The following is a 209,786-nucleotide window of genomic DNA, read 5'->3' on the forward strand; positions in this document are numbered from 1 at the left end:
GATTTATGTTACATCATAAATACATTTTTATTTTGACTTACATCAACACTTTTGTTTTGAAATTTATTTTGAATATTTCTGTAAAAATATTGTTATTGCAATATCAGATTATGTTGATGTAATCTTCATATCGCCCACCCAAACTGAACAGTTGCCCTTTATTCCCGTGACCCTTGGCCCCCTCCTGACATGTGGGCTACTGTATTTATACAAATGAAAAAAAAAATATTTTACCAAACAGGCAGCAGTGAATATAAACAAGACAATTTAACTGGTGACATTTTAAAACATCAAATATTATTGTGTTGAACATTTCCCCCCCGCCCTGTCTAAGAGCCCCAACATACACAGTCCAGATCCGGACTGTAGCGCTGATCCGCTGCGTGTTTTGGTGCAGACCACGTGTGGCCCAGCTGAGGTGACTGGCAGGACTTGTTTACTGGTGGAGAGAGACTCACGGAGAGAGAGAGAGAGAGAGAGAACCTGAGGGAAAGCCGTCGCCAAACGGAACGGGAATCCAAGTTTTTACACTTGACCCGTCTTTTTTAAAATACCCTTTTACCTTTGTTTACCTCATTCTTTTGCGACTACCGGAGACGGGATACTCGGTTTGTGTGTGTGCGCGCGCGGGTTTATTATCCTTTTTAACTCCGAGAGCTCGTTTGTTTTGGACTGGCTAGCTAACGTTAGCTGTTTTCCCCCCACATCGGCTAACGTTAATCTGAGAAAAAGACACGGGCGGCGTGGTGCTGCTGCTGGGGAGTGTTCTTTGCTCAGGTCGCAGCAGCGCGCAGGTTATACGGAGCCGTCATGTTCGTCCCTTCCCCTCTCAGCGGACGACGAAAGAAATAACGATTTATTGCCTAAGTTTTCCGGCTGTTGTTTTATGGACGTTCGTTCGTTCGCGGCGTGGTGGTCAGCGGGGGTGACGGAGTTCAGAGGAGGGTCGCAGTAGGGGAAAACGGAATCGCTGCACGTTTTTCCTGCACGTAGCTGCTCGGAGGAGTTTCCTGGGATGTTCTCCCATCGGTCTTAAAAAGGCTGAGCCTCTGGGAAGATTGATACAAGCGAGCCGAAGTATCAGGAAAGACCTGTGGGCTTCGAAACCTTCCAGCTCCCGACCTTCGTGCTGACAACTTTGAGTGTGCTACAGGAGCAGAGGCGCAGGCTGTTGTTGTTTTACAGAGAAACACAGCAGCAGCAGCAGCAGTGTGTTTCTGAAGTGGGTCTTCCCTCACTGGAGCAGTGCATTCACAGAGAAACATGAATCCGGTGGACGTCATTCAGGGACCTCCACATTAAACCTCCCTGCCTGTGGGATTTTATTAATAACAACACTAGTATCTCTCGTTTTACTGGGTGCAGCACCAACGCTAAGCAGATGAACGTGGACTGGCGCCTCCGCTTATGGAAAATGAAGATTTTCACTCACACGTGTGTCACCAGAAGCCAAGATCACGTTATTTAGTGCTGTTTTTTTTTTATTTGTCACAGACCAAGAAGATACTCATAAATTTACCACCAACCCCTTCCTCCCCCCCGGCTGGCGGGGGGCAACCTTGAATCAGCTGTCCTCACTGGACCTTTAGGTTTTTATTTTTATTATTTCATTTTGTTTTTTTTTGCTATACCAGTGACTTTTTTTAAAATCACATGTTTGCTCGAGACTGGAGTTTTGAAGGAGCTTGAAGAGGACAGCACAACTTCTTATTCTCAAGTCAAAATGAGGCGGTGGACGCTAAATCTGAGAGCCCAAATTGTGTTTTTTATCATCTGCACCTGCGTGATATGCCAATGTGGTCTAATACAAGCACAAAGTAAGTGTTTATTTTCTTATTATTACTGTTATTATTGTTGTTATTACTGTCAGCGTTGGTGTGTTTCTATACCAGCTGCACCACCATTTACTGAGCAGTTATAGAGATGTGTAACTTTAAAATAAATATCTTCAGTTTAAAATGAAGTGTGATTAGGACACCACTTAACACACAGATCAGGTCACTAAATTAAACAGGAAAACTAGAAGAACTTCATGTAGCGTTTATGACAATGTGATTGTTTTTTTTATAATTATTATTATTATTTTGATGTTGCTAGAGTTTCATTTCTGCGCATGCGTACACTCTCTCTCACATCGTCTAATTAAGGGGCCAGTGTATTCAGTTATTGCGTTGTATTGTGCCCGCGCGCTCATTATTCATATTCCTCAGTAGAATCCCTCCCTCGCCCCTCCTCCCTCCTCCCCGTGCTGTGTCTTAAAGTTGCATATTTTAGCGGCCTGTGTTGGATGCGTCAGCCCCAGGGCCAGATTAGTCGCTGTAACTGGACGAGGGTGGTCTACTGCAGCGAGGCTAAACTGGGAGTTGCAGGATTGGCCCTGTGAGCGCAGCTAGGCCTGCGACACTCACACACACACACACACACACACACACACACACTCACACACATACACAGTCTGCAACAACAACACATGCGCTTGTCTCTCCTGCAGCCCGAACGTAAACAAATGAGCTTCACCCGTGTACTAGTATACTGTGGTGTATTGGTCTGCAGTGATCTTTAGCTCCAGCTCGGACTCGACAGTGGATGTCTTTTCCTCTGCACTGTGTGTGTTCTAAGTGGTGTATTTATCAATGGATCAGCGGTTTGAATTGTAGACTATAGCAGCGTGTAATCCAAACAGTACCGTGGTGCTCTGCAAGACACAGGGGAGACGCACACAGACAGACACAGAGATAATGACATCCATATCAGATTCTGTTAAACGAGGACTTTCCCTTTTTAAATTGTTGTGACTGTAAAGTGATGTTGCATAAATATTGTGGTGCAAACCCCACCTATGACCACAGTCTGCATGTTTCATGTTTCACATTTGCAGAATTACATTGATGCAAACAAATAGTGGAAACATTAGCCCTGTTTATTGAAGCCTATTGTCTTATTGGCTGTTTTGAAATCTATGGCAAAGATTCATGTCACTGTTAATTCCTCTTCCATTTTGAATGATTCAGAAATTGAATCAGCAAGTCATAACGGTTGCAAGATATTATATCCACAACTAAAAAGAGAGGGAATACCGTATACATTTTATTTACGGTATATAGATAATGGCTGAAAACACCCTACTATCAAAATATTAACTTTTATAATGTAATGCAAGAATAAGAACGTTAGAATGCTTTGAATTTTTTTTTTTTTAAATGGCATAATAAATAATACTATAAATATTAAAACATGGAATGATAAAATTGCAGTCTATGCAATTTGTTAATTGTGTTTCTAGTTGCAATTTTAACTGAAAAACAATTCATCATTCAGCTCTTATAAAGAAAATAACACTTTGAGAAATATACACTTATGCACATAGCACAGAAAACGTCAAATAGAAATCAAAACTATAAATTAAACTAAATCTAAAACAGAATTTTACATTTTTAACATTGATCAGTGGCAAAAGACAGACCTTCTTAAATAGACAGGACCACGTGGCAACTTACCAATTTAGTATCTTAGTTTGAATTAAATTATTTTCAATAAGAAACATTTGTTTTGGAATTGAATTATGTACATTTACTTGTTTATCAGTTCAAACCTTTGGCCTAGAGTTGCCCTTTTGAGTCTTGTGTTCAGTGCTGTAGATGATGTGTTGCACAAGTCTACAAAGTTTTTTTCAGAACATGAACATAGTACAGGGTAAATGTAAGCAGAAAGACCTGTTTCAAATGGAAGAATGAGTACCTCTAATCACATGACTGTGTGCTGCTCCATTTAGTTAACATGGTGGATGTTTAAACTTTGAGTTACATTTGTCAAAAGTGGCTCCCAGTGGTCAGGTTCAAAGAAAATGTTCTGGCTACTTTACACAGTTCATGCAGACAGAACAGAGGCCCCTGAAAGGGGCTCTTAAGAGAAAATGTTGTAGGTGAAGTACCCTTTTTTTCCCCTTCTTTCTTTCTTGTTTTTCCCTTTTCTTCTTTAACTTTCTCATGGAGTGAGGTACATCTCATTGGTTGTTTCTGGTTTCTGATTAACTCACTTCTCTGGGAAGTGACCATATTTGGCACTCTGGAGATGTTTACGCCTGGAGGAAGGGAGGGGGGGGGGACAACAACCAAAATACCGAGAATACTTCATTCTGAATCCACACACTGCCTGACATCTGACATTTCCACCTCAGTCATGGGAAAGAGGAAGCAGTATTGATATATATAAACCGTGCTGTGGCTCTGATCTGCTGACTGCTCATTAAACAATGCTACAAGGCTCAATGTGAGACTGGTCTTAGTTGATTTTGATTGGGCTGTTTGTCGGAGTTATCAGCAAACAGTTTTCTGAAGTAACCGCTGAGCTGTCTCCTAGTATAATTCACTAAAAAACAAGTTGTGCAACTGGGAGCCATGCCCCCTTCTTGTTCCTCTCAGGCATGTAAGCACAGCTCTGCTGGAAAGGGGTAATATGTATGTGTGTATGTATGTGCTGTTATTTTCCACAGTATATGCTCCTTTCACCAGTTCTGTCACTTAGTCTGTGTCCAAGCCAGATAACTGAAATGCACACATACAATTAGTTTTCTTCCCAGTTACATGAATCCGATTTTTAAAAATGAATGCAAGCTGAGATGCCTTCTTTTTGTGTGTATTTGTTTGTTCCTTTGATTACCCCTGCTCTCTTCGGTGCATAGTGGAATGTGTTTGAAGTGGCCCACCATACAGGTGCCCGTGTGTTTGTGTGTGCGTACATGTCCGTATGTTCCAAACACAACATGTGCTGCATGCAGGATCTCACGTCTCGGCTCTTAATGTGCCCACTTCCGGGTAATGTATGTTTCCATGTATCTGTGTGTGTCTCGTGGCCACACATGAGAACAGTGTGTACTAGAGTGGCAGGCTCAATAATGGGCTGCCTTGTTAGCACCAGCTCTGTGCCTTGTGAGGCCCCCTGAACTACCACGCTTTCATTTCATCTAATGGATAAATTGTATGATGTGTTTCGTAATGAAATTAGCAAAAACTTCATTAATGATGTCGTGAAATCAATGAACAAGCTGGAGGTGAAGAATGTTAGAAAGTAGGCTGTTGGTTCCTCAACAGAATCCTTTATTTTAGGCTGCCTTGAAAAGCAGTTTTTATAAAGTATGTTCTGGAAACAATTACATGAACCTCCAGTTCCAGCTATGTACAGACATACCTTCTTCATAGTGAAGGAACAGGCTGGACTTAACGAAACTTCACTAACATGATACAAAAGAAAAAAACACAAGTACACACACCAACATGACGTCTGTCATTACTGCATTGGAATAACTAATGTAATCACTTCCCATGTTGTTAATTGGGTGGAATGAAGTGAGGTCCAGTGCCAAAGTGTGGCTGCCAAATCTGTAACAGATCATATATAATAAACAACAGGACCTAACCCTAACCCTAACCCTTGATTTACAAGAAAAGGCACAATGTTCAGTGTCTAATGCTCACAACTTAATAATACAGCTACTATTCTTAGGTTTTAGAATAGTCAAGATAGTAATACACCTGTAGCTCATATTAATTCGATCTATTTTCATGATAATAACAATTCTAATACTCACATTTAAAATCGGTTAACGTGATTTCTGCTTGCTTTGTTTTCCTCAATAACGGATTTTTCTGCTTTTGTGATGCCTTTGTTTAAAACCCTGCACTGTATGTTCAATGGAGTACACGCACACATACATAGTGGCTTTTACAACGCGGAAGATTTTCTGTGAATTGTATGTTCAGGCAGTTCTGTGTTTACAAAGCCAGCGGACAAATGTGTTATGAACTGAGGCTCCACCAGCTGTGTGTTGGCCAGGAAAGTAATATGTACTGCTAAAGGAAATTAACTGTTTGGATGTCTTTCCTAAGTGCTTCCTCCTCTGGTCTTAACTGCCAGAGCGTTCCTTTCAACTGCTCCTTCCTCACCAAAACATTTTCCCTCTTGTTTGCACTTGTGTGCATATGCTATGCAAAGCAGGGGATGGTAAAACAAAACATGACCTTATGACTTTCTCATTTTACAATTTGATCAGCTGACAGGCAAATACATTCCTGCAGCATGTTTGCTCGTGTGTTCAGTTTTGTCTGCTTACGACACACTATTTAGAACAAAGTTCACCCAGTTTTTTTTAAAGGTAATTTGAAAAATGCTGACCTCTGTAAAAGCTCTGGCAACATCACCTCTAAAGAATGAGCAGCCATTATACTGGCATTTAACAATGAGAATAACCAAACTGTTAGTTTATGGTGGGCCACTAAACTAAATACTTTTAAATCAAATTCACAGTTGGTTCACACAAAACAATTGGTGCAATTTCATTCTTCTATTTGTGATTGTTCTATCTCTTGTTTACTTTAAATAATGTAACAAATGTTGGAAACAATTCTTTTCTTTACGTTCTCATCCTTCCAGTATGAAACAGTGTAGTTTATTGAAATTGCATTGTATACCAGAGAGAAAAAACTAAAGTTGTTAAGCCGTAGTGTACTGATTATAAAACGAAAGGACCACAACAATTCTTATGCTCTCTTTTGTCTGAAATAACATAACTGAACATCGCTTAATGTTGAGTATATTATATATAGTTATTCTTAATTTGATCTAGTTGGTCTTTATGATTTAGTAGAGCTGCACCTTTTAATATAGCGCTGAGCAGATGACCTTTCTGATTCCCATTCATAGATGAAGAAGTGTAATAGTTTGTGTAAACCTCACTGCACAGAAATGTGGTCAAGTTGGGAGGGGATGAATGGTCTTTCTCTCTCTCTCTCTCTCTCTCTCTCTCTCTCTCTCTCTCTCTCTCTCTCTCTCTCTCTCTCTCTCTCTCTCTCTCTCTCTCTCTCTCTCTCTCTCTCTCTCTCTCTCTCTCTCTCTCTCTCTCTCTCTCTCTCTCAGTTTGGTTCTGCCCTATTTTAACCGTTGGAGACTTCACAGTCAAATCCAACCTGATCTAGCTCTGTAATGCAGGCATCAGCGAAGGGCTCTTTTGAGACACTTTGTGAGGCCATATCCATATCCTAATGTGGATAAATGGGAAAATATATTATTTTCACCGAAGCATCTGCGTTTTAACCATTAGTATTTAGGTTTTGTTTGCTCTGTTATTCAGCAGTTATTCAAAAGCAGAGGGAATCAGTTTGGTACAGGTGCTATAAGGAGCTGGCGTCTGCCCTGTGTTTTTGTATTATTTTGGCTTTTTACCAGACAGCAGTTTTTCATCGAAACAATGGTGTGAATGGAAACCTTTTCACATTTTAAAGTTTATCCAGATTTATCCATGTTGTTAGATTTTTAGAGAATATGCCTGATTCTTTAGAATTGGTGTATTGCTCATGGTGCTCATGTATTGCACGTTGAGCACCATTTATTCTGCCTTTCAAACAAACAAATTGGGTTCATTTTATTTACTCTGACTTTCTTACATTAAGAATGGCAAAAGGCATTTGCGTCATTATGTGTTTATTCCATCCTATTGTTGTGAACACAATTTATGAGGAGTCAGTTTAATTATGCCTGGCACAAATGCCATTTTCCACTTCAAAACACAGAAAAATATACTTAAATTATAAGGGCACTGAGACGCATGGCTATGGCTGTTGGCATGTGTGTATGGTTGTTGGACAGGAGCAGAACTCGAGGGGTTAAATGTATTTTGAGGGCCGTCATATGACTGAGATTTAGCCATTTGACACACAGCTTAGTGAGTCTCCCAGCAGTTAATTACAACCATAAACACAGGCACAGGCTCATAATATTGATAACCGTTACTAAGCAGAAGTAGATGCATTCAAAATAATGGACTTTTAGCTAGAGATGATGGAACAGTTAATTGATAATTTTGTCATTACATCATTTACAGAACGAGGTGACTGTTGAAATTTAACGAAAAAAGCTTTAAACCGCACCTTTCTTCTTCAGGGCATATAGAACACTACAGCAACTTTTGACTGGAAACATTCAGGCTGGCCAGCAAAATGCTAATTTAAAAAGCAAATAAATAATACAAATACAAGTAAAACCGGTCAACATTTTACAGTTTTTTTTGTCTTATTTCTTTTTCAAGCATTAATTAATCTAGGACATACTGTTCAATTATTGAATCTCACCACACTGTGTAGTGTCTGCTAGCCAGTGTTAATTTTGTCATAACACCAGAGGTATCTGCTTTAGCCATTTGTGTTTCTCTAGTCTTCAAGTATCAGGGTTAAACAGAAAAGAGTTGCACTTTATGATGACATTACTGTCGCTGTTTTGAAAGAGCAGTGGCCATTAGCAAAGGTTCCTCATTAAGTCTGACCTTTAATGTAAATTTGACAGTGACAAATTTACATTATGGATTTAGCACTGATGAGTCGGTGAGTAAAATAATGAATTTTCTTTCATACGAGGTCCATGTGAGCACTAGGCATGTTTAGTTAGTTAAATTGAGGAAAATCAAACTAACTATAGCAGATTGGAACACAGCACATTTTCCTTTTCTGTATATCGCTTGCTCTCCTGCTTTATGCTGGAAGTCCCTCTCCTCCCATATCTATCTCTCATTCTCCCTCCCTCTTCCCATCCCTCAATCCCTCCCTCCATCCACCGGGGTAAGAGGGTTCACTCTCATGCACTGATTTGTATTTCTTTCACACTGTAGATGTGCACAACCTGCGGACATTACACATACACACACTGCTAATACTGTAGCATGGTTAGGGCTAAGTAATATTTACATCATACTACATTTTCAACATTTTCAGGGACACACAAAACTTACTTGAGCGTGTAACATTTGCACATTTTGTTTGTGTCTGTGTCTTTTCTGGGCACTCATGCTTGTATGTGTAATTTGTTCAGTGGTGGTGCGTCTGTCAAGGTGTGGGGGGTCTGTTTTTGTACTGATGAACGGGCTGAGATGGGTTACTATGGTGACAGCACTAACTGTGCTGGCGGTAGGCTCCAGCCTTCCCCCACGTCCCATGTCTAAATACACTCAAAGCCTCGCTGCTTTTAAATCATATTAACCTGCGTTTGTAATGTGTGATGACAGAGAGTAGGATCATCATTTTGTGTTGCTTTAATGTAGCCCATAATAACACATTAATGAGTTGCCATTGCAAGTGTTGTACACTCATAGTTGTTTTGCCTCTCCTGGCCCCCTGAGTGCTGTTCTCTTTATGCAAACATAATCTTTCCTGATTGTTGTCTTGCTGCCGTGTGCGTCTCTCCCTTATAAGATGATTCAATACATTCTGATTCTAGATACATAGGCCATGTCATAATTCAGGGAGTCTGGCTCAGACAGGAATCTAGCTCACCTCAATCAACACCGAACCTCCATGACTTTTGCATCATGTAATGCATGCACACTCTTCCCTGCACCCTCACCGACATCACAACAGATGGAGAGGGTGACGGGGGCCACCTGCTTCACAGAGAGCTTTCCCAAAGTTCCTTTCACTGTACACCTCTGCACCATTTCACCCACACGTCATATAACCAGACGGGTCTGACTTTGGCCGTGCCTCACATATCCCTGTCTAGGCAGTACATTTCACTTCTTAATTGCAGAATATACATGTTGTATGGTTTTATTTATTAACTGGCTTGTTTCTGTGTTGGTAGTAAAGTTTTTTACCAGTTATTTCATCCTTGGCAGTGAGTTATTTTATAAAAACCATCTAATAATAGTGACACTTGTTTCTTAATGCACCTTGTGATTTTCAACTTAAAGTGGGGTTGCTAAGTCATTAAGTTGTTCAGCAGCAAGTCAAACATCAAATTCTTAAGAATTCAGTCCAGATCTTGTGTTTTTAATACCATTGGATAGTTGTTGATGTGTGTGCAGTGCCATAATTTGCCCTATGCTGCTATAACAATGTTCAACGGCTAATTAGGAGGACAAAAGTGGAGTGAAAAGATTGCCCCAAAGTGGTAGCGCTCTCAGAGAAGATATGAGGGACTGAATCCAGGATGAAGTGAAAAGCGACAGAGATGAAGAGCTTGCACCTAGTTTATGAGCCAGCATCAAGCATTTCTAATTCACTTACAGTTAAAGGGGTCTCGTATCAAATCAGACCTTGCTGTTAAATGACAGCATAATTAATGGAAGTCATTTTACAATACCCGCAAGTGGCCACAGACCCTTTACTCCAGGGACCAGGCTGTCATTGGCAACAGCAGACTGATTTGTTGGTCATTTCGAAAGCCGGCGTGACTCAGTTATTTACTCTGTGCCTTACCTAGCCTGCTCTGCATATCCCATATGGAAAAACCAACAGAGGAACGCGGCTATTGAAAAGACTTTCTGTGGAAAAACAAACTGCAGGGAAGAGGATAGCTGCGCATGTTTGTTTATTGATAACATGTTCATGATAGCACATTCTATAAAGAAGTGCCGTTAAAAAAAAAAAAGTACATAAATCATAACCTTAGGCACCAAAGATGCGAGGACAGGCCTGAGCAATGGAAAGGGTAGAGGGAGGGAGAGTTGTGGAAAGAAGGAAGCAGCGGCAGGATGTGTGTCTGCATGTTTGTGTAGTTTAGTTAAGTTTTCCTGCAGCAACCGGTGTGAACTGGTGGTCTAACAGTGCAGACAAACAAGCCATTAAACTAACCTGGGCCCTTTGCTCTCCATCCCTCCAGCCTAGCCTTTGCTTCTCCCTGTTCTCCGGCTTGGTTTGTCGCTTCTCTTGATCTGAAATCTTTCTTTCTCGTTGCTCCTGTATCACTTTGCTCTCTCCATCTCTTCTTGCATGCTTGCTTGTTTCCCCTGCTTGTTAACTTGTCTCTGTAAACAGTCTCTGGCTGATACACACATCCACACTCAAACAATTAGTCTCCTTTAAGGCAGTTGAAATTATATTTCCTCCTCTCTGGGTGTTGTTACTCTTCATTTTGAATTTTTGATTCAGCTGTAGCTTGGACTTGGCAGCCTTGCAGCAATCTAGACAAATCAATAAGATTTGCTATGCTCGGGATGCGCTGGCTCGTCCATTCACTACGCAGGGAAACACCTCGACTGAACCCCAGAGTTAAAACTACTGAGTGTAAAAGAAAGGGTTGCTATGTTGATATACAGCGGGGGGCTGGTGTACCATCTTACATGGCCATTCAATCATATTGATGTTATTGCTGTGTGGCTGTAGCTTTATTAGAACTCTTCCTATCTAGAGGACATTAGCAGATACATAGGCAGATTTGGAGGAAGAAAGCAAGCCATATGGGATGGAGGACGTAGGCTTGGCAGTGTCACCAGGCAGGCGTAGCTCATCCAGCCTCTTGTGTAGCCCTGGTTTGTGGGTCGGAGAGTTGGTGGGGCCGGGCCCTGCAGCTGCTGCTGTGTGGCTGCAAGTCAAGCAAGGATACTCAGCCCTGGCTGCTTCTCTCATAGGCTGAGGCTCACCACACCAAGACACTCACTGCACTGCGCTCCACTTGCTAACGTGGGAAGATCAAAAGGAGCATCAGATGTTTTTTCTATTACTCAGTGTGTGTGTGTGTGTGTTGTCTGTCTTGCACTTTGTCTCCAGCACAGTCCAGCCTGCAGTTGATTACCTGCTCCTGTTTCATAGTCTTGTGTTCCAAAATGTTATGTCAGGAATGCTGCTCCCCTAACATGCTTTTTATTTGTTTGGAGTACCACCTGGTTAAGATGTTTTGTAAGGTGTGGCCAGAATTGTTCAGTTTTTTTTTTCCTTTTGGTTTGCGTGTTACCAGCTGTTCCATTGGTTTCAGCACAGGAAACACGCTGACTTAATTAAATTAACAGAATATAAAGAATGTGGGCTGTGCGTTTGTTTGAAACGAAACGTTTTGATGTTTGAGGAACTGTAAATTGTACTGAATTCAGAGTCAAAGTGCCAGGTTTTGGAGGTAATTGAACCTGACACATTGAATAGAAAAGATAGTTGTCACTGGTGTTTTTTTTTGTTTTTTTTTCCAGTGGGGATCGTAATTTTGAGTTATCAAAAGTGCTGCTAAAAAAGAACTGTCATTTTATCTACCATCGTTTTTTACATGACCGACATTTCCAATGTTTCTTTTTAAATTTCTTTCTCACTGTTCTCAGATGCATGTTAACCGACGAGATAAAAAAATGCATGATTCACAACAGTTGAGCATCTGACGCATTAAAATATATCGATGCCAACGCATGAGCTAATAGCAACTATAAAAAAAAAACATGAGGATTTAAACACAATCACACATCTGTAGCACTGCTGTGTGGACAAAGTTCAAAATAAGGATATAAAAGTGATATACATTTCAACTATATTAATTTTTATTGTCTGGATGAGACATGTTTTACTGCCAGTCTTCACATAGCTACTTGGTTGTTATTTTTTCCTTTTTGGGCTAGAGGAATTATGGGCACATGTTACAGGTGTCAAACAGTGCTGTCCACACACACATTCTGCTCCTGTTTATTCTGCTGTATTTCCCCCAACTATGCTTTTACACCTTTATTTTCCTTCCTCCTCCTCCTAGCAGCTACTGCACGAGTCCCAAGGTCAAATCAAACTCATTAGAACTAGAAAGTAGTGAGTCATTGTTTTTAAAAACGAGTGACAGTGACCACCTCCACCCACTCACTCACTCACACACACCTGTTTTCTCTTCCTCGTTCTTTCTCTCTGTTTACATTCTGTCTCTTTGTCTCCCTCTGTCTCAAACCATCTGTCTGCTCTTCTTGTTCTGCCCCCCTCGCTCCCGACCAGTGCTGGAAGGTAGAGCGAAGAAGGCGAGCCAAAGTCACTAGTGTGATCTGATTTAGGCCTCTCTTCTCTTGGCCAGCCATCTGACAGCACATGTTGCTCTTTTCTACCTGCTCCAATCTGCCACAGCCTGGCCCTCTGCCACAGCTGTAACGAGACCCAGCGTTGTATATAAATAGGTTAGACCAGTTCTCCTTGCCATGCTCCTCAATGGGAGGCTGAGGCAATGGAGGAACAGGTGCTTCAACCCACACACTCCCTCTATCTCTGCTCTGTCTCCCTTTACAAGCCCCCCCCAACCTTTATCAGATGTCCTTAAATGTGGTGGTACACATTAGTCAAAATGTGCATGTCGGCTGCACTGGTTTGTCATATTTGGTCGTCGTTTCTTCTTACTATTAACACATTTCAAATAAATGATGTATGTTTTCAGTCATGCTGCCACCTCTCCATCTTTTCCTGGCTCACAGAGTGTTATTTTGGTCCTTAGCTGTCTTTGTTTTGGAGCTTCAAGTTGATACACGTTAATCAAAATGCCTCGTGCAATTTCTCAGCATATTTTTTTTTTACCGTAGAAACCACAGCTTGGCAGTGGGCGCACAGGGAGCTGGCTTTACTTCTCAGGACTTTCCACAGCTATATTAACAAACAAATGCATTTTTCCACTGGCAGTCTACTTGGCACCACGGTCGCATATTCTCTCTCCTGGGGTTTGTTCAGCAACTGAGCTGTTGTCAAATCTATAATCAGCAGATCACCTCATCAGGAGCTATGTGTGTTTAAGCTGAGCGCGAGAGAGAGCGAGAGGGGAAACTTCTCACAGTCCAGAGTTAGCTGCCACCTGGTTTCAAGACAGTTCTAGTTTCACGCTAAGCTAACATGTGGCTGCCCTCTGCTACAGTGAAAGGCAGAGGCAGGACGGTCCATGGGCCACAGAGGGCTCTGCTCTCACCCGCTAAAACTGCCACTGTGATCCACTGTCTCACTGCCAGCCAGCACTGAGCTAGCCAGCCAGCTACTGTTAGCTGATGCATATTAAATTCTCTACAGGGAGCACAACTCTAAAAATAAGAGAAGATTTTTTTTTTTCTGAAACTGTAGCTACACTATAACGGAGGCTGCAGCTGTGGGTGCTCACTGAATAGTGGAGATGGCAGTTTCTTTCAGAGATAGACATTACATTGGCATGACCTCAGCCGCACTGGTCATCCTCATTCCTGAACTGACATGAAGATGAGTTGATCCAGTGAGCTAATTCTGCTTCATATTTGATGCAGAGAGGCAGTAAAATAGGTTAAGTGACAGTTGATGTCGGGGAGCTGAGGATAGATTTGGAAGTCTTCCCACCACTTAACATGTCAAATCAGCCAAATATAAAAAAAGAAAGTTTCTTGATTAAAAATCTTGTATAGCCAATTCGATGGTCTGCAGACCATTGCATGATTGCTTAGAGTCACATTAAATGCTTCCACATTAAAACACAAGGACAGTATGAATTATGTTTACAAATTATACTTGGCATGTACATTAACCCATTATGGCCTGAAGCGCCTAAAAATGTCTCTAAAACCTGAGCTTCAATGGCTACAAAATGACTGATTTCTCAGCCTCTGTGGCAGATATAGGAACACATTTCAAAAAGTATTTGAGAGCTTACACCTGTGGCTTTCCTGTGAAATTTAGTTTATTTAGATACAAAAATGTAAAATTAAAGTGAATAACTATTTTCAGTAAGAAAACAGTAAGAAAATAAAGTAATATCAACTTGTTTCAGTGCCTTGATTTAGTCCTGATGGAGTGTGAAGAACAAGAACATCATGTAATAACATTCTGCTTCACATGTGCCGGTGATGATGCTTACAGCGCTGCGGCATCTGCAGATAAATCCACTGTCACCCCTGGTGCGCGGTTGTAAACACTCCGTCGATTACGGTGGGATTTATCGTCATTATCGCCGACCTCGTCTCCAAACATAATTATGTCTTAACCATAAATCCCGGGTCGATTTGTTCAGCGCGTGAAGTTATCAGCGATGACGTCATCGAAGACGAAACTCCTCAAAATCAGAAATCTTTCCGCTGTTAAAGTCCTCCATGTTTGCTCGAAGTAATTTCAAAACAATGTCGCGAGGAACCCTTATACGAAAATTGACGTATCTGCTTTACCGGCGTCTATGAGAGAATAAAACGCGCAGCCGCTCTACCGGTGTCAATGGTAGAAGTGCGGCAATGCTTTCCCGGCGTCAATGGGTTAAATGCTCAGTTTTCAACAGAGGTTTCTTATACACAGCCTCTTATTAATACACTTTATATTATTTTAAGTTAAGGACATTCAGTATGTCTACATGCACAGTTTAGACCGTAGTTTACAAGCGGAGGATAAAATCGGTTTATTGGCCGCGTACGTCTGACTCTGCCTCCATAGGTGGCGCTGTATCTCTCTATAAGCTAGTGCATATTGGATAAGTTTCCTGTTGACCTTTACGTCACAGAAAAACAACCAGCGAGATGGATCATGCTGTGGTTCAGTATGTGTCTTATCTGAAATGAAATATGTTTTTCTTTTGGATTGGTGTGGAGGATGGACTATCACATTATGTTCAGATAATATTAAAACATATCTTGGTTCTAACGACATTAAAATATTGCTTGTATGAACAACAGGAGCTTTTGCCTTTGCTGGACCAGTTTTGGCAATTTATTTAGTTCATGTTACAGTCTGATATGTGAAAAGAAAGAAAACAATTGCTTTTTTTTAATGCATTAATTTTATTTTCAAGAGACATTCTTGAGGACGCATCTTTTTTTAACCAAACAAAACTTTGTCGGTTAATTGTTAAATTGTTGTTCTCCCCTTTAAGTTGTGTGTTCCTCTTCGTTTTATCTCTCTGTGCATTCTTTCTGTCTGACACCTCTTGTACCTCCCTCCCTTCTGCTCCTCTCCCCATTCCTGCTGCCAAATTAAGTGTCAAACAGACAGGGAAGGTGGGTGGGCTGGCCCACATTTCTCCTTTAGAGGTCCACAGAATAGTACAGTACATTCTCTGCTGTGCTCAGAAAACCCCCCATCACCACTACCAAATCCACCTCCCCCACCCCAACCTGGCTCATTAGAGGCTGATTGGGTTGTTGTTGTAATTAAGGGCTCCTGTACAGCCAGTGAGAGCACCAGGCTGTCTGCTTACGGGTGGTCTTCAGTGGGAGGTTGAACTATAGTGGGGTCACTGTCATTGTCCACCAACATCCCCCACCCATACGCTGTCGGCCAGCTTTTTGTCTGTATCACACATGGAGCGTCAACCCGGATTTATTTTGTTTATGTAATGTATGTGATTCAAAACCCCAAGAGCATTTTTTTTGACAGGTTCCTTTCTTTAGATGACACTGAAATGAAAAACTGTGCAGCAGGTGTCTCTTCTTCTGTCTCCATGTCTGCGGTATCTATCTGTCTGCCATTTTGTCTGATAGTTTCATTCATCACAAATCCAGTCATGGGCTTGATTTATTGAGTTTGTGTTAACTTTGGGAAACATTATTGTTGCCATTGCTGTGTTGTTTGCCCATAAATCTATGTATATAGTCTTTAGTTTAGAAGTAGTTTTAAGGACTTGTCTCTCTTGCGGGGACTAAAAGCTGATGGAAATGTAATGGAAACCATTACATTTTAAGATTAGGGTATGGGTAAGTTGTAGTTATTGTTGAGATAAGATTTAGTTTCCTGGAAATAAATGTAATGTAATGTCCACTGTGTTTGTGCACGTTGGCACACTTGTCCATAGCTGCCCTTCATTCATGCGTGTGATCACCAACCGTCTTGTAGGTCTCTTACGTCACTCTCTATTCCTCCCAAGGCTCAGGTTACACTTTCACCTCCCTCCCTCACCCACCACCACCTCCCTGCCCCCTCACCTCTTTATGTTTTCCTCTATGTTTGCCCATGACCTCGGACTCTGCTTCCCCATTCGCTCCTCTTGCATGTCCCCCTGCTCTTATACCTGCGAAGCAAGAGGAGATTGCTCATTATTTTTAAGACATAGTGGCTGTTGAAGCCAGCTGCTGACTACATAGCCACCCTTCCTCTAATCCTTCACTCCCCCTCTCCCTCTCCCCTTCTCCATCTGCCCCCTGATGACCCACACCCCCTCTCCTCCCCCTCTGTCTCATTCCTGTCAGTCGAAAAACACGACTCCATTTTGCTGAGGGAACTCCCAGCAGTCTACTGCTTCCCCTCATGGCCCACTAACAGTTCCTTGTGTCAATTTTGCTTCTCCAACAGGAGGCGTGACATATAAGCTAGGCCATCGGTCTGCTGTACAAGAAAAAAGCCTTAATTACATATATCACACTTATAACATTAACATGTTTCTTAGCTGCAGTTGTATAAGTACATTAATGTGAAAAGGTCACACTTGTGTCCTCCTTATGTGTCATAAAGAAGATTGCGGGCAGAGGTGAGTTGCACTCTGGCCCCCGTGGTGTTGCGTGACGTTGTTTGTTATGTTGTCACATTTCACAGTAGGTATCCGGTTAGAGTCTAAAGCGAGTGGGTGGCCTGCGATGATGTGTCCAGGAGATGAGGAAACAAGAGGTAGAGAGGTGTAAGGTTGCTATTATTGCTGGGAATAACACTCCATGCCACATAGTGAAAGCAGAAGAGTTTTTTGTGTGTGTGTGAGTGTTTTGGTTTGTGCTATATCAAGTTTCCAGAAAAAGATGGTGTGGCCAAAGCAAGCTGTCTAAACTGAAAGAGTTGCTCTTGTTGTTTCACCCTCAGTCTAATATGTTAAGATGACTAATAGCTACAATGGATTTATCATAGTTGTTTTGGGCTGCAGGAAAGATGGGCCGCCAGCAGACATGGAATAATTGGAATACACCATTTAAAAGTTTCCTCCACATTCTAGTGTTCTTCAAATTTTATTTTTACTCTTTATTATTTTTATCACATAACTTCCAGCTACTCAGAGAGATATTTGTGGATTTCTATTGCAGTATAAATTTAATTTAAATGATGGCCCCATCAGCTCCACAGGCTGTCTGTTCAAGGCGCTGTCCCGGATCTGAAAGCAAAATCAACTCATGCATCACTTCTCTCGTATTCTTTCATCATCATTGCACACATACTGATTAGTGTCAAGCAATTTGGGGAGAATATTGAATTGTGATTTCATGACAAATTTTGCAATTGTTATTTGGTTAAATAATAATTACTGTGTAACGGTTTTGAAATTAGATTAAACATTATCGCACAACTTGTGCTGGGTACCGGTATCTGGAATTTGGTACACACTAAGAAATCAAAGTACGAGACTGTACCTAAAAAGGTACAAATGCTTTGTCACTCAAGTTGTACCCTAGTACCCTAGAAGTCTACACTTCAGTTTCAGTTTTTTTATTCAGAAGATTTAAGAACTCTATATAAATAAACACAAATAAATGTTAGTGATAAATAAATATATCCAGATCCAGGCATTTTCTTTTAAATTAAAGTAATTGTTTTTCATGTAGTTATTGCAAACTTCATTGAGTATTCATCATTAGAACTGACTGAAACTGTTTTGCTGCTGGTCATAGTTTGTACCTGGACACTTGACATGTTTGGTCTTGCTAACCATTAACAGAATGGGAAGTTAACAGGTAGCTTACACATGGGAATTGACCCTGGCCAATAACAATCCAATGAAACGGTGCAGTCCACTGCAATGGATGTTGACTTTTTTTCCATTTTACAATACGTGTTTTAGTGTGATTGATTATTTTTTAGTGAGTGCAAAGTGCTGGTGGGAAATTGAGTGTAATAAATAAGGAAAATAAGAAAAGGTGGCAAGCAGATGGGGGTTCACACCATTAAGATGCATGAAAGACACTTAGAGACAGATTGTGATTAGCAGATGTGTGTCTGAATCATCGATTGAAAACAGCAGACTGGATGGAGACCATTAGATGCTTCAGTGATAAGCAGTTCGTTACACACTGCATGAACAGGCCCAGGCCCCTTTCCAGTGTTTCCTTTTCTTAAAGATAGACTGGTTACACCAAGAGGATGTCTTGAACTTTTTGCTTTTGACTTTCTCACAAGCCTTATGAGCTATTCATCGATCATTCTTAATTTTCAGTAAAAAGTTGAATTTCAGAATAGTTCTCATCATAAATTATCTTATTTAGACCGTGTTGGCAGACTGTATTGTCGATGTGATATACAAGTGGTCAGGTCATGTGAACGAATGAGTATTTCATTTCTCCCCACTAACAGGGAGTTTAATGATCATGCTTGTCGAATGTAAATGGTTTTAGATTAACCACACATTGTGAAAATGATTCTCTCATCTGTGACACATCAGCTGTCACGTCACTGAGTCAGGCAGTTCATCAATTCTCTTTTAACAGCAAGTCTGTTCACATACTGACTATGATGGACATGTGATGGACATTTTTATCTGGTTAAGACACGTTCCCACTTCGTGAACATTTTTTAATAGAGAATGGTTGCGGCAATGAATCCAGGTTGTGTGTGTCAGGGTTGTCTATTTGTCTCTTTGTTGACTGATTAGTATTACAGACCTTGTGAAAAAATCCCACCTCAGTCTATGTGTTTGCATGCAATGCTAAAAGTCTGATTTAAAGGGACACTGTGTAGTATTTATGGGTTTATATGACACAAAATCCACTTTTGTATACATATTATGTGCTCCTGCATTGTCTAGTCGCTGTATAATAATTTTTGTTTCATTTCCGTAGTGTTTCAAAAAGTCATGTAAAATAACATGGTCGCGGGCCGCGGTTGCATTGCCACTGTTAGCAGCGAGACGCCATGTTTCTATCCGAGCCTGTAAGGACAAACGCAAGGGAACAAATCAAGCGTCGCTTTACTTGTAGCGGAAGTCCCGCCTCCACTCTCTCGGCTTCGTCGGATACGGCCACGGTAGCTCGCCCTCCCCCTCGCCTCACAAACCTCATCTGATGACACGGCGAAAGACGACGAGGATAACATTTGACCGGCTGTGGATACCGTAGCACTCAGGGAAGGGAGGGGGTGAGCAGAGGAGCAGTTCAATGTTGTAAATTTCAGCCTGTCCTCCAGATCACTATAAACTACTTACTTCACCTTTAAGTCAGATTAAGGCAATATTTCAGTTTTCTTAATGTCATGTAAACGCATTAGTCTGATTAAATCGAGCTAGTCTTGGTCAGACTAACATACCTGGATAATGCGATTCATAGTCTATTACTCCAGCGTGATGCGCTTAGTCTGACCTGGTGTTCTGTGCGTGCACCAAAATGTCCTCCCTGGTCTTTGACCTGGAAGTAGAAGGAGACGACACATGCACTGCAGCACTGTTATTCCTTTTGGACTGATGGAGCGACAGCACGAGCCATCTGACCGCTCACCTTGCCGTCAGATGCATGTATACTCGAACTCGGCAACTTGTCCGATTGCCTGAATCTGTTGAACTACAGCCTTGGCTCGATTAAACTGCGCACGTAAACGTATTGAGTGTTATTTGAATACACATACATTCTGACAGCTGCTGTTTTTGAGTGTGTGTGCGTGTGTGTGTGCGTGCAGCAGTTAAAGAGTATGAATGAGCATGGATAAGCATTTGGTTCAAAGCTTTATTTCTATTTAACCCCTTTGTGTCTGCTTCATTCAGATGAGACGGTAACATGCAGCAATTTTCTCTATGGAGTAATAGTGAGAGACTGAATGTATTTGTGTGTGTGTAGAGAGAGACAGTGAGAGCGAGAGGGAGGGAGGGGCGGAGGGAAAAGGAAAGGGGGAGAGAGAGAGTGTGCACTTGTGGCCAGTCAGACTGTAAAGGGGACTAATGTAAGTCTGTTTCATGAATGGCACTGCTCTACTTTATTTAAATCACCATGGTTTCATGGCTTGAATGGGGGGGAAATCTGTTGATATCAGTCTGAAAACATTAGTCAGTTATTTGAGAAAATGTTGGTGGTTTCACAAAAAAAATATATTTTTATAATTGTTCCATACGATAAAGAAATAATTAGAACAGTAATTTTAGATTTTGGACAAATCATCATTTCAAGCTTTGTGAAAAATCAATGTTAATCTAATTAAAAAAGAATCGACATATTAATTGATTATGAAAATAATGGTTGGTAGCCTCCCTATATTTATTTCATGCAAGGCAGCCTGGAAAATGTCCAGCTTCTCAACTAATGTGTCTTGTGTGATTAAAAAGCTGAATCTATTTGGGCTTTGTACCGTAAGACAGCATCACCCTTGGCTTTATGGTGGTATGATTGGAAATGATGATATTTTCATTTTTTCTTCTATAATTTTATAGACAAACGACAGGACTGGTTCAGTGATGATGATGATGACTATATCCTGTATTTGCTGTTAGGAACATCTCTGTAACACAATGAAATACAAGTCTCATAATTTCGTTTCAGCAACACTCGCCTCAGCGTATATTTCAAAGACACACCTGTTGTGGAGTTAGGTACTTAACACTGAAGTGTTTCATGGGTCATATGTTGATTTATTTCAATGTATTTATCGTCAATTAAAAGAAGGTGAAAATTTGAAAAATGTGTCTAAATAAAACCCAAGTATACATCTGTGAAATTGAATTAATTCAAAGTTATGACAAATATATGAAATATACCTGCTTCTCACATCTTTGGTTTTCTCATCTCTTTTCTTCCAGTCTGCCCGAGCAAGGACATCAGGAACAATGTGGCCAACCTTCAGTCTTTAGATAACTGTACCATCATCGAGGGCCACCTGAAGATTCTGCTTATGTTTAAAACCAAGCCCGAGGACTTCCGAGGCCTCAGCTACCCAAAACTGAGAGTGGTGACAGACTATGTGCTGCTGTTTAGGGTCTATGGCCTTGAGACCCTCACTGATCTGTTTCCCAACCTGACAGTGATCCGCGGCAACAACCTCTTCTTCAACTACGCCCTTGTGATGTATGAGATGCTTCAATTGAGGGAGGTGGGCCTTCATAGTCTGATGAATATCACCCGCGGTGCTGTTAGGATTGAGAAGAATTCAGACCTCTGCTACCTGGCCACTCTGGACTGGTCCAAGATCCTGGATTCAGTGGAGGACAATTTCATTGTGGCCAATAAGAATGAGAGGGAGTGTGGAGATGTGTGTCCTGGCACGGCCCAAGGTCAAACCATCTGCCAACAGAACACCATCAATGGACACTTCAGGGGACGATGCTGGTCGCAGAAGTACTGTCAGAGAAGTAAGTGTTCATTTATGTTCACGTGTCTTATACAAACTGAGAGTGTATTCAGTCTGATCCTCATACAAACAGTATTGCACACAGTCGATCTTGTCTGGCTTTTAACCTGGCCTGACAGAAGACATGGATACAAGGAGCAGTGGAAATATTGACAGGCTGCACACGTCATAGTTTAGCAACTTTTGCTGAGTCCATCATACTCCGCATGGTAACGTTGTCCTTTCTCAACACATGATGACAAAGTGCACTTGAGATTTCTTCCATCCAGAAATCAATTAAGGCAGCTGACGTTGTCATTTCAAATGGTTTATGTCATGATTTGTGTGGTGCAGACGGCTGCTGCTAATATCAGCAGCAAAGGGTGGTGGACACACCATGCCCTCTGATTAACATTCATTGACTGGATCATTGTGGGTAAGTGATGTGTAATTATAGGCCTAGAATCCACTTGATGTGTGAAATGACTTCACTGCATTGTTGAGTTAGGGGACTGTATATTCAGAGACTATGAGAAGAAATTGCACTGATAGAATGAGGCAAGAGTGGTAGAGTTGAGGGACAGGCATAAACAGCATAGTAATGTTGTACAGTATGTTAGATATTGTACCGACTTTATCTCCTTAGAGTAAAAAGAAGTTGTGGGTTTGTTGGGTGCTGCAGCAGCTGCCAGTTTGTTGGCCAGTCAGTCAGTCTTTTTTCTGCTACCATAAAAGCAGAGCGTCTTTCAATAGATGCACATAGGACGATGCTTATTTCTTTTTGGGCGATTATAGCGTGTGTTGTTTTTTTCTTTTCTGTAGTCTGACAGGAAGGCTAACTTTCAAAGCATAATGACCTCGGCCATGTTTATACTTGAACAGTGACTGTTGCAGCCCGCCTTTATAATGTTGGCTCCTCGATTTTCTGCCAGGTCTGACTGTTTGGAAAATAATACAGGAAATGGCTCTCTGTGCGACTCTGCGAGTCTCCATCTCCATGCACATATACACACACTTCAACAAGCTGGATAGTATTTAGCTTGTTTCGATAAAGCAATGGCACTTGTCATTTAGGACTATAGTTGTTGAAAAAGTTGGGAAAAAGCTGTTATCGTGACATGTGAGTAAGATCAATCTGTGCTTATTAGGCAATAAGTGAAATCTGAGAAAAACCTCTTTGATTTTACTCATTGCAAACCTATGAATTAAAGCTATATAACAAACTAAACATTCTAGTTTCTAAACATACTAAAAAGTATTTAGAGATACCTCTTTAATGAAAGTTGGTCATAATTCATTTTATGGTAGCTGCTTATGTATGAAAAACTTAACTGAGTCATTGTTTTCATATGATTTTATTTGACAATTTGATGGGATGTTGGATATGCTGTTAGCACTTTTACAGTTGTTGGAGTTTTACTGAATCCTCTTAAAAATGTTTCTTCCAAGTGGAACCCTTATGTAAATCTTTTGAAGTTTGATAATCACGGGCTCTGAACTTGGTTTCAGAGACAAACAGCCCTGACATTAAGAAAAGGAATGTCGGCTGATAAACAGGAGGAGTGTGTACAGTGCGTCAAAGACCATGTTTGCATGTGCGTTCATGTCTCCTTGGTTTCTGATAGGCCAGGAGAGCAGGTATGACGCTGAGCCACGCATCATGTGACAGGCACCAGTTTAGTCGAGAGTCGTGTGTCAAAGTCGGAGCCATTTCTAGAACATGATGCAACGGTTGTCTGTCCCTGCAGCAGGCGGAGTGCGAGTGTGTGTGGGCTACACATAGGGATGATATGTGCACACTTACTGTAAATGTTTGCCAGTATTTGTGTGTGTGTGTGTTTGAGAGGAGTGTATGATATGTGTACTTAAGTACTTGGCCCCAGTGGAGGTGAGAGCAGCAGTCTCACAATGACACAGACTTGGTTGTAACCTACAGCAGCCAAACAGGGACTTGAAGAGAGTCAACTATTGCAGCACTGAATAAATGAATTATTGGTTTAATTTTGCTTGGTAATAATAGAGGTAGTAGTAATTTTCAGCCTTACATTTGAGATGAAATAAAAGTTTGTGAGACAACATGTGCTGGGTGGTGGCGTGAGGATGTTTAATTAGGTTTCTGTTAAAAAACACACAGTTTACAAACTTATATGCACACATACACACACATGTAATTGTGTGCCCTCACAGACATAGGCACAGAGTGAAGGAAGGAACATTAGATGGGGCATTTAAGTTTATGTGTGAGTGGAAACTGTGGGGTTGTATTTGTTGTGTTTTTACAGGGTTCCAGTTGCCTTAGGTGAAAGTCAGGGGAGAGCCTGCATTCCTCTGATCTCATACATGCTCCTCGCAAGCAGGAAAACCACTGTGCGCGTGTGTGTGTAAAAATGTCATGTTAAAATGTACATGGTCCTGTAGGAACTTCTCAGAATATAGTAATTACACTAAACTAAGATGAAACAATTGAGCATACATCAGGAAGAAACTGTTTTAGGCTTTAGTTGGTATCACAGTCACCGGCCAGCACTGTGCTTGCACAACAACTTCTGTGTATAACACAAAAACATACACACATGCAGGAGGAGAGAAGGCTTTTCAGGTCAAAGTTCACTCCATGTGCACCTACGCGGTGTATTGATTGATTCATGCACACACACAAACGAGAGTTGCAGCTCCACTCTTCTGTGATAAAGGCCACAAAGGGAAAATGCCCTCCTTTCATAATCAGACTGTCAAACTGTTACAGTCACATAGTTTAAACCTCTGATGGTGGTCGATATACATGGGTCAATGTCCTTCATCTAACATAATGACTTTGTGACCCTCCTAACTAGAGTTGAATGCAGGTTGATCATCACCCAGCTGTGGTCAGCAGTAGTGATGTGAGACGTGGACTATTATAGGACATGTAGTGAACAGTATTATTTTATTATTTATTAGTTATTGCTTTAGATGTATAGTTATATGTAGGAATCATAAAAGATAAACCTTAGACTGCATATGCAAAGAAATGCGTTTTACCCTTGGTGTTGTACGCAATTTAAAGTAAAGTAAAGCAACATTAAAAAAAAAGGGAATTTGTGAAATATGGAGTCGCTGGCAGATTAATCTTTTTTCTGTTCATCACAATATGCTTAATGATATGCTAGGCTAATGGTTTCCTGATCATAACTTCATATTTAATGGGCAGTCCTGAAAGTATTGTCAATACTCTCATCTAACATGGCGAGATCAAACAAGCATATATCTCAAAGCATTTGAACCAATGCGTGTATATGTTACATTTCAAATCTGTCATTATTATGCTGCTTTTTTCCCAAGGTAATCACATTATTGTGGTTTCCATCAGGGCTTTATTTTTCATACTATCAAATGAAAGTGGACAGGCGGTGTGGAGAAGATGAAGTGGCCAGGAGGGGAAGAGAAGGGGTTGGGCAAAGCAAAATAAACAGAGCAAAACAAACATGGCGGGGTGTTTTTAAGTGTGGCTCCCAGGTACACACACAGACACACACATACACACACACTCCAAAACCACACACATACACACTTTTTGTCAGGGTGGCAAGTTGCCAAGGTAAAAGGAGGCTAAAGAGAAGAAGAAAACGACAGTAGTGAGGATGGAGGTGCTCAATGAAGCATGCTGTTGGCCTGCACCCACAACCAAAGAAAAACGCTTCACTAGCCCAGCCTCTTAATTGGGGTGTAAAAGTGGCTTTGTTCAGACTGCTCCCCCACACACACTCTTCTCTCAATCTTTTCTTCTTTTACTTCACTTTCTGTGTTTGTTTCTAATGAGAGTTAAATGAAAGTTTTCCTGAAGCTACTTTATATAAATTAGCCATTTAGTGCTAGGTGACACAGGGAACATAAGAACATAAACACAGGATGCTCCCACCCAGTCCAGTAGTGTTCAGTTGGCCAGGTTCAGGACTAGCATTGCAATGGCTCATTTTATAACACAAATGATTAAATTCAAGCTCAAATTTTCAAGTTTTCACAAATTAGTTACACGTATGATGCTCTTTGTGTGAGTTTTAATTTGGATTTTATGTGATACACAGGTCAAGTTTGATCTCAATCCCACAGTTATAACTTTTTCAAGACCACATTTTGAGAAACAGCGTCTTTCATTCAACAGCATAGGCTAATTTGCCGACGTGATAATGATTAAACACTTTCAATAAATGTATTTATAACTTCTTGCCAGTATTATTTGCTGACCTGTATCATATTTTCAGGGTTACGGTATCTTGTGCACTGTAAATGTTTTCATTTAAACTTGGTGAGCGCTGCCTGCACAGTTAGACCTGATATTGTGCACATTTAAATGCTTCATTAACTTTGGTATGCTGCCGATCAGCAAAGCGACAACCTTTGCACATATACTGTGCCGAGCCACTGCTCCAAACATTAGCCGCTGTCTGGAGGAGGCTTGATGTGTTTTCAGGATGCTTTTCACACACCAGTCAATGTTCCTTTTCCTACTAGCGATAAACAGTTTTGAAAGGTACAGTAAATCCATGAAGAGCATATTGGCACACGTTTGTCTTGCTGTATTTAACATGAATCACAAAAGGCAGCCATGTAATAGCAATCAGGAGACCTGCAGTCACTTTGACCGCAATGCTTTTATAGTGAGAGGCGACTTGAGCTGGAAATGTTATACTCTGCTGTCCACCCTCTAGCTGGATTTAACTTGACTGCCTGGAAATGGGAACTTGTTTTACAGGACAAACAACTTTTTAGGGCTGCAATGATTAATCAATTATTGTTTCATAAATAAATGAATTGTTTATTTTGGTAATCCGTTAATTTGTCTAAGAGATTTTAAATAATTAAAACAGGTTTATCTGATCAATCATTATTTAGAGGTTTGGGAAACAAGGATTAACATTTTCTGTCATGGACCGAACAACTAATTAATTATCGAGAAAGTAATAACAAGCGATTTCAACCCAATAACCAAACAAGAGACCATAACAAGTGATGTGTGTAGGGCAATGTATTGTGTGTTTGCGTAACAGGTATACATATGCTTGTTTTACTGTTTTGGTCAAAATAAGCTCAGACCAACATTGGGATTAGGCCTGAGAGTTAACACCCAAGATAAATTATTGTCATTATAGCCACTGTTGCTACACTCTTTTCACATTCACATTCACAAGTTACCGAGCAAATGCTTCACTGATAATATTTAAATTGTGTACAGTTGTGTACAATCTGTCTCAATTAATGCAATCCTAATAGTAGTACATTTATTCTCGTTTTCAACCAAGGTCTTCTTTACGCTTTTGTGACAGTGAAAGCGTTTCTGTGGAGGGCTTGCCTTAAATGAACATGCACACGTACATAACTGATGCCAGCTTATCAAAGTTAATTTGGATGTGTTAACAAAGATGCAAGCTGCCAGGGAGGAAAACACAAGAGCATGATTACCACCTTTCCCTCTCCATCTGTCTGTATCTATACTTCCTTCCTTCTACTCTTCCTCTCTCTTTCAGTTTTTGTCTCTTCTCCTCCCTTATAAGATATTCATGGTAATCCAAACACCTGTGTGTGTGTGTGTGCGCACACGTTTCCCTCTACTTGCTCCATTTGTACAGCGAGTGCAGTAGCATGCAGGCAGTGCTAGCCGAACGCCCCAGGGGATCTGGAAAAGTCTCCTCTCTCCTCCAGCTCATCAATGGACTGGCAGTCCCACATCCTTTTACACACATACACACACATGCACACATACAACACAAGTGTATGTGAAAGTGTAATAGTAGACATTCAGATGGACACATGCACAACAAAATACACACTTTCACACACAGCCAAGTGGAGCGCAGACATAGAAACGAGGCTGTTAATAGAAATGTAAGTAGTCTATGGAGTAGAGCGGATGAGGGCTTCTGAGGACACTGATGTGCGAGAACAAGATGCGTTGTTACGGTTGCTATGGGTTTTTTCTTTGTGTGAGCATTTCTTATCATACACATTTTAGCATTTCAACACTTCAGGACATGTGGACCTAATGAGGGTAAAGGTTTATTTTTGTGGCTCGGTGTGAGTTTCTCCCTGTGAGAACTTAGGTGCAGGATGTGGAGGAAAATATGTTGGCAAGCGAGTGGTTGTTACAGCTTAAACTGTGTGAAAGGACTTCCTCATTACTTCCTGCCTTTGTCCGAAGCACTTCCTACTGCCAAACTGTACAACTGGATCCTGGGGGAAGGCGGGGTGGTGGGAGATGGTGATGGTTATTTACATGGCAGAATAACTTTAAGGAAAGAAAAAAAAAAAATTAGTAGTTTACAAGTCTAGATTTGCAACCCTGCAACACAAATGCCCAAGCTCTGACAATACTGCAAATGTTTATTTGTTTTGCAGTCCTCCCACAAATGCAAATCCCTGTGTTGTGCACCAGTATTTTCAGAAATTAGACTGCAGGCAGCAGAGACGAGAGGTGAGCTGTAAAGATTGCGTAAAGTGTTTGTGTTAGAGGGAGGAAAATAACACGACCCTCCCTCTGGTTGAGAGAAGGGATTGTCTTCAGGTCTTTGGCCAGATCAGATGACTGTCTGCCTCCAGTTCTGACATCAGGACAACCCACACACACACAGTGAAGACATAGTCTGATTAACAGGAGCACGATGCCCTAGTATTGTCTCAACATTGTCTGAGTTTTGGTGCAATTCAAAGAAGATCTAGCAAATTAGTCATGATGCTCAGGAAGGACGCACATAGACAGAAAAGGGGGTTTAGAGAAAAATAATGATTTTTAACTTCACAGCGCATAAAACTAATCTAGTATATAGTTAAAAATGTAAATGTAAATGTAACACATTACACATTTCATCATTTCAGTAATAATGTTGTCTGCCTAAATATCCAAGAAAATATCACTAAAGTGTCTTAAAAGTGAATGAAACCAACTTGGTACATAGGCCTCTTAAATGTTGCCTTGCATGTTGGGAGAGTTAAGTATCAAACGTATGTGAATGTCTAATTACGCATGAATGGCTTTCCTAATCCATATCAAACAGCTTATACTAATCTTCAAAACTGCTACTGTTTTATACAGTTTTGCATGTTAGCAACGGTAAGAGTCATAAAGTCAATATTGTAACAGTGTCTGATACTGTTTTCTACTTGTACACAATTCACCTACATGTGTATGGTACAATGCTTCTTGTGTGGAGTCTTTGTTTATATACATGTAAGTCAATGTGGTCTCAGCACATTATAGAGGCTTAACATCATCTGTAACTGCAGCTACTTTATGTTCTGTATTTGGAATATGCAACGCGTAATCTTCATCAAATACTTGGAATGTCATGGGTGGCTTTGAGGTGGCACAGTGACTCTGCAAAAAAGGAATGTTTTGACACTTGATTTTCAAGTATTTCATTGTTATATCTCCTTCTTGGGAAAAGCAGAGTTTCTCACAGGCTGAGCAGGTACCCCATGTAAACTTTATGGAGTTCAGCCTTAGCCGACACGTCAGACTTATCAAATAAGCATTATTTTTTGTCACTCTTAATTTCCTGCTGTCTTGATCTCTCACTCGCTAATTTGTTTAAGAAAAGACAAAAGAGTCGTTACTGTCGACACATGCACCAAAGAAAGCCTTTAAGAGTCAGTACTGGGAACAAGCTTTGTGTCTGAACCTGCTTTTCCTCAGCTGAACTTGTATATCCTCATATGACCTCCTTATCCTTGAAGTTGTGTCCAAACCCAACTCTTTCCACGTATTTCTGTCCAGATCTCATTCACTTCACTGAATATTGTGTCCTTGGCTTTCAAGAAATCGTCTTTTCCTTGAACCATTTAACAGGTTTTTTTTTCAGCGCAACAACAAAAAAAGTGCCCTTCGGCGAGTCCAGCCCTGCTCAGAATGTGTTAAGTGTCAGGGAATGGAGCATAATTCTCTGTAAATGGGAAATGATCCCAGTCCAGATGACCTTTTTTTCCCCATGTAACGTGATAAGTGCAGTAGCTCAGTGGTCTTTCAACTCGGAGGTTGTGGGTTTGATTCTTGGCTCCGTTAGTCTACATGTCAATGTGTCCTTGGGCAAGACACTTAACACTACGTTGCTCCTGACAGCTGTGCCGGCAGCATGTGAATGGGTATGAAAGATAGATGAAAGTGTAAGTGAATGGGTGGCTTTGAGTGGTCATCAAGACTAGAAGAGCGCTATATAAATACAAAACCATTTACCTTTGGCTTGATGACGAGGGACGTTGGGGTTGACAGATACAGTACATGGGCATTATTGGGAGAATGTGACCCTGGGTTGACCCCACACTTGTCGGGGTGCGGAAGTAGAGGAGGCGTCAGAAACCAGTGGGCCTTTTGCTACTGAGTAGCACTTGAACTCACATGTACATTTAGTTCACCTTTTTTATGAGGATGCTCATTGACACAATGTTGACTTTTTTCCTTAAAATCTACCCATGATGATCAAATAATTTTTGAGCATCTGCATATAAAAACATAGAAAAGATCACAGACTCACATTTTTGGAGTGCTCACAAAGACGGGATGTGCCAGTGTGTAACACGGACATGTGTGTGTAGAGCTGCAGCTGACGTTTTTTTTTATTAAATCGAGTACTTGTTTGGTCCAGAAAATGACAGAAAATGTTGAAAAATGTTGGTCGGTATCTTTAAAACCCGGAAATGTTGTTAGTTTTGTCCACAAACCAGTGGATCAGTTTTAATAATTTTTTTCAGATTTAAGAAGTTGAAAAATCAGAAAGCATGTGCCAATAATGAAAAAAAAAACCCCAACCAATACATCGATTATAAAAATAGTTGACAATTAATTCAGTAATTGATATATTGTTTTACCCCTATGTGTTAGTATTCATACATACAAACAAGTTTGAGCATCATATGTCCATTTACATCCTCTTCTTTCTTACTCCATTTCATGAACTGTTTGTCAATTTAATTTATTAATTTCCTCTTTAAACTCAAGATCTGCCCTCTAGATACTCAGCAATCTGTCTTGTAAAGTATTTACGAGTGTCAATTTGTGTTCCATATCAAGTTTAATAGTTACTTTTTTACAATCATCAAAATCTTTCTGTGCCTGCTTCTGTAAAACAACACAATAAATATAACAGACAAATAAAAGGTTGTATCCGTGTCAGCTGTCAGATAAGTTGTTATTTTAAATATTAGTACCAGCATATAATTCCACAATTGGTGGATGGTTGAAAGAAACCAGTTCCTTCATCATGTCACTGTTTTGCTGTAAGGCTCTGGCACAACTATGCTGTTGGCAGGAGAACACAGATTGGCATAGCTCCAATTTGCAAAACAGGTACTTTCCTCTGACCTACACCTTGTACTATTTGTTGTTGGATTTGTGTTGAGATTTGCAGCGTTACTCAGAAACTAAGAGAAGAAATCTGTAGAATCTCGTGGAATATATCTGATAAGAAGGGTTTCCACAGGAGCAAAAGAAAGAATTGCATGGGCTACCGCTTATGTACGAGGGAATGTAGCTTAAAATATAGCGAGATAAATCTAGATGTGTCAACCATCTCAGATCTGTGTGTGTGTGTGTGTGTTTAAGATGACATAGGTGAAGATCTCTCTCTCACAGTATCTCAAAATGCTTCCATTAAATCAGACGTTTACTGAATCTACTTTCACTGTATATTATTCAGTATATTCTTGTTTTTATTAGCGATTCACTCATGCTTTGTCTGCCTCTCCTCTCGTCTGTCCAGAGGTATCCTGTAGTATCATAGTGATGCCTATAAACTCCCTTGACTGCTTCTGCTGTCTCAGCTTTCCCCAGCGATAGCTTCAATGGTGATATAGATTTGCAAGGCAGATGTACAAATGTTGTGATAATCTCTGTCTGATTTTGCTTAAACACAACCCCAGATGACACGTGAGCAGTGACAGGGTTATAAGACTGCAGTGCAAAATGACTGCGGCTGTTCCACACTCATCTGTGTCTCTCCTGCAGTACAGCAACTGTACTGAATGGAACAAGAGGTGCAGTCATGCTGTCAGTATGTATTCCCCACACTTTATCTCATGACAATGAGATGGCACCGCTTCCTTCAAGTTGACCTCATGTTGTCAGTACATTTACCAACATATATGGGATGTGTAGTCCTTCATCAATGTGTGGATAAACCTCTGTGTGTATGCTCCCATGGTGCGCGATGGACATACTGCAGTTTTACCTTCACAAGCAGCTCCACAAGACCGCAGAAATACTCTCATAGTAATCCAGGTTATTTTAATCCTCTGGAGGAGCATTAAATAAATTCCTATATCATTATATCTTCATTTGAAACAGTGACTGCACATTTTTACTGGTAAAATTGTTTACTCAGTGGTACCTGACAGTAGAAATATAGTTCTTAGCCTTTCATCTGTTCTAATGTAACCATCTTTAGCAGCTGGTATTCCGTTAGTATGTTAAACTTGTTGACTTCCTGCTTACCCACAGACTATTTTCTTTGTACACCACCTAGCATTTGTAGCATATTGTCCAGTGTTACTCCGTAACGGAGTGAGAATAAACAAGGTTTTAGGGTTACTTGTGAGATACAGCCTGCTGTTTATTTGAGTCTTGGAGTTCACTTGTGTTTTTCTGTGGATGAGTGTTGAGCTTTTTCTGTAAGAGAACTCGGGACATTATTGTAGGCGGCTGAGAGTTTGGTGTCTTAATCCACGTCCTCTGGCCAGAATATGTGCATTCTCATCCTCGGAGGACTGCCCTTTGTCCTTTTAGATATTAAGTAGACAGCTGAGTCCTGGCCAGAGAAGCTGTTTTTCCCCCTGTTTTCAAGAAACTCAGTTACCTATATCTACACTCCTGAGGATTCCTGTTCCATTCTTTTTGTCTCTCCATTGCACTTCCCTTCTTCTGTTACCCCGCCTTATGTGAAAGATCCTCTCTCTGCAATCCCTCCCTTCTCCTTTTTTTCCCCCTTCCCTGTCCCTCCGTTCCCTTGCTTTGTGTGCTCGCTCTCCCCCTTTTCCTTCCCTTTCCATGCTTTGGTATGCAGACATGCAGGAATTTCTGGGCCTCAAAATGATAGACCAAACTTGTCAGCCCTGGCTCCAGTTACTAAAGATGGCTGCCCCGGCAGTGTGTGTGTCTGTGATTGGTGCATGTCTGAGTTTCTCTCCATGCGATTGGTCATAACATGTTTGTCCACAGCTCACATGTTGTTGGCTGTGTGACTTTTAGTTTTTGTTTGTACAAGAAGAGTCACTCTCCACCTGTAGATTGTGACTGCTTAGTAACCATAACTCTCTCTCTCTCTCTCTCTCTCCTGCAGATGTTTGTGTGAGATATTTGCACACTGCTGCATTTGTCTGTCTGTGTGAATGAGGCATGTGTTGCTCAGAGCTCAGCTCCCCACCCAATTAAGAGGAACTGTTAAAGAAAGAAATGCACCAGATGGTTATTCAAAAGCTAGCAGTTGTTTGCCTGATTGATTAATTGTTCACTTGGTCTTAAATTTCACAAACCTGTAAAAAGCTGAAACGTTGAGCATTCATACCCCCACAATATTAAATTTATTGTCATCGTAAAACGTATTAGTAAAATTAAAAAAGATTAGTAGATACCATGTATTTTATTTAATATCTTTTTAAATGAATGAATAAATTAAAAAGATGACTCGGTGGGAATCAATCGGTGTCATGATGAATATGTATTAGAGTTTGAGAGTGAATAGGTAGATGAAGAAGTGCACTTGTTTGTGTCATTTAATTATCCATATTGAGGTATAGTGTATAATTATAATGACAAGAAATGAAGTTAACATTTAAAACTTGTTTCTCCCATGCTGACACATTAGCCTATAACATTAAAGTCAAATTAATATTATTTAAATGTAGACAAAGCCTTCAAAATATTGTCCCATCATATAGTAATATGCAAAGTATGATAACTTCCATTAATACATTTAAATAGTTTGGGAATGTCTCTCTCTCGTCTTTTCCAAATAGAAGAAGCTGCATGAAATCAAAATGTGCCCCTCTGTTATTTCCACCTCCTAATATATACTGGAGAGGACCGTAGCTTGTTCTTAATATAGACCATGAGCTTAGGAGATAGCCTCTTACACCTCATGTGTTTGTGTGTGTATCACCAGGCAGAATGATGTCCAGCCCTCCTAATATTTAGAATGCTTTGGCTGTTGCCTCCTCTCCAGTGTCGGGTGCTCGGGGGGCCTTGTGATGGCTTTGTTGCAACTAAAAAAGGTTGTGCTCTGGTGCTCTGCTCGCAGCCTGTCAACCAGACATACTGCACTCTGCTGTCCGTTTTACACCCACGTGACATGGATGACTCGCCCTAACTATGTTTTGCTGGTATTTTGGACGAACTGCGGTGCACCTGCGTTTCTGTGTGAGGACATGTGCATACATCATATGTCATTTTACAACCCCCTTGTGTGATTCATGACCGCGATGCTAATTCCAATTTTTTTTTCCTCACAAGGCTTTCATACGCTGTTTCGTTTGTTTTGCCTGCATGTTCTGTACCAACATCTGATCTACAAAATCCAGAATTTAGGTTAATCAGATTAACTGGAACACAATTTTCTGGTGTTTTTACAGCACGCATGTGACCCACTGTAATTTATATCCATCACAAGGGAGGGCCAGTGGACATGAGTAGTCGCATAACAACAACACCACTTCATCTGCGGGCCTCCAGCCAACTATCCCAGTGCACAGACCACCATTTCGCAACTGCCATGTCCACTTAGAGTGACCGGCTTTGAAATAAGAAACCAAGGAAAAAGTGAATTCTTCTTTCTATTTGGCTTTTTCTTTACAGGATTGGAATTGAAAGATGAACTTCGTAACGCTTCTTCTTATCACACATGGCATTCCTTGTCATCCTCGTACAACACAAGCCCTCAGGAGCAATTATGTTGTATGTCTGGCCTTGGGCAGCAAACTCGGTACTAACTAAAACAGTCACAGAACACATTGTGTTCCTTATGAGTCAAGTGCTCTTGAGGGTACAATGTGTAACATTTAGAGGGTTTATTGGCAGAAATTATGTATGTGTATATATATGTGTTTTTCGCTGTGCTCAACTATAGCGGTAATTTAGTCTCTTCTGTAGTGACATTAACATCATTTTTTACATAGCCACGTTGCATCAGATGTAGATGTAAAATTATCTTATGAATATGAAAAGAAAAAATAGTTGCCTGAGTAACAGCACTATTTCCTGGCTAAGGTGCAGCTCAAAAGCGGCTACTACTTTTACTTATTTTCTTCTTTCCTACTCTGCTTTAATTGATACGGCATTGAAACTGGTTATAAGCTGTAACATCACTGTGTGTGAGGTCCAGCAAAATGACACACTAATGAAAGAAAACAGACATTGTTGCCAAATTGATTAATAAATTATCAATTAAATAACTATTAACAGCAATGAATCGACAAATTGTTAATCATTAACATCCCAAACATTTACCATTGTAACTCCCTCTCTCCTGTGTGGTGTGGGTGGGGAATTTGCTTCAACTGAGAAGTTAAGACTTATTTTTAACAACGATTATCATCTTATTTGTTTTAAATAGAAAGAAAAGTAACCAAATATATGGCTAATTTAATTTTGGTATTGATTCAAATGTGAATGGTAGCCAACCCTATGTCCCCCCTTTGGCACACCATCTCTTTGAAAGAGAGGTGCACCCACTCTGTTCAATTCCACTTTGCACAGCCTTCTGGGTAGAAGGGAGTCTCAGAGCAGAGGTGAATATCTGTGTGCGACTGTGACTGTGCCTGTGTAGACATGTGTACATGGGGAGGCTTAGAGTTTGGTCATATTTAGTGTGTTTGTGTGTTTATTCCTCAGTTCCACCCAGAGAAGGAATGGTAACACCAAAGGGAGGAACTGGGCGGGGTCACTATTAGTGGGAGTGCGATGCGCACTGGAGGGGTTAACGCTAGAACAGAGGGGGAAAGAGAGGTCAGCGTGTGGTAGCGAGGGCAGAAATAGGGCCACAAAAATGTTGCTGATATTTGTTTTTGGTCTCAAGACTGTTTTGCACACCAAGCTAATTCTAATGCAGCCGTGTCATTTCCTTTATGCAGCTTGTATTTCACTTTTGTTGAAACTATGTCCACGGTAATTTTAGAGGCTAAATTATGTTTTATTACTTAATCATTGGACTCGTGTTTTAATGAATGGACTGGTAATTTAGTATGGGAGTGGATATATGAGTCATGAATATCCAGCTATGTTTTTTTTTAATAAACAACTCAGTCTGCCTTTAATGGGTCTGCGTACATGCAGACACGTGCTTGTGTGGTTGCCTCTGTGTGCAACCCACTCTGAAGACTTGATCAAATTGATGGAGAGATGGATGCAGAGAACAGCTTGGATGACGAACCCTGCATCCCAGTGGTATTTGACGAGACGTATGTCTGTAGGAGGGACTGTCTGGCGCTTCGCGAGTTCATACTGTGCATGTGTAGATTGAGACAGATGCTCTCGTCTCATGGTCTCATGTGTGCCACTGACAGAGATAAATATAACAGTAGCACTTCCCCAGACTGCAGAAATGTAGCTGTGGTTAATGCATGGCACTCTTGTGCGAGTTGATTGGATGACTGCTGTGGTGTGATCAAAGCTGTGGTCTTACCGAATTTTATTTAACAAGCAGTTATGCAAGAAGATGTATCCATATATCTTGCTGAACAATTGCGGTTGACACTCCAGGAAGTATAACTTCCTCTTTTCTCATTTTACGCACATACAAAAAATATGTTTAATTGTCGTGAACGTGACAAGACGGTGATTTTGCTTGTTTTAACTGTCCAGTGTCAGGTTTATGACGATGCATTTCCTATCCTTTGTTATAAGCTAATATGCCTTGCATGTCAGTTAAAACGGCACAAACCGTATAATTCCTATAGAAAAATTGTGAGAAAGAAAAGTGATGTTTTATTCAGAACCATACATTACATCTAACTTTATACATTTAATCTAGTAGGAATCCTCGTACCTACCTGTTTAAGTTAGTACTCATTTATAAGAATATAATAACCACAGCTGAAGCTGGTACATTATTTAAGAATACCACAATTGCAAATCCTCAATGTGTTTTTAAAGTAATTGGACTTCTGCTGATGATTGATCATTGCGAATCAGATCATGCAAGTGCTTTAAAATAACATTCCATTAAATGTGATTAATTAACTATTCCCACTTTTATTCATGTTCAGGTTTATACAGAGTAATAAAACTGATGAGTTGCCTAATTGAAACAAAGTAGTCTGGTTTCCTACTTTGTGAATGATAACATTAACTCTGCACACGTGACCGTCAACAGGTCCCTCTGCTGGTTTCCAGGAGCCGACCTTGGGTACTGATAGCATCAATCACCAATACCAGTTTACTGTCTCCTGTTAACCGCACTTTCCACAATCATCCACTCTCCATTCTGCACTGATTTAATTAAGTCTTCATTCTACTTTTTAAAATCGCATTACAAAGAGACACACACATATGGCTGTTGACCTCCGCCTGTCCAAAGCCTCTGTGGCTGAGAATCACATCTGTTATACAGTGGTTGTGTGATGTGAAAGCAAGCAACATATTTAGAAGCTGACCACTGAAAGTTGGCCTTGCTGCATAGTTTAAAAAAAACCCTACATGTTGAATCATCAAATTTAACAACAGCAATAACAAACCGCTCAAGTGAAAACAGTAAAAGGGTCAACATGTCTCACATACCTGCTCCACCACGTTTTTCTCATTTATCTCACCGTTGAAATCATGTGAGATGCTGTATATAGGAATCCACCTGTTGTGGTGTTTCCATGCATGTGTGTTATTGCTGCTCTCTACTCATCACACATGAATGTTGGCTTTTTGTTTCTTCTCCCACACAGAACAGCAGCAGTTCTTGGAATCACAGTCATACAGTAGCCAATAGAGCTCCTGGCATGTTTTTTTTTTTTTTTTTTTTTTTTAATTCTGACCTGCTTTCATTGTGTATCGTTTGGCAACATCCAGAGATAGAATTATTGCTCTTTCTGTCATTGTTTGCTTGATGTGTGTAAATCAGCCCTGGGTGTTTGTGTATGATGTTACACATGAACGTACCCTTACAGATTAACATGAACTTGTCATGAATGATGTTGGTACATTGTGTACTTTAAAACAGCATTGTGATGGTTCGGGGTAAAATGACCATGGGGCTGGGCTCATACTTTCTATGTTCCATGTCTGCAGAAGGCTATGTTGAAATAGAGTGGTGTAAACAGGCCGAGCAAAGTCGGCTACATTCTTTTCACAGGAGGCAGATTTATTCCTGATAAGATTATTTGCTCTCTCATCGTCCACCTCTTCCTCATATATACTTCAGACACTGGTGTGGTGGAATTAGATTAAGATGGAGCAAGAGATACGGTGACTCTACTTATTATTTAAAATCTGTTTCTTTATTTTTTTAATTTTCTATGCACGCCAGTGAAAATCCCTCAGCTCCACACTGATCACATATTCTGGTGTATACACAGTAGAACAGTATTTCTGATTTTCCTCCAAGTACCACCAGAGGAAACTTGCGTACCACAGGTTGTACACGTACCCCAGTTTGAGAACCATGGGGGGGGTTACACATATTAGGAATTTATTCTGGTCACGAGTAAAGTGCAATTATTTACAAAACAGAATTGTGAATATAAATATATATATATGTATATATATATATATATATATATATATATATATATGTATATAGACATATACTGTTTATATTTTGAATGTGTGCATTATGGGAATTGTGCAATATATATATATATATATATATATATGTATACACATATACTGTTTATATTTTGAATCTGTGCATTGTGTGAATTGTGCAATATATATATATATATATAAACACACATAATGCACAGAGTCAATATATATATATGCACATCTATATAAGAGCAGAAGGTAAGACTGTGCACTTTGTGCAATCTAAAACTGGAAGTGCAAAGCGGCAGTTTATAATGTCAGTGAGGTAACAGTCAGAGGAGGAGCCTGGCCTGATTGAGGAGGCCGGTAGCTGAGGGGAAGGAACTGTTTTTGTGGTGAGAGGTTTTGGTCTTGATGGACCTCAGTCTCCTGCCAGAGGGGACGGTGTCAAACAGTCCGTGTCCAGGGTGGGAGGGGTCGGCCACAGCCTTAACTGCCCTCTTCAGTCCTGGAAGTGTTCAGTTCCTGAAGGGAAGGCAGATTGCTGACGATCACTTTTCTCTGCTGAGCGAAGATCAATTGGTTTTTAGAAAGTTCAGTCTAATACCAAACATAGGTAATTCTGAGCTTCTTTTGTCTTTCATAGTAAACTCGGAATTATTTCTTAGTTAAACAATTTTCTGAATCAAAAAAGACAGTTGTTATTGCCATAATCAGTAATCTGTCCTATCTTTATCAACCCATTCAGACCAACAGTATATAGGTTTCTCTTGGGCTGTATTTGTAGATTTGACGAACTCTCATTCAACAGCATGCCACGTGATGTTTGTGTAAGACAGGAAGTCAAGGCAAGGAATTTAATTTACAGTCTTAAGTCATTTGTCCCTGATTCTGGAGCATCAGCATTGGTAGTGCTTTCCTTGAGGCACATGTAGCATCTGTCATTTTGTCTTGCACCATGTTTACCTCTGTTTGCTGTGTCTGAGTGTGTTTTCTTTGTGTGCCACCCACCCACTCACACACGCCGCTCGCCTACGAGAGACGGGCCTCGGTTAAAAACACCCGCGCCCCCAAGGATAAGCAGGGCCTCTTTAGTCCCTTGACACCCCTTTCTCTCTTCAAAATGCACATGCTGTGTTCTTTTTTTTTTTGTTCTTTACACTGGAGTACATTTATTATGTATGTGCATACGGGCATACACATGCATACTCGCATATGGTCACATGATACATACAGGTTGTCCTTTGTGATAGGACCCTTCTTCTGCAAGAGTCACCCTGCGGTGAAAATCCCTCTGCAGGGGTTTGTTTTTCACTCCACTTTTATTATATTTTCCTCTATCCTCAAAATTTCTATTAAGTCACGTATGATGTGCTGCTTGTTTGGATCCATCACTGACATGCACACAGTATAACTCTGCTTGGGCTTGAGCGTGACGCGAAATCCTCGATTAAATGCAATAAAATGTTTTGCACGTGAAGAGGCTTTCTTCCTTTACTCCCCTGGGGCACACAGTGAACAAAAACAGCTCCTCCTCCTTACTCATAGTCTCACAATTGGCACATTTGCAGACAGCTACATGCGGTGAAATACAGAGAAGTGAGAAACTGAAATTGGCACAAAACCTGCTTGATTGCTGTCGTATTCGTTTTAACATTCTTCTCACTTCATCTAATATTACAAAACCTAAAAGAAAGAATTACAATTTTCATATCACGGTGTTAAATTGTAACTTTAATGACCCTAGTGATGTGTCCACCATAATCTTGTTTTTGAGGAGACTCGCCAAGAATTCATGTACCAGGAGAGAAAAACAAGTCTGGGGGAGGGCATCTGTCAAAGCTAACTGATCTGTGTGTGTGTGTGTGTGTGTGTGAGGACCGAAACGAGAGAGAGAGAGAGAGAGAGAGAGAGAGAGAGAGAGAGAGAGAGAGAGAGAGAGAGAGAGAGAGAGAGAGAGAGAGAGAGAGAGAGAGAGAGAGAGAGAGAGAGAGAGAGAGAGAGAGAGAGAGAGAGAGAGAGAGAGAGAGAGAGAGAGAGAGAGAGAGAGAGGAGAGAGAGAGAGAGAGAGAGAGAGAGAGAGAGAAAGAGAGCGCTCTTCACCCTGGACTATTTGAGACATGCTGTGTGTTATTTTGTTAATTGTTTCCCGGGTCGGGCCATGTGCCTGCTCCCTCTGCTGTTTTTACTGTCCTTTATGTACCGTCCTCAGTATTTTCCCTCACACCAGCTCCTTCAGCCCCCTCCCTCCCTCCCTATGAGCTTCACTCCTCTGTCTGCCTCCGCCTCCCTCCATCTACTGCTCACTTCTCCTGGGCATCTGTATCACTGGATATTGCACTACGTTTTTACATTGCTGCATCAGCGTTAACTGCTCCTCCCTCCCTGTCCTTACTCTCGGCATGTCATGGTACAGTTTGTGAGCAGTGAATGCACGTTCATGCACACACGGCGACACACACATATAATCTCCCTTCATTCACTGCTCAGCAGTTAATAGTGTCTGCTTATGCCAAATCTCTTTTACTCTGGCAGTTATTGGAACTAAGATTTTAATTAGGGGATGGTTTAGAGCAGCCCGCACTGCATTAGCATAACAACAGGGGGACGTTTGATGGGTGGACTGGCAGGCAGTCAGTGAGCTATCATTAGATGTATCAGTCTTGTCAAATAAAGAGCAGAGATGTCAATGTAAACTCTATGGTATGCGTACTATTTTAGACAAGGAAGGGATGTTCCATAGAGGATTTGCAGACTTTGCAAGGATTTGGAAGAGGACATCACATACTCTGTTGCCAATGATTGATTGAATTGTGGGTTTGAATCAGAATTTGAGCTGAGATTTTTGTCAATCTCTCAGTTGGTTTGGTCTGCATCCCCTCAGCTGTCCATAACATAGTTGAAATAAGTTACATAGTCTTGTATATTCTCATTTAGCTTGAGCGAGCCAGGTATATTCAAAGGTCTGGGGTCTAGTGTGTAAACAGGCTGGTATTTCAGACATATTTTTACCTCAGGTCACAGTTTCTGTGACTTAGAAATACAATTAATGGGTTCAGTAAATTAATGTAAACATTTTTCCGGCGAGAAACACTCACACTTCTCTCTGATATCTACAATTGTAGACATGTTCTCCTCTCAACTAGCTGATCCCAGTGTTGGTTCCAGTCCTTGGTTCCCCCACACACATTTCCAGCTCAGGACAAAATTAACCTGTTCTTTGTGTGATCAGATGGCACAAAAAAGTAGAGCAAATAGAAGAAAAAGATCTTCAATTTTCCCCAAAATCCCTTTGATGCATTGGAGGCAGAATCTGAGTTTACACTGTTTTACTTATGACTAACACTTTCCATAATCATTCTTTGTGCATAGGCTCGAGAGACCCCTGGCCGGTCTTCACAGCTGTTTTCCTTGGCCACTCTGAGGGATGATGGTGAATCGAGAGCCACTGTTCTGTTGATCTATGTTAGTGGACAGAGATATTATGATTTTATTGACGAAGCAAGTCTCATGACTTGGGGGCCTTGAAACTCGCGGCAAGGTGAAATTCCTCATTTATGTCAATGCCTGTAAGGGATTTCAGTTTCTGCAAGGCCGTTGTTTACTTGACATTTGTCTTTGTAACATGCAAAGTGTTAGGGGAAACATGCAAAGCAGAATGGTGACGTGTGAGAAACTTTACAGTATCTGATTTAGGGCTTGTGACTGTGATATTGTGGTTGTTGTGCTGTCTTGAGGTCAGAGGTAAAGGGGCAGGAAGGGAGGGATGCTTGTCTAAGAACAAAAGAACGATGATGGAACCTCACGTGTCTGCAACATGTGACCTGTGTACTGTATTTGTGTTGGGTTTTGGACAAAGGGTGAGGGAACGTTTGTATGTGACCCTGTGTGACAAGCTTTTTTCTTGCAGTAATGATGGAGAGTTTCCCTCCTTCCTCTGAGTATAAACGGCCTTCCTGAACATGAATAGTGGGATGGGACAGAGGGAATGCGACTTCTTGTATTTGTCTTAATACACAGCACAATGAACAATGAGGGTACATTCATGACAGATTACATGAACATAACCATGGAATTAGCTGAATTACAAAATGTTTTTGCAGACATTAGGGTATATTATGTTTCCATGACTACTTCAACATTTGGTTCGCTTTATCATCTGTTCTGAAACTTCAAAACGCATCTATTTATAGCCACACTGTACTGTTTGGTCGACTATTGTTTTTTCCTTCTGTCATCAGTTGCGCTGCTCTGTATGCTTGAATGCATGCGCCTCTGTGCATTTGTGTCTGGCTGTCTGTGTACAGTAGCTTCGCTTTGTGCTTTGCTGTGAATATGAAATAGGGCAGCGAGCAGCTGCACTGCAGCCATGTTGCTCTGGCCTCCACACTGTGCCTACTGCTCAGTGCAGCTGGACACACCAGACAGAATCACAGGAGCATGGATCTGAGAGACCGTTCACACCTAGCGTTAGAATACGTTTTCTGTGATCAGATAACGATTAGGGAAGTACCGATGCATTGAGAATTAATTAAAAATCGATGCAAATGTGTGACATTTGCGCCAAATTTACATACAAAATTAACGGAGCCACTAGGCGGAAGGAGTAGGCACGTTATCTCTGTCACAGCAACGAGCACAGGCCAAACCACCCTGACAAGTGGCTTTAAATCTTCTCTCACTCCTGACCAGTGCGATTGGTTGTTTTGCTGCAAAAGATTTGAGGCCTTTTTCAATATCACAATGTATCTCCGACAATCCCTCCTCTATGCATCTTCGGTGTATTTACACCTGTACTTACAGGTGGTCAGACACTATCAGAAAATGCATTTAAATGCCAGGTGTATAGGGGGGTTAGTGTTTATCGGTATGATATTGTTTTCCTCTTCTTCTGTTCATCATTATTGGCTTGTACCTGTTGGCTTGAGATTCCAAAAACTTGGAGCAGTGAGGGGGACGTGAACTGAGCCACAGCTGTTTAAGGAGGTGCTGCTCACTGCATGCTTCATGTGATGGAGAGAGAACGGTGATAGAGCAGCATTTTTTTTTAAAAAGGGACAACAAGCTTCACGCTTATTAGACAAGAGAGTGACAAGATTGAACCAGTGACACAAGCATAGACTAAAATAGCTGATAGCTTGAATGCAGTAGCTGGTGTTTGACAAGAGGAGGACAAGGTGATTATAATTTCAATACAATAAACTGTGAAGATTTGCACCTGGATCAACGAATAACATCACTAGATCCCCACATACACTGGTTTTCACCAGAAAAAAAGTGGTTAAACGTTTATTTTCAGCTAGACAAAGGCATTTTAAGTGGGGCTGCATGCATGGTTATTTAATTAACCCATCTTCTGATGAATCATTTTATGAGTGTTCGATTACACATTTAGCCTACAACCATCATCAAATTGTAAAAAAAAAAGAAAAAAGAAAATATATAACAGCTTACCACACCAGACGTCCTACATGGGTTGTTAAATCTGTGGCATCTTCAGCACAGCTGAACTCAAAGCACCTGAAACACAAGAAAGGCATGAAAGAGAGAGAGAAAGTGGTAGGAGGGGAGGAAAAAAAAGAGAGAGAGATGGAGTGAGGAAAGAGGAGTTGAGAAAGAGATGGAATTTGTGACAATCAGCCCTTTGATAAACATTTTGTCTGTGGTCAACCAAGGACACAGAGCATATGATCGAGAGGGTAATCAGCATTCTCTCATCGCCTTTGCTGTTCTATCCCTCTCTCTTTCTGTGGCTATAATATGAGGAGATAATGGGCCATTGAGGCAGAAAGTGAAGGCTTAAAGACACCTTAGTCATGACTGAGAAGCCACTGAGGTTCTGTTCAGCCCTGGTTTTAACATGCCTCTTGGGTGATCTGATCATGAGTGGACAGCTCTGAGCACAGGTGTGAACACACCTGAGGCGAGCTGAGGACACATTTAAGATCCGCTTACTCGGACATGGCCAAATTAAAGGACCACCTGCTACTGATGTATGGATCCAATTCCAATCTGATATTTTTACTGTTAACTGTCTTCAAATATCTATCCCTGGTCCACTACTTTTATTTGCTGACATTACAGATCTGCCAAGTACATTCATTCATTCATCTTCATCTAATCCCAATCTTTTAAAAAGTTAACTGTCGGCAAAATAAATACATTTTCTAGCTGAAACATGGAGAAAGCTGTATGATGCCATGCATCTCTTTGTCTTGGAAATATTTCACAATAAGAGCCTTGTTGAAAAAACAATTGATTTGGAGAATGAAACACTGGAATGACTTTACTTTGAAATGCTGTTGTGCTACATTTTCACAGTGTATTTTACAACTGTATTTTACAATTTGTGGACAACTGTGTGTATTGTGCACAACATGTAGTTGAACTGTGTCAAAATTACATTTTATATATTCTGTACAAACGCTGTGCAGCAAAGAACGTGGTGAGGTGAGGTCAAAACGGCTTTGGTATGTTTCTGGGTCTTAAAAAATGCCCAGTTAGAGATGTCAAACGACTGTCTCTGCAGTGAGTAGAGAACCCTGGTCCACATTGTTTGATGCATGTGTTTTGGCAAATACATCAATAAATCACTGACCTGATATCCACCCAGGCGTAGTGCTGACTAGTTATGAAGAGACTCCTGCCTTTTATGCTCTGCTGTGGTGGTGTGCGTGAGTGATTCTCAGTGGTTGTGATGTGAAGGAAAATCATGCGGCCAGTGATGCAGGTGTCTCGCTCTTTAGATGGATGTTCTCTCACTGCCTCTCTCCATCACCTTCCCACTGTCACTGAAATGTCGACTCAGCAAAACTGCTTGCCCTCTCCGTGTGTGCGTTTGCTCGCTTGCTGATGAGTTAAGTTTGTTGATTTCACTCCGCTTTTTTTCTCCTCTCTCTTTCTGTCTGCTTCAGTGTCTGTACAAGCATGTGTGGTCGGTCCGAGCATGTCTTTGTTTGTATGCACCAGAATGTTCATGTGTGCATTTAGATTAAGTGCAGCAGCAGCAAAGTGCTGCAGCTGGTGGCACTGTCACCAAATTAAAGATGTAGTATGGAGGAGGGGGAGCGACTACACGGGGAGGATAATGCAGAGTGGGCATGGCTGCATACGAGCATCACTCAAAAATGTTCACTTCTGATTGAAACACATTGAGTAGAATTAGATTTTTCTGCTGTTGCTTATTTTCATACAAAGCAGTTATGTGAGACAGGTAATGATGTCACGGGTCGCCATCATTTCTTTTTTTACTGCGTTCTAAGTTAAAATCTCAGTCACAATGATAGTAATCTCAGATGATGTTGAATCAGACCCCGTAACATTAACATAACTTGAATAAGGAGAGGAAAAATACAGTATTATTAGATTTTGGCATAATCACACTGTAAGCTTATTGGTTAACTGATGGTAATGTGATTTTCGGTATCAATTGACATGTTGACATTTTTGTCTTTTGTATTTTTGTCTTTAAGAGATTTCAGCATGTTCTACATTTGGTTCCCAGCCATTTGGGAGAGTGTGGAGTCTTGTAACTATGCATGTGCTGGAGGGGAGAAGAAGGGAGTGGCAAGGAGGACCATCAGAAAGTCGTATTGATCATAGCCCCATACTGACCATCTGTAATGAGATCTAGTGGCTTTCTGCTGGAACAGATTTGTCACTTGGGGCTCGAGGCAGCGTGAGATGAAGGGGTCAAGAGTAGAGGAGGAGGAGACAACAAAGTGGAATTAGTCAGGTAGAGATAAAAAAGACAAGACACAAATGATGACGAGAGGGGAATCTAAAAAAGCTTACAGCTAATTACTGCAGACGGTCTATGTCTGGACTCATCTCCATGGTAACAAGATGGGCCAGCAAGGATGGCCAGCACACAGGAAGACTCAGACAAGGAAATCAATGAACAGCCAGACAAAGCAGGGAGAAAGACCATGCTCTTTAAGCTAAATTCACCCTTTCATTTTGTTAGTTTGTTATGTCAGTGTGTGTGTTCATGCTACCATAGCATGCTCACGCTAACCATACATTGAGTCTCATTTAGTATTCATTGCTCGAGCAGTTATTGATTAAAACCTAACCTTACATATAAAAGAGGATTTATTGGACAGTGTGATAGCATGCCTGAGATCAGGGAAGGTTTGGCCTCCTATGGTGATTAACAATGGTTTCTGCTCAGCAACTACTGTTGAATTGTCCTTAAATAGAGAGAACTCCAATTGCTGCGATCAATATTTTCACTGACCCAGAGCTGCTGCAGAATAGTATTTACTTTCAAGTTGCTAAATGAAAATATTAGTGTAGCGAGACAATATTGATACAGTGTATGCTTTTTTATCCAGGACACACTAAGACATTTGCATATAACAGCCTGGTGTCATAATTATCGCTGAATGTATGCTCTGTCAGCTTAAAGAACGGAATATGTGTAAGTTGATTGTTGATAGAAAGACGGGGATTAGTGCTCAGCATGCTAATGCAAATGCTGCGGTCCCGCTATATGTCGTTCTTCTTCTCTCCTTCTTCTCATTCTTATTTCCGATGTGAATCATGCAATACAACTGTATTATCCGTTTTCACTGAAATTATTTTTCGCTTCATAGGACACTGTTACAAAATATTACAGCAAACTTCAAAACATTCAGCCCAATGTTGATTGTATATTGCAATTGATAATTATTTCCAAGAAAGTTTTCCTATTAAAATGATTTCATTCTTTCTGAAATATTTAACTTTTTTAAAATACAATTTCTCATTCAAATTAATTGAAACAAACTTGTGTGACTTTTATGTCTCAGTTCAGCTCTTTCATGACCTTCACAGATTTTTCACAGTTACAGCTAAAATATCATCAAAATTTCAGCTTATTCCAGAATTTTACATTTGCGTATACTGCATGTATATTACTCACGCTGAAGACTTGCAGCAATACAAAGCATCTTCTTCACTTTGCCATGAATAGTTCCAAAGATGCATCAGTGATGCTCTCTGTGTATTTTAATGGGCCTGCTCTGTACCTCACAAGGTGCCATCGCTATGGCAACCAATGACTGCAGGTGCCACACTGCTGACATTTTTGCGATTACCGCGACATCCCTAATGGATGTATTCAGATTTTGTATATATTTGCTAGTTTCAGTCCCTCTTTTTGCACTGATTTCCAACTAAACATTCAGTTAAAAACTCATTCTCCTTCTCATTCACACCAATGCAGTGCTGCATGCCAGATTGGGTTCAGCCTGGGAAGAAGGCAGCAGTCCTACTGAAACTTCTTCTGAAAATGTCTTCTTTTATTAATGTTACTTTGCATTATGTTAGACTTGGAAGAGACGACAAGGAGTGAACACATAAAAGAGGGCAAAACATTGACGTCAAGTGTAAATCATTTGGTGAGGATCAAATCTTTCTTTACCATTATAGTTTGACAGTGCACTTAAGGGCAACATTTACTGTTTTATTTAACTAATTTACCAGTGTAGCAAGCATCGATCCACCATGACCTGAGACTGGCCAAAACAAAACATTTATCAGTCTGACATTTATGTTGGTCTGTGTCCGTCGCTTTCCACCTACAATACACAGTGTGGTCGATGGGGCCATTGTGACCCAGTGGCATGAAGCAGAACAGCGAGTGCCTTGTCGCATGTTAAACCTCCCAATCTCATTACTGAGTGATGAGTGTGTGTAGGTGTATATGTGTGTGTGTGTGTGTGTGTGTGCGTTGTTGGTGGATCCTTGCATAGAGCTGGTCTGTATTAGACCTTGTAGACATGCAATAATGCCTTGTCCAAACATTTACCATTAAGGAATGAGGCTACACGGTATGAGTCATGCACACTGGAAAGTGACACTACAGTCATTGCATTTTCATGCACAGTTAAGTCAAGATATGGTTGGAACAAGGGTATTAATGACTTCTAATTTTTTCTGATCGACTTCTGTCAATAAAGTAGAAGTCGAGTCGATGACGTCATCACATTGACACAGCGGAGCATCGCACGTGTATAACAATGAGCTAGAGTCAACATGCCTTCTCAAAGACATTTAAACAAAACAGAAAGTGATTATCCGCTCCCAGGGCTGATGGACTCACCTCCAATTTAGTCCTCTTTCAGTTGGACTAACACGTTAATGCATTTTAAAACTCGGGGTTCAGTTCACAATAATTAGTTTTTTCTAATGTCATGTGCCATGGTCGTCATTGTCTTGGTGATAGCAGGACAAGATTATTTAAGTAGTACTGATAGAAATGGAAGAAATGTTGTGATTCTTCTGTTTTTTTCTTCTTCTCTATTCACACCACCGATTGATAGCGATGGCCTCACACAGCTCTGAAACAGCAGGGAATTGTTGATTTCCAAGCACACGAGTAATCTCAAAGACATCTCTTAGGTTCCTGTCTGTGGGAAGTTGCTTTTCTTTATCTGTGTGTCAATGATCCCGAGAGGGAGTTGCTGTAGAAAAGGAAAGGTATGATTTTCATAACCTGGCTCAGGGGCTGTGGCAAAAACTGGGAAACGGACAATGGAATAGGATTACTCTGTGGTATCAGTGGTGTATGTGTGCATCTGTGGTAATACGGGGTTGTGTAAGTGTAGTGGAGAACAAAAACAAACAATCAAAAAATGAATGGTGCTGGCTCTGGAGAGGGCAATGGCAGGAATGAGAGAGATCGAGGCGTTAGGCTTAAATGGTCAGCAGCAGCACTGGCTCAGGTGCTCCACACCAGGCTGCCTTCACAATCAGCCAATCAACTCAGCATACCCCAGAGACAGATAAAAAAAACAAAGAGGTCATCCCCCACAACAAACATACACACACTGGCAAGAGCAGGGCTTAGACATAAGCATCTATTGGGTCGTCACACTGTCTACTTTACTTTTCATCCTGTATTCAGGTCTAAACCCATGAACTTATTCAGAATTAGACTGTTTTAACCTCACAGGCACGTGTAGTGCATTAAAAGTGCAGCGTGAGTGGTCATACTTTTCAAACTGCTGCAGGCCATATTCTGAATAAAATGCTAAAACACTATTTAAATAAGTATCTGGATCACCACTAAAATGTAATGATGTCTTGTTGGGCCATAACCTACATCTCTAGAAAATTTCATTAAAATATGTTTTTGAGTTTTGCTGCTCCCACAAAAAACATAACCTGCAAATCAGTACATGGGGATACATTGCTGATAATAAAAAAGTGATATTCTTATTTGACTCTTACTGGATTTTAAATAAAAAATGTTGTTTTTTTTCTGATGAATATAAAATTTTATAATGGTCATGTTGGGAAACGATTCATTTAGGCGTCACACATGGTCTGCTGGTCTCATGCTGGCTACTACTTGCTTGGAGTTGTTATGGTGTTAGGACAGGTGTTTTTTTGCAGCCTACAAGTTGTTTGAACTCAAATCAATTACTACCTGTATCACAATATAATCGCTCTCCTGTTGTCCTCCCAGCTTTCTCCCTTACTTTCTCTTTAGCTCACTTTATACGTATCACGTCCGTCTCATCTGTTACTCTCCGTATGGCCATTGAACACAGGTAGACCTTTGCCTTAAGGTGTGTTTCCACAGAGTGGAACAGTTCCGCAAGGTACAGTCCGGTATGTAATTGCGTTCCCATTAGGAATAGTACCAAAATATCCTGCCACAACCATGCCATTCTTTTGTACCCTTCCCTTGGTAGCTCCACCCACGACAGTCAGCTGAAAAATCATTGTGTTGTTGTGTGTTGTGTCGCGTTCCATGTCGTCATTCATTATTGTATCACCGGTATGACATCACGCTACACAGCCATCGGGCAGAGCCCACACCCCGTCTAACAAAGTGAAGGTACAGCCATTCCAAATCATACCGTACTGTACCAAACCCAGACGCAGCTTTAGTGCTTGTCTGTGTTTGTATTTGTTTCCTGTGTTCTCTTGCGTGCATGATGACAGTATCATTCTGTCCCTCCGTGTGATCATTTGTTTACATTTTTCCCTTCCCCCCCATTTCTTCCCTGTACTCTCTCACAGTGAATGTCTTACATCACATTACTAGAAGCATTTATAGCAAAGCTTTTGAAGCTTAGGACTCCCACCATGGCCAAATATAGTAAACGTGAATCCAGCAGTCTGTGTATGTGTGTGTGTGTGTATGTGTGTGTGTGTGTATGTGTGTGTGTGTGTGTGTGTATGGCTAAATGCTTGTGTGCGATGTGTTCTCCTGAGTAAATGCTCCGGGGCAAAAACGTGTTTGTTATTGTTCCGAGCACTTCGACTGCAGACAACACTGCCAATTAAAGGGGAGGCTTTATGTGTTAAGAACAGGAAGTGTTAACATGTGTGGCTGCACGCTATTGGTTGCACGGCTTCTCCCATGTTCCTTCCCTGGGAACTGAGCAGCCAGGGCTCTTTACTACCATGGCCAAATGAAAGGTAAACACAGCACACCTTTGATCAGGCTTTGCATTTAAGACCCTGACTGGAACCACGTGCATGTGTGGGTGACTGTGTGTGTGCGCGTGCATGGCTTAATGAGAGGTAAGCTCTCCAGGATGCTACTGCCTCCTCCTCTTGTTGTTGAAGTATGAGTGAAATCATCCCCTCATCCTCGCCTTCTTCTCTCCATCCCCCCACCCAGCCAGAATGAAAACAAAACAAGGCGTTGTATGAATGAAAGTGGGAGGGGCCTAGCGGCCTAGAAAGGCAGGCAGATAGAGAGATAGATAGTGGTGCAGGGTAGGGTGAGGCTGTGGCAGAGAGGAGGGATAGAGAAGAGGACAGTGGAGTAAGAGGAGGAGGGGATGAATGAATGAGTGAGCTGACAGGAGCATGTTTGCCACAACAGCTAGTTTGAGTAGCCCAGAGCTAGCGTGAGCAGAATGGGGAATATTGCTGCTGCAGTACACTCCCTGCTGTATACTTGCTTAGACTACTGTGCAGGGATCAGATGAAAACAGCAGAGGAAAGGGGTAAACATAGAGTGGAAGAGTGTATCGAACAAAAAATAAATAAAGATAAAATGGCAGAGAGCTATCATTTATTGAATATTTCATTTATTATAAAAATAGGATGCAAACATATTTGTTATGACATATATTGAATGGAGTCAATGTTCGGCTTGTTTACTCGATCCACCTATCTCTGGTTTGGCTGTGGTCCAGCCTTAAGTGCATTGTAATTCACCCAACGGAGCAGCAGCAGTAGATTCATTTTCCCTGGCACACTGGCTCCTTAGCTGCGTCTGCCCTCTGTCTGCCCCAGCAAGGCCAGGGTTAATCCTGGGCGTCTCTCCTCCCATCATGGAAGAGGCCTTTGAATGGCTGCCTCCCCCAGCCAGCAAACACATTGGCTGAAGCTGAGGGTGGATCTGGGGTTGAAGAGGCACTCCGGCATGGATCCTTAGCTGGAACTGGATTGGGCAATTTTCTTAGCTTTCCCTGCTCTGCCCTGTAATGCCGCGGCCACAGCATGTACACACACTGCAGACAGAGGAGAGGGGAAGGGCTAGAAAAGAGCTGTGGGTCAGAGACAACTGAAATGGTGGGTTTACTAGCACATGGTAAAGAAAATGCAATGGTGCGACCCCTGCATGAACCACCCCAGAGGGTCAGAGATTATGTTTTTTCTGCATTAGTCATTCTCCCTCTCTACGGTTTTAAACTCCTGTCCTTTTTGTCATTGTTCTTTCCTTTAACCTCATTATCCCACTCCTCGTCTCCCCCTGCAACCTCATTTGTCCTATCTTCTTTAACTCCAGCAGCACAATGGGCAGCCCTCACATGCAGGGGGGGGGGGGGGCTCCTAGCTGTATATTTGGAAGTGAGAGCTCATGTGTAGTGCGCAGAGTCGAGGCATCCTACTGTGCCCCCATTGCACCTTTCATCTACGTAGGAGTGACGAACACCGCCCAAAATATTGGTTATTTAAATTTTGTACTCTGCAGCAAAGATTACTGTGCATTTTGCTGGATTTGCCTTCGTTTTCTAGTAATGGTAACTCAAATATCATGAAAAGGTATTTAAACAAGTGCTTTTTTTCCTCGCGTAATGCTCTATGATGATCTATAAAGGACCCAGAGCAGGATCGTGAGATTGTAAATTATGCTTTTTGCCAAAGCTGATAGTATAGTGAGTGAACATGGTGAGAGACAGGTATTTAAATTCACGATACTCAGTGGACACATGTAGCTGTGTTCTGTAGTGTAAATAAATGAGAGGATTTGAAGGTTGAGAAACTGATAACTGTGTTATAATGTTTGTGAATCAATACTTATCTCGTGTTGTCATTCAGCAGGGTGAGTCGAGAGTCAGTTGATGAAAAAAGTTTTATTATTGTACATGACAGCATTTCACTTAAAGTGTCTTGTTGATGTTTTATATTACCTAGAGTGGGCACATAGCACTTACAACCCATCTGTTGTGAGTCCATTTTGTGTCTGCAACCAGTCAGTGTGTACAGTTGGTAACATGCTTGGTATGAGGTGAGATCTAATAAGTCTACTGGCTCACAGACAAGGCAGTAACAGCTCATTTCTAAGATCATTGCAGAGCACAGGTCACATCCCAACTAACACTCAAGAAATAATATTTCCTAATAGGTCAATGAAACCTGACATAAATGTTCAGCCCATTAGCAGTTAAAGTTATTTCCACAGAGCTGAAGACTGGCATTATTGCCCAACTGGAGTAAATTGTGGTTTGAACCACTTTGTAATGAATACAGAGTGGTTTCCCAACTAGATTTTTGTATGTAAACTATTGCTGGAGCTTGTTCGATTATGTTTTTGATGGTGAATCGGTGTTGTGTGAAATCCTGAGTTTTTGTGAAAGATTTTGTAGTTCAGAAAACTTCTGGTTATTCTATTAGACACAAGTATGTGACGTAAAGAGTCATCCTTTCATCACCCAACAAAGACATCACAATCTTCTATTTCTCTGTGCTTTGTTATTAATGACAATATTATTTTTGTCAAGGTCAGACATTTTTCTTCTAGATGGCAGTAACACCGTTCCCATTTTCTCTTTGAATAGCTGTAGGCCTTGACACAATATAAAGGCAATACAAAACCTTAGCTGAGAAAACATTTTATTATAGTGTATTGAACCATGTTCATGTGTGTGTACAAGCTTTGGTGTTTTGTGAGATGGAGTGTCATTTGTATCATATATATAAGTATTTGTAGGTGTTTTTGTCATCTTATTTATTCCAAGACCTGATATTAACCACCTCTTTCATTTGTTTTTCCTTCCTCAGTGTGCTTGGACAACTGTAAGCATGGTGCATGTAGCCTCCAAGGCCAGTGCTGCCATGACCAATGCCTGGGCGGCTGTTCCGAGTCGGGTAATGCAAGTAGCTGTGTGGCCTGCAGACACCTCCAGCATGAGAACACCTGTGTGGAGAAATGTCCCCCTGGATACTATGTCTTCAGGGGCTGGCGCTGCGTCAGCTTCTCCTTCTGTCAGGTTGGTCAAAAAATATTTAGCTGAAATCATCAACACTTAAGCACTGATGTCACGTAAAACATGAATGTTTTATGTGTGTTATTTTGTTCTTGTTTTTAAATTTAGGACCTTCACAACCAGTGTAAACAAAGTAAGAAGTTGAACCAAGATCGGGAGTCGGGCTGTGATGAATATGTCATCCATAATGGGGCCTGTATTCCAGATTGTCCTTCTGGATACACCTCTATAAACTCCACTAAGTACGTCTCTCACACACACACACACACACACACGCACACGCACACCTACACACACACACACACACACACACACACACACACACACACACACACACACACACACACACACACACACACACACACACACACACACACTCACATCATGCCACCATCAACACTGCCATGTTAATAATGGTGATCCGTCGCTATAAGGACAGGATATGTAACTCTAACCCACAACAAAACATCCTACTTTGATTTCAGCAGAACAAGTGCAGTGTGGTCATTGAACACACTCCGTAACATTTGCAAACAAATGATGTTGGTGTTTGGAAGGTGATCAGACAGAAAAGCAGGATTAGGAGTTCCCCTATGGAAAGTGTCCCCTCCTTTGTGGAGAAACAGCTGGGTTTGTTTAGAACAGAGAGATGCGTAATAGACGTAGTAATGAGCGAAGAAAAGGGCAAAACATCACCTGCTCTCTGTTTGCCTTCGTCATCCCTAAGCAGTGACATTAAGCAGGTGAAAACATCAACGGTCATGATGAGTTTGTGACCTTGGAGAGGTTTGTTATGCTGATTTCAAGTGTGTTGATGTTTTTGAAGTCCTTCATTTTTTGTCAGTGTGAAAACTTAAGCTCTCTTTTTGTTAGATTTGTAGATTTATACATTTGGCATAAATGAATTCTTAATCTCAATTAAGTATGTAGAAATGACTCCATAATTTTAACAAATATTGACTCATCTTCTCATTTCAGTTGCAAATAGTGAAAATGACTCACAAATTAAACAGCTTGAATAAACAGAGGTTTATAAATCCATTTCTAACTGTGTTCCACAGCACTTTATTTCTTTAAAATTTGCAAAATATACGCATTTATTGTGTTTTGTATACTGGATTTTTGCCGGTGTAAATTATTAATTATTTTCTCAGCACAGAGCAACATTTCTAAACATACCCGAGTGTTGATTATTTTGGAAACGGCTTACATGGGTGCAGCGGAGTGAAATAATGTGGCTGAGTCTTTATGCACCCAAACAGCTAATTATTTTCTTATTGAAAGGATTATTCAAGAATAACCTGAGCTCAACTCTACAGTCTGTCTGGGACATGTTTATATAGTCTAGTAGAGTGGTTCACATGAGATTATTTCAGGGAAAATAATAGTGAATTGGAAATGGGATTTCATAATGATTGGTGAATGTATTATAAACTCGAGCTTCCTGTTCACTGCTAGGGATAATATTTTTATTGTTCACGTTTTGGTGACAAATGAGAGGCAAACGTTTGTCCTTAAGCAGCCTGTGCCACATACGTTACATCTCAATTGTGAAACAAACCTCAAAACAACTCTCCTGACCTCACTTGCCCTTGTTTACCGTACTGCTTTGTCTGCATGAGCAACAAGCCAGGGCACAACCTTATGCAACATTCTCACTCGTAGTAATCGGCAGCAGCGGAACATCCCCGACTTCCTCATTAAGTAGCATCAGTGGCTGTTGCCAAATAAGGAGGACAAGTATTTGTTTTGATGCCACTTGATTTTGAAACCACTGTTTGCATGCTTTCAAAACATGTTCATCAGGTTCCCCGTTACAAAACATTTTCCGGTGGAAATGTGATGGATGAAATCCGCCTGTTGTCTGTCATAGGCTGCTTTAAACCTGACTAAAAGTCTTTGACAGGAGCTGAAAAAAACACATAATAGCAAAAACACAATCACATAGAAAAGGTGTTGTGTTATAGAGCCACGACGGAATTCTTTACTAGTATATTTGTTTCGGATGAAGATGCTAAAGAATTTGTAGGTAAGGCAGAAAAGATGAGGCAGAGAGGGACGTTGTTCTCCCGAGTTTGTTCTAAAAAGAGCAGGTTGTGTGCTAGAGATGATGATGATGCTTAAATCCACAGGTGTCTGCGTGATTGATGGTGTATGTTTTGGGTATACTGTACCTGTATGTGTGCCTGTGTGTATTTCTGTGTGTATATATGTAGTGTTTCACTTTATTAGCTTAATTCCAGCTAGAGGTTTTTTTTTGTTTTGTTTTTTTTGGTTGGGAGGAGGAAGGTGTATGGCAAATCAAATAACCTCCAAATTATTTTTGTGAGTCAGATTTTAGGTTAAGGTTAGGTTAAGTCTCCAGGAAATTAATATATAAGTCTATGTAAAGTTCATATATACTGTATATGTATGTGTGTCTAAGAGAGAGAGTTATATTGATAGTTTCCCATGCATGATGCCAGCCTTGCAGGGATTATCTGGTGCTCAGACAGAAAAGAACATTGCTTTAAGTCTCAGTGGTGCACCCTCAGGTATAAGGCAGAAATGGCATCCTTTGTACTCTGTGAACGTGTGTATGTGTGCACCTCACCAACATGTGATAAACCAGACGACTTTTCTTTTCCTTTGGGAATCTGTTGTCATTGCTCCAGGCTTTGTGTGTCTATGTGTGTGTGTGTGTGTGTGTGTTACTGCTTTGCATCGGTTATACAAAGAACACAAGCGTCATCACAGTGGCTGAGCCAGGAAGACAGGAGCTCGACCCAGACACACAAAATCCAGATAGTCAGGCAGAGGACACACATCATATGAACACACACAACCTCTTGTGAGAACCAAAAGGTCGATGGGATAAAAGAAATGGAGTAAGATTAACATAAACAGTGTGTGAAAGTAACATGTATCATCTTTCTGTAGTGTTTTGCAACTTTGTGGATGTGGATTATTTTAGTCATATTTAATGTTACTAATAAAAAAAATGAAATATGTATACAGTATTTGTCATAATGGAAATGTCAGGCAAACTATTTCAGAGGTTTTTGATAATAACATTCACATCGTCATCTTTTGCCATTTCAGACAGGTAGCTGCTATTTTGACATTCAATATTTGTGCGTATAGTGTGTGTACGTGCATGCATGTGTGTGCACCATCCCTCAGCTGCAGCCTCTGGAGTCCCGAGTCATAGAGTTCAGCTGGACAGATAAACACTGTCGCTTTAAGAGCTGCCGTTGGACCCAGCCTGTCTGCCTGTGTGTCTGTGTTTTTCAGTACAACGGCCCAAAACATTCTCTCTTTCTACACTGCAACTAGAGCGTTACTTTTGAGAAGCTGAATATACAATTTTCCATGTGGAAGGAGAGGGAGACACTCAGAAAAAAAAAATCCTGTCCTAGACTTTTTCTTCTCAGTTTTTTTTTTTTTTTGAAGAGATCATTACTGTCTATTTCCACTCATTCAGAAGTCACAGTGGGGAATAATGATTTGGCCAGTGATTGATGTAAATTATTGAGAGCATAAGATGGAAACAACCAGAAACCATTTTTATCAGTCGTTTGAATCTGTCTGGGTGGACGAAAGAGCAAGACAAGGACCACAACAACACTCCTGAAAAATCAGTGTTACGTATCACTGTTGTGAATGTGGTATAACACGGTCTGGCTGTTGGGGAGTAAAACAGGGCCATGATTTGGATAAGAGTGTGTGTGCATGTTTGAGCTTCCTGGAGAGGGGGATTATAATAAGAGTTGCACAAACAGAATTAAAATATTTCTGACCCTTCTTATAGTTTGTGCGTTGAGCTTTGCATGGAACTCACAGTGAACAACAGTGCTCTTTGTTAGCTGTTCTCTGGCTACAGGTGCTGCTGTCTGAAGGCAACTGTTAAGGCTGCTCTCTGTCACTGTAACCTCAACCTTAAAACTTGTGAATCAAAATAAGTGGGAGAACGATTTATTTGTCACTTACTGCGCATTTGTTTTATTTATATGCATATGTGTGTAAATAAATAAATATATATATACTGTATGTAAAGAAGTAAATATTGTTTGTATGCTATTAAAATCCAGAGATTTTGTATAAAGGGGAGTTGCTGGGAGTTGTAGTGTTGGCGGAGGTACGTGGTTTCGGAGCACGTTCTAGTTGTTTGTGTGCTAGACAGCTCTTTGTGGTTGGAAGTGGAATTAAAGAGAGGGATAATGTTCTTTCAAGAGGGCTTCAAAAAAAGTGCTCATTTGTGAATGAAGCATCGGGTCTCTTTTCTCTGTGTGGCATGTGGCAAATAAGGTCGGCTGTTCGCTAGACAAGGCCTGCCTTTTGAGAATGAATTTTCCTGAAAGGTTCTGTGTGTGTGTGCGTGTCTGTCAGTGTGAAAGAGAGTGTGATTACGTGCAATAGCACATGTTTGCTGGGAGAGGATGCAACTCATGTAGTGAGAGAAACAGAGGAAGCCTTTTGGGAACTGCAGCTGATGTTTATAGTCACGTTGGCTTTGTCGTCTGTGATTGTTCATTCATGTGTGTGTGTGTGTGCATGTTGCATGTGTTACATGAGTAATTTAAAGCAAAGGATGAGAAAGCTGTCCTGTGTCGCTCAGCCCTAATACAAATTATTAAATCTCAAATCTGGATGAGCGATTGTGTAATCTTATTCTGACCCTAAAGGCCTATAGATGTATGAAGAGTCATGTCACAATGATTGAGATAAGTATATAGATTCACCTCTGATTACATCTCACTTCATTTATTGATTTACTGTGTTTCCTTTTGATTGTCAGACATTTGAGACGATCACTTTTGGAAACCTAACACTCAGTTGTTCACTGACAGTTATGGTCATTTGCACAGTTTCCATTCATTTTATTAAGTTTCTTGTTATAAAGTACATAGGGGTATTTACTAAATTGGCTTGATGGATACAAGACAACAACACACCAAAGATTCCAGTGCGTAGATGTCATGTATATCAGTTAAATTCTTGTGGACAGATCAGCCTTGTTTGAAGATGTCATTCCTGGTCCCACACCCACACCACACTAGTACGTCACTGTGCATTCCTGCCTCATACCATTCAGTCCTGCTTCATTCCTTTTCTGATATCCACTCGCAGAAGCATTCGTGGTATTTTGTGTTCTCTTCTGTCACAAATGAGGTTGTTTTCTTGTACTGTAAGCATTACTTTGAAAAAATTGCCCATAAAGCGTCTCAATTCCTGGCACTTAACCTGTTGTGTCAGAAAGGAATGTGAAATGGGTTGTTAACTTACACAAACATTGTTGTTACACAGCTTTGATTCTATCAAACACCATGGTCCCATTTTCATTAATTCAGCTGTATAAATATTTAAATGTCATATTTCTGTTTTTCTGTATTGATTCAACATCACCACGTTTTGCCGTAGATAATGCTTTTTATAATAATGCTTACGATGTTCTTTTACATTTCAAAATCACCTCATGTCTGAGGATGGTGATTTTATGTTGATGCTATTGTCTCTTCTCTGTGTGTAGGTTGACCTGTACGCCTTGTGCAGGCCTGTGTCCTAAAACGTGTTCAGGAAACAAGACGATTGATTCAGTAACTTCAGCACAGGCTCTGAGAGGCTGCACTGTTCTGCACGGAAACATGATCATCAAGATTCGAGGCGGAAGTAAGTGTTGCTACACCTCACTGTCTGATAGGCCTCCTGTAGAGGGCTCCAGTTGTCTTAATGTCTCCACTTTGCTCTACTGGTAGTGTTTTTCAGTCTTTATCCAGACATAAACAGTCATTTAGTTTGTCTGCTTTGCTATCACCTGTCAACCACAGCTGTCAATCTGACCAACTCTCTTATCTCCTAACAGATAACATAGCTGCTGAGTTGGAGGCTAGTTTGGGCCAGATTGAGGAGATCACAGGATACCTGACTGTACGTCGAGCATACGCCCTCGTCTCCCTTTCCTTTCTACGCAAACTACGTGTCATCAGAGGGCAGCACCTTGAGGCAGAGTAAGTCCTCTGATTTCCTCTCCTTTCCTCTCCTTTCCTCTCCTCTCCTCTCCTCTCCTCTCCTCTCCTCTCCTCTCCTCTCCTCTCCTCTCCTCTCCTCTCCTCTCATCCCTATGTTATATTCAATTTCTTTTCTTCCTGTCTCTTTTAGTGTTTATGCCTTGTATGCGCTGGACAACCAGAACCTGAGGGAATTGTGGGACTGGTCCAAGCACAACCTGACCATCTTACGTGGTCGCACATTCTTCCACTACAACTCCAAACTTTGCATGTCTGAAATCAGAAAGATGGAGGAGGTTACGGGAACCAAGGAACGCAACCAAAAGAATGATATTGCTGTACGCAACAACGGGGACCAAGCCTCCTGTAAGATAACCAAAAATATGAAACTTGTGTTTACAGGCTTGATCATGACTTATGTGCCACATGCATGTTTTATTATTAAGTAGAAATATTTAAAAAACGTTAATGTATAAGTTCTAAAAAATGTGTTAGTAATATAAATATTATCTTAGTGTTGATATACAAAAGCTGTCCTGCTCATTTGTTTGGTATAATCCGTATTGGTGTGATTTCATGTACCTTAGAAGCAGTAGTGTTTTTGAATTTCTGCTGTCTGATTGGCTCTTTTACTGGAAGCATATGCTGAGAATCGTCTGTTGTATTCATTAGGTGAGACCAAGCTACTGAAATTCACCGTGATCAAGACCTCATCAAATATGATCATCTTGAAGTGGGACGCCTTTTGGCCCACAGATTTTAGAGACCTGCTTGGATTTATGGTTCTTTACAAAGAGGCGTAAGTATCAAATAAAATGAAGGGATTTTGTTTTAACATGTTATCAAACATAGCAAAGCTGATTTTCGGTCTTAATATTCAGTCTCATTGAGCAACTGCTATGCTCGATGGTATCAATTGCTGGGGATTGAGACATTTCTTAAAGGGGACATATTATGCAAAATCAACTTTTTAATCATTTAAATCCTTATATTTGGGACTTTGGAGGTCCTATCAGTTGGCAAAGTGTGAAAAAAGATGACTCACTTGTTTTTGTGGTCCTCCTCAGTCTAAGTAGAGGAGATAAATATGCAATGTTGACTTCCGCACTCACTGGAATGTCACAATGCGCTAAATTCCTGGAATTGTTGTCTCACGGAGCTCCCCTTTGTCCATAAAACATATGAGAGTGCAAATGATCATGGGTTAGTTAACTGCTGTTAGATCCCAGTAGCCTCTGTGGCTGATGTCATTTCATGTCCCTTCAAATTCCGTTTTACTTTTTTTAAGGTGGACCTAAAGAGATACTACTAAAGCGAGCGTTCTGAACAGGGCTGTTTTGGCAGAGTGATTGAACTGTTGTGGTGCTTCATCCTTATGGTATTTTGACCAAAGCATGTCACAGACATGTTCATTAGGACACCAGGGAACTAGGTCAACTTGGAGAAATAGGGTATAATACGTCCCCTTTAAAGCTGATTAAAGACACAAACAGATAAAGAAAATACCTTGAATGGTACTGTATCTTATGCTTGTAGGCAGTTGATTTCTTCTGACCCAATATTTTTTATATTTGCTCCAGACCGTATAGGAATGTGACTGAGTTTGACGGCCAGGATGCATGTGGCTCTAACAGCTGGGCAATTGCTGATATTGAACCTCCACCTCGTTCAACGGACCCCAAGAGGGCAGATGAACCGGGGCACCTAATCCGACCTTTGAAGCCCTGGACCCAATATGCCATCATGGTTAAAACTCAACTGTCGGCGTCTGATGAGCATCAGGTTCACGGAGCCAAGAGTGAGATCATATATGTTCGCACCAACGCCTCCAGTGAGTTATAGCACAGAAAAAACACCCACTTTTCAGTTCTTAAAGACTTTCAATTCTATTGTTTTTGACATTGTATTCACTTGAGACTGTTAGGTCGACTGTTGAGAATGAAAGTCTTTACAAATGTTTCTCATGGAAATAATATACTGTCTCGCGTTTATTTCTGACTTTCATGGCTTAAGGGCATCCTTGGAATTTATTCTGTAAACAAAGTTCTGTTTACATTCAGTGTTAGTCACCAAGAACACATTGTGTTTTGTCTTTGAGGCATAGCAAACATCCTGAATGCATTTCCTTCTTCCTTCTCCATAAATCATTTGCTACCTGTTATTAACATTTTCAACCCGCATAGTTTGCATCAACATTTGCTTAGTAGCCGTTGTTTTCCCTCCACACCATCACTATGTTCTTGGCTTGTAACAGCCACAGGAAAAGTGGTTACTGGAAACTATCTTTGGTTAGAATGTGTGTGTCACCTCTTTACTTTTGCACATTAATGTGCCAATGAAACAAGGACCAAATTAAATCATTGCTCCATAGAGTAGTGCTGCCTGCAGTCTCAAACGATAACCGTAACACTGCAAGTAACCTTCAAGCAATAATAAGCAGTGTCCAACTGAACAAATCATTAATTTATTCAGTTTTGTCTTTGGACTTTTGCAGGTGTTGTACTGGGATGCAGGATTTTAAATGTTTTAAAAAATATCACGATGAATATCATTTTATCCTTTTTGAAAATATGATTTAAAAACTATCTTGGTATAACGTTTTCCATCAGAAATGCACACATTTGTTAATGCAGCACATTGCCAGATAATTTCTCACTGTTTCCCCCTCTCCTTCCCAGAGCCCTCAGTACCTCTAGACCCAATCTCCTCCTCCAACTCCTCCTCCCAGATTATCCTAAAGTGGAAGCCCCCAACAAGTCCCAATGGCAACATCACCCACTATCGGGTCATCTGCCGCAAGCAGGCTGAAGACAGCGACCTCTACAAGTTTGACTACTGCCTACAAGGTCAATATCCACAGGCTGCCACACTTGATTCTGCCCTGGTGGTTGTTTTAGCGAACAAATGAGCTGCAGATTTTACATTTGTTTCTCCTAATTTATCTTACACCTGTTTCTCCTACCCAGGAATGAAGCTACCATCTCGCACCCCAACCCACCTAGACAGCGAGGAAGAACAGAAGTGGAACCACACAGACGAGCCCACATCAGGAGGCAGGTGCTGCGCCTGCCCTAAAACAGACAACCAGCTGAAGAAGGAGCAGGAGGAGATAGAGTACCGCAAGACCTTTGAGAACTTTCTTCACAATGAAGTCTTTGAGAGCAGGTATACATATATCTGTAATCTCCACACCATCCCCAAGGGGAAAAACTATGTCTAATGTTTTAGAATTACAGCAGGAGCGTTTGCCACAGAATATGTTTAATCTATGACACAAGTACATGCACATATTCAAATTTATTTACATATTTTAGGGACAGTGTCACAAAGAAGAGCCTATTTTGTTTTTCCGTTTGTGGCCATACTGCAAAAACACTGGAAGTCCCCTGTCCAGAGTACAACACTCTTCTTCTGTCGCAGCCAACATGATGCATGTCACAAAGTGATTCAGTGCCAACTGTCTCTCATCTATCTGTGTTTGTGTGTGCATGGTCTAGACGTTTCTCATGTTGTAGGGACCTAAATCTGGTTGGGCAGACACATTGGTTGGAGTTTTCTTCCTTACAGGGACAAAGAGCAAGCAACTAATGTAAATCTTTACATTTAAGTAGACATGTTTCAAGGTTAGGGTACGATTAGGGTTCGAAAAGGTGGTAGTTATGGTTGTGTTGAGAGTAAATCACAGGGAAACTAATGTAAGTTAATATAATGCTCTCTACAGTCATGGAGACACTATATGTGTGGTTTTTGTACTGGGTGGGAGATGCTAATTGTCTGGAGCCCGGTACCCCGACCCTCTCCCCTGACACCCACAAACCCACACACACACACACACACACACACACACACACACACACACAGTGTCTTTCTCTCTACCCTAGGGGAGTGATTACTGTGCCCATTATCATTCATGTCAGTCAGGGGTGTAGTCATGCAGACACATTTGGACACACACAAACACCCAAACTCACACAAACACCCAAACTCACACACACTGTGGTTGCATTTTGAACCCAGGCCACTGAAATCATCCAAGGTCAGCTTCATACAAGGAGGACAAACTCCTCTTCCTCTCTCTTTCTCTATTATGCAAAGTGTATCAGGAGGTTTTGTCTTTACTACTATTGTCTTCCTAAGTAAGCAGTGGTTCATCATTAACTCAGTCTTCTACTTCCCTGTTTAAGTGAAAGAGACACAGTGGTGCATGTCTCAAGGACACTCAATTGCGGAAATGTTTTTTAAACATTAATTAACAATGATTCTACTTGATGTTACATAAAAGCACACTGCAATAGTTCTTTGTGTTAAACTGGGTTTGATGACTTTGTTGTCATCTTACACCGGCAGCCACTGAGAGGAAAACAAACTTTGCTCATTGGCACCACTGAGTGGTGATGGTGGGTAGCTCTTCCAGCTTGTCATTAGCTGTTACTGCATGTGTGCATCTATGCCGTGCAGTCAAATTAAGCCACACACTGTAAAGGTCAGTGTATGCAGGTCCTCACTGGTCTCTGCCATCTGACACCTGCTGAGTCTAATTCACATGAAACCTTTTGTGGATTATTTATCATAACTCGTCTGATATCCATGAAGAATCGTACAAAAAAAAAATGTTGTTTGAATGGATTTCTTTGGTAAAGCTTTGCAGACTGACTGACCTTTTGCTCTGTTTCCTCAGGCCATCTCGTCGGCGACGCTCAGTGGGAATTGCCAACGCTACTCAAATCCCACACTTTCTGACCACAACCCCCAGTTTACTATTTGGCTCGAAGTCTCCAGGCACTGAAGATGACGAGGAGGATGAGGAGGGGTCCAAGGTTTTAAAAACGACATTTAATGAGCTATTTTCTGTAGTTTCAAGGGTTCCTAGAACCTCACATAAAACTAAAAAGTAAACGGTTCCCCTTTAAAAGTCATTATAACTAAACAGTTAACGGTTAAATAAACTTTCCTCTCATAAAGAAATAATTCATAATTCTCTAAATTCTTAAAATCCTCTGTAAGGCGTATTATCAGTGTTTGTATAAAATGTCAAGCAAGGGAGAGTATGAATCATTGATCTCATTGGAGTAATACAATTTCTCATCATTTCTGCTTAGGTGGAGCTGAAGGTTTTCACGAAAGAGTCAACAGTCATTTCCAACCTGCACCACTTTACCAGCTATAAGATAGAGATCATTGCCTGCAACGATCCATGGGACCTCAAACGCTGCAGCATGGCTGCTTATGTCAGTGCCCGAACCATGCCAGAGGGTAAGAACAAATGCAAACCTCACTGTCAAATTATGCTCAGTTGTCCTTTATTCGGGTTGTCCACAGTAGATGCTACAGTAAAACTACAGAATACCACAGTCGTTGTCGTATGTCTGAGTTTGCTCGTTTGAGAACACATCAGGAGAAACAGAGGGAGTGAATTCGCAAGTGTTGTGCTTCCTGCATGCTAACCAGGAAACAGGCAAGATCCTTCTGCTACTGTGAACACATCTAATCCAGACTGTGCCTTACAGCATTTCTCACGTGTGAACGGCAACATACGGAGCATGTCTGGACCCAAATCTCTGGACATAACCTGCAGTTCATGTCTCAATAGCTGCCATAGAAAAACATCTTGATATTTAAAACCAATAAGTAATCACAACAATCAGTGTTTTTTTTTATACACGTTTGTTTGTTTTGTATGTCTCTTACCTACAGAGAAAGCAGATGACATACCAGGCCCTGTGACCCATGAAATCGTGTCAGCTGAACCTCCCTATGTGTGGATCAAGTGGAATGCACCTGGAACACCTAATGGCCTCATCATCCTGTATGAGGTCTTCTACAGGAAGGTTGGAGACACGGAGGTCAGTATCGACCCTCGCACAACTTTTCCAGTGTGAGGAAAGTGGGAAAAATCAGGGGAAGGAAGGATTATTTTGGGTAGGAAGTCAGAGATGAGGGAGGAGAGAGGAAGCAGAAATGATCTTACTCCGTAGTGAAAATCAACAAAAATTTGACTATGCTAAAAGACATGGATGATGGTATGAAATGCTAGTTACCCAGGTGAACACATGGTGATTCTGCCTGTTCTTTATATAGAAAAGGGAACATGATAAATATTTGACAAACTCCCCGTTCTACCGCTGTGTGTGTGTGTTCATTTTTACTGCTGCATATATTTGCATATTGTTTGTCTGAGTGTATGCAAAAATGTTGGTCTATGACGTACTGTGACTGCGTACATGTGTGTGTGTGTGTGTGTGTGTGTGTGTGTCTGTGCGCGCACCTATGTTGTTGTTTACTTTGCTGTAAATGTGTGAATTCATGTCTCATTGCTATTCATTGCTGCACTGCCTGACCCTAGAAGCCAGTAGCAGGTCTGTTACCATAGTGACAGAGGCAATAAGGAAGACTAGAATGCAGTGGCAGGGATGGACTGATCTCAGTCGACATCTCCAGCACTGCGCTGAAAACACACCACAGACTAACAAACCCTTTGAGCGGAAACTGAGAACATGTCAGCTTGTGATTAAATGAAAGTGTTCAGTGTGCCGGTGTATTGTTAGGATAAACTCAGTAACACATTTTCTTGTCGTCATGGGAATCATATACAACCAAATTTTAAATTGATATTTTTTCATTATTATTATATATACAGACAGATTTTTAAGTGACAAACAAAGGGATCATATAGAATCAACCCAATTGACACACTTCTTAGGACACTGCATTGATTTCCATTCATTTGCTCACACTAAACAAAGTGTTTCCCCCAAAATCAATCCTCAATTCAAATCTTACCCTAAAACTTAACCTGTGTCTCAGAAATTAAGGTTTGGGTCCCTATGAGGACTACTGGTCCTGTCAGGGCCAGTGTTTTATGTCAGTAATGGTCCTAAAGAGGTTACATATTTACCTATAGTTGGAATTAGAATAGAATAGAAAAAGTTAAAATTGAGCAGTGAATACTCAAAAATGTGGGGACAATTCAATTCGATTGAATATAAAATTGTCTAGAAAAAAAAAGAAAATATATATATAAATATATAAATGTAAAGACTATATTTTATTGCAATACCCTCCAGCATACACTGGGGGCAACAGACTCCAGAATGTAAAGCTATTTTTGTCTGTTTATGCATTGGTATACTGATGTTATTGACTACTATAGACTGCATTGTTGTACACTTTTAACACAACCCGCTCACTCCGTGTTGCACACAAAGTTAGATATTGTCTAACTTAAGTGTCGTGGAGTGAGTCTGAACATTGAATCTGTCGTTCTGTGTAGCCAGGGGTTACACAGAAGAGTAATGTGAATTGTCAATTAAATTACTTAAAATCAGTTAGATGGTTGTAATAACTTCAGTGGTTCAATGATTCAGCTTGAAAATATTTGCTTTGCGATTATCTAATTATCAATTTAAGTTCAATCAGAGTATTTCTTTTTTCACTGTGTCAATTCCAGTTGTAAATCCTAAAGTCCTTGTTCATTTAAAAACATGTTTCTGGTTTCTGCACAGTTTACTTTGTGTGTAAAGCAAATGCAGAGATTCTCCTCTTCACATGTTGTACAGTATATCTGGTGGTGGCTGAGCATTTTTTTTTCTTTTTTTAATATTCCCACTATTGTGTAAAGACTGAAAACAGTTTCCCTCCACTTCTGGTCAGAATGTTTTTTTTTAGAAATGCCTAAAAACATGGCAAGATGACGCCCTCAGCAAGCTTCATCAGTGGTTTACCTGTTAAGCTGCACCTGCTCCTACACTACTTCTTTGCGTTGTCTTCTTCCCTTGTTGAAAAAACACACAGAAAAGCTCTAATGAATAACAGAAGAAGAACAGAAACAGACTGCAGGTGCCACTAATAGAGAAAGAGGGAGACAGGGCAGGACTGTAGCTAAACCATCTGTATTTGCGTCATCAAACTGAGACCAAAATGGTGGAAATATCACTTCTCTACGTGATTATTGAACAAGTGGTTTGATACTATTCTGGACTGCTTTGTTCCTCACCAAAGCCTGTGTGTGTTTGTGTTTGATACTGGAACATTCCATACTAAAGCGTGTGCTAAGTCAGTGTCAGTCCTCTCGTGGACAAACCCCCAGTGTTTCAGAGCAGAGAATATTGCTGAATTATACCTTGTTTGAAACCTAATTTAAAAATAAATAAATAAAGAAGCATGTAGTGAATGGTTTAGTAATTCAAAGCTAGCAAGGTGGTTAATAATGCTTCTTCCTATGTGGTGAATAAGTTTGTTTGTATACACACTTTAAAGGATCACAGTATTGGAGTGGAGATCTTACTCGGGAAGCATAGTGGGAATAGTGGGAAATTAGAACATTTCCTACCTTGTATTTGCTCCTTTTTTTTGATTCGTTCAGATTTAATCTCTTTCTGTAAATCTCTCTCCAGATTCATACAGCTTGTGTGTCACGGCCAGCCTACCTCAAGTCTGGTGGCACGAAGCTTGCACTTCTGCAGCCTGGTAACTACAGTGTGAGAGTCCGTGCCACCTCCTTGGCAGGAAATGGCTCTTTTACTGACACTACGTATTTCTTCATGCCCAACCGTAAGTCAACAATCTCTGTCTCTTGCCTCTTAAAACTGTATCTGTATAACAGTCGTGCATTACTCTGTAAACACAACATGAACATGAATTTCTGGAAATCAGACATAGGTCAATGTTTGATTTCAACTCTGTTCTCATTGATTCACACATTATTATTCTTTACTGCAGTGTTTTCTTTCACACGCTGCAGTCCCCTGAGATATCTGACCTTTGACTTTTGTGTTTACTGCAGCGGATCCTGGTTTAGTTTGGATTGTGATTGGCCCAGTCTTCTGCTTCATCCTGCTGCTGTTTGTAGGAGGTGGAGTCTTTTGGATCTTCAAGATGAAGTAAGATCTTTAACACACGTTTGATCAAAGATCCTCCGCCGTTGACGCACACTGTGCAGAGATTGTGTTCTGTGACATCAAAGAAGAAATTGAGATTATTGTCAGTGTTTTAGATGCATTGTGTGGTTGTGTTGCAGGCAAACAGAAGGCCCAACAGGACCTCTTATCGCATCCTCAAACCCTGAGTATATCAGTGCTAATGATGGTAAGAAGAGCATCTGTACACAATGACTAAGATTGAGATGTATCATTTGTGAATGGCTCACTCATCACTGTGATAATGTGTACGTTTTGTGTAGTGTACGTTCCCGATGAGTGGGAGGTTCCCCGGGAGAAGATCACGGTTCTCAGAGAGCTGGGTCAGGGTTCTTTTGGCATGGTGTACGAAGGAATCGCCAAGGACATTATTAAAGGAGACCCGGATACGCAAGTAGCTGTCAAGACGGTCAATGAATCGGCCAGCCTTCGGGAGAGGATCGAGTTCCTCAACGAAGCCTCGGTCATGAAGGCCTTCAGTTGTCACCACGTGGTACGACGCAGTTTTATTCTTTCTTTTTCTTTCCGTTTCCTTTGACAGCTGTATGAGTGACCGACTGTACAGCATGAGCATGTATGTTTCACAGTGTCATGATTCACCTGATGATACCACATTGACACACACTCCCAAAACAAATTTGATTAGTACTCTTTTATTTGGCAGCTTAGTTAACACTAATGAACATTGTCATATGTCATATGTTGTGTTGCTGATAAAATCATTTTGACCTATAGGGAGAAAATTAGATTGTTTTTCCCTAAACACGTCATTTAGATGTTTTTATATTTATTTGTTAACGCATTGTCTGCTACCTATTGATCAGGATGAATCTTTTTTTAAAGATACTTTTGTATGTAAGTGTATAAAATAGCTTTTCATTTATGGAGGCCCATATAAACCAGATGCATAAACCAATGACGAAGAAGAAAAAGTGAGAGTAAAAAGTTTTCTGGTATGCAAATAACTTGGGAAACTGAGGGGTGAACAGTGCTGTTTCTCCGTTTGTTGCACCCCACAGTCACTGATTCTTACGTACTGAACCTGTTTAAAGGTGAAATAGTTGTTTAGGATTGTGAAATATTAATACTGAGAGATTTGAAATATAACGGTGATCATTAGGTTAAACTATAAACTATCATCCAAAATGTGACTGTGTGAATTATATTTGTTTTACTAATATTTAGTGCCTCAGATGTAATTGACCAAAACATCAAATCATTGAGTTAGTTGTGTATGAACAAGTGTGTTTTGCTTTCTTTTATTTTCTATGTAGGTTCGTCTTCTGGGTGTCGTCTCCAAAGGTCAGCCCACTCTAGTCGTGATGGAGCTGATGACTCATGGTGACCTGAAGAGCTACCTGCGGAGTCTCAGGCCAGACTCAGACGTAAGTCTCACAGAAATCCCTTTCAAAACATCCTTGCCATGTGAGGGTAATCCTCACCGCTAAAGGCAACATAGTTGTGCACACTCATGAACGCTCATCACTGTCAGACTGCATAAATTAAATATTTCTTGTGTGTTTGTTTTGTAGAACAACCCGTCAGGCCGTTCACCACCCACACTGAAGGAGATGATCCAGATGGCTGCAGAAATTGCAGATGGCATGGCTTACCTCAATGCCAAGAAGTTTGTCCACAGAGACCTGGCTGCCAGGAACTGCATGGTGGCAGAGGACTACACTGTTAAGATTGGAGGTACTGTAGCTCGTCTTTGTTTGTCCTGGTTTCGTTCCGTGTTATGGTAGATATAATGCAGTTGTCAGTTTAATGTAATTGTCAAAGGGAAAATACTTCCCTGTGTGCTTATTGCTAAGGTGTTCTGAGCCCCCTCTTTGTCTCCCTCTCTTCATCATAGATTTTGGTATGACACGAGATATATATGAGACAGACTACTATCGTAAAGGAGGAAAGGGTCTGCTTCCTGTCAGGTGGATGGCTCCAGAATCACTAAAGGATGGAGTCTTCACTGCCCACTCTGACTGCTGGTAAGGCTGAAGAAGGACTGAAGCTGCAACTCACGATTATTTTTGAAAACGTTGATCAGTGTTTGTCAAAACTGCAAATGATGATCTTGTCGAATGTCTTGTGTTGTCCACAAACCAGAATGATTCAATTTCAATGATTTCTTTGTTATGTGGAGAAAAGAAACAAAGAAAATATTCACATTTAAGAAGCTAAAACAATCAGAAATCTTGTTTTAATAATCAAAAAGGCTACAAATTGATTATCGAAATAGTTGAGGGTTAATTGTTACAGCTCTAGTGTGGACCTCTCAATACTGATAATATTCCTGGTGAATTTGATCACATTTGCCTGTGTGTGTGTGTGTGTGTGTGTGTGTGTGTGTGTGCGTGCGCGCAGGTCGTTTGGCGTTGTGCTGTGGGAGATCACCACACTAGCAGAGCAGCCTTACCAAGGTTTATCTAATGAGCAGGTTCTAAAGTTTGTCATGGATGGAGGTTACCTGGACCAGCCCGACAACTGCCCAGAAAGAATGTGAGTTACAACTAACCTTCAACTTAATAATCTAATGTGTTTGTCTTTAGACGTTTGCACCGGGTTTCCAAAGTATATATTTCACTGATAAATAATACTATGACTGCATGATGTGCCAATGTTGCTTGAATGGCTGTGATCACTGGGTGGAGCAGGTATTCCTGCCTGGAATGTCAAGGTTTGATCCCTGGCTTTTCCAGTCTCTTATGCTGGTGTGTCCTTGTGCTTGTAGCGAGTGAATATGTGCTACATATAGATCCATGTGTGAATGGGCCGCGTGAAGAGCTTCATCTAAGTTTCATGAGTTTCTACAAGGTCTCATTCATGTTTAAGTGTTTGTTTAAATATATGATAATCTTTCCCAGGCACAACCTCATGCAGATGTGCTGGCAGTACAACCCAAAGATGCGGCCGCTGTTTCACGAGATCATCGAGATGATGCGCGAGGACCTGCACCCGTCTTTCCACGAGGTTTCCTTCTTCTACAGTGAAGAAAACAAAGTCCACGAGACAGAGGAGTTTGACCTGGACCTGGACAATATGGAGAGCATCCCTCTGGACCCATCTTCATACTCACAGAGAGAGGAGAGCTTAGGCAGGGACAGTGGGCCGTCTGTGGCCCTTAGGGGGAACTATGAGGAGCATGTCCCCTACACACACATGAACGGTGGAAAGAAAAATGGACGAATCTTATCGTTGCCCAGATCCAGCCCCTCCTAACGTTTCCCGTTTCCTAAAATAACTTGTTAAACCTTCCCTGCTCCTTTCCCATCCCTCTTTTCTGTTCAAGTCCATTTTTCTGCAACCATCATGTTCTTCTCATCATTTTCTTATGATTCTTATTCTTGGAGAAGCCCTTCGAAAAGAAAAAAAACACACACCGAAATCTCAGGACTTTTTATTTTTTTCCTCATGGCTGCCAATCACAGGCAAGCAAGGGATGCAAACCGTGCACCACTAACGGTGCACACTTTTTTTTCTTTTTTTTTTAACTTCCTCTCTAACACACCGGGCTGTCTATTGCCAGATTATCTATTATTTTTTCATTATTTTCACATTTCCAGGACTCATCATGATGGAAACAAAGAGGAAAATAAAACAAACTGTGAACTCGACAAACCTTAGACAACCAAGATGGCTGCTTATGCTCATCCTCCTCAAGACTTGTCTCGTCTCCCCCCCCCCCCACACCACCACCACCACCACCACCAAATCGGCATTTCCACTTTTCCGTGCTTTGTTATTTTGATCCTAGTGAAATCTTTTTACTCAGATAGTGGCCTTTTTATACGTGGCCTATAAACGAAGAGAAGTGTCTATCAGCGCTCATGCTAATTTCCTCCTGAACAATGAATCTGTTTGGAACAGTGGGATGACTTGCAAAGACTTGATCCTAGAACAAAACATCTATTCCTAGAATGTCTTCTTTTTTGTTTGTTTTTTTTGGTTCTGCAGAATTCCAAACGACACACAGATTCATTGGGTGTTTGGTGAATAGTTTTTAATTTATTTACTTTTATTGTTTTTCTCTTTTCTCTCTTTCTCTCTTCCTTTCTCTCTTTTTTACCTCTGTGTCCTCACTATATGGCTGAAGGATATTTAAACAGTTAAGAATTGGACAAAAGAGTTCCTCAGACTGACCAATAGCTGCTGCTTTGATATATTTTAGTGGGTATATGAATATATATAATATATATGTACTATATATGGAATATTGGTATTTCTGTGCCAATATTTTATATATAATATATGACATATTGATGTTTTGTAAATAGTTCATATTTGTAAGATTATCACTTTGCTATTATTTTTTTGTTTTGCCGGTTTTTGTTTTCTTTCTTACTTTATAGCCCCAGAAATTACACTAATTTACCAATAGTGCTCTCTGCGTCTTCGGCCTCCAGACTCCAACCCTCAAGTACTTTATTTTCCGTTTCGATGGAGGAAAAAAACCCCGGAAAAACCGCAAAATATCGTCGACTTAACTGCATCTTTTATTTTTATAAACCTCAGTCCCTCTGAGAGCTGTCAAGATTTGGAGGCAACTTTTATTACAACTACGAGAGAGAAAAACAGTAGAATAACCAAAAAAGCTTTATGTAAAAGGGGAATGAGGTCTTTGTAGGCTGAAGTGCACCTGATGTGTGTTTGTGTCCATGTCTGCTTTTGCTCTGGTCAGGTCACGCTGGAGTGTGTGTCTTATCACAGTTTTCTTTATTTACACACATATATATATATATATATATGTATATATATGTGTGTGTGGTTGTGCTTGTTGTCAGTGTAACTGTGAGTGGGGTCGGAGATTGAGTCGAGAGCTTGTCCCCGGCTTTTTGATTGTACTTTCTTGTGTTAGCGTGACAGTAGCGGTCTTTCCAGTTTCCTGCTTTGGTCAGAGAATGGTGGGAATTACCACCAGGTCTTTGCTAAATGCAGGCGAAATTGATAAATAGGTCTTTAATTGAGTTGTTCGTCAGGTCTGTGACCAGCTCCCAAGTCCATCAAATTCAAATCAGAGAGCAGCGCTGTTTCCTGGACCTCTGTTTAAGATGAATCTTTGTATTATTATTATTGGTCTTTTATTATCAAACTCACAACCTGCAGTCATTGTCAGATTTACTCTGCGCCACAAACCTCCCGCTACCCCCCCCCCCCCCCCCCCTCGAGGCTTCCTTCCCATTGGCTGCTAAAATCACTGCTCAAAATCAGGCTGCTGGAAATTTCCATGTTTTGTGGCGTAGGGCTGGAGACAAATATGGAAAGTTCCGAGTGTATTCAGAGTCCACAGCAGGTAGCGGCGAGAGGGAGAGGAGGAGGAGGGCAGCGTCCCTGGCTCTCTGTCTTTCAGTGTGTCGTAGAGGGAGGGGGAGTGTGAGCAAATTGTTAATCTTATTACTCTCTTTGCTATCACATGCGGTTAGGCAGTCAGGACACAGTGTGCAGCAGCTACTTCACTCAGGTCTGACATTCCAGGATTTAGTCAGAACTGCCTGTCCCCATATCCCACCACCACCCCTCTGGTTTGCCTGCCTGCTGACAAAGCTGATACCATCACCACACCCCACATCAGTGCTCACGTGAATAATAATCGAGATACATCAGTAGTGGGTTTTTACTAAATCTTCAATATTCTGAGGTTTGTCGTCGCTCCTTAAACTGTACCAGAATCCTTGAAAAGTTAATGGTCTTTTTTTATTTTTTCCCTCTCTCTTTCTCTCTCTTCTGGACACACAGACCAGTGTGGTTGCCAGTCTAGCCGAAACAGCATTCAGCACTTACTATAGTATAGCCAAAGTGTTGGCAGCTTTCTGTCAGCAGCGAGAAACCCACAGAAATCGGGAGTCGGGAGGAAAGCGGAGAAGCTGTCTCCATGTTTTACCAGTGCCTTCTCAAACCCACAGCCACGTCCAGCCTAGTTCTGTTGGCTAGTTATAACACACACACACACACACACACACACGCCTCTGTGATCTCTGTCTGTTATTCCTCATGAGTCAGGAGAGGCACAGAAAAAAAAATCACATCTGTATTTGCATTTGAAGGCTTATGTAAAAAAAAGGAATTATAGAAATCTGATGTGTGCTGGTTGCGTGCATGTCAGAAAAAATGGCAGAGCTTAGCCGTGCTCTCAACAGTACAGTGATTCTGCAGTTCACACCTCTGACTGCACTAGACACACACTACATACTCCACATAGATATTAGTTAGGTCTTTATTTGCTTATCCTGTGGTGGTGTTCACCCCCACAAACACACACACACACACATATGCAATTATTAATTAAAAATGGTGCCCATATTGTTGAAATACCAGATATTTATTTTATTATGATCATTGTCATTGTATAAGAAGAACACAGTTAGCTTCTTTTTCTTTTTTTTGTAGAGCTGCATTTTTAAGGTGTTTCGAGAGAGTGAAGCGATGTAGGAGCGTGGTTTGTCTTGTACAGGGAGGAGGAGGAGCAGCGAGAGGAGTACTCGTTAGTTTTAGTGAGTTAGGTAGTTAGTTATTGTCATTGTCTTTGTGTTTGGCCAGAGTCTACCTCAGTGCATATGGATGAATCAGTCTAAAGAGCCTAAAGCATCCCTGTCAGTCACTCAGTATCCCATCATTTCAATGTCACGTCTATTGTACATTAACCGACACTGCTGATGAGTTAGTTTCCAGTGTGTGTGTGTGTGTGTGTGTGTGTGTGTGTGTGTGTGTGTGTGTGTGTGTGTGTGTGTGTGTGTGTGTGTGTGTGAGAGAGAGAGACGCCGTAGACTCCTGCAGTATGTGGTTAACGTTGGGAGCTCTGCTCATCACATTCTGTCCCTGAGTTTGAATTCAGGTTTTATTCGGGTTAGTTTGGACAAGCTTTTTGAGATATTCAAGTATTAGTCCTTTTCTTTTTAAGTATTTACAGAAATGTGGAAGACCAGACAGTAAATTGGTTTCATGGACAGTACATTTGATTATCACTACAGACCAGAAAAGTACTCCTCAAAGAGGATTCTTAGCCCCAGGCACTGGGAGAAGCAAACGTAGCTTTACAACCAGTCCTTTTTGACTGTATGTAGCAGCAGCTCTGTTCGTTTCTGGGGATGTGATCATGCGATGAGTCTCGGTTCATACTGTATCTGTGATCGCCTACATGAGAGGCTTTAACCAAGCTCAGCTGTGGACCCTCATGCTTCTCTTCTGTCTCTATGCGGTCAAAAACAGATTTCCAAAATCCTACTATCTCCTCCATTTTGTCTGTTTAACTGTTCAGATTTTTTTTTTTGTATGTATATTTTTTCTACTGTGAATATCAAGAGATGACCTTTATTTTCTTGTCAATGCCATGGATTGGGTCTGTTGTGGCTGATCGGGACACTGACATCTGGGCTTGTTCAAAGTTTTAAAGAGGAGGGGACGACGCCCCTTTTCCCTCTGCAAAGGAAAAAAAGGAGATGGACTGGGACAATCCTGTGTGCCATAATAACTATTAACAGAACATGAAATCTAGATTGTAACTTTTCGTCTCAGGGAGGCGGCCTGATGCTTTGTGGTTGGAGGATAAAGAGGATGAGGAGGAAGAAGTGCTACCGACCGACCTTTCATCTGCTCTGACTGAAGCGCGAGTTCTCAGCATCCTTGCAAAACAAAACAAAAGAAACAGAGATGATAATAAGCCCAAGGACGACAACAACAACAACAACAACAACAACAACAACACCCTTTTTATTAATCTGAAAAGTCCCCCCCCCCCCCACACTGTTGAAGATGATCAGGAATCCTCCTTGCTCTCTATAACCTGATGTGGTTTGGAGGACTGCCCTCTAGCGTTTGGATGGGGGTGTTGCAGGGCAAACAGGGCCCAGACCCCATAGTGCCTTGCTCAGACTAATAGCCCGACTGACCCCTCCCACCACTGACTGGTGTGTGAGTCTCATCAATCACTAAAGAGGATTTTTCCACCTTCACATAAATTATGTTTTTATGCATTTTTGTTTGTTCTTTAGTTGTAACTATAGAGAGAGAAAAAACATTCTAACTGCTTGGTGATTTTTTTTTATTTTTTTTTAAACTGTAATTTGGGATTTTATGACTGATGATTTTTACCAAAAAAAAAAAAAAATTAATAATGATAATAATAATGTTGAACTTGTGTCTCTACTCTGCTTAGCTCTGGCTTGCTTTGTGCATGGAAAAAAAAGAGAAAAGAATTATCTATACCAGCGGATAGCTTGATAATTTGATGTTTACTGATTTTGCTTCTCATCAGTCTGTTCTGACAGCGATGCTCCCAAAGCACATGCAAAAACCCTGGGATTAGCGACAGGTGACTGCTCATTTGAAATGCAACTCGGTTGTTTTAGGACTTTCAAGACAACGAAAAAGTGATTGATAAGCTCTTAACTGTAAATAGCAGCAGATCATCTTGGCTCCTGCAAAGAAAACCAAACAAAAGCACTTGATTTTAGGGAAGTTAAGGTTTGTTTTGTTGAGCTCTGATGCTCTAAAAAAAAAAAAAAAGGCGGTTGGACAGATGGAGCACGCTACTAACGCAGTGCAGGGTCAGAACAAAGCATTGTATGTATTATTGTTTTAAGGAAAAATAAAAAAGTATTATGTTTTAGAGATGTTGATTTCTATTTTTTTTTTTTTTTTTTTTAGCCAAAGTAGGGAGGGCAGATACAATGACTATTTCTGACTGTAAACTTTTACTACTCTTGTACATTATGAATTTAACATTGTTATCAATGTGTATATAACTTTTTTTTTCTAAATTTAAAGAGAGATTTTGTTTCCTTTCCTCTGTTTTTTGGGGGGTTGTTTTTTGTTGTTGTTGTTCATGACCCACTACACAGAAAAGAGCAGAGTCAAGTGTGTTGTTGTATTGAACAGAAGCAGCACACAACTCCAGTCTGAGGGCTTAACCCTGTGCAAGCAGACACACAAACACAGTATGTGGCCTGAAATGTTTCCACAGTTGAACCCTGCTCGTGTTCCCAATGTTGGCCCACATTTGAACCTCGCCCGCCCACGCGTGCAGCCACGGCAACGTGTCATAAAGGCCTTTCTTTATTTTTTATTTTTTTGTCATAAATGTATCACCCATTCACTGGTGTTGTGTTGTATGGAACTGTTTCCTGACGAGAGGCGAGAGTGTGCGTGTGTTTAGTTTTGCAGATGTGTTTTATTTTTTTATGATGTGAAAAACTGGAAAAGACCACTGCACATCCTTTTTTGAAGAAGAAGAGGAAACACGAGCGATAAAAATCCCTAAAATAAGCTAACAAGAAGACTTTTTACGGATGGTTCAACAACCATGAATGATTCATGTTGAGACTGTAGAGCTGGAGGAGTTCATCCAATAGTTTGACATTTAATGAAAGCAACAGCCAGGAGTTGTTGAGCTTAGTTTAGTTTAGGAAAAAGGACGAGAAAGAGTGGAAACAGGCAATATTATTTGACAAAAATGTCAATTTGCTTTTGCTATTTTACATCGAGTTACCCACCCTTAAAGACATTCTCAGCCAGCTTATCTAGTTCCTACGTTTCCACCCTTTGCTGACAATATTTTACATTAATTCAGTGTCAAAGTCATTTTAGTTCATGGGCTGGAGCAGTAAAATAATAGCATAATAACCTATAAACAACCAGGACTCCATAATTTTCCTTTTCATTTACATTTAATGCAGTATTTTTTTTTACAAAACATATTATAAAAAACCTAAAAATTCAATATTTAACAATATTATGGCTAAGTTTGCCAATTACACCTTACAGATCTTTTGCCAAGGGTTCCTACAAAGCATGGAAAAGTATGGAATTTAATTTGAGTAATTTCCAGGTCTGGATAAGTATGGAAAAGGGAAAAAAAATATGGAAAAATGTTTGTGTTGTTTCCAGACTATTATCTCACTTTCTAAAATGAAATGTATTAATATATTCAAATCAAAACAAGTTATTAACCCAACATAGCCTACCTGTAGAGGATATGACACTGGCTGTAGAATGGTGTCGAGTTACCATGGTTACTGTTCACTGCGATTCTCATTTATTTATTTTTCGAGCCAGCCACCTATTGTCGTTGGTGGGTCGATGCAAGTTTTCCAAGGGCTGGCTTCATGAAAAATTAGTGAAGGCTTTTAAAACCATTTATTAACATAATAAACATCTAACAATTGGTAATCAGATGTTTGATACTGACTGAAAAATCCTCTGAAGAGTCTGGAAAATATAACATTTTGAAATGGAAAATGTGTAGGAACTGGCATCTGGAACCAAAAACTATTGTATTTGACATAGATTTTAATGAATAACCCTTACATTAAAGTGAGGAACGTCCCTGTCCGACAGCACACAGGCTTCTTTCACCTAAATGTCAAACTTATTTCCTTTTATGAAGGCTGAGTGTAAAGGAGAAACCTGCAGCATTTAATTAATTAATTAAGTATTTGTCTCATCTCCTGTAAGTTTCTGTTATTAATGATGAGGTAGAGAAACAGACAAAAACAGGGAGAAAAAGCAGCCTCTTCTCGACCGTTCTCCACCATCTGTCAGTCCCAGTGGTCTGCTCCAGTTTACACTTTATATTGGTCTCCTGTCCCCTGTGCTGTGTGTCGTTGAAATGGGTGGAGTTGTGTCTTGTGTTGTCCTGACTTTAAAGTCCTTTCCGCCGCGGCTTTCTTTGTCTTGCAGCTCCTCCTCCTCCTCCTCCTCCTCCTCCTCCTCCTCCTCCTCCTCCTCCTCTTCCTCCTCTTCTGCGTCACCTTCAATCCTCTCCTCGGTGCACATAGGTGGTCCCCAGAATGATGTGTGCAGTCTTGCAGGATACCTCTTTATTATTATTATTATTATTATTATTATTATTATTGTCGTTTTTTTTTTTATTGCCGATGAATATGCTGATGTGTTAATTTTTTTTTTTTGGAATATGTTGTGTTTATGTTGAGACATCAGTGCAGCGAATGCAGACTGGTGCACGTGTGTGTGTGTATGTACAGTCCAAAATACCCTCAACCTGCAACCCACGGAGAACGCTTCATCCCTCACACTGGATCCAAATGTGCCATTATCTTTATGTATCACACACACATATATATATATCGACATATTGAACTCACACACACACACACACAGAGAGACACACACACACAAATACATACATATTGTACAGGATCAAAAATGTGCCATGACTAAATGAACGCTTGACAATTTATTTTTTCTATGTTTTCAAAGGAGAGTCAAGTAGTGACATGTACAGAAAATGTTGCAATGATATGAAAATAAAAATCTTGCTGTGTGTAAATTATTCAACAATTAACTGTTTATATTAAAATTATGAATAAAATTATTGGAGAAAAAAAAACGTGTCAGGGTCTCACTTTTTAAACCACAGTGAAGTCCTATAGATGTAGAAGATGATTTCTCACATATTGCATATGTTATAAAAGCATATATAGCATATATAAAAGGACAGTCATTTTGCAAAAATCTGCTCATATTTTCATTGCAATGTTTATTTTTATTTTTTTAACCTTTAGTTAAAACCCAAAAGCATCAAACCTGGTCAACCTGGGACATTTTTTACAACCGAGGTAAGAAAATGTGGAATTTGCCTTTTCACGTACTGTATTTAAGTCCAATAACTGCACTTCTTTAAAAAGCCACTATCCCACACACATAAATACTGAAGTTACAGCACAAAATATAAGGGTTTAAAAAAGTCATATTGCTCTTTCCTGGTGTGTCACAGCAGACGGATAAGAATCTAATGCAGGAGACAAACTGAATAACATCTGTCTTTTTGTTTTTTTCCACAGCTGCAGACTGGGAATGCTGACTGCTCAAAGTATGTGATGTGTTTCTCTCTATTTATTTCTTTAGAAACTAGGTCAAGTTTACATATTTCTTTATTCCATATTTATATACAGTACTGTACGTTCACTCACCAACCGCTTCTTTAGGTTCAACCGTTCGACTGCTTGTCTTACCAGAAAATGATTTTGGTGGAGATTGAAGTCACTTTTTATAATATTACTTAAGTAAAAGTCTTAAAGTAAATGACATTTAATGTACTTAATTATCAAAAGTTATTTTCTGATATACAATGTACTTAAGTTTTAGAAGTAAAAGTATTAAAACAGTGAGGAGTTAGGATTGAGCCACGGTCGCTCAGTGGTAGGGCGAGTTGTCTTTCAACTGGAAGGTTGTGGGTTTAATTCCTGGCTCATGTGTGCTTGAGCAAGACATTTAACCCCATGTTGCAATGTGTGAATGTCAAAACTGTACACTACCAGTCAAAGGTTTGGGGTCACCTTTACAATTTGTGTTGTGTTTTCCATTAAAACTCACACTTTTATTCATCAAAAGAGTTGCAAAATGAATAGAAAATATAGTCCAGACATTGACGAGATTAGAAATAATGATTTTTTATTCAAAAGAACCAGCAAAACATCATTGCACAACGGTTTTCAAGGGTTTTCTAATCATCATAGCCTTCTAACGTGATTAGCAAACACAATGTACCATTAGAACACTGGAAATGGGCCTCTTTACACCTATGTTCCATTAAAAACCAGACATTTGCAGCTAGAATAGTCGTTAACCACATTAACATTGTAGAGAGCGTATTCAGTGATTCATTTAATGTTATATTCATTGGAAAATAGTGCTTTTCCTTCAAAAACAAGGACGTTTCTAAGTGACTCCAAACTTTTGACCGGTAGTGTAGTGTGATGCAAGTCATCAAGACTAGAAAACGCTCTATATACTGTAAATACAGACCATTAGCAATTTTTCTTCTGATTTTATCTGCTACAAAGACAGTTAGAGGAAATGTAGTGGAGTAAAAGTAAAAGTTGCAAGAAATATAAATAACAAAGTAAAGTACAGATAATGTGAATGTCGTACTTAAGTACAGTTGTGAAGTATTTATACTTACATTCACAACACTGGTGGTGAGTCTTTCAGAAACTGCTGATCTCCTGGAAATTCTTTACCCACAAACGTCTCTAGGTTTTTTTTTACAGAGAATGTCTGAGGGGGAAAAAGAAAATATATCTGTGAGTAAAATGCTTTGTTGCTGTCAGAAGAAGAGACCAGTGACTATGTTTTCATTACATTAGTGTTGTAGTTCAGAAAATGCTGCCACCGCTGCACAAATCTGCTCTTTTCACTCTCACTGTCTGTGAGTGATGTTTGCAGTGTTGCACTCCTTCATTGATGTGAGTCTCAGCGCTCTGTCGCACACTCAGATCTCAGAGTAGGAGGCGACAAACAGACACAGAGTGTGCTCTACAATGCACTGCACTGCACTTGCAGCTCTGCAGAAACTAAGCTCTGACACAAAACCACTGTAAACACAGTTTCCCCCCAAACCTGCTCAGAGGAGAGTGAACCTGCGAAAAACAAGGCAGCAGATGCAGATGGTACAGTCCTGGTGCTTTAGTTTATTTCAGCGTATATAATGAAGTGCATCAGAGCTGCACGTGCAGCCCTGTGTTGTTAAGAGACTCTGAGGTGAGAACAAAGGTTTACTGTCATTAAACTCTGTGACATAATGTCACCACCACCACCTCGAAAGTGCTTTGCTGCCACAGCAGGTTTCGCAGCAGCAGCAGCAGCAGCAGTGACGGCACAAACTTGGGCCCAAACGGCGTCATTTCGTCCTCTGCCATGCTGAGGTCTGAGAAAAAGAGGAAGCAGAGGTTGAGATCCTGTGGCTCGCTGCTGGCTCACTGCACTGAGGACCAAGTTCTCACACCGGAAGGATTATTTCGACGCATCTTCGTCTCATTTCTGTGCACAGGAAGGATTTAATCCCACCAGGCTGTCACTCACCATCACATGTGAGTAAAGAGTTCTTGTCTCAGCACAGCACACTTCAGTCCTTGTTTTTGTTGATGTGAAATATGAGGTAGTGTTGTAATAGTGTGTTTTTATTCTGTCTTTCTGTCTCTGTGCTGGTGTTTTTTTGTTTCCTGTCTCTGTCTCTGGGAAAGTAACAAGACTTTTTTTTTCTTCCCCCTCTCGTCGTGCACTGAACTGAACTTGACAGTCATCACTGGCTGCACTTGTGCAAATTAAGAAGCAAAGTGGTTGCGACGGTTTCTCGGCTTCTTCTTGTGGAGCGGTGACAAACAGATCCTCTCCTTTTTCTGTTCGAGCTCTTCGCCGTTTTATAGGACTTAAAGCTTTATGTGGTGCTTTTATCTCCATGTGACACAGAATGAGGACATACACACCCTGGATCATTGCCCCATACTCACTCTGTCTTCTCTATTCTTGCTTTTTCTTTTGCTTTTTCTACTCTTCGTTGTCTTAGACCGAAAGTATTCATATTAATTCATATCATACTAACCTTTCACTCCTGTGTCATTCACAAACATCGGTTTTTGGCCTTCAATTGTTTTCATCTTCATTTTAATAATTTCTTCATGCATTTTTATATCCTCTGTGTGTGTTTTTGTGTTGTTTTAAGAGACAATAACCACTTTCTCTTCCCTGTTCCCTCTGTCTCTCTTTGAGGAGATCATTCACAGCCAACAGCTCGGTGGTTCTCAGCCGGCTCTTTCACTCTCTCCCTCTCTCCCTGTGTCTGTCTGTCCGTCTGTCCCGACTCTCCTCCCTCCTTCATTCCCTGCCTCTCTCTCTCGCTTACTTGGTGCCTGAGCTCCAGTGTGAGTCAGCCCCAGTTCCAGGCGGCCTCCCCACTGTGCTGCTCCTATGGCGGACTCTCCTCTTAACAACTCCTGGCCCTCCTTCTCCAAACTCTGGATGAAGAGATGGTCTTTCAAGAGAGGTACGAGGGGGAAATCTGGATTTATTTATATTTTCTGAAAGGAAAAAACTGGACAGAGAGGACAACCGCAGCACTGGATGTGACCTTAAGATGTTGCGGCTGTGTGTGTGTGTGTGATGTGTGCCTCTTGGCATCATTTTTCTCACCTTTGGTAACTCCTCATCACTTCCTTTTTCGTTAAATCATTGTTTAACCTATTTGACCTGGTTGGGATTTGTGGTGACACACAGTTGCAGATGTGTTTCAGATTGCAGTTTTCTGCAAAGGTTGACTGAGTCATTTCTAAAACGTGCTGCGTCGTACAATGTGTGAGAATTCACGATTGAAATCTGATAATTTATTGAAAAAAAAAAAAAGTATCATTATGTGTCCGCGGTGCTGCTAGTGAAACCTGCAACAGTCGGTTTGCGTATGTGAGGTTTGGGTGGAGCATTGGTTTGGTTTTTACATTAAAATTCATGCAGAAAAGATGTTTTCTGCATGAATGTACGCTTGTAGTCTGATCCAGTTGTAGCATGTGTGCAGCTCGATGCTTTGAAACAGTTGTCCGACATATTTGTGATAAAAGAGAGATGAGATGTGAGATGATATTTGTTTTGATCTCTGCTTTGTCCTTAGATCTGACAGCAAGCTCTGCGCACACACACACACACACACACACACACACTAGCAACAGAATCTATTTGAATAAGTTCATATTTTTTCAGAAAAGCTCCAAATTGTTTTTCGTTTTTTTTCCCAAACGTTTTTTTTGTGAAGATAAGCAAACAATTTAAGATCAGATTTGTTCAATCATCTGCCAGGACTGATACTGATGCTGACATCATGTATTCCCTTTAGCCCCTTACCTTAACGGGCTGTTGCACCCAATGTTGTTGTTTTTTCCACTTGGTCAAATGAATACACACTTAAAATCATTATCCTGCTGCTGGGTTTGTTTAATTCACAATTATATTGCAGAGTTGGATCTAATTTGACCATTTTCTTTAAATTGATTTTATATTTTTTTCGTATCTTTTACCATAAAGTGTAGGGCTTTTATTTTCTATGAAGGAAGTGACTTTGACATAGACTTTTTGTCCATTTTATTTATTTTTTTCAATCCCTACGTAGGAAGGACATCTATTGTTGTTGTGGGAATGAGACTTGTGTCTCAGATCCACTGTTTGATGATCAAATAACACCTTTATCTCTGGAAATTAGTAAATATAAATATATATTATATATATATATAGAGAGAGAATTATATATAGGCCTAAAAAAGGCCCTTTAAAGTTGTGGGGACCAGACAAAATGTCCCCACAAAGATAGGTTTGAACATTTTTTGGACCTCACAAAGATATAAATAATTGTATGAGTATATACACACACACACGAAATTCCATTCATGTGGACAGCCTCAACAAAGCATGATCCCTAACTTTAACCCTAACCAGTTAAAGCCTAACCCTAACCCCTTCACCTAACCACGAGTCAAACAATTCAAATCTTAGGCCTAAACTTAAGGAGTTGCTCCTCAGAAAAGCACACAAACACAGTGCTGTCTTTGGCTTCTGCAGGAAGCGTTTGGCTTCTTTATGTGAATGACCTCGATGTGTTTATTGTTCTCTGCGAGTCTCTGCCGAGAGCACATCCGCACACAGAGCGTCGGCGTGCGAGTTGCAATAATTCATGGTGCACATTGTAAATAATCAACTGACTGTGTCATATGATGTCCGAGTTCCTCTTGTGATTGTCACACAGCGACCGTACAGTACAGCGAGCTCTGTGGCAAACACCGTCGTTTCCTTCATGTCACATTTTCTCACATGAACACAGAGGATGTATCACATGTACCTCATGCACTATTTGTACTATGTGCATATATATACTGTATATGCACAGTGCTGTGCAAAAGTGAGGTCTGTTGTTTTTTCTGTCTGTCAAATTCTGTGATCATTGGACTTTGGAATGAAGTGACGCGACTTAAAGCTGCTCTTATATATTAGCGAGCTGTCAATGAGTTTAACTCATGCAACATGTGTTTGTAATGCTCAAACATGTCTTGAATAAACCTGGCATAATAGACTTTTTTTTTTTTTACAGCAGATGTTTCTTTAAATGAAATACACTCTTAGAAATATAAGGTTCTTCGGCTTGTCCTCATAGGAGAACCCTTTTTGGCTCCAGGTAGAACCTTTTTATAAAGGTTCCACCTGGAACCCTTTTGGAGGGTTCTACCAAGAACCATTTTAAAAGCCTTTGTTCAGGAAAGGGGTTTTAAAGGGTTCTCTGGATCAAAATGGTTCTTACTGGAACCATTAGTGTTACCAAGAACCCTTGAAAAACCCTTTCTTTGGGAAAGGGTTTTTCAGAAGCAAATGGTTCCAGGTAGAACCTCAGCCCTTGTAGAAGAACCCTTTTGGAACCCTTATTTCTAAGAGTGTAGGACAAACACAGGATTTACCAGTAACATGACTTAAGGTTCCACTCTTAATCTCTTTCAACAATTTTTTTTGTTGTTGTTTTTTTTTATAAAAAGAGCAACAAAAAACTGAATACATATTTTCTGGATGTATTCCAGTAAAATGAAATAGAAATAATTATCCTTTATTGTCGTTATATCATTGCTAAAACAACACATCTAATGGTGGCTTAAGATTTCTGCAAAGTAGTGTATGTTCAGAGGTGGAAAGAGTACTAAAATATAAAATAGAAGTACCACCATTTTAATAACATTTTACTTAAGTACGAGTAAAAGTACTGGTCTAAAAATGTACTCAAGTTAAAGTAAAAATGTAGCTTGTTTAAAATATACTCATAGTAAAAGTTACTTAGTTAGTAGTTTTTTTTTTATTAAATTCAGGCAAACATTCTTTTCTTTTTTTTTTACTTAGTAATGGATGTGAAACATGTTAAAAAAATTACTAATTTAAAAAAATACTTTTGAAAAGTACAAGTACACAAAAAACCTACTCAATGACAGTAATGCTGGTAACCTCTGTATACATGTGTGTGTGTGTGTGTGCAGGTCACTGTGTTCATTAATAATTAGTATAGAGTTTTTGTTCATTTGATTATTATTTTAGGTGCTTCTACAGCAGACCACCCTTTGTTAAGTTAAGTAAAATTGTGGTAAAACAGCTGATGATGTCAGTGCACCCCCCCCCCCCCCCCCCCCCCCCCCACACACACACACACACGCACACACAATGATGTATTAGCAGATATGAGCAGGCCGACCATAAAAGGCTACAGCAGCTCTTACAGGACAACATCCAGCAGCTGCTCCAGTGTCTGTTAGGTTTACACTGAACACAAGAGGGATTTGGATGCAAACACATTCTCCCTCCCCGCGGGGACACTGCCATCCCCGCAGCCGCAGCCAGTGATTTAGTGTGATATAGAGAATAGATCCACATCGCGTCTGTGTGCCTGTTTACTGGAGAGACATCTCTGGCTGTCGTGCTGGGAAAGGGCGGGGAGCTGATGATGTTGTTTGGTTTACAGCGGGACATGGTGCAGGACTCGTGGAGTGTGGAGCCTGTCTGCATTTTGTCTCTCTTTACCTGTGATCTTTTACTGGAAGGTCATTGTTGTGTCGCAGGTGACGTCAATGACAGGAAAACTAAAAGCTTGAGTGTGAGTCTGAAAATAGAGACACGTCACGTTACAAACTCACAAAACAAAAATCAATAAAATAGTAGAAAACGTGTCTCTATAAAGAGTCGTCATGTGTTTGGTGTGAGATCATTGTTTTATTAACGTCACAGATTTACTGTAAACTCTCTGAACTCAACTATGTGGCGTGTTGAATATCTTGGCAAGACGATCTAAATGAAAACACAGTTTTTATGTGAGCTTTTCCTCAAAGGTAGAGTTGCAGATCCTGGTAAAATCTGATGGATCTGGCTGCATTATGCTACTCCCTGCACCAACGTTCATTGAGATAATCAGCGATTTCCCATCAGTGCACACAGGAGTCTTTGACCCACTGCTGCCTCCATCACTTAGTTCAGGGGTGTCAAACTCATTTCCACTGAGGGCCACATCAGCATAATGGTTGCCCTCAAAGGGCCAGATGTAAGACAGAATAAATGTAACTAAATGTAAACGCACCCTCAGAAAAAGACAATACATTCTGCTGCGATCGCAGTTTGCCTTTTAAATCTTTAACAATTCGTTGTTTTCCTTGAAGGCTAACTTCGGCATAATTGGCTCCTTGTTTGGTGTCAAAATGCAGACGTAGATTGTACTTCTTTGATGACCGACGCCGCCTCATAACACAAAAGACATACTGGTTTTTTCCCTTTTTCGCCTTCCCATCTTTCTTGAAACCGCTGTCCATCTGCATCAATCTTTCTCTTCCTGGACATTTTTGGATCATTTGTGGATGATTTCATCATTTGCATGATGCGTAAACAATGACATACTGCAAACGAGTGGCGGCATGCCATCACTTTCACGGGTAACACAATTGCCATGCATTGTGGGAAATGTAGGTTATGGTCAACACATGCATTAACCCATTAAGGCCTGAAGCGCCTGGAACCTGAGCTTCAATGGCTACTAAATAACTGATTTTTCAGCCTCTGTGGCAGATATAGGAACACAATTCAAAAAGTATTTTAGAGCTCACATCTGTGGCTTTCCTGTGAAATTTAGTTTATTTAGATACAAAAATGTAAAATTAAAGTGAATAACTATTTACAATTAAAAAACCGTAAGAAAATAAAGTAATATCAACTTGTGTCAGTGCCTTGATTTAGTCCTGATGGAGTGTGAAGAACAAGAACATCATGTAATAACAGTCTGCTTCACATGTGCCGGTGATGATGCTTACAGCGCTGCGGCATCTGCAGATAAATCCACTGTCACCCCTGGTGCACGGTTGTAAACACTCGTTGGTACGGTGGTATTTATCGTCATTATCGCTGACCTCGTCGTCTTCAAACATAAATGTTTAAATGTCTAAACCATAAATCCCGGTCGATTTGTTCAGCGAGTTCGAAGTTATCATTGATGACGTCATCGAAGACGAAACGCCTCAAAATCACTGCCTTCAGAAATCTCTCCGCTGTCAAAGTCCGCGCGAAGTAATTTCAAAACAATGTCACGAGGAACCCTTATACCCCCGAAAATTGATGTATCCGATTAACTGGCGTCTATGAGAAAATAAAACGCGCAGCCGCTCTCCCGGCGTCAATGGCAACGGCAATGTTTTCCCGGTGTCAATGGGTCAAAGCAGCATAGACCTCGCGGGCCACATATAATGATGTGGCGGGCCACATCTGGCCCCCGGGCCTTGAGTTTGACACACGTGCCTTAGTTCAAATGTGTCATTTTGCGACTTAATGTGTTTGAAATCCTTCAGTCAGATCTACCTCAGTGATACAAACGTATCCAATGAGACAGCCGTAGAGCAGCAGTTGCTGCAAAAAAACTGACCTTCTCTATGGACTTTGGTGCAGGAGAATGAGCCTTTTTACAAACTTCAGTTTATCATCCAGAAATGGACATGAAACAGTAAGAAAAATATTCTGAAGGTGTCATAGACACGAGCAAGCAGGTTTTATGAGGTGAACTGATGTGTGATGGCAGCCGTGTTTCTAGTGATCATGAGCATCTGCAGTGCTCTTGGCTTAGTCAGAGCTGTGTGTGTGTGTCAAAGCCTTATACAACCACACTTTCTGAACTATTACTTTTACTGGACGCTCTAAAATGCCGATATGGACGTGAGCCCGGTTTATTGTTTGTGCTTTTGTGTTTGTCCTGTAATCGATGGATGGATGGATAACTGTTAACAGATGTGTTGTGACCAAAGAAAACATAATTCCGTGAACTTTTGAAGGAGAAACATTCATTGGCGTGTGGATGTTTGTGCTTCAAGTCGATGTTTTTTATTGTTTTCTTTTTCTTAGATAGATAGATAGATAGATAGATAGATAGATAGATAGATAGATAGATAGATAGATAGATAGATGGATGGATGGATGGATGGATGGATGGATGGATGGATGGATGGATGGATGGATGGATGGATGGATGGATGGATGGATGGATGGATAGATAGATAGATAGATAGATAGATAGATAGATAGATAGATAGATAGATAGATAGATAGATAGATAGATAGATAGATAGATAGATAGATAGATAGATAGATAGATAGATAGACAGACAGACAGACAGACAGACAGACAGACAGACAGACACTGGTCATCAGCAAGTAACACAGGTTATAAGTTACTTCCTACATATTGCTCCTTATTTGTTGCTTTGTATCAAAAGTAATCATTTGCATTTCTTGTTCATAATGCTGTCAAAAGTGATGTAGAGCATGTTTCTTTTGGAGCTTTATCAAAATAAGCAGTCAAAGTGCAGAACTGCAAAACATGGCAGCCAACCAGAGCAAAACATCTCTCCAAAGTTGTACTGTTTTCTTCATGTTCCTGCTGATGTCATCATAAGATCACCAATCATGATCTAGTAATTGAGTAATGCAGTAACCTTTACTTGCAGCTGAGCAAGTGAGGAAAATGTAAGGAAAGTGAACTGGAAAAGAAGAAGAAACAGGGCTCAAGGAGAACTGAGTCAGGCCGTGTGGAGCCAGACTCATTAGGCGAAGACTTGAGTTCACAGGAGACTTTCCTTGTAAAATGAGAATTATGTAACCTGACATCTGTGGTTCCCTCCTCCTCCTCCTCCTCCTCCTCCTCCTCCTCCTCCTCCTCCTCCTCAGTTGTGCATGGTGCGGCTGCAACCCTAACAGTGAATAAGACACAGACATGGACTTAACAGGCTCTTCAGACGCCACGAGACCCTGACAGCTTTATGTTTTAATGTGAGAGCGTTGCATTTAACACACGTCTGAACCTCAGTTATCACCAAGCCCAAGTTTGCATCTTCCTCACATGTCATTATATCATCATATATTGAACTGCATGCACGCTCAGTGAGGGAATGATCCCAGGCTCTCCACCAGCGACATGGAGACTAACGCTGAGCAGTTCCCGGTGGTGACTGTGGTCTGTGACATCATGTGAACGAGGAATTGTGTCTATGCAGTGGAAATGTAAAGGAGCTTTGAGTGAGAGGCTGGAGCAGGGACTGAGCTTTTCCTTCCATCTTGCACAAATCTGCTTAGAGTGAATACGCAGGTGTTGTTCAGCTCTGTCTGCCCCTCTTCTCCCTTTAGTACCGTTGAATCCATTGTACGTTTAAGACATGTTTATAACCCAGAAATATCACATCGATTATCTTTCAGGATCAGAGTGTAAACCATGTAGTCAGCCCTGTGGGTCTCCTGGTGCCCAGCTCTCTGTCCAGTCTCCTGCTTTCAGTGGGAGAGGATCTTCCTCCTCTCTGTCACCCGCCTCTGTCGCTGAAGATGTCTTCTTTGATAACACCTGTGACCAGGTAAAACCTTCTCCTTTTCACGTAAAATCATGTTTCTTTTAAAAGTTTAAAACCTGCCATTTCAGTCATGTGTGATCTCAAAGCTGCAGAAGGCAGGATTGATGGAAAAACTGTCCCGTTTTGGTCAGAGGTTATTAAAATGGGGTTGGGATTGCAGCTGAACTCTCCTCAGATGAACGCAGACAGTTCAGTTTGTGTCATAATATGTGACCTATATCTACAGGTAGGTCATGTGATTTACATGATGCTTGAGAGGGTATTATAGGATAAAAGGTGGGTATTTAAGGTTCCTATGTGGATATCTTCTTTCTTTATTATTTTTATTTAGAAATATCCAAAACATCTCCCCAAGTGCTAGAAAATAAACTTCATATGTTATAGTTTTTACTATATTTTTATTTTGCTATTAGAAATTAGCATTGACTTTTCTTCTCCCTAACTTTTTTTTGTTTAAAGTAAGTCAATTTCATTTATACAGCACCTTTCACAGATATGGAATCACAAAGTAAAAGACATAAAATACTAATAGTTTGAACAAAAAACAGGAAAACACAATATAAAGAATTAAACAATAAGAACCATAGTCTAACTAATAGCCTGATTAAAAAGAAAAGTTTTTAACTGCTTTTTAAATGTGACAAAGGGAAAAGGGGAGAGCGTTCCACAGACTCTAGGTGCTACTGCTTCAAAGGAGTGATCACTTCACTTTGTCTTTAAATGGATCTTTGGGACAACATCTGACAGAGATGTACAGTATGGAGGAGTTTGACCATGCAACGCTCTAAAAGTTAGGGTCAAGATTCTAAAACAGATTTTAAAATTCAATAGTAAATCAGTGAAGGGAGCCTAAAACTTTTCGATAAACACATAGTGTTTTCTTTGCCAAAACTCTCATCATGTATACCAAAAATGCCAAAATACCAAAAAATATTGAATTGTTGCTGAAGTCCAGATTAGCTTCCTCTAATCTCTCTGGTCTTCATCTCTGTCCCCACCTCCTTTGCTGACTTGCAGGATGCATGTTCAGTAGTCAGTGACTACGACTGCCTTGGAGTGGAAGTGGGCAGCAGCGTGGAGGACCTGATGGCCATGAGCTCCTCGTTCAAAGACTCTGATTACTTCAAAGACTTGGAGGGAGGGATATCAGCGTCACCGTCTACTACATCGACGACAGCCACATCTCCAGAAAACAGAGCCCTGAATGACTTAAAGATTACATCCGTCAACAAACGTGTACAGACTTCTCTGCCCACATTCTTCTCTCGGGTCAATGCACCATCACTGCCCTGCTACGTGCAGCCTGAAGAGGAACCGCACTGCAATTTTGTGGTCACTCAGCTCAGCCCTAAGTTACATCCAGGTTGCATTATCAACAGCAGTGACTCGTCAGGTCCTGCAGTCGGGCTTAGTCTGACCATCAATCTGAATGGACTGCTGGGATCAGTGGAAACAGCCAAGGGAAAAACAGGATCTGACTGTGTAACGACACAAACCACAATGGATTCTGAGGGAGAGCCAGATGAGGACAGCTTTCCTATCCTGGTCAGATCCATGTCGACATCTCGAAGGCACAGCTGGGGTGTTCCTGTGTCCCCCATTAACCTGGGGAGGAGGTAAGATGGATGATAGATGGAGAGAGTAATAGTTGTTAAAGAGGAAAGAAATATCACAACTAACACTTGGACGGGTCACCCTATGTCTGCTGGGATTGACACCTGAGATCCTCATGTGTAGGATAAAGCGGTAGAAGATGAATTAATGAATGAATGAATGAATGAATGAATATCTTGTGTCTAACCTTCTGTTTGAGATTGACATTTACTTGATTTGTTTAGTATCTTCTGGAGTCACTGTGACTCTTATGTCGCTGTCTTTACTGTAATAATAAGGGATAACGGATGGGACGATACCACTTTTTTGTGCATACGATACCGATATTACAAATTCAACTATCTAACGATATCAGCGCGATACAGTAATTGAACTATCAAGCTGTTAACAACACATAATTCTCCAACAAATGTTGTTCTCCCAAAAAGAAGAAATAAACAGCCCAAACTTGACATGATTTTTTTATTTACAGTTTTACAGCCAGTCATAGTGAGGCATACGATATATAGGATTTTTTGTATTGTATCGGATTAGGGAACACATATTCACCATTAACAAGGTGCTTACCAACATGAATATAAGTAGCATACTAGCCCTATATTAGTAAATATTAAGCACGTTATGAAGAATAAGGTGTTAATATGTGCTTAATGATTACTAATAAAGGGCTAGTATGCTACTTATATATGTTAGTAAGCACCTAGTTAATGGTGAATATGTGTTCCATAATATAAAGTGTTACCAATTTTGCATTTTTATCCGTGCGATATCCGATCCAGGGATTTTGACCAGTATCAGACCGAAACTAATCCCCAGGCCTAGTAATAATTAATGGTTTGTGACAGTTTAGCTGGTTCTTCTACGGTCCTTTAAATAATGCTGTCAAGGCAAAGTTCGTCATGAGAAACATATATACAGTAAGTAGCATACTAGCCCTTTATTAAAAGAACATAAAGAAATAAACACAGGTCATTAAGAGTCTCACTCAAACATTTTGTTTGGTATATAGATACTGTATATATATATATATATATACATATTTCAGAGCCGGTTAACCCCACTTCATGTGTGTTTATTGCTGTATACTGTGCTGTCAGACTGAGTCTGGATACCATGGCCATGGACAGCGACGGGGAGAGAGAGGATGACGAGGAGAGACAGAATAGTCTCTTCCAGTCCACGCAGCAGCAGACCTACAACTGCACAGCCTGTCCAGTGGAGGAGACACGCCGTCCCCGGGTGAGGGTCCCCCGTCCCAGAGCCAGCGTCACTCGAATGGTAAAATGGAATAGCGACATAAAAAGAGTTTGTTTTCACTGGATTAATGTTTGTCAAAGTGAAACTGCAGAGTCTTCTTCTTTTGGTCTATAATGTCAGAAAAACCACACATACAGTACTATATGTGGTAACACTTTAGATTAAGGAACACATTCACCATTCACTAGGCGCTTACTAGCATATATAAGTAGCATACTAGCCATTTATTAGTAATCATTAAGCACTCAACATCGTATTCTACATAACCTTATTCTACCTCTATTACGATATGAATTAAGATTTTTCCTAAATAGGTGTTAGTACGTGCTTAATATTTACTAATAAAGGGCTAGTATGCTACTTATAATATGTGTTCCCTAATCTAAAGTCTTACTCTATATGTTAATAGTGTTCTGCAGTCTACCTTCACTTCTTAAAGTTGCATTCTAATTAGCTATTAACCAAAAAAATGCTAATTACTAACTACTGCATGCCGTTCTGTCGTGCACATTAGACAGAGGTATTGAAATGTACATGTGTGTATATGCTTTAATGTTTTCAGACCAGCGGTTCACCTGGCAGACATCTGTATTCCCGCTCAGAAATCCTCGCCTCGGACGAATATTCCCAAGCAGCACACATTTCCCGTGTTGTCCAGACGTCCAAACAGGCCGCAAGGGCAGCGGCAGGTAGAGCTGAGTGTTTTTATGTTAGTTTTTTTGTATGTATTTCTTCATTTTTCTCATTTTTATTTTTTCCACCCTAATGCAGCAGAGGAGTTTGACTCAGAAGAAAATCTTCATTCTACCGATGGACAGAGCCACATGTAAGTCTACACCATCATTAATAACTCACCGACTTGGAATAATGTGGTGGAATGGAATATTTCCTCAGTGGAATATTTCCTGGCAAGTTCAGGTTTAATAATACTTAAAAGTAGAAAGAAAACACTCCTCATGAGACTTAACTCTTGCTGTGAATTGTACCTGCAGCTTTTGAACGGTGCAGTAACGTGGGGGCACATACTGTTCTTTAGTTGTAAATGATTGTGGTATGGTGCAGATATCCATGACTCCCACGTAACAGCAGGGCTTTCCTTATTTCCTCCTGACATTTCTGCTCCATGTCACATGTCTGCAACCTTCTCCTCCCACAGTCCTCTCTCCCAGCTCCTTGGATGGCCCCTTAGAATGTATGTGTGTGTACTTATCTACGTATACGTATATGCTGTACTGTATGTATATCTTTCCAGGGTCCAAATCTATATTTGTGAGGACATTTTGACCTTGTGGGGACATTTTGCCTGGGATACACAACATTAAAAAGCTTTTTCAGGGTTAAGTAAGACTTGGTTTAAGGGTTAGGGTTAGAATTGGGTTTAGGTTAAGGTTAGTGCATAAACACTAACCTTGTCAGGACCACTCGTCCTCATAGGGGCCAAAACCTGGTTTTAATGAGCCAAAAACCTAATTTATGAAGAACTGGTTAAAGTTAAGTGCTAAGCATTGAATTGTGGTTCAGTTAAAGTTAGAGTTAGACGTGTAATGGTTATGGTTAAGGTCAGGGATAACACTGTTAGTTGATGCTGTTCAAATGAATGGAAGTCAAGGCAGTGTCCTAAGAGGAATAGCTGCACAAAAATGTGTGTGTGTGTACGTGTGTGTGAGAGAGAGATAATATAGTATATGTGTGTTAATGTGACTGTGAGAGTGTCTGGTGATTATGTGGATGCAGCAGACATGGGAGGATTCTTCTGTAAATCACAGTTTGACACCCAGCTCCCAGCAGCTGCACCCTCTCCTCTCCTCTCCTCTCCTCTCCTCTCCTCTCCTCTCCTCTCCCCTCCTCTCCTCTCCTCTCCTCTCCTCTCCTCTCCTCTCCTCTCCTCTCCTCTCCCCTCTCCTCTCCTCTCATCTCCTCTCCTCTCCTCTCCTCTCCTCTCCTCTCCTCTCCTCTCCTCCCTCCACTCAGACACAGTGTCTTGTTTGTCTTAGGCTGATGGTACAGAAAGTTCTGCAGGAGCTAAGGCAGTACCACGGGTAAGTAAACAGGAGAGGGAGGTCTGGTTGCTTCTGCCACCGTTCAAACATCATTAGTCATGAGAGCAGCAGTGAGGGCATCTCACACTATGACCAGGAGCAGCACTGCACTCTTTCAGCGCGTTTGTGTACACCGAGCGTTGATGGCACATGCATGTTTTTTGCGCGTGTATCTGCATGTGTTGACACAGTTTGACACAGTATATGTCATTAACACGTCTGGGGAGGAGTAGGTATCTGTTCAAGGGACACAAAGCTGTGTTAATTCAACTTTATTTCACTTTCAGATTGTCTCTTTCCCCCCCCCCCCAACTCTACTTATTCCACACACACTACTTATTTGTGTGTGTCACGGCATGCTGTTAAATAAACTATTCTTCTCTGCATGTAAGTCATTTCATTGTCTGTCACAGAGTCAAGCAGAGGAACAACAGATCAGGGGTCAAAGATTCAGAAAGTGTCACTTGGTACGAGTTCCTTTCTAATAAGTAAGTAACGTCCGTACTTATTGCTGTCTCATCAATAAAGCTTAAGGGTCCAGTGTGTAACATACTGAATATATTACCCATAAGTATGTTTGTATAAGTGTAGACTTGCTGAACTGGAATGAAGCTTACTTCTATGCAAACATAGAAAAAAAAAGTCCTGCCCACACAAAGCTAATGCATAAACAAACAAAAGCAGGAGAGAGAATGGGAGAGTTGAGAGACACGTGGAATTGTGTTGACATCCTTTTCTGGTATTCAAAGGCCATCGTAGATCATTAACGCACTTGGGAAAGTGAGCACTCGCGCAGTTTCTCCATTACATGTCACTAATTCTTACACACTGGACCTTTAATTTATTTTCTACTCAGTTGGCATGCAGGTGTCAACAGTGTGTTTAGCAAAAATGTGGTTGCCTTATATCAAAGAAAAATGTCCACAACCATAATCTAGTTCATGTATGCTGTTTTAAAGAGTGGCAAAAACATGCCACTCTTTCTATAAATGTTGGTGTTTGCTTCATTTTACCAACCACTGACTTCTCTGCCACTTCTTCCAGGAATGAGGAAGAGGAGGATCGTACAGAGAAGGTGGAGAAAGGCACCAAGGTGAAGAGGACTCTGAGTTCTTTGAAGAACAGAATGACTGGTTCCTTCAATAAAGATAAGGTCGGTATACGTGCAGTGCAGACATTTCATGTTCAATGTATATATATATATATATATATGCTACAGTGAAATGTTAATAAACACAGGGTAAACGGACCAGGATGTGGAAAGAAGAGGTTTTGGTTACCAAACTAAAAAAACAGTGCTACTTCCTGTTTACACTGTATACACTATTTTTGTCAGTTAACCTGTGAACATAAGAATTAGAATATTAGAAAAGAGTAATGCTTTTCTGCATTTTGAAGATAAATAAATAATATCAGTGGCTGCGCTCAGTTGTTATTACACATGCCAATTGCTGAGGTGTGATTAGTTTGTGCGTGTTGCGGCACACACAGCGCACTAATCTACTTACACAACCCCCGTTACACTGTTACATATCCTGCCACAAGACATGGCTGTGTTATGTCATAGCCAGCCAGGCAGTATATATGTGCTGCACTGACTGACAGACAACACGCGTGTTTGCATACAAAGACTCTCTCTTGTTTCTCTGCAGGGTAAGAACCGAGAAAAAGATCAGCAGAAGGAGAAGGAGGCCAAAGAGAAATTGTGTGACAGCAGCAGCAACAGCAACATTGGACATTATTTGGTGCCAGGCGCTTTTTCCAGCTGTGCCACCTGCTCACTGTGTAGCAAGAGCCTGCAGAAAAAGCATGGCCTGCAGTGCTTGAGTGAGTAACGCCACAGCCACAGGTGTACGCACACACGCACCCATGCTTGTTGTCAGCATGACACACATGTGCACAGGTGTTGAGCTCACACACACAAACCCGTGTCTATTTATATCCACGCTGCTGCTGCATGCTCACTCGCACTCACCCACCCAGTAACTGGATCACTCAAGCAAACAAACACAGCTACACACACACACAAGTGTGCACAGCTACTCCTCTAAGGACACAGCCTTAACAAAGCACTATCCCCAACCTTCGCCATAAACCTAGACCAGGTTTTGGTCTCCATGAGGACTACTGGTCCCGACAAGGTCGGTGTTTATGTTAGAGAATGTCCTAAAGAGGTAACAAATACAAGACAAAACACACACACACACAGAGATTCTGGTTTCCTTGACTTTAAAGGACATTATATTGACTTGCATTCATTTCCTGGACACTTACTCTAACCTTATGTCTTAATAACTGATGTTATTGGGACTTTCCTCATAATGTGACTGTGAAAACAGATTTAAGTGCAAACAACATTAGTAATATTTGGAACACACACATGCACATTAAGGCGTAGTTCAAAACACCTAAATCATTAGAATACACAACTATTTCTGACTTTATGTTTTGTATTTTACTGTGTTGTGTTGCAAATTATAGCACTATAATCCATATACAGTGTTCCCCTTTCAGTTCCTCCTCAAACCGACTCTGAACTTGACGAATTACAAAACAAAAACACAGACGCAACTTCCTCCATCCTCTGTCATGTCACATCATTACTGTGTGTGTGTGTGTGTCCTGTGTTGCACAACTCTGCTCACATGTTATCTGATGTGTTATCACCATCCTCACACAGATGTTAGTGTGACTCAGAGTCATACGGTGACATTGTTCCTCCAGCTTGTGATGCTCTTCACATTTCCTGTTTCATTTGTGTGTATTTGAGCTAGAGTTTAGACCTGCACCTGCTCCTTCAGTATACGACCTGCAGGTGATATACAATGACGAAATGTGTAAAACTGTGGACACAATTATTATTATTAATATTATTATTATTATTATGAGTAGTAGTAGTAGTAGTACCACAGTTTTTGGTAGTAGATATGTGGCTTCACTTAATTATAAATGAATTATTCAAGTAATAATTAAGATAAACATATTATATTATAAAAAAAACCTGCAAACTTCAATAGTCCATTTAAATTACATATCATTCTACAATATTTTAATTAGGCATTTGCAATGCACAGACGTAATATGGGTGGCAATAAATTACATTTTTTTCAATATTTAGCTGCCAAACAGATAATTGACACAGAAGTAGAGACTATCAACATTATAACCTAAAGTTAAAATGTTAAAATAGCATGATCAAATTCAGTGATGGTAGACAAATAATGCATAAAATGCACATTTTGTGTTATATTTATCATTAATTTCATCAAAGACAGTATAGTGGATCAATATTGAAGTAAAATTGTTAAGTGTAAGCAATATTTTAGTTATTGTCACAAAGCCACATTTATTTTGCTTGGGTAAATATATAACAATACTTGTAAATTAAAAAAAAAACTTCAGCTTATATATATAGACAGCCAGTATACTGTAAAATTATGAAATGGAACAAATGATGCAAATGTACTGGACCATATCTTTTTTATATATAAAAATCAAAGTTAAGTGTTATTCTTGCATCCATTAAAACTGCAGACTGACCTACTGCACATTAAAGTGCGCCAGCGTCATATTAAAAGTGATACTTTTTGACTCCCACTGAGGGTTTTTCCTCCAAGAACAACAACGCGGACACATTTGTAGGCATTACTGTAAGAGAGTGGCTGTCTTTTCTCATAAGCCATGTGGTCTGATGGTGCAGAATTTCACATCATCAAATAAATGTTCCAACAGGGAACCAGAACTGCTCTCAGTATTACGGCCATTTCATTTTCACTGAAGTCGACTGTTTGAAGGAGATGAGCAGCTACTCCTTGCTTTCACTTCATTATTTTTCAGTGACTTGTAACTTTGTGAGATTCTCTGCTTCTTGTTCTCTGTGTGGGTACAAAGGTCATCGTGCAGCGGTGGTTCAGTGGTAGAGAGGACTGTCTTTCAACCAGGAGGTTGTGATGACAGTTAACCTACAAGATCTATAAGATATAAGATCTACAATTCATAAGCATCTTAATCTTAGAGTCTGACAGGAAGGGGAATAATGTATGATTGTTTTTAGGAGTGAGCCTTATTAAACAAAGCTGTTCTGGTATATTGTAGGAGACGAAGGGCAAGGCTCTGTGTTTCACCAGTGCCATTCAGGACAGTACTGCTTCTTACAGACATGAACCAGAAACTAGTAGCGCACATTTATCTCACTCTTTGTGTCACATATTTCTTTCTTTCTATTTTTTTCATCAGCCATAACATCATTAATCCAGATGGTAGGGCTGTTGATATTTTGTGTTGTTGGTGAAGACAGACACACACATGCCCACACAGCCCAAACAAAGCATTATCACTGTGCATAACCATTTATGCCTAACCCTAACATTAACCTAACCAACACTCACATTAAAGCCCAACACTTAACCGTTTGGTCTCCGTGGTCCTCACAAGGTCAGTATTTGTGCCAGGAAATGTCCCAAAGAAGTAACACACACACACAGAGAGAGAGAGGCGTGAGAAAACAAGTGAGTGTCCCTTTAATTTGAACCAAGCCCCTGTGGGGATTCAGCCGAGCATCAGCCTGTGGAATGCGTCGTTTGTGTGCCAGAGATTGTTCCTAGTGAGGAGCAGGACACAAAACTGGACTAAACCCAGAGTGTCATACTTGTTGCTTGCTTCTGGCTTTCAATGGCTGAACTAGTTTGTGTAGTTCTCCGGCAGACGGAACTCCCCATTGGATGCAGCGGACTCAGCTAATCCCGGGTCCCGGTGGAACGGTAAGGGGGCAGCGACTGTAGCCTGGGATCAGGTGGATATGGCTCTCGTTGTTCCGCTCAGTGGGACTTTTCAGCCATCCGTGCTGCTAGCTCGACCAGCTAAAGGCTAGTTATAGCTAACCAACCGCTTCTTTCAGTTGTGTTAATTAGTTGTTTTGTTGAGCTTGAGTGGGGTCAGTGAGTAAGTAAAGAGTTTGCAAACTAAACTTTGTCATATGCTCAGTTTGTCGCCAACGGGTCCGACTCGAGACTGTGTGTAGCAGAGTAGCTATTAGCTAGTTGTTAGCGTTGTTAGCCCTTCTCCAACCGCCTCTATTTGAAAAACAAGGTGAGTTGTCTTTATTTAGCTTTAACCATTACATATTATCAAACAACCACACCAGCGCTATTTGGCTTTATTATTGACGTTTGCTCATTCCTTGAATTTCACCCATTTACAATTTTAGTCGTTTGTCTTCGCTGCTTTTTGTGGACGTTCTGTAAAGCTCAACAGGTGATTGCTAACTTAGCTACCGTTAGCTTCATGGGATAACTTGTTATTTACTCGAAGTTGACTATTACGTTGTTACTGTTCTGCCTGGACATTGCCTTTAATATGGTAAGAATGTCATATGTTGGGTGAAGCAATATTCATGTTTACAGTTCGGCGAGGTGCATGTGTGTTGGTGTTTAACTATGTCTTGTGTTTGTACTCGTCCTCCCACCCAGTTGGCTCAGACTTCAGCCGCTAACTGGCTCGCTATTACGAAACTACGTGAGCCTCCATGTGTTTAATCATATTATTGATTGTGAAATTCTCATAAGTCCACGGGGAAGCAGGTGATACCCATCTACCAGCGCGTTATGTTAACATCGATCAATGGGAACAGTCGAGACTGAGTGTTGAGCTTGCTCCCCTCTCCTCGACCTCTCTGCTCTGATTCAGTTTTCTCTGACTGGGTCACATGGTGCTAATTGTGCTTGACAGGTCTGCTAGTGCCTATCAGCCCACACCACTGACTCTAGGTCTCACCAGCCTCACCCTGTTAGCACTCTACTATACTTCTTCATGCATCGTTGCTCTGTCTTGCAGCATGGTTGACTCTGCCTTTGGCTGGATTTAAGAGCGTTTGAGAGCATGTCAGTAGATTTTCACTTCTTTACTCGTTTTGCCATCTACTCCGCTGCACTTACCAGACAAATCGGCAGAGTAGCAATGATTGAAAGAGTAAAACTAGAGAATGCCCTCAGAGTTTGCATGCCTTCACCAAGCCCTCTCAGTTTCCCACACAGTGTAAGAATGGGGACCGTCTTGAATTTGTGTCTGAATTACCCTCAAAATCGTAGGATTTCCTACTTGGGCCATAACCTCTAAACCTATAAATTATGTGATATACCTCTACCCCTTAATTTTATTTGTGCTACTGGTCTTTAATGTTAACCATGACCCCATTTGTGAGTGAAAATGTGACTGTTAGAGATAAATCTGAGTAAAAAGCTCCCTGAGCCCTGGTTACTTCTCCTTTTCTAGATCATGTCATAGTTTGGCTCGCTGCTTCAGAATTTGCCCCGAAGTATTAATGTTTTTGTCTTTCTTGTATAATGGAGTTGAGTAACCTTTTCTACATACAATGCATTCATGACCAAAGCACACATGAATCAGGTTTGGTGGTTGCTGCGTAAAAGATGCTGGTTTAGAGTTTTTTTACAACTACTTGTGATGGTTGTGTTTTTTTTTTGTTGAGAAAACACAGAAGTGTGTGTGTTTGGGATATATTTTTTTAATTAAATCATAGCAGGTTTGTCCAAAATATGCAGTTGTAGTTGCTAAGATAATACATGCACAACTCTCCATACATAGTGTTGCACACACTTTTATAACTGTCTTATGACATAACGTTTCCCTGGAAGTATCCACCCAGTGCTATCTAGTGCTCTGTTGATTGGGGCCTCGTGCCATGAGATAGCACGTAGCAACATATTTTTCTGCTTAAGTGGGACAAGTACCACGTGATTTCAAACTTGTCCACATCATTTATTTTCAGCTGTTGGTTTGCTTACATTTCTAGTTCATTAAGTGAATACCTAAAGAGTGCGTGGCTGTTTACTATAAGTGTGCTTTGGGTGTGATAGGCCAATAACCAGCCAGCAGAAGTTGTGTTTGGTCTTTGTGATGAGGTTGAGTGTCCTGTGAATCAGCTGCAAACCACAGTGCTGCTGACACGAGTGAGTTACTTTATCATGCTCTTTAAGAGCCGAGCCGAGCATCACTCACCCACAGAGTTTGTTCGACAGTGACAGTTTATTCAAGCCTGATTACAAAATTGTGATTACTTTAATCTTTCTTTGTGACTCTTTTTGGCAACTTTGGTTTGTTTTCTCTGCCTGTATCGTACATTAAATTAGTGTGAAGCTGCAAAAAGGTTTCTTCTATGATATCAGATGACAGAATGTTCTTTCTACTCTTTGGATTCTTTTCTATGTCCATTAAGCAAAACGTTTAAATGCATTTTGAATACATTCTTGAACTGAAGCAGCTAACACTTGGTTTCTTCAAAGGTGACTTAAGCTGATGTTGCATTGACACAGCATTTTGTTCCATCCAGATCTGCTGATCTGTCATGTCCTCTTATCTTTTCCTGTTCTAAACAATACTTTTCCCCCCAGTGTTTCCAGTCAGTGTGTTGAGGCTTTGCTTGAAACAGTTTGAAGATGGATTACTTACCCAGCATACTTACACAGTGGTGGTATGTTGTTCATTTTGTCTTTTACCTTGAGGGCCACAATGATGGAGAAATTGGAGTCTGCATGCTGATTGAGGTGAAGTAAAAACAACTATATCTGGGTTTGGCTGTGAGTTTTTTGACTTACTGATGTCAGTCCCCAAAACTGAGTACAATATAAGGAATCCTAGCTTATGTGAAGCAATGAGGTCTACAAAGGTATGCCCTTATTAGATATTTTTGCAATAGTGCAAATTTTGCACGATACTGTGATCAGTGCTCCTTGAGGGACATGACACTCCTGGTGAGGATCATTAAGAAGCAAGTTTTTGAAGCAAGACATTGTTTTATTCATTTATTACGGAGAAGGAGACAGAATAAAAAAAGTTTGAGAATTGAAAGTCGGTTGTAGATTCATAAGCATAATAAATTATAATGTCCCATTATGTATTGTATCTGCATAAAAAGAGAAATAAGCAACAGAAACCTTTACAGTAAATTGTGCAGCATGTAGTGGAAGTTGCCAGTATGTGTTGTGTTTACACTCTGCCATTAACAAAAGCAGAGCCAGTGTCAACACGATTCAATCACAATAATGCCTCCTGGCCCATGTGATATGGTGTATGTAGAGGGGCCAGTGTTTGGGGAAAGTGCCATGTTCACTGTAAACTGTATTCCTACATTCTTTAACTTTGATCACTCTTCATTCACAAGAAGAAACGTGCAAACTGCAGGGAATAAGGAGAAATGACTAGTAACTATTTAACTTCTTCTAGTCTTTAAGAAAATACAAAAAGCAAATGCGTAACATTTCAGGTTCCTTTTTACCCGAGTCGCTATGCCCACCTGCTTCATGGTTCAATTTGTCAAACTCATCATTCACCAACCTTTCCTCGTAAAGGTTAGTAATGCCTTGGTAAATTTTTGGATCAGTGTGACATGGCACCTAGCAGTTATCTACCATATTTCCACTGAATAGCCCTCACCCCTCTAATTTTTTTCAAGCATGTAGGAGCTCTCATTTTATGTATGTATTTTTGCATGTGTGTATGCCTCTATATATTGTTTGCTTTCGTGGTCAGGCCATGTGTTTATTGTCCACATCAGCTTGGTTTAACCAGGCTGTCTGGGTTGGGATCAGACTTTGCATAATGTTGACTTGATTTGTTTGGCCAGGCTGGTCCTTCAAGTAAGTCATCTGGTGTTTACCTTCCACAGAATGTAGCCACACTGATAGATTGAACTGGAAAGTTTAGCAGTATTTACTCTCTTCATTAATTGACTAGGGCATGGAGGAGAGGACTTACCCCATAATATTTTTGTAAAACATCTTTGATTTGCAGTTGTGCTAATCAGCAGTGATCCAACTAGTTTCTCAATCTATACTTGGCATCAAACAGGAAGAAAAGTGGGAAAAAAGAGAAGTGTGGTAACTGAGAAAAAGGGAGTTCCTCTTGAGAGCTGCCTACAATGAAGTGAATCTTCTTCTTCTAAACAAACAGTAGCCAGAGTTACTGCTGCACAAGGCTCATGGCGCCAGATATGATTGTCCGTGTAGTGATAAAAATATTCAAGTGTTGACATTTTTTTTAACATCAGCTGGAAATACTCAGTGCTTTTGTTTTAATGTCTTTGAATCACAACCTTATACTTTGAGCACTGAATTCTAATAAGCATGGGATTGGAATTTGGTTCCGATATCTCAAGCTTGCTTTAATATTCATCCTATCCTGGTTCAGTCCAAAAGCTGCCACTGTTGCCTCTGTATAACCTACGCTGTACAAATTGTATCTCAAGATCAATACAACGCTGCGTTTCTGCTCTGCTGTTTCTCAGATTGTGCTGTGAACGTTCACAAGAGCTGCAAGTCTCTGCTGGGTGAGTGCACCAGCAGCAAAAATAAGGTAAACACTACTGTGGAGCACATGAGAACACGATCTAAGGACACAAACCTAAACTATTATTTTGCATAACTTGATTATCTATTTGCATATCTGTTATGTACATGGTCAATCATTGGATCAGTTGCACAAAATTAGATTCAGAGGAAAATCTGAAACAAATATTATTATTTGCTTCTGTCTACATCTTAATACAGATCTTCCTTAGATAAAAATAAGCCATTTGAACAGTCTCTTCATGTGATGAAATGAAAGTGTGCAGTTGGGGAATTTAAAAAAAATGTCTCTGGAGAAAAGCTGAAGAATATTATCTTTTTAAAATGTTGCTTTTGTTTTTGTTTTTACATACAGAGAGATTCCCTTCAGAAGATTGGCTCTTCAGGATCTCCTTACCCTGGTAAGGAGAACATGTATGATGGCAGACATGCACACTGCATGTTCAGAGGATATACTGACTTCAAACAGGTTGTAGGTAAAAGTACCATTAAGGTATTGTTAAGAACAGACAAGTGATTTACTCCTGGCTATATAATAGTATACAAGCAATAAGACTTTTTATCAATAAACAAAAAAAAAAAGGAAGTTTAACAAAGATACATTTTTGCATATGGTAAGTCTAAGATTATGTCTTACTACAGCCTCCTGGTTTAGCCATTCGTTATATCAGGGGATCTGATGGTATCCATTAATACATTTTATATCCAATGTTGGCCGATACTAATATTGTGTCAGTAATATTGTGCATTCCATATGAAAATATATCCTTCTAGAAATTGCTGTAAGAGGTCAGATTATCCTGATCTGAACTGTTTATGCAGTGGAGCATTTACCCAGGTCACTAGCTTTGCCCTGATTGAACTGTCCAAACAAGCATACTTAGCTCATCCTCTTCTCATCAGTTATTTTCTCGACTCTCCCTCGTGACCCTTATCTGTTCCTTCTCAATCCCTTTGTTCACATTCTCTCTCTCTGTTCTCTCTTCAGCACTGAAAGACTGGGACAGAGAGCAGACCCTGACAGGTCCAGTCTCATCACAGACCTTGGATGGCCTCCCAGGTTTGCTGTGCACCCCAGGCATGACCATTAGTCAATGGGGACCTAACAATCAGCTGACTGTCACCTCAACCAGCAGCTCTACTGCAGCATCTACCTCCAACTTTGACCAAACTCTCCATCACAATAACAGTTCAGGGTGAGTGTCTCTGCTCTGCAGATCATGTTTTAAATTTCTTCATATGTAATTAACACTTAAAATGCTCCAGAGTCCCCCAGATGTAGAAATGAGAATTTAAAATGAACACAGAAAAGCTGACAAATCTTTAATCCTGTAGTTGTTTGCAGGTTCTACTATATGTTAATATAGAATATTAGTGTTTTTAGATTATTATGTTTTCAACTCAAATATCACTATTGATACTGTGCATTTGTCGTTAGCGGTGTGCAGCTGTCCTTTCTGATAATGAGGCCTCTTGAAACTAAACTAAAGCTAGAGTGTTCTAAAGTAGAAGATGAGAGGTATAAGAATCAATGTAGACGTAAATGCACATTTGGTATTAAAGCTACCAGTAGCTGGGGGGGTTGAGTTATATCATTTTAAGTATGGTTGTCATCCTTTAGATCCCTCCTTGGGGAGATGGATGAGACTGATTCTCTCCGCTCGAAACGCTGCAACGAAGATGCCATTTCCCTTGCTCCCTCCACTACCGAGTCCATTATCGTAGAAGGTGAGTTGATTAATTAAGGTGGAGACAGAAGTTGGTTAAAATGTTTGGGTAAGTGCTTTTTATAGCATTCGTTCAGATAATAACTAACCTTTCTTTGCTTGTCAACTAAGATGTGTTTGCCCCCGTGTGCAGCCGGAGTTTGATTAAATCTAGGGAGGAAAGCGTGTAAAGTGTGTTTTGTAGAGTCAGGAGTGACCTCACTGTCTCATTAAGCTGGAGTGTGTGGGAGATCCACATAGGCTAAATGTGGTCTAGCAGTCGATCTTTTTTCCCTGCTGCCAGGGCAAAAACATGATCAAAGATTGGCTGGCAATATTTTGTATTTAAGTTTTAAGATAGTTTGATTTGACCATTTGGTGTATTGAGTTAAGACTGACCAAAACATGAAGAGACATGCCATAAGTCTATTAATTCATTTTTGCTTTTGTTAAACCATGTCCTTCCTGTGAAAACACTGATCTACATGTGAACAGTTATTCATGCCTCTGCTCCTCTTTACAGATGCTCACTATGCAGCAGTGCGGGCAGATCTGGAGTCTGACGCCCAGGACCTGGATGCAGAGTCCTGGAGTGTGGTTGTTGATCAACAGTTTGTGAAAAAGCACTCCAAACAAACTGTCAAAAGACAGGATGTGATTTATGGTAAGAGAGATTTCTTAGTATGCATTCCTAAGAATTATATCCGTTTACTGCTTGAGTTACCTTTCCCATGGCTTGACGAGTAGATTCATCAGTACTACAAACAATAGCAGAGGGAAATTGAAACCAGTGACTGTTGGAATTTTTACTCCGTAAAAGTATCCACTGCTGATTGAGAATTCAGAACCTGAGATATTAACCATGTTTACATGAACAACAATATTGCAATATTATTCTAATTAAGACACGAAATGGGAATCGTCTGATTACCTCAAGAGGTAAAACTGTAAATCAGCAATATTTGTATAAAAATGTGGATCATTGTGTTGATGTAAGGCTCTTCTGAAAAAAAAAGAAATAAATGAATAAAAAAACTCCTGTAGAATTCATAGACGGAATAATGTTTTCACAATAAGGTCAATAGTCGGATCCTTGCTGGTGGTTATTGGTGTGGATGTAAGCATAATGTCATTGTCTTTTTTTTATTTTATTCCGTCTATCATTTGTTTCAGTTGTTTTATTATACTGATTTAGCCAATGGCAACAATTGCATTTATTTCTAACTGTGCAAACCTACGTAACCTTATGAGCTTTACATGAAATGACATAAATATGAAACTTAATGTCTTTGTACAGAGCTGATGCAGACGGAAATGCACCATGTGCGAACGTTGAAGATTATGCTGCGTGTTTACTTGCGAGAGTTGAAGGACAACCTCCAGATGGACTCCAGCAGGCTGGACTGTCTGTTTCCTCGCTTGGAAAATCTCCTGGAACTTCACACACATTTCCTGTCTTGTCTAAAAGAGCGACGGCGAGAAAACCTCGTATTGCCAAGCAACAGGAACTACACTATCAACAGAGTGGCAGACATTCTGATCAAACAGGTAGGAAGTACATGTGAATCGTCTTTTAACAATAGCACACGCATTTATCAAAGCCAGACATTGTGTTCTCTGTGTTACGCGTGCACAGTATGAAACACAAGTAACCTGTAAAGAGCATAATACACAATGCAGTTTGCACTGACTGCAATAACAGAAGGGTGACCTGACAATGTGACAAATATAACCGTTTATTTTGTTCTCCAGTTTTCAGGTGAAATTGGAGAGAGGATGAAGGACAGCTATGGAGATTTTTGCAGTCGCCACAGTGAGTCTGTCGGCTTCTACAAAGAACAAATGCAAAACAACAAAAAGTTCCACAACATCATACGGGTGAGACTTTTTATTTCCTGAGACATATCACATTTTCAACTGAATTTGCTTCAGATGTCCCTGGTACACAGAACTGACCTCTAACGTTGTTTATTTTGGTCCGTATACTTGGACTGGCAAGACTCCATTTTGTCCAATATAGATTTACTGTGACTTATATCCATGTGTGATCTTTTTTGAGGAATAATCTTTACACAGTCACTATTCTTGGACTTGCCTTTTTTTCATACCTCTGATTGGCCAACTTGTTTGGTGTGTACTTTTAATGTGGTTTATGTTTTTATGTGAGCAGCAATTGTTTTTAAATCTGTTTTGGTGGGAAGATATATTAGGATCAAAGAAGGAAAATTACTGTTTTGATGTTTATGTGTGGACTAGATCGGGTGTTGAAAGAAATCCTGCTCTTTTTTTTATTTCAGAAAATCAGAAACCTGTCCATTGTGCGGAGGTTAGGAGTGACTGAGTGCATTCTTCTGGTGACCCAGCGCATAACCAAGTACCCACTGCTAGTGGAGCGCATTCTGCATAATACTGAAGGTCCATTATTTTACCTGTATTTTGTCTGCTAATTAAATTAAAATCACACTAGTCAAATAAGTGAGCACCTCACTTGTTTTTCAGTAGTTTTAATTTTATTTTAATATATAATATAATATAATATAATATGTTTTTCTGCCTCTAGCTGGAACAGAAGAGCATGAGGATTTGACTCAAGCTCTGGGTCTAATCAAAGACACCATCACTCAGGTGGACACGCTGGTTAATCTCTATGAGAAGACGACTCGACTCCGAGACATACATAACAAGATGGAACCAAAAGCAATGGGAAAAATCAAAGATGGCCGAGTGTTTCGCAGGGAGGACCTGGCACTGGCCAGGAGACGGCTTCTTTATGAGGGCATCGTCACCTGGAAAGCAGCTTCTGGCAGACTCAAAGGTGTGATAGACAAACAAAACACTGATTTACTAACTAGTAGCATGAATATACAGTATATGGTGCTGTTGCACAATGTGCTTTTGTGGTTAACATTTAAAAAAGATACTTATGGAATTGAAATATAATTTGTCTTTCAACCTCCACCATATTTTTAGCTGGCAAGATTGAGTCTGAAATTGTAATTTCTGATTGTTGTATTTTCAGATATTCTTGCAGTGCTTCTGACAGATGTGCTGCTATTGTTACAAGAGAAGGACCAGAAATATGTATTTGCTTCAGTAGTAAGTGATTTATCTTTAATCTTTCTGTTAGGGTAAAAAACAGCATTAGTAGTAAAGTAACGGAATGGAGTATGCAGAATAAGATGAATTTGAATCTATTTTTGTTGTTGCATGACTGACGTGTCATCTACTGTACCGGTATTCAGTGTCTACTGTGTTCCTCTCTTTGTTGCTGTATTCCACCCAGGATAACAAGCCGTCAGTGATCTCTCTTCAGAAACTGATAGTCAGGGAAGTGGCCCATGAGGAGAAAGGCATCTTTCTTATATGTGCCTCCTCCAATGAGCCGGAGATGTACAAGATCCACGCAACTTCCAAGGAGGAGCGAAACACTTGGATGACACGTATACGACAAGCTGTTGAGAGGTAGCTATTGTTGTTTGTGGACTACATTCTGTCTTATACCGACACCTGTTTTTTATTGTTTTGGGCTCATCCGAAATCACTAAACTGACGGAAAATTGTGGTGATACTTAACCTATTGTGGAAAGAGTGTGTATATCTTTGTAAAATGACCCAGATATAACAGAAATGCATGGAACCTTACTCGGATTATTTATTTTGTCTGTACATCTATCTCCATCTGGCTTCTGTCTCTTAGCTGTCCTCATACAGAAGAGAGGCTATTCAGTGAGGAGGAAGAGGCCAGAGCATCCAGGTTCAAGGATTTTCAAGGTAATTTATCACAAGAATTGACACATCTTCTGTAATGCTGTAGTAAAAAGCTTTACCACACCACTGGGGGGTGCTCATGTATCATTTAAAACAAACGTCAACTTTGTGGAGTTGCTATGAATTTGGGTCTTGCACAATTCTTAACTGTTAAAGGATCCAAATAATTGTTTAAGCCAGTGCTGCTGTTTGAAACGCACACAAAATCTGTATTTTTAAAGAACAACAAGAACAACAAATAATCTATAGATGATACATAATCAGGTGGTTGACGAACTTTTAACATTGTGATTTCTTTATAGTTTTTGCCTTGTCTTATTTGATTTATATTTCTCATTGTAGATCGGCTAAGCCAGAAAGATGCTGTAATTGTGCAGGCTCTCACTGAGAAGCTGCAGCTATTTGCAGACATGGCAGAGTCCGTGGCAGGTCTGGAGGACGCATCCTCACGGTGTAGGCTTCTGCTTCGAGGAGATGCTTCAGACCTCCAGCAGGGGGAGGCACTTCTCAAAGGAGCTCTCACCGAGGGTAGGGTGATGCTATATGTCCTGTTTTTTCTTCTCCCTGTTCCCGTAAACCTGTCACTGTGTTCACCTGTTATTCTGAAACTTCCTACCTCTTTCATTTCAGTGGAGAACCTCCAGAACCTGCTGCAGTCTAGCATGAGGGAAGAGGCTCCAGTCGTTCAACTAGAGGAAGGAGCTGGCTCTGGGGTTCTGCCCAGGCGTGCAGACACCTTTGGGGGCTATGACAGCAGCCCCACCATCCTGAGTAAGAGTGAGTGTCCACTCCATGCTCTTGGGATGTCCACCCACTAATAGATTTTGCGCTTGTATTTCAGTTGCATTTGTGCATTATTAAAGTTGCTGCAGTTGATTTCTTGATTTAGTTTTATTGGGTGAATTCAAAGCCAGCTGGTGTAACTACTGTAACAAATGTAGAACGAGTTTGTTCTGCATGTATATGCATGTGGTTTCTGTCCTGTGTTTGTGATTGTGAATATTTCAGTGTATCACTTTGGTTTAATTATTTGTGCATGTGTTTGTCATTGTGTCTGTTTATTGGTGTTGCTGTGTCCATGCCAGACGGCAGTGTGAAGAAGAACTTTTGTGGCGAGTACAGAAACAGAGACAGAAGCCAGAGAGCCAGCTCTGACCCTCAGCTCAAAGACCTTTGTGGCAACCACACCCAGGAGCAGACGGTAGGGGCTCAACATACACTCACTGGGATGAGTTATAGTGTTATTTCCTGTAAATAGTAAACTGACTAAGTCATCTGGAAAGTTTCCATATTCTGATGTTTACTGTAACCCTATCCTCTCTTAGGTCATTTTGTTGGTTCATAAATTGATGCCTTACAGTAAATCCTGGTGGTGACATCATGTAACAATATGCTCATAACAAACAAAGCTAGGTTTACTCTTAATAATGTCCTTACAATGCAACAATTAGCATTTGCCAAAGAAAATTTTGAGTTTTCCTTTTACATCCCTATAGCTTAGAACGATAGCTGTTTAATAAGTTTGATAATATATGCGTACTGGATAATTGTCTCATCATTGTTATTACAAGTGCCAAAGTATAACAATTTGCGGTACTTTATTTATTACTACAACACATTTTAAATATGTTGATGTTTAGGGTCTGTTATCTGTAGCACTAGTATGGTACTTACACATTGTCGATGATGTTACTTCACGTATGCCTCATTATGTGCCTGACTGATTTCTTAGGTTGATGAGAGCACATGGTCTCTGGCTAAATGGAACCGCATCTGGTCCAACTCCTTCCCTGAGGCTGAGGTAAACTCTTCACCTCTGATCTGTCACCTTGTGCTACACTAAATTGTGGGATTTGATATTCACTGCTGAAGTGGAAATATGACCCATACATATTTGATGATCCAATGAAATGTTGTATTGTATGACTCATATGGACTTATATGGTTATTTTGATAATAACCTGATCTTTGTCTCTGGTTCAGTTCTTTGACAGAGTGCTGATACTTTCCCAAAGCCTCTATAGTCTGCAGGTAATACTGTTTCCTGGGTTGTATTATGTTCAATATGATAATGTCAACAAACACAGCAGTAAAATACACATTTCATTAATAGGTGTTTTGTTTGGCTCAGTTTAACTTTAATTATGTTCTATGCAACGCCGTAAGGTGCCTCTGTATTGGCAAATAAACATTTTTCCTTATGTGTTCTCCCGATCATCAGGCTGTCGTATCACAGCAGGACAGTCAGATTGAGCTACAGCGGGCGTCCTTGACTGAGCAGGCCTCCCTGCCCGGTCGCCACAGAGGGAATGTCCTCCTGGAGCAGGAGAAGCAGCGGACTCTGGCCCTGCAGAGAGAAGAACTGGCCAGCTTTCACAAACTACAGTCTCAGCACCAGCATGAGCAGCAGCGCTGGGAGAAGGAGCGGGAGAGACACCGGCAGCAAGTGGAGGCTACAGAAGCCAAGCTCCAACAAAGAGAGGAGGAGTGCCGACAGTTGGAGGTGAAGCACAGTCATTACATAAATTTCTGTCTTATTTGTTTTAGGTCTGATTTAATCATTAGATGGTTACTTATATTCATACACTTGGCAACGTTGCTTATTTTTGTTCTGGCGCAGGAACATCTGACAAAAGAGAGGGAGGAGCTCGATCGACAGAGGGAGACATACCAGCAGGACCTAGAGCGACTGAGGGAGTCCACCAGGGCTGTGGAGAAAGAAAAGGAACGTATCGAAAATCAGAGGAAGATCAAGAGGAAGACCATTGAGGTACAAAACCTAAAGTGGGGATGATAATGGCATACACAGGGAAAATAAAAGTAAAGTAAAATGCAGATTTCGCATAGTACAGTACTAACAAGGTAGATGATTCTTTTGCAAATAATGTCATTCAATCAACACCCATTTACCTAAAGCAAATAAAGGAGCATATATAATAATAACTTTATTTATGACGCACCTTTTTAAAAATGGTGATTTGACAGACCAGGATGAGGAAATTATTAAGCCAAACAACCCGACAATCCAGTTTCACACGGAGCAGTGTTTTCTCTTCACCTACCTGTTTTTCCTTCCTTGTATCTTTTTTTTCTCTCCCTGAAGTACAATACGGGCCATTGTTTGTGAATTTCATGGGAAAACAACTTTGAGAAAGATCCACTGACTGTAATTTCATGCCCGGTGCCAACAGATCTGCCAGTGACTTTCAGAAAGGTGACTTTAGATTAGTCTTTAGTTTCAGTGGCCTGTATCACTGTCACAGTTTAGCTGATTGGCATTCTCAATGAGGAGCTGTATAGAGGTACATGGAACTGTAGCATTGGCAAGTTATACATTGAGACAGAGACTGATGCAACAGTTTGTCATTTTATAACACAATATCTACTAGTATATACTGTATTGCTGTCATTATCCTTATTGCTGTCTCATCCCTTCTTCACCCACTTGGAGTATAGCCGAGGAAACGGGTTGATGACTTGTTATGCTAGGTCAATAAATAAGTGTTGTAAATCCAACCAACAACACAAAAGAACGATCCCCAATTCCTGGAAGCTAATCCTGGCTAAAGGTGTAGCATCTCTCCTTCAAGCTGCACCTTCCATCAAGCATAAGGCGTTAGGATTGGACCCATTTTAGCTGTCGGAGAACTATTAATGCTAGCTTGTAACTAGCATTAATATATATATATATATATATAAAGATATATATATATATATACTTTTTTTTCAAAACCTAAAATTTGGACTTCATAATGGACCTAGAGGATCACGAATTGTAATTATGACTATAATGGCTGATTCATGCTAGATCCTGTCATCAAGAGGAGGCCACATGAAACAAATTACCATGGGATTGTTCATGCTGACTAATTCTCTCATGTACAACAAAGGAAACATTTGCAGCTTCATGAGTCATTGTCTTTTAGTTTCTGTTGTTACAAAAGGGGGTCTGCCACTATGTGTGCATGAGAATAGTTGTTTTCCAAAAGAAATGTACTCATATCCTCATGAGCTTTATACCAGTGCAGCTTGTTCAGATGTATGATGCTGTCTAGTTGATGTCAGGCAGTTATCTTTTACTTTTGTCCTGATGAAACAATGCTGTTATTCAATTCAGAACATGTCCCAAAAAATATTTGCTACTGTTCTTCCTTTTCCCTTTTTCTGTTTGTTTTTTACTGTATAAATCTGGCTGCCCAGGTACCATTTATTTATCTGTCATTCCAAAAATTACATGATTACAAGAACTTTCAAAGACATTCCTCACTTAACTGGCCTCGAAACTTGGGACACACACAAACATAACCACCTGATGTGAGTTAGTGCACTTTATCATCTCATTATTGACTACAGAAGACGAGCCTTTGACCGTGCGTTATACCTCGAACACTACATAGTAAATCCTGGAAACTGTAGCCTCTGGTCATGTGAGGTGAAGATCTCATCTGCTGCGATGAGTAATGCAGCGAGCCTGTTGATTACAGAGACCAAAACTCATTTAGCAATGGCAACATTGCCGTGTGATTTGTTTGTTTCAGAGATTACAAGATAGGACCTGAAGCAGGTCAGACGTAGACCCCATCTCCACCCAGCACCTCATTAAATAATGCCTATAATCTATGTGTACATAGACCAGTTAAGTGGTGTGTTTATCCATGAAGCTGGGTCGGTTGCAGTTCTGTACTACTGGTGCAACAGAGGGACTTTCTTGGCTGCCGTTTTAGGAGATTTGGAAGTGGTTTGTTCGTCCATGCGTCAAAGACATCAAACAATCTTATCAGAAGGATTTGTTCCAGGCACTAAGCCAGCCAGAAATCAACAGACATTTATTCACCACCACCCAACATTAAGACTCATCAGTAAGCCAATAGAGCTATGATTAGACCTCGTAAAAAAAGGCATTCCTTCATATGTGTTTGCTCTTCTCAACATGTGAGAGTTTGAGCAAGTACAGTTCTAGTTGCGGCATGTCCCGAGTTCAGAGGAACTTCTCTTTCATGTGTTATCACAGTTGCTCATACTTGGCCTCTTGATAAGGAAAGCCTTGGGTTCAGGCGTTTCTGTTGGCTTTGACCCAGGACAAAGCCTCGGGTCTGGTTGCGCAAGAGTCCTGTGAAAATGTGACACTTTGAAACTTAAATACCCTGTAAACCAAATGCTCCTCTTCAGGAAATCGTGGCTGAGAACATAACAAAAACAAAAAAATATGTATGTGGAGTAAAGGCTGAAAACTGTTTCTTCCCAGTCTTCTGTTCAGATTTTTTAAAGAATAAAAATATGGCTCAGTGACACACAGGAGCCATCCATTGCATAACTCCTCCTCTGTAACACTGTAACGATATATAAACCATCACTTATGAACAATTTCCTCCATTCCTGCTCCTCCAATAGTAATAATTTGATTTGCTATCTAGCTGATATGTCTTTCTTCTGAAAATGTATTTCTTCAATGCAGAAATATAGAAAAGCTCTGCCACTTTACTCCTGTTGTGAGGCTGCAGGTACCACTGATAAAGAGGAAGGGGGAGAGGGGGAGGACTGTATCTAAATCAGTTCTGTGTTCGTGTATAGTATGATGGTAAACTGCGATTCAAATTGTAAAAATGTGGCTTCTCTACATGTTTGGTAAACAAGTGGTTTGATACCGGAGCCTTTACCCTGGTCCCCAGTTAATTGAGTCGACCAGACTGTGGGTGTGGCAGGAGGGCAGAGCTCCTCCAGCAGACACTGATTCATTTACATGCTTTCAGCACAGCCAAAGCAGGTTAATCTCTGCATGTTTGTTGAATAGAAGGTTTAATACCAGTGCGTTTACTTCTATTTTCTGTACAAACACTGACAAACGGAGACTTCTTGGATGTCTGTTCCCCCAAACGCGAGTAGCTCCAGTATGTGTGTAAGTGTGTGCAGTTGCTCCAGCAGACATGCCCCCAGTGTCTCAGAGCTGAGAATGTTGCTGAGATTTACATGATTTGAAACCTAATTTTCACTTAGTGACAAATTTGGTAAAGTGGTTAGTAAACAAATTCCCACTGGATATTTCTTTCACTTTACACAGGGACTTTAATTCTATAAGTCTGTGCAGCGGTGTGGCCCAGGCTCCTGTGGAGGTTTGACCTGTGCTCTTTCATATTTAAATAATGGTTGACGGTCACTAAGAAAAAAAAACCACTGCAACGTGTACAGAAGCACATGAAAATTAACTTAACGTCATTTGTTCTTTCCATATTCAATTGAGAATCTAAAATGGAAAAATTATAAAAAATGGTTCTTTATTTCATTATTATAAATTATATATTTTTTTTTACTTCTGAATTTATGCTCAGATGAAATGTAGCAAATAAAAAAAAATGGATTTGGCCAAACCTGATGTGGATATTTAATTCATTGGCTGCCAGCCATTTTCAGCACAGAACTGCCAAGCGTTTTACAGCATTTTGACTGATTATCCAAGACCCACAAAACAATGTGTTCTATGACTATGTAAACACTCAAACTACCATAAGAAAGAGTAGACTCTCTTCTTTCATCATACGTCATTGGCAGTGAAAGGTTCTATTTGAATATATGTCTGTAGGCAGCCAATTAGTTAATTTCTCCCGCGTGTGAACCAGAGTTTGTTTATGGAACTCCATAGTAACCCCCAATATGTCATGGTAACGGCATATTATTTCCCCTAAACAAACATTTGCTCATTTCATTTGAGCATAAAATCAAAAATACAATAAAAAACGTTTTTTTTTTTGATTTATTTTTTTTATGAGATTGTCGAAAAAATTAATGAAATTAATTTTTTTTTCGATTGTCCGTTGAATATGGAAGAACGAATGAGAAATAACAGATAGAAACTGATCTCTAGAGCTGCAACTAACGATTATTTTTGTAATCGATTAATCTGTCGATTATTTTCTCGATTAATCGATGAATCGGTTGGTCCATAAAATGTCAGAAAATGTTAAAAAAACATTGATCGGTGTTTGTCAAACCTGGAAATGACGATGATCTTGAATGTCTTGTTTTGTCCACAAACCAAAATGATTGTTTTAATTATTTCTTTGTTATGTGGAGCAAAGACTAAGAAAATATACACATTTAAGAAGCTGAAACAATCAGAAATCTTGTTTTAATCATGAAAAAAGCTTCAAACCGATTAATCGATTATCAAAATAGTTGACGATTAATTTAGTAATCGATTAATAATCGATTCATCGATTAATCGTTTCAGCTCTACTGATCTCATAATACAAGTATTGATATAAATCAGGAAATAGCATTAAAATGTCTTTTTTTACCTTGTAGAACTACAAGAACATTGCTCAAACATGGGAAGGTTGATGAAAGTCATTAGAAGTTAAAGGTTAGTCAGAAAACGGGAGAGCTGCTTCAGTGAGTTATCTCTTCCCCTCTTTGACCTTAGTCTCAAGATTTACGACGTTGTTGCTCTCTTTTCGGGAAAGAAAAAACCTTCACTCAACATCTTTACCGCATACACGCAAATTATTTTTACTTTCTTCTTCTATGATGAGTCAGAAGTTGCTTTTTAGAGATGGAACACCACATTCGATGGCAGATATATTCACTCCATCTGTCACTGTCATAGTTGTCCTCCTAATAGCAGTGCACTGTTTAGTGTTGCCATTTTCAACTTAAAGATACAGTATGTAACATTTAGCAACATTTAGTGGTGAAGTTGCATGTTGAATATTCCTCACTTTACCCTTCCTGTCCAAGCATGTAGGAGAAACATTGGTAGCCCTCAGTTATCATTAAAACACAAAAGGTGTTAGTTTATCAGTTTACAAACATGGTGGTCCAGCATGCGGCCTTATTCAGTATAATTATTATTTCTCCCAAATGGTAATACATTTACCTAAATCTTAAATATCATCACATCACTCTGTCTCTTTGAGTACCACAGTTATAGATACATTCAGTTTTTATGGATCAAATTCATTAGACAGGGAAGGTTTTAGACATTAAGTGTTTAAAATTTTTTTTTAAATTTATTTTGTTCACGCTGGATCAGGGCTCCACTGGGTCCATGTAAACTAATTCTTAAGTTGATATTTTATTTTGCTCATAGTACTCCTCCACCAGTCATTTAGCACAGATAATTTTTGGCTGCCAATATCTCCTTCTCAGTGGTGTCCAGTGTGTAGAAGGCAAACAGATTGTGCAGAGTAAGTGGATATGAGTATCACTGGGAGTATCCAGGCAGTTTTCAGGATGAGTGGAACTTGGCTGTGTAATTAGCTAGCCCAAGCCTGTCGTTAGCAGAAGCCTCTGGAAAGCAGCCAGTGCTAATTGTTTATATGCTGTCAGTCAAGTCTCTTTGTGCGTTGAAGCTTCCCCACAGTTTACTGCTCTGGAAACCTGCTGTTTTTGCAGCTTAAAGACGTTCACCTTGTTCTGGGAACAATGGAACATCTGTGTGCCAAGATGAATGAGTGCTGAAAGAGGAAGAATGATGGAGGGGAAGAAGAAGAAAGAGGGATTTACCGTGGGGAGGGACATGGGGAGACTTTCCCCTCTGCAGGGCCCCCTCTTTGCCTCGGGTCATCTCGTCATGCACTGCTGTTACAGCTGGGGGAGGCTACAGTCTCCACAAAATGCTAACACACATACACACACCGTCACAGCCAGCTGGACCTGCCCTTCATGCTTTGTAAACACAGTCATCGTGCATCCCTTATCACCACAGGAAGTTTACTACATCATCATCAATCTCATTGCATGTGGTCGACATAACAAACACAGCAGTTACATATCAAGTTCATGTATATGCACTGAGCAAACACAGTTTTTAGATAGAACACATACTTGCTATGCATGTTTTGCTTTGATTTCTATTAAAATGTGTTGTTTCCTTTCGATTTTGAAGTTTAAGACCACAATTAACTGCTTTCCTTAACATTTTTTCAGAAGAAAATACTACTATCCTTCATGGTGACTAATTTGAAACGGTTTAATTGTGGTAATATAGTTTGGGTATTTTTAGCAATGGAAAAATCAGTTCATGTCTTCATGTTTAAATTTTTGTTGCATGTTTCTGATAAATTATTACGTACAGCAATTCTACAAGATACAAAGAAATGCATGAAATGAATGTCCTGGTTGTGATCAACCCGAGTGTCAAAGATTGTTGTGCTGCTGTACAAAAATTACTACTTCCTGATGTTTTTTTGCAGTGCATTTCTGTCACATTGTTGTGAAACAATGGTGTAGTAAATCTCAAATTAAATGAAAAGTTGCATTTTACAGTTAATTTAGTGGAGCATGTGGGATTACTAAAACATACAAAGACCACACTCTCCATTGTTAAAGTGCTGGTTTGTTGACAACATTGACTTGATTTCTAGATTATCTTCCCTTCAGTTTAGCATTTTCCGTGGACAATGCAGTCAGTGTCTTTCATCCAATGATGTCATGAGAGCTATTTTTTGTTCTCCTGCTAGTGGAACAGCCCTGTCTGTTTTGGTAGACATGCCTTTATGTGCTCAGGGACTATTAAGGGTTTTATATTTCTCATTTTGTGTGTTGGGAGTCCGTGCGTGTGTGTGTGCGCGTATTGTCCTTGAGCCTCTTGGAACACATCAAATGCTTTTTTATTTATTTTTTTTTTTTACTAAACTCACCAAAGTGTAGGCTCAGCAGAAAGTCGCATGTGTTTCTGATTCCCTCCTCAGCTCATAAATACCACACTCCTCAAAAGATTGTTTTTCTGTGATGATACAGCATCACACAGAAGATTTATAGTGTGTGTCAGTCGCCTGTACTCTTAAAAAGCTCTTAAGTTTTCCCTCTGAAAAGAAATATATTCATACACAACCTACACGGCACATCCTACTTGCACACACAAAGAAACTTAAACTAACAAATTAAACTTAATTCAATCACACACTCTGCCAACTGCAGTGTAGAGTTGGGGGTCTGTCATGTGCAGAAGATTTCAGTTATGCCTCTGCAAATACACCTAAAACAATGAAGGGAACAAAAAACATCACATATTTGTCAAAGAATTATACAAATTATATCAGTACGATCAGACATTCCCTTTATTTCCCACAATTCTCTTCTTCCTCCTTCAGGTGGCTCCTCTGTCTGGTAGTCTGAATGGGGAGCTCCTCATGTCCTCTGGCCTCACCAGCTCCAGCAGCATCTCCGACCTGCCCCCGAAGCCTTTGGTGCGTGCCAGCCTGTCCGTGGCACCAGCGGACTACCCAGAGCGCCCTGAAGTGTTGCTGCGGCGAGAAACGAGCGCTTCCACTCTGCCCCTGAAGACGGAAGTGCCGCTTCATCTCTTCAGCACCACCAACCAACAGCACAAACTGGTCGGGGTGCAGCAGCAGATCCCCACCAAGCTCGCCGCCTTCAGCGGCGGCAAAGGGAAAGTAGCCAAAAGCGGCAAAGCCTCACATCGCACTGACAGCACAGGTATGAGATTCACATGAGCAAGAAGAAACAGCATGTGATGGCTTGGATCCCTGCCTACACCGCTCTATTCTTGCTGATAGTTATGTAAAAGTATAGCATACATTGATGCTGTCACTAATTCTGTTTAATGACCTAAGCACTGCCAACACCTCACATGTTGAATGCTGAAGTGATCTTGTAGCACCCCCCACTCCTTCCCTACCCAGTTACTGGAGGCGTTTATCCATCAAACTGCTGAACGTCCAGGGTTGTTTTGCACAGTGCAACAGTCTTAGGGCACTACCAGCTTTGTTGTTTTTACGTCTGTCGAATTTTGTTATCTTTGGTATTTGGATTGGAATGAAGTGACTAAAAGTTATATTACAGGGTGTCTGCGGGGTCTTAAAAAGTAGATAAATCAAATTTAAATCAAATGTAAATTAAGGCCCTTAAAAAGTATTTAAAAGTCTTAATCACAATTTCATGAAGTACTATATTTTGTCCATAGAGTTTGACTGCAAAATTATGCATGAATGTATTTATTTTCCTCCCTGCGTTTGTTAAAAACAACGGTGTGCAGGCGTGCTCACCCTGCAAGATCGGCTTGGGGCCGTGTGCGCTTACATGTGACGTTACGCATCTTGTGACGGCGAACACGCTCCTCCTGGCGCAAAATAATATCCAAAATCGCACTAAACGCCAAAATTGTCAGACATGGGAAAATGTAAGTTTATTGCAAACTAAAACCTTTTTGTAAGTCAAATATGTGTTGCTGATTTCAGCTTGAAGTGCAATAAGGTCTTAAAATATTTTGAGAAGGTCTTGAAAAAGTCTTACAAAGGTATTGAAATTAACTTGGATTCCTGCACATACCCTGTATCAGTGAGTTAAACTCGTACAACATGTATGTAAATCTCAAGCATTTCTTGAAATAGACCCTTTTCCCAGCAGATATTTGTCAGTTTAACCTGTAGAGGCTGTTATTTTCCTGTATTTTCTGGATGTGTTCCAAGTAAGTGAGCTTGACCTGATCAGCATGATTTAAGTGGCTTATTAGGGTCTCATTAGCTGTCTAAACTGAGGCAGGCCAGGCTGCTCCAGTTTACCAATGTAATCTTATTTTACAATTTAATCACCTTTTATCTTTCTCCTGATGTCTTATGTTTTCCTCCCTTTTCCTCTCCGCAGCCTCGGTGGATATGAAGCAGATGCTGCCATTGAAGCTGTCTGCCCGAGATGAAAATGCCCTCAAGGCCAGGCGCTCCATCAGCCCCCACCAGCAGCTCTCGCTGTCATCCCTGCATCTACACGCAGGTACTTATTTATACACACTCTGTGTTCAGGAACAATACACACACACACGCACAAAGCACATGCCCTCCTTCACTGCATTAGGACAAACCCAAACACTGTCCTGTCTGTCTTTTTCTGCTGCATTGTCAAACTTCTGTTCTCACAGACACAAAAATGAGAAGCACGTTCTCCACCTGGGCAAACCCAACCCCACCCCATCACGTTCGTCTGTAAAGCTGCTTCATGGCCAGCCTCACCCTGTGTAAACACCTATCAATTTCACAGGCTTCACTGTGATTAATGGCGGCCTTGCTTTGCTGACACAGGCATTTTAACACTTTAATCCTGAGCCCTCACAATTGCCACAGACAAAAACACAGACAATATTTCATGTGATAGATTGCAATGAGGACATGTAAGCTCAGCTGTATTAAATGTGTGTGACAGTCTTATCGCTGGTATTTTTTAATAATAATTTCGGTGCTATCTCTTGCTCTGTTAAACCCCCCGTTTTCAAAGCATTTATTCGAATGTATCTTATTACAGGGCCTTAAGAGGCCAACCATTTTTGTGTTGTGTTATCATTCTGCCTCTGATTTTTTGTGAACAGAAATAATATCATTTGTATGATGTATCATTCATCTGAAAACATGCGATACACGCACACCTGATTTGGGGAGCGTTTGTGTGTATACAGCAGCAGCACATCTTCGCGTTACCAGTCGTACTCCAACCTTTTTGCAGCCGTCTTGCTTTACTTGTGTAATGTTGCTGTTGCCTTTGTCCGTCTTGACAGAAAATGAATCACTTCCTGTCTGCTGCTTGCTAATGCTGCAGAGCGACATCAGATCTAAACATTACACTAATGCTATACTGAGAAACACAGTAGTGTGGAGCTGATGGACCTTGGTTTGTTTACAGTTATAGTTTCACCACTTCATTTTTAAAGGGCTTTGTCAGGATGTTCCTGCTTCAAGCAATAGTGCCTGAAGTTTTTTTTCTCTCCCTCATTTGCTGACCCTTTAAGATCACCTGCATCCATCTTGAGTCTGTTAAAGCAAATACAGTCCTTGAGCACACCACTTACCCTTTCTTCCTCAAATATTTTGCCTTTACTTTATTTCTCTGACAGATCAACTCAGTCCTCCAGAAACCACTGGACCAGACAGCCAAACCACCGTCAGCACCTCTCACCCTTCAATTCCTCCGAAGCCCGTCATGCCTCCTGCACAGTCCCATCCTCAGTCCCATCCTCAGTCCCATCCTCAGCCCCCCAGCATTCCTCCCCACTCCCAGAGCTCTGGACTTCTCCATTTCCAGTCCCACGTGCAGCCACAGGGAGTCAGTCCAAACTCGCAGGCTCATGTCCAGGTAAATCACGGGCTCAGCCACAGCCAGAGTTCGACACCACCATTTAAGATCTCCTCAGAAGACCTCACTAAAGAGGACGTCATCTTTTTCTAAGCTCCAGTCTGCTACCCTCACAACAAGCACTGATTAAAAAATATATATGTATGGGATGGATATTGATCCCCAAACAACCTCAAGGTCCATTTCATGGAGATACATGGAGATGCACTCGTATCTGACTGACTTTCAGAGCCTTTTTGTCTCACACAGAAAGAAAATCACGTTTCATTAATGAAGAGGACTGGCTCTTAAACTGTTTTTTAATTTAATTTTTATTCTTCTTCTAAACAAATATGAAACAGGAACCTTTGGCAAACCAAAGGCTTCTTGTAACGTGCATGAAAAGGTCTCAATGAAGTTATTACAATCCAAAGACATTCACTGTAAGAGCTTGAGGTAAATCCAACTGAAAGGAGTAATGTTCAGAAGACTCCGGTCCAGCTGAAGTATAAACAGAACAGTATAAACTCCAAGATGCTGCGATAGGAACTCATTCAGCCGGAGTGTGCAAGGACTCGCCGCTGTCCCTTTGACACTTCATTTGCACAGTGTAACTACTGCATTCCAGACTCGTGAATGATCTTTTAATGAAGTATTGTTGGTCGTCGTGAAGGTTCATTTGGTTTACTTTTCTTGTCTTATTCGTGATTATTGCAGGAGTTAGTGGATTACATCTTAAGTGTTGCTAGTTGTTGTGAAACCCGACATGGATTTGGTCCACAGACAGTTTCAGGCCGTTGTGAAATAATACGTCGTTTAAATTAAGGGATAGTTTGTGATAGTTTTGTGCTGGATTATTTTTTTTCTTTCCAGCCCAACCTGAGTGAGACCAACTCAGCGATGCCTTTCATGTCGGACAGTTTAAGTTACTGTAGATCTCAATGTTTCATTCACCTTTTACAAACAACCTGTGACTTTGTCTGAAGGTCGGCTATTTTATAATACAGATTTTGTATTTTTTAATACAGAAATTTGCAATGTGGGTTCCTGTAAATTTGAGTAGTTATTTATAGTTTTATGGTACATTTTCTGGACTTAACACCTGGGCAAAGAAGTAATTATCGCTGTTTTTCGCATCATTATCACTCCGTATTGGCGCCAGAAAGGTCTCAATGAGTTTGTCACACCTTGGGTTATATTTCCCAAAAACTGTCCCTTTTTAAAGAAAAAAAAAAAAGAACCCTCAGGACAGACATGTGATTGCATTTCAGTGAGACTGCCGTACACTGAATTTCTTCATATTCATGGTTCAGGGTAAAACGAGGAACTAACAGAGAAGAAGAACAAAGAAAATCTGGGGTTTTTAAAACAGGATAACAATAATCTTATAGTGTTAAAACACTCTGAAGTCCATAATTATACTATAAAATCGTTTTTTTTTTGCACTAGTGTTACCCCAGTATAATAGAAGTATTTTTTATTATTATGAAGAGAAGTCACACAATGACAATGAGGTCTAAATGTGCAGAGTCACCCTGCAGTGTGTTCACATCAGCTCATATCTCACACTCTCAGGAGTCATGTGTCTGTGGGACTCATTTTGCCGAGCGTGCAGTCTGTGAAATTGTCACGGTGGGTAAATTTTAAGCTTGTATGTCTTTGACATATATATGAAGATGTCAGTTTTAAGTGAGGGCCTTCATTCCTAATTGACGAGTGTGTTTTATTGATCGCCGATGACATTTCTGTGTCTTAAATTTCTGTGCCTGACAGAAAGGCAATAACTGTGACGGTACAGCAGTCCTGCCGCGAGAAAAGGACCATCAGCTGTTGTTCATGATTTCACTCATCGTCTTTTCTTCCCAGATTAAATATGTGGATGACCACGCTTGGACGTTTTCTGTATATGTATGTGGGATTACTGTAAATCCTGGAGTAGCTCTGTGAGGGGGGAGCTTTTCCTCTTTGTCCAAATAAGGTGTGATGATCACTACCTGCAATTTGAGTGGGTTTCCTGAGTGTTGATGTATATTATGTATATTGATGTACATATCTCTTCTGCACTGGCTGTTTCTCCAGATACTTAGAATTTAATATTTGACATGATTTGAGATGCGTACGGCCAATATTCTGTGTAAACATGTATAGACGTTTATAGAGACATTAATGTACAACACTGTATGTCTTACTCGGAAAAGCATGCAGCAGTTCATGAAACCCCAATCAGTCGTTTTACGATGTATAAATCAACTCAAATGTGTGTGTACTGAATCTCCTGATGTTTGTGTCGATGTCGTAGCGTCGAAGTCCGTCTGTGTTTGTTCCGCCAATCACGAGTAACATTTCACCCCAGATTATGTAGCATCGTCGTCATCAAAAAACAAAAAAACGCCCGAAAACATCTGTCGTTTCAGATTGTTAAACCAAAGAGACGCTCTCAGCTGACTGGCTTTGTTTCTGTGCTCGCGTATGTGAAGGAGAGATGACGCTGTGCTGGTTGTGTGGTCGTCCACAAAGTGTTATTACTTGTGAAAACATCCTCTTGGGAGTGTCCATAACAAGTGTGTTTACAGCACATGGCAGTCCACTTCATATCCTGCTTCTAATGGTCTAATCTGTGAGTTTCCTGTTTGTTCTGCAGCCTCAAATCAGGATCACAAAGGTCTTTTGATACACAGGTAAACACACATACTGTCATCTTACAGTCATTTTACTACACAAACCAATCACACAGGTGCATTAGGGTACTATCTCATTATGGCACATCCTTATAATGTCTGCTTTTCAACTGTATATGAGCTCAACTCACTGTTAATGGTCTGTTAATGTCAACATAATTGGATAGTTTTAAATGGGTGGAACCCCATTAACAATTCACACAATCCACCACAATTGAATAATGCGATTATAAATAAGTTACAAGCTTCTTTTTTTTCTTACTACCATCTCACACAGTCCAGTTGGTGTGAAAACACGTCTAGAAATTCTGAAAGCTTATAGCTCACATGTTTTGACCACTGAGAAAACTCCATCCACAGGTAAAGACCATGAGGTTTGAAGCTTTAAAAACAGGCAGTAAATTGACCTTTATTTTGTCAAATAATTGTCTTGTACTTTCCAGTCTCTCTAACACCGAAAAAGATGTGAGACGACAGTAAAACTGGTTTTGTTCTCCTGTTCCGAGAATTTTTGAAAACAGCTGATTATGAAGGAACGTGCCGTTGCCACTCTTTGGATCAAGTCTTCAATGTTTTTTTTGTCTGTGTGAAATCTTTGAAGCCAGTCAGTCTCATCACTGTGTGTTAGTGTGTGTAAAAACGGCAACAAACATTTCTAACACACACACACACACTGTAATATGCACATATTGGACCGGTCATGTGTAAATAATCCTGAACCTATTTTATTTCCTTGGCCAATTTTACACTAGTCACTTTGGATAGTAGCATACTTGAAGGGGGAAAATGAATGTTTATAATGCTTTTTTGTTGTCGTCGTCGTTTTGTGAACTTTTATTTACCGAGAGCTGCCTAATGACATTTGTAGCACGTGGCATTGATTTTTGTACTGTTTTTAATTTGATTCACTGCAAGACATTAGAACAATCTGTGGACACAAACTGCTGCCTTAGAGAGAGTTTAGTAATAAAAAAAGAAGAAAAAAAGTCCCTAAATAAGCCTTCTCTTTGTTTTCATTGTCTTTGGAGTTTGTTTGTTTTTAAACACAGTCGACAAAAGCTAATTGTTTGTTTATCTGCACCTTTAATTTAGATCAGTGCTGTATTTGTATTTCAAGGGTTGACTCTGTTTTTCTCTCTCTCTCTCGTAACCGCTGTGACGTAGAATTCTGCCTCGTTATTTAGATTTCTACTCGCTGCTCGTCAAAATAATCCTGACCGCCCAATTAGCTCACACTGCAGCCAGTCCTCGGTGTCTAGGTGGAGCAGTAACAGGACTATTGGCCCTGTGTTTAGACGACCTAATAACAGTCTATTCCCAGACAAAGCTCTATTTTCAGGTGCTGTGGTTGTGGCTGTTCAATCCCTCTGAAGACCTCGCTCGCTGCAGGACGGCTGCTTCCTTAATTATTGTCACTCTGGCTGGGAGGACGTTTCAGTAGTGGCCAGTGTTTATTGTCTGCTGTCATTAGTGGCTTTTCCTCTGTCTCCTCTCCACAGTTATTTTTCCAGGCTGCTTCCCCCCGTGGAGCGAAGCTGCAATTGTCTGTCTTTGTTTTTGTCTCGCTCTCCTTCCACTGCTCTGTCTCCCTGTCTCTTCGCCTTCTCATCCACTGCTGCGTCCAATCCATCCCAGCTTCTTTTTTTTTTTTTTCTCTCCCCCTCTGTAATCTGCTTGATGTCGTGAGTCTTGGCTGTTGTTATTCTGTGACAGAGGCTCGTCTCACCACAGAGTTAAACAAATGGATGCTCCTCAGAGACAGGAATGCAAACGAATCTCCCTACGGCCTCCTAAAACACAGAGACAAATCTTAGTTTGATAGACTCTGTCTCTGTCGGTTTCTGTTTGTTATTGTTCTTCCGCCCAGATTTAACAGCTTCGTTTTTGGAAGGAGTCACCAGGCTGTTAGAGGAGCATTGTCTCACTATCAAGTGACGCCACAATTCAAATTCTTTATTTCTTTCTCTTATTTTGTAGCTTTACATGAGTCTTATCCAATGTGGCTAATTAAGCCAAACTATGATATTTTTTACTTTGTTGAAGTAAATGTTAAGGTCTAAAGAAGTCAAATTGTAAGGAAATCTGTAGATTCACAGGCGACATGACTGGTATAATATTAACGGTGTGTATCAACAGTCCACCCTGTGAGGAACAAGATTATCTTTACAAAACATATAAGTAGTTATCAAGATATTTGTCTCTGTCATCCACACTCTTCTGACATTTTTAATCCCTGAAAACAGAGATATTTGAAAATGCCACTACGGTTCCGTCTGAACAAGCGCTGGGACACTGTGGACGAGATGAGATGTGAAATGCTCCTGGTCTGTAGATCTTCTTCTCTTTCTTCTCTTTGCTAATCTGAGATTTTGTGTGTAATCTGCTGAGCTTGTTTCTGTACATATGACAACTACTGCACGTCTGTCTGTCCCATGAGAGAGGGATCTCTCCTCTGTGGCTCTTCCTCGTTTCTCACGTTTCTCCCTGTACAGGGGATTTCGTGGATTGTGATGTGAGGGTCTAAGGACAGAGAGGGTCATCTGGTGTACTGACTGTGAAGCCCTTTGAGGTAAAAGATGTGTGAGTGACGTTTAGAGCTGCAACTAACGGTTATTTTCTCGATTCATCGCTTGGTCCATAAAATGTCATAAAATGTTTAAAAAAAAAAGGTTGATCAGTGTTTGTCAAACCTGGAAATGACGATGTTCTCGAATGTCTTGTTTTGTCCACAAACCAAAATGATTCAGTTTTATTGATTTCTTTGTTATGTGGAGCAAAGAAACAAAGAAAATATTCACGTTTAAGAAGCTGAAACAATCAGAAATCTTGTTTTAATGATGAAAAAGCTTCGACCTGATTAAGAGATGGTACCATCAATCTCTATCCATGAAATAGTTGTTGAGATATTTCAGTTAAAGTGGAAGCCAAAATAATAGTAAAGTTAATAACCTTATGACTGCCACTGTTTTGTTTTTTTCTACCCACATTCAGATCAAATGAAGGACAGACTTTGAGGAATCGTGGCCAAATTCATGATCTGCATGAACGAAGTCTTTCCTCCAGTACTGATGAAAGACCTCATCCTCTGACCTGCTGCACTTTCACAATATTTTGACAATAATCAGCGCCCATGTGTTAATTCTTTTCTAGCCACCACCACAATATCAACAATGTGAGTGTCAAATTTTACTCGTTATTTCTTGTCACAGCAGTTTCTTGCAACATTTCTTTTCTAGTTTGGTAATTTTTTGGGGGTTTTATTTATTTGTGGCCTCTTGTCTTTCAGTAAGTTAGTATGAATTCGTTTTTGGAGCTGGTTTGGTTTAGTTTTTATTCATTTTTTTGGTAAATGCTTAGTTTTAGTGTTTTCATTTTAAGAAATGTATTGAACAACCATCACTGAATCAACTCAAATGTGCATCATACTGCTGAGGTTGGATGTAGTTAGTGTGTAAGATAAAAAACAAATACATAATACATACATAATGAAATATATTAACTTGCATAACCAACATTGTAAACAAAAACTTTCAAAATTGCCAGAAGAGAAAAAGTAAATACACTTCATATGAACCCAAAGTGCTTATGAATGAAATAAACACGTTTACTCCAAATTTAGTTAAACTAGTTTTTATTTCGATTTCAGTTAACGAAATGTTTTTATTTTTTCAATCGTAGTTTTCTATAGTTTTTCATTAACTATTATAACCTTGTCCCCCCCCCCCCCCCCCCCACACACACACACATTATTTTGTCCTTATAAACAGACATCATTACATCAGTGTGTATTTGAATGAGTGTGGGGATGCTAGATCACAGGAGATGATGCATTTTACTGCCCGGTGTGAACATTCATACTTAACTGAGTCCACAGTGTGATCACTGATCACATCACTGAGGACAGATGTTAGTATGTTAGACGTTAATAAACCACTGTTTCTAACCTAAATCAGCAGCGTTTCTTAACCACACTCTTTCCTCTACAAAACTCCTGCTTGATATTTTTGCTCAGTGATGTTGGGCAGGAATGTGCTTTTATGGCAGCTTATCTGAGTGTTGTTTGGTTACTTCTTGGCTGACACAAAGGTCCTCTTGTTGAAAGGACACAAAGCGGACTCTATCTGTCGTCTTCACTAACACCCAGAGTGATTGCACTATGATAGGCAGCAGTAAAACATGCCTCTGAGCCAAGGAGGCTTCAAACCTGGCTTATATAACTTTGTTGGCAGACAGTGATGTAAACCAGAAAAGAGAAGTCTGTCCAAGATAAGGCTTTTTTTTAAGATTTGAGCTGTTATCACTGACAGATAAAAAGTACTGACGGTTTGAGTCCTGCAACAACGGTGTGTCTCCTTGGATACCGGGTGTTTCTTCACGGGTTCGTAATGTCTCATATGTAAACTCAGAGGGATTTCATGCCGTCTGGCTCACAGTTTTGCTTTGGATGAATTAGGATCATTGTTCCTCCACCTGCTCTGCAGATCTTGCATCAACAAAGGAAGTCCCTGTGAGGGGGGTGTGGCGGTGTGGGGGGGTGGACGACAACTGTGAAACGGCCTCCACAGAGGGAAGGTCACGTCAGGTGAAAATGAGATCAGGTGAAGGGTTATTGTTCTGGCTGAAGAGACACCTCAGGTGGATTGAGAAAAGAGGGCTGGATTAGGAAGGAAGTGTGCTGTGAGCTGACTCACCCTTTGTGCTGCACTCCGGCCCGGTGACATGACAAGTCAGTCCAGTTTAGTTCCCATGACACCGCATCAGGACGAGATGAATGGCGCCATTGTTGAGGAGAGAAGTAAACACACCAGATGCTCACTGACGCAAAACCTCGTCCACACAGAGCAGAGCGTATGGCATATTTAAAAGAGAAGGTAAACAAATACAAATCAGAGGCAGCACTCGGTTCAAGCAAATCGTGAAAGAGATGGATGTTGATGGATATTGATGGATATTGGAGGCAACACAGAGAAACAGGTGGTCTGGGCTCACATTAGGATCAAGTGTTGGGTTATATTCACTAGTTTGCTTTGGTTTAGTGATGTGTGTTTTAACCCTTAGTGCTCACACGGCACAGATCAGTCCTGCAGGTGCACCCACGGTGAATTGACATGGGAATAATACACACGACTCCTTATATGGACATACACTCTTAGAAATAAGGGTTCCAATAGGGTCCTTCTACAAGGGATGAGGTTCTACCTGGAACCATTTGCTTCTGAAAAACCCTTGCCTGAAGAAAGGCTTTTTCAAGGGTTCTTGGTAACACTAATGGTTCCAGTAAGAACCATTTTGATCCAGAGAACCCTTTAAAACCCCTTTCCTGAATAAAGGGTTTTAAATGGTTCTTGGTGGAACCCTCCAAAAGGGCTCCCAAAATGGAGCCAAAAAGGGTTCTCCTATGAGGACAAGCCGAAGAACCTTATATGGTTCTACTTTTATTTCTAAGAGTGTAGGTCACATCTTCACAATGTTTCAGAAATTCAATCCGTACTTTTTCCTCAGGTGTGTTTATTTATTTGGTAAGCAATGAAAAAAAAATATATTTTTCATTAGATTTCTTATAGATTGTGCTGAAAAAAAGGATATAAGTTTTTACATAGCAATGTAAAACAGCAGCCTAAAATGTTCTGTGTTCTAAGAGTTAATTAAAGTCTGTATGAGGTTCACATATGTTCAGCATATGCAGAAAACATTTATATTTGTTAAAACTAAAGACAGAAACAAATAGGTGAGGATGTTGGACAATGCAACGACATTGTAAAGATAATAAATTATAAACCTTTGTGCTCATTTGCATACAGATACAAAGGATGTAAACTCAGTGCTTGAAGTTATTAACCATGATCAGGACAGTGTTTCCATAGTCCAGTCTGATTGGACGCTGACAGTCCACTCACAAATTGAACTTGTGTTTCCTCAGATATTGGAGATTTTCAGGTCCTAGTGTCCAGAGCTTTAATCATTTTCCATCTGGGCTTCAGGATGCAATGTAGTTTGGGCCTGATGCATTGTGGGAGGTCTCTGTGGCTTTTTGAGAAGAACCTTGAAAATAACCCTATACACAAGACTCATTTGTACACACAAACACACACACTCTCTTTTAGCACTTTAAGTCGTGTACTATAGCGCTGCCAAGACAAATAGCCTCCTGGCAGCCTTCATGGAAAAAAAACAACTCTTCTTCCGAACCCAACGCGAACATGTGGGCAATTAAATCTGCAAGGTTTCTCTCTGGAAAGACCCAAAAATGAGCTTTGTGTAAATTTCTTTTGCCATTATCAAAGATGTTTATAAAGGTTTGTGCCAAAGAAGAAAAACTAAAGTGAAGAATGTGTGCAGTGCTTTCAGGAAAATGGCAAAAACAACGTGGAAAAAGTAAATGTTCAGATACGTGAGTAAGTGGAGTAAAGGGGACAGGAAAGCTGTGGGCTGCCCTTAAACCAAGATAGTGATGTGAAATGAATCCTAAGTGAATAAAAAGGGAGCTGTAGGCTCTCACTGCAGCTAATGGAACAACCAAAGATCCCCAGAATTACTTGAGGACTTCTCTGTGAAGAGTTGTTGTCTCTTTGGAAGGATGTAGCCTGAGGTGGCTCACTTAATATTACACATTTGTTTCACATACCTGTGAGTATTAAATATTTAGAATCCCCACAGAAAGTATTTGTCCCTGGTTATCTTTTACATTAGCTGAGGAAGGAGGAGGAAGAAGCCAGAAAGAAACAAACACAGCTCTGGATGGAAAGAAAAAAAAATGTGATAAAGATAACTGAGAGCACAGCTTGTTTTATCTTGAGAGAGTGGAGCTGAGCAGAGCTCATCACAAGTGCAGCAGCACTGCTCTACAGGGGAGATCTAAACTCATCCGCTCTTATTAAGGAGCTGGAACGGAGCAGTCGCCAGACTCCCACTGAAGCTGGCAGAGCTTTATTGACTGTCAGGTGGAGGAGGAGGAGGAGGAGGAGGAGGAGGAAGACGCTGCCAAAAGAGCAAAAGGCCACAAACTGCTGCAGCTCCAAACGCCAGAATAAACCAGTTTGTGGCAGGTGCACACATTCATAGTAAATCAATATTTATGCCTACAGATAAAAAGAAATGTTCTGTGCTTTTTGACTCAGGTGACTCCAGACATGGGTTTCCTTTGTTAATGTTTGTGTACAAAACTGATGAGATAATTTGAGAAGTTTGTGGTTCATGTTAAATTTGAATAAAGGAAACATTCTGTGTCTCGTGCCTCACGCTCAGGGGGTTTAATATTTAATAAAGAGGCCCCGCCTTTACTCATCTTTAAGTGTCTTAATGTGCCCATGAAAATGATAATGATTCTTTTATCCAGCTGGAACAATTGTCACAACATTCTGCACAGATAATATAAATATATATAGAAGTTAAAATAGCAAAAATAATCCTGTTCCAAATTATTACTTCAAAGTATTAGAACAAAGGTGAAGGTTAGCGTACAAAAGTACAAAGAATCAAAGTAAAAGTTTTTATATTTTATATAAGGACTCATATTATATTATACCCTATTTCTCCAAGTTAAACTAGTTCCCTGGATGAAGCGCCAAAGCAGTTCATGGGACAGGAAATAACATCAGCCACAGACGCTACTGTGAGCTAACAGCAGTTAGCATTTGGAAAAGTGATCATTTGCAGGCTCTAGCAGGCACATTGCCGTCATATATAACATGTATCCACTGGACAGATAAATAAGGCTGGAAGTTTGTGTAGAACTCTGTGCTGCACTGTGGAGCCAAGAATAGAACTTTACGATGACTTTGTGGACTTCCGGTTTTTGGATACCGTTGCCCTCGCCAGCACTCTCGCGTGTTTTACGGAAAAGCGGAGCTCCGCGAGACAATTTAGTGCATTGTGACGTCCCAATGTTTCATCTCCTGTACTTAGACTGAGGAGGACCACAAAAACATGAGTCATCTTTTTTCACACTTTGCCGACTGATAGGACCTCCAGAGTCCCAAATATAAGGATTTAATTAATAAAAAGTTTATTTTGCATAATATGTCCCCTTTATAAAAGTTGCTAATATATGACCATCATATACTGTATTATATACGACTGAAGCTTTGATGTCAACATGAAGACATGAAGGAGATTTTAGATAAATACAAGATAAAAAGTGTTTGACTGTGAAAATGACAATGGCTGAGTTCCATTTCGCTTGCTCAGGTTCAGTTCATGCTGATTCACTGTCTTGAACAGAACCGTTGTTAATGCGATCAATAACACCTATTCATTTATTTTACCATCATATTAAAACTGAAATTGTCGTCTAAATTTTTTTTAGGTTATTTCTTAAAATCTAGTGATGAGCTGATCCTGTGACTGCAGCTCAGTTTGATCATGTCTAGTGTTTTTCTTCCATGGTGTCGTCAGAACAAACATCGTTGTCCTCACAGTTCTCTCTCTCTGTCTCTGCTTCAGGCAGTGTGTATGTGTTGTGTGTGTTTTGTGTGTGTTTTGTGTGTGTTTTGTGTGTGTTTTGTGGGCGGAGCTTTGATGAAAGCCCAGACAGGAGGACGAGGAGGGAAGTGTCACGCGCAGTGAAGCCTGACTGAAGATGTGAAGGGAGGATTTTCAACAAACAACATAAAAAGGTGTTTGAAAAATGACTGTGGAGTTTGTCTTTGTGAGTTAAAATACTAACATAAGCCGTCACTGAAAATGGACTTAAATACATTTGATATACAGTGTTTGGACCATACATACAGAAATATGTTAATGTTACTGTTATTTATTTGGCAAATTACAAACTTAATTCACCTTTTTATACCCAAAGCATCACATTACATTACTTTACCATTTTTTTTTTAAATGTTTTTTGTAAAACAATAATAATTATATTTTAGCATTAAAAATACAGTTTTCGTTAAAGAGCTTCTACTGGTGTATTAACAATTACAGAAATGTAAAAAATGATTTTGATTATTAGCAATGCTGCTCATTTAGGTCAGCTGTGGGTTTGGCTGTTATGATAAGATATATATCATATTAAACCATATCTCTCGCATATCTCATCCTAACAACGTCAAAGTCGTCACTGCACACACTGGTGATCTCACCTGCCAAGTTTGAGGCGTGTCAGGTGACCTGGTGGACATTTATGTGATTAAAAGACAGACAGACGTTTGTATTAATAGATTTATATTTTGTGTACACACACACACACACCTGAATCATCTCTCTCTGAATGTGGTTAAACGTTCTCATCCCCCTCGAGAAAGAAACCAAACGACTACAAACTATTTGCTGACCCAGTGAGATGTCGTGGACGTGCAGCAACACGCTTTACTTTAGAAATGTTTCTTTTTTTCTTGTCTTTAATCCTTGGGTCTCATTTCAGAACATCAACATGTCAAAGATTCTTGGCAGAGTGTTAAAGTGTATTATGTTGGATAATATGATAATGCCACACAAGCTCTGATGAAAGCGCCGTCATCTACTGTAACTTGCACAAGAACCTGTTCCACAACAAACAAAGGAAGACTGCACTATTGTTCAAACACAACACAAATCTCTCTTTGTGCCACGTTTTTTCCTCTCCACCAGCTCAGTATCTCTGTTTCCCTTCCTCTTCCTCTGTCTTTTAATTATCTTTACATCGGGCTCTTTGGGAAACGGCCAATCAGAAAACAGCAGTCGGGGCCTTTTGTCTCCTTTTGAAAAGTGACAACAAACTACACTTCAGTTACAGTCCTGAAAACAATCAGCTCCTCATAAATCATTCAGTGTTATTCTCTCGCAGTGACCCACCTGTGCCCATCTCGCTCTCTGTTTGTCAAAAAGCAGAGCAAAGAGCAAACCTCTCGGGGGGAATCTGAGGAATCTGAAATTAGACGCTGTTAATGGAGCAGCCGCGTAACACGGACTCAACGTCCAATCTGTGTGTGTGTGTGTGTGTGCGCGTGTGTTCACACAGCGTGTGTGTGGGTGTTTGCTTCATTAGTTCTGTCTAAGCTTCTGAATGAGGAGGGAGGACGACACACGTCAGGCCCAGACACAGACAGATGCTGCTGACATGTTGGAGTATCTCTCCATTGTCCTGCTCATCCAAAGTGTCACATCTCATCCAAAGTGGTCAGGGAGACGCACACGGCGCAACAGAAGGGGTCACTTCAGACACACACACACACACACACACACACACACACACCCTCTTTCACACACACATCCTCTCTCACACACGCAGTGTAAAGGTCGCAAAGCATTGTGACTATGAGTGTCCTCACAGCTATAGAGAGACAAGTGTGTGTTTCTTGTGCACGTGTGTGTGTGTGTGTGTGTGTGTGTGTGTGTGTGTGTGTGTGTGTGTGTGTAAATGAGTTTCCCCCAGTCAACATGTGAATCCCCTTCATGTCCCCCCCCCCCCAACCCACAGCACCTCGCAGCCCCCTCCTCCTCCTCCTCCTCGATCCTCACCCCAATTCAACTGGGAATTTATCTGTTTTATTAATGAGAGGCAGAGGAAATGGCAATTATATGAAGAAAATAAAATCTCTTTCAAAGACACAAAGCCAAGGCTTTGCTGTGTTTGTTTGTGACGCAGAGGAAGAGAAATGTTTCTTTCTGTAGCACATGAAGCTAAGTATGCCAGGCTTTCCTGGAATGTCCGCGCTGGCTCTTCTTCTCCATCCTGCCCACTGTCGCTGTGATCAGTCCATGAGGCCTTTGTGTGTTTTTCTCTGTGAATGAAAACTGTCCCTGTGTTGACTTTGTGATGTGATGGCTTAGAGATAACAGAGATTCCTCCACAAAGTGCATATTTTAGATGGTTCTTCCATCACTGTTTGTGAGAGGAAGAAAAACATGGGAGGGGAGATGGAATCTTAAAAATGACAGGCAGTCCACTGTGAGTGGGGGGGGGGGGGGGGGGGGGGTGTACGTCGTACTCCAGTCCTGTGTTTGAGTTCAAGTACAACAATGAAAAAGAAAACGCCATATTTGCTCTATGCACGCGATAATCAGGTGTAAGTAGAATCTGAACCATCTTAGGTGCTATTTTCACTATTCAATTAACGTAAACGCCTACATTTAGCTGCCCTTGGTAACACTAAAACAAATACAGTCTGCCCATATAGAAAATAAAGTGTTTTGTTTTTTGAGCTTTGACTGCGCAGGGTGTGCTGTGAGGAAATAAAAATAAAATAAAAATGCTGGGACAAAATGAGTAGAGCCTCTCATAACAGGACATAGCACAGATGTGACCCTTCAAATCAAAGCCCTGGATTGTCAATAATACTGATAAGTAGAACGTCCTGTATTCTGTGAGGTGTACTGACAACTGTTTTCATCAAGCTAGTATAGGAATATCGTGGTTCTGGGGGAGAAAGTTATTATTATTATTTTATATTTAAAAAACAGTTTAATGTTTTTACATCCTTGAACAGACCATTTTACACTAGATAGGTTGCTATAAAAAAATAATTGATTAAAACACTATTAACACGTTTTATTGCATGTATTCTCTTTTTGACTATTTCCTTTTTGGCTTCTTTGCAGCATAGGTGGTCATTACTGGTGCTGGAACAGCAATCTTTCCACCAAAGGGACCTGTGTGCAGAGGACTTGTAGTAAAACATCCAATAATAACATGCTCTCTCTTTATAAATTGCCCTGTGATTGACCTCTCACCATTTCCCCCAAAGCTTATTATGCAATAACTGAACAATATACCAAAACCATATCTTGCAAAACATACCTTTAATTTAAATCTTGTGAGAAGAGAACTCACAATAGCTGTGACCCTCTGGGTCTTTCTGAAAAGTAAACTGCCATCAGATAAAATCCTCAGTGAAATATTGTGAAGAAGACATTAATCATGAGATTGGGTTTTGTTCCACCAACAGGAAGAGAAAATATGCTTCCTTGTTCTCATTAGGGGGAAACTTGGAATTTGAATCTGCAGGCAGTAAAATGCCTGAGTGTGTGTTTGCATGTTTGAGCCTGATTTTGACACATGCATATGCGCACACACACACACACACACACACACAAACACACACATGCACACACTGAGCTCATCAAAGGCCTGAATGCTGAACAATCAACTCCCTGACATTCAAAGCTATTGTGGACTTGCCAGAACCAGAGAGTTCCTCTGGTTCCTCTCCTCCCCTCCCTGTAATTTACTGGGTAATTATTCCATTGTGTAAACAGCTATTACTGTGGCCGAATCTTGGCGAGTCTGAAAAGCGCTCTCCTGTCACAATGCTCACATTTCTCTTCCTCTTTGTCAAAGCCACAGGTCCTCACTGCACAGCCGCTACCAAAACAGAGATGGTGAAATTAATCCGGCGGAGAGAGAGAGAGAAAAGGAGAAAGAGCTCAGTGTTGTAAGAACAAGTCTGCAGTAACAGGTTGCTTTTATAATCCACATTAACTGCAATTTCACACCTCTGCATCGACTGATAACAGCCACACTCCACTTTTATTACGTCTCTTGTTACACTGGAGCTTGGTTTAGTGAGGGATTATTACACACAAGATATAATTAACTCACCTGTACCTATTAATTCACTGCGGCATTAGTGATATCATGTCTTAAGTTTAAGATTATAGTATCCAGCACGGAGTTGTGTGCAAGCACCAACTTTGTTGTTTTTATGTCTGACACATTCTGTGATCACTGCTGGTGTTTGGTATTGGAATAGTCATGTAAACCTAAACCTAACCTATTCTAAACCTAACCCTAAAACCAGGTCTGAGGACCAGCCAAAATGTCCTGCCTTTGCCAAAATGTCCTCACCCTGTATATAGTTTATAAGATTTTTGGTTTTCTCCAAGCCACAAATACAAGAACACACACAAACACACTGCTCAGACAGCAGAGAGGAGACGACCAGTGCATTCGCTGCGGTGGTTAGACAGTCTGACTGGCTGTCTGTCTGTCTCACACTCTGTTTACTCCTCATTTGCTTACCAAGTCAGCTCTGAAACCTCAGAGCTGCTGCCAGCACAGATGCCCACAGCCAAGAAAGAAGGAGAGGGAGGGACGGAGACAAAAAGATACAGAGACACATTTAATTCTACCACCAGCATACATGACGACATACGAAAGTATGACTTTTTTGGTTTTGGACAAAATACTATGACTTCTTTGTCAAATTTCAGATGACATACTAAACCTATGAATTTTTTGTCAAAATTTGGACGACATGCTAAAGTATGACTTTTATAAAAAAAAATTCAAAAAAACTGGGGGGCAAAATAACTTTTTGAAAAAAGTTTTTTTTCCCAAAGTTTCTATTTTTATGCCTTTTTTGGGTCAAATTTTGGACTACATTTTAAATTATGACTTTTTTGTCAAATTTTGGACAATTTTTTTTTTACTTTTTTGTCAAATTTTGGAGAAATATTTTTTATTGACTTTCAAATTTTGGACAACATTTTTTTTTTGACTTTTTTTGTCAAATTTTGGACGACATACTAAAATATGACTTTTTGTCAAATTTTGGAGGACATAGTATAGTATGACGTACTACATAATATAGTATGTCGTTTTTGTCAAATTTTGGACCAAATTTTTTTTTCTAAAATGGTCAGATTTTGGACGACATAGTATAGTATGTCGTTTTTGTCAAATTTTGGACCAAATGTTTTTTTCAAAAAAATGGTCACATTTTGGACGACACAGTATAGGATAACGTACTACATAGTATAGTATGTCGTTTTTGTCAAATTTTGGACCAATTTTTTTTTTCTAAAATGGTCAGATTTTGGACGACATAGTATATATAGTATGTCGTTTTTGTCAAATTTTGGACCAAATTTTTTTTTAAAATGGTCACATTATGTATGACACAGTATAGTATGACGTACTACATAGTATAGTATGACGTTTTTGTCAAGTTTTGGACCAAAAAAATGTTTTTCAAAAGAAATGTCAGATTTTGGACGACATAGTATAGTATGTTGTTTTTGTCAAATTTTGGACAAAAATTTTTTTTCAAAAAAATTGTCAGATTTTGGAGGACGCAGTATAGGATGATGTACTACATAGTATAGTATGTCGTTTTTGTCAAATTTTGGACCAATTTTTTTTTCTAAAATGGTCAGATTTTGGACGACATAGTATAGTATGTCGTTTTTGTCAAATTTTGGACCAAATTTTTTTTTTTAAAAATGGTCACATTATGTATGACACAGTATAGTATGACGTACTACATAGTATAGTATGACGTTTTTGTCAAGTTTTGGACCAAAAAAATGTTTTTCAAAAGAAATGTCAGATTTTGGACGACATAGTATAGTATGTCGTTTTTATCAAATTGTGGACCAATTTTATTTTTATAAAATTGTCACATTTTGGATGACATAGTATAGTATGACGTACTACATAGTATAGTATGACGTTTTTGTCAAGTTTTGGACCAAAAAAATATTTTTCAAAAAAATTATCAGATTTTGGACGACATAGTATAGTATGTCGTTTTTGTCAAATTTTGGACCTAGTTTTTTTTTCCAAAATATGGTCACATTTTGGACGACACAGTATAGTATGACGTACTACATAGTATAGTATGACGTTTTTGTCAAGTTTTGGACCAAAAAAATGTTTTTCATAAACATTGTCATATTTTGGACGACATAGTATAGTATGTCGTTTTTGTCAAATTTTGGACCAAATTTTGTTTTCGAAAAAATGGTCAGACACAGTGTAGTATGACATTTTGGTCAACGACATAGTATAGTATGACGTTTTGGTCACATTTTGGACGAAAAAATTGTCATATTTAGGAAACACACCACACATACACACAGGAGGTATTTGAACACATGACCTTACACTTGGAAAGCCAGTGCCTTAACCATTAGGCCACTGTGGGTCCATTTAACCATTCCACGTGTGGTGAAGTTGTGCCAGTGTGGACTCCATGTCACAGTATGTCGTTTTTGTCAAATTTTGGACCAAATTTTGTTTTTCGAAAAAATTGTCACATTTTGTACGACACAGTATAGTATGACGTGCTACATAGTATAGTAGGCTGTTTTTGTCAAGTTTTGGACCAAACAAATGTTTTTCAAAAAAACTGTCCGATTTTGGACGACATAGTATAGTATGTCGTTTTTGTCAAATTTTGGACCAAATTTGTTTTTTCAAAAAAATGGTCAGATTATGGACGAAATAGTGTAGTATGACATTGAGGTCGACGACATAGTATAGTATGACGTTCTGTCACATTTAGGGCTAAAAAAAAAGCTCAAAAAAAATTCTGATTTTGGACGACATAGTATAGTATGTCGTTTTTGTCAAATTTTGGACCAAATTTGTTTTTTCAAAAAAATGGTCAGATTATGGACGAAATAGTGTAGTATGACATTGAGGTCGACGACATAGTATAGTTTTTACTATTGTTTTTTCAAAAAAATGGTCAGATTTTGGGCTAAAAAAAAAATTAAAAAAATCTTCGGATTTGGACGACATAGTATAGTATGTCGTTTTTGTCAAATTTTGGACCAAATTTGTTTTTTCAAAAAAATTGTCAGATTTTGGACGAAATAGTGAAATATGACATTGAGGCCGACAACATAGTATTTTTTTTACTATTGTTTTTTCAAAAAAATGGTCAGATTTTGGGCTAAAAAAAAAATTAAAAAAATCTTCGGATTTGGACGACATAGTATAGTATGTCGTTTTTGTCAAATTTTGGACCAAATTTGTTTTTCCAAAAAAATTGTCAGATTTTGGACGAAATAGTGTAGTATGACATTGAGGCCGACGACATAGTATAGTATGACGTTCTGTCACATTTAGGGCTAAAAAAAAAGTTCAAAAAAAATTCCGATTTTGGACGACATAGTATAGTATGTCGTTTTTGTCAAATTTTGGACCAAATTAGTTTTTTCAAAAAAAGTGTCAGATTTTGGACGAAATAGTGTAGTATGACATTGAGGTCATCGACATAGTATAGTATGACGTTTTGGTCAGATTTTGGGCTAAAAAAAAAATTAAAAAAATCTTCGGATTTGGACGACATAGTATAGTATGTCGTTTTTGTCAAATTTTGGACCAAATTTGTTTTTTCAAAAAAATTGTCAGATTTTGGACGAAATAGTGAAATATGACATTGAGGCCGACAACATAGTATTTTTTTTACTATTGTTTTTTCAAAAAAATGGTCAGATTTTGGGCTAAAAAAAAAATTTAAAAAATCTTCGGATTTGGACGACATAGTATAGTATGTCGTTTTTGTCAAATTTTGGACCAAATTTGTTTTTTCAAAAAAATGGTCAGATTTTGGACGAAATAGTGTAGTATGACATTGAGGTCGACGACATAGTATAGTATGACGTTCTGTCACATTTAGGGCTAAAAAAAAAGTTCAAAAAAAATTCCGATTTTGGACGACATAGTATAGTATGTCGTTTTTGTCAAATTTTGGACCAAATTAGTTTTTTCAAAAAAAGTGTCAGATTTTGGACGAAATAGTGTAGTATGACATTGAGGTCATCGACATAGTATAGTATGACGTTCTGTCACATTTAGGGCTAAAAAAAAAGTTCAGAAAAAATTCCGATTTTTGGACGACATAGTATAGTATGTCGTTTTTGTCAAATTTTGGACCAAATTTGTTTTTTCAAAAAATTGGTCAGATTTTGGACGAAATAGTGTAGTATGACATTGAGGTCGACGACATAGTATAGTATGACGTTCTGTCACATTTAGGGCTAAAAAAAAAGTTCAAAATTTTTTTCGATTTTTGGACGACATAGTATAGTATGTCGTTTTTGTCAAATTTTGGACCAAATTAGTTTTTTCAAAAAAATTGTCAGATTTTGGACGAAATAGTGTAGTATGACATTGAGGTCGACGACATAGTATAGTATGACGTTTTGGTCACATTTTGGACGAAAAAATTGTCATATTTAGTATAATTTTTTTTTTTTTTTTAAATTGTGAGATTATGTCGTCCATAATCGTTTTTGTAGTATGTCGTTTTTGTCAAATTTTGGACCAAATTTTGTTTTTCGAAAAAATTGTCACATTTTGTACGACACAGTATAGTATGACGTGCTACATAGTATAGTAGGCTGTTTTTGTCAAGTTTTGGACCAAACAAATGTTTTTCAAAAAAACTGTCCGATTTTGGACGACATAGTATAGTATGTCGTTTTTGTCAAATTTTGGACCAAATTTGTTTTTTCAAAAAAATGGTCAGATTATGGACGAAATAGTGTAGTATGACATTGAGGTCGACGACATAGTATAGTATGACGTTCTGTCACATTTAGGGCTAAAAAAAAAGCTCAAAAAAAATTCTGATTTTGGACGACATAGTATAGTATGTCGTTTTTGTCAAATTTTGGACCAAATTTGTTTTTTCAAAAAAATGGTCAGATTATGGACGAAATAGTGTAGTATGACATTGAGGTCGACGACATAGTATAGTTTTTACTATTGTTTTTTCAAAAAAATGGTCAGATTTTGGGCTAAAAAAAAAATTAAAAAAATCTTCGGATTTGGACGACATAGTATAGTATGTCGTTTTTGTCAAATTTTGGACCAAATTTGTTTTTTCAAAAAAATTGTCAGATTTTGGACGAAATAGTGAAATATGACATTGAGGCCGACAACATAGTATTCTTTTTACTATTGTTTTTTCAAAAAAATGGTCAGATTTTGGGCTAAAAAAAAAATTAAAAAAATCTTCGGATTTGGACGACATAGTATAGTATGTCGTTTTTGTCAAATTTTGGACCAAATTTGTTTTTCCAAAAAAATTGTCAGATTTTGGACGAAATAGTGTAGTATGACATTGAGGCCGACGACATAGTATAGTATGACGTTCTGTCACATTTAGGGCTAAAAAAAAAGTTCAAAAAAAATTCCGATTTTGGACGACATAGTATAGTATGTCGTTTTTGTCAAATTTTGGACCAAATTAGTTTTTTCAAAAAAAGTGTCAGATTTTGGACGAAATAGTGTAGTATGACATTGAGGTCATCGACATAGTATAGTATGACGTTTTGGTCAGATTTTGGGCTAAAAAAAAAATTAAAAAAATCTTCGGATTTGGACGACATAGTATAGTATGTCGTTTTTGTCAAATTTTGGACCAAATTTGTTTTTTCAAAAAAATTGTCAGATTTTGGACGAAATAGTGAAATATGACATTGAGGCCGACAACATAGTATTTTTTTTACTATTGTTTTTTCAAAAAAATGGTCAGATTTTGGGCTAAAAAAAAAATTAAAAAAATCTTCGGATTTGGACGACATAGTATAGTATGTCGTTTTTGTCAAATTTTGGACCAAATTTGTTTTTTCAAAAAAATGGTCAGATTTTGGACGAAATAGTGTAGTATGACATTGAGGTCGACGACATAGTATAGTATGACGTTCTGTCACATTTAGGGCTAAAAAAAAAGTTCAAAAAAAATTCCGATTTTGGACGACATAGTATAGTATGTCGTTTTTGTCAAATTTTGGACCAAATTTGTTTTTTCAAAAAAAGTGTCAGATTTTGGACGAAATAGTGTAGTATGACATTGAGGTCATCGACATAGTATAGTATGACGTTCTGTCACATTTAGGGCTAAAAAAAAAGTTCAGAAAAAATTCCGATTTTTGGACGACATAGTATAGTATGTCGTTTTTGTCAAATTTTGGACCAAATTTGTTTTTTCAAAAAATTGGTCAGATTTTGGACGAAATAGTGTAGTATGACATTGAGGTCAATGACATAGTATAGTATGACGTTCTGTCACATTTAGGGCTAAAAAAAAAGTTCAAAATTTTTTTCGATTTTTGGACGACATAGTATAGTATGTCGTTTTTGTCAAATTTTGGACCAAATTAGTTTTTTCAAAAAAAATGTCAGATTTTGGACGAAATAGTGTAGTATGACATTGAGGTCGACGACATAGTATAGTATGACGTTCTGTCACATTTTGGGCTAAAAAAAAAATTCAAAAAATCTTCGGATTTGGACGACATAGTATAGTATGTCGTTTTTGTCAAATTTTGGACCAAATTAGTTTTTTCAAAAAAATGGTCAGATTTTGTACGAAATAGTGTCGTATGACATTGAGGTCTAAGACATAGTATAGTATGATGTTCTGTCACATGTTGGGCTAAAAAAAAAAATTCAAAAAAATTTTGGATTTTGGACGACATAGTATAGTATGTCGTTTTTGTCAAATTTTGGACCAAATTTGTTTTTTCAAAAAAATTGTCAGATTTTGGACGAAATAGTGTAGTATGACATTGAGGCCGACGACATAGTATAGTATGACGTTCTGTCACATTTAGGGCTAAAAAAAAAGTTCAAAAAAAATTCCGATTTTGGACGACATAGTATAGTATGTCGTTTTTGTCAAATTTTGGACCAAATTAGTTTTTTCAAAAAAAGTGTCAGATTTTGGACGAAATAGTGTAGTATGACATTGAGGTCATCGACATAGTATAGTATGACGTTTTGGTCAGATTTTGGGCTAAAAAAAAAATTAAAAAAATCTTCGGATTTGGACGACATAGTATAGTATGTCGTTTTTGTCAAATTTTGGACCAAATTTGTTTTTTCAAAAAAATTGTCAGATTTTGGACGAAATAGTGAAATATGACATTGAGGCCGACAACATAGTATTTTTTTTACTATTGTTTTTTCAAAAAAATGGTCAGATTTTGGGCTAAAAAAAAAATTAAAAAAATCTTCGGATTTGGACGACATAGTATAGTATGTCGTTTTTGTCAAATTTTGGACCAAATTTGTTTTTCCAAAAAAATGGTCAGATTTTGTATGAAATAGTGTAGTATGACATTGGAGATCGACAATATAGTATAGTATGACGTTTTGGTCACATTTTGGGCTAAAACATTTTTTTTTTTTTTTTTAATTTGCAGGTTTTGGAGGACAGTATAGTATGACGTTCTGTCACATTTAGGGCTACAATAAAATGTCATAGTTTAGTTCACTAATTGTTTCAAAACAGTACCAATCCCCTTTGGTGTAGTGGAGAAGACACTGGCCTCCCAACCCCTGGATTGTAGGTTCAAGTCCTGCTGTTTAAATAAAGATTATTTGAAAAAATTGTCCGATTTTGGACGAAATAGTGTAGTATGACATTGAGGTCTACGACATAGTATAGTATGATGTTCTGTCACATGCTGGGCTAAAAAAGAAAAATTCAAAAAAATTTGGATTTTGGAAGACATAGTATAGTATGTCGTTTTTGTCAAATTTTGGACCAAATTAGTTTTTTCAAAAAAATTGTCAGATTTTGGACGAAATAGTGTAGTATGACATTGAGGCCGACGACATAGTATAGTATGACGTTCTGTCACATTTAGGGCAAAAAAAAAAGTTCAAAAAAATTCAGATTTTTGGACGACATAGTATAGTATGTCGTTTTTGTCAAATTTTGGACCAAATTTGTTTTTTCAAAAAATTGGTCAGATTTTGGACGAAATAGTGTAGTATGACATTGAGGTCGACGACATAGTATAGTATGACGTTCTGTCACATTTAGAGCTAAAAAAAAAGTTAAAAAAAATTTCGATTTTTGGACGACATAGTATAGTATGTCGTTTTTGTCAAATTTTGGACCAAATTAGTTTTTTCAAAAAAATTGTCAGATTTTGTACGAAATAGTGTAGTATGACATTGAGGTCTAAGACATAGTATAGTATGACGTTCTGTCACATGTTGGGCTAAAAAAAAAAATTCAAAAAAATTTTGGATTTTGGACGACATAGTATAGTATGTCGTTTTTGTCAAATTTTGGACCAAATTTGTTTTTTCAAAAAAATGGTCAGATTTTGGACGAAATAGTGTAGTATGACATTGAGGCCGACGACATAGTATAGTATGACGTTCTGTCACATTTAGGGCTAAAAAAAAAGTTCAAAAAAAATTCCGATTTTGGACGACATAGTATAGTATGTCGTTTTTGTCAAATTTTGGACCAAATTTGTTTTTTCAAAAAAATGGTCAGATTTTGGACGAAATAGTGTAGTATGACATTGAGGTCGACGACATAGTATAGTATGACGTTTTGGTCACATTTTGGGCTAAAAAAAAGAGTTTCAAATAAATTTCCGATTTTGGACGACAGTGTAGTATGTCGTTTTTGTCAAATTTTGGACCAAATTTGTTTTTTCAAAAAAATGGTCAGATTTTGGACGAAATAGTGTAGTATGACATTGAGGATCGACGATATAGTATAGTATGACGTTTTGGTCACATTTTGGGCTAAAACATTTTTTTTTTTTTTTTTTTTTTAATTTGCAGGTTTTGGAGGACATAGTATAGTATGACGTTCTGTCACATTTAGGGCTACAATAAAATGTCATAGTTTAGTTCACTAATTGTTTCAAAGCAGTACCAATCCCCTTTGGTGTAGTGGAGAAGACACTGGACTCCCAACCCATGGATTGTTGGTTCATGTCCTGTCTTCGGCAGAAAGTAGTCTATACTATATAGTATGACGGTCAAAAAAGGTGTGTCATAGTATGTCGTCAAAAAACTCATACAATAGTGTCTTCTAAAACATCGTAGTTTAATTTGACAGACGTCATACTGTGATGTCATGTAAACTAAATCTTTATGAAAGGTATAATTCCCCATTGGTGTAGTGGAGAAGACGCTGGCCTCCCAACCCCTGGATTGTAGGTTCAAGTCCTGCTGTTTAAATAAAGATTATTTGAAAAAATGGTCAGATTTTGGACGAAATAGTGTAGTATGACATTGAGGTCTACGACATAGTATAGTATGACGTTCTGTCACGTTGGGCTAAAAAAAAAAATTCAAAAAACTTTTGGATTTTGGACGACATAGTATAGTATGTCGTTTTTGTCAAATTTTGGACCAAATTTGTTTTTTCAAAAAAATGGTCAGATTTTGGACGAAATAGTGTAGTATGACATTGAGGCCGACGACATAGTATAGTATGACGTTCTGTCACATTTAGGGCTAAAAAAAAAGTTCAAAAAAAAATTCGATTTTGGACGACATAGTATAGTATGTCGTTTTTGTCAAATTTTGGAGCAATTTTTTTTCCAAAAGTGGTCACATTATGTATGACACAGTATAGTATGACGCACTACATGGTATAGTATGACGTTTTTGTCAAATTTTGGACCAAAAATATGTTTTACCAAAAAATTGTCCGATTTTGGACGACATAGTATAGTATGTCGTTTTTATCAAATTGTGGACCAAGTTTCTTTTTCCAAAAAATGGTCACATTTTGGACGACACAGTATAGTATGACGTACTTCATAGTATAGTATGACGTTTTTGTCAAGTTCCGGACCAAAAAAATGTTTTTCATAAACATTGTCAGATTTTGGACGACATAGTATAGTATGTCGTTATTGTCAAATTTTGGACCAAATTTTGTTTTCGAAAAAATGGTCAGACATAGTGTAGTATGACATTTTGGTCAACGACATAGTATAGTATGTCGTTTTTGTCAAATTTTGGACCAAATTGTTTTTTTTCAATAAATGGTCACATTGTGGACGGACGACATAGTATAGTATGACGTACTACATAGTGTAGTATGACATTTTTGTCAAGTTTTGGACCTAAACATTTTTTTCAAAAAAATTGTCCGATTTTGGACGACATAGTATAGTATGTCGTTTTTGTCAAATTTTGGACCAAATTTTTTTTTTTTTTAAAAATGGTCCCATTTTGCACGACACAGTATAGTATGACGTGCTACATAGTATAGTATGCCGTTTTTGTCAAGTTTTTTCAGTTTTGGACCAAAGAAATGTTTTTCAAAAAAATTGTCCGATTTTGGACCAAATTGTTTTTTTTCAAAAAATGGTCACATTTTGGACGACATAGTATATAGTATGTCGTTTTTGTCAAATTTTGGACCAAATAATTTTTTTCAAAAAATTATTACATTTTGGATGACATAGTATAGTATGATGTACTACATAGCATAGTATGACGTTTTTGTCAAGTTTTGGACCAAAAAAATGTTTTTCAAAAAAATTGTCCGATTTTGGACGACATAGTATCGTATTATTTTTGAGGAATTTGGAAGTTTGTTTACAGAGACATAACCAGGAATGATGTCTACTCTCAGTCAACTCTCAGGTTTGAAGATGTTGCTCCTGTTTGCCACAGATATTTGAACATCTTCATTTCTGGCAGTTGCAGTTCAATTCTCTTCCTAATAATATGACACAGAAAAGAAATGTTGTCTCCTTGAATTATATGATTTTTATGTGGATAATGTTTCTGTACAAACTAAAACTACAGTAAATGTGGAGCTGCTGAGCAGGGCCCCTAAAACTACCTGTTACTTCCACTTAGTTCCTTGTGCCTGCAGTGAAAACACACATATTTCCTGGGAAATTCCCTATAGTTACTGGGAATTAGTTCATGCAGTGAGAAAGTGGTATAGATAAAGGATGGATGTTGCTTTAGCAAACAAAGAATACTCTGTTGACTTTAGTTCTCTTGCCATAATCTTACGTACTGCGTGGTGCTTCAAATGCAGAAGTAGAACTGTCAGATCAGACTGGACTTGGCCAGAGGGTCAATATTGATCTGGTTGTGTACTCTGGGGCTTCCATAGCCAGCCTGCAGGGCCGCTGCCCCAGCTCTCTGGGGGAGGTGAGAGGGGGTCGATTCTGCTCTCAAAAAGGCGTCTTTGTTCATTTGTGCGGCGCGCAGAGGCCCCAGCTGGGGGTCTCAGGCCAGCAGACACACGCCGATATTTGGGTGGAGAGGCTGAGTGCAACGTCCCTGTCCGTTCCACCTCACAGCTTCCATTCTTATGGGTCAACAAGAGGCTGTAACTGTTCGCCTCCCTCCCCATCTCACACACAGTAGGCACGGATTCATACACGTGCGAGATCCAACATATTCCACACTTCTGTGTCCAGATTGTCGTGGCGGTTTGTCCTCTCTCTTCCCCCGCCCTCCATTATCTCCTCTTTTGTTTTGTGTCAGCAGCCTCTGAAATTCTTTTGTCTCCAGCCGACTTTCAAATGTCTATTTATTCACTGTTGTTTAATTGCGTTGTCGGCACGATCCGTTTGAAATTGCCCGCTTTGCACATTTTGCATCACAATTGGAGCCATTGTGCAGTCGGCTCATCCCGCTGTCCAACGCCTGCTCTCCTTTTCAGGGTGCGCTGTTTCATCTTTTTTGTGGCCGTCTGCATTGAACTTCACAAAAATCCATAAATTATGCTTTGATGAGTCCGTGTACCCATGCTGACACAAACATGTGCAGAGGGGTTTCTTTTTTTTCTTTTCTTTTTTTGAAGCCGTCTCTTGTTTACATCCAATTAACAGAAGGCTTTGAAGTTTTGAACATATTTAATAATGTAGTTGCATTTTGTCATTTGTCAAGTGTTTGTGTTAGGTCATCGCCTCCAATCATTTACATAATCAGTTACACAAATCATCTAACTATTCATTTTGAGTAGCAGAGTTTGTATTCATTAAACTTGTGAGTGAAATTGAAATTGTGAATGTTAAATATTACAATAATATTAAAATAGAAAGTTATGGAAAATGTCTTCAGCTGTGCATATATTTGAGAAATGTTAACATTCAAATTGTTTACAAAGTTCTGTTATTCAGCACAAGTGCAGGAGTTTTTCAAGAGTGTTGTGTTTTCTGGATAATCAAATAAAAAGTTTAAGATTTTTTTGATAATGGGTTTTGGCATCAGAATTATTGAAGCACTCTGGAGTCCATTTGTTAAGTTAAGTTCTACTCACAGGTTTATTCTGAATGATTAGTCCATTACAAGGACAAATGATGGCTGTGTCAAAGGTTAACTTTACCCTGCTGGTGATCTGCAGTTGTCACTTGACTGTTTCCGTGTCCAAGGACAGAATTTAAACAGCTGGTGTTCAAATAATCTCTTGCCTTGTCTTGTGTGGAACAGATGCTCTGAAAACCAAGACAGTAGTTTAGTTACAGATGAAGGATAGAATAACGCAGGATTATAGAGAGCACACAAATGAACTCTTCTTAAAAATACAAGCTCTTAAATGTCTGGATTCTGATTCAGTTTAAAACAACGCAAATAATATTCAAATCAAGAAAGACAAGGGGGATATAATTTAAAAGGGAAAATACATTTAAAAATGCAGTGTGCCAGGACAACTTTAAATAGTATGTGTGTTTCAATCTCAGGGGTTTAAAGGGGACATATTATGCGAAATCAACTTTTTAATCGTTTAAATCCTTATAGTTTGGACCCTGGAGGTCCTATCAGTCGCCAAAGTGTGAAAAAAGATGACTCACTCTTGTTCCTGGAATTGTTGTCTCACGGAGCTCCGATTTGTCCGTAAAACACAAGAAATTGCTGGCAAGGGCAACGGTATCTGAAAACCGGAAGTCCACGAAAAGTTCTACTCTTGGCTCCACAGTGCAGCACAGAGTCCTCCACAAACTTCCAGCCTCAGAGGATTTATCTGTCCAGTGGATACATGTTATATATGACAGCAATGTGCCTGCTAGAGCCTACAAATGATCACTTTTCCAAATGCTAACTGCTGTTAGCTCCCAGTAGCCTCTGTGGCTGATGTCATTTCCTGTCCCTTAAGTTTCATTTTACTTTTTTTAAGGTGGACCTAAAGAGATATTACTAAACAGAGCGTTGTGAACAGGGCTGTTTCGGCAGAGTGATTGAACTGCTGTGGTGCTTCATCCTTATGGTATTTTGACCAAAGCATTTCACAGACATGTTCATTAGGACACCAGGGAACTAGGTTAACTTGGAGAAATAGGGTATAATATGAGACCTTTAAATGATGGAAGAGTCTAACAGATGAATTAAAGCAGAGTAAAAACCTAAAACAGTTTAAAAGAACATAGAAAATATATGTATTTTTTTTAATAAATATAAGGATGGTCGTTAAATGGTCGTGTTTGAAGCCAGACATTCTTGTGTTGTACTGAGATAAAATACTGTAAATATATAAATATTTGGTGATGAGATAAATCACCAAATATTGAGTTGTGTGTAATAGGAATGGGGTGAGGTACATTAAAAAATTTTGTGCATGTGTTTGAAATAATAAATTAGTTTTTTTTTATCCATGTCTGATTTGGTTCAGTCGCTGATACACAGCAAACCTAAACATGAAATTGAAGGCAGCAGCACATTCAGAGCCACTTCCCTTAATCTGAGTGTGGGTACATTCCTCTCTGCCTCTCCTCCCTGCCACTCTGCCAAAAACGTGCCAACCAGAATTCTTCCCTCCCAACGCCCAGTCTGGTCTGCAGCGTCTTCTCACGTAAACCAAGCCGCCGCTGCTGCACAACGAGCAGTATGGAGGGAGCATCACCTGACTGACGCTGTGCAGTAAGCACATTCTTCAGAGTGTCACCGCAGGAGCTGCTGGCACCTCACGTACACATGAGGAGAATGTGTGATATCGCTGTGACGAGAAGGGAATTAAGGGGGAAGGATATGGGTGTTCCTGGTAAATACCAGAACTGCTCCTCGTTCGCATTTGGAAACTATTCCAGGCACGTTAAGAGTACCTGTGTGATTATATGGCTGCCCACACTGTTTTAATGACACAGCTGCCAAATTCCAGTCATTCCCTGGAAAACAGCGAGCAAACAACAGAACATGTTTTTAAACAAGATGACATTTATTGACAAGTTATGAGCTGTAGGTCATGTAGTAACAGATGGTGCATCGGTAATAGCTTAACAAACCAGTATATTTGATATATTGGAAAAACTGCCGACAAGTGAAGATGGAGAATTAACTCTGCTACAAAATAAAAGCATTGATTATTCACAGACACGACCCAATCTGGGTTAAGACAAAGATACAAAAATTAAGACCAGTAAAAGATTTCTTAATACAAACTGTGCAAATCAAAGGCTTCTACAAATTAATTACAAAAGCAAATATAAAAACTGTACACACAAAACATCGATATTATACCTACAATGTTAACTACTTTGGAAACATCCAGCTTTCCTCATTCACATCCAAAATAACACTAAGGTCAGCTATTCTGGTTTTGGCAATATTTAAGTTTGAAACATGATCGCTGCTATTAAGCTTCATCACACATTTTAAGAATGTAGTTTAAAATGAGAGACTTCTGTAAAAATGTTTATCACATTTAAAAAATACATATATATATATTCAGAGCAAAGAAAAGACAAATAACACAAAGGTTACCCTTCCTTGAACAAATACAGGTAGAACTGTACATAACCCTGAGACGCCAAGTGCAAGAGAAATGACATCAAATCATACGTTAACATTTTGAAACAGAAAAGTATCTTCTGCAGCCGTAATGGGCCACACTCTCTTTCGCGAGCTTGTATTTTTAAGTCAAGGAGTAAGATACAAATTTAGCTCGCCAAAATTGAGGGAAGCCCAAGTCCAAACGTCTAAAAATACAGACAGGAAGATTGTTTCTGTGCACAAAATCATACACTTCCCCAAACGTCTTCTCGAGTTCCCCATACGCCTGGCAGGGCAAAGGTCTAATTTAGTCCATCAGCAGTCAAAATAAATTACACCTGAGTAAATGCCCAGTGTCAGGAGGACAGGAGAACCACAACAAAGGACAGCGGACCTTCTTATTTTAAGTTCACTGTAAAACAATCCATCAGTGAGACACCTTCTCCAAAGTAATTTTAAGGGTTAATGAAAAGGTGATCTACTGGAGAGATAACACGTTTGATGATGGAGTGAGTCGGTGGTGCAGTTTAGGGCTGATACAGTCTCAGTAGCTTATTTGATCCATGCAGTAGAAAGAGGAAAATCTTTAACTGATGCACAGAGAACACATTAACGCTGTTAAACTTGTACATAGAAATGAGTCCAGCTCAGGCCAGTGGCGACATGGCAAAGTTACACAAGAACGACGCGTAAACAGATCAGGTGCAAAGAGGCTGAAGACTTATCGTCTCTGGGCTGTTCCCAGGATTCAGGCCTTTAGTCCTTCAGTCATCTGCACATTACGATAATGTGAATCAGGCTGGATGGAGCCAGTGAGAGGACACACACAACCTTCATCCTCCTCCTCCTCCTCCTCCTCTCTGCAGACAGCGAAGGGAGACAACATACCAGACACCACGGCTGATCTGTGGAAAAGAGACAGAGGGAGATTAATGTTTGGATATTGTGAACTCACAGGAGCCACGGTTGAATGAGGAGCATCCACATGACCAGAGGCGAGGCCTGGACATTCTCAGGGAACAGAGAGGAATGCAGAGACTCTGGTCGTCGAGCCACATATCAGCTTATCAAACGGCCGCTTCATCAGAGTTACCCACACAGTGTTAATATGAATGCCTCAGGATGGATTTTATTTAACTAAAGACCTCCTGGCATGTGGGATTTAAAAGTGCTCGAGCCATTTATGTCACAAGGTAATAAATATCCGAGGCTGGCAGAGGAGAAGACCCTGCTCTGTAACATTAAGCCTCTCTGGAGTCAGATAAAACACATATTCCAAAAACCATCAGCTTATTTGCGCGATCCGGATATAATTTATACAGTATGAGGTTTTTGTTGTGGTTGAAATTCCTTCATGTGTTAATCACCATTTTTACTACAAACACTGGGACGAGTTTGTTTTTGGAATCGCTCGTCTCCAGCGACCTCAGATACTTGAGCATCTAATTTTCCACCCCTGCTGTTATGAAGGAATGTTCCACAGCTTATCCGAGGTGGTTACAGAGAAGCCTGAACATGATGTTTACATGTAATTTGCATATTTTCGATGATGCGTCTGTCAGAGCAGATGAGGATGAAGCATATGTGTGTGCTCTCCATTTTAAAAAGGAAGCGAGGTGACATTTACACACAGGCTTTGCTCGGGGCTTCTTTGGATAACATAATGACTTTGTATTTTCACAACTAACTTCTCTCTACTCGTCGGTTACTGTTGTTGTGAACATGTTACCTCGGGCAAAACAGTGCGTCACATTCACTGGAATAATGATAACAATAATGTGAAGGCATAAAATGATACACGCTCTTAGTGAAAGTGACACTAATTCACTGTACATTAAAGATTTTAATTTCTTCATCTTGAATGGCCTCAAGGCAGAAGAAAAAAAAGTGGGCTGGATTTTGAAACAAACACAGTTGTTCTCAGCCTTTCTGAGCACAGCTGGAGTAACGCAACAGCAGCAACACTTCCTCTTCAACATGCAACTGCAGGCCTGATGGAAGTTTCCACAACTCCTCCAGGCAAATACTGTAGGCTTGGCTCAATGGCCACACTTATCTACTGCTGCTGGCCGTCTAATCTCCCTCAAGTGCAAAAGATGAAGAGCATGTCTCTGAAATTTAAATGCTTTCCCGCTCTGGTCTTCTAAAAACACGACGATAGTGGTTGATAAGAGCTCTTGAGGCATGAACATAACTCAGGTGAACAATGTCAAAGGTCAAGGTCAAAGCGTATTAGAAGTGTAGCTCAAATAGTGATCGAGTTCAAATGTACTTTTTTTTATTGGCAGGGTTACATCCAAGACTTCCATCAAACAACATCCCAGCGTTGCCAAATAATTCTGCCGTCAACAGAAATGAATCTCCAGACTGTCCCATCAAGTCAAGGTCAATAATGAGACTGAAAACAGCATTCACCTGTGAACATCTTTTATAATGACGAGCTCATCATGACTTACATTACACAACTCTACAGGTATGACCTCCTCCTGCCAACAGCGAGTGAGCGTGGGATGCCAACAGGTGGCGAGCTTAATAACTGTAACCTAGAGAGTGCCCACATGTCCCGTGTGTGTGTCTTTGGTCTGGTGCACTGCAGTAACCACGGTGCGCTGCTGTGAGGGATGGAATGAGTCAATTTGTCTTTCAGCTCACAAAACAGATGGGCTGGGAATTTGTGCAGTCACTGGATCCGGCACTCGGAGGTTTAACCTGCCTCCGTCTGTCGGTTGCTTCCATCCTCCACAGAGGATTAAGTCAATCTATTCTGAGAAAATTAATTAATGAGCCAATGTCAAACTTTACACTATTCTTAAAAAGGGGCCAAATGCAAGAAATGTATTATATTAGGTCATAAAATGTCCAGATCAATCTATTCATCTACTGTAGGATATGTCATCAGAGATGACTGAAAACCTGGTTTCACATATAATAACGTATATTCATGATTAGATTTTCATTTGCTGGCCTCAAACTCGGCTACTGTTTTGTCTGTTAAGCCAATCACTGCCACCCAAGCTCATAGCACTTCATCACCCTGACTGCCAGAAGAGTTAGACAAACAAAGCAAGCTGCAGCTATGAGTGAGAAATGGTTAATTAATGTATGGAATGTTTTTAAAGCATTCTAGTTGTTGACTTGTCATCTGGATGGATCAGTGTTTATAATTACAGTATAGGTGTATGTGTAGGAACATGAACACAGTGCAGCTCCCTCTGTGTTACTGTGCTCTATATTGTTTTGAATTGGGATTGCAGTAACCTTTTTAAATGCTAAAGTTCACTGATATTTATAACGCAGCTCATAGCACGAGTCCCATGTATACCCTTTAAAATATCACACAGTTGTAAAAACACTTGCATCATGGGACTAGGTAACATTAATCAAAGTAATGACACCTGCATCATGACACATAACTCAATTTTTTTTGCGTGTTTTGCATCTGCGTCTTATGGAGGCCCAATTACCCAGAACACACCAAACCAAAGCTGAGTCCTCTTTCTTAATCTGTCCCTTGTGACCAACGGGGCCTGTGCCATGTTTACTAATGACCACCTAGAATTCCACTGTATTGACCATTGTTTAAATCACAGTGACTTCATTTACACGAGCTTGCTTTATATTGAGGGACAAATAAAGAACTCCAGGATGAGCTGTAAGAACCTTGGTGCAGCCGCAAAATATTCCATGGCATGTCTTGATGAATCCTAAAAGAAACTCCAGTTTAAGACTGGAAACAAAGAGTGTCTGTGACTGAGTAGATGGCACTTCAGTACTACTTCAGAGGCGCAAATATTATGTAATTCAGATTAATTACCAGGCAGACACACTCTGTGCAGCTGGCTTTCTGAGGAGGCCCCTGTAACTGTATGACAGCTCATCTCTTTTTCAGGGAGTAATCAAATTAGTCTGGTGATTATTCTGCCATTTTAAGCATCGCTTTCCCTTTTGCTTTTCGTTGCTTGCTGCGTGGTGAAAAGACCAATAAAAACTCCATTAGGTTTATGTAAATTTAGGCAGCCGTGCCGAGGGCTGTAACGTGGCAGATTGATTACTCAGGGGACAAGTGACAAAGTGTGTGCATGTGCACGTGCTAACTTAACCTGTGTATGTGTGTTGGAGAGAAGCGGTAGAATCGTTGTTGTACACAGATGCCACAATAAAAGGCTCATTCAGCGTGTGCTCCTGGTGGTCCTCACAGCAAGGCATTAATAAAACATTAGTATTGAGTAACTAGGGCCTCTGTACTCCTCCTCCCTGATCCCGGTGTGACCTTTCCATTTTACAGCAGCTGTCTGGGGACATGGAGAGCCCACTGCTGACTCCCACTGTGGCCCCCTGACCTCTCCAGGTGTGCCCAATCAAACTGAGCCATGCCCACCTCATAAGTGCTTCAGTTGAAGCCGTTAGAAAGCTAAAATACAACAGCGATCCTTTTTTTTTGAGATGTGATGAGGAGGGAGGGTCAGAGAAAGGGGGGGGGTCTGAGAAAACAAAGGCTCAAGTGTCGATAAGAGTCATTTCTGGGTCCATTATAATTCGGTGGTAGTGAGAGACCATGCTGAACTTTGTGCAGAGTTCTCTAGTTACATCCTGTCTGCCTGTCGTCTCGTACAAACAACAGACCAGATTACACCGTGATGTTACTCACAGAGAAACCCCCAAAACATCAGATGTACAATTTAATGGCCGAGTGTAAAACGTGTTTATGAAGAAGCCAAAACTAAAACAGCTGAAATTGAGTCTGTTAAATTTCAATTTTTTTTTCTTAATTTGCTAATGTTATTTACTTCTGCTGTCTCGACCATAGTAAATATGCAGTGCCATGCGTTAAGATTTACAAATAGTTTTCCCATCAACAGTGGGTTCTGGTTTGGCCCCGGAGTCTGGGGTTAGTCACATCTGGTGGAAATTCACGAGGCTCCAAACTACAGAAGGTGGTGACAAAAAGAGCAGGAGGCCTAGTGATCCCACATGGGCCACGCAGAGTGGCAGGACAGCCACGAGACCTCAACCACAGGACAACATTAACAAATCTTTATTAATGGGAATGCAGGCCACACCTTCATTCCTCCCAAATTAGAGTAAGGATGACTGGCTTTTTAAAGGGCAGACAATGTCAGCAATGTGACTGCCTATGTATGAGTGTGTATGTGTGAGAGGGGGTGGGGTCGGGTGTTGGGGGTAGTACTACAAGTCGAAAATGTGGTTTCACAACTGAGTAAAAACAATGCAAATACAGACAAGTCCACAACAGCTGACTGGCGGTTTTCAGCCCCACTATAAACATGAAAGGAACACGCATGCACACACAGATTTGTGCAGCTATTCTTCTTCGGACATTGCATCGACGTCCATTCATTTGGACAGCCTAAAGAGAGCATTATGCCGAACACTAACCATAGCCAGTTTGTGTCTAACCCTAGAACAAATACACACATGTATTTCGCTCTCTGATCCCAGCTGAAAGTTGACAGTCTTCGGAGTTGAGTATTTTTAGACAGGCGTTAGTCTCGGCTGCCAAACGGTGCAAAATATAGATTTGCTTCTCCTGGTCTGACTTGCTCTCCACTTCACGATCTCATTTTCAACTAGTCTGTTTGAATATGTAGTATATCTGTGTGCAGGTGTGTGACTGTAGCCCTCTATGTCACCCTGTTGTTGCCATAACGTCTACCACCTCACTCCTTCTCTCACCCACAGAGCCTTGATTTTTCATAACCAGCCTGCCTGTCTCCATCGGGCTGGAAAACCTTGACTAACATGGAGACAGTGGTTCATACCAGGAGGAGCCTCCTCATGCTAAAGCCCTTCATCACACCTAGCTGTTTACTGTAGACACACATTTAAGCCTCCTGCTTCTCACTAGGTTCAGTTTAGATTTACTGTCAACCTTCTTGGCAAAGAATTGAGTCTATTTTGAGTCACGCTCAGGTTTTACTGATGGTAAATGCAGAACAGAGGAGAACAATCGCACATGTAATGTATGTATTCGGACGGCAAATATTATTCTTCACATGGCATGGATGCAGGAAAAAAAAAATTGTATGTAGACGATGCCAGCAAATATGGAGGAGAATTAACCAAGCTACTGCCAACAGGGAAAGACTCGGAAAATACAAGACAAAACAAAAGGGAGGGTCATTCTGTGGAAAATACCAGTCCATACAACAACCAAACAACACTGAGCACTTCTGTTATAATATAGTAATAACTACTATACTGGTGATTGAATATCAGACATGTTTACTGGTGTCATGGCCGACGTGACCCCATTGCACGATGGTCTTTGAAAAGATAAAACCATTCATTAAAGATGCAAACAAAGAATGGGCTTTTAAAAAAATTCCACAGTCAGATTAGAGAACTTAAAACTCCACAAAATATCACCACATTCTCTCCCTTTTGTTTCCCTCCATCACTCCTAAGTCGCTGCGTGACACCAAAAACACCCTCAGGAAAGATTAATCTTCTCTGAGCTCACATGAAGCTGTGAAAACTGCAACCTGTCGTTCCTTCAGGCACATCTGGTTGAGCAATTCTTCACTGATATGGTATGAAACATTTCAGTCAGACATACGTTTAGATCCTCTCAGGTGGATCCTTCTTTTCTTCACTCTTCTTGCTGAATTTCTTTGAAATTATAACTGAGCTGACTTTTAGTTTTTTCAGAAAAAATACCCCTGTCCTCTTGTCCTCTCACCACATATGGTGCTGAAGTAGGTTTTCCTTCTTCAAATGAATCCTTACTTTAATTGGAATGTAGTTGATAAAGTTTTTAGTGCCTGTATCAAATGCATCTATATGAATTTATATAGGTTTTGTGAGGATATATTAGCTACTGAGGACAACTCATAAAGTGATAGGAGTAACACCAGGTGAGGTCTTCTGCTGCTGCAGCCCATCTGCTGCAAGGTTCACAACATGCTGTGAATTCAGTTTTCTTCATATCTTAGCTGTAGTGTACACGAGTTACTGTGGCTTTTCTAATTTGATCCAGTTTGGTCTTTCTCCTCTGACCTCTGGAATCAACAGGGCATTTCACAAATTTCATCTCAACAACCATATCACAATCTGAAGCTCGCCTTGACCATGTCTACCTGCCTAAATGAGCAGATTGTACCTAAAAACAGCGGCATGTGATACAATAGTTGTTCCACGTTACTCTACGTCCACACACATTCTTGCAGCACTTCACCACACTGACACTCGTACATACGCACGTACGCAACTTGTGAACATGTGAACTGAAGGAGCCGGGGAACCGACTACTGACCGCCACCAATTACCAGACAAACTCAACTCTGTGCTGCTCTCTCTATATGTTTATAGACCATGAGTTATATCACTTTTTACTACTTACAACTGCTCCCTGGTGAGACGAGCACAGACCTGATTCCCACCTTGCTCCTGTCACTGACACTGGCCTCTGTGTTGTAGCGCTCTGTAATTACCAGGACCACTGACATTCCTCCTGCACTCTAACCCAGGTCTCCACTATGTTTATCCAACACCCAGCCAACAAAGCAGCTAGATAATGTGTAACCGTAACCACTAGCAACGCTGACAACAGCGAGGGGTTTTAAACTGTTCTTGTCCGGTTCAAACTGACAATCAAGTTGGTTTGTTAAAAAAGTGACATTGTGGTTTAAACTCGGTGCAGATAACCATGACTCCATAAAATCAGTTCCTGTTTATTATGTGACAATAGGGACACTATGAATAGCACGTGTAATTGTCATATTGTTTGCTAGTGTCAGATTAAGGAAACTAAAATTACTCACCATAAAAGAGAGCGCGTATCCCACTATGCTGAGAGGTACTTCCACGTGCTGACAAAGGCGGTTGGAATGAGAGAGTAGGGCACACTGGTCACACTTTCCCAAGAGTCTGATGATGGATCATAACAGTCCAGTGTCTTACACCTCTGAGCACCAAAGTATCCCCCGACCACATACAGTTTGTTTCCAGATGCCACCGCGTGGCAGCTGATGCGTTTGGCCGTCACGTCTCCAAACTTGGTCCACTGGTACGTCTCGCTGTTGAATCGGTAGGCAGAGCTCGCTGAGAATTCAGTGTCGCCACCTATCACCACGACATGGTTGCCCACCACAGCTGCAGCAGTGTATCGCCACAGCTGCGGACAGGCGGCTGGCACAGACCAACGGTTCTGGCAAGGGTCGAAGCATTGAACCTTGCGATACTTTTCTCTGTTGACGCTGGTGCCCCCAAAGGCAAAGAGTTTGTTTTTGGCGCCAACAACAGCGGCATTGCTCACCCCTTCTCTGAGAGGAGCCACCAGCGTCCATTTATTAGTCTGAGGGTCGTACTGCTCCACCTGTTTGAGAGACACAGAGGGAGAGGCAGGAAACGATCCTGCGAGAGAAGTGTGTCCTCCCACAACATACAGCTGGTGGTCCAGCTCTGCAGAACCGTGTCCAAATCTGGCTACCAGCATGGGGGCTGCTTTGGACCACTCGTCATGCAACGTGTCATAGACCCAGACATCTTTGGAGGCACCGTTTTCAGAGCCACGCCCTCCTGTAACGTAAACCTGAGAAAAAGGAATTGCAGAGAAATGAGAATGATGAGAATCATAGGTTTCTTTATTGTTCCCTTGGGGCAATTTGCTCAGCTAACAAAAGAGATATACAATAAATACAATAGTAAAGACTATAAGACAAGATAATGTCAATCACTTACAACTATATAATGGTAAATAAAACAAATCATACAGTGCAGTATATATCCCATACATACCTTACAACCTATGGCACAGGCACTGCATTCTTTCCTGGGGCTGGGGATGTCTGTTTTTGGGGTGATCTCCTTGGTCTTGTTATCGATCATGTAGATTTTATCGCACATGAAAGTCTGACCTCCCAGCAGCAGCAGGGCCTGGCTGACCTTTCTTGGCCGAGCACAGAACCCCGTTACGATACCATCGTTCTGGAGGATCCTCATCTTACACCGCACAGCATCTTCAACAATCTCCCGGCCGACCTTGTGGCACATCACCAGCTCCTCCGACGCTACATTCTTCAACAGGTATGTTTCAGGGAGCAGCGCCAAGCGGACACAGCGCAGCAACTCGGGCAGCTCGCTGTGCCGTCGCTCCATGTCCGCCTTGACCCAGTCAATGACAGCCTCGTACACCAGGCTCTCATCCTCCACCTCCAATTCCTCGCTGAGAATCAGCTCCTGGACTTTGTCTCTGGGCAGGCTGAGGAAGTCCTCTGTCTTGAAGAGAGAAGCAAAGTTTGCCAGACACATCCTCCATGACAGCTCATACAGTCTCTGACATTGATGGGCATCTGACAGCAGCATCATCCCCAGACAGTTTGAATGGTGGAGATTCTTCTCTAGAAACTCTGCTGCTGCGTCTCTGATGTCGTGAAACTGGAGCATGTCTCCTGCTTCTAGGAGCGACTCTGCATTTTCTTCATTGATAATGACTCTAGCCGAGTAGGCATAGTCAAGCAGAAGCTCCAGCACCTCTGGATGGAGAGAGTCATGGAAGTTGACTTCAGCGTCGCGACTCTCCCGGAGCCCACCACTGAACATGGCCTCAAAGTATCGGCTACAGGAGGCCAGGACGGCGCGGTGACAGGGGAAGGATCGGTTGCCAGCCTTGAGGATGACATCCGTGAAGACCTTCCTTTTGCGCAGCAGGTTGAGCTGAGTCAAGAGGCTGTCGGCGTGAGACGTCTTGTGAAAGAGGTGGATATTCATGGAGCCAGAGCTGGAGCGAGACTTTCTGTTTTCGTGGTTACTGACGGACATCTTGAAACAGACCTGGAGGAAAATGTAAAGGGAGAAAAATATTAGCACCAGTGGACAGAGATAATCATTTGTTAGATTAAACGATTTCATAATTCAACAGGAAGAAGGGATTTTATGAATTAATGCTCTTTCAAATGTTTACAATGACTACAAACCACTCCTTTACCTTAATGATTAAACAAAACTCACTACACCAACAGCTGATGAATGAGCTGCTGAAAAATAAAGCACTGGTTTACACCAGAAGTGAACTTCAGACTTCGGAGATGAAAGGAGATCAGATAAGAAACACTCCTTGCACACAGCGTGCCACAATAATTTACACTGTGAAACATACATCAATGTCAACACTCAAACCTGCAACAGCAGATGAGCTACACGGACTTCAAAATACAACCTTTCGTGATTAATGTTAGGTAAAGTCGCAACACCTGGGTGTGTTGCTCTATATCACATCTTTCCACCCCTATAAACATTTCAGGGCTATGAGTCACCTCCAACTGCACAGGAGCCAGTAAATTCCTGACAGCCTGTTCTGTTTCTCTGCTGGCTCTCTCTCTCTCACACACACACACACACACACACACACACACACACACAAAATGATAACACAGGCAAAGCTTTCCTGCCCACGTAAGATGTGACACATCAGACCCACTCCTCATGGATTCAATTATGTAACCTCTGTGGAGCAGATGAAACCCTGAGTCCTTCTTTTGGTGATGCGGTTAGTTTAGTTTACGCATAGATCATATAGAAATATCCTGTCGCTACAATCAAGATAAATGCAATTCACAACATTACTGTGGTAATTGCAGATTCATTAAACACAATAATCATAATTTTAGACTCATGAATGGAAACAGGTGGCATTTCTCTAAACACAATTACACAAACTAACATCATTTGGTTCAACCGTGATTGTGTGCATTTTCTGAAAGATTCCAGATGTACAGATGAAAGAGATGAACTAATGTTACATATTTTACAGCACATTTGACAGTGGAAAACAAGAGTCTTAGTTAATAATAAGATCATTACAAATCAAGAGGTTCCAGAAAGACTTCAATGATGCAGGCTCACACTCTTGTGGCAACTCAAAATAAATCACCAAGACTGTATGTTGATGATCCAGACTGCATTATCAGGCCATTTAATTCAAATATTAACAGTTTTCCACATTTGAATGTATCACAATAATGGATATTTACACCGATATAGACTAGTCTGTAGCTTTAAGTGGGAGGATAATGATGATCATGCTGACTAGAGGTGGGTCAAAATATCGATTTGGTGACATATGCTGTCCTTCCTCGTGCAATACGATAATCGATATGCCAGGGCAAATATCGATATTTTAATTAATAATTTAAGGCGTACTTTGTTCTCTATGTTGTGAATAAATGGAGAAATCCTTTTAACTTTTCACTTATGTTTTGTTTTCTTCAGTTAGACAGATAGTAGTATCACTTTCATGATTGTTTCGCAATACACCGATTATCACAGAATAGTTGTATCGTGATATTATTGGTATCGTGGACCGTATCGTGATTCCCAAACCAAATGCTGACTAGTAAAACAATGAATTCATTCCGCACTCCAATTCTAATCCTTCATGAGTTTGTAATAAGACACAATAACAACACAACTGATCTGCACGTTTGTCACAATTATGGCTCAGTTCCAGCAACTATACACAACCTTCAAAAGGGCAAAATAAATATCTTCTGCCTAAAAGAGCCCATTGTTTCACAGCAGATACATTTAAGTCGGCCATTCAGGCTCAATGAATGGGCACGGTGGACTTCCGTGGAGAGACTCAGCGTGAAATCAAATGCATTTTGTGCAGTAAATGTGAAACTCCGGTCAGCAACAGCGACGGCCGCGCAACTTTCCTACAAAGTTAGCAACAGCAGCAGCAGCAGCAGCAGCACAGCAGACATCCAGCCTGCTCCAACCAGCACACATCAAAGAGCTGGAAGTCAAAACTCCAACATGTCGGGAGTAGAAGTGTCACAGAAACGTGCAGCCGTGTGGCTGATACTTTGGCAGGAGTGTGTTACACTTACCTTGATAACAGCAGCGCTGCTGCGGATTCCTTTTTCTCCGTTACGGCTGGTTCCGCCGCCGTCGATGTGTTTGAAGTTTGTGGCTCAGTTCAAACAAACCCGCTTCTTCTTCTCCGAGTGTAAAACTGTGTCGTGTCCCAAAATGCAGGAATGTGCTCGAGCCATTGGTGCGCGGAGTACGCTTTTATTATAGACGCGTTTTTAAAACAAAGAGAGAGAGAGCGTCCGATAGTAGAACAAAAAAAAAAGTTGTATTGTTTGCTTTCGTGAAGCCACGCAGCTTTTGAGCAGAGCTAACGCAGAGAAAGAGCAGAGCTCAGTGGTGGTGGTGGTGGTGTTGGTGTTCACTCTGGCTCCTCCTCCTCCTCCCGTTTCTGCTGCCACTGCCCAATCAGGACAAAAACACCGTGTCTGTTGTATTTCTTTATCCAACAATCGATCAGTGTTATTATAGACCCAGTGCCACAAAAATGCAAAAACACCTGTCACTGTGTGTTTTCACCTGTCTGCGCACACACAGAGGGAAACATGTGTACATCTGTCCAGCTGTTCAGCAATTTCATTCCATATATTCAAGTTTCTTTCCATATATGCTTTAATTTAATTAAGTTCGTGGGAAATTTTTTTTATATATATATATATATAAACATATATATCATATATCATATACATTTTATATATCCTATTATACTATACTATAGGGCAGGGGTCTCAAACTGGCCGCCCCCCAATCGATTACATGCGGCCCCCCACTTAATATCATGTCATAATGAAAACATGGCCTACGACCCCACCGTCTTTTAAACACAGTGTGTAGCTGAGGCAATGTTTTTATAACAGTAATAATAAGACATTTGGTCATAATTATCCCATTATTAAATGTATCATATACAACATTCAATTACATATATAAATACACTTAGGGCCAGAGCCACCAATGGCAGTGGCCCGAAACCTGGTCCCGGTACGAATTTTAATCACAGTTGTCCACACTATTATTTATGTAATTTAAAAATAAATGTCTGTTTTTGATATTAGTACGTTCATTTTGCATCATTAATAGTATTATTAAGTATACGTGTGATATCCTGATGCAATATTGTGAACAGTTTAACTTTTTGTTCTCTAGGTCGGCCCCCTCTTGACCACAATAGATGCGCATTGGCCCCCAGGTCATTTGAGTTTGAGATCCTTGCTATAGGGCAAAGTGGGGGAAAAAATACATTAGGAAATTCGAAAAAAGGGTAATGATAAATAATAAATGCCAGTGTCATTAGACTAGAGTTAAAGATGTGGATGAATATGCCAACATTTATTAGGCTAGTGACACAAATGACATTTCTTTTTAGCCCTTATTGTTGAATGAATCCATAAATAGCACTTCATTTGTACAGCGCTTGTCATACACATAAAAATAACACGGTGATTAAGAACATAAAACACCCTATCACCCAAACAAACACACACTCACCGTTCATCAATACATGCAACAAACACATACAAGGGCTGTTCATAAGAGAGCTGAACAGAACAGTGGGCACAGATTACAGAGCTCATGTTTGCAAGGGCTTTGAAAACAGAGCTGCTTCCCTCCTGTTATCAGAAACAACACAGGCATCAGAGTTTATTTCTTTAGATTTAAAATACATATGTTGCCACGAGTCAGTTTTTGGTTCAAGCATTAAGGCCGCCGCTCATATCCCGTCAAGTAAGACTGGTTGATTCCTAGTATGCATACTCTGCATATTTGAAATACTGAGCTTATGAGTTCACCCAAGGCCTCCAACAGTTCAGTAATGCATACAATGACCTGAGATCTAAATAAGGTTTGAGGGCAACCTTCACACTGCCAGGAATAAAACTTCAGAAGAGAAATACATTTTGTCTCGGTTAAAACTTATCATTGTCAACTTATGATACCAAGATTTTGTCTGTCGATTACAACATCGCCCATGGTATTAAAACCACCGGAGTCACAAATGGATAAAAGAAAGCAGAGCTTGAACTCTCTAACACGATCAATGATCATATGATGGCAAGTTCAAATCAGAACCATGAGGTTGTTTCTGCCTCTGAATTCCGAGCATTTTCGGAAGGATTTAAGTCCTCGTGAGGTTGACAGGAATTTATCAAGAATGTCCCTCGGTTTCAACGAAGCTATCGGGACAAGGATCAGGTCAGCCAAGTCACCCTGCCCTGCACATGCAAGGCATTTCATGGGCTGCTCAACACACAAGTTATCACAGCATCGTCAACGTTTAGAAGAATTTATATTCATTCAATTTGTTTCAAATTCAAACACAAAACTTTAAAGAAACATAGAAAGTGTCTCTTTTGTTTACAAGAAACGTAGTTCTTGCTGGGATATGTTCCAACATGTTTTTTTTTGGGTGTGATGTCACCAATGATGCTTTGGTTTCGCTTTAAAGAGCAAGTAAGAGGTGCCCTGCATTTGGATTTGATCACTCACTAATGTTTCATTCATTAACCACAAATGAGTGATTGATAGAAATTGAATAAAAAACATATCCTTCAAATGTCAAATGGGGTAATTTTACTCAAACATCAGTAGCTGTGAGCACCATTACTCTCACAACCTGACAGACTGGAGAGAGACACTTCAACACCTGAGTCCATATCTACTCTGCTCAGGTTTCTTAGCTTCTTACAGTCGCTCAACAACTGCCTTTCAAGATTAAAAGCTGCTGTTGCTGCTGCTGCTGTTTCACAATTGTCTGACTTTATCGGTGTGTTTGTGTATGACAGAGAATCTGACAGGCGCTCGTATCAAGTTACCAATATCATTTTTTTTATACTTGGAGTTACCTCCAGGTCGCTTCACAGTATGGTGTAACCTCAGAGTTTCAATCAACACAAACACTGGTCATTTACACCACTGCAGCTTCTTAAAAATCCCGTGGTTTGTAGCTTATTAGGCCAAATTCTTTGATACACTCAAGTGTGCCTCTATTGGAGATTAAGAATTTAAGAAGATTAGATTTATAAACTCATGATTGTAATCTCGGGTTAATTCATTTGGCTGCACTTTGACCCAATCCTCCCCTCCCCAGATTCAACCCCCTGGCTCTAAGCCAAACTGATCCGAGGACATATGTGTGTGTGTGTAACTAGGCATTAATTACTCTTAGGCAGGCACGCCACTAATCAGACCCCCCATAATCCGTCCTCAATGCCCCCAGCGTTGCCACAATGCATCCAAAGAGTGTTGTTTTAGACAACTGTAACCGTCGCTGCATTGTTGCCCTCAGACTCACTGTACCACTCAAGGCAGGTGGTCTCCTCAATGAGGTCATCTTGTCTGAAATATAAGGAGCGGGGTCCTCGCAGCGGGTCATCCTCATATTTAGGCCTTGACACCAAACAACATGGAGGTGCTTATCACTTTCTATTTATGAAGCAGGCTCCTATACTTTCTAAGTCGTTTTCCTTTGAAATCAACACCGTATTTAAGTTGACAGCTCTGGTCGTGTTGGCAGAGCAGTTTCCAGTTACAGCCTTTGAATAACAGACACTTTCGCTTCAAGATTTCAATATGAGCCAAAAGCCTGAGGAGACAAATAAATGGAATTAAATTAATTAAAATCACACACATTTAGGACACAAAATCATAAATTGATACTGGACATCATCAAGCTTAATGTAATACAATAACCTTGTGTTCTTTAGTTTGTTTGTTAAAAACACTGGGGCATGCTTGTTTTTAATGCTATCTTACACATTTACATGACATGAAAAAAAAACTTGAATATATCAAAGTGTTACTCCCAACAATAGCATTACTTCTAGTAAAATACATGCACATGTTTTTGAAAAGTGGGGTAAAAGTTGAGTTAATTCCCACCATGCAAACTTGACTGATTCAGTGGTGTATATCACCACCATGTGGCAAACTGTGTACAGTATGCACAGATGGACTGTATATCTGAACAAATATTATTTGTTATTATTTATATATTGTCCTTTCCAAATGAACAAATAAACATTTTCCGAAATCCTTTGAATTATAATGCTTCATTATTCCTATCAAGAAATTATAGATTTGAGTATCAGATATCAATTTAAAGGTTCACATCTGTACCTTGGAATAACAATAAAGTACTGCTAAAACACATTCTTCCATCAGCCAATGATGGAGATGATAGAGTGACATCATACACTAAGAATCAATTTTAATTGATCAATTGATTCAATTCATTATTGATATTAATTAACAATACTGGTGCAGTAATATTGTTAAAATACATTAAAAAAAGAAAACCCACCTTTATTAAATAATGATTTCTTGTGTTGGAAATGAATGGCTCGACTGGACTTAAATCTTAGATTATTAGCATAAATATAATTGAATTAGTTTGTAGGATTGGAGTAGATTACCTATATCTTTCAGTATAATTTGGCCCCCAACAGGCCTGTTACTATAGGCCACCGGTTTTCAAAATAAAGGTCACATATGACCCTTATATATTTCATTACTCAGTACTTACCCAAAAGTATGGTAGAACAATTCAGGGAGATATTACCATTAGTGATTTAATTAGCATTTTAATTCAAGGATCATTTCAACATTCAAGTGTAATAGGTATGGAAGATATAACAATCAAAAACAGGAATTAAAACCCAGCCTTTTACGATTTATAAATTCCTAAATAAATAAAACAACAGCTTTTAATTTATGTAATTGCCGTATTTAATATTTATTCTTCTTATTACTTGTGATAAATAACTGCATTGGCTTATCCATGGCTGCACTCGGAAAACTACATTTCCCAGAAGAATGAAAGCCCTAAACGGAAATGACGTATACCGTTTCCGCTGCCGTCAAGGGCATTGAAAACTACATTAACGTTAGCTTAGCTGCAACTCTCCACACGTGTTTTCTGTCAGTCCATTTAAGTTCCCATTCTCAGTATCGACACCGGTGGAAATGGACGGGTTCGGTTCAGACTTCTCAGCAGGAGCATCCGGCGGTAAAATGGACCCCGGTACCATCATGGAACAGGTGAAGGTGCAGATCGCGGTGGCTAACGCTCAGGAGCTGCTGCAGGTAAGTCAGAGGTGCTAAGCTAACATGACTAGCCTATGCAAACTAATCTAGTTTGATGCTGAACAGATATCGATCCTGTTTACATCGCAACGATGACACATCACTCATAGAAACATGTTCAAATGCGGTTGACGCAAAGACTGTTACGTTCAAAATAGATTCATCTCATGTTTCGATTAATTAGTTGTTAGCTTCATAATTGTGGTGAAAAATGTCGATCATTGTTTCTCTTGCTATTATTTTTATTTAATAAAAACACTTAAAACATTCAATTAACAATATAGCTTGCATGCAATTCAGTGAGCAATTGATAACCGAGGAGTTGTCTCGAAAACCAGATCTTCATTGTACTGACGTTCATTTCAATACTTGTAAAAGTCTCAGCGGTGTGTGACGATTAACAATATCTCCCTTTATGTTCCAGAGAATGACAGACAAATGCTTCAAGAAGTGTATAGGTAAACCTGGAAGTACACTGGACAACTCTGAGCAGGTGGGTGTGCACCATTGGTGTCCTGCTAGTAAATTACATATCAATAGGCCTTTAAAAAGTTCTGTTGTTTGTTTGCGTTCTGTACATTGAGAATGGGCAAGTTTGTAGAAACCAAATGAAGAAAAATTCTTGCAACGTCAAACAGGGTCATTTTATTCAAACATCGAAGGCATCGTCGCAAGCATCCTAATCCCAATAAGAGGAAAAAAATATATATTTTGCCAGTCATAGAAATCCCTTTTCACCATCCAACATTTAGCTTTCTGTTATAGTATATTGAGTATCACAGGGCTTTGAACAAGCTCTTTGTAGTTGCAAGGAACAGTTTTTGACATGTTCTAGATGAAATAATTTTGATCCTAACCTTGTTGCTCCTTGCCTTACAGAAATGTATTGCCATGTGTATGGATCGGTATATGGACGCTTGGAACACCGTGTCCCGAACATACAACTCCAGATTACAGAAGGAAAGGGCTCACATGTGAACATCCATTTCCTTCTTAAGACCACTGCTGACGGAGAAGAAGCACCTTCCACCATCAGAGGTCATGAGCATGAGGGGTCCACGCAGGTGTTTCATGGCAGCAGCAGCAGATGGTTGGCGTCAGTCATCATACCTCTCAGACAGGCGAGGAGAGCCTGTAGACTCGAGCCATAACACTGTCTTTGTGAACATTTACATTCTGCTCTGAGGAACAGTTCACAATCTGTTTGATTTATTATGTTTTTATGTTATAATCGATCAATTACCTGGTTCATATGTAAAACAAAAAAAACACATGTCCACGCTGTGAAAGCAAACTACAGCACCATGGCATTTGTTTTTGGGTATATTTATAACAAAGAATTCTGTTCAGGACAGTCGAACTTCAACATAAATATGCCATTAAGTTTCATATATTCCTGCCATAAAGGTTGATTTGAATTTTTTTGGTCACAACAGTTTAACCTTAAAACACAATAAGCAGCGTGCCACCATTTATTTTCTATTCCTAATGACATTCTGCTCTGAGAAACGCTTAGTATTTATGCCAAGAGAATAAGCAACAACACAACTGGAGCCCAACACAGGCTTTTTACAGTCTACACATGCTGCTACTCTGAAAGACCTACTTAAAATCAGCAGGGAGAACTGAGGAACACATTGGTGTTTTCACAACCATGAACCTGACATTCACAAGCTTCTTAACAGTCTGCTATCACAGTACGCCTGGAGAACAAAACAGTTTTGTCTGACCTGTTTTCTAGCTGTCACTCTATATGCTGCCCTCCACAGTAGTGGGCTTGTTTGAGCAGGGTCTGCTGCCTTGCTGTAGATGGGGTACTGAACCATTCCTAGTTTTTTTTGTGTGCAGTTCATGGGCCTGTCTGGAAACCAGGATCTTTTTTTCCCTTCTCTATCTTGTTGAGTTTGTGTCGGGAAGTAAGACCCAGACAAGCATGTGAGCAATATTTGAAATGTGACTGAGCAAATTTAACCATTATCAGGAGAATAAACCTTGTCAAACGGGTCGTCTTGTTTGTGCCTTATCTATTAATCAAATGTCAACCTTTACCAAATTCAAGTTAAAAAAAGAATTCAAAGCTAATTCCACTACCACCATCTCACACATAATTATTTTCCCCAGAAATTCCCACCCACAAGTAGCAATTTATAACATTAAGACTTTGCCCTATTTTCCATGAATAGATACAAAAAGATAAGGAAATTTACCCATAAATGAACCACATATATTCTGAGCCCCACACACAATGGAAAAAAGAAAGCATCAGGAAAATAAATAACTGAAATAAATACTTTCAGTCATGCTTTTTTCTATCTTGATTCTCCTTGTTCCTTCAGTACATGTTGAAAAAGAATTTCAGATGACTGTACAGGACACAAACAGTAACTTTAACACAAATAGAGCAGACAATTCAATACTTTGGTATCAGAATATCTGTGTGGCTTTTAGCATGACTTTAGTCCATGTACAGTACAATGCTCGGGAGAGGATGTATTGAGAAAGTCCACATGGATCGCCATTCCCTTGCTGGTATGGCTGCATTTTTAAAACCTTCAGAAAGGCACGTAAGTGGATATCCATTTCCTGACAGCTGTCACCCGAGTATAAACCCCTGGAAAACCCATTCGCCCACATCCGTGTCCCCAGCTGGTCACTCCAGCAATAAACCACTGGCCAGAGAGCTGGCGACAAGTCAGCGGTCCCCCAGAGTCTCCCTGGACGATGGAGGGAGAAAGAGCAATAGTGCAGTTACAGACATGGACAAAGTGACCATCCTTCCACCAAACAATTACAACTATCTTTGAAATAACAATCCTCATTGTTTATTATATGTTTAACAAATCAGGCTTTGCTTTAGATTTTTTATCATAAATACATGGAAATGGTAGGTGCAGGTGTCAAACTTCCTGCTCACGTACAGTTAATGTTTTTGTTTGCTCCCCACTAAAGTTGTATGTGAGTGCTTGTCCACTGGAGGAGTTCTGTCACATATTTTTTATTTTTATTGTTTGCACATGTTTTCAGCCTCTATTTTCTAACATAATATAATATGTGAAGAGGAGAAACTCCACATTTGCTTTACATGCATTTTAAGGAGGTGTGTGAACTAGAGAGAGTCAGAGAGACACAGCAGAAAACTAAGAGAATGACATTTGGATCACTGCGAAGATGCCAGGTGCTCTGACCGAGACAGGAATGCATGTGGTTTTCCTTACATAAGATTACAGAGAAGGAGCAGGTGAGATGGTGTGTGCTGTATTTTTAGGAAATAAAAGTCTACTCTTTCCAATCAGATAAGCATCTCTCACAGGAGTGCTTCCATATTTCTAAACAAGCAACACTTGATGGTTATTTTTGGAACCAATTTTCTATGACATGTTTTTACATTAATGTTTTTGAGAAAGTAGAGAAATAATCTACTGTAATATAATTAAATTGTCCTTCTTTCCAAAGTATTATTATAATCTTGCCGGTTGTCTGGCTGATTTCCATACTGTGAAAAGAGTGTTTTTTTTCTTACCAAACAGGTGTCCCTGCCTCCCTCCATGTATCCGGCACACATCATGTTCGGAGTCAGCACATTTCCATACGACTGCTGGCAGTTTGCCTGGTCAATGATGTTAACTGCAGCTTTCTGCAGTAGGTTAGTCAAGGAACCTGGTGAACAGAATAATAATTGTTGTACTAGAATGCTTTCATATGTTTACCCACTCCACTTAACTGAGATACTCTCCACCTAAACAGTGTTTTCCAGGTTCTATATGGCACAAAGCAGTTTGTACAATGCTGCATAGATGATGCCACTGTTGTCTTCTCTCACCTCCTTCCCTCATGGATCCCCAGCCTGTGATGTAGCACTCTGCATTGTTCAGGAAGAGGTGCACCGGTGAGGGGATACAGACTGACTGGATGGTGTAGGACACGGGTGCAGGCGCCGTCAGCTCCAGCAGAGCCACATCATAGTCCATGTTGGTGCTATTGAAAGCCGGGTGAATGATGACCCTCTGAATGGGAATGACCAGAGCTCCGACCCCCGAGCGCAGCACTGACCCCAGGCTCACAGCCCAGTTTGTGGGGCTAAGATCACTGTTGGTTTAGATGTAAATAAAAGACCATGTAGTTTCAGTACAATAATGAAGGATGATGAGTTTTAAGATGATGATACAGTACCCTTTGAAGCAGTGCGCTGCAGTCATTAACCATTTGCTATGAATGAGTGTGGCGCCACAGCGATGAAGTCTCTGATACTGTAGACTTCCAATCCAAGGCCACTCCCCTCTTCGAGCTGTTACTCCACCAACGATCCGTTGCGAGCCCAGCGCAGGACGCAATCCACAATCTGACACAAAAAAAAACCCTCAGAGGTGCTTCCTTTTTAATTTCGAGTGTAGTCCTCTTTATAAATTTGATTTAAACATACCACAATTTCTTTCATCTTCCTGGTTGGGGCAGTCTGGTACTCCATCACACTCTGGGTTTACCTTGCCAATGCATGATGTGGTGCTACACCGGAAGTTGCCAGTGCAGTTCTGAACGACTGGGAGACATTAGAGTGTGGATATTAAAATAAAAACAAATTCATGAATTTTATATTGGACATATTATATCTATTTTTCTTGATACATAGTCCATTTTCACTGTGTTATTACCAGCTGGTGTTGGTGCAGAAAATACGTCCATGCCTATTGTCATCGGTACTTGCGGCTTATTAAAGCTCCCTTCTTTCTCAGTTACTGCCATTGTGGGGACATTCTGGAGATAATAAGGGACCAAACTGGGATCTGTGTGGCTTAGAATCCAGTTGTGGAGCCTGGTGACCCGGGTATAAACCCCAGGCCTGTTGATCTGGGCACAGCCCACACCCCAGCTCACCACCCCAGCCAGGAAGAACTTTCCTGAGGCTCCCATACATACCAGAGGTCCACCAGAGTCACCCTGCAGGGAAAACACAAGGAAATGAAAAACGAGTTGATCATAAATGTCCTATCATGGCTGTGTGTCATATATTTATTTAATTCAATGATAGCCAAAATTAAAGCAAATCTCCATATATGCAGACATTATATTTATTGTACAAGCCTATGGGGGCTGTGTTATGATCTGGGGTCAGTTGGTCAGGTCTAAGGGTCTATGTGCTCACAATACATTAGGTCAGCTGACCACCTTAGTATAGTGAATGACCAGGTAACAAAAGGTACAATATACTGAGAAAGAATTAATGCAAGAGTGGATTGAAACAAAAGGTTTTTGACATTACATTAACTTATAGAAGCGATGCAATGGCAAATACATGTCATAATCAAAGCTAAAGTTGGTCTAACAAATGCTTGAGTTTTTGTGCAGTGTAGTTTGTCCTTGTCATAGTACCAGCACACATCACCATGTTATTCTACAAATAACAAAAACAACATATGTGCCACTATCATTAGGGTGGAGCCAGGTTCGATCATCTCATATTTCCAAATAAGAAAGAAAATGAAGGCCAAACTCTACCCCTGAGTCAAGAGAGTGTAGGAAAATGGAAATTGATAGCTACTGCTATTGTAGCAATATGTGCAAAGTTTTCATACAGGCACAGAAATAGCACCGACCTGACATGAGTCCACCTTGCCCTGAAGGAACCCGGCACACATCATATTGCGAGTAACAGCACCTCTGTACACGGACGACTTATTGCACACCTTTGAGTCGATAATTTTCACCACTGCCCTCTGCAGTGTAGGAGGCACCGCAGCTACACAAGAGCAAACAGAAAGTGAATTACTCCTTACACACTGATCATATAAAGAACTGTGACAATAACTCACACAGTATCTGTCAATCAATTCATTTCCACATTAAAATCTTCCTCTGATGTTGTGTTGTGTTGCACGTCTGTGTGCAGACTCACGGTTAAACTGGTGCAATGCTCCCCAACCCGACACCAAACAGTTCTGGCCTGGAGAAAAGATATGAGATGGGGAGGGCATGCAGACGGGCTGGACGTAAGAGCTGAAGGTGATCGGGCTCTCAAGCTCCAGCACAGTTATATCATTGTCAGTGGTCATAGGGTTGTAGTCTGGAGACACAACCAGTGATTTGATGTTAATCGTCTTGGACTCCGACTCCTCACCGCTCACCAGACTGGCTCCTACCAGGGCCGTCCACTCTCTTGGGTCACTGTCCCTTTACACAGAAAAGAAGGCATGAAAAAAAGGTTAAAATATACTTTTGTGTCACTTGTGCAGGATGGTGTGGCAGTGGGTAGCACTGCTGTCTCACATATATTAACTTATGGGCTTGAATCAGCCATGACTTAAATGATCTTTCTGTGCATGTGTTTTTTTTACACAATATTTCGTCACCATGTTAAAATAATCGGCTAACTAAATTTTTTCAGGTTTTTCAGGAAACACAAAAAAACTTCACACACTTGACATAGGCCATTATCATAGGCCATTATCTTAAAGGGGTAAAATCACATTATCTGATCCACTGAGGATGAAGGCAATTTTACCATAGGTGGCCGGCGTCATGAGGAGATGATTGAGGCAAAAACATTTTTTGACAAAAAAATGACTTAGGCGATTATTTTAACAGTGTGAAAGTTCATTTGAGATCCTTTTTATTGTTTTAACTAACAATTTTATTTACTGCTGAATCTTATGATGTGTCATAATTACTGTTGCTTTTATGTTATACAGATGTGGGGAAGCCCCATCTTGCAAAAGGTCAGCTACTAGTGCACAAGGACATCACTACTTATGTATGTATGTATACCATTTATTATGTATAGTAAAAACAAAAAATAATTTTCTTCCCTTCTTATTCAACACAAGTGATTAGGTACTAGCATGGAGGAAAGTGAATTTCATTGCAGAGATAACATGTTATTTTTGCATAATGACAATAAAACTTTAGAATCCTTGAGTCCTCATTGGCTCCAGCCTTTATTTGACCCTAAAAACACAGTAACATCACTCAGTGTACAGAAAAATAGCCTAATAATGGATTGAAATTATAATTGCGCCTTCATTTAATCTTATAAACTCGTCACTGTCTTGGAAACATGACGCCGGATGTACCTACCTTTCAAAGCAGTGCGCTGCACTGACCAGCCAGCGCTCACTGATGATGGAGGCTCCACAGGTGTGGCGTCCATGGAAGCGCAGACTGACCTGCCATGGCAGCTCACCTTGCTGAGCATCCTCACCACCAACCACGCGGTTCCCCATGACAGGACGTGTCCCACAGGCTGAGGAGAGAAGTGCAATCATTAGGGTTAAGGTTGTACTCTAGTAACTGTCAATGTATCTTCTTAAATACCAGGAATAACTAAAGACAAAGAGAATTAAGACGGAAGACGGAAGTAAAATGTATAGTTTCACTCACAACAACGAGCTTCGTCAGATCCATCGGCACAGTCAGGGATGGAGTCACACTCTGGGTTTAATTTGGTGACACATTCTCCATTGTCACAAGTGAAAGTGTTGTCAGGACACCTGACTGTAGACAAACACACACAATTATGACTAGACAACTGGGGAGGTGGAATCAAAATAAAGAAAGAAAGAAAATAAATACATTTGAAAAAATAAATCAGTACAATCTGTGTGGTGTAGCCTCTAATTCATTCAGGTCATAGTTATCCACAAAACACTGACTCAAATGTGATTTTGGATCACAAAAGGTCAAAAAGTTAATTTACCCCTAAAAATACCATCTGATGTGGTTTGACTCACCTGTCATCTCATCTCCAATGACGTAAAATGATTTCCCACTGGTGCCTAAGGAAGGAAGTGCAACGCTTTAGATCCTGATGAGACTGTGGTGTGTTTGTCGCTCCCTCTGCACACACATCCACTTTTAGAGCCTCAGTCAGTGGCTCAGTCAGAGAACAGTCTTTAGAGTAGTAGTTTACTTTACTATACCTACCCAGTAAGATGATAGCATTGATCTGTCCAAATCCTGGCACCTCTAGTGGTTTCCCGTGCATTACTGCGCTGAACCCTGCTCTCAGCAAGTCCTGAATGAAACTGTCTGAATACTGCTGGATCTTGGAGACCTTAAAGACCAGTCTGAACGTCACCATCACCCCATCATTAATGTTACTGGGAAGGAAGAGCAATAACACAATAAAGTCTATTAAATGTAGATTGTTTTTTTCTTTTGTTTTGCTCTGGAAATAAATGATCCACCTGCTTTCACTTACCCATAGGAAACAATATTACAATCAACATAGTGACGTGATATTGATGAAGCAGTGAAGACATTTTCTATCTATAAAACAGAGAGAATTAAAAAAAGTTTTAGTACATCTTAGAGGAGATAATGACCTCTCATAAGGGTGATGGTCAGTTACTTACCCTTGACTTCAAAACTGAAGACAGTACTATGGAGAAACCAGAGTTTTTATCCTGTAAATCAGGATCATACTTCAGACCCTTCAGCTCCACCGTATCCATGAAATAATGCTCCTCCTGCACCAGGTATGCTGGAAACAACAGAGGAGAACAGGTTATGGCATCTGCGATTAAAGATTGTGGGAGTTTCACAAGGTTTAGGATAAAATGCACAGATTAGACTAAATTTAGGCTAAAGTCTATGAAGTATCACAAATTAAAAGCATGGTCTGGTGAATCAGACAGTACTGTGTGTGGACCCACCGATCAACAGGCCAACAAAGGCTCCAATAACCAGGAAGAAGAGCAGCAGGGCTACGAAGCTGCTCCTGTAGCAGGCAGGGGAGGAAACCCACTGCCCTCCATCCTTCTTCCCCTCCATGTTGGATTCACAGACTCCAACCTCACAACTCACATTCCACTGACCCCAGCATCATCATCATAGTCGACTGACAAAATAATCCAGGCCTGGAAAAGACACAATAACAACACATGACTCCTAGAAATGTCACAGTAACCTAGAAAACAGAGCAAGAAAAATGGAACTGATGGTGGCACATTATAACAACCATGCAATAGGCTCTAAATATACGACATGAATGAATACAATAATGTGTATACTGTGAATGCATGCTCTAATTTGTCGCAGTTAAGGGATATGGAACATATTAAGAAAGCTATTAATAGTTATGCTGCATCTCTCCATCACGTCTTCTTGATGGGCATTATAGTATGTATTTTTGAACAAGCGTAAACCAATAAAATGAAAAATTAGGATTCGAGAACGATATTGTACATATTATGTCATACCTAAATCTTTCCTCAAGCAAATCAATAAATACTGTTCTGATTAATGAACAGGGACTTTTCAAAGGATTCTGGTGGCCCGAGGCACCGGCGACCTGCAATTGCTGCATCTAACCTTGGCAGCACAGTTTTAAATTCAACAAAACCAACCATTCATTCATTGCTTTATCCTCCACATGAGGGTGGCAGGCCCCACTGGAGCTAATCCTAGCTGACACAAGGAGGGGTAGTACACTCCAGGGCCAATTCACTCTCACATTCACACCTACGGTCAATTTCAGAGTGTCCAATGAATTCACCTCTGCATTGTTTTGTTTTTGGACTTATGGGAAGAAACCTGAGAACCAGGAGAAAAGCCCATGCACACATGGGGAGAACATGCAAACTCCATGCAGAAAGACTCAAACTGAAAGTCCTTCTTGTTCTAGGGGGTAAGGTGAGCTTTGTTTTCAGACACCCAAAGCACTTCTTAGTTCAGATGTTGATGTTGAAGCTTTTAGCAGCAAGCTTAGAGGCCCAGGACCTCCTTAGTGGGTTTCTGAACCTGGTGTTATTGCAGTCTCGTGTAGCCCATCGTATAATTTAAGGTGGCTCTAAAAAATATTAGCTGTTGCTGTTGGAATAACATACTGTAATCAGCTTGGGGTCCCAGGCACTGGTCTGCAACACTTATGGTACTGAATAATATAGATTATATACTCCATAATCCACAAATATGTGTTTGTGCATGACTGTATTTTATACAAACAAAATTCTAAAACAGTTTATTGGTTTTGGTGCTGGTAAATATAAAATTAGTTGTGTGGTTTGTGAAGTTATCACACGTTGTACATTTATTATTTAAAGGTTTCATATGTAAGAATGTGGCCAAAAACAGTTACTACATTCAAATTCAAAATACAGAGGTCTTTTAGATTTCATTTTTGATGTAACTGGCAACCCGTGGTTGCTCGGCAGCTGAGACTCTACTGACTGCAATGATTGGTAGACGCAGGTAGGTTTCGCCACATGCCAAAACATGATTTGCAGTCTTCAAAAAAATGTTTTTAATGCAAATATTTTGTCTGTACTGTTGTTGTTGGTGAGTTCAGTTTGTTATATGAACATTATTCCTGAGTCTCTGTGACATATTAGGAGGATTTTATGGTCAGTTGCTTTAGATTTATTACAAAATGCACCTTTAACTGTACTACGTTATTGTTGTTGTTTTTTTGTTTATTTATGTGTGAGCTAATAAAATATACATCTATGGCAAATCAAGTTGTGAGTATTAACTTTCTTAATAAAAAAAAAAGAAAAAAAGCTTACACAAACACATGCTTATATAAAATATTTACGTCCTATTTCTGTTAAAATATAAAACAGTTGTTGAGCAAGATCACACACAAAACCCAAACAAAACAACAACAACAAAAATCGAGGCCTTCCATTTACAGACTTGAATAAGTCAATTCAACGCCTGAGGTGAGAGTAACTGAGTGGTCACGGTAAATACAGGCGCGTCTCACTGCGGCACATTGAACAATACAGGCTTTATGTTCAGAAGCAAAGTCACACTCACCTCCGTCTGTTCTCATTCCTCTCAACGACGATATTCACCACATAACGCAGTCCTCGGTGTGAGACTGGGCCAGTGCACATCCATGGATGGAAGAAGTCAGTCGTAGATGCAGCGGAGAAAAGCGCCCGCTATATTTGTTTCACCCGCCGAGGGGCGTTCCGTGCGCTCCCCGCAGGTAACTCACCTTTTCAGTTTACTTTACTAAGTGCTCTCGGCTGCAGAAATCCCCGGCCGACCCTCCACCCATCCGCCCTGATCCCCTTGGTTACACCTCGATGTGCACAGGCATTTCTACTGTCATCTCAGGGATTTCCAATTACAAACTTCCAGGTAAATAACAAACATCTGACTCATTTACGCAACGCACACAGGAGAAAGGTAATATTGGAAAATAGTGCACATGTATAAAACAATCCACAGGCTCTTCAGTGGAGCTGAGTAACTACCTGTCCTGTCTGTGCTCCATTGACACAGTGACTGAGCAGCAGAGGAGGAGCTAAGCTTGCAGGAATTCTGTGTTTTTTTTCTTACTTTAGGAAGTGGAAGTTTCCTGGGCTCTAAACACCTGTAAACGTACCTGGGTCCTTTTACAAAGATTCCACAGATTACAGCCTCCACGATCACCTCATGTGTCTTTACCATTATCACCTACAGCTCTTAAGATGAGTGAGAAAGAGAGAGAGACATTTAACAGTTTATGATGCTATAGTTTCTCTTTATAATCACATCTAAAAAGATACAGAGTGCGATCTGAAAAATACTCTTCAATTTGTGTTTTACACGCAGCTTTAATTTCTAATTACACAGATGTAATTTAGTTTAGTAACTAGTTTAAATTAGCTTGTAAAATTCCTGCCAATTCCCTTTGATCTTAAAACCATCCTAACATCGCTTCCTCACCTTAAAACACGTAAGGCGGTTAATACCACGAATGTCTGTCAGTGAGCCAACAGGATTAAATGGCTTATCTTCAAACACGTGCACACATTCTCCTATTATTCCTCTAAACACTAGAAGATCAAGAGTACATTTGGAATTTGTTCATTAATCATCTCCAGTACGATTATACCTTTAAATAACTATAACTTTAAATCTCATCAATAACTGCGGTTTTGGTCTTTAATAGACCGGACTTTCAAGTGCACTTGTACTTTTAGACTAAACTTACATTTGAGGACCGAATTTGTCAGTAAAGAGTTTTCTTTTTAAAGAATAGGACAAAGAAAAACATTGTCAGAAAACACATTATAAGAACCAGAATTCAAAACTGCTGAATGAATGTCTGTCTGTCTATAAATTAAAAAAAAAAAAGGAAGTCAATTTTAGAAAGTTTGACGGATAAGATAAGCAAACACCAGAACCCTTAATGATTAGAAAATGTGTCCAGACAATATTTCTAAACACACTGAACTAATTCACAAGATGCATATCATTTTTATCTACAGCCATTTACTCTAAACTTCCCTTTGCTACAATATTTTCCTGAAAATGAAGTGTGTTAATATAAGTTAGATGCATGTTAGTTTACCTTTTACTTCTCATGGTGAATATAATAGAAAGAGAGAACAGAACTAAGAAGACCCAAAGTACATTTTTATTTTCTTATCAAAAACAAACAAACAAAAAAGGAGTAAAAAGTTAACTTATCCTGGATAAAAAGAAAACAGCACAGTTAACACTTCCCACACATGTGGGTTCTTTACAACTCAAATATTTTGGAAAATTTGCACATCACTGACAGGAACAAAAGCAAAGTGTTTATTTGTGTCCTTTGCTGATCAACTTATGTATTTTTACAACAAAAATTGCTCTGTTTTTTATGCAGTTTTCCTGTGATGATTAAAACAAATAAAACAAAAAATAGTCACTGATATTATTGGTGTATATGCGTGCTTGTGTGCTTTAGCCATCCTGTTGCTGTATGAATGGATTTGGAATGGCCTCCATGCCATCCTGAGGACAGATGAGCACAACTGATGTTCCTCTGCAGACCACCAGCCCCAGCTGCCTGGTGTCTTCTGTCAGCTTCAGCTGATCATCTGGATCTGAACACCAGAGTAAGGTTCATGTTATGGAATTCATAAAAGCTCAACTTATTTATTGAAATCATTGCAACTTTTGGTGATCGATTATTGTTGTCGTCTTTGTTCTTCCTCTGTTTGGTCTCCGCGAATAGACATGCTGTAACAATATTTTAATCAAGCAATGCTACCAGACCTGACTGAGGGAGCATTTATGTGCATACACCAGCAGCACAGTGGCAGGTGGGGGCAAGAAGCCTTAATCCTGACAAATTGCTTAACAGGGTAGTTTGAGCAGTAGAATTCACTTCTGAAAGACACAAACCTCTACTTCACTTGAATTACAGCACCACTGTGGGATTATTATTAAAATACTCTATCTTATCAACATGTTTGAATTGATCTTATCTATCTACATCCCCCTGATGTGTCCCCCTGTGCATTTACTGTATGTGTTTGCGCTGTATCTTCTGCCGACACCACAGAGCTACTAAACTGTTTTTGTTGAGTTTTCATAACAATAAAGGTTTATTCTATTAAATTCATACAGCACACACCTTTTGAAAATAAAAATGACTCTTGATAGAAGTATCCTAAAAAATGTGGCTAGGATTAGTGCTTAATTTAGGGTGATAAGGGGTTTTGATATAGGGCTTAAGACTGGGTTCTGCCTCTGGTTAAGGAAAATACAAATTAAAGAATATAAACTGATAATCCCAAGACAAAACATTAACAGTTTTGTACTGTGTGTCCAAGTTTTCTCACAAATATTAGAGCCTTCTTCATACCGAATAAAATGTTGGTACAGTCTAAATACACACTATAAGAATCGTTTCTTACAGAATCGGACTAATGAGGGTTTTTATACACTTACCACGCATGTACTCGATTGTGCCGTCAAGTACCAGGTTCAACAGTGGGTCGAAACCCTTCAGGACTCCACTGGCTGAGAAAAAAACAAACATTTAAGTGTGCAGTTTTCTTTGACACTCAGCGCGTACATGTAGCGTTAGCTTCTGTGCTCACTAGCTAAACTGACTAGCGTTAGCATATTAGCAGAAATGGTTCGCCTACCCTCTCGTCCACCTTGAAACTTCACACGAATCGGCTTGTCGATGTATTTGGACAAGTCGAAGATGCTCTCCTTCTTCTTCTTTTCTTTATCCTGCACAGAGGGAAGTGTTGTTCGTCACATGCGAGCTCACCACAAACAAACAAAAACAAGTTAGTAGCCCGAGTTTAGCTCCGCTTTGACAGCTAAGTCAGAACTGTTCTACGCCTCTGCTCAGTACAATAACTGACATTTACTGGAAATAAGAGAACAACTCAGAATATTTGTGCGTATTCACGTGAAAGAGAGTTTGAATGGCAAGAAAAGCAAACGAACTCACCGCCATGTTCGCTGTGTGACACGGAAGTTAAACTTTGACCCCGGAAATGCTCCACCAATCAAATCGTTCACATTTGTTGATGACGCCATTCATTCATGTTGACTATAAAATGTACTTAGTTAAATGTACTCAGTTACACCTTAACATTTATGATAATTATTTGTCCCCATTGATACACCTACAATGTTGTTGATCAATAAAAACTGTATTGAGAGAGAATACAAGAAAAATAATAATAATATGAAATAAATCATGAACAAAACTAGAATTTCATTTATAATAAATGATTGTTCTGCCTGTGATATAATTGGCAGGCCTTCAAAACTGACCCACTTTGCTGTGTTGCATTCAGTCAACAGTAAAGTCAGGTGGAAGTCTATTAATACCACCAGTTGGTGTGTTATGCAGCAGAAGTACAGGCACTGTGCAGAGTGGCTGTTTGTCGTGACATGGCCTGCACAGCCGACACACAGAGCTTGAGACCAGAGCTTTTGCTCCCTGAGCAGAAAAGCAAACTGGAGGAGGACAAATCAGCTGTAAACGTGGAGGACTCTGAGCCTGATATCCCTGATGCCACACTGTGTGTTGAAGGTGAAGGTTTTTATGTCAACCGTCAATGTCTGGCCCAACAGAGTGCCTACTTCAGGGCTATGTTCTTTGGCTCAGGCGTAGAGAGCACCAAAAGAAAAGTTGAAATTAAAGGCGTGGGCATGCAGCATTTCAGGGTTTTGATGGAACACATTAGGACATCCAGGCTGGTTTTGGACAGAGAAAATGTTCTGGGGATCCTTGAGACTGCAGACTTTCTCCAGCTCGAGCGAGCTAGGCTGCTGTGCTGCAAGTTCCTGGAGCGTGAGCTGCACCTCACTAACTGTTTGGGGATGATGGCTTACGCCTGGCAACGAGGCTGCACTCAGCTCTACACTGCTGCAAAACAGGTTGTGCTCACACACTTTCCTGCTATCATCGCTGAAGAGGACTTTTTGTCTTTACCTAAGGAGACAGTGGCCCATATTCTTGCCAGTGATGATCTGGCCATCATTAAAGATGATCTGGCCTTGGAGGCCATCCTGCGTTGGGCATCATTTGACCCTAAAAGAGAGGAACACTTTCTGGAGCTCATTGAGCTGGTGAGGCATGAGTCTCTGTCTTTGACATTTATCACTGAACTTTTGACCAAGATGAAAAGCTCTGACCCCAGAGCAAGGCTCATCCGCAAGCTGAATGAACATTACCCAGTCTCATGGTCAATAGGCAGGTCACTGAGGAGGATCAGGGCCAGAGAGACCTTCTTTGTCTTGGGTGGACCTCACGATCAGGAGCAACAGGCACTGTACCAGTTTCACCCTCTCAGCGGCAGATGGCAAAGCTGTGCACCTCTGCAGAGGAAGAACCTCACACAGTACTCGGTAGCTGCAGTAGGTAATGTTTGGGTAATGAGAATAAGAATGTTTAATTACAAGTGTATTTATTCTCTATAGACAGTCTGCAAATAGATGGCATTTTAAATGCACAGAATGTAATTTCTCTCAGTCAAAACAGTAACAAAAAAACCCGTTTGATGACATCTGGAAGCAGCATGAGATCATTGGACTTGTTGTCTTGCGTCTCTTTTCGTTCCCACATGCTTCCTTGAATAGAAAAAGAAAGATTTCTATGGAGTGTTGTTAATGTTTTGGCTAATGTAAGTACACTAATCAATTAAATATATAACATTAGTCTCATTGTTTTAAAATATTTTAATGGATAAATCTTACTTATTATAGATTTAACTTAATATACTGAACAGTGAAATGTCTCATTTGTTTAAAGATGCATTATGTAATAAATCTAAAGCAACTGGCCATAAAATCCTCCTAATATGTCACAGAGACTCAGGAATAATGTTCATATAACATACTGAACTCACCAACAACAACAGTACAGCCAAAATATTTACATAAAAATATTTTGCAGACTGCAAAAATGTTTATGTTTTGAAATCATGTAAATGAAAAATTTAACATTTTCTCATCATGTAGGAGACAACGTGGTTGTGACGGGTGGCTACTTCCGGGATGTGCTGTGGTTCAGCGTGGACTGGGTCAGTATATACGAATGTGGCAACCAGCGCTGGGTGACTGCACCAGCCCTGCAGAAATCCAGACACAGCCACTGCTCCATTGGGGTGGACTCAGTGCTGTACGTCCTGGGTGGCAGTATGGATGAAGGGCTTGTGGCTGATGTAGAAAGGCTGGTCCTGGGGTCAGAGGATGGTTGGGAAGGGGTCAGCCCTATGGTTAGGGCTGTGGAGCGGGCAGCCACTGCTGCTCTGGGGTTGTGTATCTATGTGGCTTGTGGCCTGGATGAACACGGGGAGGTGTACAGTGGAATTCAGAGGTATGTGGTGAAGGAGGATCAGTGGGATGTGGTCTCCTATTCCCCATTTCCACGGTGAGTCAATCATTTCCTCTTCTGTTTTACATAATCAAAGTGATATTTCTGTGTTAACTAGTTGGTAAAAACAGCAAACATCCTCTATTTTCAACATATTCCTAGCTATGACCTGGTTGCCACTGAGCTCAATGGTGCCCTTTACCTTTTTGGAGGCCAAACCTTACGTTTTGACATGGAGACAGACGAGTGGACCGTGCTGGAGGAGGAATCTCTGGAAAGGAAGTTCTTCTGTGGCTGCACCACAGTCAGTGGTCAAATATTCCTAGTCAGTGAGAGGAGGATAAACAAAGCATTTCCAAACATGGTGCTGATGGACCCGTATATAAACACTTGCATTGAGATAGATGATGCCATACCCTGCCCTGTGCCCCTCAGAGGGTGTGTCACCTTGAGAATGATCATGTGATGGTGTGTGATGTGATGTACTATAACACGATGTACAGTTATATGTAATAGAAATGTTATTTCTCATGTAAGAAGTTTTAGCTTCTGGGTAAAATAAATGCAAACATGAAATAAACGGAAAATGGACTGTAGTAACACACATTCAGCACATACAGGCAACAACATTAGATATAAGTGCAAATTTCTACAATAGCATTTATTAAAACTTCAACTTCCCACACAACCAACAAAGCATCAATGTACACTCATACGGTAAGAGAACATAGTGTAACATAAGCTGAGACATGACAGTTCTCCTGCTATTTTCTAGTATTGTATTTTATAACTTTTCTTTAATAAAATAAATCATATTGTAGTTGGGGGTCATTAAGTAATTCAGTGGATCAGCCCTTTAAATTTTCTGTATCATTACGATGCACAGTAGGTACAGTAATGAAATGAAAAGTCAGATTCAGTACATGGAGACAGAGCACCTTACATAGTTTTCCTACAAAAATGTAACAGCAGTTTTTTATGGTGTGATCTATGAACATTATCTTTTTTTTTTCTTTACAGTCCTGATGATCATAAACCTGCAAATCTGTAGCCAAACAACATTAGAGACAAAGTCACATGTCAAATCTGTACGTTTGATAAACGCATGTAAAATCCAATGATCTCTTGTTCCCTGTAAAGCTTTACAAAAAAAGTCATTTTCTTACTGTATATAAAAATGATTCAATCTTTACATTTCATAGACTTTTCTTGATCTAAACCATAAACCATTACACATTTGACAACGCCAATATCTAAAATATCACATTTCACAAAGCATATCTAATGCCCATTTTCTTTATGGCTCACCCAGCATCACCAACAATTCAAAACTAACATGAACACAGCAAGGCCTGGTCCAGGTGTCCAGGTGTCTGGTAACCAGGTCACACTATTCACACACAGAGCTTAATATCAAGTGTTCATCACATAACAGTGTTAAAACAGCAGCCAAGGCACTAAACAAGGGACAGCAGAGCAAACCTTAACAAAAACATCACTGAGAACTCATAATGCCTGTCATAATATTTAAAGTCGAACATCACACCTGTATACGCACACGTTCGTGCAGCTATCCTTTACAGGACTCGCTTTGACATCCATTCTTTTAGACAGCCTACACAAAAAGTTAAAGCCTAACCCTAATCTTAACCTAACCACAATTCAAATCTTAGCCCTAAACTCAACCTCAGAAATGAGGTTCTGCCTCAGTAGTCTCCATGAGAAATACAGGTTCTGACAAGGTCAGTGAAAAAAGGAAAACAGATGCGAGTACACACACATGCCTGATTTACAGGCATCAATTTTGAGACATGGGGTTGTGTCTCTACAAGGATATGTTCTTCTTTGTGCACTAGGGGGCGCCACATCACTTCTGAGAATCAAGCTTTAACTTTAATCAAAGGCCATCACAGAACAATGTAATTTGTCATTTTCCACATTCTAACACAATGTAGAAACTATCTGTTGAGTAAAGGCTTCATAAAAATAGTCTTCAAAGTGATTTGTCGACAAATTTACAATCAATGTTTTCACTAGTTTCTGTACAATCAGCCACGTGTGGACACAAAGCCTAAAGAGTGAAGTACCACCTCATTCAAGCTTTTTTTTGCTCAGTTAAAAAAATTATAACACATTCTATTACACAGCTGGATGTTTTTGTACAAAACACTTGGTTTCGATTGTTGAAAGGATGAATGAAGTTTCTACACTAGGTATTTACAAACAAGCGAATATAATACAATGAAAGCAAACTCGGCAAAAACAACACATATGATAAGATGTGACAGATTCTTCTTTAACCCTCTCCTTGTTTTGCCAGTTTATTTTTTACAAAAGGTAAAAGTAAAGATGCTGATTTCCCTAATCTTACAACACAAAGTGTAAGATTTACAATCATCGGTGTCTCTTTTGACCTCTCTTTTGAATAAATACAATGCAGACCTACCCTGATGGTGAAATGTATCATGTGTCAGAAAACAGTGACTCTCCAATAGGTGATGGGGAACACAACTATTTTTCCAGTGAGGCTTGGTAGACGATAAAAGGACTTCTATCTGGACACTATCTGGCTTTGGGCAGTCTGCTGTTCATATTCCTCTGGTTAGTCAGGTTGTTCAGGACACAGTTGTTAGCCAGCGATGCTAATTTAGAGTTAATTGTACCCTTCCTCTGCTCCCAGCTGCATTCATCCCCATCTTCTTCGTGCTCCTCCTCTTCATCGTCCACTTCACTCTCCTCATCGCTGCGCTCATCGCGCTCGACCTGAGAAGAAAAACAAAAGTTGACAAACTTTGTAATACCTGCCCCATGATTTGCTAATGTAACAATGTATTGTTCTTACCTTGCCCAAGAAGACAAACTTGTAGACCATGCGCAGGATAAGATATGCCCAGAAGATGTGCAGGGCTTGCAACACTAACAGCAGGGCATTGAAGAAATAATAACCAAAGAAGGGCTGGAAGAATTCTGCAGACACCACCAGTGTAGTGTAGACCACTCTAGAAAACAAACACAGACAGTCCAGTGGCCGTTGCTGGTCTTTGAAACAGGCAAAGCTCATTTCAAGCCCAGTTATTTATACATACATTATTACATTAATACTGCAAACTAACAAAAATAAACATGATAATTAAAGGTGCATGATGTAATAAATCTAAAGCAACTGGCCATAAAATCCTCCTAATATGTCACAGAGACTCAGGAATAATGTTCATATAACAAACTGAACTCACCAACAACAACAGTACAGACAAAATATTTGCATTAAAAATATATTTTGCAGACTGCAAATCATGTTTTGGCATGTGGCGCCACCTATCGCCATCTACCAATCATTGCAGTCAGTAGAGTCTCAGCTGCTGAGCAACCGCGGGTTGCCAGTTACGTCAGAAAACGAAACCTAAAAGACCTCGGTATTTTGAATTTCAATGTAGTAACCGTTTTTGGCCACATTCTTACATATGGCACCTTTAAGTAAAACTGAAATGCTATAATAGTGCTTTAAATTACAGTGCATATGTACAAATGAAAATGGGCTATATCATCGAGCAAATAACACACAACAACCAGCTATTTGTCTATAAACTTCCCTTGCAAAACCCACACAGGACAGAGGCAGATGCTGTCAATCAAAAACTGGTTCTGCCTTTCAGACACTTCCTCCAATCATCATGCAGAGGCCCAGCATCCGGGCCCGCCCACTGCTCCATTGACTCTGAGAGAAGCTGAGCTTCCTTGGAAGTGACATTTTTGCCACATTTGTCCAATCAGCAGTGAGGTCACCGCAGTGAAAAAATCCTAATCTGTGCCGTCCCATAGACAACTATTGAAGTTAAGCAAGCAAGTGGTTTTAAATGCGGAGGCTGTTACGAGAATACGAAAATCACGTAAGGCGATATTTTGCCGAAACTTTAGAGGAAATCAACACTGATATGGTTAATTTTGATCCATTCTAGAACCCTGCTCAGACCTGGTATTAACATCCATCCTAAGTGATCCAAAGACAATGCAGATCATTACACTAATCAGCGCTTATAAGTTCATTTATTTCTTAGCCACAGTCACTTTCGTTCTGCTTCCGATGACAAAATGAGCTCTATGTGAGGCCTTTTCTACCTCCTGGTTTCAGCTTAGGAACCAGTGACGTGAAGTCAAAAGAAAATATGAGACAGAGTCGCGGGATCAGAGCTGATCCTTGGCAGGTCAAACAAAACATTACAGGCCACAAAAACTATGGAAAGATAATTAACAAAAAAAAAAAAAAAAAAAAAAAAAAAAAGATGTCAGTGATGTCATACCAAAACACTTTGACTTGCAGTATTATTGTAAGGACACAGATATTTACACCACTTCCACTCCAGTGGATGTGTTTGTTATGAGATTGATAATGTCTGTATCATGTTATCATGTTTAAAAGAAAAAAAACAAAAAACATTTCCAAACAACCAAGATAACGCAAGCACACGCACGCACGCACGCATGCACGCATGCACACAGACACACACACTGTCACTAAAGTATCTGCGAGGACCTCAGTTTCTGCAGAATCACGGCCTACCTGCCAGGAAATACCACCAGTCTCGTGACAAGGAAAAGAAGAGCGAAGATGACAAAGAGTGAGTCACATGTCCTGGTCCAGCCGGCATAGTGAAACATCTTGGCAGACTTTTGTAAGAAGAGAAACGATAAATAAAAATGATGAATATCTTCATAAAAAGATAGCAATCACAATAATCTCTTCATAAGCAGTTTACAGATGATGGACAACAAAAGCTGCAGTGTTATATAAAATCAAGGCCAAGACAGAGAAGAATTCATTCAAGCATAATATATATTATATTGTAGTATGCTGTTATAAGTTACTGTGTCCAGATGACACTCATTCACACCAGATGACTCGCTCTAAATGTTTATACAGCTCTAATATGACACTGATTTCAGATAACATATTTCAGATGTTATCGGTGCAACACGACACCAAAGAAAGCCTTGGTCATAAAACCAGGAACAATGGACCTGTTGTTTTACAGCTACAACGTTTTTCTTTGCCTTTTCGGCACAAACATTTGAATAGGAAATCAGGTGCAATACATGCAGGTGCTATTCAAAGTAGGTTCCCCTTTCTGCATTTCAGAGCACAAAGTACACAGTCTCTCTTTGTGACATTCCCCCTCCACATTGTTTCACCCCAAATGTATTCATCATGACTCTGGGATGAGGGAGGTGCAGGAAGGGGAAATAAACATCTTGGGTAAAATATTCAAATTTTAAAATGAGGGAATATTCTACCTCTAGAAGGAAGTCCGATGAATCGTGCACCAGCATCACCAGAGTGCCAACTCTCACGTAGTTTGCACAGTAGGAGAAACCAATGAGAAACAAGGTGGCGATATGATGAATGACCTGCTCCTTGAAATCCTAGAACACATAAATCACACAGCATGAGAAAGTACAGTGGTCTTGTTTGTCAATTGTGTTGACGAGAGTCAAGACAGATTTATGTGTTGTCTGTAGTTTGTTTGTTGTTGCCGCTCAAATATCTTTGTGTCTCTGCTGCCTAATTATTAAAATGTGAAGGCGTTTATAGGTTCCTACTAATATAACAATAGCTCCAGGTATCTTAATAATGAAAATGAGAGCAAAAGGGAGCAGATAATCTGTTTTACATACACTATAATAAAGCCAAAGGATAAGAAATGTGTAAGAAATGACATTTCTGTGGGGTGTGAGTGTATGTGTGTGTGTGTGTGTGGGATCCATGAAAATGACACTCACCTTTCTCTTGACATCCACAGACACGCACATGAGCAGCGACAGATAGAAACCCATTTCCAAGATGTAGTACCAGTAATGAGCCTCAGCCACGGGCTAAAAAAACAAGTGAATGCAAAAAAAAAAATAAAAAAATGCAACATTTACAGACAGTTTCCAACATCATCTCAGGAACACAGACTGTTGATGTACTGTGTTCTGAAGCGTTCACAGCCAGCCAAGCAGAATGCTGTTCTTGCAATATGTAGAATGTAGAACTAACTGCAATTTCAAAGTGATTTTGCCACTTCAGCACCGACAGGTCATACAGTATAAATCATTTTTCTCATTCTGATAAAGACTTGCATAAAAGTGCAAGTCTTTATCTAAATGAGGTGTTTTGTTATGATGAAATAGGTGGCGTACTATCTTAAATCTAAACTCCTCATCAACTCTGCAGCAACACAATGGAAGGAAGTTGACTGTGGCATTTAACCCCCCAACCCCCCCCCCCCCCCCCAAACCCTTTTTCTTTGTTAGACCACAACATGTGTAGAAAAGGAAAAGGGTCAGCAGCTGTATCGACTGAAGGCGCAGTAATCAGTCAAAGTTTAGACAGAGAGTTCTGTTTTTAAACAGTTTTGTTTTATTTCGTGGTCATGACCCTCAAGGAAGAGCTGGTTTTGTTCTGGGGAATGGAAACCTGCCTGCATACCTGACTGTTGTCAGCACAGACAGATATTAGCTTAGTCACAAATCTAGAGACACAAAAGCATTCAGGGCAACATGAAGGAGGTGAAGAAATGAATATGAAAGTTAGTGGGTGAGTGAGTGGAGTGTCATATATGTGTGTGCTGTGGTCAAATCCTTTTACACAGACTAAATACCGTTTTATTTTAATTTAATTTATCAATAAATCAGCGTTGAACATTCAATAAGTTGTGACAGGTGCAAGTTTGATGAAACATTTTTGTTTTGTGGGAACTTATAGTCACCAAAAATTGACTTTCAGTAATAACTTTCAGGTATTTCAGAAATGTAGTTGATGGTGATGATATTAATCATAATGACAAGACTTTCATTTAAAATCGCGGTGTTTCCTGCTCACCTGTTTGGGATATCCTCGCCAACATTCTCTGTGATCCCACAACCACGGGCTCTGGAGGTTCAAGGAAACCATAATTCACATGAAATAAACTGCATTCTGATTATTATTTAAACCTCAAAACCAAAGAGAGAGTGAATCACACTATGTGACCACTTATGTGATGAAACACTTGTGTTTTGCATTCGATTCACCACGTTCACGACTAAAAACAGCATCATCCCACTTGTATTCAAGCAAATCGTATAACCTGTCTGCGAGTGTAATCCAGCACAATGAAATGAAGTGCAGGCGACAAACAGACTTACATGAATTAAAGAGCCAAGCCCGGCTGTGAATGCTACAAGATAAAAGACGAACCTCCACCTGCAGAGACACAGTTTATTAAAAAAAATATATTTACAGAAACACAAACAGGGGAAATAGATAGAAATATATGAATATTGCTGGATCATGCAAGTAGAATGACGCAAGTCACAGACGACTGTAAATCGACTTTAATGTGACCATTTTCTTCATAAAAGCACCATGGAATTTGCAAACTAGACTGCACACCAAAAGTCTCCTTTGCAAAATTGATTAAGGTGTGAGTGGTGCAGTGCTCTTCTCTGCTACAGCTCCAAAAAAAGTGTAACCTGCTTTAATTAGAAGCAGTCAGAATCAGAATACTTTATTAATCCCTGAGGAAATTGTATGGTCACACAGTATTAAGAGAGATACAGTTATAAGAAAGAAAGTGCAGACTATTACACAAAATAGAAATTATTATATATACAGTATATAATAATGAAACGTAAGTAAAATGATATAAAGTACCCCTATGAAACAGCGCAATATGTACCTTATCAATATGATAAAGAAGAACATGGGTAGCTGTTATAGAATATTGTTCTGTGTAGTTAACGCTGCTCGTGCATTTAGGTAAAAGAAAAACTCACGAGGCTTCGCAGAACTTTTTGGTATTGCTGGGTCGATCCTGGTTCCTTCTGTGTCTGAACCAGGTCTGGATTTTTCTCTGTGAGAGACCACATTGTTTCCCCAGGTTCACCACATCGCTCTGAATAACACAAACATTTTCACACGTGTGTGCACACAGTCAGTTTTTTTTTCTTATTCTCTTCATGTGCATACATATCTTGGTAAAGTGTGCAAAAAGCTACTCTCTCTCAGTGTCTGAACTTCAGAACAGCACATGTACAGACACAAATACAAAATATTGTGTACAACGCCAGGACAACAAACGCTTGACACGTGTGTTGCTCCCTGTACAAAGCAGAAGATTTTCAAATAAGAAAACACAGAAAAAAATGGAGGAACCCACACATGCAGATGAACAATCCAACATGTATGCACTTAAGCACACAGGCCCAAAAACACAGAGCAAGCTCTCAAAGTCATGTCACGTCTTGTAGTTTGTCCTTACAGGAACTTTCAGTGTCACAATGCCAAATGAAACCAAGAGGTGGGAGGAGAATTTCCACATCTACCTGTACCTGTACGCACCAGTTCACCGATTAAAGGGAAAGGGAACATATCTGTGTCAAGAGATTATTAATATTTGACATTTGACAATGACATCTACTGAAGAGTGAACACACCTTGTCTATGTTATGAATAATTATTTTTATTTTTGAAGCATATCATAATCATCGTGACTCTAAGTTCTAAGTTCCCTCACAGGTTATTTCCTTTTGAAAAATCAGTTCCTTGTTCCTAGTGCACGACCCATCCAAATAAAACACTCACACTAACGTCCTCCACTCTCTTTTAAAAACGCTTGTGCCATCGAGAAATTTACTACAGATGATAAATTACCCTTTGACTGAACATTGCATTGAAGCACTGCTTCATAATGTGCAGTAGAATAAAAGCAACGTTAGATGACCTTGTTTAGTATTATATTAAGCCTAATTCTGGCAGTGTGCTTCGCATACATTAGTGAAGGACCGAGGTTTTGATTACAGAAAGAGACACCACTCTCACTGCCACTAAGCCAGGGACACATCAACAATCTGCTTTTGCTTTGTGCCAACATCTAGCATATTTGATATTAAAGGATAAAAAATTTAGCAACATTTAGAGGTAAAAGTTGTATGTTGCATGTTGATTATCCCTCACCTCTCTCTTCCCTTCCAAGTGCATTGGAAAAACTATGTAGAATTCAGTTTGTATTAAAACCTAAAACAGGTATAGTTTGTCCATTGTGGGCTACTGTTAAAAACATGGTGGTCAAGAATGACAGCCTCTGTGGAGCTGACCGGACTCCTAATAAAAATATAAAAGCCATATTCTGGGGTCATGAAAAACAACAACATTTTCAAAAAGGTGATTGTTCACTTATAAAAATGTATCTTTAAAGGCTTTAAACTCAGTAGGTGGCTAACTTAGGGCACTAGAGTGTGCAATACCAACTTTGATGTTTTTTGCATAAAAAATGCAAGTGATATCGGTGGAAATGAGACAGATAGATCACCAAATTGTGCAACTTTCGCCCCCTCAAAAAACAAGCACACATTGAACAGGTACTGCAGTAGTAACTGTCTGATCTTCTGCCACATGAAAAACATGTAACTTCTATTTTACACACTGGACCTTTAATAGGTAGATGAGTTAGTAGTTCTTGGAAGTTGCTGCTCTCAAAAAGGATTTTCAGCAAAATAAAAAGTGAAAGAGGAAAGAAATACAAACTTGCGAGGGCTGCCGGCTGTTCTGTTTATAGAAGATCTCCAGCTTTGGTGTGGACGCAGCTCGAACGTGAATCCGATCCTTCACACCTAAATATTTGCTAAACGGGAGAGCAATAAGCCTGAAGGGACACAGAGCAGAAGAGGGAAATAAAATGTATATCAACAACAAGCGTTAGTCAATACTGAAGCCACTTTTTCAAAACTGTTCACACATCTTCATTGCTTTAATTAACCAAAACCCATGAAAACACAACATAAAAGATCACATACGTCTCTCACAATTAGCTAATTCGACTGCTTTTTACTTAACTAACAGAGTAATTAAATTGCAAAAATGCAGACATTTGTTTCAATATCTTTTATATAGTCACATCAATTTAATTTATATAGCCCAACATCACAAATACAATTTGCCTCGAAAGGGCAAATAACATGCACAAAAATATAATAGATAGAAATATGATAATTGTGTGCAAGCACTCTTTTATAGTCATAGCGCAACACACTGGGTTGTAATTCAAGAGGACGTATTGTGAACAGCTGTCCAATGTGATCTCACCCCACCATAGCACAGAGTGATAGCAACAAGATAGCTCATTATTCTCCTGCCCTGACAGCCTGTACAGTCACTCCCATGAGGCATATGTGACATTTGGCAAGTTCAGCCTTGGTCATTAGCTGATATGGCATCGAGGGACATTTGATCTGCGTATGTGTTTCATACAGACGGACACAAACAGAGGACAAAAAAAGAAGGGGAGGGACAATGTGACTGTATGAGCACAGGTGAGACGTGTTTGTGTGCACGCGTAATCACATGTGTACAGTAACTCTACCTAAAAGATAATCACCATCCTGAAGGAAAGGACAGCGGGGTTAGACTAGAGAATGAGAAGGTCAGGGTCGCTTTACACAGACACACGCAGTCTCTGGTTACAAGAATTAGTAAAACACGCACACATAATCTCTCCATTTAAGAACGCTGCATTTACTTCCATTTATTTGAACAGCCTAAACAAAGCCTTATCTTTAACCATAACCAGTTCATACCTAAACCGAACAACAATTCAAATCTTAGGCCTAAACTTAACCAGTTCATGAAATATCAGGTTGTGGCTCACGAGAACCAGGTTTTTTCGATCTCAACACTGGATCAGTGTTTATGCCAGAAAAGGTCCGAAAAGGTAACAAATACAAGTACAGATACACACACATAAACACACGACCTCACTACAGGGATCACTATGAAGACACAGCTTTTCACCTTCCACCTGTCTGACTGCCATTCACACACGAGCAACACCTGAGAATCCTCACAACAAGTAGTAACATAATACACAGACGTCTGACTCTACCACACACACACAGGCACAGCATGTTTACCATGTGTTATTATCCAGTCCCCCTCGATTTATACTTATACAGCTACTACTAGGGCTGTGTATTGGCATAAACTGGACACAGCAGTGACACTTTGATATATTGCGATACAATGAATATGACAATAACAATTTCATCTGCATAAGCAATGAACAGTTTTCTTTGTGTAGTCAGATGAGTTGAAGGAGGGGTCAATTGACCAAAAGCCTGCTATGAGGCTTAAAGGAACCACGATTAAAGATGTTTCCAATACGCTGATACAGCACTTCAAAGAATTGTTATGGTATCACACCACGATTTATCTTTATTTTATATTTTCTTACACCTTGAGCTATTACTACTCTAATACGCAAATAAATAGGACACCTGATGAAGGTTCAAACAGGATTTCAGCATATAAAAATGCCGCTAATCTTCCACCGCCTGAGTCAACATAACATATATCTAAGATATCTACTACGGATGGGAATCAGTATCGGTCAGTATCGGTATTGGTCTGATACTGGTCGATATAGATATATATGGCATGCTTATACTATGCACAGACTGTACAAATGTAAATAAAAATCAGCCAAAGCATTTTAGCTGAGTCATGATTGGTATTTTACATGCTTCTTATATTTATAATATTTGTTACACCGTTGCCATTTGTATCTTTGAAACGACTCAGAACAAATGTGTTGTAAACAGCCTCACAGTTCATAAAATAATAAATCTAAAATAACTGGAATAATCGGACTAACATCGGTGTCGATAGGATACTCAAGTTTGTGATATTGGTATTGGACACAGAAAAGTGGCATTGTCCCATCCCTAATATGTAGATATTTTAGTTTAACAGTAGACCGTTCATGCACCAATGCATTCTACCTCTGTCATCTGTCAGTAGCCTTCCTAGAACTCCAAATCTTGACCTACTTCCAGGTGGCCAAACAAGTTATGATAATGAAAAGTTATATTGATAATTGTCATGATAAAATGTCTGAGATTCACTCCTGAGTGAAAGTTGAACTAGTTACTTGTGGTTTTAAAACACACTCTCTGTGGTCAGAGAGTGTGTTTCAATATTAAATGTCCCAGGTATTATTTTCCTTCTCTTCAAACACACGCACGCATCACACTTTTTAAGGACCCACAACAGCACAAGGAGAACGGCCTTTTCCCCCACAGTCAGCAGCTAAATCTGTCTACTCATGATGTCTCTGCCTCCCATTGCAGGTCTGATCTACACCCTCATCTCCTTGGAGCACTGATGCAAGTAAAGGAGTCATTACTCTGAACCACCACACACGGCGTTGCAGACAATGAGGGAACCAAACACACAGTCAAACCAGAGTCTAAATGAAAGCAGAGGAAATCAGACACCGTGTTTTTAAACATTTCCTTTCACGTGACGACGGAGCTTGACCTTTGCTGGTCTGTTACATTGACGTTCATGCTTGTAGGCAAATGACAATGACAACAGTCAAGAAGTGGTTCTTGCACCTGCGATTTTCATGAACCAGCTGTGATGATGCAGGCGTTTCTCACCTCTCAAAGACATATCTAAGAGCTATAAAGGTGAAGGCCAATGGCAAAGTGTAGATGAGATCCCTGGGTAAAGGAATGCGGCCGTCGCCCTCCTTAATCTCAATGTCCTGCCAGCGGACGCCCGGGGGAAGCCAGTACTTCTCCTGCCACAGCCACTCATTTATCAGGGCCTCCATCCTGAGGAAAGAAGCAGTAGAGCGTTTCATGCAAGTGTTTGCTGGACGCATGACCTGGGCTGTTAAAACATTAATGCCTTATACATATTTAAGATAAACACAAGCTAAGACTCGAAAGGTTAGAAAAGAAAGGACACACAGAGGACAGAAAGTGGCTTCTTATGTTCACACATGTTTGTCTAACTCCACGAGGTAACTATGGTTACATTTATCACTATTAATCACACTTTTTAAAAAAATATTTTCCTGATAATTGTTAGTCCATACAATATACAAAGGACAGACAAGAGGTTTTAAATCCCTTATTTCATATAACCATTAATCTACCTCCCAAATATAATTACAGATACAACCATACATGACTAATTAAAGCAGATCTTCACATCTGAGAAGCAGTAACAGGAGATGATTTGCATATTTGGTTTGCTTGAAAAATAACAGAAACAATGAATCAATAATACATAAGTAGTTGCAGCCTAGTTTCTGTCACTCAAATAATTACTCAACACCCATTCAGGTCTAAATCTGTTTGCCAAGCATAGAAACAAGAATGATATCTGGTCCATTTCCAATAATTTGCGTGCAATGAAATCAAAACAACTCAGCCTTGACGCTTGCCAACAGTCTCTCTCTCTCTCCACACACACACACACACACACACACACACACACACACACACACACACACACACACACACACACACACACACACACACACACACACACACAGAGAGAGAGAGCCTTTACCAGTTCCTCAGAAATAAGTTAAGACATTTTGGACCAGGTTCTGGTCTCTATTGATAACCACTGGTCCTGGTCCAGTGTGTAGGTCATCAAAAGGCAGTAAAAACGAGTACACACACACTCACATTCACAGTGAGGACACTCATAGACATAATTAATTCCCTAGGGTTAGGGTTAGCCCTAACCCTAACCCTTACCCTAACACTTAAAGGTGCCATATGTAAGAATGTGGCAAAAAACAGTTACTACATTCAAAATTCAAAATACCAAGGTCTTTTAGGTTTCGTTTTCTGACGTAACTGGCAACCCGTGGTTGCTCGGCAGCTGAGACTCTACTGACTTCAATGATTGGTAGACGGCAGTAGGTGGCGCCACATGCCAAAACATGATTTCAAAACATAAACATGATTTGCAGTCTGCAAAATATATATTTTTTAATGCAAATATTTTGTCTGTACATTTGTTGTTGGTGAGTTCAGTTTGTTATATGAACATTATTCCTGAGTCTCTGTGACATATTAGGAGGATTTTATGGTCAGTTGCTTTAGATTTATTACATAATGCACCTTTAACCTAAACACAATTATAACCCTAACCCTAAAACCAGGTTTTAACCCCCCCAAAAAAACCTGTAAAGAAGAAAAAGAAGGGAGGAACAGCCAAAATGTCATCACTTTACCATAATGTCCTCACTCCTGGTTTATACGATTGTTGGTCCTCACAAAGCGACAAAAACAAGAACACTCTCTCTCTCTCTCTCACACACACACACACACACACACACACACACACACCCACTCACACACACACACACACACACACACCTCTTGGACATTCTTAAATCGCATGCACAGATCAGATCGATTTCACTCCTCGTGTAAAGTCCATTATAGTAAAAACCAGTTTCCTGTAGCATTGATCTTATTCCTCATATTGATTGTATTCCTCGCTGCAGAGCATGTTATTATGAAAGGCTCCACACAGCAGCAGCAGCACGCGCTATCAAAGCAAAGAGACACGCCACTTGACGTGAAGCGCGCGTGCACGAACACACACAAACAAACAAACACACACACACCCATCTACAGCGACAAAAAAAGAAGCCACACATTAAAAAAACAACGACACGTCAAAAAATTAGTACTCGTGCACAAACAGAAGAGTGACAACCATCTCCTCTTATCCATCAACTACGTCAAGTCCTCACTCACTAACACACACATACACACACACATGCTCCCCTTCAACACACACGTGTCTGTTTTATGACAAAGAAAAGCCCAAGGAAAAGCTCACTGTCGTTCAGCAGAAGAAGAAGAAGAAGAAACATGCGAGGACATTTATCGCTGTTACCTGTGAGCGCTGAGCGGCCTGTGATGATGGGGATGAGAAAAGAACAGCGGCAGCGGAGGAGGAGGAGGAGAGAGAGAGAGGAGGAGCGTGTTTGACGCAACCTGCCCCTGCTGAGGGAGGGAGGCGCTGTGCCACTGTCATCATCATCATCATCATCATCAGAGGCGATCCTAGACTCCAGGGGGCTCCAGGAAAAGCTAGAAGCTAATTGGGTCCCTAATTGGGTCCCCATCTCTCGCCACCCTCATCACCTGTAAACCCTTAGTCCTAACGAAAAAAAAAAAATGCAATCAGTGTTTTTAGTAAGGGCTCTTTACTGCCACCCACAGGTCAGTCTGGGACAGCGGCCTCAAACTCAAAATGAGTCAGGGGGAGACAGTGAACTGGGGGGTCGCTCAAAAACATAATTGTGATGTAAAATGCATCTGTAAAAAACAAAAACAGACAGAAATCAAATCAATATATATATATAGATAAACATATAACATTTAAAATATATATAATATATATATAATATAAAAATAATGTTCACTTTTGGGCAGTTTGGGCCATTTCATTATAATTTTAAAATAATAAAGGGGCTGTAACGGTGGTGAGCTGCATATTAGGGAGCCTTGTCATTGAAAATGTACCCGGGGGGTTCCCAGGCATGATCATCATCATCATCACAAACAACAACGACGTACTTACAAAACAAACAAACAAACAAAAAAAAGAATGTGAATATTGTGTATTCTGTGTATCCACACACAGAATACACATTATTCTGACACAGAAACAATTGCACACTAATTCTATGAATGCATTCATGATAAATTGTTCTGGACTGATGAGGAAAGAGTGCTTTGAAGTTCTATGAGAATGGGATCAGGATTAATTTACGAAAATATGGAATATGGACAAAGACTATGTTCTCCTTTCAAATCGTCTTTTTTTTAATATCATATTCATTAAGGGTGTGAATTGCGGGATCTAAGTATCGCAACAATATGATAATGATAATGGAGGTAAATTATCATTGTGTTGTGATATTAGCTCAAGGACTTACAGACTCAGTGTATGAATTGATGCTTAGTGTAATTACTTGGTGTAATAATAGTAATAGTTTACCTCCATAATGATAATGTAGGTCAATTATTGTTTATGAATTTGAATAATTATAATCTTTATGGTTTTTTCAATAGGTTTTCACTCATTTATTCTGCACCATGGTTTGTCATGTGCAGCTTATTTAATATTGGCAGGAGAAATACTGGGCACACAGTTCAACAAATAATCAAGGGTTAAAGTATAGGTGTCAATTTAGTTATTACATTCTAGTTATTAGAGGAGTCAGGAGTCTGCAGTGTGGTAATATTCCCTGTCACTGGTAATTCATCAATGTGATCGCCTAAAGATAAGATCTGTCCTTTTAGTCCACATTTGAGGTCATTTTTGTGTTGAAATGTTGTCATGTACCCTGGCTCTACTGTCACGCCGAGGAAAATGTGACATGTTTTCATGAAACATAGTTTCCCTATGGAGACAATAACATTGCTATTCATTTTTTACAAAATCTTAAACCGTGATGGAGAGATTACGAGGCTCGTCTGTCTGCACCTTAACATAATGTGTGACAAGGTACAGGTTGCAGGAACTGCATGATGTTGAGCATAATATACTGTGTGTACACACATACACTGCTCACCTGGAGGATCAACATCTAACTATGAGTAATACGATGAGTTGAGTGCCAAGAGTCACACTACAAATCATGAAGAACATGAAAACATGAAAAGCCCTCTTGACAGACGTGATAGTGATATCATCTAAGCTTCCCACAGCTGGGTGTGTTCTGCTATTTTTCTCATGCTATTCACCATACAGTAAGTTTGTTTCGCAGTATCACGAGTGTGTATGCACACTCTACTGCACAGTCTACAGTCTACTATCATGTGCTGCAATCTATGAGACATAATTACAGCATTATAATCACAGGAGGAATGTGGGAACGGCCTGTCTGGAGCGAGCTTAGCACATTCTATTGATCACAATTGTAGAAAAATAAACACACGTACATATTTGCGCAATTTTAAAATGATGCAGTGTCAAATAAAGGTGGAAATGAAGGATGGTTTTACACAGCAGTTTGCTCCTGGAAGTTGGTGTTACTTTGTGCATGTGCCCAGACAAGCCTATGTGTGGCGAATTACACAATAAGTGATAATTATGAGTGGAACTTTGGTGTCCGAACAAGTATGACAACCCTTGATAGAGTTAGTTTCCTTTTCACGGCCAATCACGACAACTGATATAGTTTACAAACACAGTACAGTGCAGTATCATGGTAACTTACAGTATGGTACATGGAAAATTAACCTGATAATGAGTACTTTGGTCTATCTATCTATCTATCTATCTATCTATCTATCTATCTATCTATCTATCTATCTATCTATCTATCTATCTATCTATCTATCTATCTATCTATCTATCTATCTATCTATCTATCTATCTATCTATCTATCTATCTATCTATCTATCTATCTATCTATCTATCTATCTATCTATCTATCTATCTATCCATCCATCCACAATGTCAACATATATAACCAGTGCTCCAAATGTAAATCATTTAACACCACACCATGTCAACCTGCTAGTGGCACTGGAGATAAAGTCACTGAAATAATAATTAATACACAGGGATTCATGAATGTCTCCCTCGTTGCATGACATAACCATTAGAGTTGGTGGTGTTTTTCATTGTGTGGACTGATTTGAGCAACAGACACTGATGCTGCTAAACAATCCTCCCTGCAGAACATCCACTGACGTCCAGCCATGTCTTACTGGGCTCTCAAAGCCAAAGTAATAGGGACCTGGAGGATATCTGAAGATCCCCTGGTGTGTAGCCGTGTACCACTCTGTCTGGGCCAACAATAACACAGGCAGTGAGGTGGGGAATGTGCACAGGAAACCAGTGCTTCACGGCAGCAGCAGCCGTGGCGGCTCTGGGGCTGGCTGAGCGAAGCTGACTACAGTCACATTTCAGCCAGCACAGTCAGGCGGGGCTCCTCCAGGAGACGCACACATATACAAGCCATATACAAGTTTCCCATGGGATCCTGACAATGGATTAGTCCACTATGCCGTAAGAAACTGTATGGATGCATTGACTGTATGTCTCACTTATACCTGATTGTGTTGACACACAAGAGCACAGACAGCCTAGACATTTACAGTATAGTTACATGGTGCTTTTTGTTGTATTTTCCACCAGATTGTGTCAGTCATTGGCTCTTACACACACTCTTGCATATACATGGTGTCATCAGCACGTTCTCTTCATCTCCCCATTGTCCAAAATCCCTCTGGTTTCAATTATCTCTGACTCTCCTTGTCATCTCTTTCTCCTTCTCTCTGCCAGGTGTTTTGTCGGCACCGTGTGGCTGCCAACACAATGCAGGCTCTGTTCTCATCCCCCTGTGGAAGACCGCTGGGAGACTGTTCTGTCTCGGGCTCTGCTTCTATTAATTTCTCTCCTGGAGCATTCCTCAACCTCACTGCTGTTGTTTCTCATTCTTTTTGTCTGTTGTCTTTGGCACCAGATCTCCCTTACACCCACAGAGAGAAGCCTGCTAACTTTCCAGCTGTAAGCTTTAGGACAACAGTGCAACGCATCCTCGTCTCTGTCTGAGACCAGGCTAACATAACAACTGGAGGCTCACAGTGAAAACGGTGCTCCTAGGTTAAAAAGAGTTCTGTCTTCTGGACAAGGTGTGACCTAATTCCACTGCAGGATTAAAAGATGATACCACTTTATACAGGCAGAGGGCGCCAGATATTGAAGCCTTTTCAGATGACTAAAAGTCTTCAAATAATCCAGTGGGTGATATGTCAGCATCCATTAAAAATGTATTTTCCATTCATTCACTCTGAGCATAAGAATATCACGAGGTGAGAAATGGCAAAGTATAATAATTATAGATATAGACTTGATAGACTTTAGATTATAGACTATATATATTATAGACTTGATAGACTTTAGATTATAGACTTGATAGACTTTAGATTATAGACTTGATAGGCTATATATTATAGACTTGATAGACTTGATAGACAGATTATAAACTATACCTGGTTACTTTTCAAAACAAAGGTACTTTACAGTGCTTTACAGGACACACGATAGAAGGAGAGCATAAGCAATTAAAGTATGCATAATAGGAAGGACATAAAACAGAACTGAATAAAAAATAAAAGCAATAAAATAAGATTTGAAAAAAAAATCTGAATCATGACAAAAACTTTAAAATATTAAAAACCAGGATCTGTGTTGAGAATGTCCCGTCTGGTTCGAGAAATGAGCCAAACCAAAGGATCTTTTGCCTTTTGGTGACACTAACTATTTATATGGGAAAGGAATTTAGTTTTGGGAGAGATATGAGCTTTTGCAGGTGAACTATGGTGTTGTGCTGAACTTTAAGACTGTTTTGCCAAATGATCTTAGAGGTTTGTCATTTTCTGTTTCAAGAAATGAGCCAAACCAATGGAGAAAAACTGTAAAAGAAACCTGGAATATATGTAAATGGATCTCTGGACGGCTATACTTACATTTCACATTCATTCATTCATTCATCCTCTACTGCCAATTCCATCTGAAATAGAGTGAAAGGAAGGGTACACAGGTCCACTTAAACAGTATTTTGTATCCTCTTCAGTAATGACAGTAACAGAACATTATGCATGCCCTCCGACATAATACTCAATATTTATTTCTGCCGTGGAAACAACAAAAAACCTAAAACATTCCACCCAGCTGTATATTCCTCACATCACATATGTTTGTGCGTCCAGACGTGTGTTTATGTGTTTGGTCAAAGGTACGTTTCCATTCTTCAAGGGGAACGAGGTAAACATCCTTCAACTTCATGTGAGGACGTTTGATTGTCAAGCATAAAGCCCGGCTACAAAGCCTCTCTCACCCACCTGTTTACAGGTTTAATTAGCAGGCAAACGCCAAGTCAGATGGAGGCTATGTCATCTGCCGTGTCAGGCTGGGGGTCAGTGTCTCATGGCTTCACTCCACAGGTATTTAAGAGGCACAGAAGCCTGGAGACACTGAAGTCATGAGACAAAATCTCAGCCACAAAACCAAACACTGCACAGTGTTGACATCACTGGCCAAAGGTAATGGGATACAGTTTCAGAAGCTGAATTGTTTGCAAAGAAACCCAACATGCCAGTTTGATAAAAGAAAATGATTCAAAATCTGTGTAAAGGTCATCTTGTTCTTTTTAATTGTGTTAGCATGAGAATCCTTCAAACAAAACTGAAGTGGAACCTGCTGCGGGGGAAACAAAGGAAACAGGAATGGAAAATGAAGCATTCAAAATATTCTACTTAATACGAATCATTATTCAAGGACAAGGAAATAAATAAAACATGTCGTGTCATGAGAATGTCTTATAAAACTGTCTGAAGGTGACGGGAGACATTGAGTCAGAGATCAACACGCACATCTTCAGTGTTCTAAACTGTCGCTAAGTAATTTGGTTAAATGTTATTCATTATATAAATAGCTTTTAATTGTTAATTACTAACCTAAATTATCAATAATAATCATTACTATTTTTATATTTATCTGGAAATTATTCTAAATTTAAATTGTATTTTATTTTATTTGTATTTTTATTTTTATTTTTATTTTTATTTTTATTTTTATTATATTTTTATTATATTTTTACTCTACTTTACTTTATCTTATTTGATTTGATTTTATTAGTGCTTCACAGTTGCACAGAGGGGCTTGTTTTGCAATGTCATTTCACTGGGGTGTACTTGTACATCCACATGTGACAAATAAAAATCTTGAATCTTGAATCTTGAATCTTATCGTTACGATTGCTGAAAACACATCTTAAAAATGTTACATCGTGAAGTAACTGGGGTTGCTATTTCATCCAACTTTATATTATACAATGACATAAGAACTCTATCAGCTATCGATCAGCTCTGACAATTTCAGATCATTCTGTAAATTATTCCATGTTGAGGGAGCTTTTTTCCCCATGTTCTGTCCTCACTCTTGGGAGAATCATCTGTAGAATATGTTTGGTGTCTACCCATGTAGGTAAGACAGATAAGGATGAACCAGGCCAAGAATAGGTTTACATATAAAGGTAGCTTATATACATGGAGGGGCAGAGTACATTGATGTGTGTGATTTCATTTAAAATACTGGTTAGGAGCAAGACACATATCAAAATAAGGCAAAATGCCCCAAGATCAAATGTGAGTATACAAAAATGTATTAAAGGTCTCATATTATACCCTACTTCTCCAAGTTAACCTAGTTCCCTGGTGTCCTAATGAACATGTCTGTGACATGCTTTGGTCAAAATATCATAAGGATGAAGCACCACAGCAGTTCAATCACTCTGCAAAAACAGCCCTGTTCAGAACGCTCTGTTTGGTAGATTCTCTTTAGGTCCACCTTAAAAAAAGTAAAACAAAACTAAAGGGACAGGAAATAACATCGGCCACAGAGGCTACTGGGAGCTAATAGCAGTTAGCATATGGAAAAGTGATCAATTGCAGTCTCTAGCAAGCACATTGCTGTCATATATAACATGTACGACAGATAAATCCTCTGAGGCTGGAAGTTTGTGTAGAACTCTGTGCTGCACTGTGGAGCCAAGAATAGAACTTTTCACAGACTGCGGACTTCTGGTTTTTCGGATACCATTGCCCTCGCCAGTACTCTCGCGTGTTTTATGGACAAAGTGGAGACAACAATTACTTTTTTCACACTTTGTCGACTGATAGGGCCCCCAGAGTCCCAAATATAAGGATTTAAATGATTAAAAAAGTTGATTTGGCATAATATGTCCCCATTAAATGAATTAAATTACATACATCAAAGTATGATATTTTTTTCTTGAGGTCGTCCTTAAGTTAGTGAGATGCCATAGATGCTCAATTTTTATTTCCTTATTTCCTTATTCAAGCCATCCTCTACTAGGAACCTTCCTAGAATTAGGCACCGGAGGAGCTATGGGGTTGCTCAGGGGCACCCCAACCCTGGGGTGGTGGGGGCTTGAACTGGCAACCCTCTGGTGACAAGCCAAGTCCCCTTGGCCATGGCTGCCCTGCCTTGCTGTGTTGTCACAGAAGAAAGTTGACTGGGGTGCATGGGATTTTACATTTGGACATAAGATAATGACTTTGAGGCAATAACAGAGGAGGCCCACGTCTCATCTTCATTCTTCACCTGTCCCTGGCCCACAGTTTTAAAGCTTCTACAGAGAGAAACCAGGTGAAGCTGAGCAGTAAAATTATTGCTATCAGCCATCGCCTCTTTCCCCAGTTAACGGTACACCTCCCTAATGACCCGCTATTATGTACAGCTGGTGTTCAGGGTAAAGGTCGCAGATATCCGTGTCTGTTTCGTGACATTCCTCAGCATTGGATGCCGTCCTGTGTCCTGTTTCTTCATTTTTAGACAAAAGCAATTCAGACTTCATTCAGTCAGCCTGGAATTAGGTCAGAAATGCAAAAATGCATTTGCAGCTTCTGCCTAAATGACATATGGCTGCACATAAAATGACCGAAATCACAGATGTTTCCACTGGTCCATTATTTCTATTCTGACTTTGGCACCAAGTGTTATTTCATATAGACCGTTTTTAAAGATCTTGAATGTCTCTAAGCTACTGGACAGATGTGAACACATACTACACTTGCTGGGGATTAGATTCAGGTATGACTTTACTTTGTTGTCGTCAGGTCAGTTTAAGTGACGCTGACGGAAAACAACCTCCAGTGTCCGTGTTAATTCTGAGAGCACTGTGCAGCTCGCTGGTTTGCTTTTAAT

General features: G+C 40.0%; 8 protein-coding genes across 8 annotated transcripts; 4 read left to right on the plus strand and 4 right to left on the minus strand.

Annotated features, from left to right (window-relative positions):
• Positions 1–1,706: 1,706 nt before the first annotated feature.
• insrb (insulin receptor b) lies at positions 1,707–72,168 on the plus strand (the record flags this gene model as incomplete). Its single annotated transcript, XM_083888436.1, has 23 exons — positions 1,707–1,817; positions 21,394–21,942; positions 53,845–54,053; positions 54,159–54,292; positions 59,560–59,699; positions 59,893–60,037; positions 60,189–60,403; positions 60,710–60,836; positions 61,618–61,868; positions 62,716–62,883; positions 63,004–63,202; positions 64,716–64,854; positions 65,137–65,290; positions 65,732–65,880; positions 68,431–68,587; positions 68,820–68,916; positions 69,054–69,121; positions 69,216–69,445; positions 70,227–70,337; positions 70,485–70,647; positions 70,808–70,937; positions 71,314–71,448; positions 71,814–72,168. The coding sequence occupies exons 1-23, from the start codon at positions 1,724–1,726 to the stop codon at positions 72,166–72,168; spliced, it is 4,119 nt and encodes a 1,372-aa protein (XP_083744562.1). The 5' UTR covers positions 1,707–1,723.
• An 11,481-nt stretch (positions 72,169–83,649) lies between these two features.
• arhgef18b (rho/rac guanine nucleotide exchange factor (GEF) 18b) lies at positions 83,650–124,164 on the plus strand (the record flags this gene model as incomplete). Its single annotated transcript, XM_083887467.1, has 31 exons — positions 83,650–83,725; positions 90,973–91,124; positions 92,139–92,737; positions 93,833–94,013; positions 94,555–94,681; positions 94,764–94,818; positions 96,445–96,519; positions 97,076–97,184; positions 97,684–97,858; positions 105,330–105,397; positions 105,746–105,791; positions 106,379–106,586; positions 107,012–107,118; positions 107,620–107,760; positions 108,394–108,644; positions 108,849–108,974; positions 109,394–109,511; positions 109,657–109,911; positions 110,116–110,192; positions 110,380–110,558; positions 110,794–110,867; positions 111,207–111,392; positions 111,495–111,641; positions 111,950–112,065; positions 112,597–112,665; positions 112,848–112,895; positions 113,086–113,367; positions 113,485–113,634; positions 120,953–121,298; positions 122,466–122,591; positions 123,703–124,164. The coding sequence occupies 31 exons, from the start codon at positions 83,650–83,652 to the stop codon at positions 124,032–124,034; spliced, it is 5,001 nt and encodes a 1,666-aa protein (XP_083743593.1). The 3' UTR covers positions 124,035–124,164.
• A 29,554-nt stretch (positions 124,165–153,718) lies between these two features.
• On the minus strand, positions 153,719–165,670 carry enc3 (ectodermal-neural cortex 3). The gene is made up of 4 exons (XM_083888393.1): positions 165,602–165,670; positions 162,510–163,544; positions 161,534–162,303; positions 153,719–154,657 (listed from the first exon to the last, which is right to left on the minus strand). Exons 2-3 carry the CDS (start codon positions 163,530–163,532, stop codon positions 161,557–161,559), a joined length of 1,770 nt encoding a protein of 589 aa, XP_083744519.1. The 5' UTR covers positions 163,533–163,544; positions 165,602–165,670; the 3' UTR covers positions 153,719–154,657; positions 161,534–161,556.
• A 4,820-nt stretch (positions 165,671–170,490) lies between these two features.
• timm13 (translocase of inner mitochondrial membrane 13 homolog (yeast)) lies at positions 170,491–172,702 on the plus strand. The gene is made up of 3 exons (XM_083888603.1): positions 170,491–170,666; positions 171,091–171,159; positions 171,546–172,702. Exons 1-3 carry the CDS (start codon positions 170,547–170,549, stop codon positions 171,642–171,644), a joined length of 288 nt encoding a protein of 95 aa, XP_083744729.1. The 5' UTR covers positions 170,491–170,546; the 3' UTR covers positions 171,645–172,702.
• Positions 172,703–173,218: 516 nt separating this feature from the next.
• tmprss9 (transmembrane serine protease 9) lies at positions 173,219–179,429 on the minus strand (the record flags this gene model as incomplete). Its single annotated transcript, XM_083887940.1, has 15 exons — positions 173,219–173,380; positions 174,187–174,323; positions 174,487–174,752; positions 174,837–175,005; positions 175,087–175,203; positions 175,316–175,601; positions 176,258–176,400; positions 176,557–176,831; positions 177,735–177,900; positions 178,038–178,151; positions 178,388–178,432; positions 178,581–178,756; positions 178,858–178,925; positions 179,012–179,139; positions 179,312–179,429. 15 exons carry the CDS (start codon positions 179,427–179,429, stop codon positions 173,219–173,221), a joined length of 2,370 nt encoding a protein of 789 aa, XP_083744066.1.
• A 3,588-nt stretch (positions 179,430–183,017) lies between these two features.
• Positions 183,018–184,839, minus strand: lsm7 (LSM7 homolog, U6 small nuclear RNA and mRNA degradation associated). The gene is made up of 4 exons (XM_083888518.1): positions 184,828–184,839; positions 184,511–184,601; positions 184,311–184,382; positions 183,018–183,460 (listed from the first exon to the last, which is right to left on the minus strand). Exons 1-4 carry the CDS (start codon positions 184,831–184,833, stop codon positions 183,318–183,320), a joined length of 312 nt encoding a protein of 103 aa, XP_083744644.1. The 5' UTR covers positions 184,834–184,839; the 3' UTR covers positions 183,018–183,317.
• Positions 184,840–185,276: 437 nt separating this feature from the next.
• On the plus strand, positions 185,277–188,390 carry LOC310926066 (kelch-like protein 23; the record flags this gene model as incomplete). The annotated part of the gene is made up of 3 exons (XM_083888166.1): positions 185,277–186,249; positions 186,849–187,260; positions 187,366–188,390. The coding sequence occupies 3 exons, from the start codon at positions 185,277–185,279 to the stop codon at positions 187,667–187,669; spliced, it is 1,689 nt and encodes a 562-aa protein (XP_083744292.1). The 3' UTR covers positions 187,670–188,390.
• A 1,374-nt stretch (positions 188,391–189,764) lies between these two features.
• Positions 189,765–199,832, minus strand: cers4a (ceramide synthase 4a; the record flags this gene model as incomplete). Its single annotated transcript, XM_083888070.1, has 10 exons — positions 189,765–189,966; positions 190,046–190,202; positions 191,762–191,868; positions 192,493–192,621; positions 192,979–193,071; positions 194,063–194,113; positions 194,368–194,425; positions 194,998–195,116; positions 196,748–196,865; positions 199,657–199,832. The coding sequence occupies 10 exons, from the start codon at positions 199,830–199,832 to the stop codon at positions 189,766–189,768; spliced, it is 1,209 nt and encodes a 402-aa protein (XP_083744196.1). The 3' UTR covers position 189,765.
• Positions 199,833–209,786: the final 9,954 nt, after the last annotated feature.

This window comes from Microchirus variegatus (genome assembly GCF_963457635.1).
Source record: "Microchirus variegatus genome assembly, chromosome: 4".
In the NCBI taxonomy this organism is placed as follows: domain Eukaryota; kingdom Metazoa; phylum Chordata; class Actinopteri; order Pleuronectiformes; family Soleidae; genus Microchirus; species Microchirus variegatus.

What these genes read in the sequence shown, in the direction of transcription:
- timm13 (XM_083888603.1), top strand. Translation starts at nt 170,547, where the DNA reads ATGGACGGGTTCGGTTCAGACTTCTCAGCAGGAGCATCCGGCGGTAAA. An exon ending in ACGCTCAGGAGCTGCTGCAG is followed by an intron (nt 170,667 to 171,090) that starts GTAAGTCAGAGG and finishes TTTATGTTCCAG; the next exon opens with AGAATGACAGACAAATGCTT. An exon ending in CACTGGACAACTCTGAGCAG is followed by an intron (nt 171,160 to 171,545) that starts GTGGGTGTGCAC and finishes CTTGCCTTACAG; the next exon opens with AAATGTATTGCCATGTGTAT.
- enc3 (XM_083888393.1), bottom strand. Translation starts at nt 163,532, where the DNA reads ATGTCCGTCAGTAACCACGAAAACAGAAAGTCTCGCTCCAGCTCTGGC. An exon ending in CCTGTGCCATAGGTTGTAAG is followed by an intron (nt 162,304 to 162,509) that starts GTATGTATGGGA and finishes CCTTTTTCTCAG; the next exon opens with GTTTACGTTACAGGAGGGCG.
- lsm7 (XM_083888518.1), bottom strand. An exon ending in GTTTCAAGGTGGACGAGAGG is followed by an intron (nt 184,383 to 184,510) that starts GTAGGCGAACCA and finishes TTTTTTTCTCAG; the next exon opens with CCAGTGGAGTCCTGAAGGGT. An exon ending in CACAATCGAGTACATGCGTG is followed by an intron (nt 183,461 to 184,310) that starts GTAAGTGTATAA and finishes TCTGGTGTTCAG; the next exon opens with ATCCAGATGATCAGCTGAAG.